At 52.8% G+C, this 258,839-nt stretch overlaps 4 protein-coding genes and 1 long non-coding RNA gene across 17 annotated transcripts; 3 read left to right on the top strand and 2 right to left on the bottom strand.

Annotated features, from left to right (window-relative positions):
* Positions 1 to 6,775: 6,775 nt before the first annotated feature.
* On the bottom strand, positions 6,776 to 27,317 carry PLIN3 (perilipin 3). 8 transcript variants are annotated; one of them, XM_024994675.2, is made up of 9 exons: positions 27,252 to 27,316; positions 24,842 to 24,956; positions 24,046 to 24,127; positions 19,214 to 19,412; positions 18,972 to 19,054; positions 17,532 to 17,829; positions 12,757 to 12,956; positions 11,346 to 11,471; positions 6,776 to 7,598 (listed from the first exon to the last, which is right to left on the bottom strand). In XM_024994675.2, exons 3-9 carry the CDS (start codon positions 24,109 to 24,111, stop codon positions 7,254 to 7,256), a joined length of 1,317 nt encoding a protein of 438 aa, XP_024850443.1. In that variant the 5' UTR covers positions 24,112 to 24,127; positions 24,842 to 24,956; positions 27,252 to 27,316; the 3' UTR covers positions 6,776 to 7,253. The 8 variants fall into 8 exon arrangements, 6 of the variants coding, with proteins under 6 accessions (XP_024850443.1, NP_001070514.1, XP_015327561.1 ...); XR_003035405.2 differs by lacking the exon at positions 24,842 to 24,956 and adding an exon at positions 7,695 to 8,585 and having other exon boundaries at positions 7,510 to 7,595; XR_009495115.1 differs by lacking the exon at positions 24,842 to 24,956 and adding an exon at positions 7,695 to 8,585 and having other exon boundaries at positions 7,514 to 7,598.
* A 17,000-nt stretch (positions 27,318 to 44,317) lies between these two features.
* ARRDC5 (arrestin domain containing 5) lies at positions 44,318 to 62,369 on the bottom strand. Of its 2 annotated transcripts, XM_024994629.2 has the most exons (4): positions 62,285 to 62,369; positions 57,375 to 57,849; positions 55,581 to 55,789; positions 44,318 to 44,896 (listed from the first exon to the last, which is right to left on the bottom strand). In XM_024994629.2, exons 2-4 carry the CDS (start codon positions 57,700 to 57,702, stop codon positions 44,360 to 44,362), a joined length of 1,074 nt encoding a protein of 357 aa, XP_024850397.1. In that variant the 5' UTR covers positions 57,703 to 57,849; positions 62,285 to 62,369; the 3' UTR covers positions 44,318 to 44,359.
* LOC132345713 (uncharacterized) lies at positions 57,882 to 58,533 on the top strand. The gene is made up of 2 exons (XR_009495199.1): positions 57,882 to 57,970; positions 58,291 to 58,533. It is a non-coding gene; the product is annotated as an uncharacterized lncRNA (long non-coding RNA).
* Positions 60,883 to 94,806, top strand: UHRF1 (ubiquitin like with PHD and ring finger domains 1). Of its 4 annotated transcripts, none has more exons than XM_010806982.3 (17): positions 60,883 to 61,086; positions 62,394 to 62,560; positions 71,199 to 71,471; positions 71,762 to 71,916; positions 74,769 to 74,984; positions 81,056 to 81,156; positions 81,374 to 81,560; positions 82,141 to 82,264; positions 82,357 to 82,464; positions 82,736 to 82,840; positions 83,655 to 83,761; positions 85,362 to 85,524; positions 85,614 to 85,751; positions 88,511 to 88,649; positions 88,737 to 88,882; positions 90,642 to 90,740; positions 93,245 to 94,806. In XM_010806982.3, exons 2-17 carry the CDS (start codon positions 62,408 to 62,410, stop codon positions 93,389 to 93,391), a joined length of 2,361 nt encoding a protein of 786 aa, XP_010805284.2. In that variant the 5' UTR covers positions 60,883 to 61,086; positions 62,394 to 62,407; the 3' UTR covers positions 93,392 to 94,806.
* A 7,322-nt stretch (positions 94,807 to 102,128) lies between these two features.
* Positions 102,129 to 223,212, top strand: KDM4B (lysine demethylase 4B). Of its 2 annotated transcripts, XM_059888652.1 has the most exons (23): positions 102,129 to 102,247; positions 142,729 to 142,894; positions 146,076 to 146,251; positions 147,039 to 147,153; positions 150,925 to 151,118; positions 170,309 to 170,358; positions 174,093 to 174,196; positions 178,438 to 178,575; positions 196,494 to 196,690; positions 202,855 to 202,956; positions 203,319 to 203,518; positions 209,305 to 209,732; positions 210,006 to 210,126; positions 210,686 to 210,864; positions 212,927 to 213,149; positions 214,681 to 214,757; positions 215,023 to 215,078; positions 215,260 to 215,368; positions 218,963 to 219,148; positions 219,226 to 219,390; positions 219,665 to 219,784; positions 220,250 to 220,342; positions 221,327 to 223,212. In XM_059888652.1, the coding sequence occupies exons 2-23, from the start codon at positions 142,754 to 142,756 to the stop codon at positions 221,501 to 221,503; spliced, it is 3,351 nt and encodes a 1,116-aa protein (XP_059744635.1). In that variant the 5' UTR covers positions 102,129 to 102,247; positions 142,729 to 142,753; the 3' UTR covers positions 221,504 to 223,212. The 2 variants fall into 2 exon arrangements, with proteins under 2 accessions (XP_059744635.1, XP_059744636.1); XM_059888653.1 differs by lacking the exon at positions 202,855 to 202,956.
* Positions 223,213 to 258,839: the final 35,627 nt, after the last annotated feature.

Below are 258,839 nucleotides of genomic sequence, written 5' to 3'. Positions count from 1 at the left end.
ATATGAAAATGTCTGTGGTTTTCTACTTGAGACAAAGCCACAAGAACTTCATCCATAATTGAGGAAATGATAAATATCAGTTAGAGTCAGTGAGAATAAAGATATGAGGGTTTCCCCCTAATTGGTACATTGGACACCCTGAATTTTATCATTAGATCTCCCAAGCAGTGCAAGGATTCCAGGCCAAAGTTCACTGAAAGGTTTTTGGGAGAGAGATGAAATGTAAATTATGTAGATGCTAAGTCCTACTCTGTCGGCCTGCCCCGCCTCCCCCCACCCACCACGATGCCTCACTTATTCCTAGTCTCCTGAGAGGGAGAAATTTTATTGAACCCATATTGTGTGCTAGGCATGCCTAGGCTCTGGGGACACCTTGGGGTCGGGGTGGGGGAAGAAGTGGTCCATGCCCTTGGGGCCTCCAGAGCTGCACAGGGAGAAGGCATCCAACCGATCTTCCCACACCTCTCCCCACACCCGCACACCCACTTTTTGAAGCACCCATAACATGGCTGTTCCCACACCAAACACATCTTGGGGGTCATCTGATCCATATCTTAAAACAACCGTTCCTGGTAGGTTTATTGTTGTTCAGTCATTCAGTCGTCTTCAGCTCACTTTGGTCTGGCTTTGCTGTTTATCCAAACTGGCCAGAAGTCAGCAAAGGTTTTCCTGTGAAGGACTAGAGAGTAAAATACTGTCCGTCTTACGGACCATAGTGTCTTTATTACAACTACCTGATGCTGCCATTCCTTGTAACCCCAAAGCAGTCACAGGTGATACGTCAATACATGAGTGTGGCTGTGTGTCAATAAAACTTTATTTACAACTTTATTTAAACCAGGCAGTGGGATGGACAGTGATAGTAGTTTGCTGACCCTGGACATCGATGGTGTCAATATTTAGCTTTATTCTGGGTGACTATGGGCTTCCCAGGTGGAGCTAGTTGAAAGAACCCACCTACCAAAGTAGGAGAGGCAGGAGACTTGGATTCCCTTCCTGGGTTGGAAAGATCCCCTGGAGTAGGAAATGACAACCCACTCTGATATTCTTGCCTGGAGAATCCACTGGACAGAGGAGCCTGGCAGGTTATGGTCCATAGGGTTGCAAAGAGTCAGACACGACTGAAGCAACTTAGCATAAGTTGGTAACTGTCTCCAGTGTTTTTCTAAGCCAGTATATGTAACCCAGACTTTTTTATTTTGACCAAACCATGCAGCTTGGGGAAACCTAGCTCCCTGACCAGGGGTCAAAACCATTCCCCTTCCAGTAGAAGCACAGAGACCTAACCACTGGACCACAAGGGAAGTCCCCAAACTCTGTTCTTTTAAAGTGTGTTGTGGTCTCATTAAGCATTGCTATATCACAGTTTGTCGAGTCCTCTGTCATTGTTCAGGGGCTTCCCAGGTGGCTCAGTGGTAAAGATTCTGCCTGCCAATGCAGGAAATGCGGGTTTCATCCTTGGGTAGGGAAGTTCCCTGGAGAAGGAAATGGCAACCCAGTATCTAGCCCAGTATCCTTGCCTGGAGAATCTTATGGACAGAGGAGCCTGGGGGGCTCCAGTCCATGGAGCCACAAAGAATCAGACATGACTGAGCACAGCAGCTGTTATTGGACAAGCTGGTTGCTGCCAATGTTCCCCCCCAAACAGGCATGGACGCCTTATACGTTAGTGGCTATGAACACAGAGCAGGGGACGGGGAGGGGGAGTCTGAGTGAGTGCTGGGTTCAAATCCTTATTCTGATACTTACCAGCTATGAGATGGGGCCACGGGCGAGTCCTCTAAGCCATGCCTCAGTTTCCTTCCCTTGTAACATAGCCACGGTAACAGCACCTGCTTCATGGGATTGATGAAAGGATCAGGTGATGGGGCTTCCCTGAGGGTCCAGTGGTTCCATGCTTCCACCACAAGGGGGCACAGGTTTGACCTCTGGTCAGGGCCAAAAGAGTTGAGCCATTTCAAATCCTAAAAGATGATGCTGTGAAAGTGCTGCACTCAATATGCCAGCAAATTTGGAAAACTCAGTAGTGGCCACAGGACTGGAAAAGGTCAGTTTTCATTCCAATCCCAAAGAAAGGCAATGCCAAAGAATGCTCAAACTACCGCACAATTGCACTCATCTCACACGCTAGTAAAGTAATGCTCAAAATTCTCCAATGCTTCAACAATACCGTGAAATTCCAGATGTTCAAGCTGGTTTTAGAAAAGGCAGAGGAACTAGGGATCAAATTGCCAACATCCGCTTGATCATGGAAAAAGCAGGAGAGTTCCAGAAAAACATCTATTTCTGCTTTATTGACTATGCCAAAGCCTTTGACTGTGTGGATCACAATCAACTGTGGAAAATTCTGGAAGAGATGGGAATACCAGACCACCTGACCTGCCTCTTGAGAAATCTGTATGCAGGTCAGGAAGCAACAGTTAGAACTGGACATGGAACAACAGACTGGTTCCAAATTGGGAAAGGAGTACGTCAAGGCTGTATATTGTCACCCTGCTTATTTAACTTATATGCAGAGTACATCATGAGAAATGCTGGGCTGGAGGAAGCACAAGCTGGAATCAAGATTGCCGGGAGAAGTATCAGTAACCTCAGATATGCAGATGACACCACCCTTATAGCAGAAAGTGAAGAACTAAAGAGCCTCTTGATGAAAGTGAAAGAGGAGAGTGAAAAAGTTGGCTTAAAGCTCAACATTCAGAAAACAAAGATCATGGCATCCGGTCCCATCACTTCATGGCAAATAGATGGGGAAACAGTGGAAACAGTGGCTGACTTTATTTTGGGGGGCTCCAAAATCACTGCAGATGGTGACTGCAGCCATGAAATTAAAAGACACTTGCCCCTTGGAAGAAAAGCTATGACCAACCTAGACGGCATATTAAAAAGCAGAGACATTGCTTTGCCAAGAAAGGTCTGTCTAGTCAAGGCTATGGTTTTTCCAGTGGTCATGCATGGATGTGAGAGTTGGACTATAAAGAAAGCTGAGCGCCAAAGAACTGATGCTTTTGAACTGTGGTGTTGGAGAAGACTCTTCAGAGTCCCTTGGACTGCAAGGAGATCCAACCAGTCAATCCTAAAGGAAATTAACCCTGAATATTCATTGGAGGGACAGATGCTGAAGCTGAAACTCCAATACTTTGGCCACCTGATGTGGAGAGCTGACTCATTTGAAAAGACTCTGATGCTGGGAAAGATTGAAGGCTGGAGGAGAAGGGGACGACAGAGGATGAGATGTTTGGATGGCATCACCGACTCAAAGGACATGAGTCTGGGTAAACTCCGGGAGTTGGTGATGGACAGGGAAGCCTGGCAGTGCTGCAGTCCATGGGGTCGCAAAGAGTCAGACACAACTGAGTGACTGAACTGAACTGGGGCCAAAAAAAAAAAAAAAAGACTAGGTGACTTCGTTGAAAGGGTTTCTAAGAGTTTTTAGGGTAGCTACAAAGAACAGGAACTTCTGGACCTTTTCAGACATGGAGAAGAAACACTCTCACTCTTACTAAACACTGCCAGAGATTTTTTTTGTCCGAAAGAGTATCCCTGTTTGCACTCCCCCCGGAAGTGAACAGAAGGGCTTACTTCCCACATCTCTACCACCATGCTACTTTCTCTTTCTTAATTTGTATTGACGTGTTATTCACAAGCATAAAGCTTAAAGGGACAGCTCAGTGGGTTTGGGGGCATGTACACACTCTTTCTGACCCAGAGATCAAATCTGGGTCTTCTACACTTGCAGCCAGATTCTTTACCGTCTGAGCCACCAGGGAAGCCCTTCATATTTCACACACTCCCTCTAACCAACTTCCTTACCGAGATATATTAGAGGTGATTGCAACCGCTACAAGTCTCCGAGGGTCCCTTCTGTGTCCCTACCCACAGGACAACTGCCCGCCTGGTTTCTCTCATCATAGCTTTAGTTTTGGTTTTGAAACTTCATCAAAAGGGAATCAGAGTGTGAGTGTGTTTGCATCTTCCTTCTTTCCCTCAGCACCATGCCTGTGAGTTTCAACCACGTCCTTGAATATCAGTAATTCATCCTTGTTCCCATCTTTAAGTACTGGGAGAAACAGTTAAGTCTAAGCAGTAAGATGGAACAGGAAGAAGGCCAGTATGGTGGTCTCAAGCAGTTTGGCAAGCTATTTCTGTAAAGGGTTAGATAGTAAGTCTTTTCAGCTTTGCAGGATTCAGGAGGTCTCCATTGTGTAATTTTGCTTTAAAAATGTACAGATTCTTAGCTTGTGAGTCATGCCAAAAGTCAAATTCTTTGGATAGTATTGGCCCTTGGGCTGGTTTGCAGACTTTTACTCTAAATCATTTTACCACACTGCCTGACACACAGCAAGTATTCATTTCTGAGTCGACAGGCAAATTTTCCATGGCATCTATAATTCTGAATATATTTTTATGTGTTCCTTTTCTTACTACTACCCCAAAATATTTAATCTTTTTTTATTTTTGAAAAATAATTGACATACAATAGAGCATTAAACTTAGGCGTACAACATAACCGTTTGATGTATGTATATATTGGGCTTCCCTGGTGGCTCAGATGGTAGAGAATCTGCCTGCAATGCCAGAGACCCAGGTTTGATCCCTGGGTTGGGAAGATCCCCTGGAGAAGAAAATGGCAACCCACTCCAGTATTCTTGCCTGGAGAATTCCATGGACAGAGGAGCCTGGTGGTCTACAGGTCACGGGGTCACAAAAAGTTGGACACGACTGAGTGGCTACCACACACAATATATTAACAATATATCCGTGAAAGGACCACGATATGTCTAGGTAACATCTATCACCTCACATAGTTAGACATTTTTCTTTTCTTATGATGAGAACTTTAAGACCTACTCTCACCAACTTTCAAATACACAATGCAGTATTGTTTTATTAATGTAACTTTATTTTTGGCTGCACTGGGTCTCCTTTGCTGCTCAGGCTTTTCTCTATTTGTGCTGAGCAGGGGCTACCCTGTAGTTGCAGCACGTGGACTTCTCATTGCAGTGGCTTCTCTTGTTGCAGAGCATGGGCTCTAGGGTGTCTGGGCTTCAGTAGGTGCAATTCGAGGGCTCCAGAGCTCAGGCTCAGTAGTTGTGGCATGTGGACTTAGTTGCTCCTCGGCACGTGGGATCTTCCTGGATCAGGGATCAAACCCATGTCTCCTGCGTTGGCAGGCAGATTCTTTACCACTGAGTCACCAGGGGAGCCCCTGATGTGAATCATTTTTAAGTCTTTATTGAATTTGTTACAACATTGCTTCTGTTTTATGTTTTGGTGTTTTTTTGGCCACAAGGCATGTGGGATCTTAGCTCCTCAACCAGGGATCGAACCTGCACCTCCTGCATTGCAAGATGAAGATCTTTAACATGGACCACTAGGGAGGTCCTGACCTTAGGATCTTTAAGTACACCACTCCACAGAATCTTTGCACAGAACTGCACTGAGCTGGTTATCAATGAAACCGAGGGCTAGAGAGGCAAAAGACCCCACCCAGGGTCACACAGCAGGGACCTAGGAGCTGGCCAGTGGACCCACGTCCTATCACCAAGCTGGAGTCCAGCATGGCCAGGCCAGCACAGGACGCCGAGCCCTTGAGAGCATGTCGTAAGTAGAATGAGCACAGTCTCGCCTTCACCAACATGGTTGACAGTAGGCGGACCCTTCCCCACTGTGTGCTCCATCTATAAAGCTCAATACCAAGGGCTTCCCTGGCAGTCCAGTAGTCAAGATTTCACACTCCCAATGCAGGGTGCCTGAGTTCGACCCCCGGCAGGGGAACTAAGACCCCACATGCCACATGGCACAACCTAAAAAAATAATTTAAATGAAATAAAATACAGCACAAGACCAAAAAGGTTTGTACATGAAGTGTACGGAATGGCCCTGGGCCAAAGTGGGTGGAGAATTTGGTTGCTGTGTTTTCTCTGTAAGCAAATATTAGCACAGCAATGGGAACACGGCCAGTCCCAGAAATGGATAGAAATTTTGGAAACCCCAAACTGGCAACCTTGAATTCCTCAAAGCCAGGACAAGTTCCCTGAGTCTACTGTAATAAATGGCCACAAACACAGCGGCTGGAAACCGCACACGTTATCATCTGACAGTTCTAGAGGTCAGAAATCTGGAGTCTTTTATATATATATAATTTATATGTATATGTGTGTGTGTGTGTGTGTGTGTGTGTTAGTTGCTCAGTTGTGTCTGACTCTTTACGACCCCAGGGACTGTAGTCTGCCAGGCTCCTCTGTCCATGAGATTCTTCAGGCAAGAACACTGGAGAGGGTTGCCGTTCCATTCTCCAGGGGATCTTCCAGACCTAGGGATCAAACCTGTGTCCCCTGCATTGGCAGGTGGATTCTTTACCACCTGACCCACCAGGGAAGCCTGATAATAACGGTATCATTCTCTAAAAACATACTGATACGTCTCCAGTCGATAATGTTCAGGTGAAAAAAGACATATTAATATGTCTGGTAACTAATGTGTTAATTGAATCCCATTTGTAAAGTCTCCTTTGCCATGTGAGAAATCAGGTCATCAGCATCTTTCGGGGGTCACAAAGTTCCCCGACACGCCTGGGAAGGCCCAGTACAGGAAAAGCGGTGGGCTTCTCCCTTCCTCTGGCTGCCTGGGACGTAACAACCGGGGCAAGACTCTGGCAGGTGAGTGGGGGGAAGATGAAAGACCCCCACAGCCCAAGAAGGCCATACAGAGACTCCAGAGTTGTTCAGCTGCTGAAAAATAAAAAAACCACACACACACATATACACATATATATGAGGCCTGGACTTTGCAGGTAAAATTTATTAAGGCAACACTGAAGCCTCCCGCACCCAGGGCTCGCTGGGCAGGCCTGAGCCCCCTCCTGCTCCAGACTGAGTGTCAGCTGCCCTGGCCCCACCTCACCCACAAGAGGCTCACCTCCCAGAGGTCCAAGTCCACTAGCTTCAGGCTGATACCCAGGGGCCTCAATGTAGAAAAAGGGTGTGGGATGTAAGAACTATATTCCTGGTTTTTAAGGAAGAAAAAAAATTTGGAACCCTCTAGAAAAAAAAATTTTTTTTCCCTAGAACTCTTGTCCTAATGACGGATGTGATGCTCAGGACATGCTTCCTCCAAGCATGGAGAGGATGAGGGACAGGTCAGATTTGAGAACCTCAGCTTCCTGAGGTGCGTTCCCAGTAAGGGGTCCCCTGTCACTTGCCAGCCCCTCGGAGAAGGCCAGAGCCCTCTGAGCCCTCCTCCAGCCTCTCCTATTTCTTCTTTTCTGGGGCTTTCTCGACGATTCCGGGGGCGAAGGGGCCCACCAGCCACATGATGGGTGTGTTCTGGGCCACATACTCCACCAAGTGGTCCAGGGCCTCTCGGGCCCTGGCCACCTGCTCGCGGCTCCGTGTCAGGACGCTGCTGGAGAGATCCTGGAAGGAGTGGATGCCAGAGAAGGTGGCTTGGAGGTCCTCTACCTGCTGGCGAGCCTGTAGCGCCTGGTCCTTGATGTGGGCAGGCAGACCCTGGAGGCCGGAGCCCAGCGAGGCACAGGTGGTCTGGAGCTGCTGGGTGATGTCACGGAACATGGCGAGTGTCTGAGACTCGACCTGCTGAGAAGGGGCGGGTAGGGGCATGACATCACCCTTTGCTTTGGGGGTAATAGGACTCAAGGGGCTTCCCAGGTGGCTCAGCGGTAAGGATTCCACCTGTCAATGCAGGAGATGTGGGTTCGATCCCTGGTTCGGGAAGATCCCCTGGAGAAGGAAATGGCAACCCACTGCAGTATTCTTGCCTGAGAAAATCCCATGGACAGAGGAGCCTGGAAGGCTAGAGTCCACAGGGTGACAAAGGGTGACAAAGAGTCAGACATGACTTTTGACACGACTGAACCACAACAACAGGCCCCAAAGACCAGGAAAGAGGAAATGGGGGTATTCCACCCGCCTTGGGGAAAGCCTTTCCCCAGGGCATGGAGGCTCAGAATACCAGTGCTTCGAGTTTCAAACCGTGCCAGGTAATTGCCAGTCAAATTGAAAAACAGGCACAGAGATATTTTCAAAGAAGATACGCAGAACAATAAGCACATGAGAAGATGTTCAACCTCATCAGACATCAGGGAAGTGTGGCTCAAACCCACGATGAGATGATTTGGGTAAAAGACAGACATGGGGGCTTCCCTGGTGGTCCAGTGGTTAAGAATCTGCCTGCTAAAGCAGGGGACACAGGTTCGATCCCTGGTCTGGGAAGGTTCCCACGTGCCTCGGGGCAACCAAGCCCGTGCACCCCGGAGCCTGTGCTCTGCAACAAAAGAAGCCACCTCAGAAAGAGCCCTGTGCACCAAGAGAAAGAATAGCTCCCACTTGCTGCAACTAGGGAAAGTCTGTGCAACAACAAACACCCAGCACAGCCAAAAGACAAAAAAAAAAACTGTTTAAAAAAAAGACATATATGGGACTTCCCTGGTGGTCCAGTGGTTAAGGCTCTATGCTCCCAATGCATGGGGTCCCTGTTCCATTCCTGGTCAGGGAACTAGATCCTGAATGTTGCAACTCAAGGTCCTGAGTGCCACAACAAAGGCCTGGAACAGCCAAATAAATCTGAAAAAAAAAAAAAGATCGAACAGGCACTGGTGAGGATGGGAAGAAATTGGAACCCTCATATACTGGAGCGCAGCAGTCACTCTGGGAGACGTTCTGACAGTTCCTCAAAATGGTAAGCTGTAAGCCTAAGTGCGCACTTGACTCAGCAATTCCACCCCCTAGACTTCCGCCCGAGAGAAAAGAAAACGCATGTCTGTGCCAAGACTGGTACACAAATGCTCAAAGGGGTGTTATTCACAGCCGCCGAAAGCGGAAACAACCCAAATGCCCATCTGCTGGCAAACGGGGACACAAAATGTGGTTCATTCGCACGCCGCCACGTTCTTGCGCCATATGAAGGGGTGCAGCCCTGACACTTGCTGCCACGTGGATGGACCTTGAAGCCAGACACAGATGGCCACATGGTGTATGATTCTATTGATAAGAAACATCCATAGGGACAAAGTACATTTGCAGTTTCCAGGGCATGGAGGAAGATAGAAATGGGCTGTTATGATACTAGGGAGACAGTCTCCTCTTGGGGTGATGGGAATGCTCTGAATCATTAACACAGGTGATAGTCACACAACCCATGAATATACTAAAAACCAATAAATTGTACACTTTAAATGGGTCAGTTGTACAGTATGCGAATTATATCTCAAAACTTCTTTAATTCTGGTCTCACCGTACAGTATGTGGGATCTTAGTTCCCTGAACCAGGGATTGAACCGAGGCCACAGCAGTGAAAGTCCTGAGTCCTTAACACACTGGACCACCAGGGAATTCCCTCAAAACTCTTTTAAAGTACAAGATACTGAATTTTACACCTCAATAAATTCGTTTTTAAAAAAGTGTTTTTTTTTTTTTTTTTTAAATGAGAAGGTCTGGAAGAACTTTTGAGGCCGAAGCTGTAAGCAGTGGGGGAGACCATGGTTGAGATAAGAGTCCTCGAAAATTCCTGAGTCTGGGGAGGAAATCAAAGCAGGTAGGGACCCTAGACTGTCCTGAGCCTGGTCAGCTGAGGACTCTGGCTTTGAACCTGGCCAGGAGGTGCTGCCAGGATCAATATCTATTTTCTCTTCAGCAGTTGGGGGGTTGGGGAAGATGGTTTTAAGTGGTTAGGGTCTGAATGCGCAACAGTTTTACAGAGATACTCACAATATCTTTAGAAATATCATTTTTTAAACACTGCGTGCCTTATGTGTCAATGTGTGTGTGTGTGTGTAAAGTAACTCTTATACCAGGAAACTCATGCTTTTAAGTGAAAAATTCAGTGATTTTTTTTTTTTTATAGTACATTCACCAGGTAGTGCAACCAGCCCTTCTATCTAATTTCAGAACATTCCATCAGCCCAAAAGAAACTCCAAAAAAAAAGGGGGGGATTCCTTAGCGGTCCAATGGTTAGGACTCTGAGCTGTCACTGCCAGGGGCACAGGTTTGATCCCTGGTCAGGGAACTAAGATCTCATAAGCCTCCTGGCTTAACCAAAAAATAAAAAAATAAAAACACAGAAAGAAAAAGAAACTCCATCCCTACTTACCCCTCTCCCAGCTCCCAACAACCACTCATCCACTCTCTGTGTCAAAAGATCGGCCTGTGCTGGACGTTTCCCATCAATGAAGCCCCACCCTGTGTGTCCTTCTGTGTCTGCATCTCTCAGCATCGTGTTCTCAGGGTGCGCCCACATGGTAGTGAGTGTCAGGCTCCCCTCCTTTCGCAGCCAAGTGATGCTCCCGTGTGTGGAAGGACCACATGTTGTGATGCGTCACCTGCTGGTGGACATCTGGGTTGTTCCCCTTTGTGAATGTTGTGACTCAAACACTGCTATAAACACGTATGTGCATTTCACCTCAATGACCCTGCAGATGGTCCCGCACCCCATTCACAGATGGGGAAATTGAGGCCCAGCGAGGTTAGGCTGAGAACCTACAGTGCTAGGATATCAAAAGAGTCCCTAACACAGAGAGGCTATGGTTCAGAATGAGGCACGAGGATTGTTTAAGGCAGCAACTCAGTGAAAGCATGGATGAGTGACACCTGCTGCTGCTGCTGAGTCGCTTCAGTCGTGTCCGACTCTGTGCGACCCCATAGACAGCAGCCCACCAGGCTCCCCCGTCCCTGGGATTCTCCAGGCAAGAACACTGGAGTGGGGTGCCATCGCCTTCTCCGTGAGTGACAGCACAGGTGGCAAAGTCAGGGCTCATTCAAGAGACCAGCGCTTGCCATAGACTGGAGGGGCCAGAGCGTGTTAGTGAGGAGCTGTCGTGAGGAGCCTGGCGGGTAAATATGAAGGATGTCATGGGACCCTGGGATGGGGGAGAGGAGTCAGTCACTCGGTCGTGTCTGACTCTGTGACCCTATGGACTGTAGTCGGCCAAGCGCCTCTGTTCATGGGATTTTCCAGGCAAAAATACTGGAGTGGATTGCCATTTCCTCTTCCTGGGGATCTTCCCGACCCAGGGATTGAACCGGCGTCTCCTGCACCTCCTGCATTGGCAGGTAGATTCTTTTATCACTGAGTCACCTGGGAAGCCTGAGGAGTCAGGACTCAAGAAAATGGAGCATGGCTTAGAATTCAGCAGGTAGAGACCCATCCCAATCAAGTGCCCTGTGGTTCAGAAGCAATATGCGCACCCAAGAGTAGAAATCCGGGCAGGCATCCTGGAGGAGTTGTCATCAGGTCCTGAAGGCAGTTAATGGGAAGAGAGGCTGGGGAAAGCGTGTGGAGAGGCGAGCCAGGGCCCCAAGCACCCAGTGCCACCCCCGGTGGGTACCTCTGGCTTGGCCGCGTTCTCCTCCGGGCCCTGCAGCCGCTTCTGGTTCCAGCCAAGCCACATCTGGTGTAGTTTCTCCTGACCCTCCACCAGCTTCTGATCGACGCCCTGCTTGATGGTTTCCATCTGGGGCAGAGGGAGATAGATGGTGGCTGCCTCAGGGCTTGAATGAAGCTGGCAGAGCCCCTGGGGGTCCACAGGAATGCTGGAAGAGGCAAGAATCCACAGGGAACCCAGGGGGTTGGAGCCCTGAACCCTAGGACCTTAGGCTATGACTTCATTTGAAGACAGGTCTTCAAAGAAGTGATTAAGCTAAAATGAGATCATTAGGGTGGACCTAAAAGATGCTTGCTCCTTGGAAGAAAGGCTATGACAAATCTAAACAGCATATTAAAAAGCAGAGACATCTCTTTGCCAACAAAGGTCTATATAGTCAAAGCTATGGTTTTTCCAGTAGTCATGTATAGATGTGAGAGTTGGACCATAAAAAAGGCTGAGTGCTGAAGAACTGATGCCTTCGAAATGTGTTGCAGAAGACTCTTGAGAGTCCCTTGGGCTGCAAGGAGATCAAACCAGTCAATCTTAAACAAAATCAACCCTGAATATTCATTGGAAGGACTGATGCTGATGCTGAAGCTCCAATACTTTGGCCACCTGATTGAAGAGCCGACTCAATGGAAAAGACCTCGACGCTGGGAAAGGTTGAGGTCACAGAACATGAGATGGTTGCATAGCATCATCGACTCAATGGACATGAATCTGAGCAAACACTGGGAGATAGTGAAGGACAGGGAAGCCTGGTGTGCTAGAGTCCATGGGGTTACAAAGAGTCGGACATGACTTAGCAACTGAACGACGACAACGTTTTTGTATGACTGGTGTCCTTAAATGAAAAGGGGCTGTCAGGTGGACTTCCCTGGTGGCGCAGTGATTAAGACTCTGAGGCTCCACTGCGGCGCGCACAGGTTCAATTGCTGGTCGGGGAGGGAACTAAGCTTCTGCATGACGCACAGCGTGGCCAAAAAGAAAATAAACGAATGAAATGTTTTTAAAAGGGGGATGTTAGGACACAGACCCATGGTGGGATGACCAGGTGAGGACACAGGGAGAAGACAGCATCCACACGCCAAGGAGCGAGGCCTCAGAAAGAACCAACCCTGCTGACATCTGGATCTTGAACTCTCAGCCCCTAGAACTGTGAGGCAATGAATGTGTGTTGTTTAAGCTGCCCAGTTTGGGGTACTTGTTACAGCAGCCCCAGCAAACTCAACCAGGACTGCAACCTCATGAGCCGGCCCAAGCAGATATGCAGAATGGGGAGGAATAAACCAGCAGGCTTGGGGCGGGCTCACTGGTGCATATGCTGCTTGCCACTGCCCTCGTCACCGAACCGTCTCACCATGGACCTCACCAGGATAAGCGTCTGTGACAGCTGGTGCAGGGCCTCCTGTGCCCTCTGCCTGGTGTTCTGCAGTTTGCCCAGAGAGTGTTCGTAGGCCCGCTGGCGCAGCCTCTCCGACAGGGAGCCCAGACGCACGAAGTAGCTCTGCTCCTGGCGCTGCTGGGCCACCGAGGCGATGTCGAAGCCCTCAAGGGATGTGGCGAGGCGGGCTGCGGTGGGGAGGCAGGAGAAGCGTGGTGAAGGCAGAGTTTATGCCCCGGTCTGCAAGTGTAAAAGGATCTCCCTGCCTTGGCTTTTACCTCATCTGTGAAATGGGTAGGATGGGGGCCAAATATCCTGGGATTAAGAGGCCTTAGACTAATGTGAGGGTCTGAAAACTACGACCCTTGGACTGTATCTGTCCTGCCTCCAGTTTTATATGATCCAACCCGTGAATACAATTGTTCATGTTCGTTATACGCTGTCTACAGCAGCTTTCAAACTATAGTGGCAGAGTATGTGGCCTCTTAGCCTGCAGAGATTAAAATATTGTCTGGGAATTCCTGGTTGGTCCAGTGGCTAAGACTCTGCGCCCAGTGCAGGGGGCCTGGATTCGATCCCTGGTCAGGGAACTAGATCCAACACGTTGCAACCAAGAGTTTGCATGCCTCAACTAAAGATCTCGTGTGCTGCAACTAAGACCCCGTACAACCAAATAAATATTTTAAAAAATACGTTCATTATCTGATCCTTTACAAAAAGAGTTGGCCAATGCTGCCTGTACAGGTCCTAGCATATATTAATAGTGGTCAATCTTTTACAAGGTTCTAGGCACTCTGCATGCTTTCTGTTTTGTCTTTTTTTTTCTGGCCATGCTGTGTGGCATTCGGGAATCTTAGTTCCCCGACCAGGAATCAAACCCGTGCCCCCTACACTGGGAGCCCGGATTATTAACTACTGGACCACTAGGCAAATTCCTCACATGTATTCTTATTAAATCTTAACAGTTCTAAAAAAAAAAATCTTAACACTTCTAATAGGGAAGCGCCGTCATCCCATTTTTACAGGTGGGGAAACTGGGGCTCAGAGAGATTAATTGACTTGCCGAAGGTCACACAGCTGGGGCTCCACAAGTCAAGATCTGACGCCAGGCCCCATGTTCTTAACCACGATACTTGACTCTCCATGAGAAGTCTGAGCCACAAGAGAACCATCTTCACAGCAGTTAAGGAAAAGTTAGGACTGTCTAGTCCAGAAAATACTCGTAAAGTTACAAGGTAACAGGAATGGAAATCCATCTGTCTTGATAGTTTGATCCTATCTTATTCTGCTCCCTGTAGACTTTAATATAGTAGCTCTTAAAGTTTGAGTTTTGTAAGTAACCTTATCTGGATTTGAAATGCCCTATAGCAGGGTCTGCAAATACAGCCCCTGGGCTGAATGCCACCTACTTTCGTCAACAAAATTTTTTTGACATGTAGTCATACCCCTTCATTTACCTACTGACTACACTTCTGTGCTACAATGGCAGAGTTGCATAGTTGGAACAGAGGGTGTATGGCCCAAAAAAGCCCAAATTATTTACCACCTGGCCTGTCAAGAAAATGTGGTCCCCTGAAAAAAAGTTATACTTAAAAAAAAAAAAGGAACCCCCCTGGTGGTCCAGTGGTCCAGACTCCAAGCTCCCAATGCAGGGAGCCCAGGTTCAATCCCTGGTCAGGGAACTGGATCCCACATACCACAACCGAGAGTTCACCCGCTGCAACTAAAGATCCTGCCTGCCACAACAAAAACTGAAGGTGTGTTCTGCATTCTGCAACTAAGACCCAGAGCAGCCGAATAAAATAAATAAATCATTTTTTAAAAAGTAAATAAAAGTAAAAACTAAATGAGAAAGACAACAAGGACCTACTCTATAGCAAAGGGAACTATACTCAATATCCTGTAATATATTCTTTTCCTCTAATGGAAAAGAATCTAAAAAAGAATATATTCATATACGTATGTAAAATGGAATTACTTTGCTGTATACTTGAAACTACCACAACATTGTAAATCAACTATATTCCAATAAAATTTTTTAAACTTCCCAAAAAAGGATTATACAATGTATAAAACAAATGACTGAACAAAAGTACTAAACACCCGGGACATTTAAAAGCAACAAAAGCAAAAGTCAGCCTCTTGGGAAAAACAAACCTGCCCCATTCTCCTGACCAAAGGCAAGTCTGTAAAGGCCAAATCCAAACCAACAACATTCTGAACCCAGGCTACTGGTCACAGCTTCTCCATGGCCCTCTGGGAACCCTGCAGCTCTGCCCTCGGAAGTGAAAGCAGCTTCGTTATTTAGGCCAAGGCTGTCTGACAACTGACTCATTGGAAAAGACCAATGAGAAATGACTCATTGGAAAAGACCTGATGTGGGGAAAGATTGAGGGCAGGCGAAGGGGACAACAGAGGATGAGATGGTTGGATAGTATCACCAACTTGATGGACATGAGTTTGAGCAAGCTCTAGGAGTTGGCGACAGACAGGGAAGCCTGGTGTGCTGCAGGCCACGGGGTCACAGAGGGTCAGACACGACTGAGCAACTGAACTGAACTGTCTGGTAGAGTCCAGGCATGTGGGAGCAAGCCGGCAGGGCCCCTGGAGGGGGCAGGTGGCCTTGGCAAAGGGGAGACCCAGGAGATGGGGGAGCAGGGCTGTTCTGGCAGAAGCCCATGAGTAGCGTCCCAGCTATAACATGGCACCTTAACTCACAGACCCCCCAGCACCTGAAGCCCCTCTCGGCACAATGATTTCATCCTTAGTTGCTGTTGTTTATTCACGAAGTCGTGTCCGACTCCTTGTGATCCCCTGGACTGTAGCCTGCCAGGTTCCTTTGTCCATGGGATTCCCCAGGCCAGATTAGTGGAGCTGGTTGCTGTTCCTTCCTCCAAGGGATCTTCCCCACCCACGGATCCAACCCACGTCTCCTGCATTGGTAGGCGAACTCTTTACCACTGAGCCACCAGGGAAGCTGTTCATCCTTAGCAGATGGACACAAAAGAAAGAAAATCAAAGCTGGTCAGATAGATCTGTTCTCTGAAGTGGCTCCCAGGCCTGGCTCACAACCTGCCTCCCTGCAAACTCTGCATCTTCCCCTGCCTTCTGCTGACCAAGACTCACAGCTGCATCTTACTCTGTCTGAGCACTAGGAGGGGCCAGCAGGCACTGCGCTTGGTGTGCAAGATGGACGACATCAGCCGGATCCCTTCCTTCAAGAGATGCAGGGTAAAGTTTTGAAAACTCAAAGGCCAAGTGACATGAGACCCTCAACCCAGGAGCTGCAGGGCCTGAGATCATTGGCCCTGCTCCCCCTGGATGGAGCGTGGTGTCTGGGTACACGTGGCCCTCGGGGACCCTTGTTGCCATGGGCACTAGTGTGTGCAATACTGGTACGGCTGGAAGTTCCCATCACGGTGTACAAAGGATGGCTGTGCCTTGAACGCAGGGCCAAGGCCAACTCCACGAGCCATAGGTATATGAAACCACGAGTAGGACTGGCCGCTTCGTCTCACCTCTTTCACCCCGGGTTTATTCCTGCCACCATCTGGTCCAGCCCCATCACAGCTCACCTAGACCAGCAGGGTCACCTGAACCTGTCTCCTTCGCTTCCCACCCCCGGTGTCTTTCCCACAGTAGCCACCAGAGGGCGTCTGTGAACACTGAGTCAGGCCCCGCCCCCTCTGCTCACAGTCTTCCAGGGTTCCCATTTCCCTAGGGGTAAAAGACCAAGTCCTCCCATGGCTCACAAGGCCCTTCACAATCTGCTCCGGTACCCTTGCTGCCCTTCCCTCTTCCCTCTCTCTCCCAGGCTCACTCTGCTCCAGCCACACATTCCACCTCCCTGCTCCTCCCACACACATCAGGCACCATGCTGTCCCCTGGTCTCTCTGCTCAGACATCAGCACAGCTTCATATACCTCAAGGCAAGGTCACCTCCTCAGAAACATCTCCTTTAATCTAATTGCTATACCCTTAAGGTTCCATGAGGGCAGAACTTTGTTCACTGACATATCCCTAGAACCTGGAAGCAGGTTTGGCATATAACCGGTGCTCATGGTTTGAACAGATAGATGCCTGGGTATGGGTGGAATGATAGAGAAGAGTTTCAGTGATTTTATTCGGGGACTTGAGCACCTGCTGGGCACCAGACAGGGGACACAGCTTCTGCTTTGTGGAATTGATGACTAGAGAAAAATTAGAGCCAAGAAGGGGGAGGTTTCAGGACACAATATGAACAAGGAATGGTGTGATTTTAGAGGTCTTATGAGGGGTGCGGGGGCTGTGTGGCATGTGAGCACAAAGCTGGAGGTGGAAGGGAACGAGCCATCTAGATGTCATGTAAGGGTTCCTGGTAGAAGAAAAGGCCAGTGCAAAGGCCCCGGTGTGGGAACATGGTCAAGGATGGGCAAGGAGGCCAGTGAGCCTGGAGCAGAATGAATGAGGGCAGGTGGGTAAGTACAAGGGAGCTTCCAGGAGGATTGAGGCTGTTACCCACAGGGAGATGGGAGCCCTGGAGGGCTGCGGGGAGAGGAGGGGCCTGACTTGAGTGCTCACAGGCGCCCTCTGGAGGCTGCTTCAGGGAGGACAGATACCATGCACCAGGGCAGAGGAACCAAGCTGACTGAGGTGGGCTAAGACAGATGGGGAGAAGCGGCAGGGACCAGATGACAGCCTGTGAGGGACAGACTCCAGGTGGCTGGGAGGGACCCATATCAGATGGTCTGGGGAGGGGCCCCAGAGTCAAGGCCTGCACTCACCGAGCTCAGCGTCCGTCATGGGCAGGTGGTTGTCCACCCACTCCTCCGACTTGCCCAGCACTGTGTCCACCCCGCTCAGCACCATCTGGCCGACACGGGAGCCCACAACTGAGTGGACACCGCTGGTCACCATGGACTTGGTCAAGTCTACGCCGCTCTGCACAGCACCCCGGGTGACGTCCACTGCCTCGGTGACTCGGGAGGCCACAGTGTCCTTGGCACTGGACACTGTGCTGGACACAGCCTGTCGGGCCCCTGACACCTTGGACGACACAAGCTCCTTGGTGTCTGCCAGGACCTACAAGAAGGACCAGCGTCAGCATCTCTATCCTCCCTTTGTACCTGGGTGCCCCGACCCCTGTGCCCCAGCCTCTACAAGGGGTGGGCTGAAGGGAGGAGCTCCAGCTCCCGGGTGACCCTGAAGGGTGAGAGCAGTTAAGATCACATGCTCTGGGGCTGGATGGCCCAGTTAGAGTCCTTGGCTTGATATATCCTAGCTGTGTATCCTCAGGCAAATCACTCGACCTCTCTGGGCCTCCACTTCTTCCCATGGTGTTATGGGCTAAAGGGTACTGAAGCCCCCAGGACTTCAAAATGTGACCGTATTTAGTGATGAGAACTTTAAGGTAGTAATTAAGGTAAAATGAGGCCATTATAGTGGATCCTAATCTAGTCTGTCTACATGCCTTGGGGCCAGAAAACCAAATCATAAAATAGAAGCAATACTAACAAATTCAATAAAAACTTTAAAGATGGTCCACATCAAAAAATCCAAAGAAAGTAGATTAAATAAAAATAACATTTTAAATAATTAAAATTAGTAACTGAGTTCCTCAGTCATACTGGCCACCTTCTAAGGGCCCAACACCCACATATGGTTGTTGGTTTCCACACTGGATGGTGCCGAGAAAGAACATGTGCCGAGAAAGTTCAGAGACCGGGCAGCCTGGTCCAGAGAAGGAACGGCACGTGCAAAGGTCCTGAGGAGCTCTGAGATGGGTGTGTTCACTGTCTCTGCTTTCCCCTGCCTCCCCAAGATGAAAGTTCCACGAAGGCAAGGGCTCTGTATCCATCACCCTGTCCCGTACATGTGGGCACTAATGTGACTGAACTGGAGGACGGAGGCCAGCACGGACAAAATGGAGCAACTGAGGTGGGCGTAGAGGGTCGGGAGGCGGTGGAGTCAGATCAGGTGGGACCACCAGAAACACTCTGGCTTTTTCTCTAGGCAAGGTGGAAGACCCTAGGGGGCTTTGGGCATATCTGGCTGGTGTTCAGAATGTTCCTCCAGCTGCTCAATGGAGAGAGGGTGGGAGAATAAATGCGGTCACATTTGTCTGCTATGGGTTAAGCTGAGACCACAGACCCCATACCCAGCTAGGCCCCCAGTCTTAGTGGAGCATCCTCCCCACCCCACCCCTCATGGAGGGGGTTAGTCACCTTCTCCGGCGGCTGCTGCAGGATGGGCAGATTCTCCTCCAGTTTGTCCAGCCCCCTGTGGGCGTATTCACTGGCCGAGGTGACTGTGGGGGTGGGCGTGGGGTGGGGGCAATAGACAGCTGATGGTTACTGCGCACGTACATCCCTCAGGGGCTCTGGGAGGGTCCACAGACACCACCCCGCCTCCCCCACCCGGAAATAGGCCAGAGTGGACGGTCCATGGGCTCCCATGCTTCACTCACGCTGGGGTTCCAGCTTAGACAGGATGGGCTGGGCCCCACTGACCGCAGCAGCCGTGAGGGTCTTCACCCCCTTCTCGGCCGCGTCGCAGACAGTCTTGACGTGGGGGTAGCTCTCCTTGGTGGACGTGTAGGCGGCGGTCACCATGTTGCAGGTGGAGCTGATGAGGGGCATGCCGGCCACGCGGTCCACCACACTGGGCTGTGGGCAGGGAGGCTCAGGCCGGGGACGTGGCTTGCCTCCCCTCCCTCTGCACTCACTCGGTTGCACAAGCCAGGCACTCCCTGGTTCCGCCAGGCGCTTCCTCTATCTTGGCCCGGCACCCCACTTGTCTGAACATGACCTTGACACCCATGGTGTGCCAGGCAGTGACGAGACATGAGAATCCACTGTCCTGGAGCTCAGGTCTAAAACTGATGTCAGTGAACTATGCCCCCCGTCCCACCCCCAGGGCCAGCCCACTACTTGCTTTTCCTTTTGCCTTTTTTTTTCCTAACAGCATTATTGAAATCTGGTTCATACGTCATAGAATTTCACCATTTTGAAATGCACGATTCAGAGGGTTTTAGTGCATTTGTTCACAAGGCTGTGTAACTCTCACTGTCTTAATTTCAGAACGTATTGATCGCTCTCAAAAGAAACTTGTTGTCATTGACTGTCACACCCTTGCCTACCAGCCCCTGGGAACCATGAATCCACTTTCTGTCTCTGTGGACTGCTGCCTGTTCAGGACACCTCACAAAAAAATGGAATCACACGTGGCCTTTTGTGTCTGGCCTCTTACACTCAGTGTCATTGTCAAAGTTCCTCCATGTAGTAGCATGTGCTGGTGCTTCACTCCTTTTTTTAAAAATTGTGGTCAAATACACATAAAACTTACCATTTAAATAATTACGTGCACAGCTCAGTGGCATTAAGTACACGTACATTGTTGTGCAACCGTTGCCAGCATCTGTCTCCAGATTCTCAGCTTCTTAAACTGAAACTCTGTTCCCTTTAAACACTGACTCCCCTCTCTTAGCCCCTGGCCCCACCACCTACGTGTCTCTATGGATTTGACTCCTCTAAGGAGCTCTTGTGAGTGGGATCAGACAGTATCTGTCCTTCTGTGCCTGGTTTCCCTCACTGAACATACTTTCAAGTTTCGTCCACACTGCACTGCATGTCAGTGCCTCATTGTTTCATGGTATGATATTCCATGCTACCTGGTTTTTGTAAATAAAGTTTTATTGGCACATGGCTATTCCCATTCATTTACGTATTGAACGTAGCCATTCTTAACCTACAAGAGCAGAACTGAGTAGTCAGACAGGCCTTGTGAGCCTCAGTTTCCTGACCCATAAAATGAGAAGTCATTTCTGTCCTAAAGGAGTTGCAAAGGTGACCCGTGAGAAGACGCATACAGAAGACTTAAGTCTCATAGGTTCTACCTGTAGAATCTGTGCAATCGCCAGTCCCAGGATTGGGAGTACTATTCCAATTTTACAGACAGGTAAACTGAGGCAAGAAGAAGCTAAGTAAGTCATCCGAGGTCCCAAAATTAGCCAATGGGAAAGCTGGACCTTGGACTCAGGCAGTCCTCCTTCAGCGTTTGCCCAGGAGGTCTCCTCAGAAGTTAATCACAAAGTTACCACAAAATCCAGCAATGCTGCTCCTATGATTCTAGAGACAGGAAAACACATGTCCACATAAGACTTGTACATGAATGTTCTCACCAGCACTATTCACAATGGCCAAGAAATGGAAAAAATCCAAATGTCTGTGAATTCGTGAATGGATACAGAAAATGTGGTAGAAAGCATGTTTTTAAAAATTCATAGCCTCCAAGGACTTCCCTGGTGGCTCAGTGGTAAAGAATTCACCTGCCAATGCAAGAGGTACAGGTTCCATCCCTGGGCCGGGAAGATCCCACATGCCACGGAGCAACCAAGCCTGTGCGCCACAACTGTATCGCCTGTGCTCGAGCCCGGGACCCAAAACTATCGAGCCCTGCGTCCTAAAGCCCGTGCTCCACAAGAGAAGCCACCACGATGAGAAGCCCCCACACTGCAATGAACTGTAGGCCCCGCTCGCCACAGCTAGAGAAAAGCCCCCCCACACACACAGCCTTCGAAGGGCTAACAGGCACAAAAGACTCTCCATATCACAAGTCGTTAGGAAAATTCAAGTCAAAACTACAATGAGATACCACCTCACACCCCACACTCACTGTGATGGCTACTATCAAGTGAACAGATATTAATAAGTGATGGTAGGAATGTGGAGAAATTGAAGCCCTTGTGTGCTATTAGCGGGAAAGAAAAATGATGCCGCCCCTACGGACAACATTATGGTGATCCTTAAGTAACTAAAAATGGAATTGCCATATGACCCAGCGGTTCCACTTCTGGGTATATAGACGAAAGCACTGAAAACAGAATCTCAAAGAGACATCTGTATACCCATGGTCAAAGAAGCTTTATTCACAACAGCTAAAACGTGGAAGCAAGCTGAGTGTCCTGTGCTCCGTGCACACAGTGGGATAGGATTCGGCCTTAAAAGGAAATTCTGATACAACACGGGTGAACCTTGAGGACATTATATTTGGTGAAATAAGCGAGACACGGAAGGACAAATACTATACGGTTCCACTTATGTGGTACCTAACGTAGAAGATTCTACTTCTTTTTTGGCTGTGCCTTGTGGCATCTCAACTCCGTGACCAGGGATCCAATCCTCACCCTCTACAGTGGAAGCACAAAGTCCTGAGACCACCAGGGAAGTCCCAGAAGGTTCTACTTTTATAAACATGATTCTACTTATTTTACTTCTACAAGATGTCCACTTGGTAAATCCATCGGCAGGAAGCAGGTTAGTGGTTGTCAGGGGCTGGGGGAGAGGGGAATGGGCCTGACTATTAGTGGGTGTGGGGTTTCGATTTGGGGTGAGGAAAGAGTTCTGGAATAAGACAGTGATGATGGTTGTACACTGTGAATGTACTTAATGACACTGACCTGCACACTTCAAAACAGGTAAAATAGTATATTTTTATGTTATGTGTATTTTACCGTAATTTTTAAAAAGGAATGAGAAAATTAATAAGGACCTACTATATAGCACAGAGAATTCTACTCAATATTCTGTAATCACCTATGAAAACAGACTCTAAAAAACAGTAGATATACATATAACTGACTCACCTTGCTGTATAGCAGAAATGAACATTGTATTAATAAATTATATTATTAATTGTATTAATAAATAAAAGTCAACTGATGCTGTTGTTTAGTCCTTAAGTCATGTCTGATTCTTTTGTGATCCCATGGACTGTAGCCCATCAGGCTCCTCTGTCTATAGGATTCTCCAGGCAAGAATACTGGAGTGGGTTGTCATTTCCTTCTCCAGGGGATCTTCCCAACCTAGGGATCGAACCCTCGTCTCTTGCATCCTGCATTGGCAGGAGGGTTCTTTACACAGAGCCACCAGGGAAGTCAGAATACTCCAATAAAAATTCATTTTTAAAAAAGTAAGGGGACAGAGCACCAACAGATGCTATCCGTACAACAGAGAGGGACCTCAAGCAGATAACGCTCAGTAAGAGAAGCGAGATACAAAAGGATATTGTAGCGTGCGTCTCCATTTATATGAAATGTCCAAAACAGGCAAATCAGTAGAGACAGAACCTAGATAAGGGGTTCCCAGGAAAGAGAAATGAGGAGTGACTGCTGGTGGGTACAGGGTCTCTTCTGGGGGGAGATGAAAAATGTCCAGTGTGGTGGTGACGGCTGCATATGGGTAGTTTACTAAAAATCATTGAGTAGTACTCTTCATAAGGCTAAACTTTTAAAAAATGCTTCATCATCTTTTTTTTTTTGGCCTTGTTATGTGGCATGTGAGATCTTGGTTCCCCCACCAGGGATTGAACCTATGCCCCCTGCAGTGGGCATGCAGAGTCTTAACCACTGGACTGCCAGGGAAGTCCTCATAAGGATGAATTTTATGGTATGTGTGCGCATGTGTTAGTCACTTAGTCGTGTCAGAATCTTTGAGACCCCACAGACTGTAGCCCATCAGGCTCCTCTTTCCATGGAATTCTCCAGGCAAGAACACTGGAGTGGGCTGCCATTTCCTTCTCCAATTACGGTATGTGAATGATACCTCTACCCTGGTGGCTAAGATGGTAAAGCGTCTGCCTACAATGCAGGAGACCTGGGTTCAATCCCTGGGTCGGGAAGATCTCCTGGAGAAGGAAACGGCACCCCACTCCAGTATTCTTGCCTGGAAAACCCCAAGGACGGAGGAGCCTGACCGGGCTACAGTCCATGGGGTCGCCAAGAGTCGGACACGACTGAGCGACTTCACTTTCACTTTCTATTTTTAAAAAATTGTTTATTAAAAGGGACTTTGGGGAACTCCCTGGCAGTTCAGTGGTTAGGACGCCTAGCGTTCACTGCTGAGGGCTCGGGTTCGATCCCCGGTTGGGGAACTAAGATCCTACGAGTCCTGGCATGGTCAAAAAAAAAAAAATGTAGCAAGGGGAATTTTATTTAAACTGGGAAGCAGAAGTGGAATTAGAAACTGACTTTCTTAGAAGGAGGACTCTAAGAGAACCTGCAGAGACAGGAAAGATCTGCCTGGGGGAGCCAGGCAGTTCAAACAGAGCTGCACCCCTGTTCTCCCAAGAGCCCTGGGATCCCCCAGTTCTCCCACCTTCGCCTGTTAATGGGGAACCTGCTAGGGTCTAGAACTCGACCCACTTGGAAGGGTGTCTCTGGATCCCCCTGTGCTGCGAGCAGCCTCCTGCCAAGGCTCGCGTGTGGGAAGGCTCCTCCCACAGATCCCAGGCCTTCCTCACCTGCTGTACCGGTTCCTCTGCCGTCACCTGGGTGCTGGCAGTGGCTTCAGTCTCGTCAGCAGACATTTCTCAGAAGCACGCACTGTGAGCAGAAGGACTAGTCAGGGTACAGCCGGCTCCTCGCTTCCCTCCATGGGCAAGTCCGAGTTCACACCTGCCCTCAGGGCTCCCCCACCCCCACCATTTCCTAGAACTCTGCCTCTAGATCAATTACATGCACTTGTGAGCCTGTTCAAAATGGTGCTGATTCATCAGGTCAGAAGTCTGCATTTCCAACAAGCTCCCAGCTGCTGCTCAAGCAGCTGGTCTTGGGGCCACAGCTTAAAGGGCGAGGTCTGCGCACAGCCCTCCAAGGGCTCACCTGTATCAGCTGTTTAGTCACTCAGTTGTGTCTGACTCTTTGTGACCCTGTGGACTGTTGCCCACCAGGCTCCTCTGTCCGTGGGATTTCCCAGGCAAGAATACTGGAGTGGGTTGCCATTTCCTTCTCCAGGGGTCTTCCCCACCCAGGGATCAAACCTCTAGCGCTGGCATATGGATTCTTTACTGCTGAGTCACCTGGGAAGCCCCACCTCTATCAATATTATGGTGCAAAACCCCTGGAGTTGTAAGTTGTCAGTTACTACTGGGTTTCAAGACACCTTCCCTTTGACCCAGAAACCTCACTGCGGGGACAGTCCCATACTGGTACTGCCACGTGGACAGAGACGTGTGTACCTGTGTTGCTAAAAAGAAGGGCAATAAAGATAGATAACAATGGTAGCCCAGGGCAGTGGCTGAAGACTGTAAAACTTACACATAATTGACACAGCCCACGTCTGGGAAGATGCCGTGGAAAAGGGAATGGCTACCCTCTCTAGTATTCTTGCCTGGAGAATCCATGGACAGAGGAGCCTGGCGGGCTACAGTCCCTGGGGTCGCAAAAGAGTCAGACACTACTGAGCAACTAACACAAGATATTGTTAAGAGACCAAAGGTGTGAGTGGGGCTAAAGTATTTGCTTATAAATCTTTAAAGAGACACAGGAAGAAAGATCGTGTAGCTGGGGCAAGCCTCTGACTTGTGAGCCAAGTAGATAATATTATCTGTTCAAAAAAAAATTAACGTTAAAAGAAAAAAGCTAGAAAGAACATGCCTGGCCCCAGTGCATGTCCCTCATGTCAGTCTCAGGGACGTGGGGAAATCAAGAGAGGTTCCCTGGGTGAATCTAATGCACACATTTGCAGGCAAGACAGCAGCAGCCACAGGTGCTCCACTTTCCTGGCCAGGTGGAAAACCTAGAGCCTTGTCAGATTACATTTCAGGAGTCCCAGCCCCACCTATGCTGGGCAAGTGGGCAAGGAGCTGATAACCTCGTAACCGATAACCTCATAACCTGATAACCTCAGTCCTCTTATCTGTAAAATGGGGCTAAACCTTCCTTAAGGCTGGTTCCCCACGTGCTTTTTTTTTTTTTTTTTTGGTCATACCACACTGCATGTTCCCTGACCAGGGATCAAACCTGTGACCCCCCCTGCAGTGGAAACTCAGAATCTTAACCACTGGACTGCCAAAGAAGTCTCCCCACAATGAATGACCCCCAAGGTCATTCTAGAAGCCTCTGGTGAACCCCTGACCTCGAGTCTGAGCATTTTCTTCCAGACATTGTGTTTGCCATTCCCTAAGTGGAACCCAGGCTTCCCAGAATCTGGGAAGTGGTAAAGACCCTGCCTGCCAAGGCAGGAGACATAAGAGAGGAGGGTTCGAACCCTGGTTTGGGAAGATCCCCTGGAGGAGGAAATGGCAACCCACTTCAGTACTCCTGCCTGGAGAATCCCATGGACAGAGGAGCCGGGCGGGCTACAGTCCATGGGGGTCACGAAGAGCTGTACGTGACTGAAGTGACTTAGCGTGCACATGCAGACACACGAATGGAACCCAGCAAACCAATGTTTTGAGAGCACCAGTTCTGGTTGTCCAAACTGGGTTCTAATCCCGGCTCTACAACTTGCTAGCTGTGGGAGCTTAGGAAGGCAACACCCCTTCTTGGAGCCTCATTTCCCACATCTATGAAATGGGGGTAACCATTCCTAGCACAGAGTCCCTGCGGATTGGAGGAGAGACTGCACGTGCTCACTCAGCTTGGGACCTGGCACGTAGCAGGCGCTCAGTAAACGGATCCATTTCACACCACTCTGTCTGCCACACAGAAACTGGTGAAACCAGCCAGGATTGAGCTTCTGCTTGGTACAAAGGTCCCCCACCCGGGAAGTGGGGCGAGGAGGCGCATCCAGCCCTGGTGATCATCATCTGACTCCTGTTCTTCCCCTCCCCTTCCCCTGAGCCTGAGTTCACCTGGACAGCACACAGGTCCTCCTTCCCATCCGTTTTGTCCATCCAGTCCCTCTGGAACTGGTTTAACCAAGAACGGCCATTGCAGATATCACACTCCCCTCCCCCATAAGAGTCCTTGGGGGTCAGCAACCTGCCTGCAGCGGGCCTCAGCTGTGAGAGCAAGAACTGGCTGAGACTGGAGTCACGCAGCCGTCCAACTGCAAGCAGGATATGCTCAGATCCAACTTCCAGAGTTCTCCAGAGAAGGAACCCAAGCCTCGGCTCCGGTTTTACAAACGTCCCAAGGACTCAGATAAGGGGTAGGCCTTCCCACCGCCACTTTGTGCAATCCACTGGCCACACCCACCCAGGAAAAGGAGGCGGGATTGGCCCCAGACCCTCCCAGGGTCAGCTGGGGTGCCAGAAGGAGAGCAAGGGAGGGGCCAAGTCCCCAGGCGCCAAAACCATTTGGAGAGGAAGGGGCTTTGCTAGGCAGAGGGACTGCTCCCCTGGTGGGGGTTGGGGGGGAATTTCTACGCGGAATGGGCTGCGGCTTGTCTCCAAAGTGCGTCAGCAATGCAGGAGGATGTGGTTTGGGACGGGGGACTTAGCCCCCCGCCCCATGCTGCCACTTCTAGGGTGTTCTTTCGTGCGCCTCCCCCCCGCCAAAGTCCTAGATATTGAGAGAACAAAGTCTGAAAGTCTAAGCCTGTTCCAGAAGTTGAATTTTTCTGGGGAGGGAAGAGTGCTCAGCCCAGGCTGTAGACCCCCTCCCCAGGCCGCGGAGACGAGCAGAGTCCCCAGGAAGGCCCTCCCTGTCCCTACCTCCCTTAGGGCACCCCAGGACTCAGCGGACCCCACCCCCACCTCAGTCGGGGCCCCTCGCCTCTCACCGCGATCAGCGGGACGTCAGGGGCGCAGCTGCCACTACTTCAAAGCCAGCTCCAAAACCGTCCTGGGCCGGACCAAGACCAGCGTTTATACTTCGGGGCGGGCGCCCGGGAGTGACGGGTCGGAGGACCAATCTGGTTGGGGGCCGCCTGCCGCCAGGCCACGCCCCTCGCCCGGCTTGGGACGTTGGAGCCATAAGTGAAGTCCAGGAAAGGGCGCCCTCCCTACTGTGCAGCCAGTTGGCGACACCCGTACTACCCCAGAGCCAGCCCGGGAGAGCCCCCTCCCCGTCTGGGACCCTGGGAACTCGGCGATGGGAGATGATCCTAGGGTCCCCTGTCCTTACCCAATCGAGGCTGTGAGAACTGAGAGATCATTGCGTGAGGCCTCCTTTCGTCAGGCGCCACCACTCCATCCCGACCTCCGAACGAGGGTGATGGAGCCGGCCCCATCTAGCATTATGAGCAACTTGCCCTGACCTGTATCGTGCCACTCAATCCTCACAACACTGTGTGCCCATCTATCACCTCATCTTACAGCTGAGTACGAAGATCATGGCATCCGGTCCCATGACTTCATGGGAAATATATGGGGAAACAGTGGAAACAGTGTCAGACTTTATTTTTGGGGGCTCCAAAATCACTGCAGATGGTGACTGCAGCCATGAAATTAAAAGGCGCTTACTCCTTGGAAGAAAAGTTATGACCAACCTAGATAGCATATTAAAAAGCAGAGACATTACTTTGCCAACAAAGGTCCGTCTAGTCAAGGCTATGGTTTTTCCAGTGGTCATGTATGGATGTGAGAGTTGGACTGTGAAGAAAGCTGAGCGCCGAAGAATTGATGCTTTTCAACTGTAGTGTTGGAGAAGACTCTTGAGAGTCCCTTGGACTGCAAGGAGATCCAACCAGTCCATTCTGAAGGAGATCAGCCCCGGGATTTCTTTGGAAGGAATGATGCTAAAGCTGAAACTCCAGTACTTTGGCCACCTCATGCGAAGAGTTGACTCATTGGAAAAGACCCTGATGCTGGGAGGGATTGGGGGCAGGAGGAGAAGGGGATGACAGAGGACGAGATGGCTGGATGGCATCACTGACTCGATGGACGTGAGTCTGAGTGAACTCCGGGAGTTGGTGATGGACAGGGAGGCCTGGCGTGCTGCGATTCATGGGGTCGCAAAGAGTTGGATACGACTGAGCGACTGAATTGAACTGAACTGAACTGAAGCCGAGGCCCAGAAAGCAGGAACCAGGGACAGTGCAGGCGCCAACCCTCTCTGATTCCTGGATCAACTCCCTCCTGAAGGTGTACCATTTGGATTCCCCCACCCTACCACCAGTCCCCCAAATCCTTTATTTTCTTTGCCTATAAACCAAGGTCTCAAACTCAGATGGCCCCAGGGACCAGGCAGAAGGTAAGTGCTTCTGCTTAAAAAAAAAAAGTGACAGCATGCCTTTTCTCCAGGGAGCAGAATTTTAACCCCGAGGGAGACACTCTAAGGTATTCACAGATCCATGGGGATTCCAGACTTAGATAAAGTGTCCTTCCTCTTAAAAAATTTGACCAAATGAAAATCAATGGAGCTGTGTGATAGAGTTTTCAGAGATTTGGGGAATGTTCTAGAACTCTGTGCCACCAACACCAGGTGGCTGTTGCACACCAAGAAACTGAACATACATGTTGAAGTAACTACAAGCAACTTGTCAGATTTCTGAGTCTGAATCCCCAGGATGATTAAATCAGGTATATAAAATTATCAAAGAAAAAAAATTTCATATTTGTGTCATGCTTTCCCCCCCATCCATTCATTTTCCTACTCATTCATTCGACAGTTCTTACTGAGCTGCTGTGCTGGGCATGGGGAGCCCGAGAGCAAAAGGCAGCTCCCAGCCTTGTGATGTTCACCACCCGGTGGGGAATGGGCCATAAACAAGATAAGTGAGTGCGATGCACAATGGCTCAGGTGGTGGTAAATGCTACTAAGAAAAGCAAAGGACTGGGATTGAGAATGTGGGGGTTGCACTTTTTAATAAGGTAGACAGGGGTGGCCTTTTAGAGTGCCATTTGAGTACAGAAAGGACGGAGGAGAGGAGGGAGCCACAGAGAAATCTGGGGAGATCTCTGATGATAGAAACAGCCCATTGACCACGCCTAGTCAATTGGTGGTTGTTGTTCAGTTAGTCATGTCCGAATCTTTGCCACCCCATGGACTGCAGCACACCAAGCTTCCCTGTCCTTCACTATCTCCCAGAGTTGGCTCAAACTCGTGTCCATTGAGTCAGTGATGCCATCCAACAATCTCATCCTCTGTGGCCCCCTCCTCCTCTTGCCTTCAATCTTTCCCAGAGTCAGGATCTTTTCCAATGAGCCAGCTCTTCGCATCAGGTGGCCGAAATATTGGAGTTTCAGCTTCAGCATCAGTCCTTCCAATGAGTACTTGGGGTTGATTTCTTTTAGGATTAACTGGTTTGATCTTCTTACCGTCCAGTGGACTCTCAAGAGTCTTCTCCAGTACCACAGTTCGAAAACATCAATTCTTCAGCGCTCAGCCAGCCTTCTTTACGGTCCAACTCTGACATCTGTAGTGAATACTGGAAAAACCATAGCTTTGACTAGACGGACCTTTGAATTGGAGATGCAGTTAAAACCTGATGGAGGGACTTCCCTGGTAGTCCAGTGGCTACAACTTTGTGCTCCCAAAGCAGGGGGCCTGGGTTTGATCCCTGGTCAGCGAACTAGATCCTACATGCCACAACTAAGACCCAGCACAGCCAAATAAGTTAATTAAATATTTTTAAAAATGATTTGACTGAGGCAAAATGAGGAGAGGGAGAGAGCTAGAGGAGAATGGGTCTGGAATGGGCAGAGCTCAGAGACGTGACGTGATTTGTCCAAGGTCACACAGCTGGGAAGTCACCAGGAGATATGTGTGACTGATAGCCTTTAGCTATCAGTGGCCTTCAGTGCTGGGATGTGGCCAAAATACCTCTGGTCAAGGGGATGTAACTCAATTCTGATTTGGAAAATAAGGTCTCGATGATTTTGTCCCACATCTTCAACCCTGGCATGGGGATCGTCTCCACCTCCAGTCTCTTGTGAGCACAGCCAAGAGGGCACGCTGGGTGGGGGAGGGGAAGGAAAGGTGGCCGCACCATGGGCTCTTAGCACCACTGCCTCTTCCTCCTGGAAGCCTTCCTGCCTGCCTCCCCAGGCTCGTCCAGGCTAAGGTTACCACATAAAACACAGAATGGCCAATTAAATTTGAATTTCAGGTCAACAAAAATATACCTTTTGGGGGTTTAAGTGTATTCTGTGAAGTACTGGATCTATTTATACTAAAAAATTATTCAGTGTTGGTCTAAAATTCAAATCGAGCAGGGCATCCTATTTATTTTATTGTTTGACTGAACCTGACAACCCAGACCCAAACTCATGTCCATTTCTCTGCTCCAGCCTTGTGGTCCTGAAAACTCTGTCACTTCCCAGCCTTGGGTGGGGGGGCTCCCTTGAGGACAGCACCTGTTCCCAGGAGCCCTAGGGTGGCAGGTAAGAAATTGCTGCTGTTTTCTGAGCGATTTTGTTACATTATTCAGCGGCCTGATTTTGACTGTTCCCATTTTCTGGATGAGGAAACTGAAGATTCGAGAGGTGTTGTAATCAGCCCTGGGACACACAGCCACAAATGGATGGCTGCTGGGTTTGTATCTAAGGTCTTTGTTTCTGAGATCACTGCCTGCTTCCTCCTCCTTCTCTTTCTCCTTCTCCTCCTCTCAATTCCTTTCCAGTGGAAGGGTTTTGAAAACTCCCAGGACTTTTCCACTGAACAGGGAAAGGCAGGCCAGAATCATGCCACAAGGTGGCGCTGCTGCTCCCAGATTGGGACCGCGGTCAGTCTGCCATCTGACCCTTTCTCCAGCCATCCATTTATCAAGCATCTCCTATGATGCACCAGGCAGGTCAGATCTGATTGTGAGGACCCAGCAACTCACTGGATAGTCAATAGTTCAACAAACAATTATTAAGTGCTTGCTGTGTGCCAGGACTGCCAGGCAGCCGTGGGGACCCAGTCTCGATCTCTGTCTTCATGGCACTTATTAGTCGAGTGGGGAGACCCACATGGGGCCAGCAGGGCCCCCATTTAGACCTTGACAGGCCTGAGACCCTTGTTCTGTATCAGATGCCTCCCTTCAGGAAAAATGATCTCTTACAATTGCATTGGTATTATTTTATTCATTTTTTCTTTTGATTTTAAGAGAAATTAAAATGAAACCATTCTGTGGGTCCCTGAAAGTGCTGTGGGCCCTGGGTCTCCTGTGTCTGATGGATGACAAGTTGCCCCTGGTGACCAGGTGGATGAAATAGAGTTGGTCAGGGCTGTGATAGGGGTGCATGGGGATGGTGGGGTCCAGAGAAGCCACTGGACTTAGATGTGGGGAGTGGTCCTGGAAGCCTTCTAGGAGGAGGTGATATCTAATCTGAGGCCTGAGAGATGGAACAGGGGTCAGGCAGGTGAAGGTACTAGAGAGCTGTTCCAGGCAGAGAGAACAGAGAGGGTGAAGGTGCAGAGTGAAGCTAGAGGGTAGACCATGGCCATGGGCTGGGGAGTGTCAGGGAGGGGAGACGGAGCTAGACAGGTCAGCAACAAGGGCCAAGCTGGCAGAATCCTGAGGGCACTGGGGAGCCACAGAAGTTTCTGGAGCAGGGGCAGCAGGGGCATGCTGGAGCATTTGAAGGATTTCTTAGGTCATCCTGTGGATAGAGGAAACCTGGAAGAGGAAAATGAGCCCATCTGCTTCAGGTAAGTCTTGAAAGGTGGAAGAGGGGGCACAGGAGGATATTCCAGAAACAGTGATGATTATTCATTCCAGACGTATTTATTAAGTGCCTCTTGTGTACCCTCCTCAGGATACAGCTGTGAGCCAGATGGACCCTCCTTGCCCTCATGGAGCTGACAGCCTAAAGGGGGAGACAGAGCCCACACAACTCTCAACACTTAGTGTATTAGAACGTGGTAGGAGGTACAGAGAAAAATATAGCAGAAAAAGGAGATGGGAAATAAGGTAGACCTGGGAAGCGTTACCATGGAGGTGACAGTTGAGCTGAGACCTGGAGGAAGGCAGGCTTTTGGAGGAACTATGTGGCTTTCAGGAGGATGTGTGCTCCAGCTGGTAGTAACAGGTGTGCAAAGGCCCTGGCACAGGACTGTGTCTGGTGTGTTGGAGGAGCAGCGAGGAAGCCTCCATGACTGGAGCATAGTGAGCAACGGGGAGAGACGGAGGAGGAGAGGGCAGGGAGGGGATGGGCAGGTCATGCAGGACCTTGTGAAGCAGAGGGGAGGGCTTGGGCTTTTGCTCTAAAGAAGGTGGGAGCCATGGAAGGCTGTGGGCAGAGGAGGGATGGGACCTGACTCAGGTTGGGGCGATGGGCCCTACCTGGGGGCCTGAGAGAACAGGAGGCTTTGGGGAAACCACGGCTCCTTTGAGGAGAGAGGGACTGGGAGTTGGTAGTAGGGGTTGGTTGGAGCCCTGCTGGGGAAGGGGCTTCCTGTGTGGAGCAGAGGTTTGGGGCCTTAATTGTGGGAATAGTGGGTGCAACTTTGGATTCAGAGCAGAGGAGGGGCCCTGTTCAAATCTCTGGGGACACAAGGGTGGAAGCTTCGAGATTCAGGGAAGGGCAAATGGATATCTGAGGGGCAGGCAGGAACTCAAGGGCCTGTCTGTTGGGGGTGGTGGGAAGTTGGGAGAGACACTTCTGGAGGGTGACAGGCAAGGTTTGGAAAGTAAGGTGGACATGGACGTGTGGCTGGGAATCCAGCGGTGGGGCATACAGCGGGGTGACCCTGAGGCTGGGACCGGTAGTGGAGAAAGTCTGGGGGGACACTGGTAAGCAGTTTTGCCTGTCCTAGAACTCCTGGCCTATCATAGCATATAAACATCTAGGACCCCTGGTTAAATGTGAATTTCAGGTTACACAGTTAATATTTCTTTAGCATAAATATGTCCCAAGGATTGCAAGGGACACACCTACGCTGAGAAATAACTCATTTACCTGCGGGACCTGTACTTTTTTCTGGTAACCCTACCCGAGCCAGTACAGACCTGCCCACCTTGTCTCCCCCACCCATGGCCAGTGGGTGGACAGCCTGATCGACTGTGGTCTGATGGCGGAAGGCAAGGTTTTGTCTCCATGGTCTGCTCACTGCGGGAAGCTGGGGGTCTTTTAACATGCAGGCCCTGGCCTGTCCCCGCCCCCCCCCCGCCCCGGTGGCGCCAGCTGCCCGCTGCCCCCTGCGAGGCTTGGGGGAGGGGAGATGTTTCCTGGGCCAGCCCCTCCCAGGCCAGCGCAGGGTGGGAGGGGGGGTCCACACTGGGCACCCCCCAGGCCCAGAATGCAGGGCCAGGGGTCTGGGCAGCAGGAGGACCTCTACGGGGCCTTTGTCCCCTCCAACCTGGTGGCCCATCCAGCTCCGAGCCGGACATCGGAGGCCCCCTGGCCTTTCTATGAAGTTCTGCAGCTCAGACTTCCTTGTCAGAAAGTACCGGAAGGACAGAGGCCTAGGGGCTGCTAACCAGGAACCAGATCCCTCGGGGCTGCAGCCACCTGCCCCCTACCGCCCCCACACTGAGTGGCCTTGTGTGGGGTGGCCAGGCCTGGAGGCTCTGGCCCGGCCCTGCGAGCGCCAGCTGCCAGGATGTGCCAGTCACGTTGGCGGCGAGAGAACGGGCAGTCCTTGGCTCTCTCGGCTGCCCCTTTGTTCCCGGTGGAGGTGGGGTGCTGTTGTCCTGGCAACCAGCCCCTTCCCCCTCAAACGGTCCCTTGAGGTGAAGATTGGAGGCACCTTGGGTCTGGGGGTCTGGCCAGAGAGGGTCCCTTGTCACCCAGGGTGGCAGAGAAGTCCCCTCCCCCCAGCCAGTCCTGCTTGCTCGGAGCTCTGTGTCCGGACCTTGGGGGAGGCCAGGTCACCCCCTTGGGATTGGAATGCCGGAGGTGGCAGCAGAGAGGGGGGTGGGGGGGACATTTCCAGCGAGACAGGCGCTGTGCTGGCAGCTGCTGGCCACCCCCCACCCCTGCGCCGCCTGTCATATGTCCCCTAAGTTGAAGGCTGCAGCTGGTGCGGGTGGCTTCGGTTCCGGGGGGGATGTTATTTTGGGGATGGGGGCAAAGGAGCATGATAGGTGCCCCCACCCGGGGCAGGAAGTGAGGCGGCCCCAGCTGCTTCTCCGGTTGGCACACCTGGCCCAGTAGGCCCTGGCGGCCACCGCACAGGAAGTGTTCCCAACGCCCGCCTGTGTGGTCCCCTGAATCTGAGGCCTGGTGGGGAGGTGGCCGGGAGGGAGGGTGCAGCCCACCCCCCACCCCAGGTGTGGGCCACAATTTTCCAGAAGACCCTCAGCTGGGGTCACAATGGTGGCGCCACTGCCACCGGAGTGAGCGCCTACTCAGGCTGATACTGTCTATAGATGTTAATCCCGAGACATCTGGAGGGAGAGGTGGTGGATGAATCTGAGTTCTATAGATGGGGAAACTGAGGCTCAGAAATGGAAGCAACTCTGGCGAGGTCACACAGCATAGGAACCACAGAGCTAGGAATCTCAGTAGCTTTTAGGATTTTTTTGGCCACATCGCATGGCTTGCAGGCTCTGCTCCCTGACCAGGGAATGAACCCCAGCCATGGCAGGGAAAGTTCAGAATGTTAACCACTAGGCAACCAGGCGACTCCCTAATCTTCATTTTAAAGATGAAACTGAAGCCCAGAGACCCTGTATTTTGGACTCCTGGGCTCCAGGTACCCATTTCTCTTGGCTGGTTCCTTAGCATCCTTTCAAGCTTTGCAGTAAGAGAAGCTCAAGTCCAGAGAGGAGATTAAAGTGGAGGCTCAAGCCCGCAGCCCAGTGCAGGCCCCCTTGCTCATTTTCACAAAGAAAGCCTGCAATGGCTGTGTGGACTCAGACTCTCCAGGGTCTCTGTTCCAGCTCAGCCCCTCATTGATGCCCAGGGACCCTGGCTGGGAATGTCAGCTGCCTCAGCTCTGTGCCTCTGTGAACCAGGTCCTTAACCTTCAGCTGAAACAGTAATAATAACTGCCGAGGGCAGCATGCAGAGGGGTTAGGGCATCTAATCTTGGCTACAAGCACTTGGGCAAATCACTGCTCCTCTCTGATCCTCAGTTGTCTCAACTGTAAAATGGGTTGAGGATTGTGATCCCTAACTCACAGATGATGGAGAGGATTAAATGAGGTAACAGGGAACTTAGCAGGGTGCCTGGGACACGGGAAGCACCATAGAAGGGTTGAGTACTTTTTACAAATTTTAAACTGTGGTAAAATATACATAACATAAAATTCACCATTTAAACCATGTTAAAGGGCACAGCTAAGTGGCATTAAGTATTCACACTGTTGTGCAGCCACCCCCACCATCCGTCTCCAGAATTTTCTCACTTTCCCAAACTGAAACTCTGTGCCCATGAAACCCTGACTCCCCATCCCCCAGCCTCTGACTTCCATCATCCTACTTTCTGTTCCATAGTTCTGACTGCTCTAGGGACCTCCTGTGAGTGGAATCAGACAGTGTTTGTCCATCTGTGTCTGGCTTATTTCGCTGAGCGTGATATTCTCAAGGATTATCCTTTTTGTAGCAGGTGTCAAAATCTCCTTCCTTTTTAAAGCTGAATTATATTCCCATATCTGGAGAAGGCAATGGCACCCCACTCCAGTACTCTTGCCTGGGAAATCCCATGGATGGAGGAGCCTGGTAGGCTGCAGTCCATGGGGTCGCAAAGAGTAGGACACGACTGAGCGACCTCACTTTCACTTTTCACTTTCATGCATTGGAGAAGGAAATGGCAACCCACTCCAGTGTTCTTGCCTGGAGAATCCCAGGGACGGCAGAGCCTGGTGGGCTGGTGTCTATGGGGTCGCACAGAGTCGGACACGACTGAAGCGACTTAGCAGCAGCAGCAGCAGCAGCATATTCCCATATAGATGGCCCACATTTGTGTGTTTATTCATCCTTTGATGGACACTTGGGTTGCTGAACCAGGATAGTGATAAGGGAAAGGGTAATTATCTAGACGGGTTTTTGAAAGTGGATTCAACAGAATTTGCCAAGGAATTGACTGGGAAATGTGATTTTTTAAAACTATGTCCACACATTTTGGACATTGCTTTAAAAAGGTGAAACCTGGGACTCCCCTGGTGGTCCAGTGGTTAGGACCCATTTCCACTGCAGGGCACATGTGTTTGATCCCTGGTGGGAGAACAAAGATCCTGCATGCCATGTAGAGTGGCCAAAATAAAAAATAGAAAGAATAATAATGCATCAATTTTTAAAAAAGCTAAAATAAAAGATGGAGTTTAATTCTCTTCCCTATGACTATGGGCTGAATTTAGTGACTTATTTCTAACAAAATATGGCAGAACTGATTGTGTCTGATACTTACAAGGCTTCTGAAACCAGATCATAGAAGGCACCGTAGCCTTCCCCATCACCACTCTTGCCACTTGCTGCAGGGGAAGCCAGGTGCCATGTTGTGAGGAGGCCCAAGAAGCCCACTTAGCAAGGAACTGACGCCTCCCACCAATAGTCATGGGACCAGTCATAGCCCCAGCTGAGCCTATAATCACAACTGCATTTTGCTTTGTCTGTTTGTTTTGTCCACCCGGCATGCTTGATCTTAATTCCCCCACCATGGATCAAACCTGTGCCCCTTGCAGTGGAAGTGCAATCATAACCACTGAACCACTAGAGAAGTCCACAACTGCATTTTGAAAAGCTGTCTCTCTGACTGCTGTGTGGCGAATGGACTGTAGAGGGCAGGCGTGAGAGCAGGGCCCCCTGGGAAGTGGCTACTGCATCAGTCCAGGCAACCAAGTGTGGATGGAGATGGAAAGAATTAGATGGACGGATTTAATAGTTATTCAAGAAGTAAGACAAACAGGACTTGGGGGAAGAAAATGTTAGTGATGACCCTAAGGGGGGCTCTTCACTAAAATGGAAAGCTGAGGGAGGAGTAAGTGGAGGTGGGGATGGGGGAGGATGACATGGTGAGTTTAGTTGCGGCCACACTGAGTCCCTGTTCCCAAAATGTTCAAGGGTCTCCCTTAATGTATGTACTTGTATAATAAGAATAGATTGTATGGATGTGAGAGTTGGACCATAAAGAAGGCTGAGTGCTGAAGAATTGATGCTTTTTAACTGTGATGTTGGGGCAGACTCTTGAGAGTCCCTTGGACTGCAAGGAGATCAAACCAGTGAATCCTAAAGTCAACCCTGAATATTCACTGGAAGGACTGATACTGAAGCTCCGATACTTTGGCCACTTTATGCAAAGAGCCGACTCATTAGAAAAGACCTTGATGTTGGGACAGATTGAAGGCAGGAGAAGAAAGGGACGACAGAGGATGAGATGGTTGGATGGCATCACTGACTCAATGGACATCAGTTTGAGCAAGCTCCAGGAGATGGTGAAGGACATGGAAGCCTGGCAGTGCTGCAGTCCATGGGGTTGCAAAGAGTTAGACATGACTGAACCAAGACAACAAAAAAAAGGCTCTTTATTGGGGGTGATTCAGCCTACCCAGGGACATTTGACAATGTTTGGGGAAATTTCTGTTGTCACAACTGTGGTGGGAGGGGTGCACAGGGACAGGGGAGTGGGGTACTCCTAGCATCTAGTGGGTAAAAGCTGGAGATGCTGCTTAGCATCCTACAATTCACAGGACTATCGCCTATAAAAAGATTTCATTTCATTTCAGTTCAGTTCAAAGAGTCATGTCTGACTTTTTGCAACCCCATGAACCGCAGCACGCCAGACATCCCTGTCCATCACCAGCTCCTGGAGTTTACCCAAACTCATGTCCATCGAGTCGGTGATGCCATCCAACCATCTCATCCTCTGCTGTCCCCTTCTCCTCCCGCCTTCAATCTTTTCCAGCATCAGGGTCTTTTCCAATGAGTCAGCTCTTCGCATCAGGTGGCCAAAGTACTGGAGTTTCAGCTTCAACATTAGTCCTTCCAATGAACACCCAGGACTGATCTCCTTTAAAGATTTATCTGACCCCAAATTTCAATGGTACCGAATTGGAGAAATTCTTGTGTAAACAAATGGCCAGAATAAGAAAATCCCAACTTCAGCGGAGGTCGGTTATTCAGTAAAGTTTTATTTCTTTTTTTTTTAAGTTTTATTTTTTGAATATGCAGCAGTCAAGTACGGATCAAGTTCCCTGAGCAGCTCTCTTCCAAATAGCTATCCCCAAACAACTAGCAAAAGATGAAAGCCTGAACAAGCCACAGGTAGGAAGTTTTTAAAAAATCAGGATAAAAGAGACTTAAGCCACCTCCTTTTATACCCTATTGGCCAGATCAGTCACATGGTCATGCCTAAGTGCAAGGGATGCTGGGAAATGTAGTCCAGCCATGTGCCTAAGCGGAGGAAGGAAACAGATGGAAAAGGAGCCAGTTTGTGCCACAGTATTATTATTGTCCTCATTATTTCTGTTATTATTCAGACCTAGCAGCTTCCTGCGGAGAAGGCGATGGCACCCCATTCCAGTACTCTTGCTTGGAAAATCCCATGGATGGAGGAGCCTGGTGGGCTGCAGTCCGTGGGGTCGCGAAGAGTCCGACACGACTGAGCGACTTCACTTTCATGCACTGGAGAAGGAAATGGCAACCCACTCCAGTGTTCTTGCCTGGAGAATCCCAGGGATGGGGAGCCTGGTGGGCTGCCGTCTATGGGGTCGCACAGAGTCGGACACGACTGAAGCGACTTAGCAGCAGCAGCAGCAGCAGCTTCCTGAATGTATTGCTACTCTTGCATTCCTTTTCAACTCTAGTCTATCCACAGGGTCAGTGGAGTGATTTTTCAAATCTCCTCTCTCAAATCCTGGCTCTCTAGCCCCCTCTAAAGAAAAGCACTCCAATCAATTCTGCCTCAGCCAGAGGATCAAGTCAAATGCCCTCAGCCTAGTGTTCCAAAGTACAAAATACTGACCAAGCAGTAGGATATGGATGCCTGCAGAAATGAACCCTAAAGGTCATCTATGTGTCAGGACCTGGTAGAGGAAAGTTGAGAGGCATTGGAAGGCTTCCTGGAAGAGGAGAAATGGATGCTATGACTTTGAAGAAAGCAGAAGCCCCAAATCCAAAATCCAAGAAGCTGGAGGAGGATGAGATGGGTGTGCAGTCAGGAAGTCAAGAGGAGAGGATATATGAGTAAAGAGGAAATGGTCAGCTACAAGAAATGCTGGTGAGAGATTAGAGAGATATCCAGGGTGAGGGAGTGAAATAGGAAAAGTCCCTCTTTGCTACAGTTCAGGTAGCAAATACAGGAGTCTTTTAAAGTAAATTTTACTTATTTATTTTTGGTTGCATTGGGTCTTCATTGCTGTGCACAGGCTTTCTCTAGTTGGGGCAAGAGGAGGCTACTCTCTAGTTGACATTCGCTGGCTCCTCATTGTGGTGGCTTCTCCTGTTGCAGAGCACAGGCTCTAGAGCGCAGGCTCAGAAGTTCCGGCTCATGGGTTTGGTTGCCCCAAGACACGTAGAATTCCTCCCAGACCAGGGATCGAACCCATGTTCCCTACATTGGCAGGTGGATTCTCAACCACTGGACCACCAGGGAAATCCTATAGGAGTCTTCAGGATTAGAAAAATTGCCATTTTGCAACCACGAGTGTAGTAACTGATTCAAGCTGGGAGCATCCCCGGATATAAAAAACATTGGGTGAAAACTTATAAGAGGTAAGGATTATAATCTAGGATTATCTTTCACATAGAATGCTTGTCAGTTACGAAGGTAAAACGGCACCTTTCATGAGTATCACCAGAAGGAAGTGATCAAGGTTCATATCATCACCCATAAGGGATGATAGATCAACATTACATGCTGCTCGATACCTTCTCTGCAATCTCACTGCTCAAAATGCACAACCTGAATAGTTCTTTTTTGCTGTTGCTATTGCTTTGGCTGTGATGGGTCTTAGTTGCAGCACACAGGATCTTCGTTGCAGAGTACAGGATATTTATCATGGCATGAGGGCTCTTAGTTGACCCATGTGGGATCTAGTTCCCTGACCAGGGATCAAACCTGAACCCCCTGTGTTGAAAGCACAGAGTTTTAGCCACTGGACCACCAAGGAAGTCGCAGAATTTTTCATAGTAGCCCAAAGATGGAAACAAATGCCCACCAGTGGATGAATGGAGGAAAAAAAAAGTGAAATACATGGGCGATGGAATATTTTTCAGCCTTTTTTAAAAAGAGGGCGATGGGGATGAAAGGAATGGGGAATTGATGGTTAATGGGGACAGACAGAGTTTTAGTTTGGGAAGGTGGCAAAGCTCTGGATGGTGGGGATGGTTCTGCAATAACATGAGTGTGCTTAGTGCCACTGAACTGTACATGTGAAAATGATGAGGGGACTTCCCTGGTGGTCCAGCAGCTAAAACTCCATGCTCCCAATTAAGGGGCCCAGGTTCCATACCTGGTCTGGGAACTAGATCCCACATGCCACAACTAAGAGCTCGAATACTGCAACTGAAGATCCCTCATGCCACAGTGAAGACTCGGCACAACCAAATAAATAAATACATTTTTAAAAAAAAGTAAAATAAAAATGGTGAAGATTGGTAAAACTACAGGATGAAATGCAAAGTCTAGTGACCCAGCACCATGATGCTACAATTTACTGCAAAACAATCTGGGAAAGAGGAAACGAGCAAATATGGCCCAAATCAACACCTAGAGGCTGGAGGTGCATGATTTGTTGTATCATTCTTCCAAGCCTTTTCCATAGGAATTGGAGCTTCTCCAAGTAAAAAGCCTAAGTCCGTAGAAGGAGGACCAGGAAGTGAGGTGGCCATTAGTCCAGTGACTTGGAGGTCACTGAGACCTGATTGGTGACCTATTGGAGTTGGAGAAGACCATGGAAGGGAAATAAATCCTAAAACTCATAACTGACATCCAGCCAGCACTTGCTGTGTTCTAGAAGTTCTCCTAAAGGAGCGCATGTACTGGTCCTTTTAATCTTCTCAAAACTCTAGGGGTGAACACTATTTTTCCTCCCATTTTACAGATGGGGAAACTGAGGCTGAGAGAAGTCCCTTGTCCCAAATAGAATGAAGTAAGCATAGTGTGGGCTTCCCAGTTGGCACTAGTGGTAAGTAACCTGACTGCCAGTGCAAGAGACATGAGATATGGATTCGATCCTTGGGTTGGGAAGATCCCCTGGAGCAGGGAATGGCAACCGACTCCAATATTCTTGCCTGGAGAATCCACGTGGACAGCGGAGACTGGTGGGCTACAGTCCATGGGGTTGCAAAAAATTGGACCCAACTGAAGTGACTTAGCACACAGACATGCAAGGATAATACAGTGAGATGGGAAAGAATCTGAGCCCCTGTCCCCCAATTCACTGGCACCTTCCTCCAGTCTGATGAAACCCCAGCTGTGAAGGGCACTCACCAGCTATCTTATGATCCATCTCTGGCATTCTTAAAACGCTTTGTCCCACCATCCAGAATGAGTGGAGTCCCGAAGACTGTTATTATATATTAACAACCACTTGTTATATATTTAACTACCACTTGGGGATTGGCACAGTGCAGGGGGCCCTGAGGAGGACTCTGCTGTGGTACCCCCACCTTAATTTCCCCCACACATGGGATGAAGCTGGGCAAAGGCCTTTGCAGTGGTCAGGACCAGACGGAGGAAGAGACTGCAATGGGGAAACCCAGTGGAGGGCAAGAGGCATGACTGGAAGGCTTCCTAGAGGAAGCATTGGCTCTGCAGCTTTGAAGAACACAGTCTTTCTGGACCTAGTTCTGGGGACGTGGGGATGGCCCAGACCTGGCCTTCAGAGCCTCAAGGATGCTCAGGTCAGGGCCAAGGACACGAAGGCAAGCAAGATCATCCCACTCATCCCTAAAATAAGCCTTTTTGAATTTGGGGGAAACCAGCAGCTGGAGGACGCCACCCCAGACTTGGATCCCTTTATCCAATGCAAAGGGTAGATCACATACCCAAATCAGCAGGGTAGATCAGTAGATCACATCCCCATCCTGACCCAGCAGTGACCCCCCTCCAGGGAGCCAGGACTGCCACTCAGGCTCTTTTGGAGACTGCTTATGAAGTGCCTCAAGGGACTTCCCTAGTAGTCCAGTGGCTAAGACCATGCTCCCAATGCAGGGCTTCCGGGTTCAGTCCCTAGTCTAGGAACTAGATCCTACACGCTGTAAATTAAGAGTTCACATGCTGCAACTGGGACCTGGAGCAGCCAAACAAGTAAATTTTTTTTTTAAGTATATGAAAGTGAGAGCTCTCTCCCATGAAAAAAATTTGCAAAGACAAAATCAGAAAAGAACGAAATCTGTGCATTCTATCTGCACTGCCGCTCCTCAAAAGAGTTAGATCTAAAACAGCATCTCCGAATGAGTTGCCGCAGGCCAGCCATTCAAGTGTCTAAGCCTCCTGTCTGCTGACCGAGGGCCTGCGGCAAGGGTGGGGCAGATGTGGGTATTTCCTAGCCTGTGGGCACTCCGAGAGAAATGTTTCAGAGTCCTTAGCCCAGAAGAAGCAGTCTGGCCCATTCCTTCATTCCTGACTGCGCGGGACATGGCCTGTGCTTTGGGGACCTGACAGAGCAGTGCTTGTGCTCAGTCACTAAGTCATCTCCGACTCTAGCGAGCCCATGGACTGCAGCCCGGCAGGCTCCTCTGTCCACGGGATTTCCCAGGCAAGAATACTGGAGTGAGTGACCATTTCCTCCTCCAAGGGGCTCTCCCTGACCCAGGGATCGAACCTGACTCTTAGGTCTCTGGAGGGTTCTTTACCACTAGCGCCATCAGACGTTTAAAGATTTTCATGGCCTGATTTGTGTGCGGTGTCTTTTAGTTGCTTGGGGAGTCCCATCCCAGATGAAATTCAGGATGCTCAGTTAAACTGGCATATCAGATACACGACGAGTGATTCACGAATGATTTTTAAAAAGCATCAGGAGACCCCAAATATGGTGGGGAATATACTTATGCTAAAACAATTATTCTTCTGAAATTCAAGTTTAATTAACCCAGATGTCCTGGATTTTTATTCTCAGGAAGAACAGAGTGAGGGACCAGGTTAGGAGTCGCGAGACCCAGGTGCAGGTGGCCCAGGCGAAGGGCGGGAGCCAGGTGGAGGCAGAGGGGAGAGAAATAGGGGGTCCCGGGGGCAGGTTGGAGAAGTGCCTCTGTGGTTTGGTGATGGATGTGATGTGGGTGGATGAACCTAGAAGACTTGGGCTTTTACCCTGAGTGATGTGGGGGAGCCCCAGGGGAGCAGCTTCGAGGAGAGGAGGGATGTGACATGGGTAAGAGGCTCACAGACCCAACCTGTGGACTCAGCAACCATCTGTCCCCAGGCATGGCCCCAGCCTGGGTCTCTATCCCGAGGCACTGCTGACGTTTGGAGCCGGGTCATTCGCTATGGGCCTCCGTGGTGGCTCAGATGGTAAAGAATCTGCCTGCAAACCTGGGGAGACCCAGGTTTGATCCCTGGGTTGGGAAGATCCTCTGGAGAAGGGAAAGGCAATCCACTCCAGTATTCTTACCTGGAAGATTCCATGGGCAGAGAGCCTGGCGGGCTACAGTTCATGGGATTGCAAAGAGTTGGACACGACTGAGCGACTACACACATCCTCTATGGGGGGCTGTCCTGGGCACTGTGGAGCAGCATCCCTGGCCCCCACCCAATGGATGCCAGGAGCACACGCTGCTCCTTCCAGTCGGGACAACCAATACAACCAGACTTTGCCAATATCCTCTGGAGGGCAGGGTCACTCCCACTAGGGGATCCCTCATCTAGGTAGTGTAAGAGTAAGCAAGGAGATGGGCCTGGGGTGCTAACCGGGGCAAATCCTGGAAGGTTCTGTCAGGCTGGAAGGCTTTGGCCTCTCCTGTCATTTACAGATCTTTCTTGGGATGGGAGAAGTGGATGCCTGCACGGCTGGAGCTTGGTGAGGTTTGGGTCACATGCTGCCCACAAGCAGACTCATCCAAAGGCCATTTGTGCGAGGTGAAGGAAAGATCTACCTTAGAGTCTGATAAAACTTTTAATATTTAGACGTTTGGGCATTTAATTCTGTTGATCTGGGCTCACGGGTAACGGTGCCCTGGTCCGGCAGCCTGCAGCAGTCTGGTTTGAGTCCACGGGGTTGCTGGTGATAATGATGGGCACCTTGGCCTTGACGCTGGTCAGGGTCCAGGGCAGGTGGACGGTGCTGACCAGCTCGTACTGGGTGTTCATGATCTCACTGTCCTGTGAGCCACTACCGCTCACGGACAGCACGGGCGGGAGGTGGAAAGTGCTGACAATCTTGGTGGTGTTGAAGGCCGTGATGTGGGTGTTGGCCTCCTGCCTGAGCAGCTCACTGCTATCCACCCTGGAGCGGCGCTCCGCATTGGGCGTGAAGCCCTCGTAGTGCACGTGGGCATACAGGGCGAAGATGACCGTCTTAATGCACTTGCTGGTCTGGTTGTTGATTTCAGTGGTGAAAATGACCCTCTCCCCCGGCGTGAAGGTATTCTTTTCCATCTGGATCTGCAGGCAGATGGTGCCCTGGCTGCAGCAGTTGTAAGACACCTTCTTCTCAGCCTCCACGAACAGAGGGTTCTAGAAGTGGGAGTGGGGAGGGACAACTGTGAGGAATTGAGGCCACAAGGTCTGTTTGCTCACTTAACAATCCACCTGGTCTTGAGTCTTTGGGACTCTCCAAAGCCCTTTGAACCCTCCTACACTGATGGTGGAAATGTTAACTGGTGCAGCCACTATGGGAAAACAGGATGGAGGTTCCTTAGAAAACTAAAAATAGAATATGAACTAGCAATCCCACTCCTGGGACTATAGCCAGACAAAACTCTAATTCAGAAAGATACATGTGCCTCTACGTTCATAGCAACAATGTTTACAATAGCCAAGACATGGAAACAACCTAAATGTCCATGGATCGATGAATGGACAAAGAAGATGTGGAACATACACACAGTGGAATATTACTCAGCCGCAAAAAAGGATGAAATAAAGGCCATTTGCAGCGACAAGTACGCAATTAGAGATTACCATACTGAGCAAAGCAAGTCAGAAAGAGGAAGACAAATACCAAGTGATGTCACTTATATGTGGAGTCTAAAATACAGCACAAAAAAAAAAAGAAAAAAAATACAGCACAAGTGAGCCTATCTACAAAGCAGAAAGAGACTCATAGACTGTGGCTGCCAAGCGGGAGGGGGAGGAGTGGATTGGGAGTTTGAGGTTGGTAGATACAAGCTATTAAATTTAGAGTAGATAAACAACAAGGTCCTAATGTATAGAACGGACAATATATTCAATATCCTGTGATAAACCATAATGGAAAAGAATATTTAAAGAAAGAATGTATGTATGTGTATGGACTTCCCTGGTGGCTCAGTGATAAAGAATTCCCCTGCCGATGGAGGAGATAGGGTTTTGATCCCTGGGTCAGGAAGGTCCCCTGGAGAAGGAAATGTCAACCCACTCCAGTATCGTTGCCAGGGAAACAGTCCATGGGGTAGCAAAGAGATGGACACGACTTAATGACTAACCAACAACAGTATGTTTGTATAACTGAGTCACTTTGCTGTACAGCGGAAATTGGCACACAGTTGTAAATCAACTACACTATACTTCAATTTAGAAACATAAACAATCAAAGCCCTTTTCCATTCTGAGTGACAATGTCCTTGTCTGTAACATAAACCTAAGAAATTCATAAGACCTTGGTTTTATCTCTACATCCATAACTCACTTGCTGTGTGACGTTGAACCAGTGCCTTGACTTCTCTGAACCCTAGTTTTCTGGAAGACAGGGAATGTCTTATAGTCAATAGCCCAAGACCTAGGGCTTACTCAAGTAGTTCAGACTTAAGGAAAAAATATTATGGGCTCTGTATCATGAAAACTGTAGAACTGAAATTATGTAACATGTTTAAATAAAAACTTCAAAATGCTGTCTGTATCAACTGGTTAGCTGCTGGATTGCAAATAAATTCATATATACATTATATTTAATGTGTGGCTTGAGTAACATTTTACTCTTTTTTAGGGCTTCCCTGGTGGCTCAGATGGTAAAGAATCCACCTACAAGAGACCCAGGTTCAATACTTGGGTTGGGAAGATCCCATGGAGGAGGAAACGGCAACTCACTCCAGTACTCTTGCCTGGAGAATTCTATGGACAGAGGAGCCTGGTGGGCTACAGTTCATGGGGTAGAAAAGAGTGGAACATGACTGAGCAGATGAACACTTTGGGTAACACTTTACTTTTTATGAGTGGATACTACTTAAAAAGATTTGAGGGAATTCCCTGGCAGTCCAATGGCTAGGACTCAGGACTTTTACTGCCAGGGCCCAGGTTCCATCCCTGGTCAGGGAACTAAGATCTTGCAAGCCTTGCAGTGTAACAAAAATTTTTTTTAATTAAAAATAAGTAAAATTAAAAAGATCTGATGCGATGTGGGGTGTGCTTACAATGAGTTACTCTCCAGTTTTGCTGGCTTCCCGTGTCTTCTTCTAGACGAAATCGATACTTTTACAAATATGTGTGTATGCATGTGTGTTTGTGTGTCTGTGTGGCATTTGTTATTCTCATGCAGATGTTTGCATTGTTTAGAAATACATTTATTTGTGGTTGAATTATACAGTAGTGTTTTACATATTTGAATGCTTTGTATAAATTAATCCTCGTATGTTTTCCAGCAACTTGCCTTCCTAGCCTAACATTCTGTGTTTTGAAAGGCATTCATGTTGGCGGCTGTCATTCTGATTCATTCATTTTCACAACGGCAACGAAGTGTGTTGCAAAATAGCTTATTCACCCATCCCCCCTCCACGATGGACATTTATATTGTTGTTATGTCTTTGATATCATAAAAGAGCTAGAAGGAGCATGGTGAAGACACTTCTTGGGCTTACATACCAGAAAGAGTTGCTCTGTGCTGTGCTTAGCTGCTCACTCGTGTTCGACTCTTGGCAACCCCTTGGACTGCAGCCTGGAAGGCTCCTCTGTCCATGGGATTCTCCAGGCAGGAATACTGGAGTGGGTCGCCATGCCCTCCTCAAGGGGATCTTCCAAAACCAGGGATCGAACTCAGATCTTCCACATTGCAGGTGGATTCTTTACCGTCTGAGCCACCAGGGAAGCCCAAGAATACTTGAGAAGGTAGCCTATCCCTTCTCCAGGGAATCTCCCTGACCCAGGAGTTGAGATGAGATACAGATGGCCAATAGGCACAGGAAAAAATGCTCAATGCTGCTGATCATCAGAAATGCAAATCACAGTCCCAGTCAGATAGCACTTCACACCCGTCAGAATGGCCACCATCAAAAAGTCTACAAATAGCAGACATTGATGGGGATGTGGAGAAAAGGAGCCCTCGTACATTGTTGGTGGGAATGTAAATTGGTGCAGCCACTATAGAGAACAGTATGGAGGTTCCTCAAAAAACTAACAACAGAGCTACCAGATGATCCAGTCACTCCACTCCTGGGTATATATCCAGAGAAAACAAAAACTCCCCTGGTGGTGCAATGGTTGAGATTCTATGCTTTCACTGCAGGGGATGCGACTTCGATCCCTGGCCAGGGAACTAGGGTATCACACAGCGCATGGTGCAGCTGAAAAAAATGTTGATTGGACCCTCTGAACTGATTTTTTGGTTATTTCTAGTCTAATTATGCTATGCTATCGTTTTGTTTTATATAAAACAAAAATGTTGTAAGCCATCAAATTAATTTTTTTCTGCTACATTCTATCCTGTTTTACTTATTTAATACTATTATTTTCCGTCCTACACATTGATTTTATAAAAACAAAGTTTGTTGCAACTCAGCAAATTTTATATTTTCCTACCTCTTCTATTCTGTTCTTTAATTTAAAAAATAAATGGCAGCCCAACAAATGGATTTTTTCTGACATTTTCTATTCTACTTATTTTATTCTCTGTATTGTTTTCTTTTTAAATATTTTTTTAATTAGAGGACAACTGCTTTACAATATTGTGATGGTTTTTGCCATACATCAACATGAATCGGCATTAGCTGTACATATGTCCCCCTTCTCTTGAACTCTGGTCCCACCTCCTTCCCCCTCTCACCCCTCTGGGTTGTCACAGAGCCCTGGCTTTGGGTTCCCTGCCTCATACATTAAACCTCACAACGGCTATTTTCCATATGGTAATGTATTTTGGAAGAGGGTGTTTGCTATGACCAGTGCGTTCTCTTGGCAAAATCTATTAGCCTTTGCCCTGCGCAAGAGTCAGACACGACTGAGTGGCTGAACTGAACTGAACTGAATGTATTTTGTGAGTTGCAAACGTTGTTAATATAAAATAGGAAAATAGTATCCTTTAGTACTGTTTTCAGAAAACAACATTTGCAACCTACAAAGTTGATATTTTTAAAAAAACATTTTTTTATTTTGGGCTTGCCTGCTCTTTCATTTTGTAGAAATATGCCTTGCAACTTGCTAAATGGATTTCATACCCCACTAAAGGATCATGACCGAAGGACCGTGTTCTAGATCCAATACCCTTTGTCTCAGAGACCTTAGGCTGACCCCTGACCCCTTCAGCCTCACCTCCTGCCCTCTGCCTCTGGCCCCTGCCTATCTTCAGACTTCCCATGCTTTTGCTCCTCTTGGAAGGCTAATTGCAGGCCATTTCATTCTAAGCTCCTCTAGTCTTATTCGAAAATTCGTTGCATGCGTTAGGACCCTACAGGTGTGAAAGGACTGGCTGCCCTAACTCAAGACTAAGCCAGCAGTTCTGTCCTGGTCCTGAAGGAGGTGCCAAGAGACATCAGTGGTGGCCAAGGGGAGATTCCCATGCCAGGCCAAGTGGGGTGGCCCAAGAGCCCAGAATTCCAAGAATGTTAGGTTACTAACTCAACATTGATCTTCCGTACCTGGCAGTTTTTCCCGATCTCCCTCTTTCTTTGGCATATGTGAAACTTTGGGAGGATTCTTTCATTCAAGCAGTATGATTTTATCAACTTGGTGCCAAGTTCAAGGAAAACCCACAGCAGTGAAGACCAGTCCAGTCCCTACTCTGATTGGAAAGATGGATATAAACATGGTACACTTTTTTTTTTAATGGTACATTTTTTAAGTTCTTTTTTTTTTAATGTGGACCATTTTTAGAGGTTTATTGAATTTGTTACAGTATCTCTTCTGTTTTATGTTTTTTTTTTTTTTTTCCTGGCTGCAAGACATGTGGGATCTTAGCTTCCCGACCAGGGATCGAACCTGCACCCCCTGCTTTGGAAGGCGAAGTCTCAACCGCCAGACCGCCAGGGAAGTCCTTTAATGGTAGGTTTCTGATTAAGATAAGTTATGAGGCTATGGCAAGGGGCTAAGGTAAAGGGAGACTCCCTCAGACTTGGTTAGGAGAGAGATGTCTTGGGGATAAGTGCTGTACTCAACGGGACTGCTTGTTGCAAGACAATGGGTCATGTCTTTCAAAATTCTAAAGGTACACAGGGTGTAGAAAAATCGAAACCCTTGTACATGGCTGGTGGGAATGTAAAATGAAGCGGCCACTGTGGAAAAGAGTCTGATTGCTCCTCAGAAGGTAAGATGTAGAATTACCATCTGCCCCAGCAATTCCACTCCTAGATGGCTACCTGAGAGAAATGAAAATACATCCACGTAAACACGTGGACACCTATGTTAGCAGCAGCATGGTCCCTAATAGCCAAGACATGGAAACAACCCGATGTCCATCAAGTGATGAAGAGATATATAAAAGGTGGTGCATCCATGCCACAGAAAGACGATTCACCCTTAAAAAGGAAGAAAGCACTGACACACACACTACAATGTGGATGAACTTTTAAAAAGAAATTAAAAAAAAATTTTTTTTTCAGCTGCACCCCATGGCAGTTGGGACTTTAGTTCCCTGACCAGGGATTTAACCCATACCCCCTGCATTGGAAGGTAGAATCGTAACCACTGGACCCCCAGGGAAGTCCCTGGATGAACCTTGAAAACACTATGTTCAAATAAGCCAGATACAAAAAGGCCACATAGTGTCTGATTCCATTTATTAAAACAGGAAGTGTCCAGAACAGACAAATCCCCGGAGACAGAGAGTGAATGTAGTGGTGGCTGAGGGAGGGGAAAGGGAGGTTTGAGGGGAACAGGTAAGGGATGCAAGACTTCTTTGGTTGGTGTTCAGTCCCTCAGTCGTGTCTGACTTTTTGCAACGCCATAGACTGCTGCACACCAGGCTTCCCTGTCCTTCACTATCTTCCAGATCTTGCTCAAACCCATGTCCACTGAGTCGGTGATGCCATCCAACCATCTCAGCCTCTATCGACCCTTTCTCCTCCTGCCTTCAATCTTTCCCAGCATCAGGGTCTTTTCCAAAGAATCAGCTCTTCGCATCAGGTGGCCCAAGTATTGGAGCTTCAGCTTCAACATCAGTCCTTCCAATGAATATTCAGGGTTGGTTTCCTTTAGGATTGACTGGTTTGATCTCCTTGCTGTCCAAGAGACTCTCGAGTCTTCTGCAGCACCACAGTTTGGAAGCATCAGTTCTTCAGCGCTCAGCCTTCTTTTTATGGTGGGGGAGGGGAGGCATTAAAGTGTTCTAACACGGACAGTGGTGATGGCTGTACAATTCTGTGAATGCATGAAAAGCCATGGATTTGGACACTTCAAAGGTAAGAATAATAAGGTATGTGAATTGTATCTCAATCAAGATGTTAAAAAAAAGTGGAAGAAAAATTTTGCTTCCCTCCCCCCCCCCGACCCCCGCCGCCTCCCCTCCCAGGAGGCAGCCAGCAGCGGTCTGTTGCCAGTTTCTCTGGTCTCTGGAAAGAGACAGTTTGTTACACCTGCAAGGAAGTTCTGTGCATTTCTTATTTTTACCACCAACGGTGCAGGTTAGACACGCTGTTCTGAACTTTGCTTTCTGTGTCCAGCCCAGTAAGGAGGAGGTGCTGATACCGAGAGCTGCCTCATTCTTTTGTCTCTGGCTGTGTCTTGCTCTCTCTCTCTCTTTGCTCTATCTATAGAGTTGACCTTTGACAGTGAACTGTTACTTTAATTCCCTTTGCAACAAACATTTAAGTGGTTACCAGTTGCTGGCCTCCCAGGCAATGCATGGAAAGGTCTATCACACAAATGAAATGACAGTGGTAGGAGAATTTTCTAGAAGGGAAATGAAATGGCTGGGGCAAAGTGCGTGTTCCTTTTTCGTTTGGATAGATATGGCTAAATTGCCTTCTGTGGGGGTTGTGGCAGTCCGTCCGGCCATCATCGAAGCAGGTGACTGAAGATGTAGTTTCCGAGAAGGATCTAAAGGAGGAAGGGGAGGGGTTGGAAGGTCCTATCGCAGGGTTTGGGGCAGCGGGCACACAACATGCAAAGGACCTGGGGCAGGAAGGTGTTGGAGGAACAGCGAGGAGGCCCGCGTGGCTGGAGCAGAGTGAGAAGGGGAGAGAGGGAGGACGGGGAGGGCCGGGAGAGGACGGGGCAGGTCGTGCAGGGCCTTGTGAGCCAGGGGGAGGTCATGGGCTCTTACTCCGAGGGAGGTGGGAGCCCTGGAAGACAGAGGAGGGTCATCACCTGGTTCCTTTCAGCTGGTCTGAGAAGGACAGACTGTGGGGGTCAGGTCTCTGCCCCTGCTTGGACCAGAGTAGTAGTAGCCTCTGCCCTGGTCCACCAGCTCCTGCCCTCACCCTGCCCTCTCCAATCCGATTAAAACAGTAAGAAATGCAAAAAAAAGCAAAATGGCTGTCTGGGGAGGCCTTACATATAGCTGTGAAAAGAAGAGAAGCAAAAAGCAAAGGAGAAAAGGAATGAAATAAGCATCTGAATGCGGAGTTCCAAAGAATAGCAAGAAGAGATAAGAAAGCCTTCCTCAGCGATCAGTGCAAAGAAATAGAGGAAAACGACAGAATGGGAAAGACTAGAGATCTCTTCAAGAAAATTAGAGACACCAAAGGAACATCTCATGCAAAGATGGGCTCGATAAAGCACAGAAATGGTATGGACCTAACAGAGGGAGAAGATATTAAGAAGAGGTGGCAAGAATACACAGAAGAACTGTACAAAAAAGATCTTCATGACCAAGATAATCACGATGGTGTGATCACTCACCTAGAGCCAGACATCCTGGAATGTGAAGTCAAGTGGGCCTTAGAAAGCATCACTATGAACAAAGCTAGTGGAGGTGATGGAATTCCAGTTGAGCTATTCCAAATCCTGAAAGATGATGCTGTGAAAGTGCTGCACTCAATATGCCAGCAAATTTGGAAAACTCAGCAGTGGCACAGGACTGGAAAAGGTCAGTTTCCATTCCAATCCCAAAGAAAGGCAATGCCAAAGAATGCTCAAACTACCACACAATTGCACTCATCTCACACGCTAGTAAAGTAATGCTCAAAATTCTCAAGCCAGTCTTCAGCAATATGTGAACTGCGAACTTACAGATGTTCAAGCTGGTTTTAGAAAAGGCAGAGGAACCAGAGATCAAATTGCCAACATCAGGTGGATCATCGAAAAAGCAAGAGAGTTCCAGAAAAACATCTATTTCTGCTTTATTGACTATGCCAAAGCCTTTGACTGTGTGGATCACAATCAACTGTGGAAAATTCTGGAAGAGATGGGAATACCAGACCACCTGACCTGCCTCTTGAGAAACCTATATGCAGGTCAGGAAGCAACAGTTAGAACTGGACATGGAACAACAGACTGATTCCAAATAGGGAAAGGAGTACGTCAAGGCTGTATATTGTCACCCTGCTTATTTAACTTATATGCAGAGTATGTCATGAGAAATGCTGGGCTGGAAGAAGCACAAGCTGTAATCAAGATTGCTGGAAGAAATATCAATAACCTCAGATATGCAGATGACACCACTCTTATGGCAGAAAGTGAAGAGGAACTAAAAAGCCTCTCAATGAAAGTGAAAGAGGAGAGTGAAAAAGTTGGCTTAAAGCTCAACATTCAGAAAACGAAGATCATGGCATCCGGTCCCATCACTTCATGGCAAATAGATAGGGAAACAGTGTCAGACTTTATTTTTGTGGGCTCCAAAATCACTGTAAATGGTGATTGCAGCCATGAAATTAAAAGATGCTTACTCCTTGGAAGGAAAGTTATGACCAACCTAGATAGCATATTAAAAAGCAGAGACATTACTTTGCCAACGAAGGTGCATCATAGTCAAGGCTATGATTTTTCCTGTGGTCATGTATGGATGTGAGAGTTGGACTGTGAAGAAGGCTGAGCGCCGAAGAATTGATGGTTTTGAACTGTGGTGTTGGAGAAGACTCTTGAGAGTCCCTTGGACTGCAAGGAGATCCAACCAGTCCATTCTGAAGGAGATCAGCCCTGGGATTTCTTTGGAAGGAATGATGCTAAAGCTGAAACTCCAGTACTTTGGCCACCTCATGCGAAGAGTTGACTCATTGGAAAAGACCCTGATGCTGGGAGGGATTGGGGGCAGGAGGAGAAGGGGACGACAGAGGATGAGATGGCTGGATGGCATCACTGACTTGATGGACATGAGTTTGAGTGAACTCCGGGAGTTGGTGATGGACAGGGAGGCCTGGCATGCTGCAATTCATGGGGTCGCAAAGAGTCGGACACGACTGAGTGACTGAACTGAACTGAGTAGTTGAAAAAACACAATATTTTCATAGTCTCAAAATGTATCTGCAATAACTCCCTTTGTTGCTGTAGTAGCGATTTGGGCTCTTCCCATGCACCAGGAGTCCTCTATGTGTACTCATCGTGCTGGGTGCTTCATGACCCTCACGATCAAGGAAAGTGTTGTTTTCATTATACCCATCATACAGATCAGGATAATCGAGGTTCTAGGAGGTGCTGTTAATTGCCCAAGGGCATTTGCTAATGAAGCATCCAGCAGCAGAGACCTCAATCCAGGTCTGGCCCCACACCAGCATTTTGCTCCAATTTCTCTTTTGTGCACCCTGCACTCTAGATTAGCTCTCAAGGGAGGGCCAGAGTCTGGTCAAGGTCACCCAGAAAGCAGGTGGCCAAACTGGCCTTGCGCTCAGATCTGCTCACCTCTGATCCACCCCTCTAAGCATCTACCTGCCCTGGAATCCTCCTCCTCTGAGGTTGGCCAGAGTAGAGATGATTGCCTACTACACAGGTAAGACTACACCTGGGACTTCTCTGGTGGGCCAGTGGTTAAGACTCTGTGCTTCCAATGCAGGGGGCTGGGGTTCAATCCCTGGTTGGGGAACTAAGATCCCACCAAGATACCTCAAGTTCAGAAAAAAACAAAACATAAAACAGAAACAGTATTATAACAAATTCAATAAAGAATTTTTAAATGGTCTACATAAAAAAAAAAAATCTTAAAAATAAAAGGACCGATGGGGCATAAATATTTTGAGGCTTCCCTGGACACCAGTGCCGAGCACCATTCCAGGCCCTGAAGCTGCAGGAAGTTCACTGGCTGCTCCTCCTGAGACCTAGGGGACAGGCACCCTCTCTGTGTCCAAGTGACAGATGAGGAAATAGCACAGAGAGGCCACATCACTTGCAGAGGGTTACACAGCAGGTAGGTGGGGACACTGGGATTTTAACTTAGACCTTGAGAGCTAAAATGCCGGCACTCTCAGCCATCATGCTCTGATGACAAAGGAGCCCCCAGGGAGGTGAAGTGACTTTGGCCAACGGAACTCCACCCTCCTTCACTTCCGCCTCTGCACCTGGCCTCTGGAAGCCATACAGAAAACTCCTCGGCTCAGGTGACCGACACTACCAGACCCTTCCTTCCCTGGTTGGAGGGCACCCCTTGCTGTGTTCCTTGGTGGGGAGAGGGTACCATATCCATTATCCGTTCCCAGAGAGTCACTGAGCACCTGGGACAGTCAGTCAGGGGGTCAGAGCGGGGCATCTGCTCACTCTTGACCTACCTACCCTGGGGTCAAGGACATTCAGGGGCCAGGTCGTTCTCTGTGAGGGGCACTGGGGTGTTGAGCAGCTTCCCTGGCCCCCACCCCCTTGATGGCACTCATCCCCCTCCCCAGTTGCAATAACCACACATGTCATCAGACATCATTGCTCAGTGTCCCCTGCAGCAACAGAATCACCTCGGTTGAGAGCCACTGGCTTAGTCCTGCCCTGGTTTCTGATTCCCCTTTCTGCAAAACTCCTGAGCTGGAGGAATGGGCAACACCTTCCCTTCTTTTTCCGGGTTGGGGCCTTCCCTATCTCCTGGCTGCTCCTGCCCCATCCCCTACCTCTGGGGAACTTTGAGGCCAAGCCCTACCCCTGCTCCCCCTTGCTCCCCTCTTACCTGCAATGATTTTTCTGAGTGGAAAATCGAGGAAGTGCCTTGAACCATCAAGTATATTTTCTTCTTGGCTAGAATGTGCTCCCGACCCATGCAGGAGGCCTGCACGAAGTAAAAGATGTTGCCGATTTTGCTGGTGAAGGTGGAAGGGAGCCTGGGAGGTAAGTTGAAATGGAAATCAAAGGTGTGGCTGCCTGCACTTAACCAATTATCTGAAAGCAAAACACACCAATGCCATCAGAAGGTTCTAGAATCTCCCCCCCACCCTTCTCTTTATTGTTTTGGCAGTTAGCTTTTTCTGGATCTGGCCTCTCTGTCCCTGAGCTAGCTCTTGAGTTTTAGGGATCGAAAAAGCCAAGGCTCATAAATATTAGACCTCAGTTGGGCTGGAGATGGAAGCTCTGGGTGAGTGGTGGTCACCCCAAACTACCCACTGGGACTTGCTCACCACTGCTCTGGGCCTGGGAAACTGGAGGTCTGGCCTGCAGGTTCAATCACACATTTATTCAACAAACACATCTTGGGGCCCGAGGCAGGCAAATGTCCCTGCCCTGGCAGAGGCTGGCCTTCACTGCACAGCATACAGCAGATTGACTGAGTGATGATGGTGGACCAGGGAGGGACTCATACCGCCCTCTCATCTCTGTGACCTCCCTGGTTTATTTTTTCTTACATTTCCCCCAAACCCTCTTATGAGGGTGTCTTCCCAGTCTGACGGCAACCCCAGGGATGCCAGGGACCTTTTCTGTTTTCTTTGCTGCTGCATCCCTGGTACCTGGCATGGTTGTTGTGCACAGTAGGTGCTTAATACATGTTTGTTTGTGGAGTAAATGAATTGAGGCTGATGCTCCTGAGGGGAAACGATGCTTCCCTTGGAAATGGAGAAGGGTGTTACCCGATGCTATGGGGGTTGAGGAGCTGAAGAACTGTTTTGGTTGAAAGAACTAACAGCTATTCAGCACTTACTATATAACCCCTGCTATTCTGAGCCTGAGACATGCCATTAAATCATCAAGTCCTCAACACAATCTCAGGAGGCAGGACTTCTTTCTGTTCCCGTTTTCCAGGTGGGTTAACTGAGACAGAGAGAGGCAGCCTGATTGTTGAGTATTAAGGTCCAGCGGTATCTGGATGGGTTTCCCTGGTGGCTCAGATGGTAAAGAATCTGCCTGTAATGCGGGAGACCTGGTTTCGATCCCTGGGTCAGGAAGTCCCTGGAGAAGGGAATGGCTACCCACTCCAGTATTCTTGCCTTGGAAATCCCATGGACAGAGGAGCCTAGTGGGCTAAAGTCCATGGGATCACAAAGAGTTGGACAAGACTGAGCAACTAATGCACAAACAATATCTGGGTATCTGCAAGTCAGGTACCCCTTCCATCACTAGATCTGAGCTCCATAGTCTTTTGGTGACCTTCCCCAGCTACCCTATCTAAATTTTTTTTTTAAATCTGAAATGAAACTTTGTTCAACCAAGCATTTGCCAAGCGTTCTGATTGACCGTGGACTACCCAGAAACACTCATTTTGGAAAGGACCTATAGTTCCCTGGCAGCCCAGGCTCCCTGAAGTCTGTCCAGACTTTAGATCTGAATCTGGCAGAGCTGGGGGCTCATCAGTGCTTCCCTCGAGGATCTCTCCTAATCCTCTCCCTCCTTTCTCTTTTCCTGTGATCACAGGAGCCGGGCCTCTGCCCATTTCTCATATCCCTGGGGGTTTGTTGATTGACTGACAGATGTGTTTATCTTCCAGACCCTTGTTCCTATTCTGGCTAACGTTGGCAGTCATACCAGTCCTTACCCTCCACTGGGAATGTCTTTGTCTTGTGCACATAGTCAGCCTTGTTGTTGCAAATAACTTCTCGGCTATAATCGCGGGACGCCCCAGTTTCTTCATTCCACTCCACGTAACCTCTTCCCACGAGCTCCACCTTCACGATGGGGTCCACCAGGGTGCTGTTCAGAGTTAGGACCACCTGTCCTTCGATGATGCAGCCGGCCAGGTAGACTGCATCCTTGGGCAGCACTAATTCGATCGACTTCACCACAGACATGGGGGGTTGGGGTGACGGAGAAACATCCTTTCCCCTCCCCCATGTCACAGAGATCCTCGGCCGCAGTGAGGTCATCTGTCTGTGACATCAGCCAGCCAGGGTTCCGGGAAGGGGTTCCTAGTGGCCAGGATTGGTGGGGGCAAAGTTGTTGGGGGTGGGTGGCAGTTTGGGAATCCCAAATGCCTCACTGGCTGATGAAATGGTAGCTTGACCTCTTTTTTTCTAGGAAATAACAAACAAACAAGAAAACCACAAGATAGCAATATTCCTGGCAGACAGGGAGCACCTGTCATCTTGCCAGATGTCTGGGGCCTGGGTGGGAAGAATTCTCCCAGGCTCTCTGGTGAGACATGCATCATAAGCTTCATTTACAGGTGGAGAGGGGATGAGCCCAGGGGTATCTTCTGCCCCATCGGATGGCCCCCAGATGTGGCTTGTGCACCCTCCTCAGGGTTCACACATGGATGCTGGGTCCTATGAAGATAATCATTTTCACTTTTTTTTTTTGGCTACACTGTGCAGCTTGTGGGATCTTAGTTCCCTGGCCAGGGATTGAACCTGTGAGCTCAGCAGTGACAGTGTGGAGTCTTAACCACTGGACTGCCAGGAAAGTCCCAATCATTTTCTCTTTAATAGCTCTCTATTTCTATTAATGTGTATTAGAAGGAAGATGATAGCGACAGCTAGGACATGGGATTTGCTGTGTCTTGGAGATGCTCAGAACGCTGTGGGCTCCACGTGATCATGGATACCATCACAAAGCACCATCTCCCCGCACAACTGATGGCTGTCTTTCCTCCTGCTTCTCCACTGCACAAGAAGTCCCTATAGGGTGGGACTTGGTTTGCTGGACCCAGGGCCTGGTGCAGACAAGGGAGGGCAATTAAAGTCTGTTCAATGACTTAATGATTGTCAAGTGCATATCAATTTGTAAAAGGGAAACTGAAGCCATTTGCACCCGCATGGTGCCTGATCTGCACGTGGACCTGTGTCTAAGTAGGAGGGACAGCAAAATAGAAGAAGCTTTAGGAAGTGTCTGTTCTCCAGGCTCTGGCAGGCCTCATGACTATGTCATATCTTGCTGTATTTGATGTGATGTCTTTTGCAGACATCAACATTTTGCTTTTCCAACTGGTTGGTAAGCTTCTTTTAAAGATGCTTGGCATAGTTTCTTGTTCATGGTTGTTAATTAACCCAAGCAACCCCTCTGACTTTCTTGAAATGAGTAGAGAGATTGGGTGGGGCCCCTCATCACCACTGCTCAAGGTCTTTTCTGCAGGGAAAACCAGACACCTCTTTCTGTGTTGCTTAACTTCAGATATCCAAGGAGGCTGGACTGTGTGCCCTGCACCAAATGTACACAAGAAATATAGGGTCTATTTCTTTTTCAGCCATGCTGAATTTTGACAACAGCAGGCACAAAGAGAGGCTATGCTCTTGCCAGGAATGGGCTGGGTTCTGTCAGAGATGTTGTCAGTATGGAAGACCTCATATGCCACACAAGGTTGGGGAGGCCTGGCTACCTGCTCACGTCTGCAACATGGTTGCCACATAGCTGAAGGCTTAGTTCCGATAAACGCGATCAGTTATGTTGGTGAAGTCCTGAAGGTGAGGGAAAATTAATAGGAGCATCTCGACTTTGTGATTGGAGTGTATTCCTATGGCTGCTGTAACAAATGTCCACAAATTCCATGCTTTCAAACAAGACAACTGAGTTCTCTTACAGTTCTGGAGGTCCGAAGCGTGAAATGGAGCTAAAGTCAAGGCATTGGCAGGATTACGTTCTAGAATTCTAGGAAAGAATTTGTCCCTTGTCGTTTCCAGTTTCTAGAGGTTTCCCATATCCTTCGCCTTTTGCTTTCATCATTCCATCCTCTATTTCCATTCTCACTTCTCTGACTTGATCCTCTCGCCACTCTTTTTCATTTACTAGGACCCTAGGACACTAGGCCAGCCCAAATAATCTGGGATAATCTCCCCATCTGACAATCTTTAGTTTAATCCCATCTGCCAAGTCCCTTTTGCCATGGAAGGTATGATATTCACAGACCCCAGGGATTAAGATGTGGACGTCTTTGGGGGCCATTCATCTGTCTACCGCTGGGACAAATAAAAGCAGAAACACCAGAGCCAAGATAGAAGGAACTCTATGTGTGGCCAGAGAAACCTTGTGAAGACACACATTGGAGCTCATCTGTTTCCAGCTCACAGCCCTCCCACTCTATCCACCGCTCTCCAGAGAAAGACCAAAGTCCTCCTGGTGGCCTGTGAGGTCTTACATGACACCCCTGTGACCTCATCCGCCCTCCCTTTCACTGCATTTGCCCGGCTCTCTGTCCATCTCTAAGCCTTTTCCGGCCTCTGCATTTGCTCTTTCCGCCTCGATCCCTCTGTCCTCGGTTTCTCATCTCAGATCTCAGCTCAAATGTCATCTGCCCAGAGAGGCCCACCTCTCCACCTCAACCAGAGTGCCTCCTCTCCCCGCCCTCCCACATGGCTGCTGGTCACTCTCCAGTTCTTGTCCTGTCTTCATGGCACGTGTGGTATCTGAAATGATTTGCTTTATTGATTCATTTCTTGCTGGTCTCCCCAGATAAGAATTTAACCTCTCGGAGACCACCAACAGGGTGGGCCTTGCCCACTTTTGGGCCCCCAGCTCTGAACACCCTGTTCAGGCATTTTGTAGGTGCCCAGAATGGGTCACTGTGTGCCCGCCAGGACTGGTCAGAGCAGAGCAGGCAGGGCGGAGGGGGGAGGGCAGCCCTGCCCGCCTGGACAGCCAGGAGAAGGCGGGAAAACGAGGCGGGAAAAACCAGCAAACAAGCCCTGCGGGTGGGTAGGGTGGGGAGCGCTGGAGGGCCCTGGCGCAAGGAAACCGAGCTGGGGCGATCAGGCCTGTCATCGGGGTGCAGGTCTCCTGGGGGGATACCCCCAAATTCTCCTGCATAATTTAGACACCGATTCCGGTCTTCCTGTCCAACTGGTCAGTGAATGCCTGGTAAGAGGGGCTGAAGGAACAGACTTAGGAGGTCAGGGGTGTCTACCCTGGGGGTGATCCTTAGGTCTCATGGAGAGCACCCATGATGAGGGGGCCCAGGTCCCGCCACCGGCCCCGTTGCACGCTGGGCGAGCCCAGCAGAGCGCGCAGGGCTGGGCGGGGCCGTGGCCCGCTGGGCAGAGGTGGGGGGGTGGACAGAGGCGGGGGCGCCCCCCACCCCCTTTCTCGCTTCCCGCCACTGAGGCGGCCAATCACCAGGCAGGCGCCCGCCCCCGGCGCGGCCTCCTGTGGCCCCGCAACTCCCAAACGCCAAGTTTTCGCGGGAAAAAAATCAGAGCAGCTGGCAGCGCAGCGGGCAGTGGTGGCCGTCCGGGCGCTCGGGATCGCACGCACGTCTGCGCAGGGTCCTGGCCACACACGCCGCTCCTCTGCCATCCTCAGAAGGGCCAGCGCGCAAGCAGGCGAGTGGATCGTGAGCGGTCAGGCCGTTTGGGGTGCCAGCCCGGGCCAGGGCGCGGACGGGGGGAGGCGGGCCGGACTCGGCGCACCGGGCGCCTTGACTTTGCAAAACTTTCCGGGACGCTCTGCCAGCACGGGAGTACATTTCCCCCGCGCCAGGGCTACCCTACACGCGGTCTCCGGCTTTGCCCCCCACCCTGCCGGCCCTTAGAAGTCGCCCCGGAAGCCCAGGCTGTGGCAGGGGCTAGCGGAACATCCCAGGCGCCCCGCGGGGGTCGCGCCGGCTCGGTGGGGGAGGGCCCGGTGAGCCGCGGGGGAGCATGTCAGGCTCCGCGCCTGCGCGCGGGGCGCCCCGCGATTCAATTGTCGCGCCCGAGCCCGATTTCGCGCGCCCTTAGTTCCCCGGGCGCATCTGGGCCAATGAGGAGCGAGCGGGGCGGGGCGGCCGACCGTGGTGGAGCCAATCAGTGAGGCGGCTCAAGTGAAGGGGGCGGGACCTGGCGCGCGGGCCCTTTGGCCGTCCCGGCGGTGGGGGTGGGCGTGGGCTCGCTGGCGTGGCCCGCGCGGGCGAGCGAGAGAACAAGAGGGGCTACGGGGCCGTGCGTCTGGGTCCGGGAAACGCAGGCTGGAGCTCCGGGCGGCCGTGGGGCAGAAGTGAGTAGCGCTGCCCACGCAGGGGTGGCCGGGACGGGGCGGCCGGTTGCCATGGCCACAGCAGGGACCGCCGCGTCGCGCAAGCGCGCGCGCGCGGGGGTGGGGTGCGGTGGGGGTCCGCGGGCACCCGGAGTCCCGAGCTCCCGGGTCTCGAGTGGGTTCCTTCCCCTTCGGTCCTACTTAGTTGAGTTCCCTGGGACTTCGTAAGTTCCAACCCGAGCGGGACTTTTGGGTCTCCCTCTCGCGTCAGTGTTCATCCAGGGAATGAATGAATGAATGAATGAATGAACGAACAAACTCGGCCCGTTTGACTGTGTGCCCCTTTTCCTCTGAATCCTGGTGTTTTTTTTTCCCTCCTGTGAAAGGCAGGGTTCGTTGACTGAGTAGCCCAAGGTGCCTTTTACTCTCCCCTAATTTCCCGTCCCTCCTCAATCCTCCACCAGTGCAACTCATTAATGCATTATCTCTTAATTCAGGGCCTGGGGCCTGGGCCAGCTGTGGCACGCTATAGGGAATAAGGGGCTGGGAGGGCATTCCAAGAGTTACCTGGTGTCCACAGTCTGGACAATAGCAAGGATGACCCGAATATGGCATGGCCATGGTGGTGGTATTGACGGCAGAACTGACCAGGGGTCTCGCTCCCTTATCCTCGCAGCACCAGCAGGCACCATGTGGATCCAGGTTCGCACCATGGATGGGAAGGTAGCCCACACCGTGGACTCCTTGTCCAGGCTGACCAAGGTGGAGGAGCTGAGAAAGAAGATCCAGGAGCTATTCCACGTGGAGCCAGGCCTGCAGAGGCTTTTCTACCGGGGCAAGCAGGTAAACTCGCTCTGCAGGCTGCCCGCCTGCCTGCCCACCACCTTTGTTCTTGCCTCATCCAGGCAGGGCACACACACTCTTCCCCCCCCACCCCGCCCCCCGCCCCCACCTCGTCCGGTCTGCTTCTCCACAGAAACCTCCAGTGCCTGAGCGAGGAACAAAGGCTCGACTCCTAGACTGACACTCCAGGCGGGCAGCCGGGCACTCGAATCTGTTTCGTTTGGAGGTCTTTTAAATTCCCAGCCCTCCCCTTTGTGGACGCTCCCCTCAAAATAATTTAGAAAAAAGAGGTTGGAGGTGGCCGTTGGAGGGCTGATGAATTTCAAGGAAGAGCCTGGAATCAATACTCAGACACCGGAAAGGAAGAGACCGGATTTTTCTTTGAAACACACACCAAAGGTCTATGGTCAGTCAGCACCTTACTATTTTCCGACCCCCATGGGGTTTTCTAGAAATTGGGATCAGCTTATTCAGAGTCAGAGACGGTGCTTGTTAATCAGGAATTTCCGCCACTCCTGGGCCTCCTCTCTGGCGGAGGCGGTGGGGCTGCCCCTGAACGGGGTTTGTGCTTTGCGTGGGCTCAGCTGGCCCTGTTTCCTTTCTTCGAGATTCCCCACCACAGCTCCCGTAGCCCTTGAAAATGCCCCCCACCCCTTGGCTTTATCAGCTGCCCACTTTGGAGACGCTTTCTCCAGTGACACCCCTGGGAGTTTTCATTCTTGTTGGTGTCTTCAGAGGGGACGGTAGGCCAGGCTGTATTCAGGTGTCGCTGAGTGGGAGAAGATGGTCCCACGGAAAGTGTCCTTCCTGTCTGCTGGGGCCACCCTGGAAGGCGAGTGGCCTGTAGGGACCTCGGCGACCTCGGTATAGAGACTACCCAGGATTAAAAGTGTTCCTTTGGGCTCTGACTTTGTTGTTGTCAGGTCTTAAACTGGGTGCTGCCGCCATCTGCTGTCTAAATTGAAAAATAGATGCTGTCCGCCTGGCCAGGAGTTTTTTTTTTTTTTTTTTTTTTAGGGGTTGGGAGGATCCTGCCTGCCTCCTGGAAATGAGACCTGATGATTAATTTCTTGGGCTCAAGGCGCCCTCTGAGACCTCTCGCCTCCTTCCTGTGGGAGATATGAGGACTTGAATGTCTTAACAATCTGAGTTAACGCGCCCCGCCTGGGAAAGGGAAGCTGGGGAACTCACTCACTGTGGTCACGTGCGCTGTGCGGCTGGAGAAAAGGCAGGGCTGGGAGTGGCGCTCCCCTGGGATGCAGTCTGGGGAGCGGAGCCTCTTTCCTGCCTCCTCCAACAGAGGCTCATTTTTGGGGACGTCCATACTGATTTCAGTTTGCCCCCCAGTCTTTGTGTTCAGCAAAGGTCCTTCTGCTGAATTTCTGAAGACATCCCATGGGCACAGGCTATACAGTTCGTGGCATCATGCAAAGGCAGATTGGATCGAATCCTTATATTCAAGGCAGTGACTATTTCTGAATGCCTGCTGTGAGCTTGGGCGCCATGCACTTTAATTTTTACATTCAAAAACATGCAGAGAAGTCGAAAGAGCCATGAACGCCTGAACACCTACCCGTGGCTTTTGTCACCGACATCACACAGCTGTCTCTGCCTCTGTCCGTCCACCAGCCCATCTTATTTTGGGAGATGCATTGCAGAGAAAGTTCCAGTTCACGTCACCAGTAGACCCTCCAGCTGGCCAGTCCTTAACTAGAGTACAGTGTGTGTTTGTAGCTCCTGTTTCTTCTGAGGACATTTGCATACAGTGAGAAACACATCCCAAGCAGATGGTTTGGCCTGTTGAGAAATGCGTACATTGGTGTAACCAAACCCCTCTCTTCCTGCATGGGCAAACATGGCAGCTGATCCATACCAAAGTCTTGGCATTGCCTGTGTGAGTTGTAAAGCCTGATGATAAGCAGTGTGCCTTTAATCCTTAGGTTTGTTTGTCTGTCTGTCTTCTCACAGTGCAGGTTCTGAAGATCTCAGAGGGTTCCTTGTTCCTGAGTAACCTCCTGTAACCGCTGTTCATCCCCTTCCCCACGCTCAACTGGGCCAATGCGTAGTCAGTTCTGTCTTCCGGGTGAGGAAGCCAGGCCTCAGCGTGATGCAATTTCCCCAAGGTTGCGCGACCAGGAAGTGGCCCGGCCTCAGGGAGGTGTGGACAGTGCCAGGCGAGTGGGGCACCAAGGCACCTTGAAGCAAGTCAGGTCTGCAAACAGACCAGGCTAATCACTGTAGGAGGCCGTGCAGCCTCCAGCGGGTGTGAGAGAGCTGTTGTTTTTATAGAACGTTCTAGAGAGTGTTCGAGAGTCCTTCCCTCCCCCCCCCTTTTTTAAAGAAACAGGGCATCGCATGCAGTCCCAGGTCTGCGGTACGGTCACTCGAGCCAATAAAGCAGAACCAAGCAGAGTCTGTCTTCAGGATATGGGAGGGTCCCGTGGCGAGCTAGCTTAGGCTGAATAGCTTGGCGGTTATGTCGTTTGATTGGCGGAAATGCAGGGAGCTGGATGGGGGAAGGGACCCCGGGCGGCTGGCCCAGCCTGGGCAAGGGTGAGAGGCGTCTGGTGCTTCTTTCTTTGTCTTTTTTTTTGGCTGCCCAGAAAAATCACAATAGCTGTCATTGGTGGTGCTGGTAACGGTGCTCAGGCGCAATGCTTGGGCCTAATCGTCGCAAGTGCCCGCCAGTTTTTCTGGCCAGGGACAGTCTGTGCTTTGCAGTCAGATGGGGCTAATTGTGGGCCCACCACGTGTACTTGGTGGGATTCAGTGAGGTCACCGTTGTGCGGTGGGGGCTGAGCTTCCCTCCTGGTTCACATAAAGGGGCGATAAATCATTTAGTGCAGGGCCTCCCCTTTGGCACTGCACGTCAGGGCCTGATCGTTCTCCGTGGGGGGTTCATCCCCCAGCAGTATGGGGCGTGGAGCAGCATCTCGGTCCCGCTCACTTGATGCCAGGAGCACCCGCTTCCCCGCCCCAGTCATAAGGTCCATAGGGTCCCCAGACATTGCCAAGTGCCCCCTGGAGGCAAAGTTGCTCCCAGCTGAGAAGAGAACAAATTATTTAGTCGGTGATTTACTATAGGAGGGCTGTCCGAAGGATCAGGTGAAATGGCATCCTGGGAGTGGCCTTCCGAGGGTCACTCATGTCGCAGCGCCCCACCAGATGGCCTTGCCCTGCTGGGCCTTCTTTGAAGGTCTGCCCCTTTTCCCAAAGGACAGAGTCATGCTGTAAATTGGACAGCCCCTTGCTGAGATCTGTCCTTCTGGCTGCAGGAGGGAGGCTCCCTTCCTTCCTTCTCCCCCAAACACCCTCCCTGCAGCTGGAGACACGCCCTTAAGGTCGGGGGTTAGCAAACTCTGTTAAGGACCCAGTGGAAACCGTTTGTGGCTGGGCGGTCTGTCCACTCACGTCTGCCATTGAAAGCCAGGAATAGATCCAGAGCCCAAAGGCATGGGCATGTCCTGATTTGAGGCCTGGTAGAACTTTATTTACCAAACAGTTAGTGGGAACTCTCCTGCTGGCCGAGGTGTGGCAGTTACATGCAGGCTTCCTCCCGGGGTGGCAGATCCGGGTTGTACTGTGGGACGTCCTGGACCGAGTACCCAGGGCGCGGTGGGTGTTGCAGGTGTCCCTCCAGGGCATGGGTGTCGCACTGTTTGGACTCAGCACCGCTTCCACCCCTCAAAGCGAAGGAGGACCCCAGAGAGCACTGTGGACGTGCATCACGTCTATCATTTTTTGTCCTGTTAGAACTCGGAAGTGGAGAAAAATTTGTTGTTCAGTTGCTCAGACATGTCCAACTTTGCGACCCCATGAAGCAAGAGAAAACACAGATGTTTCTTTAGGCATTGGAATGGTGGCGTCAGCCCACACCACACAGGCTCCATGCCCCTGCAAGGTCATGGGTCTGGCCAGTGACATCACAGTGTCATGACAGGGTAGGTAGCCTGGGCTTCACAGACCCCCGAAATGGAAATGCCACTCCAGGGCATGACCTGGGCTGTGGCTGGGGTGGTGGGGTCATAGGGCAGAGTTCACTTGTCAGGACTGATTGGTGGACAGGCTGGGTCATGCCTGTACACCCACTTCTCCACCCAGAGCGGGAAGCATGTCCCTCTGCCATGGCCTGAATCATACCTTTTCTTCCTTCTCCCATCTCTGTCCATCTGTCTGTCTGGCCTGAACCCCACATTGCTGGGGAGGCCTGGAGTCTTAGACAAGACTGTGGGGGCTGGGAGGGACTACAGCCGCAGGAAGGGTCTTTAAGAGGCTCCTGGCCTCTTCCTGCCGGAGGTCCCTCTTGACCAGAGGTTCACACGCCCTGGTCTGGTTTATGACCTCTCCACCTCTCCCTAATCTAGGAGAACCACCCCTTGCCAGACCCAGGGTCATTTATTTCCTGTGCTCTGAGCAGTACTCACACCTCAAAAGTGTCCCCCCAGTGCCCCAGGGGGACAGAAAGTGGGCGGCTCTGAATCTAGGCTTCTAGGAGGAAGCTCCGTTGTCAGATGGTCTCTGTGTTTATTTCATTTACTGCCATGTGCATGCCCAGAATTCCCCAAGTCCAGGAAGCTTCTGGTTTAAAAGAGGGATGTGATCTAAACGCCGCCGGCAGCTTGGCCTTTACACCTGAATGTGCCCCAAACCACGTGTTTTGTGTTTTACTAGGGGCAGTTTAAATCCCTGGTGGCTCAGTGGTAAAGAACCCGCCTACAATGCAGGAGACCTGGGTTTGATCCCTGGGTCAGGAAGATCCCCTGGAGAAGGAAATAGCAACCCATTCCACTGTTCTTGCCTCGGAAATCCCATGGACAGAGGAGCCTGATGGGCTGCAGTCCATGGGGTTGCACACAGTTGGACACAACTGAGCGACTACACTACCACCCCAGGCAGCTTAAGGGATTTCACCTGCAATTCTGGTTGTACAGGATTCTAACTGCATGTTTAATTTTTAACATGAGAATCTGCAACCTCAGATCCAGCTTGCCATTCAGTTTGAATAGCTTTCAGTTTTTGAATTTTCTAAAAAATTATTTTATTCCAGTATAGTTGATTTTCAGTGTTGTTACAGCGTTGTGTTGAAATGTCAGTCATTCAGTCCTGTCCAGCTCTTTGCGACCCCACGAACTGCAGCCCACCGGACTCCTCTGTCCATGGAATTTTTCCAGGAAAAAATAATTGGAGTGGGTGGCCATTTCCCTCAGGGGATTTTCCTAACCCAGGGATTAAACCTGAGTCTCCTGCATTGCAGGCAGAGTCTTTACCATCTGAGCCACCAGGGATTTAAACTGCATGTGTTAATTTCGCCTTTTTTTTTTTTTCCACTTGTTGCAGAGTGGCATATGGGATCTTAGTTCCCCCACCAGGAACTGAACCCATGCTCTCTGTGTTGGAAGCTTGGCGTCTTAACCACAGGACAGGCAGGGAAGTCCCTTGTATGGCTTTTATCAATGCTGTTAGCCTCAGTTGGAGTTTTAGGATCTTAGAAGAAACCCCGGGCTTGGTGTGTCCATGTCCTCACTGGGTCCAGCCCCCCTCCCTGCTGTGTGCAACTTGAGGCTAGCAGGGTCGGGGAGGGGGGCATCCGACACACGCCCTTTCGTCATAGTAAGTGGTTGTGCAAGCTCCTTCCTGCCCACCGCGGGGCCCGTCTGGAACCTTCCAGAAGTGGTCCTCCGAAGCCGTCAGACCAGTCTGCATTCCATCCTGGAGGTGGAGCCCCGGGCTAGCGTGGCCCAGCGTGCGGCCTCCTCAGTGCCCAGCCCTCCTGATTGCACCTTTGCCTGCTGCACTCTTGCACCAGGCGGGGCGTGTGTGTGTGTGTGTCTGCGTCTGTGTGTGTGGGCCCCTCCTGTCCATCTAGCTTCCTGACCCATCACAGATGGCCCTATCAATATTCCTCCTGCCGCCTTTAGCTACAGCCCTCAGCCAGGTCCTGATCTTCCCTTCTACCTCCTTGTCCTGTGTACCCCCAGCTGCTTTTCTGCTCCCACCCCCAGCTCTGCCACCCTGGCTCCTGCTGGGCCTCCATCCTGGCGCTCCTGGTAAAACAGAAGTCCTACCACATGCCCCCTACTGGCCCCGAGTCTCCACTGCCTCTCCCCCGTCCTGGTGCTTCGGTTTATTAGTTCTCATCCTCTGAAACCACCCTTGCCTCCCCTGACGTGTGTGGGAAACGCCTCTTCTCTCCTGCATTTAGCTGTCATGCACAGCTGTGTCCTGTGTCTTTGTAGGAATGAGCTGCTGCTTGGCTGCCCTGAGCATGGTAAGCACCAGGCTACCTGTCTCTAGCTCAGTGGTTCTCCCTGGGGGCTGTTTGGCCCTGTTGGGGCTCTGGGCAGTGTCTGGAGACATCAGTTGTCACAACTGGGGGGTTCCTGACATCAAGCTGGGGCAGCAGGGATTTTGCTCCACCTCCCCACAAAGAGAGATCAGGGTCAGGGTGCTTACTGTCCGCAGTGCTGAGGGGTGTCTGCCTAACTGTGCAGGTGCTGGGCACCAGGTGCCTGCCTCTTGTCATCATCCTTTTTAATGACATTTTAATGACGTTCTGCTGGTTTCCTTGTCATAATGGTGCTGGGGACACTTATTTCTCCACCATTTTCTTTTTTAAACTGATAAACTTTAGTTTTTAGAGCAGTTTTAGGTTCACAGATTTAAGAGGAAGGTACAGAAATTTCTCATATACCCTGTGCCCCCACCCCCCCACCTGTCTCCTGCCTGATAGTGCATTTGGTATAACTGAGAAACCTATGTTGACTTTCTCATTTTGGCCTTGCCATGTGGCTTGGGGACCTTAGTTCACTGACCAGGAATTGAACCTGTGCCCCCTGCAGTGAAAACGCAGAGTCTTAACCACTGGACTGCCAGGGACGTCCCTTCTCTCCTTTTTAGGGATGAGTAACATCCCAGCATGAGGATGACCTCAGTGTGGTGTTGGTCTGTCCGTCAGTCTGTGGACCCTGGGCTGTGACAACGCGTGTGTGTCCCCTCTCCCTGCTGTCGCCCCGTGTAGGAGGGCTGGCGCTGTCTTACTCTCTGATCTCCTGTGGCAGCCAGGCAGGGCAAGGCACATCAGAGGCTCTTGCTGGGCTTTGGGTGAGCAGGCAGCATGGGCCTGGCTGTGCAGGGTGGGCTTCAGGGGGCCCCTGGTGGCCTCTGCAGCAAGTGTGTTCACTTGTGCCTTTCTGGGGGAGAGGGGTTCTCAGCCATTCTGTTCTCAGGTTTGTGATGAATAAGGATTAACAACCACTACCTGGAACGTGCCCTCCTCATGACCCCCGGTGCAGTTTGCATATTAATGGCAATCGGCCCTTTGAACCAGCAGCTTCCAGTTAAAAATTGGGAAGGAGGGAAAGTTGACTTTTGCGTGTTCTTCCTTTTCTTTCTTTCTTTTTTTTTTTAAATTTATTTGTTTTGGCTGTGCTGAGTCTTCATTGCTGCAAGGCCTTTTCTCTAGTTGGGGTGAGCGGGAGCTACTCTCTAGATGCGGTGTTCTGGCTTCTCATTGCTGTGGCTTCTCCAGGAGCAGGGCTCTAGGAACGAGGGCTCAGTACTTGTGGCGCACGGGCTTAGTTGCTCTGAGGCACATGGGATCTTCCCAGACCAGGGACTGAACCCTGCGTTGGCAGGTGGATTCTTTACCACTGAGCCACCAGGGAGGTCCTATCCTTCCTTTCTTGAAGGCACTGCTTCTGAACCAGGGGACACTGAGTGATGTTGGAGGCCCTCCGTGGTTGTCACAACTGGGGTGCTCCCAGCGTCCAGAGGGTGGGGGGCAGGGCTGCTGCTCCTGTGGTGTCCATGAGAGCCCCCTGCCCACCCCCCCAACCCCAGAGCCATCAGAGATCAGCAGAGTCTGCCTCAGGGTGTTCTGGATCCCGAGGGCTGAGGGTCTTTTTTGGGTGTTGGTGGGGTGCCCTGGGGCAGTTGCTCATGGAAAGGTAACGCCCAGCAAAAAGACTTCTGTGCCCTAGGGACGTGCTCCGAAGCCAAACCCCTTCACGTACCTGGTGAGTCAGCAGGTGCTCTATGGATCATAGAGCCCTGCTGGCTCCTAGCCTCCCCATCAGTGAGTGCCTAGTGTGGGTGGAAATAACAGAAAGGTGTTCTCTCTGGGGGCCGTCCCGGGCATTCCCAGCGCTCACCGTCTTGTCAAGACAACCAGAAATGTCCCTACAGCATTGTCCCGGGGGCAGGTCACTCTCCCTGAGAGCCAGGGGAACAGCATCGCCTCAGGGGCAGGTCACTCTCCCTGAGAGCCAGGGGAACAGCATCGCCTCAGGGGCAGGTCACTCTCCCTGAGAGCCAGGGGTACAGCATCGCCTCAGGGGCAGGTCACTCTCCCTGAGAGCCAGGGGTACAGGCAGTGCTTGTTTATTGCAGCAAAAGTTCCAAAGTACATAAAGTACTAAAACCTCCCCCGACACCTGATGTGTGGCCGTGGCTCAGCGCGGTTAGGCCACATGCTCCCGGGGATGCCCCCCGTGTGGCAGCGGGCGTCCTCATTGGAGAGGGCTTCGGGTGACCTTGTCCCCAGGAGCTGGCAGGCCTCCGCCAGGGCGGGTGTGGTCCATCACCCCCCCACCCCCCAGTGAGCTCCCTCGCCTGGTGACCTTGGCCTGCGTCCCTGCAGATGGAGGACGGCCACACGCTGTTTGACTACGACGTCCGCCTGAACGACACCATCCAGCTCCTGGTCCGGCAGAGCCTTGTGCTGCCCGTCCCTGTTCCCAGCAGCAGCGGTGGCAGCAAGGAGAGGGACTCTGAGCTCTCGGACACAGACTCTGGCTGCGGCCTGGCCCAGAGCGAGTCGGACAAGTCCTCCAACAGCGGCGAGGCTGCCAACGAGCCAGAAGGGAAGGCAGATGAGGACGAGTGTGATGAGACAGAGCTGGGCCTCTACAAGGTGGGGCTCATGCATCGCTGTCCCCACGCAGCCCCCGATCCCCGTGGCTGGACAGCCCCCTGTCCCCCCCTGTCCTGCCCTATGTCCTCACAGTCCGTTGGTGGAAACATCAATGCTCAGGGGTTCCTTCTCCGCCCCTAAAGCAGAACCCTGTAACTGGACCTGTGGGTGTCTTCCCTGTGGTCCTCGCAGGGGCCGTCTTAAGTTCTGATCCGCTGCCCCCCTCCCCTTAAGACCATGACCCTTCTCAGATTTCCCCGGGGCCGAATGAGAGCTTCCTTCCCCGGCAGGTCGGCGAGTACGTGGACGCGAGGGACACGAATATGGGCGCGTGGTTCGAGGCCAAGGTCATCAGGGTGACAAGGAAGGCTCCGGCTCATGACCAGCCCAGCAGCTCCAGCTCAAAGCCAGAGGACGACATCATCTATCACGTGACATACGATGAGTGAGTGTTCTCGGGGTGGGCCTGGGACAGCAGCAGCTCCGAGGACCTGGTGTTTGGACTTGCTTGGGTGGTGATGTCCCCTCCCTCCGTTGTAGGAATTCAGAGTGTTTATGGAGCACTTAGCCTGTGGCAAGCCCTGTGATGGGCCCGGGGAGTTCCCGTCTGTGAACACAGAGGGGCTCTGAGTTGGCTTGGCGGCCATAACCACGTGCTGCAGGCTGGGCGACTTCAGCATTAGGCCTGTATCTTCTCACGGTCCTGGAGGCTGTGTGCTGGCAGGGTCAGCTCCTGGTGAGGGCTCTCCTGGCTTAGACACAGCCATCTTCTCACTGCATCCTCACGTGGTCTTTCCTTTGGGTCTGGGGGGAGAGAGCGAGCTCTGGTGTCTTTTCTAATAAGGACACCAGTCCTATTAGATTAGAGCCCTGTCCTTATGAGCTCATTTAACTCTGATTACAGCCTGGGCTTCCCTGGTGGCTCAGATGGTAAAGAATCTGCCTGCAATGCAGAGACCTGGGTTTGATCCCTGGGTTGGGAAGATCCCCTGGAGAAGGGAATGGCAACCCACTCTGGTATTCTTGCCTGGAGAATCCTGTGGACAGAGGAGCCTGGCGGGCTACAGTCCATGGGGGTCACAAAGAATTGGACACAACTTAGTGACTAAACAATAACAACCTCTAAGGGCCCTGTCTGCAGATACGGTCACAGTGGATGTTAGGGCTTCAGAATGTGTATGTGGGGGATGCAGTTCATAACAGGGCAAGCCTCCCTGCCTATAGGGAGCTCATGTTCTATGAGGGTGCTAGGGCTTCATCTGTTTCCCTGCAGAGTCTCTTACTGCCCACACCAGTTTCTGGCACACTCTAAGCTTAGCTCTAAAAATTACTGGAGTAATGGGAGGAGCGAAAGGCAGTAGGTGCCAGATTCCCATCCTCTTGGTCAGGGTTCACAAGCTTCTACCCTCAGGCCAGACCTGGCCCACATCCTGTTTTTGACGATAAAGCTTTATTGAAACACACCAGTACCCATTGTTTACATCTTATCTGTGACTGCTCTTGCGATAATAGCTGAGTTGAGTGTTCACAGCAGACACCTTGCAGCTCACAAAGCTGTAAGTATTGACTATCTGGTCTTTGGCAACCCTTGCTGTGCGTGCTAAGTTGCTTCAGTCATGTCCAGCCCTTTGCAACCCTATGGACTTCAGCTCTCCAGGCTCCTCTGTCCATGGGATTTCCCCAGACAAAAGTACTAGAGTGGGTTGCCATTTCCTTCTCCAGGGGATTTTCTCCGCCCAGGGGTCAAACCCATGTCTCTTGCATTGGCAGGCAGGTTCCTTACCACTAGCACCACTTGGACAACCCTTGTTCTTGGTGCTTTATTAGCAAAAATAATGAACACCAGGCTAACCACCTCATCACAGTAGAGTTGGGATTGTCCCCACTCTAGGCTGAAGCTAAACTTTGTTACTAATAGGATATGCTTTTTTTTTAAAAATTTAATTTATTTTAAAATAGCTTTTACTAGAGTAGAGTTGCTTTACAATGTTAGGTTTTCAAAAAATTTTTTACTTGTGTATCTTTTGTTAATTTTTATTGATGTTTGGTTGCTTTACAATGTTGTATTACTTAGAATATGCTACCTTTAGCCAATTGTCTTAGGCCTTTTTTGAGGTCACTTGGAATTCCTGTATATCCAGAATAATGACTTCCTGTCTTTTTTTAATATAGTGTCTATCCCTTTACAAAAGTCACCATCAACACACATGTATGGAAAAAAGTTCCCCCCCAACTCATTTCTTTCTGTCTTAGTTTCCTATGGCTGCTCTACAAAGTATTGGTGCTGTTGCTGGAATAGTTTATCCTCTCATGGTCCCGGAGGCCATAAGTCCAAACCAAGATGTTGACAAGGCTGAGACCCTCCTGGAACCTGGAGGGGAGAATCCTTTGTGCCTCTTCCAGCGGGACTGGCTGTCCTGGCTCGCGGCTGCGTCCCCGCTCCTGCCTCTGCCTCCTCTTCCTGCCTTGCTCTCCTCTGTCTGACTCTTCATCAGTCACTAGGTTTAGGACCATTCTTCTCTATCAGGACCTGATCTTAACTTCTCCTGTCTGCAGCAATCCTATTTCCAGATTGAGCAGTGTCCCTAAATGAGCAGGGTGCGTGGCATGCTAAGCCACTTCAATCATGTCCGACTCTCTACGACCCCATGGACTGCAGCCCACCAGGCTCCTCTGTCCATGGGATTCTCCAGGCAAGAATACTGGAGTGGGTTGCCAGTTCCTTCTCCAGGGGATCTTCCTGACCCAGGGACTAAACCCTCATCTCTTACGTCTCCTGCTTTGGCAGGCGGGGGTCTTTACTGCTAGTGTCACCACCTTGGAAGCCCCTATTTCCAGATTAGGTGCCAATAAGCACCGCTTGTCAGGGTGCCAGGGGTTAGGATCCCAACGTAGCTTTTTTAGAGCCAGGGTCCTCAACCCCCTGGCTCTAATGCCTGATGAGCTGAGGTGGAGCTGCTTTAATAAGAGGAGAAATAAAGTGCACAGTAAATGTAACGCACTCGAATTATCCTCAAACCATCCGCGCCTTCCCGGTCCGTGAAAAAACTGTCTTCCAGGAAACCAGTCCCTGGTGCTGCAAAGGCTGGGGGCCGCTGTGACACACTGGGACGTGTCACTGTGCCTGGGTGTTACTAACACCAACAGATGAGCTCTTGGGGAGGGGCCTTTCTGGACTGCTGTGACGAGCGTAACTCAAACCCGCACACCAGGCGGCCCTCTCCGCCTGGCTCCTCTCTCCTGATGGAGTGAGGCCTGCTGGCGCCTGAGGTCTGAGTGCAGGGCTCTCCCCTCCAGCTACCCAGAGAACGGAGTGGTCCAGATGACCTCACAGAACGTCCGGGCTCGAGCCCGACACACCATCAAGTGGGAGGACCTGCAGGTGGGCCAGGTGGTCATGGTCAACTACAACCCAGACCTCCCCAAGGACCGCGGTTTCTGGTACGACGCCGAGATCCTGAGGAAACGCGAGACCAGGACAGCGCGGGAGCTGCATGCCAACGTCAGGATCGGGTGAGTCTGCCCGGCCTCCGCCTTCTCCCCGGGCCCTCTACGCCCCACCTGCGGAACTGTCTCTGGGGCCCTGGCGGAGATTTCAAGCTTCCTTGTTCTCGTGTGCTTGTTGTTTTGAATTTGGCAAACAGGTGAAAAAACGTGGCCAAGTCCGGAAAGTACTGAAGGCCACACTTAATATTCTCCTTTCTCCTGTTCCCTGGTTACCCGGTTCTCCTGTCTGGAGACATGGCTGGTCCCAGCACCTTCTGGGGCCACGTGTGTGTGCACAGACAGTCAAGAACATAGCCAGAAGCACACACTCCTATACGGGGTACTCTTCACATCAGGGGTCAACAGGCTGTTGGCCACAGGCCAGAGCTGGCCCCCAGCTATGACAAGCAAATAAAGTTTTATTGGCACCGAACCACGCCCATCTGTTCACTGCTTCACTGTGGCTGCTCTATGTTAGGAGGGCGCCCAGAAGAGAGCTGGGTGGCTGCCCACAAAGCTGAAAATATTTACTGCCAGGCCCTTTACAGAACATATTTGCTGAACCCTGTCTACCAGGCTTTTCTGTGTGTGTGTAGAAAGCTTAACATCTTTACCATTTTAATATGTCTTTCTTTTTAAAAAAAAAAATATGTTGACTTATTTGGCCTCACTGGGTCTCTGTTGCTGCGTGTGGGCCTTCTCTGGTTGCGGCGAGTGGTGGGGGGTGGGGGGCGTGGTGTTGCGTGGGCTTCTCGTTGCAGTGGCCTCTCTTGCTGCGGAGCACAGGCTCTAGAGTGTGCGCGCTCCCAGGAGTTGTGGCGCACAGACTTAGCTGTCCCGTAGCATGTGGGATCTGTCCCGACCAGGGATCAAACCCACATCCCCTACATTGACAGGTGGATTCTTAACCACTGGACCACCAGGGAAGTACTTAGCACCTTAACCATTTAAAAGTGCACAGCTCAGTGGCATTAAGCATATTCATATTGTTGGAACAACCATCCCCACCCCCACCAACATCCATCTCCAGAACTTTCTCATCTTCCCAAACTGAAACCCTATCTCCTTGAAACACTGAACTCCCCAGCCCCTCCCCTACCACTGGCCCCCACCACCTACTTTCAGTATCTGTGAATCTGACTCCTAGGGACCTCGCGTAAGTGGAATCATACACTATGTGTCTTTCTGTGTCTGGCTTTTTTCGCAAGGTCCATACATGTTGCATGATGAACCTTTTTCGGTGGCTGAATAATACTCCACTGTATATGTTGTATACAAGACATGAGTATCTGGGCAAGTGTCTTGAGCACAGGCACAGCGAGTGCAGAGGCCCTGGGGCAGGACCGTTCTTGGTGTCTTTCTGGCCCCTTGAGGAGGCCAGCAGGCTAGAGGGGAGAGAGGGAGGAGGAATCGTTCAGGATATGGCTGGGAGGGGTGCAGAGCTGCTGTGTATTCTGTGTTGCTGGCAGCTCCTGGAGCCTGAGAGCATGGAGTAAGTGTTAAGTGTCAGTCGTTCAGTTGTGTCCGACTCTGTGACCCCATGGACCATAAGCCGCCAGGCTCTTCTGTCCATGAAATTCTGCAGGCAGAAATAGTGGAGTGGCTTGCCATTCCCTTGTCCAGGGGATCTTTCCAACCCAGCAATCGAACCCAGGTCTCCTTCGTTGCAGGCGAACTCTTTACTATTTGAGCCACCACAGAAGAGCGTAGATGCCACCTGTAATAGAATCATCGCTCAGGCAGCCGAGCTGGGAATTGACTGCAGGGGGCAGCGTGGCGGCAGGGAGACCAGGGAGGAGGCTGCTGGGGGCAAGGTCCAGGACCAGCCCTGGCGCACTGATGTGATTGTTAAAAAAAAAAATAACCTGCTTTTTGTTTCCTTGCTTAGAATGTTGTTTTCTTGTTTTCTGTTTCTTTGACTTCTGCTCTCATCTAAAAAAAAAAGTATATAGTTAGTTATGGCTGAGATAGGTGACATATTAGTTCCCTGACCAGGGATTGAACCTCTGCCCCCTGCAGTGGAAGCCTGAAGTCTCAACCCCTCCCAGGGAATTCCCTTTGTCATCTTTATCATTTTCTCCTTTTTCTGAGTTGATTTTGCTCTTCTTTTTCCAGTCTTTTTGAGGTAGCCACTTAGATTATTGTAAGTCTAGTGTAAGCATTTTAGTGCTGCGAATTTCCCTCTCAGTGCTGCCTTGCCTGCTTTCCACATATTTTGCTATGTTGTTTTTCTTTTTATTCAGTTACCTCTGTTTTTACAATTTCCTTTGACACTTCCTCTTTGGCTCCTGGCTTATTGAGAAATATGGAGTTTAACTCTCAAGTGTTTAGAGACTTTTTTGCATTGTCTTTCTCTTGTTGATTTCCAGTTTGACTTTGTTATGGTCAAGGAACATACACTGTATGATTCTAGTCCTTGTCAAGGTTTGTTTTATGGTTCAGAGTCGGGTCTGTCTTGGTGAATATTGCACAGTTATTTAAAAAAAAAAAGTATACTCTGTTGTTGGGGCAGATGTTCTGTTTATATCGGTTAGACTGTGTCGGCTGATTGTGTTGCTCACATCTTCTGATTCCTGCTGATGTTCAGTCTAGTACGTCTGTCATGTGCTGAGGGCGCTGTCCCGGTGTTCACCTGTAACTGGATTTGTCTGTTTCTCCTGTCAGCTTCAGAATCATGAGGATCTGGTGTTTGATGTGGACATACTCATATGTGTTATGTCTTTCTGTTCCTTATGTAATGTCTCTCTTTGTCTCCAGTAATTTCCTTTGCTCTGAAGTCTGCTTTATCTGAGATATGTGTATGTGAATTGACACACTTTAAAAAAAAAAGTAAATGAGTTCCCTGGGGGTCCAGTGGTTAAGACTCTTGTTTCTACTGCAGGGGGCCTGGGTTTGATCCCTGGTTAGGGAACCAAGATCCTACAAACCACACAGAATGGCCATAAGTGAATGAATGAATATGCGTGGTGTATCTCTACCACTATGGTTGAATTTGGAGTTTCTCATAAACAGTATATAGTTGGGTCATTTTTTTTTTTTTAATCCACTTCATCAAGGCTGCATTTTCCTTGGCATGTGTTATGTTTTCTGGCCATTATTTAAATATTTTTTTGTCTGCAACACACAGCATGTGGGATCTTAGTTCCCCAACTAGGGACTGAACTCATGCCCCCTGGAGTGGAAGTCTGGACTCATAACCACTGCACCCCCAGGAAAGTCCACCACTTGGCATACATTATTGAACCTTGAACAACTAGGGGGTTAGAGGTACCAACCTCTGTGCATTTGAGAATCCAAGCATAACTTACAGTCCATCCTCCCATTTCTGTGGTTCCATCGTATTTGTGGTTCCTCATCTGAGGAGTCAACCAGCTGGGGATTGTATGGTACTGTTGCATTTACTATTGGAAAAAATCCACCAATAACCGGATTCATGAAGTTCAAATTCATGTTGGCCAAGGATCAGCAGTGTCTTGCCCATTGCACATTTAAGGTGATGATTGGTGTGTTAGGGCTTGTGTGCCGCTCCCTTGTGTCGGACTCCGTGGACTGTAGTCCCCCAGGCTCCTCTGTCCATGGGCTTTCCTAGGCAAGAACACTGCAGTGGGTTGCCATTTCTTTCTCCAGGGCATCTTCCCCACCCAGGGATCTCAGTGTGTCCTGCACTGCAGGCGGATTCTTTACCACTGAGTCATCGGGGCTTGAGCCTGCCATTTTGTTACTTGTTTTCTGTTTGTTTCCCCGTTTTCTTTTTCCTGTGTCTCTTATTCTGTCCTTCCTATGGGTCATATAAGCATCTTTTAGGATTCTGTCTTGATTTATTGAAGGTCTTTTGGAATGTATTGCTTTGCATAGTTTTCTTAGTCGTTTCTCTGGATTCTGTCATATACGCCTGTGACATACCAGTATCTCTTGTACCACTTTGAGGGAAGTGTGGCGATCTTTCGTGCATTTACATTCCTTTACACTCACTGTCTTGAGTGTCAGACGGTGTCTTGGTTTCTGTCATCATGTATGACTTGGACAGTGCATAAGGAACATAATCTACTGTACATACCCATGTTTCTGCCCTTTCTGTTGTCTGTCTTCCTTTTTCCTCCCAGATGCCTTCCATTGTAATTTTCTATCTACTTGAACTTTCCTCCATTATTCTATAAAGGAGTATCAGCTAGCAACATTCTTTTAATTTTCCTTCATCTGAGAATGTACCCACCCGGTTAGATTGAAGTAATTTCCAAGCATTGAATCATTGTGTCTGTTAATACTTTTGAGTATATTTCTTTAAAATGACTCTTTTACAGAAACAGTTTTAATGCTATTATTACAACAGAAAACTTAATTTCTTAACATCTCTCCAGTCATTGTTCTGTTTGCCAGTTGGCTCACATTTAGAAAAAAATAATTTGTCTGTTTAAGCTCTAAGTAATGCCCACAGATTTCAGTTAAGTTGGTAGATCTGTTTCTTTTAAAAATATTTGTATTTACTTATTTCGTTGGCTGTGCCAGGCCACAGCTGTGGCACGTGAGCTCTTAGTTGCAGCACACGGGACCTTTAGTTGTGGCGTGTGGCATCTAGTTCCCTACCCGGCGATGGAGTCTTAGCCACTGGACCACCAGGGAAATCCGCAGTAGATCTTTCAGTCTGTTATCTTAGGGTTCCTGCTCTTTTGTTTTTCCCCTCCTTTTCCTTGTTTGTTGGGGAGGCTGGGTTGTTTGTCACATAAAATCTGCACAGTCTGGATTCCCCACCAGCATCCTCCTGGTGTCATTTCCTCCGTTCCTCTGTCCCCGAGTTCCCCGTGAACTGGTGGGTAGATCTGGACATGTGCCATCTAGTCTTGCAGTCATGAGTCACATGCTGCCAAGCGCTTGGAATGTGCCCAGGACACACTGAGATATGCTGTGAGTATAAAATATACCCTGGATTTCAAAAACTTAGTGCTGAAAAAGAGTGTAAACTAGCGATTGTTAATCATTCCTTAACATTCATTGCACGTTGAAATGGTATTTTGTATACATGGGGTTACATTTGTTGTTCATTTGCTAAGTCATGTCTGCCACTGCAGCATACCAGGCTCCTCTGTCCTTTGCTATCTCCTGGCGTTTGCTCAAACTCATGTCCATTGAGTCAGTGATGCTATCTAACCATCTCATCTTCTGCCCTCTTCTCCTTTTGCCTTTAGTCTTTCACAGCATCAGAGTCTTTCCCATTGAGTAGGGTCTTTGCATCAGGTGTTCAAAGTATTGGCACTTCAGCTTCAGCATCAGTCCTTCCAATGAATATTCAGGGTTGATTTCCTTTAGGATTGATTGGTTTGATCTCCTTGCAGTTCAAGGGACTCTCAAGAGTCTTCTCCAGCACAGTTCAAAAGCATCAGTTCTTCAGTGCTCAGCCTTCTTTGTGGTCCATCTCTCACATTTGTACATGACTACTGGAAAAACCATCGCTTTGACTAGATGGACCTCTGTCGGCAAAGTGATGTCTCTGCTTTTAAATACGATGTCTTGCTTTGTCATAGCTTTCCTTCCAAGGAGCACATTCAAACTGATGCCATCTACTTTTTACTATTTAAATGTGGTTCTCGGAAAGTGTGAAATTATACGCAACTCACGTTTGCTTTCCCTGGAAGGTTGTCGACGTAGTGGTGGGGTGATCTGATGGAAGCAGTCAGATGGTCTGATGGAAGCAGTGAGATGATCCCTGGGGTTGTTTTAACCTAGAGGAGTTTTTGTAATTTTTAAAAAATTTTCATATTTTGATCAGAACTTCTTCATAGTTTTTGCCTATTGAGCCTTGTTTAGTGGGCCTTGCCTCTTAGTGGGCCTCACCTGCCAAAGGTTAAAAATTATTCTCGAAAATGCATCACATACTGAAACTCTGGCTTATTTGTTTTCACCTCGTTCCTGATGTGGTAGGACTTGAATTTTCGAGGGTAGTAGCTAGGCGAGTTCATAGGGCCCCACGAAAACCTCTTCTACGATATAATTAGAATCAGAGCTGTTCATGGGCTCTGAGAACATGTCCAAGTGGCCGGGTCTTTTGGGGTCATCGGTGAGACTGGCCCGCTGGTCATCCTAACAGGCCTGTTCTCTTGTAGGGGTGATTCTCTCAATGACTGTCGGATTGTCTTCGTGGATGAAGTTTTCAAGATCGAGCGTCCGGGCGAGGGGAACCCCATGGTGGAAAACCCGATGAGAAGTGAGTTCTGATCCAGCCCCTCTGTGCTGGGTTGAGGGTTGGTGCAGGGGTGGGGGTCATGCCTGAGCTGACACCCCACCCCATCCCACCTCCAGGGAAGAGCAGGCCCTCCTGCAAACACTGTAAAGCCCCTCCGTGCTGTGTGTGTGGTGGGGTGTAGGGTGGGAGGGTGGGGCGCTGCCAGAGCTGATCCCATCCCCCGCTTCCCGGGGTGCAGGGAAGAGCGGGCCCTCCTGCAAGCACTGTAAGGACGATGAGCGGAAGCTGTGCCGCATGTGCGCCTGCCACGTGTGCGGGGGCAAGCAGGACCCTGACAAGCAGCTGATGTGCGACGAGTGCGACATGGCCTTCCACATCTACTGCCTGCGCCCACCGCTCAGCAGCGTGCCCCCTGAGGAGGAGTGGTGAGTGCCCCCGGGTGGCCGAGGCGATGGAGATGTGGGGTCCTTCCCATGTGGCCCGGCCCTGGCTCACTGTGGGGAGGGAGGCACTGTGGGCCAGAGGCGGGAGCGGGCGTCTGAGGCCTGGAGTGGGAGAGTTGTGATGCGCAGCTCTGGTGTGAGAGCCTGGGAGTGCTAACAGAGATGGCTGTTGTTTGCCCCGCCCCTGCCCTCCTGGTGGAGACAGGGAACTGAGTCCTTGGCAGTGAGTAGGTGCCGTTGAACCGCCCTTCATGTTGGCTGCATGGGGGCTGGTCTTGGCTTCACCGTGGGGGGCGCTGCTGTTCCCAGTGGGAGGGGTCAGTGTCTGCTGCCCACCAAGGGGGCCACTCGCCCCATATGGCCACCAAGCTCTTCCCATGTGGCCACTGAGCTCTTCCGATGTGGCCCATGGGACCAAGGGAATGGATTTCTTATGTTGAGTTCGTGAATTTAAGTTGAAGCCGTTCCCCGCCTCCCCACTTCTGTGCAGTCTTGGCTATGCAGGAAGGTAGGGGGCTGGGCATGCGGCCTTGGGCAGGGGGTGACATCCCTATGGTCACAGGTACTGCCCTGACTGCCGGATCGACTCCAGTGAGGTGGTGCAGGCGGGTGAGAAGCTGAAGGAGAGTAAGAAGAAGGCGAAGATGGCGTCGGCCACATCGTCCTCGCAGCGGGACTGGGGCAAGGTGAGGGGGCCCTGGGCTCCTGGAGGGCCCTGCTGCCCTCCGCCCTCCTGTGGCCACTCACGCTGCTCTCCCCTCTGTTTCGCAATGGACAGGGCATGGCGTGCGTGGGCCGCACCAAGGAGTGCACCATTGTGCCGTCCAATCACTTTGGCCCCATCCCGGGCATTCCTGTGGGCACCATGTGGAGGTTCCGAGTCCAGGTATGTGCGGATGTCAGGGTCTGTGGCTCAGCCAGTGGGCGCTGGCCTTCCAGCAGCCCCTCTGCCAGGGAGGCTAGGCTGGGATTCACACCAGGTCCTTCCCTGGTGTGGCTTGGACTCTGGCCTTCAGGGGCTGAGGGTTCTTTTAACAGGACTGATGCGTTTGGATAGAAGGGTCAGACTGTGGCTCTGAAGGCGGGAGTGAGGGCATTTGAGCTTATCTGTAGTGTCTGGTCCATGGGGTGCCACTTACCTCTCGGTGGGTTCACAGGTCAGCGAGTCGGGGGTCCATCGACCTCACGTGGCGGGTATCCATGGCCGGAGCAATCACGGGGCCTACTCCTTGGTCCTGGCTGGAGGGTATGAGGACGATGTGGTGAGTGTGGGGAGCTGGTTTCATTTGTGTGTAACTATGGCAAATACACGTTAACAGAAAACTTAACCATCGTAACTGTTTTTAAGTGCACCACTCAGTGGCATTAAGCATAATGACGCTGTCATGCGACTATCACTACCATCCATCCACAGACACTTTCCATCTTTTGAAACTAAGACTCTGTCTCCACTAAACACTCGAGTCCCCATCCCCTCCCCCAGCTTCAGACCTCTACCATCTGCTTTCTTTGTCTGTGGATCTGCCATGTAAGTAGAATCATATATTTATCCTTCTGTGTCTGGCTTATCTCCCTGAGCATCTTGTCCTTACGAGTTCATCCGCACTGTAACAGGTATCAGTATTTCCTTCCTTTTTTTAAGACTGGGTAATATTCTGATGTGTGGCTGGACCACGTTTTGTTTATCCAGTCGCTCGTCCGTGGATGCCTGGGATGTCTCCACATTCTAGCCTCTATGAATAATGCTGCTATGAACCTGGGTCTGCACAGATCTCTTCATGTCCCTGTTTTCAGTTCTTTTGGGTATAAACTCAGAAATGGGATTGCTAGCCTTTGGTGATTCTGTTTTTAATTTGTGAGGAACATCCATACCGTTTTCCATAGCGGCCATGCCAGTTTCCATCCTTACCAGCCACACACAGGGTTTTCAGTCTCTCCACGTCCTCACCAGCTCTTGGTGTTATCTGTTTCTTTGGTCGCTGGTTCTGACGTCATGAGGATGCCTGGCTTCGTTTTGAGGGTGTCTCTCCTTTCCCATGCATGCAGGATTTAGCCTGCCCTCTGTGTCGTTTTCAGGACCATGGGAACTCGTTCACGTACACAGGTAGTGGCGGACGAGACCTTTCCGGAAACAAGCGGACTGCGGAACAGTCTTGTGATCAGAAACTCACCAACACCAACAGGTTTGTGGAGCAGAGTGTTACTGTTTCTCAAGCGCACGTCTGCCTTGTCCTCGGCTGGCTATACAGGGGAGGGGCTGTGTTCTGTTTTGGAGGCATTCATGCAGGAAGTTAGATCCCCATTAAGAGTGTGGTGGTGGGATCTTCCTATCAGTCTGGTGTTAAGACACTGCCCTCCCACTGCAGTGCACTCGAGTTTCATCCCTGGTCGGGGAACTAAGATCCCACATGCCACATATCATGGCCAGAAACCAATGTGGTGGTACATAGGGTCCATCTCTTCCCTGCTCTGTCTACTTGTCAGTCAGTCAGTCACAGTGAAGCAAACTTTGCCACAGAAGGCCAGATAATAGACATATTTGGCTCTGCATGCTGCACAGTCTCTGTGGCAGCCACTTAACTCTGCTCTTATAGCACATAAGCAGCCACAGAGCCCACGGAAGAGGGTATGCATGGCTCTGTTCCAATAAAAGTTTATTTGCAACACCAATAGGTGGGCAGGAGTTTCCTGAGCCCTGATTACAGGATGGGATAAAGCATAAACATAGAGCACAAAGGAAAAGATAGAGATCTGATGACCTTTAAATATTATAAACACACAAAAGCCATAAGTGTGCAGAAAAGGCAGGTGAGGGTTGTGGCAGAAAAGCAGGAGAGGGTTGTGCGATTGAGCCTAGAAGACTCAGGAGGTATCCACATCCTCAGACAATTGGGTAAGAGTAAACCCATCAAAAGGGGAAAAGTCTGCCATAAACAGGATACCTGATGGTTATGCATTTCTATATAAAGAGCTGTTGCAAATCAATAAGAAAAACTAGCAGAATAAAGCAAAGGATATGCAAATCATTCCACAATGTAATGAGATCCCCAGTGACCATGAAAATTGATTCATCTTTAGTGAGCAAAGAAATACACGTTGAAGCAATGATGAGTTCCTATTTATTTATCCTGTAAAGCTGCCCAGATTCTCCAGTGTTGAGAAAGGCCAACGCATAGGCTAGCAACGCAAATGTTAGTAGAAATTTGTTAGTAGAAATGTTAGTAGAAATTTGTTAGTAGAAATCTAAATTGATACTTCTTGCTTTCCAGAAAACTCTTTGCCTAAATATCTTTTTTTAAGAAAGGAGGGCAGCTGAGCTGACCTCTCACCCCCCTGCTCCCAGGCCTCTGTGCCCTCCATTGGGACATACCTGTTGGCCTGGCCCACATTTGTGGTTTTTTTTTTTTTTTTTCCAGTTTGGCTGTGCTGGGTCTTCAGTTGTGGCATGGGAAATGTGTGTTTTATTGTCTGTTTGTTTTTAATTTGAGGCATGTGAACTGTTAGTTACGGCATGTGGGATCTAGTTCCCTGAATAGTTCAGTGAGAGTTCGGAGTCCTAACCACTGTACCACCAAGAAAGTCCCTCAGTTTCCCTTTCCTTACAAGGTCATTGGATTCAGGGCCTACCCTAGTCCCTTCTGACCTCTGCCAAACTTGACTCCATCCACAAGCACCCTCTTTCAAAAGAAGATTACGCATTCATGTGACTGGGGGCTTGGGACGTGATCAGCCCCCTCTCTCAGGGGGACACTGTCCAGAGCACGGGCCCGCCTTGCTCCGCAGGGCTCTGGCTCTCAACTGCTTTGCCCCCATCAACGACCTCAAAGGGGCCGAGGCCAAGGACTGGCGGTCGGGGAAGCCAGTCCGCGTGGTGCGGAACGTCAAGGGCCGCAAGCACAGCAAGTATGCGCCCATCGAGGGCAACCGGTACGACGGCATCTATAAGGTGAGCGGGGCCCCTGTGGCTGCACCTGCCTGTCCCCCCCTCCCATGCTAGCATGATCTCCTCTGACCCCCGCTCCACTCCCTCCATAGGTTGTCAGGTACTGGCCCGAGAAGGGCAAGTCCGGCTTCCTGGTGTGGCGCTTCCTCCTACGTCGAGATGACGTGGAGCCGGGACCCTGGACCAAGGAGGGCAAGGACCGGATCAAGAAGCTGGGGCTGACCATGCAGGTGCGTCCAGGCCAGCACTCGCGGCCAGACCAGAGCCAGCCGGGGGCCTGGGCAGGGAGCATCTGGCCAGCAGGGCCACGCTCTCCAGGGTTTCTCTCATCCTGAATGATTTCCATGTTGTGAACAGGTGCTATCTCCCTGGCTCTCCCCTCCTTGTCCTTCAACCAGAGGATGTTGAGGGGGTGGTGGCTCAGGTGTGCGTGCGGTTTTGCCTTTTTTTTTTAATAATGTTCTTAACGATTTATTTATTTATTATCTTTTGCCTGTGCTGGGTCTTCGTTGCTGCACTCAGGCTTTCTCTAGTCGCAGCAAGTGGGGGCTACTCTTCTCTCTGATGCCTGGGCTTCTCACTGCAGTGGCTTCTCTTGTTGCGGAGCATGGGCTTTAGGGCGTGCGGACTTCAGTAGTTGCTGCTCCCAGAGTCTAGAGCACAGGCTCAATAGCTGTCGTGCATGGACTGTTGCTCTGCAGCACATGGGATCTTCCTGGACCAGGGATTAAACTAGTGTCCCCTGTGCTGGCACCTGGATCCTTAACCACTGGACCAGCAGGGAAGCCCCAAGGCTTTGCTTTTGCGGTTAGAACTGAGAGCTGGGCTTCCTTATTGGTGCTGTGTTAGAGGCGCTTATCCGAAATCAGTCTGGAGTCTGATCTCTTCCCTTGGCCAGTCCCCTATCCCCTCTCTTCTCCTCTCCTCTTCCATCTCTCTCTCTCTCTCTCTTTATTTTTTTGACTGCACCATGTGGCATGTGGGATCACCCTGCAGTGGAAGCAGAGTCCTAACCACCGGACCGCCAGGGAAGTCCCCATCTCTCTTCTTCCTCTCTGTCACCCCTTCCTAACCCCAAACCAACACAATTGGTCTAAATATATTAATATTAATAGGGAGTGCATGTGTGCCAAGTCACTGTAGTCGTGCCCGACTCTGCGACCCCATGGACTGTGGCCCCCGAGGCTCCTCTGTCCATGGGATTCTCCAGGCAAGAATACTGGAGTGCGTTGCCATGCCCTCCTCCAGGGGATCTTCCAACCCAGAGTCGAACCCAGGTCTCTTATGTCTCCTGTGTTGGCAGGCGGGTTCTTAACCACCAGCACCACCTGGGAAGCCCTAATAGATGGAGAGAAGTCTAAATGTAAAGATAAGGTGGATTGCTCCCCTGGACCAATTGCTCACCTCTATGGCTGCAGAATCTTCCTTTCCCAAGAGTTTACCCAGCGCCTGGGGAACACTGCCTTTTTGCACTATAATTACGGTGTTTTCTGTTGCTCACGGTGAGCGGCTTTACAGCTGATATGTCGTGGTGGGGCTATTTCAGGAATCTTAATTGCTGTTGAGAGTCTGATAGCGCCTGCCCCCTGGGGGAGCCACAGAGAGTTGTCTTTTGAAGCAGTGTTTATACCACAGGGAATTCAGAAGCTGAGAAACTGAGGAGGCAGACAGCCAAGGGTCAGGAACTGTTTAGTGGGAGGAAGATTTTTATTTAGGACTTAAAGTCTTCACTATACATTCACGTTGTTGGAAAAGCTTGAGGGTTTGTTGATGGAATATTGGAGAATTGGTCGTGATTGTAGGTGCCTTGCTGTTGCTAAGTCGCTTCAGTCGTGTCCGACTCTGTGCGACCCCATAGACGGCAGCCCACTAGGCTCCCCCGTCCCTGGGATTCTCCAGGCAAGAACACTGGAGTGGGTTGCCATTTCCTTCTCCAATGCATGACAGTGAAAAGTGAAAGTGAAGTTGCTCAGTCGTGTCCGACTCCTAGCGACCCCATGGACTGCAGCCTACCAGGCTCCTCCATCCATGGGATTTTTCCAGGCAAGAGTACTGGAGTGGGGTGCCATTGCCTTCTCCCATAGGTGTCTTAGAGATGGGGTTTCTAGGGGCTTCCCTGGCGATCCAGAGGTTATGACTCTGAGCTTCCACTGCAAGGGGTGTGGGTTCAATCCTTGGTCAGGGAATGTAGATCCCGCATGCCTCTCAGGCCAAACTGAAACAAAAAAGAAGTGGGGTTCTAATAAAGCCTTCTGGGGCTTGGAGGAACGCAAGACCCATCAGAATAGGGTCCTGGAGCTAAGGCCTGGGGCTGGTGGTTAGTAAATGAGATCATCTTGGGGGACAGCCATGCCCATCATCCCCACGGGGGTTGGGCTGGCTCTTGGCAGCATAGAGCCTGAAATTCTTACTGCCTGGCTGGAAAAAGTTTGCCTACTGCTTCTGTTAGAAATGGAAAACTGTTAAGACCGTCTTGCGGGGAGTTCCCTGGCAGTCCAGTGGTTAACATTCCGAGCTCTCACTGCCGAGGGCCCTAGTTTAATCCCTGGTCTGGGAACTAAGATCCCACAAGCCTCGGGGTATGTGGCAAAATAAATAAATTAATAAAGGCTATCTTGGGAATTCCCCAGCAATTCAGTTGTTAGGACTCAGGGCTTTCGCTGCTGAGGCCTTGGGTTCAGTCCGTGGTTGGGAAACTTAAGATCCCCCATGCTGTGTGGGATCACAGCCTAAACAACAGCAGCAGCAACACAAGACTGTCTCTTTTGCTGCCTCCAATGTGCGGGATCTCACTCTGCCCCCTCCCCCGCCACCCCCACCCCGAGGCGCAGGCTGTGTGTGTGTGTGTTTGCCGCCGTGAGTCTCTGTGCTCAGTCACTGCTCCAGAGTCGGGTCATGGAAACCTCTGGGTTGAGGCTGAGTGAGCACGGAGTCTGTCTCTGGGTCCGAACCGGGTAGGGGTGACCGGCCTGTCTTCTCCCACTTGCAGTATCCCGAGGGCTACCTGGAGGCCCTGGCCAGAAAGGAGAAGGAGAACAGCAAGCAGGCAGCCCTGGACAAGGAGGAGGAGGATGGGGAGGAGGGCTTCACATCCCCCAGGAAGGGCAAGCGGAAGAGCAAGTCGGCCGGTGGGTGTCTCTGCGGCCACCCTCGCACCCAGGGGCGGGGGCACCCCTCCACTCTCCATCCTCAACCCGCCCCCCGCTCTGCTCCAGGAGGTGATGGGTCCTCGCGAGGGACGCCCAAGAAGACCAAGGTGGAGCCCTACAGCCTCACCACTCAGCAGAGCAGCCTTATCAAGGAGGACAAGAGCAACATGAAGCTGTGGACCGAGATCCTGAAGTCGCTTAAGGACGGGCCGGTGAGCTCTCCCGCCTGGCCGGGGCCTCTCCTCTTCACTGTCATAAGATGGAGGTGACGTGAAATTGGCCATCTTCACTCTTGAAACTGCGCAGCTCAGTGGCATTGAGCACATTCACATTGGGGTGTAACTGTTGCCACCATCATCTCCAGAACTTTCTCATCTCCCTAAAGCGAAACTGTCCCTGTGAAACGCTGACTCCCCATCCTCTCCCCCAGCCCCTGGCCCCACCATCTACTTCTTGTCTGTGCATCTGACTCCTCCAGGGACCTCCTGTGATTGGGATCGGACAATGTGTGTCCTTCTGGGTCTGGCTTCTCTCTCTGAGCATCACGTTCTCAAGGTCCATCCATGTGGAACCTCCTTCCTTTCTAAGGCTGAGTAACATTCCACCACATGAATGGAATTTGCTTCCCCGTTGTCTCTCATTGGACACTTAGGGTGCTTCCGGCTTTGGCTGCTGTGAACATGGGTGGGCAGGTGACTCTTGGACCCTGCCTTCAGCTCTGTTGGGTATAAACCTAGAAGTGGGATTGCTGGATCCTAGGGTCGTTCTGTTTTCACATTTCCCAGAAACCGCCAAACCAGGACTATTTTTTTCTTTTTTGGTCCTCCTGCCTTAGTGGGTAGAGTGACATTGATGGGTCACTGCAGGCAGGTATCTTGGCCTTGGCGTCCCCTGTCCTTGCCTGGTGGGGACCACTTCTCCTTGGCTCATGGTCAGGATCAAACCCAAACCCTCCTGAGCCCTGGGCCAGCTGCCTGTTACTGCTGACATCCTCTGCTTCTGGTCTCTTCCTCCCTGTCATCCTGTCTCACAGCCTTCTCTCTCATGGGTTTCTCTGCCCAGAGTACCTTCCCCCACAGCCTTCCTGGCTCAGCCTCTCTCCTGTGTGAAATCACTGTGGCTGCCCTAACAAATGAGCCTTTAGGGGTAAAACCCAGGCCTGGGCAAGTCTGGTCCCTCTGGAGGCTCCTGGGGAGTTTTGACTCCTGACTCTTCCAGCTTCTAGAGGCGCTGCATCCCTGGTTCACGGCCCCTCCCTCCATCCTCAAGCCAGCAGCTCAGCATCTCCTGTCTCTCTGCCTCTGACCCTCCCCTTTGTTCTTATAAGGACCCTGTGATGACACTGGGCCTCCTGGGAATCCGGGGTCATCCCCATCTCAGGGGCCTTAACTTAATCCCTCTTGCCAAGTCCCCTCTGCTGTGTGTGGTGGGTGACAGGTCCTCAGGTCCCAGGATTCAGACGTGAGGTCTCAGGAGGCCTGAGGCTCAGTCCTTCAGGTTTCTCTGTTGGCAGGCCAGCTTCTCCGTGGAGGGCTCTTGGTGCCCCCGCTCTGTCCTTCCGGGGCAGCCCCTCCTTGCTCCCTGCTGTTTCTGTCTTCACCACCTTCCCCCCTGGGCCCCAGGCTCCAAGAAAGCAGGTGTTTCTCCATTTTGGCCCCTGCTGGACCTGGGTGCCTGGGCGGCGGGCAGGTGGCGCTGTGTGTCGCAGGACTGGGCTCTGCACCGAGACAGGCGCTGCCGGAGTGTGGTCTTGGCCTTGAGCCTACATGCGCTCTGCCCGGCTCCAGGCCCCCGTCTTCTGGTCCTCAGACAGGGTCACAACGACTCCTGTCCTCCTAGGGCAGGGGCAGGAAGATGAGATTCAGGACCCCAGGGCGAGGGCTGAGCAGGGCATCTGGAGACCTGTCGTGCTCCCTCATTCTGGGGAAGCGAGCCTTTGCCGGACTCACACACCTGCTCTCCCGCTTTCAGAAATTTCTGAGCAAAGTGGAGGAGACGTTCCAGTGCATTTGCTGCCAGGAGCTGGTGTTCCGCCCGATCACGACCGTGTGCCAGCACAACGTGTGCAAGGTGAGGGGCGGCCTCGGGGGCCGGTGGGAGGCCCCGAAGGGCGCTCTGACCCCTGCCGGCACCCTGGGGTTGCTGGCTTCACTCGGACCGCCTGCCCCTTGCCCTTCCGGCGCCTCAGGGTGTTTCCCGGGCTGCCTGGGTTACAGTTGCTCTCCCCTCCCCCACCAGCCTTCATCACAGGTGCCCATTGCCCTGCCACCACCCTGCGCCTCCAGCCACGCTGGCCCTCTGCTGGGCCCTCAGCAGGCCGGTGCGTGCCTACCTTCGTGGGGGTCACACACAGGTCTTCTCCAGCATCTTCCCGTCTCGGGGTCCAGGGTGGGAGAGGATGGGCTGCTGTCCTGCTCCTGCCATCTGGTCACACTAAATGATTTAAGTGGGCCTCAGGCAGGGCTAGAGAGGCGTGAGGCACTTATCACCTAGAGGAGCCAGGAGGAAGGCGTCCTGGAGGATGAGGTGGCACTAACCTGCCCCCTGAGAGGGGCCTCGGGGCAGCATCCCGGCACTTGGGAGTAGCTAGGGCCTGTCCCCACAATGAGGGCTGGTGAGTGGGGCTGGAGCCTCCAGCCAGCAGTCAGTTCTAGGAGGGAAGCGGTCTCCAGTCTGAAGCTTTTGAAAGAGAGGTTGGGAGAGGCAGAGATGGGTCCTGGACCAGGGTCTCTCCCCGCTTTGGGGCTGGATCGTTCTCTATCGTGGGGGTGTCCTGGGACCTGAGCAGCATCCCTGGCCCCACCTACTTGGTTCCAGGAGTCCCTGGAGTTGGGAAGCACTGGGATGCATGCATGGCATCTTTGCCACGCCTTCTGGCCAGAGTCAGTCTGTAGGAATTTACAGGCAGGCAGCTCAGAAGGGACTGTCCCTGCCACCTGCTCACTCTAGGTCGCCGAGCTGCGTCCAGGGCATTGGGTCAGTTGTCAGACCAGGGGAGGGACCCTGAGAACGTGGAGCACTCGGGCAGTGCTCACATCCCATGTGGCCTGATGGAGGCTGGGAAAGATACCCCCCGGTGCCCCAGGCCACGTGGGGCCCAAGTTCAGAGGCGTGGCGGAGTGGCATAGAGAGCACATCTTTGGGATCAGCTGCCTGGGTTTGACCTCCAACTCTCTCCTTTCTGGCTGTGGGACTTTAAAAGGCCCCATAACCAGATCTTTCCCATCTACTCAAAGTGAAACCCTGTCCCCGTTAAACACTGACTCCCAGCCCCTGACCCCACCCTCTACTGATACTTACTGTCTCTGTGGATCTGACTCCTCCAAGGAACTCCTGTGAGTGGCATCAGGCAGTGTGTGTCCTGGGTCTGGCTCCTCTGCCGAAGCATCAGGTTCAGGGCTTACGCGTGTTGTCCCGTGGGTGAGAATCTCCTTCCATGTGAAGGCTGGGTCACACTGCAGCATGCAGATGGACCACGTTGTGTTGATCCATCATCTGTGAGTGAGCTCTAGGTGTTTCCACCTCTTGGCCACTGTGAAGCTCGAAGCGGTCCAGCACCTGATTTTGAACCTGAATCAGTGCATTGAGCACAAAGTACTATCTCTTGGTCTTCGATCAGCTATAGACTTTATACTGGAAAAGAATGCAGGGATTTTTAAATATAGGAAGCAAAAGCCACTGCCCTCCTCCAGCGGCAGCAGGTTTTCACCTGCTTGGCATTGCCCCTCACCCAGCTGCCTTGTGCCATCCTTCAGGTGTGCATACCTGTGCAGGTGTCTGTGCCCCTGTGGGCATCATCTCTGGCCTGTTCCTCTCATGGGAAGGTCAGCTCTCCAGGGCCTCCCAGGCTTGCAGCTCAGTCTCCACCTGACTCTTCCTCCACACACTGCCTCCTGCATTGTTTGGTTGACAGCTGGGTTCGAACCCAGAAGTCTGGCTCAGAATCCAAACTCCATCCTTCCCCCCGTTTCCTCCTGTCTTCTCACTGACACGTCTTTATTGAGCCTGTGCTCTGTGCTGTGTCCTGTGCTTGGTGTGGGGAACATCAGGGAGATACAACCCCCAATCGTGGGGAGCGTCTGCTCTGTTAACACACGCACATCAGTCCATCAGACAGTTCCAGAAGGAGGAAAGTGCTGTTTTGAAAGCAGACAGGGTGTGGGGAGGCAGGACCATCCTGATGTTCCAGGGCACCTTGGGGAAGGGTCCTCTGTGCAGGGGACTCCAGCACCAGTGACAAGAGAGCCAGGGTAGATCCGTCAGGTGGTGTGACCTCCAGGTGCAGGAGCCTGGCAGCTAGGATGACCTGGGAGTCTCTTTTTTTTTTTTGGCCACACTGATTGATCAGCTTGTAGGATCTTCGCTCCCTGACCAGAGATCGAATGTGGGCCCTTGGCAGTGAGAGCTCAGAGTCCTGACCACTGGACCGCTGGGAAGTTCCGACCTTGGTGTCTTTGATGAGCCTGGGGCAGCCGGGCTGGTCATGGGCTGCCAGGGGCCTCTGGGTGCCTGGTGGTGCTCCAGGGGACCATGGGTAGCCAGGATCACCTCTCACCCGCCCCATTCTCCCACAGGACTGCCTGGACAGGTCCTTCAAGGCCCAGGTGTTCAGCTGCCCGGCCTGTCGCTATGACCTGGGCCGGAGCTACGCCATGACCGTGAACCAGCCACTGCAGGCCGTCCTCAGCCAGCTCTTCCCCGGCTATGGCAGCGGGCGGTGATCTTCAAGCACTTCTCGCCGAGTATTTTAAAAAAAGAAAAAAAACAAACGTTATCAGAGGGGTCCGTGGCCCCCATTTCGTTTTTAGTGGGCTTAACTTAAACATGTAGTTTTTTCCTCCACTCCCTAAAACTGCCTCGTCTTCCCGTTTTTTTGTTTTTTTTTTTTATCTATGAATTTTTTCAGGAATTTGTATTATGGCTCAAAGGAAGGAACAAAGTTGGACTTCTCAGTGTTTTTATTTTGGTTTTAAACAAAAAGCCTGCAATTTTATGAGCAAAAAAAAAAAAAAAAACAAAAAAAACCCAAAACAAAGTTTTTCAAAAAATGGTTTTTCTTCTGAGGATGGGATTAGAAACGAGTTGGTGTGAAGGCTGCTCGAGTTCCCAGAGTTGAGTTCTCAGCCATCCCCGCCACCGACTCGCAAGAAGGCACCGGGCTGCCTAGAACAATCTTTTCAAGGTTGGTGGGTCGGGCCCCCAGAGGTGAAGTTCCATCGCCTAAGACCCAGCGAGGCTGTGGTCCTGGGTGTCAGCACACCCAGGTGTTGGCCCCGCATCACCAGCAGGAAACTGTTCCAAGGAGAAGCAGAGAAGTCCCACTGGGGCCAGTTGAAATCCTCACCTCCAAGCCATCCCCCACCGGGCTGCCTCCGCGTCCCCACCGCACACAGAGGCCATGGGCCACCGGAGCAGAAACCTGGGGCCACACCGAAGCTACCTCCACCGGACCCTCCCCTCCGTGGGGGCCGACGCTCGGCCCAGCGCCGTCCCAACCTGATGCCACGGAAGCCACGCCCGGGGCCACGTTCAAGTGCCTTTGGTCCCTCCTTCCTTTTCAACCTGGGGCTCTTTCTCAGCACTGAATTGACACTGCCAACCGGATTCTGAAACTGGGGTCCTCCAGTGCCTCCCTGGGGACCCCAGGTGAGCAAGTGGGGACGATCAGGGTTTTGTGGATCTTCGAAATTGAATTTTCAACTCACCAATTGGGAATTACAAGAGGGAAACCTTTTAAAATGAATAAACACCTTTTCCAAATGAAATTATTATTTTTTTTGTAGTTACTGTATATGTACCAAGGAAGCTAATAACTTTAGGGTTTGGTTGTGTTTTTTTTTTTTTTTTTTGTCGGGGGAGTTTTGTATTTGGGGAATGATTCGTTAATGTTTCTAACTTTACCAAAGTTTGCAGCTTATACCTCAACAGAACAGGGATATTTTTAAGTCACATAACTGCAGACAAACTGGAGCAATACTGTTTTAAAAGTTTCTCTTTTTTTTCTTCATTATTAGGTGGTTTAATGTATTAGGAATAAACACCGAAATCCTGTGTAGGCTTTTTTTGTTTTTTTACAAAGTTCAATATTCTCTGTCCAGGTTTTAGATTCTCAGAATAAATGTCTTTTACAGATGCATTTGATGGTGTCTTTTGTCTGCAAATTGTCTGCAAGTAGCCTACTAGGCACTTCTGTAACTTGTAACATGTTTTCTCTATCCAAAAAAACCCAGGATGCTAGACAAGTAGCATCATTTCCACTTTGCAGGTGTGAAAACAGGCCCAGAAGATCCAAATGATGGGCAGTGGTCCAGAGGGGCCAAGCTGGGCCTTCCAGCTTGGAACCAGAGGTCATTTAGTGTCACTAAGGGGGATGGCACTGTCCCCATTTACACTTGAAGAAACAGAGGCTGTCATAGGACCCTCACGAGGAAGGAGACTGGCCCTGCCTTAAGTGGGTGTCAGCAGCCTGGACCATCAGCTAGGGAACTGCTTTACCCTGGGGGGCCCTCTGCAGGCTTGGGGGGATGGGTGCACGTAGGGTGTGGAGACAGATGACCTGAAATGCCGTTTCCAGTGGAGTCCAGAGTCCAAGGATGAGGCACATTTTGCAGGTTTTCTCCTGTTTTTGGCTGTGCCTTCATGGCTTGGCTTGCAGGATCTTAGTTCCCCCACCAGGGATTGAATCCATGCCCCCTGCAATAGAAGGACGGAATCTTAACCACTGGACCAGGGAATTCCCCAACCATGAGGCAAGTTTAAGAGTTCCAGGGAAGTTAACAGTGGTGAGTTCTGCAGATGCCAACCTACCACTGATACCTTGTCCTGATGGCTCTGTAATGCCGTGGGTGGATGTAAAAAATAATAAAGCTCTGCCTCTTCAGGACCTTCAAGTGTGTCCTTGAAAACATCATGCTAAGTCAAAGTAGTGCTAGTGGTGGTCAGCAATGTCCAACTCTTTGTGACCCCATGGACTATAATCCCCCAGGCTCTTCTGTCCACGAACTTCTCCAGGCAGGAATACTGAAATCAGTTGCCATGTCCTTCTCCAGGGGATCTAGTTAAAAAAGATCACATATTTTCTCAGTCATAGGAAATGCTAAACACAGGGATCTATAGAGACAGAAGGCAGCTTCGTGTAGTGATGACAGGATGTGGTGAGGGATGGAGGAGGTGGGGAGCTAAAGGGTGCAGGGTTCTTTTGCAGGTGATAAAAATGTCCTAAATTTGGTGATGATTGCAATACCTGTGAATGCATTAGAATCCTTTGAATTGTGCGGTATGTGAGTTATATCTCAAGTCAAAGTGTGAACATGAAATAAAAATAAGAGGCCCTCCTATGAGGAGCCAAGAAATAATGTCCCCACGTGGGCTTATGTGTCTGCAGGGGGGCCACACATGGGAACAGGACACACCGAGGTATGTTGTCAAGATTGTAGAATATTTTTTGTTTCTCAAAAGTTAAGAAAGCTGTCATTGTTAGAAGTGAGCAAACCCCATGGACTTCCCTGGTCAACCAGTGGCTAAGACTTCGTGCTTCCAGTGCAAGGGAGCTAGATCCCATGTGCTACAACTAAGACCCAATGTAGCCAAATAAATATTTTAAAAAAGCCTAAAAAATGAACAAACCCCAGGAAAGTGTATATGAACTGCTATGCAGAAAATAATTCCAATATTATGTGTATTGGGTTCCTGGTTGACTTTTGGTAGTTTTAATTTTATAGCAGTTTTATTGAGATATATTGCCCATGCCATAACATCCACTTAAAGTATACAGTGGGTTTTAATATATTTGCACAGTTGTGTAATCATCTCTACCTAGTTCCAGAATTTCATTTCCCCTCAAAGATACCCAGTCCCTATTAGCAGTCATTTCCCACCCCTCCCCCAGCCCCTGGCAACCATCAACCCACTTTCTGTCTGCCAATTTGCCTGTTGTTGATATTTCATGTAATTAAATTCATAAGACAGTTTTTTGTGTCTGGCATCTCACAGCATCGTGTTCTCAAGGCCCATCCACACTGTAACAAGTGTCAGGGCTTCATTCTTCATGGCTGAGTAATACTCCAGTTTGAGGTTGGACCACCTTTTAAAATTTATGTGGTTGCTTTTTTCTTTTTTTAATGTAAATCTTCCCTTTTCTCCCTCCACTCCATGCTATAAAATTAATAACCCTTGAAAAAGGCTGAGCACCAAAGAATTGATGCCTTTGAGCTGTGGTGTTGGAGAAGACTCTTGAGAGTCCCTTGGAGTGCAGGGAGATCAAACCAGTCAGTCCTAAAGGAAGTCAACCCCGATTTTAATAATAATTGGAAGGAATATTAGTTGGAAGGACTGATGTTGAAGCTGAAGCTCCAATACTTGGGCCATCTGGTGTGAAGAGCTGACTCATTGGAAAAGACCCTGATGCTGGGAAAGATTGAAGGCGGGAGGAGAAGGGGCCGATGGAGGATGAGATGGCTGTATGGCATCACTGATTCAATGGACATGAGTTTGAACAAACTCCCGGAGATGGTGAAGGACATGGAAACCTGTTGTGCTGCAGTCCATGGAGTCAGAAAGAGTCAGACATGACTAAGTGACTGAACAACAATAATCCTTTAGAACATTTGTAAATTGAAGATGAAGAAAAAGCCAAAGTATATGATCCTGACCCCAGAGGGTTAATATTTTTAGACTTCATTTGTACATGTGTGTTGGCATGGCAACATTCAACCTCGGAACACCTGAGGCATAGACAGGTTAAGTGACTTACCCGAAGACATGGCAAAGCCAGGGTACATACTTGTTTATAGATGTTTCTCTATGTTTTATATACAAATTTAAAGAGTAACATTAGGACAGTAGTGTATGTACTTTCTTGTGCCTGTTGATGGGGTAGCCACTTTATCCAGCATCTAAACAACCACATGAGCCGTGTGTGGTCTGGTGTTTGCAGTATTGGCATCAGTTCAGTTCAGTTCAGTCGCTCAGTCGTGTCCAACTCTTTGCAACCCCATGAATCGCAGCACGCCAGGCCTCCCTGTCCATCAGCAACTCCTGGAGTTCACTCAAACTCATGTCCATTGAGTCAGTGATGCCATCCAGCCATCTCATCCTCTGTCATCCCCTTCTCCTCCTGCCCCCAATCCCTCCTAGCATCAGGGTCTTTTCCAATGAGTCAATTCAATCGCTCCGTCATGTCTGACTCTTTTCGACCCCATGAATCACAGCATGCCAGGCCTCCCTGTCCATCAACAACTCCCGGAGTTAACCCAAACTCATGTGCGTCGAGTTGGTGATGCCATCCAGCCATCTCATCCTCTATTGTTCCCTTCTCCTCCTGCCCCCAATCCCTCCCAGCATCAGGGTCTTTTCCAACGAGTCAACTCTTGGCATGAGGTGGCCAAAGTATTGGAGTTTCAGCTTCAACATCAGTCCTTCCAATGAACACCCACGACTGATCTTCAGAATGGACTGGTTGGATCTCCTTGCAGTCCAAGGGACTCTCAAGAGTCTTCTCCAACACCACAGTTCAAAAGCATCAATTCTTCGGCACTCAGCTTTCTTCACAGTCTAACTCTCACATCCATACACGACCACTGGAAAAACCATAGCCTTGACTAGATGGACCTTTGTTGGCAAAATAATATCTCTGCTTTTGAATATGCTATCTAGGTTGGTCATAACTTTCCTTCCAAGGAGTAAGTGCCTTTTAATTTCATGGCTGAAATCACCATCTACAGTGATTTTCGAGCCCCCAAAAATAAAGTCTGACACTGTTTCCCCATCTATTTCCCATGAAGTGATGGGACCAGATGCCATGATCTTAATTTTCTGACTGTTGAGCCTTAAGCCAAATTTTCAGTCTCCTCTTTCACTTTCATCAAGAGGCTTTTTAGTTCCTCTTCACTTTCTGCCATAAGAGTGGTGTCATCTGCATATCTGAGGTTATTGATATTTCTCCCGGCAATCTTGATTCCAGCTTGTGCTTATTCCAGCCCAGCGTTTCTCATGATGTACTTTGCATATAAGTTAAATAAGCAGGGTGACAATATACAGCCTTGTTGCTGCTACTGCTACTGCTGCTAAGTCGCTTCAGTCGTGTCCAACTCTGTACGACCCCATAGAAGGCAGCCCACCAGGCTCCCTTGTCCCTGGGATTCTCCAGGCAAGAACACTGGAGTGGGTTGCCATTTCCTTCTCCAATGCAAGAAAGTGAAAAGTGAAAGTGAAGTCACTCAGTCGTGTCCGACTCTTAGCGACCCCATGGACTGCAGCCTACCAGGCTCCTCTGTCCATGGGATTTTCCAGGCAAGAGTACTGGAGTGGGGTGCCATTGCCTTCTCCCCACATACAGGTCAGTGCATAGCAAATCAGCACAAGTTACATACAGCCTTGACGTACTCCTTTTCCTATTTGGAACCAGTCTGTTGTTCCATGTCCAGTTCTAACTGTTGCTTCCTGACCTGCATATAGGTTTCTCAAGAGGCAGGTCAGGTGGTCTGGTATTCCCATCTCTTTTAGAATTTTCCACAGTTGATTGTGATCCACACAGTCAAAGGCTTTGGCATAGTCAATAAAGCAGAAATAGATGTTTTTCTGGAACTCTCTTGCTTTTTCATGATCCAGTGGATGTTGGCAATTTGATCTCTGTTTCCTCTGCCTTTTCTAAAACCAGCTTGAACATCTGGAAGTTCACAGTTCACGTATTGCTGAAGCCTGGCTTGGAGAATTTTGAGCATTACTTTACTAGCATGTGAGATGAGTGCAATTGTGTGGTAGTTTGAGCATTCTTTGGCATTGCCTTTCTTTGGAATTGGAATGAAAACACCTTTTCTAGTCCTGTGGCCACTGCTGAGTTTTCCAAATTTGCTTGCATATTGAGTGCAGCACTTTCACAGCATCATCTTTCAGGATTTGAAATAGCTCCACTGGAATTCCATCACCTCCACTAGCTTTGTTCATGGTGATGCTTTCTAAGGCCCACTTGACTTCACATTCCAGGATGTCTTACTTAGTCATAAAAAAGAACCAAATCATGCTATTTGCAACAACATGGATGGACATAGAGATTCTCATACTAAGTAAGCCAGACAAAGACAAACAACATGATATCACTTTCATGTGAAATCTAAAATATGATACAAACAAAGTTATTTACAAAACAGAAATAGACTCAGATTTAGAAAACAAACTTATGGTTACCAAAGGGGAAAGATGGTGGAGGAAGGGATAAATATATATAAAAACTGAATCCCTTTGCTGTACATCAGAAACTAATACTGTATTATAAGTCAACTACACTAGAATTGTTTTAAAAAAAAAAAGGAACTTGAGAAAAAATTTAACTCCTCCTAAGCAAAATTGGAAAGCTGACAACCTATTTAGGTACTCTGATTTTAAAAAAACTAAGTAGAAAAAAAAAAACCAAAACACTTCAGGTGGGAGGGGGAGAATCCCTTTAGGATTGCATTTTTTGAGGCCCTATTAAGGCTACCAGGTTATATTTCTGTCTTTCCCACGGGTTAGGGAGTTCCTTGGGAGCAGTTACTGTTTCCTGTTTTTTAAGTTAAATTTTAACTGCACAAGGGAATATCTGAATATAGCCCCCACGAGGCCACAAAACACCCTAGAGCAGATTAACCTCCTCACCAGCTACCCTTTTTAAACCAACCTGAATCCCTCCTCTCCCGAAGATTTACTTTTCTCAGTTTGGGGATGGCCTTGTTCTGTGTGGGGCTACAGGCAGGTGGCCTTTAGAAACCACACAGCCATGAGTTGCCCTGCATTCCTTTCCATAAGGTATTGGGTTCTGCACCATCCTGCAGCTGTCCACACGGGTGTAGGGGGGGTCATTCCTTGAGTGTACTTGTAAATCTACCCCTTTTTAATGGCTACATAGTTAAAAATATTCCAAAGTTAGTTATTTATCTAATCTACAGGTGGATGTTTAGAGCACAACACTGGAAACACATGAGTACAGAACTGCAGCTGCTGCTGCTGCTAAGTCGCTTCAGTCGTGTTCGACTCTGTGCGACCCCATAGATGGCAGCCCACCAGGCTCCCCCGTCCCTGGGATTCTCCAGCCAAGAACACTGGAGTGGGCTGCCATTTCCTTCTCCAGTGCATGAAAGTGAAAAGTGAAGTGAAGTCACTCAGTCGTGTCCTACTCTTAGCGACCCCATGGACTGCAGCCCACCAGGCTCCTCTGTCTATGGGATTTTCCAGGCAAGAGTACTGGAGTGGGGTGCCATTGCCTTCTCCACCTAACTGCAGCAGTATCCTTGAACTAGGCAAGCTCCAAACTCCGCAGCCTTTTCAGAGTCCAGGACCTCCAGAAATAGACCGTAGGTGCCCTAGCCACGTTATTAGGAAACGTCCAGTTGTCCGATTGATACTCTGCCAGATGAAAAGGGGCGTGGCCAGCTACTGCCTGGCATGCAATTAATAACCGTCATGATGATGATCGTACAAACCTTAATTACATGCTCACTTTGCCAAGTCACATCATCAACCGATTTACCTGCCTCCTCTCACCTGACTTAAACTTTCCAGGAGAGGGGCACACGGTGAGGGATTCTATCGCTCTTGTATCTATTTCACAGGGGAAACGAGGCCCAACGACGTTACTTCGCTGGGGGCCGACCATCGTGAGGCTTGTGGGCCCAGCTGAGCTTTGAACTTAAGTCAGGACGCACCAAACTCCTCGCCTCTCTTACGTTTTAGGGATCTCGCAGAAGGTCACCTAGCTTTATCCGAAAGCCTTTGCAAAGTTTTGTAGATTGTGACAGAAATGAACTTGGAATTTTTGGGTGGTGGGGGAGAAAGGAGAAATGGAGGCAGAGGCTCTTGCTGTTTGAGTTTTACTTCTCCAGTTCTCAGTGCAAGTTATCTTTGCTACCTCCTGACTGTGCGAATTGGAAAACGTTGAGCCCAGTTTCCGGCTCTGGGTCTCGAACCCCTTCTCCGAAGCCTTCAGGCGCGGTGCTGATGCTGTGCTGAGTCTCACGTACTCAGCTGCAGCCAGATAACCGGGGCGGGATTCGGGCCGTGATTGGCACCCGCTCCTGCCAGTCCGCGCCTGGGGCTGATCCCGTAAGCCAATATTTTCTTGCCCCCTTGCGGTCGTTGGGCGGTCCCCGAGGCGCCCTTGTCAATCCGAGGCCTAGAGCCGTCGGGTTGGTCGCAGCCTCTTAGCTGGCGTGCGCAGCCTGCAATGAGAACCGAGCCGGTCACCGGGCACGTGGGTAGGCGCCGGCGTGTCCCCAGCGGCCGGCCAATGGCGAGGCGAGGCCGGTGGCTGCGCCCGCCCAATCGAGGCGCGCGGGGGGCGGGCCGTGAAGTGTTGATGGGCCCGGTGGAGGGGAGGGGCGGAGCTGTCAGCGACAGCCAATAGGCGCGCGGGCGTGGGCTCGGGGGCCAATGGTAGCCGGGGCGGAGCTGGCGCGCGGCCTTATAAGCCCCGCCCGGGGCGCTCGCGGAGGGCTCGGCCGCCAGCGACCGAGCGGGGCCCGGCCCGAGTGGGGCCTGGGGGTGCGACGCCGAGGGCGGGGGAGCGCGCGCCGCTGCTCCGGACCGGGCCGCGCGCGCCGCCTCAGGTGAGCCCGCGGGGAGGCGGCCGCCGCGTCCGAGCGCGGGCCCCGCCGCCACTGCCGCCCCCGCGCCGCGCCCGGGGCTGCGGGCGGGCGGGCGGGCGGGCGCCCGGGACTCGAGGCCCAGGCCTCGGGCGCGGCCTGCTCGGGCCGCGGCCGCTGCGCTTTGTCCGGGCCCGCGAGGCGGTTGGGGGCGTTAACCGCCTGGCCCTGGGCGCCCGCCCGGCTTCGGGCGGGGGCGGTGCGGCTGGACAATGGCGGGGCCAGGGGCGGGAGGCGGGGGCGCCCTCCCCGGGTCGGAGGCGTGCGGGGGCTGGGCCGGGGCGTCCCTGCCGGCCCCGCACAAAAGATGACAGCGTGGGTGGCCCGGCCCCGCTGGCCCTGCTTGGCGGGGCCCTCCTCTTCCATTATTCACAAGAATCCTAATAATTAAAAAAAATAATAATAAAGAGACAGAGATCCCAGGCCCTGGGATCAACCCGCCTGCATTTCCGGCCCTTTGGGAATCGGCGGGGTAAACGGGGCGCTTCCCAGTGGTGTCCCCCGAAATGTCCATCATTGCATCTCACCATACTGCCCGAGTCAATCCGCGGTGCCATCGCGGCTTCCAAACTCGCACCCCATTTCCCTGAGCCTCCCCTAAAATAAGCATGCAGTCTGGATTTCTCGTTTAAAAAAATGTATCCACTTGCTATGCACAGAACAGTTTCCAGACGCGTTCCCCCAGGGCCTACCCATCTCTGCCCGGTCGCCATCTCAAAGCCCCCCTTCTCTGTAGAGGTAAATCCTGAAGTCGCTCCCACGGGGACCCCCTTGGCTGCCCTTTGCAGCCGCTTGGGAGCTGGGGGACGGATTCCTGCCCAAAGGGACCTGCCCCAGATCTTCCAGGGCCTGGGTCTCCACCCAGTGGGCGCGATGACACCAGGCAGAATGGTGTGCAGGTCCACGGGGGCCAAGGTGGAAGGTCTACCAAGGATTTTTTTTCCCCCGGGGGCGGGGGAGACGTGGACTGCTCCCTGGCGTGTCCCATCTGTTTGGTCCTGGAGGATCTCTTGTTTTAATAATTCAGGTGCACCTGGGAACTGTTTCCCCAGTTATGAAACTAGTGAGAAGGTTCTGTTAAGTGGAGCCGAACGATCCTGTAAATACCTAGTGTGTGTCCTTTTCCATGTGTTTCTGTCCGCGGCATCGATTCAGAAGCTCCTTCGGGTCCCACTGGGTGCCAGCACTGTCTTAGAGTCGGAGGTTACTCTCCCCAGCCCTCCGCAGCCATTTCTGAAAATGTCCCCAGGCTGGAGGAAAGCCCTAAGAGGGGCTCATTACAAGAGTCCTCTGGGCTTTGCTCGCTGCCTTGCAAGAGCTGATGGCTCCCCTAATTCTGAAATAATAGCTTCCTTATGAGGCATCGGGAGGGTTTGTCAACTCCTGGGTCAGCCTTTCCTCGCCACCTTTGCAGAAGCAGCGGGCAGCCTCTTTTCCTCCCGCAGTTTGCTCTTTGGAACCCCGAAAGGATGGAGTGTAAGAATCTGGAGTCAACTTGCGATGATCTGAGGGGAGGGGTTCTGAAACTCGCCGGCCCTCTTTCCGTGTTTCTGATTGGACGCTTGGCAAACGTTGGCGCTCCTCTCTGGTGCAGTGGGCACCTCCACGGTCAGACTGCCCCGCCCCGGGGGGAGGTCACTGAGGGGAGGTCACTCCGAGGGGAGCGGAGGTGCAGTTAGAGAAATGCTCCCAGGTTTTGCAGCGATTCAAGCAGATACTGTGTCACGCGCTGCGTGTGCGTGTGTGCATGTGTGTGCACGTGTGTGTGCGAGCGAGTGTGCGTGTAGCTACTGAGATGATAGGTATACAGGTCTTACTAACAATTGGTTTTCTCACCTTTTCTAATTCTTGCCTCTCTGGGGAGTGGGCTGCTAAGGAGGTGTTAAGAGCTTAAAGGTACGGGCTAATCGGTCATTCCGGACCCCGCCCTCCCTTTGTTGTACTTTTCTGTCTCCTGGCGAGACTAGTCCCTAGTCCCTCTGGGGTGATGTTGGGGGCCCTCCATGCCCCTCTCTTCCAGGCTGGCCTCTCTGCTGTACTTGACCTCGAATTTCCCCACCTCCTATGCATTTTTTTGCCCCTGCCCTCCTGTGCCCCGCCTCTTCCTGGCCCATCAGAACCTCAGCTCCAGGGAACCCATCTGTTCCTTGGTTCCATCTGACACTCACCTGGCCTGGGCACGTTGTGTTTTGAGCTCTGGGGCAGGTTGCTTGGGTCCCTAACTTCAGGGGGTGCTGGGTCTGGCGGGTGAATATACTGAGGTGTGGGCATGCTGCCCACCACCGCCCCCCCCCCCCCCCAGCCGGCTCAGGGAGTGGGCATGACGGGCTGAGAGGGGTGAGGGCTAAAATATGGTCGAACGACCATTTCTGGGTGACTCTTCTGGGGATCTGGAAGTGTGTGTGGGGTGGCAGGTTCAGAGTTGTGAGACCTTGCACAGGTCACTTGCTCAAGAGTAAAGCTGAGGGGGTGGTCACCCAACCTTCCCAAACCTCCTGGTCAGGGCTGGTGGGTGGGGTGGACAACAAACTGTGGGCAGACTGCAGGGCTGTGAGGCCCCACACCCTTGCATCTCCCCGCCAGGGGCTCCTGGCTGTGCTCCAGAGACCTGCTCCCAGGCTCAGCGGGGCCTTAGCACCAGAGCTCTGACCCAGCAGAGGGCTTGACCCTGGATTCCCTTCTGACTGTGTTCTCTTTGGTGTTTCTGGATTCCTGCCCTGATCTCCATTGCCCAGAGTCTAAAAGAACTGGGTTCAGCGCCCTTCTCTGGGGCAGGTCCCTTCATGACTCTGGGCCTGGCTTTCCTTATCTGTAAAATGGGTATAATAAGAGCCCATACCAGGGATCAAAGGGGATAAGAGTCAGGGAAGGGCTTCACAGGCACCAGGGTGCTCTGTGCTCTGAATCCAGCGCTGGTTTCTTACTGCCCTTACATCCCTCCCTGACCTGCCCTGCCCACGTTCAGGGCTGGGTTCTCTTGTGGGAGAGGTGCTGTCCTGGACACTGGGGTATTGAGCAGCATCCCTGGCCCCCATCCTGGTGATACCAGGAGTACTCCCTCCCAGTTGTGACAACCACAGATGTCCCCAGACGTGGGCCAGTGCCCTCTAGGGGGCACAGTTGCCCCCCCAAGCGATCCCCTCTCACTTAATCTTTAACCTCACAACAGCTTGATATATATAAAATATTTTACCTTGACCCTGATCAACCTCAAGTTCTGAGTCCCTTTGTTTCTTCCAAAAAGAAAGACGCTTCCAAAAGGGAGGCGCTCCTATTTGCAAAGTGTGTCCAGCCCACACTCTGCCACCTCGCCCCCTGGAGGAGAGGAGCTCACCTGCAGATGCACCCAGCAGGGGGCTGGCCAGGTGTGAAGTGGGGATCTCCTGACCCCCACACGGCCCCTACCCAGGCTTCCACCCACTCATGGGATCTGGAAGTGTGTAGGAGGCGGCAGGTTTAGAGCTGCGTGACCCCTACCTGTCTGTTGGCTTTGGCCGTTTTCTTCAGGTCGGCTCTGAGGTGAGTCACTGCTGTCATCTCTCTTCCTGAGGGTGGTGCCCACGGTTCCGGGACTGTTACTGTGCCAGCTGCAGGTGCTTTCTGCACAATTCACTGGACTACCAAACTTACTCACAAAGCTCTGTGCCGCCTCAAGGCCCGAGGGAATCCGGGAATCGACCGTGTGGTTGGAGGGATTGGTTTTGAGTTTATTCCGGGCTTTGATGTGTTCAGGAAGTGTCTCGTGGGCTGGACAAGGCGTCCCAACTAGTCTGTCAATTCCTACTCCGGCTCCCTTGAAGGGCTTTTAGAAACTTGAAAAACCATCTTTCTTTGCTCAGGACCCTCCAAGGGCTTCTTGTTGTCCTAGGAAAAAGTTGCAGACCCTCTGAGGGGCGCTCCACTTCCCACCCAGCCCCCATGCCTGCTCCTTTCAGTTGAAACCACCTTAACTCCCTTCTCTTACTGCCTCAGGGCCTTTACACTTGCTGTTCCCTCTGCCAGGATGCTGTTCCCTCAGGTCTCTACCCAGCTGGCTCCTGGTCATTCAGGACTCAGAGAGGCCATCCCTGACCCTGCTGCCCAAGTTCACCCTTTTGTCTACCTTTCTCTCCGTGCTGCCTTTCCTTCTTTGTATTCAGCACTACCAGAGATGCACATCAGTCTGTTTACATATTTATTGTCTGTCTCATCCAGTAGGGCCTACGGTTTTCCTGTAAAGGGTTAGAGAGTAATGATTTTCAGCCTTGCAGGTGGGACAGTCTCCATTCTGACCACTCCTGTCTGCCCTTATAATACAAAGTACAGAAGCCAGTGATTGCGGCTTTGTTCCAATAAAACTTTATTTGTGGTCATGGAAATGTGAATTTCACATACATTTCACATATGATGAACTATCTTTCTTCTGTTGATCCTGCCACCCACCCAACCATTAAAAGCCATTAAAACCATTTGGGGCTTGTACAGAAACAGGAGGTGGGCTGGGTTTGACCTGTGGGCCATAGGTTGGGCACGCCTACAGTAGGATGCGAGGTCCCCACTGTGGGGACGACATCTGTCTTGGTTGCCGTGTGTACCCCCAGCATCTTGGACAGTTCCTACCCACAGTGGGTGTTCAGTAAGCATTCATTTGTTGGATGAATAAATTTCCATCTTTCCTACAACAAAGTATAGTTGTACTCTATATGTTAAAAATGGGTCTTGGGTTGTTTTGAGGAAATTTAAAGAGCAGGGAATATAAGAAAATGTTCTGGCCCCATCCACCAAAATGATCTCAAAATTGAGAAGTGTAGATGTAGGGACTTCCCTGGTGGTCCAGTGGTTAGGGCTCGGAGCTTCCACTGCAGGGGGTGCAGTTATGATCCCTGGTCAGGGAACTAAGATCCCGCATGCTGCAAGCCACAACCAAAAAAAAAAAAACAAAAACAAAAAAACACAAAACTGGATGTAAACAAAGGCAAACATTAATATTTCATGGTTGGCCTTGCCGACCTCTCCAGAGTGTCCCCTTTCTTTTGCAGCCCCACAGCAGAAGATTGGGAAGGAGTGTACTCGGCCTAAGCTGTCGGTTTAAAAGAAAGATGTTCTTTTCCCAATCATTTTGTTTTGTAAACATCAGACCCACCCTCCTCTGGCCTTCCTGGATGGCTCAGTGGTAAAGAATCTGACTGCAGTGCAGGAGATGCAGGAGATGTGGCTTTGATCCCTGGGTTGGGAAAATCCCCTGGAGGAGATCATGGCAACCCACTCCAGTATTTTTGCCTGGAGAATCCCAGGGACAGAGGAGCCTGCTGGGCTACAGTCCACAAGGTTGTAAAGAGTCAGACACAACTGAAGCGACTTAGCACACACATGTGACCCACCCTCTTTACCAACATCATGCCCCTTCAGAAAGGACAGTGTGGTCCTAGGCTGCAGCCACCCAGCTGCCTGCCTGCCTGGGGACGCTTGTGGGTGTGAGAATTGAGCTTTGTGGGGTGAGTAGACGAGGGATGGCTGTGGAGAAGAATTGAATCGGTTGAGTGCCCGTGGCTTTGCTCCCCCTCCACGACTTTTGGGAGTGGAGGCAGGCTGACGAGTGATTTCCAAGCCGGGCAGATCATTAGCGGCTTAGATCTGGGTCTGTCCCAGGAGTGTTCTGACTTGTCAAGGAAGCATACCGTTAATTTACGGTCATGGCTTCTCCAGCTGATTGAAATAAACAACCTGGAGAGTGTTGCTCAGAACTTCTTGGCTTCCCAAAGTTGCTTTTTTAATTTTTTTGCTGGTCTATGTCTTTCTATGCCCCTCCGCCATCTCCCTCTTCCTTCTTACTTCCCACCTCTCTCTTCTTTTCCTGTGGCTCCCGTGGCCCCAAGGGCTTTGATGAAAAGTTTGCCTTGCTGTCTTTGCCTCGAGGGCGGCCCGTGGTTCTCGCAGTGGTCAAGCAAGATCCCTCTGGGCCTTGTGTGTGTTTGTTTAGTGGACAAAGAGTAAGAATCAGAAAGCAAGGCTCTGAGGGTTGCTGCACCCTTAATGGGTCTCTCTTGTAGCACGGAGCCAGAGGTAATGTGTTTGGCCCCAGCTGCCAGCACTATTGATTGGTGCTCCAGGTCTCAGACAAGCCTGGAGGGCAATCTGTGAAGAGGAGATCTGGGGGTAGGCAGGCAGGGTTTGCCCCCAGACCCACTTCCTTTCTGTGTTTGCCATTGGGCCCAAGCGAGGGCTGCTCCTGGGCAGGTAGGTGTGGAAGTGGGCCCACTTTCATGGTTTCGTGGCTGCTGGCCCTGGTCTCAGGGGAGAGAACATTGAGAGAAGTGATTTGCAGAGGATGAGCTGGCAGGGGACCTGGAATGGTGCTTTGTGCAGAAGGAAAGCAGGGATCCGGGGGGCCTCCTTTGAGCAGGAGCCAGGCCGAAGCAGCCAGTGGGCTCTTGAGTGGGCTGGAGAGGGGCTGCATGCGCAGCCAGAGCTCAGGACCCCTGGCCTGTCTGGGCAACCTGTCTGGTGAGGCAGCAGCCTAGGAGCTGCCCCCAGGGTGTCTGGAAGACCCTGGCTGGGCAGCTGGACTGCGACCTGCTCCTAGCATCTTCAGACCTCTGCTCTTCACCCATCTGTCCCTTACAACCCCCTCCAGCAGAAAAGTCGGCCTCTGCCAGCCGGCTCCCTACCCTGCATGGATCTGATTATCTCGGTCACGAGTCAGGAGAGAGCCTTGCTGGTCTCCAGCTTGCGTGTGAGCAAAGACCCTGGAGCTGAAACTCCTGATTCCCTGCTCTGCTCCAGCTCCTTCCCCAAAGAAGAGGAGGGAGCAGTAAGGAAAGCGAGCTCTGACACCCTCCTGGGAAGGAAGGTCACCCTCCTGGGAAGGAAGGACATCCTCCTGGGAAGGAAGGCGTCTGGTCTCTTGGCCTCCTGGCTGCTTCACTGGTGGCCTGAGCCCAAGCTGAGCTGGAGACCAAGGGGCAGCATCGTTCTGGAGAAACGGGCTCCTCTGCACGTCTAGACCCCCAGACCAGGCCCCCTGGAAGGAAGGGCAGTCAGAAGGCTGGTGGACAAGCTTTGGGGGGGCAGGTGCAGGCAGGTCTAGGCTGACCGGGGTGGGGAGCGGGGCCCTAGTGGCCTCTACAAATATCCAGCCATGCTGTTCTTCAGCCTTGAGGTGAAGACACAAAATCGGACCCCGCAGCAGCCCTTTCACGTGGTCTCAGCCTGGTGGTCGGCAGCTTAGTTTCTGGATCTGACAGACCTGACTTTACAGCAGACCCGCAGCCATCGGGTGTGCGCTGAGCCTGGGTCCATCCACATATTTGCTGTCACCCAGCCGGAGGTCCAGCCCGCGTGCTCATGGCCAGGTGAACTGCATCTCTCTCCTGCCCATGGGGGTCAGGGCCTGCAGTGGGAGCCTGGAGCCAGGCTCTTGGCAGCATCGGGGACAGCAGGGACTGGGGATGCAGAGTGGCTGAGACAGACACAAACGGAGCACAGGGCCGGGGTGGCATATGCTGCTAGGGTGGTGGCCAGCGGGCGGCAGAAGAGTTGCCACCTGGGCTGAGCCTTGTTGTTATGGGCGAAGTGGCTCCAGGCAGAGGACTTGGAGCGGGCACTTGGGGCTCTGCCCGGGAGACCTGCTGGAGGAGACCAGGGAAGAAGGGAGCCCTCCAGCCCCTTAGGCGTCTCTGGGGACTCCCCGTGCCAGGCTCCAAGGGTTAGGGGAGGGGGCAGCAGCTCTGCCCTCAGGGAGCATAGAGTCTATAGTCAGTGAAGCCAGACCAGAGTTGTTTGAGTCATGTGGGGCCACAGAGGGAGCCACGGACGGCTGCCTGGTGACTGGCTCCGGTGTACTGACCAGACCTCGAGTTTTCTAGGACAGCCACTCTGCAAATGCGCCTGCCCTGCCTTTTTAAAAATATGTTTTTAATTGTGATATTCATCCATGAAATTCATCCTTTTAAAGGGGACAATTCAGTGGTTTTTAGAACATTTACAGAATTGTAAACGGTCACCTTTATCCAATTCCAGAACATTTTCCTCACCTGAAAAGAAAATCCCACACTTGTTAGATAGTCACTCCCCATGTTCCTCTCCTCCTTGGCAACCAGGAACCCACTCTCTGTGTCTGTGGATCGGCCTGCTCTGCACATTTCCTGTCAGTGGACTCACACCCTGTGTGTCCTTCTGTGTCTGCTTCTCTCTCTGAGCATCATGTTCTCAGAATCTGTTAACGTGGGAGCAAGTCTCAGGGCTTCTGTCCTCTCTCTGGCACGGTGATGCTCCCATGTGTGGGTGGACATGTTGCGTGTTCACTACCTGGTGTGGGGAGCTGGTAGTTTCTACTTTTTCCTGCCCCTTCTTCTCTGAACCATCTCAGAGTTCCAGAATTTCAGGGCTGGGCATTCAGAATGCTCATCCAGTGCTGTGCCCTCCCACCCCCCTGACCCCCCGTACGATCCTTTTCAGTATTCTGTGCCCCGCTCCCCGCCCTACATCTCGTGCCTGTATGGCCAGTGGGTTTGCACACAAGCTGCTTCCTGGGCCACTTCCCTTTCCTGGTCTGCTCGCCCTGGCCATGAAGGGTTTGTGGGTTGGGTCTTAGAAGGCAGTCCCCTGGGTTGTAAATATCCCCACCGCCCCCACAGAGCCCCGTGAAGTCCACTAGCCTCCGAGCAGAGTCCTGCCCAGGCTCCCTTGCCTCCAGGGAAAGCGCTGTCACCATGCTGGGCGATTCGGAAATGCAGCTGGCCTCTCCAGGGACCGCAAGGGGCCGGACGGGGTGTGGTTTCATAGCCTCACACAGTGCAGCCAGCCAGCTAGCGTCAGTCCTCCCAGCGGTCACAGGGATGTGACATGCGTATGAGACACTTGCTGTCCCCCCCAGCCCCCAGCAGAGGATATCGGAGACCTGGGGGGTCCTGAGTGCCAGGGAGCTAGCTGCCCGTGGCACCGGGAGGACCCCGTGGGAGACACGCATGGATGCTGACGGAATGTCACTGGGGGGAACAGCAGACTGTACGGTGCCCCCTGCCAGGCACCGAAACAGGCTTGAACGTGAGAACTGAAACTACAGAACCCTCGGAAGAGGAACAGGTGAAAGTGTAAACAGTGGCTTTTCTGAGGCATCGCTGCCCAGTAAATATGCAGAGCGAGCCCCGTGTGTCCTTTAAAGTTTTCTCGAAGGTGAAAGGAAGCAGGAGAAATTAATTTGAATATATTTTATTGAACCTAATATACCCCAGTGGAGAAGGCAATGGCACCCCACTCCAGTACTCTTACCTGGAAAATCCCATGGACGGAGGAGCCTGGTAGGCTGCAGTCCATGGAGTCGCTAAGAGTCAGACACGACTGAGCGACTTCACTTTCACTTTTCTCTTTTCATGCACTGGAGAAGGAAATGGCAACCCACTCCAGTATTCTTGCCTGGAGAATCCCAGGGATGACGGGGCCTGGTGGGCTGCCGTCTATGGGGTCGCACAGAGTCGGACACGACTGAAGCGACTTAGCATAGCATAGCATAGTATACCCCAGAATGTTACCATTCCAACGTGTGATCATTATAAAAATTGTTAACGAGCTGTTTTCCTCTCCTTTTCTTGTGGTGCTGTCTTCAACATCCTGTGTACATTTCACATCTCGCGTTGGCCCTGGGCGAGCTGAGCGCTGGGGTGGTGGGGATGCTATATATGGGGGTGCCCATCCCCCACCCCATTCCCACCTGCCTTCTCAGTCCATCAGAAGTTCTGGATCTGTTAGCTTCTAGCTGGGGAGACCAGAGAGACCCAGGAGAAAGCAGCAAGGGGTGAGCGCAGCAGCTTGGCCCCTAGGATGTCGGCTGGAGGGCCAGTCCCCATGGGCGGGGTGGCCTGGCCTGGGCCTTGATCCTTCCCATGGACCCTTGTACGCAGCCTCTCCTCTTTAACCTTGTCCCGCCCAGGTCAGAGCGCAAGGCACTGCATGTGTGGCATGGGTGCTGGCTCTCCTGGGGGCTTTCAACTTGGGGCTCAGGGTGGTTCTGTGAAGAGAACTGTAGGGACTTGGGGTGCTGCTTTGGCCGTGGGAAAGCTGAGACCTGTGTACAAGCAGAGTTCGGCAGTCACATCCCAGAGCTCCAGGCAATCTTAAGTGGCCTGAGGTCTCAAGGTAGGATGGCCACTGGGATCGGCCTCTGGAGGCTGGTACCTGCGTGCCCGGCTTGCCTGGGCTTGGATCCCACTTCTGCTGGGTGTGTGCCCTTATCGCTGAAGTGGGGGTGACAGTGGAGAGCTCTGCTTGAAGGGTGGATGAGATTTAACTGACTTAATCCATGGAAATCCTTCAGTGAAGTAGTTCCCGCCCCGGGGGCAGTCCTGCCCCCAGAGGACACTGGGTGATGTCTGGGAACATCTGGGCTTGTCACGACTAGTAGGGGCTTCTGGCATCAAGCGGGTGAAGGCCAGGAAGACTGCTCAGCACCCCCTGGGGCCCAGGGCGACCCCCACGGATAGTGACCGGCCCTGATGCCACTGTCTCTCCAGCCCAGGGAGAGCCTTCAGAGATGACCGTGGCAATTTTCCTCTGGGCCTCTGCCTTTCCCTGACTGTGACTCAAGGCGTTGCAAGAGGAGTTTCTAAAATCACTTTCCATCCTGGAATAGCTGTGTTTTCACACTGCTGTTCTGTATTCATGCAGGGAAGAAAGTTCAGGAACAACGGAGATTACTCAAAGGCACCTTGAAAATAAGTTGGTTTCTTCTCTTCCTGGAGCTTCTTTATGTTAAAGGGGTGGGTGAGAGGGTTTGGCTGGCGTGTTCTGGACCGGGAAGCTAGGGTGGTGGTCCTTGGGGCGGCTGGACTGGAGGCAGCCAGTCCAGAGCTCAGAGCCCCTTGGCCTGTCCTGCATGCCTCATCCAGGGTCCTCATCTGGTGACTTGGGGTTTGCTGTGGGCCACCTGGCTGAGGATGGGGTTTCTGGGTGAGTTGTGTCCCCCTGGGCAGGACGGTGGAGTTTGCAGATGGGCTCCGGGTGAGGAGGACTGGGTTAGGCGTCCTTGGTGTGGCCGCCGAGATGGGGACTTGGAGCTGTTGCTTCGGGTTCCAGCACCTGCTCCTGAGGCCTCAGGTTTCCCCGTGTTGGTTAGGATAGTCTTTAGCCAAGAGAAGGCCTGAGAACTTTGGACTGACCAAGCCAGAGTGACTCTTTTTCTAATAAGCCTGCAAGAGAGATAGTCATTGTAAAAATAATTATCTTCCCCATGTAGGCATCAGCAGTTACAGTGAGGCAAAACCAAGTCAGTGAAGGCTGCCTTTGGTCCCTGCTGAGTCCCTGATGTGCGTCCAGGGGGTGGTGTGGCATCGAGGGTCTCTATGTGCTGCCGGGATCCAGTGGTTGTCTTGGGGGGGTGACAGGACATTCTTGTGACCCCGAGAGGCTCAGGCAGTGGTTGGGGAGGCAGGGACCCCCGTGGGGGACCTGTGATGTCGCCCTGGGACTAACAGGCAGGGGTCTTGTCACACAGGCTGGGGTCCTGACCCCACTGTGCTCCGGATCAGTCAAGGGGCAGGGAGTGGGCGTTGCTGAGTGATGGGCCTGCCCCCAACTCGCCACACAGGGGAGAGAGCCTGAACCCACGCTCCCCTTCTGCCTGTAGTGCTGGCTGAGAATGTCCCCCAGACCCGTGGTTTCGTCTGAGCCTCACTGGGCTCCCGTGAACTTGGATCGGGGCCATGGAGATGGGCCTGAGTGGAGAGAGTGGCCCAAGAGTGGCCCTCTCTGGAACCTACCAGAACTCTAGTCTGTCTGCCCCTGTAGATCTGCATCCAAGGTTTCTCCCTGGGCACAGCCCCACAGCCCCACAGCCCTCCCCTGGGATAAAGAGCCCTTGCTAGTGTCGCCTAAATGCTGCTGTGGTGCCCTGGGGTGCTCACCCCTTTGTGGCTCTCAGATGAGCTCGGCAGTAGTGGGGGCAGTGATGGCCCGAGTGATGGGACTTGGTAAATAGTCTTCCCTGGAAAGTGGGGCTCTGCTGGGGTCCCGTAGCGCCCCTGTGTACAGAGACCCCTAGCTGTCCAGGCTCTCAGGAGGGCCAGGGGACTTTGGGAGGGGGACCAGCTTCTGCAGGGGTCTCTTGGGCCTTATCCCTAGGCAGTGCTTGGTTTGGAGTCTAGAGCCCTAGCTCAGAAAGTGACCTGAGCTCCTGCCACCAACTTGGGGTCCCGGTGTCCTCACATGCCCTCCTTGTTAGCTGATAGCGAGCTGTAAATGGGGTGTGTGCATTAGTGAGTGCTGGTTTTCACCCCTGGTTGCAGCTTCACCTCCTGGGGTCTGTGGTGGAGGAGACAGCAGGTGCCAACAGCCTGTCAGCTGTCAGCTGGCCGGCTCTGCATCAGTCCTGCAGGCCAGGAGCCCAGGAGCCGGCAGGGGGCAGTGGCCCTGTGTGTGATGGGGACCAGGGAGAGGTCTGATCACTAAAGCTGTGGGTGGTGCTTCCTTCATGGTGCACAGGGAAGGCCCCTCCCAGGTAACACTGGGTAGAGATTGAATGACTTGAAGGGGCAGGAAGCTCCTCATTGACGCACAAAACTTGTGCAGAGGTCCTGAGGTGGAAGTGCCGGGGAGGTTGCTGTGGGTGGGAGTGAGTGAGTGCGTGTGGGGTGTCACGCTCTGCTCCCCTGGGAGGTCGAGCTGTGGTCTGCGTGCCTGGCTCAGGGGCAGCGCTGGCTCCTGGGCCGCATTCGCTCGTCCTGTTGGTTGAGTCAGCCGCTGTCCCTTTGTTGTTCTCCCTTTTAAATCTTCTCATCTGGGGAGAATTGAGACCTTGCTGTTGAGCAGATCATTTCCACCTGGAAGCAGGGATTTTGAAACGGAGAAACCTTTGCAGAACCTGGGGCACTTCCTCCCACCGTCTCAAATGCTGTTTTTAACACTGTCGTTCTTCCCAGCAGTGCTTCATGGCGGTCCCGTGTCTCATTATGATCTGTGTTGTGAAAATACTCTGGTAGGTGTTTTGGGGAAGACATCAGATGAGATGGCAGCAGTCCTGATGGTGGGACATCTCTGAAGGAGATTCGTGAATCCGAATGAGGAAGGGGTCAACATTGTTATGGTTCCCTTTGTTTTATTTTTTACGACTTTTTATTACTAGGAATTTGAAAACACAGAAAGGTGCACAGAATCAGATAACCCGAGTACTCATCACCCAACCCCAGACCATCAACCTGCGTGGCAATCTGCCCTCCTATCCATGATGGATTATCCCCTGTATTTTTTTTTTTAACTTTTTAAATTTATTTAGACTGGGCCATGCAGGTTGTGGGATCTTAGTTCCCCGACTAGGGATGGAAACCATGTCCCCTGCAGTGGAAGCTCAGAATCCTAACCACTGGACCACTAGGGGAGTCCCCAGACATTTTGTTTTTAAAAAATTATGGGGACTTCCCTGGCAGTCCAGTGGTTAAAACTTTGCCTTCTAATGCAGGAGGTGTGGGTTCAATCCGTGGTTGGGGAGCTAAGATCGCATGTGTCTCCTGACCAAAAAACCAAACCATAAACAGAAGCAATATTGTAACAAATTCAATAAAGACTTTAAAAAGGGTCTGCATCAAAAAAGAAAAAAAATCGTTGTAGACTTCCAAGATCTTGCAAAACATAGAACAGGGTGGGTCTCATGTACTTTTCCCCTGGTGGTGACATTTTGCATGACCAGAATCCACTGTCCAAACCCGGGAACTGGCACCAGTACAGAACACTACAGACCTGACTCAGATTCCACTCGCTTTAGCTTGAACTCATTTTTGTGTGTTTCTGTGTGATACCACCACCCGAGCAGATTTGTGTAACCATCATCACAATCAAAATACAGAGCTGTCAAAAAAAAAAAAAAAAAGCTACAGACCTGTCTTACCAACACAGACCAGCTCCCTCTTGCTCCTTCCTTAAAGCATCTCCCCCCCAGTTCCCACCCTCAGCCCTCAGCAACCACGGGTCTGTTCTGCACGTCTATAACCTCATCATTGTGAGAGATTTAGGGAATGGTAGGTAACCTTTTGGGATTGGTTTTTTTCACATAAGATCCATCTGAGTTGTTTTGTGTATCCACATTCCATTCCTTTTTTATTGTTCAGTAGCACTCTAATTTGGAGAAGGCACTGGCGACCCACTCTAGTACTCTTGCCTGGAAAATCCCATGGATGGAGGAGCCTGGTGGGCTGCAGTCCATGGAGTCGCTAAGAGTCAGACACGACTGAGCAACTTCACTTTCACTTTTCACTTTCTTGCATTGGAGAAGGAAATGGCAACCCACTCCAGTGTTCTTGCCTGGAGAATCCAGGGACGGGGGAGCCTGGTGGGCTGCCGTCTATGGGGTTGCACAGAGTTGGATACGACTGACGTGACTTAGCAGTTAGCAGTAGCACTCTAATTATCGAGTATTGTTATTTTAAAAATATTTATTGTTTGTTTACTTGGCTGTGTTGGGTCTTAGCTGCCCTGGTCAGGCAATTGCTTCATTGCCCCACCAGGGATCAAATCCACTTCTGCTGCATTGGAAGGTGGATCTTTAACCACTGGACTGCCTGGGAAGCCCCTCCAGTATTATTTTGCCATCTTTTTTACTTCTGTAAGGTAGGTGGTCGTAGTGACGTCCTGTCTGACATTCCTGATCTTAGCAGTTTGAGTCTTCTCTCCTCTTTCTACCTAAACGTTTGTCAGTTTTGTTGATCTTTTCAAAGAACCAATTTTCGGTTTAGTTCATTTTCTCAGTTTTCTATTTCTGTTTTGTTAATTTCTGCTCTGATCTTTGTTATTTCCTTCCTTCTGCTTGCTTGAGGTACCGTTTGCTCTTCTCTTTCCAATGCCTTAAGGCAGAAGTTTAGATTATTGATTTGAGAGCTTTCGTCTTTGCTTCAAATAGACAGCTATAAATTTCCCTCCCAGTTCTGCTTTTAGCTGCGCTGTATAAGTTCTGGTTTGCTGTGTCCTTGTTTTCATTCACCTCCAAGTATTTTTAAAAAAATATTTATGTATTTGGGTTGCGTCGGGTCTTAGTTGCAGCATGCAGGAGCTACGTTGTGTCACGTGGGATCTCCCGTTGCAGCGCACGCACGGACTCTCTAGTTGTGGTGCAGGCTCCATTGTATGTAGGCTCAGTCATTGCTCCAGGGCAAGCTGCCCATAGAAGCTGACTGGTCTGCGGTCCTGATTCTGCCTTGGGATCCCACATCTGGGTCAGTGTGCCACACCCACGTGGAGCTGGGTCTTGGGGCTTAAGGAGAGCCCGGTGCAAGGAGTCCCAGGTCAGCCTCGAGATAAATTTGTGGCAGGCCAGCGAGCTGGTGGGGCTCTGACTTGGTTGTTCACTGTGGCTCTTTCTGTGAGAGTCCAGGTGGGCAGCTTGGCGGGTGGCGGCCAGGAAGGCTCTGGGCAGAGAACCAGGGGCAGATAGAGTGGGCGCCTCTGGTCACTGACATCATGGGCGGCCACGAAGTTTTGGATACATTCAGTTAAAGCTTCATAATAGCATCAGAGTTTTGATCAGAATGTTGGGGAGCTCTCATGCTTCTTTTTTTTTTCTTCTGGCTTGGTGTTTTTAAAATTTAATTTTTATTTATTAAAAAAAATATTTATTTAAATGAGTCTTAGATGCCCCCTCGGGATCCTTGTTGCAGTGCTCCAGCTCCTGGCTGTGTTGTGTAGGCTCTGTTGTCGAATCTCATAGGTTTAGTTGCCCAGCTGCACGTGGCATCTTAGTTCTGTGACCAGGGATCAAACCCATGTCCTCTGCACTGCAAAGTAGATTCTTAACCATTGGATCATCAGGGAAGTCCCTTGGTATTTTGTTTAATTGCAGATTATTAAGTATTATTTACATCCACACAATCCACCCTTTTAAAGTGTACAGCTCAGTGATTATTAGTATATATAATGTGTTGTATTATATATACATATATATATTTGCATATACATACAGGGATGTGTGACAGTCACCACCCTCGAATTCTAAAACGTTTTCATCACTCCAGAAGGAAACTCTGTACCTGTTAAACAGTCCCTCTCCATTCCCCGCTCTTCCTTGGCAAGCACGAACCCACTCTATATCTCCGTGGATCGGCCTCTTCTGGACGTTTCCCACCCGTGTCATCACAGAGCCCCCCACAGATCTACCTGTCTGTGGGCTTGCCTGTGTGGGTGCTCTATATAGAGAGAATCCCACGCTGTGCGGCCTTTGGTGTCTGGCTTCTCTCTCTCAAGCCTCATGTTCTCAGACACTCTGTGTAGCTGTGAGTGTCAGTGCTTCTCTGCTTTCCTGGCTGCGTAACGTTCCACTGTACAAACAGACCACATTTTGCTTATCTGCTCACGCATTGATGAACATCTGGGCTGTTTCCACTTCATTTGGCTATTGTGAATAATGCCTGTGACGTATCGTACATTCATGTGCAAGTTTTTGTGTGGACACAGGTTTGATTTCTCTCGGGTAGACACCTAGGAGTGGAATTGCCAGGTCAGATGGAAACTGTGTTTGAGGCTTTAAGAAACTGCCAAATTGTCTTCTTAAGCAGCTGCACGCCAGTCCAGTCCTACCAGTCATAGATGAGGGTTCTAGTGTGGTTTGGTGTTTAGAATCTGAATTAGGTTGGGGACCATGATCATTTTGGTGACGGTTTATTCCCAGATACCCTGCTTCTTTATCCTGAGGTCAGCTCCTGTCCACCCAGATGGACCAGCCAGGGAGCTGCTGGAGGGATGGGACCGTGGGTCCCAGGTACAGCCCTCCAGGCGGCTCTGAATTGTCTTTGTTTTTTTAGAAGCGACACATAAGTGTTGTCAGTAGAGACAGAAGCCTGTGTGAATTACATGTTTCCCCAGGTCCTCCCCCCCAGAGAGACCCGTTCTTGGTGTCGACTGTCTGGCCATCACTCTGTGTCCGGTAGATGTCTTTCTAGTTCATCAACTCCACGTTCCTGCGTTTTGTGTGAGTGGGTATGATTTTCTTACTGCTTCTTCTCTTTTGTTTTTTTTTATAATTTTTTTTTGGTTGCATCTCGAGGTATGTGTGATCTTAGCTCCCCAACCAGGGATTGAGCCTGCGCCGCCTGCACGGGAAGCGCAGAGTCTTAGCCACTGGACCACCAGGGAAGTCCCACTGCTTCTCTTAACTTGCACTGAAATTATTTCTGTTTTTTCTCTCTAACACTCTAGTGAACACCTTGGCTGCTGTCTCCTTGAGGTAGACTTCCATGAGCGTTGTTGCTCAGGCTCCTTTTCTGTTTTGAACAGTGTTTCTCTGTTGTCCCCAGAAAGCTGGTCCGCATGGACACTTCTGCAACAGCTGGGGGCTCTCATCATCCTGGTGACAGCCCCAGCTTTTGCAGCCCCAGCTTTTGTCCCTCCTGACAAATTGACAGATTAGAATCTGTCACTTCCTAGTCAAGCTGTTTTAGAGTTGTCAGTTCATAGCCATCCCCCACGTATTAAATTGGGGTATTTGTTTTTTGACTGGTAACAGGATGTTCAGCCTCAGCCTGTGGATATGTCTAAGCCGGACCCTTCTGTGGGGCTGCCCTGGGCCTGGGGGTCTGAGTAGCGCCCCGACCCCCACCTCCGCCACACCAGGGGCCTCTTCCCATCCCCCGCTGTGACAGCCACAGACGTCTCCGGATGCCACCAGTGTCCCCTGGGGGACAGTCGCCTCTGGCTGAGAACCAGTGTTCTCTGACAACCCTTTCTATATTAGGGCTGTTAGTGTCTCTTGTGTTATACACTTTTTGTCAGTTTCTCATTTCTTGTCCAACTTTATTTTTGATGTGTTGTTACATAGAATATTTTAAAGTTTATTGCCAAATTTGTCCTTTCCTTTAAAGCGCCTGGTCTTGTGACCAGCCCAGAGAGGTCCTCCATTCCTTAAGATTACCACAACATTGGTCCACTTTTTTTCTCCTCCATTTTTCCAGTTTTAGAAGGATCCAGTCTGGAGGCACCAGGTGGGGCCTGAGCTGCCTATTTTTCCATGTGGCTCCTGGCTGGGCTGGTCTGTGCAGGCTGGTGAGGCTCCCTGTTGGGGCTGGGATCTCGAGCTGGCTCCCCTGGTGCTGGCTGTGTGATGCCAGCTGCCCCGTGCCTCAGCTTGCTCATCTGTGAAGTGGGCAGTGACATCAGTACCTGCTTCGGAGGATCTTGGGGGCTGCTTGGATGTGCCCGGTGCTTAGAGCTGGCCTGCACCTGGTGACCCGGGTCTCCATCTTTGGCCTTTTCATCTGTCCTGGTCATCCCTGACCCTCACACCAGCTCCGAGGGAAGCCCCAGGCAAACTCTAGAAGGACAGCGATGTTCAGGAGGTCAGGGAGCCCATCCAGGGTCCCTGCCCGGGGCCGTGGATGATGGGCAGGGGCCTCTCTGGGCACGGAACGTGTGTACATGTTCATCCTCTGGCCTCACCCCGCGCCTACACAGATGCCCACAAGATTAGAGGCACATTTGCAGAGAAATAGGAAGATGATTCTCTTAATGATTACTGTTTTAAGTGGTTAGTCATGGAGCGTCTAAGACCTACACACACAAATAGAGAATGGGCTGGTGTTTTGAGCGTCTGCCAGGTGTGGCCTTCTGGCCAGGCAGGCTTGCTAGGGCACCCCCTCCCAGGGTGCTGGCATCCACCCCTCTCTCTGTGTGGCGCCTGTCCCTTGCCCGGGCTCTGGGCCAGGGGGACAGGTGGCCTGCACCCAGGCTGCCTCTGTGACCCCCCGAGCCCAGTGAAGATGTAGGTGGGCCGGTAGGCCGTGTTCTTGTCCACGACGTTCCGAAAGCAGGTGCTGGCAGCCTCCGGGGCTCGCTGGCCTTTCGCCCACGTGCTTCCTTGTATTTTTATCTTTCCAAGCCAAGTGCTTTCTTTCTCTCTCTCTTTCTTTTTCTTGAATAAAATTATTTGGGGATGTGATTTCAGTTTTCCAGAAAAGTCACAAGAATGGCACAAAGAATTCCCAGACGCCTTTCACCCTGTTCTCTAGTTCTCTACGAGTTTGCCTTTTAATTTGTTGGCTATTATTCCTTTTTTTTTTTTTGGTCTCTCTCTCTGCACATTTTTTCCTGAACTGTTCCAGATACATGCCTCTTTACCTCCAAACATTTCATTGTTGATCTCTTCTGAACAAGGGATGCTCTTAATCACATTATCAAAATCAGAAAGTGAATTCCCAGAGGAGAGTCCAGGTTCACTCACTGCATTTCATCCATCACGTTGCTTTCGTTTCTGTTCATCTGGGTCAGTTTCCAAGTCTGCCCTTTAAGCTCATGGCTTGGGCGTTGGGAGGGTTCAGGCCTGTTGTCCTGTGGGGCGGTGCTCGGTGTGGGTGTGTCTGGCGGTTCCCACACATCTGTCAGGACTTCCTGGAAGTGGTATGGAGCCCCTGGTGTCTGGAGCCCGCTTCCGTTGACGTCAGCCTGGCCCACTAGGGTAAGGGTGTGTCTGCCAGATTTCCCCACCCTGAAGTCACAATTTTATCATTTATAATTCATAAGTTTCTTGTGGCAGATCCTTGGGGACCGTGTAAACACTCTGTTGTTCCCCAAACAATCACTGTTTGTTTGGGTAGCCATCATTGATTCTTTTTTTTAAAGTTGATTAATTAATTGGGCTGCACTGGGTCTTAGTTGGTCTTAGTTGTGGTATGTGGGATCAGGTTCCCTGACGGGGGATCGAAACTGAGCCCCCTGCATTGGGAGTGCGGAGTCTTAGCCACTGGACCACCAGGGAAGTTGCAGTTGTAGTTGATTCTTGAAAAGCAGGGGGTCGTCTCATTTCACCACTTCTTTCCGCACTTGTTCGTCGGCTTTCTCCCGGGAATAGCAGGTGTCTCTTATCCGCACTTGTTCGTTGGTGTCAGCGAGGCCGCGTGCATCCTCACCTGACTCTGGGGTGTAACCCGTGGCTGTGCTTGGTTTTGGTTACTCCAGTGGTCCCAGATCCACCCGGGGTCTCATCACCTTGTGGCTCCTGTGTCCTTCTGGCAGGTGCCCAGAGCCTCTGGGCACGTCCTTGCCTGCTTTGGGGCCTCAGCTCTGGGCTTGGCTTCTCCAGGGAGCCCTGGTTCTTCTGGTGGGTGGTGCGTTTAGAAACCAAGACCTGGGTGTTTAGAGTGCTCACTGCCAAAGGGGTGTCTCTGCTTCTGGGCCCTCTCGTCTGGGAAATACACGTGTAAATAAATATACACGTGCATAGTGTATCTGTGTATGTATATCACACAGACGCCACATCCATTTCTGCTTCGGCACACACACTAGTGCCCCTGAACTCACGTCGACACCTGCAGTTCCAGCCGTCCGTGCGGACTGTGTGCCAACCTCCCCTTTCCTGTTCTGTAACCCCTGGCTCTGTCGCTGAGAACCCTGCATCACCCACAGTAAAAGAAGCCTCTGGAATAAGTCAGTATTTGTTTTATCTTGATCTCAAAGGCATGTAGCTCCAAAGCCACACTTAAAAGCCACATGGGCTGGTTATTCCTTTTCCTCATCCTTGTGGTTGAGTTGTTTACTTGAAATTCGGTTTGGTTTGCTTCTGTTTGTATTTCATTGTAGGATTCCTGTCCATCCCAGTTCTTGTTGATTTCATTCATTCTCTCTTTCACTCAATATGTGGGACATAGCATGGTTCAAGGTCAGAACTGTGCAGAAAGGTGTCTGGCGAGATGTCAGTCCCCTCCTCCCTCCTCAGGAACCATCTCATTAGCTTATGTCTTAGAAGAGCAGACATTTTTTTTTGGCTGTGCAGCATGGCTTAAGGGATCTTAGGTTTCTGACCAGGGATTGAACCCACTCCCTCAGCAGTGGAAGCCCAGAGTCCTAACCATTGGACCTCCAGGGAAGTCCCATGTATATTTTCTCATTCATGAAAAGTGCCACAGTGGGTTTCCTGGGTCAGAAGATCAGCTCAGGTGTTAGCATCCGCCAGGGTCCCTCCCAGGAGGGCTGATGCGTTTGTTCCTCCGGCAGCACCGAGAGGGGCTGGGCCCTCAGCCTTACCAGCAGGGGGCTCTGTTCTCTTTAGAACAGACCTGCTGTCCTGAGCCGTCAGTACCAGGGTCTCTGTGTAGTTTCAATTGGAATTTCCAAAAATGAGGAGTGAGGTTGAGCATCACCTAATATGTGAAAAGCCAGTTTGATATCTTTTCTGTGAATAGTCTGTTGATGCTTTTCACCCACTTTTCAGCTGGATTTGTGCCCTTTCCCCGCTAATTTTGTAAACTTAGTAATAATATGTCTTAGGGAGCCCTTTGTAGCATGTATTACAAATATGTAATCTCAGTTTCCTGGGTGCATTTTGACTTCTTAATGGTGGTTTAATTTTTTTTTTTGAGATAGTCAAAGTTACGAGTCTTTTGTTTTTTCTTGTGGCTGCACTGAGCAGCATGTGGGGTCTTAGGCCCCCAGCCAGGGATCGAACTCGCGCCCCCTGCATTGGAAGTGCAGGCTTAACCATTGCACTGCCAGGGAGGCGCCTGAATCTTTCCTTCTGCTGCCTCTGGGTTTTGAGCTGCCGTTGGAAAGCCTTTTCCTCCGTGTTCCCTGTCAGTGCTTGTGTGGGTCCTCATTCCTCGGGAGTTCCTTGTGGACCTGACTTGACCTTCCTCCCAGTGGTGGACCCCCGTCCCAGCCCCACTGTTTAAATTCCATCCTTCCCCAGTGCTTTGAGAAGCCACCCTGCCTCCCCCGCCGCCTGACCTGTGACCTCCACCCCCAGTCCCCGGAGGGGGTCACCCTCTAGAAAGCTGTGTGCACGCACCCCCCTTTGCGGCATGCAGCACGCATACTGTGCGCCCCTCAGGACTTGGTGGGTTGCTTCCCTGTGTTTCGGGCCCATGAAATCCGGGCCTGGTGTTCGCTCAGAAGTCTGTTTCTTAACACCCCAGTCACCAGGCCCTTGTGCTCCCAGCCCTGCAGGGGCCGGTCCTGCAGAGGAGCCAGGGTGGACAGGGAGGCCGTGTGTCCAGGTCATAAAGGCCTGAGGGCAGCCTGCTGGAAGGGGGTGGGGGGATTTTTTTCAAAAAAGAGATGCTGCCAGACTGCCCTTGGGAGAGGTCCTGGGGGCCTGTCGTCGGATCTTCCTTCCTGGTCCTGCTGAGGCTCCTAGGTGACATGGCCCAGGACAGCTGCCGTTTACAAGGGTGTACCTTGCGCCAGGGTTCTCGGATGCGCCTGTCTATGGTCAACACCACGAGCAGGCCGTGGTGCCCCACTTGAGAGGTGAGGAATCTGAAGCACAGGGATTAGGAACTTGCTCCCAGTCATGTGATGGGTTGGGACCAGGCCTCTGGGGATCTGTGCTGGTCTCCAGAGCCCCGCTGTGGTCTCTATAGAGAGTAGAGAAGGATGTACCGTGGGAAGTGTGATTGTGAAACTGTGTGTGAAGCTCTGCCACCCAGGAGTGGGCTCCAGAGGCCGCCTCTGGGGTATAGCTTCTTTTTGTCCTTGGCTCCATTGCTGCAGCATTTAGCATCTTCTCAGGTCCTTGTTGGATGCTTGTAGATCTCCTTCCAGGAAGTGTCCATTTAAGTCCTTTCAGATCGGATCAGATCAGTTGCTCAGTCGTGTCTGACTCTTTGCAACCCCATGAATCACAGCATGCCAGGCCTCCCTATCCATCACCAACTCCCGGAGTTCACTGAGACTCAAGTCCATCGAGTCAGTGATGCCATCCAGCCATCTCATCCTCTGTCATCCCCTTCTCCTCCTGCCCCCCAATCCCTCCCAGCATCAGGGTCTTTTCCAATGAGTCAACTCTTCACATGAGGTGGCCAAAGTACTGGAGTTTCAGCTTTAGCATCATTCCTTCCAAAGAAATCCCAGGGCTGATCTCCTTCAGAATGGACTGATTGGATCTCCTTGCAGTCCAAGGGACTCTCAAGAGTCTTCTCCAACACCACAGTTCAAAAGCATCAATTCTTCGGCGCTCAGCCTTCTTCACAGTCCAACTCTCACATCCATACATGACCACAGGAAAAACCATAGCCTTGACTAGACGGACCTTTGTTGGCAAAGTAATGTCTCTGCTTTTGAATATGCTATCTAGGTTGGTCATAACTTTCCTTCCAAGGAGTAAGCGTCTTTTAATCTCATGGCTGCAGTCACCATCTGTAGTGATTTTGGAGCACAGAACAATAAAGTCTGACACTGTTTCCACTGTTTCCCCATCTATTTCCCATGAAGTGATGGAACCGGATGCCATGATCTTCATTTTCTGAATGTTGAGCTTTAAGCCAACTTTTTCACTCTCCACTTTCACTTTCATCAAGAGCCTTTTGAGTTCCTCTTCACTTTCTGCCATAAGGGTGGTGTCATCTGCATATCTGAGGTTATTGATATTTCTTCCGGAAATCTTGATTCCAGCTTGTGTTTCTTCCAGTCCAGCATCCCTTAGCCACTTGTGAATCAGAATTTGTCTTTGTTGTTGAACTGTAAGAGTGCTTTATATATTCTGGATGCAAGTTCCTTTTGAGATCTGAGGTTTGCAGATCCCTTCGCCTCTCCTGTGGGTGGTCTTCACCTTCTTGATTACGTCCTTTGAAGCACTGAGTCAGTTTGTTAATTTTTCTCTAGTCACTTGTGCTTTTGCTGTTATATCTAGACACCATTGTCTCATCCCAGGTCACAAAGGTTAATTCCTGTGTTTTCTTCTCAGAGTTTTCACTAACATTTAAACCCGTGAGTTAATTTTGAGTTAGTTTCTGTCTGTGGTGTGAGGTAGGGGTCCAGCTTCATTCTTTGGCACGTGGACATCCAGTCTTCCCAGCACCATCGTGGAGAAGACTGCTCTTCACCCCTTGGCCACTCTTGTCAACCTCATTGAAAACCAGCTAACTGGACGTGTTTATTTTTGGACCGTCCACTCTTGTCCACTGAGTTCTGGGTGCATCCTGAGGCCGGGACCACGTTGTCTTAATCACTGTGCCTTTGTCACCCTGGGTTATTTTATTTTATCATTAATTCATTTGGCTGCCCAGGGTCTTAGTTGCGGCAGGCGGGATCTTTGATCTGTGTTGTGGCACGTAGGATCTTTAGTTGCAACATGTGGAATCCAGTTCCCTGACCAGGGATTGAACCCCAGCCCCTTGCTTTGAGAATGTGGAGTCTTAGCTCAATGGACCACCAGGGAAGTCCCCCAAACTATTTTATATCTAGTCTCAGGGTGGACGTTAAAGAGAAACAATACAGTTCTTATGCCTCCAGGTGATGAGATGAGAGCCTCCCTAGTGGGGATCCAGACAATCCCTGGGACCCACCTCCTCTCTGAGCCATCACCACTTCCGCAGGGGCATTTTGTTGTCCATAAGGACACAGAGGATCTGGTGAGATGTCTGTACACGAGAGTCTCTTTTCCCAGGACATGAAGGCTGATGAAAACACTAGCTTTTCAGGTCTGTCAAACAGGAAGCACTGGGAACTCATGTTCAGCAGGTTGGGTCTTTAATCGGCCCTGAAACTGGACTGCAGGCTGCTGTCAGCTGGCTTCTGCTTTTCTTAGAGGTTTGGATCTTTTGACATCCAGGCTCTCCTCTTCCAACTAAGTCCTGCTGTGCAGTGAGCTTCAGAGGAAGGAGATAGAGGTGGTTGTGTTTCTAAAGTTTTTTTGTGGGTGTGCTTTTGATACTTTATTTTGAAATAATTTGAGAGGCATTGAAATGTTACAAAGACAGTAAAGAGTTCCTGTGTCCCTGTGTTCCTTTCAGCCACCCTCCCCGGATGTTAACATCTGACATAACTGCAGAAGGATGACCGGAAGAAGTGATAATAATAACTTCAGATTTGATTAGGATCCCAGTGCTTGACCCTCTCAGCCCCATTTCTGCTCAGGACCCCAGCCGGGACCGCACAGTGAAGGTGTCAGCCTCCTCAGACTCCTCAGAGCCAAGGCTGTTTCTCAGTCTGCTTGTTTGTCATGACCTTGACACTTGGGTTTTGTAGCATCCTTCACCTTGGCTTGGTTTCTCACGGTTACACAAAAGTTGTGCGTTTGTTGGAGGCTGCCCTGGGGTGATGTGCTGATTGTCTCCTTGCCTGTGGGGTCAGCCTTCACCCCTCGGATAAGGTGGCCCTGGCCAGGATTCTCTGATGCCAAGTTTCAGGGTTTCCCGCTGGGACCTCCAGACAGCGCACCTGTTTCTTATCAAATATTTGCATGTCGATTTCAGTGTCCACCGTGGATTTTCCTGGCAGCAGTGGTCACTGTGTGGACCTCACGGTGCATTGCATTTATGTTGCCTGCATTCCTTCCGCATTTATGAACTAGAACACTTTTTTTTTCCCTTTGATATTTATTGACTTGGCTGTGCCAGGTCTTAGTTGCAGCCCTTGAGATTTTCGGTCGTCCTTGTGGCATGCAGGATCTTTAGTTGCGGCGTGTGGGATCTAGTTCACTGACCAGGGAGCACACCCAGCCCACCTGCATTGGGAGCCTGGAGGCTTGGCCACTGGACCACCAGGGAAATTCCTGTGAACTAGAATTCTTCTGTAGAAGACAGCTGTCCCTCCTTCCCCTTTGCATTGCATTTTGAATTTCATACCTAAGGATGGGCATGTGTTTATAGTATCCTGTGGGTTACAGTCCAGGATGCTAGCTGTTCATCCTGTCCTCACTTTTATCGTTGGGGGCCCCATCTTTTAGGAGTGTTTGCACCCTCCCTGTCCCCACAAGGGGCTCCAGCTCACCTTGTATTTTCCCTGCCCCCGCCCTGCACTTGACTGTTTCTTCAGGGAGCCCTGGTTCCTGCTGTAGGGGAGGGTGTTTAAAAGCTGACATCTAGGGGCTGGTATGTTCAGTGCTATAGGTGGCATGGCCTCCCGGGCCCTTGGGTCCACACAGCCTGGAACTGTGAGTGTGAATCCCTGCACAGGGGACGACTGTACTTATTTCTGTATCTTTCTGTGTATGTTTTTCAAAAGCCCTTGAGTTCATGCTGCTTTGATGATGGAGGCTCTGGGTGGTCTCCTTGCCCCTTGATGGGCACACAGAGCCCCTGCAGGCCAGGCTGAGTGACAGGAAGCTCCAGACCCCTTTTGAGAGCTTCTTAGGGCTCATGGCCGAGGGCAGACCAGGCCAAATTGGGCCCTGAGCCCTCCCGGGTCAGGTAACACACAGGCGTATGCTTCCTGCCTTTCTGGGCAACAGACGCTGATCAGTTCGTCGTCTCTCAGGCCCTGGGCCCAGCTCCAGGGTCATGTGGGTTGTGTGGGTGGCTCCACCTGAGGGCCAGCCCTGGGTGCCCAGAGCTGGTATAGGACCAGGGGCCCAGGTATCCCTGTGGGGTCTCCAGAGATGCCAGCAGTCGGTGGCAGTTCCGGTGCCCCAGCATGTAGGAACAGATGGCTCGTCCCTTGTTCTGCCGCTTCTTCCCCGCCCCACCTGCCTGCCCAGTGCGGAGGGCGGAGGAGGAGGTGAAGGAGGAGCCATCAGCATCTGGGGCTTTGGCAGGTGCCTCCAACAGCGACATCATCTGATCGCCGCATGACGCTTTTTAAAGGAGAAATGGTCAGACCGTGCCTCTTGGAGGTGGTGTCGTCTGAGGCCTGGGGTCGCCGCCTAACCTGTCACCTTGCTGCCTACCCTGCCTACTGGACACCCCCGTCTACGTGGAGTTCTGTCTTCAGCACAGGCTTTCCGGCCCTGCCAGCTTGTACAGCGGGAGACACCAGGCCTTTCTGTTCTGTTTTCCTTAAAAAAAATTACTTAGACTTTAATTTTTAAACAGTTATAGATTTATAGAGAAAATTGAGGCTGGTAGGGCGAGTTCCCTATACCCTTGACCCCGACACCCAGTCTCCAGTTTCTCTGTATTACATGATGAGTGCGTTTGTTGCAATCCATGAACCTTATGGAGACTTTCTTTTTTTTTTTTTACTTTACAATATTGTATTGGTTTTGCCATACATCAACATGAATCCACCACGGGTGTACACGTGTTCCCCATCCTGAGCCCCCCTCCCACCTCCCTCCCTGTACCATCCCTCTGGGTCATCCCAGTGCAGCAGCCCCAAGCATCCTGTATCCTGCATCGAACCTGGATGGGTGATTCGTTTCTTATATGATATTATGCATGTTTCAACGCCATTCTCCCAAATCATCCCACCCTCTCCCTCTCCCACAGAGTCCAAAAGACTGTTCTATACATCTGTGTCTCTTTTGCTGTCTTGCATACAAGGTTATCGTTACCATCTTTCTAAATTCCATATATATGCGTTAGTATACTGTATTGGTGTTTTTCTTCTGGCTTCACTCTATATAATAGGCTCCAGTTTCATCTACCTCATTAGAACTGATTCAAATGTATTCTTTTTAATGGCTGAGTAATACTCCATTGTGTATATGTACCACAGCTTTCTTATCCATTCGTCTGCTGATGGACATCTAGGTTGCTTCCATGTCCTGGCTATTATAAACAGTGCTGCGATGAACACTGGGGTACACCTGTCTCTTTCAGTTCTGGTTTCCTTGGTGTGTATGCCCAGCAGTGGGATTGCTGGGTCATAAGGCAGTTCTATTTCCAGTTTTTTAAGGAATCTCCACACTGTTCTCCATAGTGGCTGTACTAGTTTGCATTCCCACCAACAGTATAAGAGGGTTCTCTTTTCTCCACACCCTCTCCAGCATTTATTGCTTATAGACTTTTGGATCGCAGCCATTCTGACTGGTGTGAAATGCTACCTCATTGTGGTTTTGATTTGCATTTCTCTGATAATGAGTGACGTTGAGTATCTTTTCATGTGTTTGTTAGCCATCTGTATGTCGTCTTTGGAGAAATGTCTATTTAGTTCTTTGGCCCATTTTTTGATTGGGTCATTTATTTTTCTGGAATTGAGCTGCAGGAGTTGCTTGTATATTTTTGAGATTAGTTGTTTGTCAGTTGCTTCATTTGCTATTATTTTCTCCCATTCTGAAGGCTGTCTTTTCACCTTGCTTATAGTTTCCTTTGTTGTGCATAAACTTTTGATTTTAATTAGGTCCCATTTGTTTATTTTTGCTTTTATTTCCAATATTCTGGGAGGTGGGTCATAGAGGATCCTGCTGTGATTTATGTCGGAGAGTGTTTTGCCTATGTTCTCCTCTAGGAGTTTTATAGTTTCTGGTCTTACATTTAGATCTTTAATCCATTTTGAGTTTACTTTTGTGTATGGTGTTAGAAAGTGTTGTAGTTTCATTCTTTTACAAGTGGTTGACCAGTTTTCCCAGCACCGTTTGTTAAAGAGATTGTCTTTTCTCCATTGTATATTCTTGCCTCCTTTGTCAAAGATAAGGTGTCCATATGTGCGTGGATTTATCTCTGGGCATTCTATTTTGTTCCATTGATCTATATTTCTGTCTTTGTGCCAGTACCATACTGTCTTGATGACTGTGGCTTTGTAGTAGAGCCTGAAGTCAGGCAGGTTGATTCCTCCAGTTCCATTCTTCTTTCTCAAGATCGCTTTGGCTATTCGAGGTTTTTTGTATTTCCGTACAAATTGTGAAATTATTTGTTCTAGCTCTGTGAAAAATACCTTTGGTAGCTTGATAGGATTGCACTGAATCTATAAATTGCTTTGGGTAGTATACTCATTTTCACTATATTGATTCTTCCAATCCATGAACACAGTATATTTCTCCATCTATTAGTGTCCTCTTTGATTTCTTTCACCAGTGTTTTATAGTTTTCTATATATATATCTTTAGTTTCTTTAGGTAGATATATTCCTAAGTATTTTATTCTTTTCATTGCAATGGTGAATGGAATTGTTTCCTTAATTTCTCCTTCTATTTTCTCATTATTAGTGTATAGGAATGCAAGGGATTTCTGTGTGTTGATTTTATATCCTGCAACTTTACTATTTTCATTGATTAGCTCTAGTAATTTTCTGGTGGAGTCTTTAGGGTTTTCTATGTAGAGGATCATGTCATTTGCAAACAGTGAAGAGTTTTACTTCTTCTTTTCCAATTTGGATTCCTTTTATTTCTTTTTCTGCTCTGATTGCTGTGGCCAAAACTTCCAAAACTATGTTGAATAGTAGTGGTGAAAGTGGGCACCCTTGTCTTGTTCCTGACTTTAGGGGAAATGCTTTCAATTTTTCACCATTGAGGATAATGTTTGCTGTGGGTTTGTCATATATAGCTCTTATTATGTTGAGGTATGTTCCTTCTATTCCTGCTTTCTGGGGAATTTTTATCATAAATGGGTGTTGAATTTTGTCAAAGGCTTTCTCTGCATCTATTGATATAATCATATGGCTTTTATTTTTCAATTTGTTAATGTGGTGTATTGCATTGATTGATTAGTGGATATTAAAGAATCGTTGCATCCCTGGGATAAAGCCCACTTGGTCATGGTGTATGATCTTTTTAATGTGTTGTTGGATTCTGATTGCTAGAATTTTGTTAAGGATTTTTGCATCTGTGTTCATCAGTGATATTGGCCTGTAGTTTTCTTTTTTTGTGGCATCTTTGTCAGGTTTTGGTATTAGGGTGATGGTGGCCTCATAGAATGAGTTTGGAAGTTTACCTTCCTCTGCAGTTTTCTGGAAGAGTTTGAGTAGGATAGGTGTTAGCTCTTCTGTAAATTTTTGGTAGAATTCAGTGTGAAGCTGTCTGGACCTGGGCTTTTGTTTGCTGGAAGATTTCTGATTACAGTTTCAATTTCCGTGCTTGTGATGGGTGTGTTAAGATTTTCTATTTCTTCCTGGTTCAGTTTTGGAAAGTTGTACTTTTTTAAGAATTTGTCCATTTCTTCCACGTTGTCCATTTTATTGGCATGTAATTGCTGATAGTAGTCTCTTATGATCCTTTGTATTTCTGTGTTGTCTGTTGTGATCTCTCCATTTTCATTTCTAATTTTATTGATTTGATTTTTCTCCCTTTGTTTCTTGATGAGTCTGGCTAATGGTTTGTCAATTTTATTTATCCTTTCAAAGAACCAGCTTTTGGCTTTGTTGATTTTTGCTATGGTCTCTTTTGTTTCTTTTGCATTTATTTCTGTCCTGATTTTTAAGATTTCTTTCCTTCTACTAACCCTGGGGTTCTTCATTTCTTCCTTTTCTAGTTGCTTTAGTGTAGAGTTAGGTTATTTATTTGACTTTTTTCTTGTTTCTTGAGGTATGCCTGTATTATGGAGACTTTCTTGTTGACTAGGGCCCTGCTTCATCCAGCTTGCCTCGTGTCTCCCTGGTGTCCTCTTCTGTCCCAGGACCCTGATCAGGAAGGACCCCTGTGATGTTGAGACATCCCATCTCCTCAGGCTTCTCTGGGCTCTGGTAGTCCTCAGACTTTCCTTGTTGTTGATGCCCTGGACAGCTTTGAGGAGGACTAGGGTCAGAGATTTTGTTTAACTTTCCTCCTTGGGAGTTTGGTGTTTTTCTCATGGAGACACTGGGGCGCTGGGTGTGGGGAGAGGACACATGCGTGAGGCCGTTTCATCTTGGGATGCCTGCCACCAGCATGACTCTTCCCTGCTGGTGTTGACCTGGGTCCCCGGGCTGAGGTCATGCCTGTCAGGTGTCTCCACTGTAGAGTCATGCCACCCCCTTCCCATGCTGTCCCCTTTGGAAGGAGGTCACTGTGCCCAGCCGACACTTAAGCCCCCTCTGATCCCTTAGTCCTGGCTCCCCTTTGCCAGGTTGGCTGTGGCCGGGAAGGAGTCCAAGCCCCTGGTGGTGATAGGCTGGCCACGGTGTCCTCAGCCCTTATGGGAGCAAGAGAGGTGGGTGAGCCTAGCCCTGCATGGACAGAGGTCCGGGTGGACAGAGGCCTTGCCTTGCCTGTGGCCTGAGAACTGAGCTTTGACCTCAGCCTCGGAGCTTCCAGCCTCTCTCCTGGGGTCAATGCTGTCATCCCCCAGAGCATGAGGGCAGGAGGCGCCATGGTCTCGGTGACCTTGCAGCCATGGGCAGCAATAGACTGGGGTCTGTCCAGCCGAGGACCACAGGCTCAGGCGGTCTCTGCCTAACCGCCAACGCGCTGCCGGGTCGTCATCATCCTCCAGGGAGAGAGTGTGCCAAGAGGCAGTGACAAGTGACCGGGGAGACACGTGGTCCATTAGACATGCATGAAGGGGGCGTACCTGTGGGCACTGGGAATGAAAGGGCCCCCTCCTCCTTCGTCAGGGGGATGCGTATGGAAGCCTCCGGCTCAGTTTCTCTTTGCTGCTGTAACAAACGACCACAGATACAGTGGCTTAACACAATGTGGTCTGTCATCTCACTTCCCTGGAGGCCAGAAGTCTGACCCGGGTCTCACTGGGTTGGGACCAAGGCCTAGGCAGGGCTGTGTTTGTCATGGAGGCCCCAGGGGTGAATCTGTTTCTCTCCATTTCCAGCTTCTAGAGGCGCCGCATCCTTGGCTGGTGGGCCCTTGTCTTCAGAGCGCATCGCTGTGACCTCTGCTGACTCTGACCCTCTCACCTCCCTCTCCGAAGGACCTTTGGGTGACACTGGGCCCCCTGATAATCCAGGAGCATCTGCCATGTCAAGATGCTTAATCCTGCCTCGGGTCTGTCGCCACCGAAGAGAGCGTAGTCACAGCTCCCGGGGACCAGGATGGGAATGTGCCGGGGGCCATTGTTCTGCCAGGCACAGCCGCATGGGGGCGGGGAGGGGGATGCCAGAGTAATCAAATCCCCAGACACCAGCTCTTGTTGCTGGCGGGGCAGGTGGCAGCCATGCAAGTGGGAGAGGCCAGGGAGCCCTTGGGATCTCACGTTGCCATGGGCGGCTTAGCAGGTTCAGAGGATGTGGCAAGCACCCGAGGCTGGTAATTCCACAGCTTGGTGTGGCCTTTCAGCCCTGGAGGTGGGACCTGTTAGAAGGCAGTTAAATCAGGACTTCCTTGGTAGGCCAGTGGTTAAGACTCCACACTTCCAGTGCAGGGGGCACAGGTTCAAAGCCTGGTTGAGGGAACTAAGATTCTACATGTCATGTGGCTCAGCCAAAAAAAAAAAATGTACAGAAGACCATGAAATCAATTTAGTGGGTTGTACCCAAAAATTTTAGTAACCTAATTAAAATAAGAAAACATCAATAGGCATTGTCTATTGAAATGGTGTTTGTGGGACTCATGCTATTTAAAGCTACCACTGAGTTGGGGGAAGTACGGGGGACCTAGTTCCATGTAGCCAGGACCCCAGGGCCCTAGGACCTAGCTGCCCAGCCCAGAAGGTCAGCCCCCAGTGACCAGTCCAGCCTTGGGCAACATGTGCGACGGCACTGGCAGGAAGGATCTGGCAGACCCCAAGCCCAGGTGTCTGGAAAGCGGGGGTGGGGAGGCCAGACTGTTGGGGCCCTGGCGCCACACCCCATGTTTGGAGTCTTGTCCTGTGTCCATTCAGCAAGTGTCCCTGAGCCCGGCTGTGAGTGCTGTGGTTGGGACTCTGCTCTGCGAGGGTCTCAGCTGCACAATGGCTGCTCCTGGGGGTATAGATGGCAGTCACCATGTGGCAGTTCGCATCCGACTGTCCTCCTCCAGGGGCACCTTCCCTGCCTGCGGGGTTCCCGAGGAGGCAGGACTTCGTGTACATCTCCCAGGAGTGCCTGTACCCTAAGGCTTCCAGAAGCTTCTTGGGTCTGATGCGATTGTTCATGGAGGCCCTCACTTCCTCAGCTGATATTTAGGAGCTGAATGTAGACTGGGCCGTTTTTGGGAGGCTTTGGGGGAAAGGTGCTCGTGGTTGTGGATTTTCATGTCCCTGGAAATGTCTGAACAGAGGCAGGCGTGCCTGGGCTACATGCAGCTGCGAGGTGCATAATTTGGAGTTGAGATATAGCAGCCATCAGTTTTGTTCACCGTGCTTTTATTCTGTGCGTTTTAGAAACCATCGCCATTGCTGAAACCCAGCAGAAACCCTAAGAGAAGCCACTTACTGGCCTGTTGGTCTCTGCGGCCTCGCTCCCCACGACCGACAAGGAACCGTGAAGTAAGTGGTGTGTGGTTCCGTCCCCAGGGCTGCTGGTGGAGAAGGCGGCCCTGTTTGGTTCTGAGTTCTTGGGTGTCCAGGGACCTGATGCCCCAAGAGGAGCCCGGAGCCCTCAGGGTGGTTCTGCTGGGTGGGTCTGTTCTCCTATGGGCTCCATGTCTGCACGTTGGCCCCTCACTTCTAGAAGCCCTGAGAAGCCTCGTGCGTTTCAGGGGACACCACCAGGCTTGCTCAGGACGAGCAGCTCTGTCTATGTCGTGTCCCTGGGCGGGATGCCATATCTGGCTTCACTGAGGGGCATATTCACCTCACCGCAGTCATGGGGAGGGGAGGGTCTCTAAAAATGAAGAATTATTTTTTGAATGCTTTGAAAAGAATCCTGAAGCCCAGCTGCTTCTGAGTTTCAGCTCCAGGGTTTCCACCTTCTCCTGGACTTTTCTAATTAACCAGGGACAGAGGGTTCACAGAGGGTGGCCTCTGAAGGTGGCCTGAGGGGATCACTGGTGACAGGAGAGGGTGTAGCCTGAGTGTCTCGTGGTCAGCACCCACGGGTTGGGGAGGATTCAGGGTGGGACGAGCGGCCCCATGCTCCAAGCCACGGTGAAGAAGGCTCGTGTTCACTGTTTACCTGATCCGGAGGCTCCTACCAAGGCCTTGTGGCTGATGAGGGCCCAGCATGGACTAGAGCGTGGTCTTGTGTGTTCTACCATGATTTAGGAACCCAGGAGTTGGGCTGTGGAGCTCAGGTTCCCCTCTCCCTAGGGTGGCGTGCAGGTTTTGCTCCTTAAAGGGTAGCTGTCAGGCCTCTGAGTCCAGGGTGTGGCCTGAGGACCCCTTGGCCCACCATCTGTTCTTGTAAATAAAGTTTTATTGGTGCATAGCTGCAACTGTTCATTGATGTCTCCCTTCTCACAGTGGTGGGATTGAGTGGTGCCCAAGGGGCTCTGTGGGCAGCCTCATGATGGGCACATCCTCTTGAGAGGGTCGTGACAAGGAGAGCTTTTTTTTCAAAGTTCAAACAGATACTGAAGATCAGCAGCAGAAGGTGGTCTTAGCCCAAGTTTTTCAGTGGAGAAATGAGCTAAATGTTTCTTGTTTGCGCTTGTCGTTTTGAGCAAAGGCCCCGACCCTAGGGTACACATGACTGTTGATTCGCCTGCCGCCTGCAGCTTGGGGGGAGGTACTTAAGTGGAAAGACTGGGTGTCGAACCAGGACACCCTTATCGCCTGAGTTGCCTGAGGTTGTGACCACGACCACGCCATTCATGGGGCTTATTGAGATTTCTTATTGAGGGCCAGTGCTGCTGGCCCTGCAGCATCTTCTGAGTGTGTGGGCCTGATCCTGGCTGATCCCAGGTGGTACATGCTTGCTCTGGGATCAGCCAAGTGGCTCTGGGAATGTGGAGGATGGGCCGAGCCTGGGGATAGAGCTCCAGGGCAGGACCTCTGCCGTGGTGTCACACAGCCCCGCTTACAGTTCACACCTCCTGAGTCCTCCGCACAGCTCAGCCGAGTGGCAGGGGGACTGATGAGGTGACAGCCTTGTACCCAGCCTGCGCTGGCACCAACGTGAAGATGCAGGCCAAGGTCACCTGGGCGGGGACGAGCAGCTGGAAGCAGCTCCCAAGGCTTTCTGGGGCCACAGGCTGTGCTCGTGAGTCAGCTCTGCGGCCAGAGAGAGACTCCAGGCTCTGTGCCTGGGGTGCTGTCTGTGTCTGCGTGGTGGGAGGACGGAAGGGGTTGGGAGGGCAGCATTGCAGACCACTGGGTATTGCTTGGTCCTCTTCCTGGTTTTCTGGAAACTTCTGTCTGAGTGGGCAGAGGTGTTTGTCCTTCCAGGCCGCCCCTCACAGCTGCAGTCCTAGGTGGCAGGGGCGTGGTGACTGTTACTTATTTCTTTCTGTGATGGATTTTTTTTAATACTCTTTTTTAAAAATTTATTTTTGGCCCTGCTGGGTCTTGGTTGCTGAGCACATGGTTTTCTCTAGTTGCGGCGAGTCGGGGTACTCTTTGATGCAGAGTGTGGGCTTCACGTTGCAGAGCACAGTGTGGGCGCGTGGACTTCAGTAGTGTGTCTCATGGGGCTTAGTTGTCCAGAGGCATGAGGAATCTTCCGGGACCAGGGATCCAACCCATGTTGCCCGCATCACGGGGCAGATTCTTAACCACTGACCTACCAGGGAAGCCCTATGTGCTAGATTTTTCTCATGGTGTTTGAGGGAGATGGAATAGTGCCCCCCGAGATGCTCAGGCCCTGATCATGGGACCTGTGAAGATGTTCCCTGACATAGCGAGAGGGTCTCAGCGGCTGGGACGATGTTACAGATCAGGAGATGGGTGCTCAGCCTGGCTTATCTGAGCTGTCTGACATCATCACAGGAGTCCTTCTAAGAAGGAGATGGGTTCAGAGAAGGAGACCTGGTGATGGAGGCAGAGGTCAGAGAAAAGAGTCTGAGAGACGGGAAAAAGAGTCTGAGAGACGGGAGATGCTGCACTGCTGGCTGTGAGGATGGAGGGAGGGGCCCGAGCCATGCAGGTGGTGCCTCTAGCAGCTGGGAAAGTCAGGAGCCCCCAGAAGGCACACAGCTCACGAGAGATCCGCACAGGACTCCTGGCCCTCACAACTCGGAGGGCAGTTTGCGCCGTTGGAGCCCTAGGTTTGTGGAGCTTGTTTGGTAGCTGGCAGGAATGTGCACAGAGCTGTGGGCCCTGTGTGTTTCAGTCTTGGCGTCGTTCAGATAAGCGTCAGGATGGACCCCCCCTGGCGCTCGGGCCCCACCCCCACCCTGCGCCCACACAAGCCCCGTCAGGCTGTGCCCTCCCACCTTCCTGCCTCTGCGCTCTGCTCGCCTTGTCTATCTCACCCCTGGAGTAGGTTCAGTCCAGTTTCGTGGGGCGGACTCAGGTTGAGGCCGTGTCCTCGCATCCTCTGAGGGGCCCCTGGCGCCTGTGCTCCCCCGTCTTAGTGCTGCTGCTCCTGCTGCATGGAGGCGGCACCCTGAGCCCCCGATCCAGCTGCACATGCCAGGGGCAAAGGTTTCTCTGATTTGGGCTGGGGATGTAGAAGGGCAGCAGGTACTGGACCCGAGTGCCCCCTGGACTTCAGGCTCTGTGTGATCAGGGAGCACGCCTGGTGTGCAGGGAACCCAGGTGGTAGACAGTGCTCCATGCAGAGAAGGATGAAGTAGGGAACTGTATGCAGGTTTGAGGGACATGTGACAGAGTGCCAGGCCCACGTGGTAGGCTGGAGAGGGGGTCGGGACGGGGCTGGGAGTGTCACGCTCTGCCTCCGTGGTGCGTTTCGTCTTGACTCTTGTTGGAGGGGCAGCCGTTCCTCCTGGGCCCAAGCCTGCTCAGGAGCCCCTGGTTGTCGTCCCCTGTTGGGAACTGGGCTTTGGTGGCAGGAGCTGAGCCGAGATGGGGGCAGGCCCAGGGCTGGCCAGGAGTCCCAGGGAGGCTGGGGCTTTACCTGGCAGCAGGTGGAGCAGGTAGAGGGAGGGGCCGGGGGAGAAATCTGGGGGAGAGTCACCTCTGGGGTGGGGGCATATTGTACTCAGAGAGCCCTGGAATCCTTTTCAAAGACGGTGCACTCCTCAAGGTTTAGCTGTGTTGTGAGGTTACGTTTTCTCCAGAGAACATACCTTCCCACACACTGAGTACTGTATTCTTGTCAAACCCCAGAGTTGCAGGTTCCCAAGGTTCAGTTCCTGGACAACATCTGCCATTAGCCTCAGAAACCCTTAGTCCAGGGCCCACTGGGTGAGAAAGATGAGACTGTCTCCTGGGGAGGCGGCGTCCCTGCCAGTCATCTCTTGTCTGAATCCTGGGTCTCAGATGGACAGATTGTGCCTGGCTGTAGGAGGCCCACCCCTTGGGGTGTTTCTTACCCACCCTCTCCTGCCCGGGCTCCTGGGGGTGCCTACCCCAGGCAAGGGTCCAGATCCAAAGAGCCTTCTGCTCCTGGGAGGGGCGGGAAAGAGCCTTACCTGGTCACCGCGGTGTAGCACAAGTGGGGTGGCAACCTTCATGGGGGGCAGCCAGAGTGCCCCCACGGCCCAGCCCACGAGTCCCCAAGTTTGAAGGCCACTGGGGGAGGTACCAGCGCAGGAGGGCCCCTCTGGGCTAGACTCACTGGGACCTAGAGAGCGGGGGATCACCTGTCAACCTGACTCAGTGCCCCCTCTTGTCAGATGTGTCTTGGTGAGGAGGAGCTGCCCAGGACGGCCGGGAAATGCCCGTCCCGTGTGGTCCTGCTCCTCCGTCCCAGGCGGTGGGGTGCAGGGGGCCTGGGGGGCCTCAGGAAGGCTAAGTCATGTAGGGCCTCCCGAACACATGACTTTAAAAAGAGATAATCACTTCATTGAGAGGTGATTCACAGAGCAGTTTATCCATTTAGCTTGTGTAAAACTCCCCGGCTGTGGCCTGTATGGATGCTCTGCCCGTAGCCTCAGGATGAGGAGTGGGGAGAGAGGGGCACAGTCTTTCCTGCTAGGGACTTTGAGAGCTGGGGTGGGAGTGGGCGGGGGACCCACCAAGTGTCTCTGGAGTTGACACCTCCTGTAGACACCTCCTCCATGGCCGACCCAGGGGATGTCCTCCGTCTTTCATGAGGTGAGGGGCTCAGGTTTGGGGGAGCCCTCCTGTGGGCTGAAGAGATGAGGGCTCTAGTCGCCCATCCTGCCAGGCTCCAGAGGTTTTATTTAACTTTGCAAGTGCAGAACTTTCTTCTTTTCTTCTCCTCCACGCCAACCTCTGTTTCTTTTTTGGTGGGAGTAGCAGCTTTATTCGGTGAAGGCAATGGCACCCCACTCCAGTACTCTTGCCTGGAAAATCCCATGGACGGAGGAGCCTGGTGGGCTGCAGTCCATGGGGTCGCTAAGAGTCAGACACGACTGAGTGACTTCACTTTCACTTTTCACTTGCATGCACTGGAGAAGGAAATGGCAACCCACTCCAGTGTTCTTGCCTGGAGAATCCCAGGGACAGGGGAGCCTGGCGGGCTGCTGTCTATGGGGTCGCACAGAGTCGGACACGACTGAAGCGACTTAGCAGCAGCAGCAGCAGCAGCAGCAGCTTTACTGAGATTGACTCCACCCGTCAGCCAGTTCCTCCATTTAAAACACATAATTCTGACGTGTGTGTTCAGAGTCCTGCAGCCATCGCCACAGTTGACGAACATTTCCATCGCTCCCTAAAGAAACCCGACCTTAGCCTCCGGGGTCCTTCTGGGTCTGCTCCATCCCGCTGTGGCAAGTGTCAGGGCTTCCTTTCCTTCCGTGGCCGAGCGACACTCCCGATGTGCCACTGAGTGGAGGGGCTTGGTTTGCGTACCTTCATTTGCTGATGGGCACTCGAGGTGCTTCCACCTTTTGGCTGCTGTGAATCGTGCTGCTGTGGACATCTGTGTATAGGTTTTTGTGTGGACAGATGTTTCTCTTGGGTGTATACTTAGTAGTGGGATTGCTGACTTGTGTGGTCAGTGCCACATTCAACTTTTGGGGGAACTGCCGGGCTGTTTTCCCCAGCGGCGGCGCCAGCTGGGAGTCAGGGTTCCTGTTTCTCTGCCTCCTCGCCTGCGCTTGTCATTATCTGCTTTTTCGCTCTGGCTGTTGTGGGCAAGGTGTATCTCACTGTGGTTTCCATTTGCTTTTCCCTGGTGGCTGACCGCCTCGAGCATCTTTTCATGCACTTATTGGCCATCTGTGTCTCTTTGGGAAAATGTCTGTTCGAGTCCTTTGCCCACTGTTTAATTGTGCTGTTTGTCTGTTCATGACTGAGTTGTTAGAGCCCCACTTGTCTTGGCACGGCATGGTCTGGTCAAGAGTGTGTCCATCTTTCTGGACTGTTCTGTGAGTTCCCTCATGGGGGTCCTCGGTCCCCCTGTGTTCCCAGGAGGTTGGCCCAGGGCTGGATTTCAGTCGGATTCCTTGTGTTATTTTTTTAAGTATGCACGTGTTTGATTTTCATTTGCTCTTCTTCAAAGAAACGTGCCAGGGGTTATGGAGTTTTGGGATTATAAACCGTTTAAATTTTATTTTTCATATTTACTTACTGAGAGCTTCGTTGCAAAGGGCATGAATAAGAGGAAAAACCTCACACCCGCCTCCCTTCTGAGCTGAACCTGCACGGCGGTGGCGGGTAGAGAAGCCCGGGCTCTTGCTGGGTGCAGCTGTAGGAAGCTCCACCTGCTCGCATCCCTGCCCCTCAATGGGAAAGTGGAGGGCGCTCGGGTGGGCAGGACCCTGGGGCCACCCCACTCTGCGCAGGACAGGCTGGTCTTGGGGGGAGACAGGTGTCCTGCTTGGGCTCATCTCCCACCAACAATGTGGGGTGGGGGTGGGGGGCAGTCCCTGAGGAAGGGTGGGCTCCCCGCTTGGTGATGCAGTGGTGACCCTGCGTGTGCCAGGACCCCCAGAGTCTGTACCAGTCCTGCCAGCCGTGAGTGTGACCTTCACAGCAGGGCCTTGCCTGCCGCCCCCGCCCCTGCCCCGTGTGCCCAAGTGTGGCGTGGGGTGGCCCAGGGCAGGGCCTGGTTCCAAGGAGCTGACGGGCTGAGCGGCTGTTCCTGGGCTTGTGCTGCCCTCTAGTGCCCACTGTGGGGAGTGTATTTGGAGAGCTGGTGGCTGTGACTTGGTGAATGGACACCGCCCCCCACTTCCCAGACAGGCAGGAGTCCTGCCCTTCTCACTGCCCCCCGCCCCCGCTCACTTTGTGGGGTTGTGGACTTGGTGAGTTTTCCTCCGAGTTATGGGTGTGCATGCACTGGGGTTCCGACCTTGTCCACATCCTGGAGCGAGTCTGGTTTTCTCTTGTTTGGAGAATTTAATCTGCCAACAGGGACCCTTCCCCATTGTGTCTCCCTGACTAGGATGGTCCACAGCCTCCCTGCTGGTCCCTGTGACTCTCAAAACAGGAGGGGCCTCTCTAGCCTGCAGCCTCGTCACCTGGAAGAGGTCCCCCCCTCCTCTGACTCTCCCCCTCTGTGCCATGTGGTCCAGGCTCGGCTGTAGCCCGGGGTGATGGAGCTCTGCTCTCCTGGTTTTGGGTCCTGCCTTGTGCAGCCCGTGGGTCACTCACGTGGGTCGCTGGGGCCTGGGTTCACTGACAGCAGCCGGTCCAGTGCTGGAGGGGCCCAGGCGCTGCTCGCCTGCCTGCCTACCTGCCCGTGGGGGCCCTGCCCGAGGAGGGCTTCCCTGTTCAGGAAACACACACACACACATGACCTTCCTCCCTTTTCCAGTCTGCCCCATGCCGCTGCCCCTGGAGTCCAGCTCCACGATCAATGTCAGTGAATCTGGACGTGACCCTGATATGAAAAGATTTTTCTTTCCAAGGCCTCTCGTTTGAAATGGGGGCTCAGGCCTTTAGCATTGCAGGGGCTCTTAGGACGAGGCCAGCTCTGTCTGTAACTAATTGAAGTCATTTGGTCTTTTGTGCTGGAGATGAAGCAGCCCTGGCTCCCCTGGGCCCCATTCAGCTGCACAGCCTCTGTCCTTGGGTGGGGTGCTTTGGGCCCTCGGGGTGGGGGCAGGGGGCCGGGTGGTGGTGGTGGTGCTGACCTCCTCTGTCTCCTCACAGGTGTGGCCATCCCTCCACCGCAGCCATGGGGTCTGAGGACCATGGGGCCCAGAACCCAAGCTGTAAGATCATGACGTTCCGCCCAACCATGGAGGAATTCAAGGACTTCAACAAATATGTGGCCTACATCGAGTCCCAGGGGGCCCACCGGGCGGGCCTGGCCAAGGTGAGTGACCCCCGGCCCTGTAGCCACTTTCCGTGGCTGCTGCCCTGTACCCCCCCAGGACTTGGGGCCCATGAGGCACCCATTAATCCGCTCCTTGAGCCCCTTATTTATTAAGGACACCTGTACGTTCTTTCCCCAAGCCCAGCACTGTTTTGGGCACCGGGATCCCCGAGGGCATGGACGCAGGGTGGGACTCAGCGCATTGTGATGGGACGGGCAGCCACCTCACCTCCCTGGGGCTTCGCGGAGTTGATGCTGAAGAGGGCTGACTTTCTGCCTTCATATTCCTCCTTAGATGCGTTTTTTGGGAGACTGTCATGTACGTGGGCAGGTTCAAACATTGTGATGGGGTCCAGGGAGAGCGAGTGGCCCCCTGACCCCAGCCCGCCCGCCTGGAGCAACAGGGCACCAGTTCCTCCATCTCTTCCCATGCCTTTCCCACACGGATGTGAGCATGCGCGCATGCCATAGATGGCTGCCCTCACCCTTCTGTGCAGGGGACAGGTCTCGGAGAGCCCCTTCGTGTGTGTGTGAGCCTGTGTATACCTGTGTATACATGGTTCTGCCCAGCACGTAATCTGGGAGATTAATCTGGGAGCCTGTTTGGGGTTCTTTGAGTTGCTTCCCATATGCCTGTCATTGCGTCTCACACTCAGTCCTCTGTTAGTGATGTTGGGGGTCGCCCAGCCTTTTCTGCAAAGGCCAGATAGGAAATATTTTCAGATTCTTGGGCCGGACTGTCTGTCACCACCTCTCAGCTCCGCAGCTGTGGTTGATTCGCATCCCCACAGGCCTGGCTGTGTGCCCGTAAAACCTGATGTATAGACATCAAAGTGAAGGTTTCATAGAATTTTCACCCGTTTTGAAATAAGTCTTCTTTGTCATTTTCCCTTAACCATTTAAAAATGAAAAAAAAGAACACGGCGTCAGCTTGTGGCTGGACAGAAGCAGGTGGTGGGTGGTCCTGGGCCGCAGGCCCTGGGGTCTGTCCCCCAGGCGGGGTCTGCCGTGAGGGGCAGGTGCGCTGGCCCCCCCCATCCTCCGGTGGCTTTGGTGGCCGTGTCATACCCATGCTTTTCGTCTCAGCTGCATGGAGAGCGAGAGGAGCGCCGTGGGCCTGTGGGGCCTCCTCCCCCTGATCTCTCTTCCTTGCACACCCCCCTCCCCCGCAACCCCTTTGCACAGACTCAGCAGAACATTCTCATCAAGGGCCCTGGCTCTGGTAGCCCCTGCCTGGTTCTTGTAGGTTCAGAGCCTCTATTTGGGGCTGAGAGATTGGCTGGTGGCAGTTGTCGGGCCCCTTTCCCCAGGTGCCCTGTGTGTCTGGGGTGGAGGGGGACGCCTGAGGCCTGGGGCCTCCCTTTATCTGGCATGTCTTCTGTCCCTGACCTCGTTCCGCGTCTGCTGGGATGCGGCGCCAGTTCTGTTTTTGGATCCCAGTCGTGCTTTCTGCCAGGAATCTTGTTAGCATCATGGAATGTTCTGCCGGCAGCACCTGGCGCTCCCCCCAGCCTCTCCTCTCTGTCCTCTGCTGTCACCTCCGGCTCCCACTTCTGGGTGTTTCCAGTATTTTCTTGTCGTGGGGCCATTCGGGGTGCAGCCTTGTGTGCTGGGACCGAGTATCCGCACAGACCTCGCCAGCCTATATCCTCTGGGCTCTGCATCTCTGGTCTAAGCTCTTTGAGCCGCTGGACCCACTTTTTGCCAGCTTACTTGAATCGATGGGAAACCACTCAGCCTGGATATTTTTGTGCGTCAGATGTTTTCAGGCACATTTTCTCTCTGCCCTTTGTTTGAAGGTTCCTTTCCACTCGTCTCAAGTGGTGTTTTCTGCACTGTGTTTGCTATGGGCGGGCAGGCCTCTCTGGAAGGGCATGGTAGGGGCAGGCGTGGCCACTGGGAGAACTACTGCCCCACTGTCACTGAGAGACGCTGTGAGGACAGTCATGCCGACGCAGATGCTTGCACACGTACCCGCCCTGCCCCCACCTTCAGGGACAGTGCTGGCGCCTCTGCAGGGACAGACGGGTCCAGGGAGGCGCCCCGCCACATCCTTCTTCTCAACACCCGCCCCCCCCATACTGCGTATCACTTCTTCCCCACGCAGCCCTCAGCCCTGCCAGCCTCCTTGGAGAAGGGGCCAGGTGTCTTGCTGGCCTGAGCGAGCTCTGCAGACGCCAGGTCCCCTCCACTCTAGTCCCCCCGGCCGTGACTGCCCTTCTGGGGTCGGGGTGTGTGTGTGGTGTTGGGGTTTCCTTTACCATCAAAGCTACGTTTGATGACCACCCCCCACCCCCCAACACCAGCAAAAGCTCTGCCGGGCTCAGGGCAGCTGGGTGGGGGTGGGGTGAGCACTCATTGTGAGTGGGGGGCTGGAGCTCCGGGGGGTGGGGGACTCTGGGTATGTGTGGGACTTTCGGGGTGACCAGCCACATTCCTCAGCTGTTCCTGTGCTCTGGGCCACTGCCCAGCTGGGGTCCTTTCCTCAGGCTGCTGGGGAAGGGCCGAGGGGGAAGGAGTCAGGAGGGGGCGTGGCCTGGGGTCCCAGGGCCGGGGTTAAGGGTGGTTGGGTCCTCGGTGCATCCCTGCCCGGCTCCTCTGAGCACCAGGCCTGCCACCTTCAGGCCGGCTTGGGTTCCGCTGGGTCCCAGGAGCAGAGGCTGGCCCCTGCCCTGCGTTTCACAGGGTCCCCTCCACGTGCACCCCAGCTGCCCACCGTTCCCGGCTTGGCCCATTTGTCCTGTGTCCCTGTTCCCTGGGCTGCATGATCTCTTCCCAGGAGGCGTCCCTGAAGTGGGGCTCCTGGAATGGGTGTGCACTGCAGCATCCGCATCTCTGCTCTGGGGCCTCATCCACGCGGAGTCCTGAGCTGGGCACGCGGTGGTCAGAGGGTATGATAGTGGAGCCCCTGGGTGCAGCGAGTGCATGCTGTGCCAGGCAGCACCCACAGCCCACCCTGCCCACGGCTGCTCACTCTGTGATCACACAGATCCTAGGCAGCTGCGCACAGTCCCCCCACCGCCCAAGCTGGTGATGCCCAGGTTGGCCTGGCCCTGGGGCTCCCAGGAGCTCGGTGATGTGGAGGGGGGGTGCCCAGTGCCTTGGTCTCTCTCCATCTGGCACCTGGTCCCGAGCGGCTGAGCCCAGGGAGGGGCCGCTGACCACTCTCCTGGTCTTACAGATCATTCCCCCAAAGGAGTGGAAGCCACGGCAGACGTACGACGACATCGATGACGTGGTCATCCCAGCGCCCATCCAGCAGGTGGTGACGGGCCAGTCGGGCCTCTTCACACAGTACAACATCCAGAAGAAGGCCATGACGGTCGGCGAGTACCGGCGCCTGGCCAACAGCGAGAAGTATGCGGGCTGGGGCAGACGCAGTGTCCACAGAGCCTGCCTGTGTGCCCTGGGTGGGCCTTAGCACCCAAGGCTCTCAGCCCCCAGGTTCTTGGGGGGCGAAATCCAGACCCTCACCTGACCCAGGGCCACGCATGCATGCTGTGTTGCCCTCAACACTGACTGCAGAAGGCCAGCCTTTCAGGGCCCGCCATGTCCCCTGGCCCTGGAGTGCCTTCTTGCCCCTCCTGGGATGTCTCAGCTCTGCGGCACTTCCTCAGAGGGAGGCTCCCCGGCAGGGTCTCTCCGAGCTGGTTCAGCAGGGCCCACATGGGCACACACTCCAGGAGCTCGTGGGCATTCTCCCTTTCTGTGGAGCTCCCAGCCTCCCTGGCTTGCTGAAACCATTGGTGCATTGCTGGCAGTGTGTTTGCTTCTTTGCTTTCAAACAAGCGTCCTGTGAGGCAGGCATCGTCTGCCCCCACCCCATGGTGCCTGGCCTGTCACTGGTACCGTCTGTATCTTTAAGGGGTAGGCAGATAAGAACTGTCAGAGACCAGGTCCCTCCTCCAGCTCCCATGCCCCTGGCCTGTGGTCTGATGGGGGAGTCCTGGGCCCCGAGAGCTGGTGAGACGGGGCCACTGGACACTGTTCCAGGCTGGACTGCCCGCCCAACCACCCACCTCCCCCAACGGTCGTCATACCGCGTCCTTGTGCTCTGGGGCTGTGCCCGCAGCAGGGTGGCCTGAGCTCCTCCCCTGGTCCGCCCAGCAGGCGCCCTGAGCCCCCACACCTGGTCTGTCCCCAGGTACTGCACGCCCCGGCACCAGGACTTCGATGACCTGGAGCGCAAGTACTGGAAGAACCTGACGTTCGTGTCACCCATCTATGGGGCCGACATCAGCGGCTCCTTGTACGATGACGTAAGTCCCGAGGCCACCGGGCATCTGGGTGGACTGTGAGGGCGAAGGGGCGAGTGGGCTCCCCCCAGAGGGTCAGGGCAGGGATGATGCAGGACGCTCCTCTGGGCTTCTGTTGGGGCGCTACTTACAGGTGGGGGCTGAGCTCAGGACCAGAGGGGGCGGCTGGAGGTCTGTAGACTCTTTCCTGCCAAGTCAGAGTGCAGCCTTGCCCGGACGCCATGCTCGGCCGCGGACCTCAGCCTGACCACAGGCAGTTTTAAAAAGACAGCGGCCGGCATTCCATCCCGTGTCCCCGTTGCTGTTCAGTCTCTCAGTTGTGTCTAACTCTGGCAACCCAGCAGCCTGCAGCCTGCCAGGGCTCCCAGTCTTGACCTTCTCCCAGGGCCTCTGTCAGTTCTCATTTGAGTGCTTTTCTGCTTGAGTTTCTATCACCGCATCTTCTTCGAGACCTGGGAGCTGAGTTCCCAGCCAGCCGAGCTGCCCCTCGCTGCGTCCCATCCTGTCCCTGTGCTGCCTTCCAGCCTGTGCTTCCCGAGGCCTGTCCAAGGGGTGAGACCAGACCGCTCGACCGCTCCCCTGACTGAGGCTTGATGCCAAGGCCTCGGGCAGGGCTGGTGGCCAGCAGAGTGGGACCATGTTTTGGGGGGATGGTTTGTAAATATTTGTGGGACCTCGAATATTAGGGGAGATGGTTTATAAACATTGATGGGACCTCGGATAACCCTGGGATGGACCTAATGGGGTTCATTTCAGGGCTCCGAAGCCTGACTGGCTTCTAGGTGTTCTGCAGTGGTAGGATCCAGGCCTCTCCACTCCCCCTCTGCCCCCTGCGTGCCCCACACTCTGTCGCTCTGAAGGTTGTCTGCTGAGAACACACTACTCAGCCCTGCTCCCCCGAGGGCGGCTGTGGGCGCCACCTGGTCTCGGGCTGGGAGGTAAGGGTGGGAATAAAGCCCCTCCTGAGAGAAGGGTCAGGACCCTCCGGGCGCTCAGGGGAGGAGCCTGTTAGAACCAGCGGCTTGTGTTTCCCAAGAAGCATGGGAAACATGTGACCTTGCTCGGTCCCGAGCTGAGTCGCTGCTGGTGTTTCAGCTTCACAGAGCCCGTCTGACCTGCGGCGGCTTTCCCGTCTTCTGCTAGCGGGTTTGCCTTGTGGTGCAGGGCGCCAAGGGCATTAGTTTGTTGCCTGGGAGGTGCGGGTCTGACTTCAGGTGAGCTCACCCACGTCCCCTAGGACCCAGGGAGACACCCTCATCCTGGGTCCAGTACCGAGTTTGCCCCCCACCCCTGCTTCCTCCTTCCTGGACCTTGGTTTCCCCATCAGTAAAGTGGGGCACAGCGAGTGCAGGGAGCCCTTCATTGGGGGTACCCCAGACCCTGAGCTCGTCCTCTTGGCCTTGACCCCAGAACCAGATGAGCCATAGGCCCAGCCCTCCTCTGGACGAGCACGCAGCCCCTGGGAACAGGGCAGTGCCTACTTGGGGGACACGGTCACAGATGCCCTGTCGCATGTGCTGCTGCCCAGGCCCATGACTGCCCCCGTGCCACATCCCTGCCCCCCTGCATATCCCTGCCCTGTGGGCCTCCCGTGCACCTTGCCCCATCTCCTGGCCGCACCTCTAAACACCGGGATCTGTCACCTTGTCGATGTCGAGTTTTGCAGTTACACCAGTGTGTTTTTGTACCACCAGCCAGCTCGCCCTTGGGCCAGTGTAGACGTTCCAGTGTCAGATTGATGAGGGGCTAGTGGGGCCGTGTACCTTGCACTTCCTGGGGCTCCTTGGGGTCCATTCACTGCTCCCCCTGCTTCTCTGCTTACCTCAAGGACCTCCAGACCCAGGGAGAGTGGCTTCACCTCCAGGCCCCCATTTCCCACATCAGGCCGCTGAGGCCCTGAACTGCCCTCCCTAGAGGCCAGAATCAGGGCTGGGCTCCCCCACCTCTCTCTGGTTTCATCGTGTTCACGCCTCCTCCTGGGAGCAGCTCTGGCAGAGCACCGCGGTGGGCGTCCCCAGGGCCGCATCTGGTCTCTAAACACAAAGAGGGCGATTTCCCCGGGCAGGACGGAGCCTCTGTTCTGTAACTAGCACCCTTTCCCTTCGGATGCTTAGTCCTTACAGGAGCTTCCCCAGCTCTGAGTGGGGACGTCGCGGCTCCACGGCCAGGAACCTTGCTGTGTCCCACTCCGTGTCCAGTCCCAAGCTGGTGTTAAAATCCAGCTGGCTGGCTGGCGGCCCCAGCTGCCTGTGCTCTGCGCCTCCAGCCGGCTGCCGTCCTGGCTTGGCCATGGTGTGGGCCTCCGTGTAGGGTGGGGGTGGTCAGTGTTCGCCTCCCTGCCCCGCCCAACAGCCCGGCCCCAGCTGGCCGCTCTGCTGCTCAGTTTATGGATCGTGACTTCTTGGAGGGGAATGTGACCCCAGCAGCCTGATGGGGCAGAAGAACGGAAGATCATGTGCTTGAGTACAGGGTGGGTGTGGAGTTGTGCGCCTGTTGGTCAAATGACCTGTCATTTTCCACATAGAGTTGAAAAGTTAGTGCCAGTTGGGTTGCTTTGTTTATTTGTTGAGTATTTGAGTCATTTTTTTAAACATTATTAAGATATAATTCACATACCATACAAACCACCCGTTTAAAACATGTTTGATACTGTTTAGTTGTTCAGTTGTGTCCGACTCTTTGTAACCCCATGGACTGTATAGGCTGCCAGGCTCCTCTGTCCATGGGATTTTCTAGGCAAGAATACTGGAGTGGGTTGCTCTTTTCTTCTCCAGGGGATCTTCCTGACCCAGGGATCAAACCTGCATCTCATGCATTGGCAGGCAGATTCTTTGCCACTGAGCCACCTGGAAAGCCCTATTTAAAGTGTATAATTCAGTGTTTTTTGTAGTCACGTTGTGGATGTGTAGGCCCGATGGCAGGGTGAATGCATAGTGCTTTGGGGAGGTGCCCCCTAACCTCAGGCAGCTTCTACTGGAAGTGACCCCGGGCTTCTCATGCTTATGGTGGGGGTCTGATCCTGGCCCTCCCCTGCATCCTGGGCTCCAGCCACAGCTCACCTTGTAGAGACCTACCACCAGCCCTGTGAAGTCAGGGCCTGGAATGTGGATGCGGCGTGAGGCAGGGTTGGATCTGGGGTGTGAAGGAACACCTCTGTGTGCTCAGCATCTCCCCGAGACTTCCCCAGGGACTGAGAGTCAATGGAAGCGTGTTTGACAAGTTCTCATGACAAGACAGGGCTTGTTTGCTTGTGGCATTAGGAATAGATGAGCCTGGTTGGCGGGGATCCTCCCGCGTTTGCCTGGCTCTGAGCACCATCCCGCCTCCGCGGTGGGAAGGTGCAGGAAGGCCTGTCTGGCTCATGACTGTGAGGTCCCGTTAGATGTGTCCTTTCTCCCTCTGTGTCAGTGAGCTCAAGGCATGTGAATTATTCCTCACTGGCCATGGCCTCTGCAGCGTGGCCTTCACTGCCCACGATTCCCACACAACCACGCACAGCTCAGTGCAGGACTGGGGGTAGCTGCGTCTGACCATCTGGCCCAGGGCGGGGGCTGTGCGCAGCCCAGGGTGGGTTTTGGACACCAGCCTGGGTGAGGCTGTGAGGTGCGTGGGTGTGGGGCGGTTGCTGCCTCTCGGTCCCTGTGCGGGGGTCATGCTGCTGTGGGGGGCTCAGAGGGGATGAGGTAGGTGTGTCACTGATGGCGTCTGGGGGCGAGGTCAGGGGAGCTGGGTACCCAGGGTGGCCAGCGGGCTGACCGTGTGCTCGCCCTGCAGGACGTGGCCCAGTGGAACATCGGGAACCTGCGGACCATCCTGGACATGGTGGAGCGTGAGTGCGGCACCATCATCGAGGGCGTTAACACCCCCTACCTGTACTTCGGCATGTGGAAGACCACCTTCGCCTGGCACACGGAGGACATGGACCTGTACAGCATCAACTACCTGCACTTCGGGGAGCCCAAGTCCTGGTGAGAGCAGGCAGGGAGACGCGAGGGGCTCCCCAGGTTGGGGGGATATGGCTGCCGTGCTGGGTAGGGCTCTGCCAGCCCAGCCCCCACTAGACGAGGCCACGCAAGCCCCCCGGAAACAAGCTTCAGATCCGCAGAGCTTGTGGTTTCACCCGGAGAGCCTCACACTGAACGTGCCCGTGGCCAGGCTTCCGATAGTGCCTTGTGGGGTAGTGTGGGGCTGTTGTCTTGGGGCTCGTGGGACCGCGGTTTCAGCCTCCCTGTACCTCCTTCTTGACCTCCAGGTTGGAGTGGGGTTAGTATTGCCCCTCCTGATTTCTGAGGGGTGGGATCCACTTTCTGTTTGCAGTGTGGGGGCGGGCACGCAGACCCCTGAAAGGCACTCTGTGAGTGCCGGGCCCCACAGGCTGGGCCGGATGTCCAGCGCAGTGGTCTGGTAGCTCTGAGCTGAGTGCTCCCCTGACGGCTTCTGCTGGTAGGATGGCGAGCGGCTGTCAGTGCTCCCTGCATCTCCAGCAGAGACTCCTGAGCTGGGGCCGCTGTATCTCTCTGCCTCTCCCCAGCTGTTCGGAGGTTGGTTCTGTTGTCACAGTAGTTGTTGCAGCTCAGAAGGGGACAGGAGCTGGGGAGCAGAGGGAGACACTCAGGAGCTCAGCTGGAGAGCTGTGCTCGCTTTTGTTTGGGGGGCAGCAGAGACCCAGGTGGGCCCTGGCCCAGGTGCCCTGCCTTATCCCAGCAGAGAGCTGAGCCCTGGGAGGAAGGTTACCCTCCACCCCCAAGTCATGGGGACATCCTGGGCCGTTTGCTGAGGGGTGGGGAACAGGCCCTCTGGGCAGAGGGCCCAGAAGCCAGGCCCCCCTGTTGGCCGCTGGCTTGCGACCACCTCTCCTTGCCTCTGCCATGGACAGGGCGAAGCCCCCGTGCCCCTCCCAGTCTGGCCATGGTTCCCGCTTAGTCGGGCAGGGGAAGCTGGGACGTGTGGTTTCCCAGGGCTGCTGTGACAAAGGATTACAGGTCTGGTGGCTTTACTTCCCCGCACATTCGTTCTCTGAGAGTCCTGGAGCCAGGAGGCTGACCTGGACCTCATGGGGCTTAAGCCAGGCGTGGGCAGGGCTGGTCCCTCTGGGGGCTCCAGGGAGCAGCAGCTCCTGCCTTTTCCAGCTTCTAGAGGCACCACAGCCCTGGCTTACAGCCCCTCCCTGGATCCTCACAGCCAGCAGCTCAGCATCTCCCGTCTCTCTGCCTCTGACCCTCCCCTCCCTCTTACAAGGACCCTGTGATGACACTGGGCCTAGGAATGCAGGATGGTCCCCATCTCAGGGGCCTCTACTTAACACCTCCTGCAGAGTCCTGTCTGCCGTGAGAGGTAACACGTCGTCAGATCGCAGGGCTGGGCCATGGCCGTCTTTGGGGCTGTTTTTCTGTTGGCCGCGGGCTCTCGGTTCTGGCAGCTGTGCAGCATCGTGGGTTGCTGGGCTTTTGTTACCATCCACAGGCTTCCTGTCTTCAACTTGTGTCTCTTCTTGTGTGCCTCTCTCTGGCTTCCCATGAGCCCATGATGATCGAAACCTCCAGGCACTGGGGGTATTCGTCTTTGAGAGAGATTTGGAGAGAAATTGGTGGGGTTGGTGATGGTGGCCTGAGTCTCGCGCCCGTGGTGTGGTCCTCTGCATGGAGCAGAGGGGCTTCCTGTCTGGATGCTGCCCAGAGCTGCCCCCAAGGCTCCCCGACAGCACAGCTCCCTGCGCAGCAGCACTGGGCTGGGACTGCCTGGTGGGAGGGCCCTTGTTCTGCCAGGCCCACGTTTGGGGGTTCTGGCGCCATTTCCTACAGGCATTGTGCTCCCCATGGGCCTGGTGGGCACAGTGCGGACAGATACCCAGGCTGGGGCTGCATGTGTGCATGTGAGTGTGTATCTGTGTATATGTGAATACATTTGTATGTGAGTATTTGTGTGGGTATTTGTGTTTGTGTGTATACAAACGAGTGTGTTAGTGTATATGAGTATATGTATGTGAGTGTGAACGTATACACATGGGTGTGTGTATATGAGTGTATGTGTGTATATGCTTGTCAGGTATCTATATACCTAGTGTAAGCGTGTGTGAGTGTGTGTGTATCAGGTACCTGTGTATGTGTGTGTATTGTGTGTGTATATTGTGTGTGTGCTGCTGGGCCCAGCTCCCTGGCCTGGTTGGTGGAGGGAAGAGCAGCCACCAGGGTCTCTTGAGTGGCTGTGTCCAGTCCTTTTAATTAAATGAAATTAAAAGACACTTGCTCCTTGGAAGAAAAGTTATGACCAACCTAGACAGCTTATTAAAAAGCAGAGACATTATTTTGCCAGCAAAGGTCCATCTAGTCAAGGCTATGGTTTTTCCAGTAGTCATGTATGGATGTGAGAGTTGGACTGTGAAGAAAGCGAGTGCCGAAGAATTGATGCTTTTGAACTGTGGTGTTGGAGAAGACTCTTGAGAGTCCCTTGGACTGCAAGGAGATCCAACCAGTCCATTCTGAAGATCAGTCCTGAATATTCATTGAAAGGACTGATGCTGAAGCTGAAGCTCCAATACTTTGGCCACCTAATGCAAAGAAATGACTCATTGGAAAAGACCCTGATTCTGGGAAGGATTGAAGGCAGGAGGAGAAGGGGACGACAGAGGATGAGATGGTTGGATGGCATCACTGACTGAATGGACATGAGTTTAAGATGTTGGACATGAATCTGGGAGTTGGCGATGGACAGGGAGGCCTGGCGTGCTGCAGTCCATGTGGTCGCAAAGAGTCAGACACGACTGAGTGACTGAACTGAACTGAACTGTCCAGTCCTGCCCTGACTCTGCTCCCCAATGACCACTAGATGGCGCTCTCAACCTTCCCTCCTGGCCATGGCTCCAGGCGCAGTGGTGGAAATCTCCCACGTTGTTTTTCTAGACTCCTTGCCTGGTAGGGGCAGCAATCTGTCGCCCCCACGGCCCCTTGGGAACAATGGCAGGGGGAGAGTCTGCCTCCTGGCAGTGGGACCGCTCAGCTCTGCTCAGCCTGGGTTTGGTTGGGGTCTCTCACCAGAGGGGTCCTAAGGGGAGAAAACCCATCTTTTCCTTATAAAAAAGAAAAGAAAGATTAAAAAGCAAGCCACCGCTGCTAGGTCCTGGCGTGTGCTCGGAATGGGAGCTGGAGCTTTCAGGCGCAGGGTGACCCCTGGAGACTGGGGCCCTGGTGTGTTCTCTGGGACATGCGGCTGGGGAAGAGCAGGGAGGGACCCCGCAATAGGAGTGAGCAGGTACACTGGGGTCCAGGGTGGTTGGAAAGCAGTGGGACTGGATTCGAGGGAGGTCCCTGAGAGAGTGGACGCTGGGGACATGAGGGCCAGCAGCCCTGGGTGACGGGCAGGGTGGTGTCTGGCTCTGCACACTCCCTGGCCCCCAGGACGGCCCCCAGCACCTTGACCCCTGTGCTGCACCCCTGGTTTGCTTGGGGTGGCCCCTGCTGTCCCTGCCGCCACCTGCCCCCTCCAGCCTGATTCCTGAGTGCTAAGAAGCAGCCAGAGGGGTGTGCTGAACACAGCTCTGGTTCCCTGAAGGAAGAACATTCTGGAAGGGACCTGAATCTTGGCTTCTGGTTCAGAGGGGGTGGGAGTGCACATGGGGTCCCTCACGCTGCCAGTGTGGCCAGTTCAGCTGGACAGGGTGGGGACCCCAGATGCTGGCATGGCAGCCCATGCTCCTCCTTCAGTGATCACGTGCAGGCCGTGTGTGATGCAGGTGTCAGTCTTTCCCCGCTAGGCCTTCGGTCCCCGATGCGTCCCCATCCCCAGCAGCCTTGCATGGGAGGGGGAGGGCTCTGATTACCAGGAGAGCTGGGAGCACCACGGGCATGGAGGTTCATGGCGTGTGGAGGCCACACTCCCTCCTGGGCCAACACAGACATCACCCTGGGGGCAGGGTGGCAGGGGCTGCCGAGGTGTCCTCTTGTCCCTGGGCTGGGGATTCAGGAGCCACCCAGGATCCTGGGAGGGCGGTGCCCTGCTCCCGACCCTTCCCCTGGGCCCTGAGTGTTCCCCAGTGGATCGCACGCCCACATCTGTCTCCCTGATCACACCACTGCTCTTGTGACTACAGGAGCTTAATTGCAACTATTTCAGTGTTACGGTGGCAGCACTCTCTTATAAGTGTTGACTTACTCAGGTTGCATGTCTTCCTGAGCCTTTCTGAGCCTGTTGTTACTTTGGCAGTGTGACTTGAGTGTCAGCGTGATGCAAACAGCCTGGTGTCGATAAAGTCGTGGAATTTACTCTGCGAGGCCGGCACTGTGCTGCACTCAGGCAGCGAGGCTAAGAATACCTGCAGATCTGAGGCTCCAGATCCCTTTAGAGACAGGATTTAAAATAGACCTGGCCTTCCCGCAGCCTGGACGTCGGGCAGTGAGGCCAGGAGGTCGTGGGTGGCGGGAGGTGGGCGTTGCAGTTCTGTGTGATTCGGGGACCCATCCTGTTTGGCTGGGCCTGGGTGCAGGTGGTGCTGGGTCAGCGTCCCAGGGTCCACGCATCTGCCTGGGCTCCCTGGGCAGCACGCCGCCAGAAACCATAGATGAGTGTGTGACACACCTGCCTATGCTTGCTGCCTGGACATAGGGCTGTATATCCACACGTAGGGGTGGGGAGACCGGGCGGGACCAACTGTGTTCCCTGTGGGGATTGTCCTGGCCATGACTTCGGACTCTGCGGTTGGTTTTCCCCGGCTTCCCCAGCTGCTTGTGTTTGCTGGGGAATCAGGCTCACCCAAGTCAGGGCACGGAGGAGAGGCTCTCATGTTGTGCTCAGTCCTGGGGTGTGACGGGCAGATTGCCGCAGGCAGTTGGTGGAAGGGGGTGCGGGGGGGAGAGCCTGGGTGTGGAGAGCCTGGCCTTCTCCCTGACCTTTAAGGAGCCTGAGCGCTGCTCTAGGTGTGGTGAGAATTTCTCCTTTTGACTCCTTGGCACCTGCAGTTTTTCTTTGGCATCTTTGCTCAGGGGAGTTCTGTAGGAGAGGGATCAGGCAGGCTTTCTTTTGCTGCTGGGAAATGTAATGCCAAGCAGGCAATCGGCTGAGTCTGCACTTGATACTCTGGAGGTGTGTGTGTGTGTGTGAGAGTGTGCATGTGTGCGCATGTGTGGGCATGAGTGTGCTTGTGTGCGCACAGGCACATTTGAAGGTGTGTTCCCTGCCTTGGGGCCCAGGGAGGAGGCCAACTAGTGTTCCCTGCCCTCTGGCTGCAGCTTGGGGAAAAGGCTGTAAGTTGGGCTCAAGTCTGTTGCTATTTGGGGGCGGGGGCTGCTGGGCTGCTCCCCTCCCCTCTGATGGGCGCCCTGCTGGCCCCTGGGGACCCCCCTGCAGGCCCAGCCCAGGCAGCAGCGGTCCAGTGCCCAGCTGCGCCTCCTGTCCCAGGGGACCAGCTCCTCCGCCCCGCTCCCCCACCCATCCCCTGCCTCCCTCCCTGGCCACAGGCTGCAGGCTCCCACTCCGCCTGCAGGTGGCGCTGCTAGACCACAGTGCCGGCCCCCTGTGAGGGCCTTGGCTTTGTTATCCCGGGTGGCAGAACTGGGAGTTCTGATGCTGGATGGAGCCAAGCAAAGAGACCCCAAGCGGACCCCTAAAGGCGCAGGATGCTGGCACAGGGCTGGGAGAAGCGTTTTAACAGGAGCCCAGGAGGGCTGAGCCCCTGGGGCTTATGGGAAGCACAACTGTTACCCCCCTTCACTCCGGGACCTCTCCTCCTCCCCGCATAAAGCCCTGGGCCCCTTCTTGTCCGGACCACACTGTCTTCCCTGATGCCACCAACCCCGCCTTTCTGCTTGTCAGGATTGTGTCAGAACTCTAGAACCAAGAGCTGGCCTTGGCATTCGAAAATTAACTCCTGAAGTTGGAGAGACCTTCCAGTCTCAAACCAGGGCATTGAGTATCATCAGGCTGCGAGGGTAGGGTGGCATCACTACTTATGCTGGAGGGTGAGACAGCACGCAGCTTCAGAGGGTTTTGTGTGGCGTGGCTCGGCATGGTTTGAACCACAGATCAGCCCAGTTATCGGACTGCTTCTTGCCAGCCTCGCTCGCACTGACCCTGTGGAAGCCTGGTGCTGCCCCTGCAGAGCTGGACAGCTGTGTCAGTTGACAACCCATGCCGCGGGCGCCTCGGGGTGGATTGGGCACCCAGGGGATCCCAGGGCACCCCAGGGGGCCTGTGCCTGCCCACCGCCGGCTTGGCAGTGGGATCCAGTCCGGAGGCTGCTTCCTGGAGTCTCACAGTTCTGGGGGGACAGGCACAGTTGGTGTTTGTTCAGGGGATGCAGAGTGGTTTTCACATCACGCTAGGCAGAGTTAGGTCAGCCTTCTGCGGAGGAAAATCTCACCATATGCTCTACTCCGGAGCCAGTGAGGCTGAGGGGGGTGATCCGCTGAGGTTCCCGATGATCTGATGCCTCGTGGTGAGCCTGGGCAGCCAGGCGGCACTCCGGCCCAATTGGCTTCTTGGTGAGCAGGGGTGGGAGGGCTCGTGAGGCAGGGTGCCCTGCACAGGTGGTTCACGATCCACTGAGAGACTTCCTTGTTCTTTGCGTGTTTGCCACAAGCTTGTCTGTTTACCCACTGTCTTGGTGGCATACTCCCTCCCTCTCTCTTTTTAAAAGAGTTTGTTTTTTAGAACTGTTTTAGATTTGCAGAAAAACTGAGAAGCTAGCACAGAGTCCTGTGCACCCACCACCCAGCTCCTTCTTAGTTTACACGAGGCTGGAACATTTGTTGCAGTTAATGAACCTTATGGAGATATTCTTGTTGACTGGAGTCCTGCTTCATCCAGCTTGCCTCGTGTCTCCCTGGTGTCCTCTTCTGTCCCAGGACCCCCGTGACATTCAGATGTTCTGTCTCCTCAGGACCCTCTGGGCTGTGATAGTCCTCAGACTTTCCTTGCTCTTTTTTATTTTTTAGAAATTTATTTTATTGAAGTATGCACAGCAAAGGGATTTAGTTATATATTTATATTTATATATATATGTACACACACACCCACGCTTTCCATGTTCTTTTCCATTGTGGTTTACCGTAAGGTATTGAGTATATTTCCGTGTGCTCTACAGTGGAGCCTTGTTGTCTGTCCATCCTATACATAATACTTTGCATCTGCTCATCCCAAACCCCCACTCTACCCTTCTCCCCTTGGCAACCGTAAGTCTGTTCTCTGTCTGGGAGTCTGTTTATTTTTCATAGATAATTTCATTTGTGTCATATTTTAGATTCTATTTAAGTGCTATCATACGGTATTTGTCCTTCTGTTTGATTTGCTTCATGTAGTACGATCCTCTGTAGGTCCATCCATGTTACCGCAAATGGCACTATTTCATTCTTTTTACTGGCTGAGTAATATCCCGTTGTATATATAAACCACATCTTCTTTATCCATTCATCTGTGGATGGACAGTTAGGTGGTTTCCGTGTCCTAGCTATTGTATATAGTGCTGCAGTGAACACTGGGGTGCGTGGATCATTTCGAATTATAGTTTTCTTTGGGTATATGCCCAGGAGTGGGGTTGCTGGGTCATGTGGTAACTCATTTGTGCTTTTTTGGGGGGAACCCTTATGCTGTTCTTCACAGTGGCTGCACCAGCTTACCTTCCCACCAACAGTGGGGAAGGATTCCCAGGCTTTCCTTGTTGTTGATGCCCTTATGATTTTGAGGAGGACTGGGGTCAGAGATTTTATAGAACTTCCCTCCGTGGGGGTTTGTCTGGTGTTTCTCTCACCGTGGCACTGGGGCGCTGGATGTGGGGGGAGGACACAGGTGAGGGGCCGTCTCATCCATCATCTTGGGGTGCCTGTCGTCAGCATGACTCTTCCCTGCTGGTGTTGACCTGGGTCCCCCGGCTGAGGTCATGCTGGTCAGGTGTCTCCATTGTAGAGTCATGCCACCCCCTTCCCATACTGTCTCCCTTTGGAATATTCTTTTTTTTTTCTTCAATACCTCAAATTTCAGAAAAGAAAAGAGAATAGTGAACAGAACAGCCTAGTGCCCGATACCCAGATTGGACAGCTGTGGCCGATCGGGCGTCTTTCATCTCTGTCTTCCTCCCCGTTCCCTCCTGCTGGGCGGTCTCCATTCCCTGCTGCTCCATAGCTGATCCCGCAGATGGACATCTCACGGTGCCCAGGAGCGGGCCTGCTGGGGCCTCAGTTCAGGGCCTGAGGCAGAGTCGAGTGGTGGCGGGCCAGGCCCCTGCCTGGGGCTCTGGAGAAGGTCCACTTGGCACTGGGGGTCCTCTCACGCTTGGACCCTCTGGCTTAGGGTGGGCCCAGTGCCTATCCAGGGCTCACCTGATTAGGTCAGGCCCACCAGGGTCACCTCCCTATTTGAGGCTCTGCTGATCTGGGGCCTCAGTTGTAACAGCCAAGCCCCCTCTAGCGGCACTGAGAAGGGTGTTGGAATGACCGAGTGCAGGGGCCTCGAGAACGGTGCCTGTCATGGTGCGTTCCCTTCTTGGTGGACGTTTTTATCATGAGACGTAACACAGAACAGAAAATCACATGAAATGTACTTGTCCAAGGAAAGATGATTGCACGCAGTTTATCAGATGGCTGCCCCGTCCACCTCTGTGTGAGCCCCCGGGAAGGACAGTGTTGGAAAATGAACTCCCTCATTCCCTGTCCCGGGCCCCCTTCCTTTGTGGCCCCATCCCCACCCGTAGAACTGAGATCATCCTCTCGATTCTGGTGGTCTTGTCACTGCTTCTCTGGGCTGTTTTCCACGTGTGCTGAGTCCCTGGGGGATACGGCTGCATGCCGGCTGGGTTTGAAACCCCAAATCACGGACTGATTGGTCTTCTGCGTCTCTGCTCTGCGTCTGTGAGGGTGTGTCCTGCCACGTGTGGTGACACCATCCATCTTCACCGGCTGCAGCATTTTCTGTCGTGTGGCTGCGCCTCCATCTGCGTGTCTGTCCCCTTGTGGGTGGACATTCGGGATGTTTCCAGTTTGGGGCCTGGCCACACTTCGTGCTACCTTTTACCTGCTGCTCGTGAAGAAGTCAGTCACTGTACGTGACGACATGACACGACAAGAAATAGCTACAGCAGTAGCCGCGTTGTCTTGCCCGCAGCTCCTTCACAGACAGGACTGGATTGGTGAGACCGTGGCTGGGGAGTGGTGGGGCTGGGGCCGGGCCCAGGCTGTGGGGTGAGCCCACATTCCTAACCACTGCTCCGCCCTGCCCCTTGAAGCATCATCCTGCAAACCAGGCAGGTGCTCCCATGGGGACAGCGTGTGTCCCAGTTGGCAGAGGTGGCTCAAACTCCGAGGTGTGGGAGAGAGTGGATCCTTTTCTTATAGTCCCCCAGACATCTCTGAATCAGGCCTGCTGAGCTGAAATCAAAGCCTGCGGATCCTTGTGAGAAATGGGGGAGCTACAGGGCTCTGGGACCCAGGCCAGCAGAGGCTCTGCCGCCTTAAACACGTGGCTCCTGAGGTCACCCTGGGCAGACATTCCTATGGGGCAGAGGGAGGCGTGTTCCTGAACTGTGATGGGTGGGCCGAGGGAGTCAGTACCTGGCTTCTGCCCACGTCTCCTTGGCCAATGCTGGGTCATGGGGCTATACCTTCCGGCACTGGAGCCTGGGAGCCATGGTCTGACCATGTGTTGGGATCGCAGGGAGGGAAAAGGGCAGGTGAGCCATAGCTTTGCTGCCTGTGGATGCTGGACAAAGGCGGTTTTGAGGTTATAGAGGAGCTGGGTCAGCTCAGGCCCTGACAAGGTGCTCACTCTGGGCCGAGCATGAACCACACCAGGGCAGATGCCATCTGTCAGGGCAGGAGCTTGTGTGTGTAGCCCCGCTGTCCCCCATGCCCACCCCTGAAGGGGCATAGGGGGCCAGGCAGGAGGCAGGTAGCAGCTGGGACCACTGAGATGGATGGAGGCAGGAAGGCTGCTGGGCTGAGGCTTGTGGGAGGAGAGGCCGCTGGGAAGCCCATGGAAGGGCCCTGATGGAGGGCGGGCAGGCAGACCAGGAGCAGGGAGATGGGAGGGCCCTGAGTAGGGAGTTACCCCACGGTTCCAGGAAGAGCCCTCTGGCCAGGGGGACGCTAGCTGTGGAAGGGAGGGATGCGAGCCTGGGCGTGGGGGTTGGTCTGGCAGGTCAGGGTAGCCCTTGCTGCCTGGGCAGGCCGGCCTGCCTCTGTGGGCACAGCCATCTCCTGTCTGTCTGTCACTCATGGCCACAGGCGTGGCTGGCCTGTCGCACAGCCCGCTGGCTTGGTCTGGCAGAAGCAGATGGTCCTTCATTTTGGAGTCTTTTTGTTCAGAGTGGGCGCTTTGGGGTTGGAATGGCCAAGGCTGTGCTGGCTCAGGCTGCTTGAGTGATCTCTGCGCTTTTGCTTTTAGGGTAGCAGGGGCCAATCCCGCCTGCCCAGGGCGGGGCACCAGGCTAGTCGCCCTAAGAAGCCATTGGTTCTAGAGAAGAGTCGTCGCTGGGCATCTGTCCATCCTGAGATGCCCCCACCAGTAGTGTTTGGATTAGGGGTTGATTCAAACCCAGGAGTCGCTCACCCTCCCACCCATCCTGTAGATCTGGCTCTGTGTGCTGGGTCTCGTTTCCATGGCAAACTTCTCTGCTGTTGGCCGCTTTCAGCTCCCCGGAAGGGAGATCCCTGCGAATCTGAGCTGAGGGCGTCTGCGTTAGCTTTGCTTCAGAACCTGGCTGAGGACGAGTTTCCCCTCACGTGGGCACAGCAGCAGGAGATGGAAGCCGGGCTGCGCGACCGGCAGGCTCACGTGGCTGGCGCGAGACGAGCTGAAGGTGCTCTCTCTGCGGCTCCTCTCTGTGTGCTCTACCCACCCTAACTCTCCCAAAGCACCAGGGTCCCCACACATGAATAGGCCCGGAGCCGCTCTGCTTTAAGGCCGCCCTGGCTCTCGCAGCCCGAGGACAGACCTGGACCCCTGGGCACCCTCTCCAGCTCCCCCAGCTCCCCGCACACCCTGGCCTGGCCTGTGATGTCCAAGTCCTGCCCTGCGGATGCTCCTGCGCTCTGTGGACCTCCCTCTGTTCTTTCCTGTTCACACCTTCCTGGGTTTTCTGCAGAAATAAATCGAGGGAGGGGTGTCTCCCACTGGAGTGGAAGCCATGGGCCCCGGCACGCTGGGAGGCTGCCTCCTGGTTTTATGATCAGCAGTTGAGGCCAGTTCGAAGGGGAGATGGTGATGGCTTTTCCGGTGGCATCGGGTGCTCACTGGCACTGCGTCCCCACGCACTGAAACCCCCATCACTGGCAGCATGAGGCCCTCTCCCCACTCTGACCTGAGGCTGTACTGATCGGCTCGCCTTTAAAACCTCACCTGAGAAGGGCCCCCACAGCTTCAAAAGCAAAGTCGAAACCCAGCTCACATGTGACTCGGCATTTTTTGGTCCTGTTGTATAACAAAAATAATTCAAGGACCTGAAATAGACCGGGGCTGGAGATCAGATGCCTCCAATTCAGTGTTTAGTTGCCTTTAACACTTGCCTTGTAAAGCCTGCTCCTTAATAAAAGTGGTGACCGGCTCTTGTGAACCGGGCCCTGGGGCTGGGGGTCATTGAGGTGCTGAGCCACCCCCAGGTTCCCTGGCCCCTCACAGGGCGAGTGTGCAGGCCAGGGCACTGTCCACCTGCGCCCTGAGAGGCCTAGGCGGCCCGCCTGCAGAGCGTCTCCCCTGGCTGGCATCCCCACCTGAGACTCCCCATTTTCTCTGAGCAGATGCTCCCAGGACTCTGTTTATCTCGTGCCCGTCTCAATAAAAATGTCAGTATTTGAAATCACTGACACTGCTGGTGTGAGATACCAAATTCCATCGTCTATTGTCCCGTAAAACGATCCATTAAAGATAAAACCGCCCGCAGCTCAATAAGGTTCTATCCTGGGGACAATCCTCCTAGGTCCTTGGCTGATCCTATCTCCCCAGCAAGTGTCTGTATCTGTCACATAAAGGGCCCCGGTTCCAGGACAGATGAGGGGGGTGGCCTCCTCCTGCAGGCTGCACCTCGGAGCCCGAGATGGGAGCTCCTGATAGAATCAGGGCTGCCATCCTTTCCTTTCGCTGTCAGGCAGTTTCAGTCACTCTCAGGGAGCCGTGCTGCCCGGCCTAACGACTCTGCACAGTGGTGCTCCAGTAGGGGAGGAGGGGGTGCCCCCCAAGGGACCCCTCCCCACCCTGCCCCCCGCCCTCCCCACCCGGGCTAGAGCCTGACCTGGAGGCGTACTTCCCTTGCTCTCCTGAGTGTTTAGAAAGGGCTCAGTCCCCCGCTCCCCATGCCAGCAGGAGCTCTCCCCACCTGCCCAGGCAGATGGGTTGGTGACAACTCTTCTGCCCGCCCCTCCCAGGAAGGCAGGGGACCCCGGGCATCTCGGTAGTCCCAGGGCTGTCTGTCTGCCCAGCCTTCGGACCTACTCCCTCATGTTTGAAGGGCGAGCGAGCCTGTCGGCTTTTTCTAACATCTTTCATTTCTCCTGCTTGGTGCCCGTTTGTCCCCCTTTAACCCTGCTGTCAGTGTGACTGCTAGTAATGCGTCTTTCACGTTTGAACCATCATGATGAGGCCGCCCCGCTCGTACCTGACAGACTAGCCTGGCTTGTGTGCATTCTGGAGTCACTGTTGTGATCACATCCAGTATTACCTCCTTTACTGAAGGACAAGGTTAGGGGCATGGAGGCGTTTTGTGGTATAGGCTCACCTTGTTTTATTGTGCTTCGTAGATGCTTCGATTTTTTTACACATTAAAGGTTTGTGGCAACCGTGTGTTGTCCAGTGATGGTTAGCACTTTAAGAGAGCATTTTAAAATTAAGGTATGTGCAGTATTTGTTTTAGATATAATGTTGTTATTGCACACTTAATAGACTGCGGTAAGGGTACAGTTTAAATGTACCTTTTCTTACGCACTGGGAAGCCAAAACCTCACGTGGCTCACTTTATCGCAGTGGCCTGGAACTAAGCCCGCCAGATCTCTGAGCTCTGCCTGTGCGCGTGTTGCCCTGGCCTGCTCCGGGCGGGGACACCGTGCGGCTCGTTGCCGGCCTCGCTGAAAGCTTGCCAGTCTCCTGCACCAGACTGGGGATTCTGTGAGGGGCTGGGACCTGCCCAGGTTTCTGTTTGCCCTCGTTTGTGGTCAAGAATTCCTGCCTCTGGACCCCAGACAAGGGAGAGGGTTTACCTTAGTGGTTTTTATAGTCTTCTGGGAAAGTACAGACGAAGCCTGGCTATGTACTGATTAAAAAAAAAAAAAATTCTGCACCCTCACTTAACTGTTTAGTTCTTTTTAAAAAATGTTTTATTTAATTAAAAAAATTTTTTTTCTTTACTTTTTGGCTGTGCTGGGTCTTCTTACTGCAAGGAGGCTTTCTCTAGTTGCGGCGGGCAGGGGCTACTCTTCATTGTGGTCCACAGGCTTCTCACTGCAGCAGCTTCTCTTGTTGTGGAGCACAGACTCTAGGGCGCTCAGGCTCAGTAGTGTGGCTTCAGGGCTTAGCTGCTCCATGCCACATGGGGTCTTCCCAGAGCAGGGATCGAACCTGTGTCCCCTGCATTAACAGGTGGGTTCTTCACCACTGACACCAGGGAAGTCCCTGGACTATTCAGTTCTTAATTTCCCAGCTTGTTCTCTTAGTTTCCCCAGGTAGAAGGTTATATTACTTTATGTGAGAAGTTTGTCTCATCCCTGTTGACCATTATTCCCCTTATATCTTTTTGCTGGCTTCTCACCTGGCCAGCGTCTTCATTGCAGTACCGTGGACCGCTTTGCCCCGACTTTCTGGGGTGCCTCTCCTGCCTCACCCCAGTGAAGTGTGACCATGGGAAGGTCTCTTCTTGTTCTAGATAGCTAAGAATTTTTTGTACTGGATGGTTTGGAGTTTTATATAAATGAAAGTCATCTGAAGTGCAGGGATGGGTCGGTAGAGCAAGTCTCTGTGGCTCATCTCCGTGGGGCTCGTCTCTGTGATAATCACATTCGGGGTAACTGTTTCTCTGGCCATTTGGCTCTGCACTGCAGAGGAGTGGAGCGTGGCTGCTCTGGCCGGGCTCATCTCTAACCAGCGTGGAGATGGTGCCTGGGGAGCGGGAGTGTGAGGGGAAGTCTGCTCTGTGACCAGGTTCTTCTGCTTGGCCCACCCAGACCACGGGGCAGTGAGCTGAGACTGTCCAACTGACGTGTGGCTGGAGAGGGCACGGGCCACGATGGGCTTTGTGCTTGAGGGTCACAGTAAACAGCTCTTCTGTCTGGCCAGTGCATGGGGCTCTGGGGCCACTGGCGTTGGGAGCTGCCGGGGTTTCCCAGGGCCCATGCGGGCAGCTTGCTCGTGCCTCGAGCAAGCGTGGTCTCGGCACTTCCCTGGACTCTGCCTTCTTGTTTCTGTTCCCATAATTACAGCCTGTTAGACGGTGAGGGGCCTGTCTGCCCCGGCCTTGTGCAGACACTGTGAAATTAACTTCCTCGCCCTCCGACTTGCGTCGGGCTGAACTGACATTTCCAAAGGGCTCCTGGCTGGACCCCTGCTCTTGGCTCACGTTCCTCGGTAGAGAGGAAGGGGGAAGCTGAGCCTCATGCTGGGGGGAGCTGTCAGGCCAGTGATGGAAGAAATCCCGAGCGCAGTTGTCACCAGCGAAGTCACACGCATCTCCGGGAACAGATACTGTCTGTGTCACAGTGCTTCCACCCTGGCTCCAAGCAGGATGGTCCTGTAGGCCCGGGCAGAGGCCGGGGGCCTTGGGAATGGGCAACAGGGTGTGAGAGGCAGGCCCCCTCAAGACTCGTTACCCTGGCAGCTGGCAGGAGCATGTGGGAATTACCTTGTTACCATGGCAACACGCCCTGCTCATAGGGAACTCGATCCTCTCTGCCGGGCCCTGCAGTCCAGGGTGGGCGGCCAGCTGAGCCAGTGGGCCCTGTGGGGGTACACTGTCTCCCCCTGGAGGGGGTGTTTCTTGTCCTGGGAATTTGTCCCAGGACTTCAGGTTTTCCTGCTGGTCTGAGAGGCAGTACCCACCTGGAATTGTCTGTCCATGGCCCGGACGAGGAGGGACCGAGGCCAGCCCCCTACTTGCCTCGTCTTCTGAGGTCTCATGTGGCCGTCCCAGGGCAGTGGCACACGACTCCCTGGACCTTCGGGGGTCAGCTAGACACACAGGCGCTGTGGTGCACACCTGCCAGGGTAGCTGTCCCTCCAGGGAGGTGGTCCCAGTGCCCACTCCCGGGCCAGAGGGCACCAGGTGCTGGGAGTCCACACCCAGAGAAGCCCGGGTACCCTTGAGGCCCGAAGCCACTTGTTCCATCGGCAAAGTGATGGTCCCCGAGCAGGTCCCTACTCTCCACGACAGCCCGTGTTCCTCTTCCTGACACACTCATTTAATTTTTAACTCACAAGGCATTTGCTTATTTATTTTCATTGTTCTTGATAATAATTCTAAGCCATTAGAGGGGAAAATTATATTCAAAAATGCTGTTTCACACTTTATTTGTTTGATGATTTAGAGCGATAGAAAATAGCACATTTGCTGGCTTTTATAGTCTGATAATTATTCACATCCATCAAGCCATTCCAGGGGAATAAACAAAACACCAAGAAAATGACACTATTAATAGCATCCTCTGCTGCGGACGGGAAGAGTCTCCAGGCCCGCTGTCTCGGCAGGGAATGCGGGCAGCCCATCCCCGGCCCGAGGTGAGAGCTGCCCGCAGAGCGCATTTCCTTTCAATTGCCCTGTGTTCCTGGGCTCAAGAGCCGCCCTCCTGCTGGACTGAGGCCTCCATCCACCAGCACCCAGAAGCCCCAGCTTCCTTACTGGACTCTGGCTTGGTTTCAGCAGGGCCCGTGGGATGCCCACCTCTGTCGTCCAGTCTCAGTGTGTCCCTGGCCCCTGGTAAGCATGTCCAACCCCCACACCAATGTCAGGATGTGGGTCTCGGACATGATTGCTGGCAGCCATGGCCCCAGGCCTCCCTCTCACCCTATGCCAGGTGTGCGGTTCTGCACTGTCTTTTTGGGGGTGGCTGTGACTCGGGGCAAGGGGTGTGTATCCACTCCTCCAGGCCTCAGTTGTAAAAGAAGAACCTGGAGGAGAGGCTGGCAGATGCCCACCTTGTGGTGCAGCCTGCCTGTCTCTCCCCAGACCAGGGGGCCGCTTCCTTCTGGATTATGACATCCGGGCCATGATCACCATTGTTCCCAGAAACATCTGTCCTCATCAGCCGGTCACTTGAACAGTGAAACTGCTGGACAGGGCTTGTCTCTTCACTGTCACGTGGCTCTGCACACATCTTGTGTCCCCGCCTGGGAGCCAGCTCCAGAGAGACCTGGCTTGGTCTTTCCCATCACCTGCATGGCTGTATAGCAGATCGAAAAACATTTTATTGTCTCACTGAAGCCCTTGATACTTACAGACGACTGCCTTTTTGAAAAAGGCATCTGGCAAACAATGCCTGAATTCATCTCTCTCGGCCTCCTCAGCGATTCCACAACATTAAACCCAGAGTTATGGAGCCTGTCCGGTCTTGCTGCAGCCTCGCGGGGTCCCATGCCTGTGGTTGCCAGGGCCACCAAGCCAAGAGCACCGGATTTTCCACAACTTTCTGGTTGAGTGTTGGCCAGAGTACTTTGTGTTAAGAACTGTCACCACCAGAGAGAAAGGGTGGAGGAAGAGGGGTGCATAGGAAGGGCTGGGAAAACACGTGGGGAGGTCCAGAGGGACCTGCCTGGCCGGCCTCAGGACTGAGGCTCCCTGTGCTGTGGGTGGAGTAACCAGTGTGACCCCCTCCGCGGGTGGCCTGTCCCTCTGCAGCTTCCCCCACGGAGCTCCCCTATTTCCGACTCTGTCCCCCAAACCCCCGGTCTGTTTTCCCTCCCAGTGGTCCCCAGATTCTGGGAGTGGTGCTGCCCGATCCTGTCCGGCCTGTCCAGGCTCTTCTGCTGTGACTGGGCCGTCTGGGACTAGACCGTACCCCCGGGAGGAGCAAGGGGCTATTGGACCAGGGAGATGGCTGTAGGGCAGCAAGACATGCAGAAAACTAGCCTTGCTGGAGAGAGCGCCCATGCTGGCAGAGAGCAGGATGGGGGAACGAGGGGGGACTGGGGGTGGGCTGGGCAGGGCTGCCTGCCAGCTGGGAGACCTCACACCAGCCCAGTCGTGAGGCGGATGTGGTCCCGGCAGACAGTTTGTCCATCGAAATAGGCAAGCATCCTTTGCCACCCAAGTGACCAGGGCTGCCGTCCAGAGAGCAGCTGCCTGGGATCACAGGCGGGCAGAGCAGATTGATTTTGGCCTTGATGTTTGACCTTGTGTTGGGGACAGAGTTCCTGGGGAGCAGGACAGACTGCCCCCATATTGGTGACCAATAAAGCTAACTCTGTTTTATGGCCCTGGAACCTGCTGTCTAATAGCCAGACAGATGCTTGCCACCTTGAGGGTGAGTAAGCAGCCTGGCTCAACCCAAGGAGCCCCTCCTCTGCCTTCTTACTTTATTTTTCTCCTCCCAGACCCGAGCCCGACCCAGTGGTGTGATGCTGGGTGGGGCTGTGATGATATAACATAACCCGGGCCCTGGCTGGAGACCCCATGAGGTTCTGCCATGAAAGCCCCTTGGTTTGGGGACTTTTCTCCAGTGGTGAATGTCTGCTCTGCGAGGGAGGCCAGTCCTGTGGCCCACTCACCTGGGCCTCCATTGCACTGGCCTTGCTTGGGGGCCCCAGAGGGGAGGGCTGTGGCTGGGTGGGGCGCGGTGAGTACCTACAATGCCACAGCCAGTAGAATTCGGGGAGCCTTCACAGCTGCACCGATGAAGCCTCAAACACCCTCCCTGCCTCCTTTGTATGGATGGTCCACGCTCAGTGCTTATGTAGTCAGGATTAGCACTCTGCCCTCCCCTGAAGATGGAGGTTTTCATCCTGCAGAGTCCTTGGAGGCAGGAGAGGGTAGCTCTGGGGCCCCTCAGCACCCCGAGGGGGTTGCCCAGTGGTTGCTGCGTGGCAGGCGCCACATGCTCTTGGCTGTCAGAGTCCAGACGTTCCCCGAGGCTGCTGGCTTCCGTCCATGAGTCACTTCTTCTCTCTCCAGGGGCTGCCCTTCTGAACACTCGGCCCGCGTCCTGCAGTCTGTACTTTCTGATAACAGAGGAGCCACGTGCCAACATATTCAACTTTTAACATCCACCAGATTCAATTAATCTTATCTTTACAACTCCCAATTACAGGCGGTAATTAAGTGAAAGCAGCATTGTAGACCCACGATATTGCATTAATCATCACAGCCTTGGAGCCGTAAATTAGTTCCTTCCCGGCCCTGGGCATCTTCCCAGAAGGGATGGAATGTTTCATTCTGCTGTTTGTGGGGGGTGACATTAATCCCACCAAGGTGCCTTGGATTGGGATTAACTTTGATCATCTTTATGTAAGCGATAAAAGGCCGTTTAAAAAAAGAGTCACCTCCTCTTTGTCCAGATAATGGGAAATTCTCTGACGATAGCAGAATTAAAGGTGCCATGGCCACCGCCTCCAGGGCCCCGAGCATGCTTGGAAATTAATTGTTTTTATCCTGTTGGATAAACGAGGCAGCACAGCGTTCACCTATCTCCTCCCCTCGCCCCGTGTTATTTTATCAAAAGCAGTGATAAACCTCTCCATTGGGGTGGGTTCAGCTGGCTGCCATGTCTGGGCGGTCTTCAGTGTTTCCTGTGGTTCCCCCAGTTGGCTTCCTGCTCCGGGGGTGGGGGTGGGGCGGGGGGATGCACCCTCATAGGGTCTTGTTCTAGAGTTCCAGGTGTTGCTGGGCTTATTCAGGAGCACAGTCCCCCTCCCCCTCTGCACTGCGGCCTTGGGCAGGTCACTCTCTGTGGGGGTGGGGCATGGAGCAGTATCCCTGCCCCCACCCCCTTGCTGCCAGGACCGCGCCCCCCACCCCCACCCCGAGTGGTGACAACTGGAAATGTCTCAGACATGGCCTGGTGTCCCCTGGGGGAAGGATCGCTGGCTTGAGAGCCACTGTCTGGAGTTTCTCCCAACAGGTCTGGAGGCAGATGGTCTGGTGACTGTAGTCGGACCCTTTACCACCCTCCCTCCTCTGGACAAAGGACACACCCCACATTTGTTTGAAAATGGAGGTATCCACCTGGCCACACGCTCTCAACTCTGACGTGCCTGCCTTCTCTCGTAGGTATGCCATTCCCCCGGAGCACGGCAAGCGCCTGGAGCGGCTGGCCATCGGTAGGTGCCCGGGGCCTCTGGGGCTGGGTGGGCGGCGGGCTGGCAGCCCCACCCTCTCCGGCTTCCCGCTGTTGTCTGGGTGTCGGTGTCCCGCGCCGCGTCCACTTCCTTCCCTCTGGGTCAGGCCGTGGTCCCCTCCGTGGGTCTGTCACTTGACGCATGCTGCACGAGTGTCGGCACTTCACACTCTCATTTTCCAGACTCTGGGCATGGGGTTTCGGATGTGACCCCAGGCTTTGCAGGCTGGAGGCAGCCAGTGTTCTCGCCGCCCACCCCCCAGCTCCTGGGGCTCCATCCCAGCCTCCTTTGTCTTTGTGGGGCCTTTGCTCAGTCTTGAGCATGAGAAGGCCAGTTCGGAGGTCCTCACAGTGCTGCACGGCCGAGTGGGGGCCGTGGGGCTGTCTGCTGTCCACGTAGGATTGGATCACCCAGGCTTCCTCAGCAACATCCCGCTATCTGCATTGAGGCCCTAGCTGGGGCCTCTTGGGCTGACCGGATTTATCAGAGAGGGTCCTGGGCTGTGTCTGGACAGGGGGCCACGGACCACTTGGGTATAGGAAGGCCCTCAGGGCATGGAGTCCTTCGAGACAAGCAGACACCCTGGCTGGGAGCCCCTGAGGCCTCTGTGTGCCCCAACGGAGGGCCAGGCCATGGCCCTGAGTCACTCTCATCATGGCCCTGCCCTGTCCCCACGGAGGCTCTTGTGTCATGAGGGTGGATGGCTGTCAGTGCTGGACAGACAGTAACAACGACTGGCCCAGCCATCAGCCCTTGCTTCACAGCCAAGAGCGGCCCCTCCAGCACAGGTTGTATCCAGGTGGGGGTGAGGGTCTGCCTCTCAGACAGCGCCGGGCCTCTGGCCACCCTGACCTCTGTGGCAGCAGCAGGCAGCTGGTACCCTCAGGCCGTGGAACCTTCCAAAGCCATGGCGTGGTGTTGGCGAGGCTCCCTGATGGCCCGCCACCGGCCTCCGTGCCATTCCCACTCTGGGGAGCATGTTTCTCCTGGTGGAAACTCCAGGACAGGCAGTCCTGGCAAAAGCCAATTGCACTTACTTCCTAAGATCTAAAGGGAAAGCCAAATTAGATTTTTTCCCCATTATCTGACTTTTTAAAATGCCAATTAAAAATGTCTTTTCCTGTTGTATTAGCTTCTGGTTGATGTAACATTACCACAAACTCCCAGGGGGCACTAGTGGTAAAGAACCCGCCTGCCAGTGCAGGACACGTAAGAGACCCGGGTCCCATCCGGGTGGGAAAGGGAGGATCCCCTGGAGAAGAAATGGCAGCCCACTCCAGTATTCTTGCCTGGAGAATCCCATGGTCAGAGGAGCCTGGCGGGCTGCAGCTCTTGGTGTCACAAAGAGCCGGACACAACTTAGCACGCACGCATCACAAACTCAGTGACTTAAAACAACACAGATCCTCTCAATTTTGCTGTGAACCTTAAACTACACTTTAAAAAAAAGTCCTAATTAAACCCACACAGATCTTTGTTCTCACACAAATCTTGTTTGTGGAGGTCAGACGTCTACACCGAGCCTCTTGGGGCTGAGGTCCAGGCATCAGCAGGCTGCCTCATTCCTGAGGCCCCCTTGGTGGGGTGGGGTGGGGTGGGGCAGAACCCAATTCCAGCCTCTCTGACTTCTGCAGGCGCCCCGTCCTGGACTAGGGGCCGTGCCGCTCTCATCCTGTCTCCCTGGTCCATGGCTTCCGCTGCTATGGTCCGGCCTCCCTTAACCCCTTCTTAGAAGGACCTTCAGGATGCCACAGCCCCCCCAGCCAGGGGTCCAGGCCCATCTTACCTCAGGGGCCTGCACTTGATCCCATCTTCAGAGCCCTTTTCTCCAAGGAGGGGACCTTACACGGGCTGCAGGGATTGGGGCGTGGACGTCTTGGGGGAGCCACAGTTCAGCTCCCCACCTGCAGAGCCAGGAGCATCAGCGCAGGTGCTCTCTCTCTGGGGACCCTGGGCCTTGTCTTCAGCATCTCTGCTCTTGCTGTTCGGTGGGGGGGCCAAGGGTGTTTGCAGCTAGCCACGTCCGGCTGTTCTCCCTGAATGTGCCTTCTCTACTAGAAGAGTGTGGGGTGATCTGAGCTCCAACTAGAGAAGCTGGAGGCAGCCGGAACTGCTGCCGCGGCCTTTCTGACACCCGGACCTGTGTGCTGGCTCACTGCCTGGGCATCTGTGGAGGGCTTGGTTTGGTGGCCGGGGCTGGGAGAGGATGGGTGGGTGGGCAAGCAGGAAGGCGGCCCTTGTGAAGTCAGGCCGCACCTGGAATTCAAGGACAGGGCCGACAGCTCCGGAGGAGGGGTGGGGGACCTCATGGTTCCTCTAGAGTCCCTCGCTTGGCTTCTCTCCCCTCCTCAGAGGAAGGACGGAGGAGACTCCAGGGCTGGTGACTCACTGCCCTCCTGGGCGTCCCTTCCAAACTTTTTTGGGGCGTGCCTCCCGGGCAGCTTTGTTGAGATGGGTGGAAGGGGGTTGCAATTAATATGGAAAATGAATAGCTGCGCTCTGAATGGGCTCGCTGGGAGGGTTGTGCAGCCCACGGGGAGAGCGTTAATGTGTTGGCGCATTATTGGTGCTAATCACTTAAAATGTGCGCCTTTATTAGAGCTTTAATGAGAGCCACTTAAACTGTGCATTAAAAAGAGGAACTGCAGAGAGGGCGGCGGGCCGGGCGGCAGGCAGCCGTAACTCTAATGGAAATGCTTTTAGTGCAGAGCAGAGTGTGGGATTCGGTCATCCTGGCTCTTTCCAGAACCTCCACACTGGGTCCTTGCCGTCAGGAGCCTCCTCCAGCCTCGGCATGTGGGTGGGGCCATGTGTGCACACAGACACATGCACACAAGCACGTGCACACGTGCCCATCGAGGATGTGTGCTGGCTGGTCTCACTGGAAGGGCCCCGGGGCCACCCGGGCCTGGGGGTCAGCCCTCATGCTGCTGCCATGGGGACGTGTCCCATACCTCGAGGAGCCATGTGGCCCTCCTGTGCCCACTCTGTGCGGTTTGGGGTGAGAAGCTCAGCCACCGTGGGCAGAACCTAAGGTTGGCTTTTCCTTAACCATGAGACTGGCTTGTTAGTGACTTGAGTTTCAGCCAACATGTGATGTGGGAACAGCGCTGAGCTATGCTGGTGAAGCCTGGTGTCTGGGTCTAGGTGTCTGGGCCTCTCGTGGACTCATGGATCATCTTTTAAATTAGCTGCATGGCGTGCACTGGGGCAGAAAGCAGAGGGGCTGTGAGCACAGATAGAGGCGCAGGCCTGGGTCGCCCACTCTGCCCCCATGCCTGTGGGTCTGGGCCACAGGTGGGTGGGTCATGGGACCACGTGGGTAGAGAGCCCTTGCCCACTCAGGCAGCCCCCCTCTTTGTTGTGGACTTGGTCAGTGAGTGGGGGGGTCTCACACTCATTCCTCACCGCACAACTCATCAGGCTCTAGAGAGCAGCTCCGCTGTCCTGTCTCTCGGTTGCTCTCTCACATGGCTGAGTGACCGTGTGGAGGCCCCAGTGGGTTGGTTTTGCCTGAGGGGAGCTCGGAGTGGGGGGCAGTCTGTGGGCAGCCGTATCCCAACCGCACACCTTGTCTGTAGTCATGAATGTGGTGCCGTGCGTGGGTACACTCCACCTGGCGGGCCCCTGTGTGTTTCGTTCCTGCGGGGCCACAGGAGGACAGGGCTGCCTGGCCACCCCGCCCTGTCCGGCTGACACTGTCTCGTCTGCTCCAGGCTTCTTCCCCGGAAGCTCCCAGGGCTGCGATGCCTTCCTTCGGCACAAGATGACTCTCATCTCGCCCATTATCCTCAAGAAGTATGGGATCCCGTTCAGCCGGGTATGTAGGGGTGGGTATGTAGTCTGCTGGTGGTCAGGCTTCTGGGCCCGGGCCCTGCTGACCATGAGTGCCCCAGGAAACTGGTGTCTTCACACTGGAGAAGGTTCTAGAAGGGCTGCAGGCTGGGGTCGGGCCACACTGCTGGGCCATCAGCTCCTCCACAGTGGCGGTGAGGGTGGAGGTGGGTATCAGGAGGGGCTTCCCTCAGTCCCTCCCAAGCCAGACCTGAATATCTGTTGGTCCTAGGGTCAGACTGGGGAGTGGATGGCGGGGGCAGCTCCTGACGACCCTGCAGGAACTGCTGAGGAGCTGGGCCCTGCTTTGTGGGAGCCCCCTGCCCACCCCTCCCATGCCCAGGGCAGACGGCCTCACTCCAGAGGGAGTGAGTACCTGTTTAGAAATGAAGCGTCTGACTCGCCCGCAGCATGAAAGCTGCGATCTCATGCAGTTTCCTGTAAGGTGTCCACGTGGGGGTGTGAGGGGTGAGGCTGCACTGGGGGCGAAGTTGGCAGGGACTCCACCACCTGGGGGAGTGGGTGGGCAACAGGGACTGAGCTCTGGGGCTGGGCGCCTCTGTCCTGGGAGTGGGCCCAGCCGCTGTCACTCCTGGCCAGTCCCTCCCCACAGACAGGCTTCCTGGTTACAAGGGTCCAGGCGAGTGGCCCATGCCTGGAACTTTCTGGAAGGCATGTGGGCCATGGCCCCGAGGGCAGAGGCAGCCCAGCTCCTGCAGGTCTCCCCAGAGGGTGATCTATCAGGCTCAGAGCGAGCTCTGCGAGCAGACTTCATGCCTGCCTCTGGCCCCGGGTGTCAGCAAGTCGAAAACTGGTTCTGATGTTTCAGGCACGCAGCCACAGCATCACCACGCAGATGGGGGTGTGGCCTTCCTGCCAGGGCCACCCCCATCACTCATGCTCTTCAGGTAGCAGCTGTCCCTGTTCTTCTCTCAGTCCCCTCTGTCTTCTGGTTGGAATGTTGTTTGTTACCAGGAACCTTGCAGACAGATCACAGCATTGCTCACAGGACTGAGAGGTCCTTGTTTCCCATCGCTTTGTCAGGAACATCCTCCATATCCTGCCTCCTGGAGAGGGATGCTGGTCGTGGGAGTCAGCTGGTGGGTGCTGTCCATCCTCCCAGGTCGGTGCCAGTGTGGTCCTGCAGCTCATTTGTGAAATATCTAAGCAAGACCCACAGGCAGTGGCCTCCTGCTGGTGACCCTGCTGGTGACCCAGGAGAGGCAGGGCTCAGCGGCCATACCGGCTCCCACAGAGGGCAGGACAGAGCTTCACCCGAGGCTGTGGGACCCAGGCCCTTGTCTGGCAGCAGAGAGCCCTCCATGGGCTGCAGGCCTGGGGACCAGGCTCCAGGCCCCGCAGAGTCAGGGATGGATGGACGCCTCTCTCAGGGCTCCACGTGTAGCCCCTCATCTGAATTCCTGGTAAAAGAGTCACTCCACACTCCAGTTATAAATCTTCGTAATGGTATTTACTTCTGGAAGAAAAAGCAGATCAATAGCGGAGCTTTTTAATAATTAAAAGTGTGTGTTTCTGTGATCTGCCACGGACTTCCTCATTCATTCTTCGAGAGCTCGAGGGGCAGCCGAGCTCCGGGCTTCCTCTGTGACTGGCGTGCGGGGCCCGAGCTCCCTCCTCTCCCGACTGCTCCGCCTCAAGGCCGATCCATCATCCCCAATGCCTTCTAATTTATTGTCGGGCTAACGTTGATGGCGGTGACATGGAGGACAGCCTCCGTGGGCCCGAGGTGGAGCCACCGAGATGTAGATTTTCTGACGGGAACATAATCTTCTTGTCATTCCAAATGAGCACACCTTCCCTTCTGGGCCTTGATTTATGGGAGGGGTTGGGTGGGGGGCTCCAGCTTGGTTACAGGGACCCCACTGCCCCGCCGAGGCTTGAGCAGACCAGCCTTGCTCAGAGGCATCGGAGGAAGAGTGAGACAGCACTCTATAGGATCAGCTCGAGTAGGATGAGAAAATCAGTAACTGGGTTTAACGGGCCATCCCCAAACCCGAGTTTATTTACCGTCTCATGAGCTCCTGAGTCCTGCGACTGAAGCCGACCCAGGGGGCCCTGCCTGAGGACCGAGGATGCTGGCCACTGATCCTGGGGACGTTGCCCATCCCCACCTCCCCCCTCTCCTACCGTTGCTTCATCCCTGCACACAGCTGTCACTTGGACTGGAATTTAAAAATATAACTTAATCCACAGTGACTTCCCTTGATTGGTGCAATTCATTATTTGAAAAGAAAAATATCAGCGTGTTCTTAAGGACTGGCTTTCCTCCAGGCTACATCAGTTTTGATTGATTTTTGACTCTGTGCTTGGTTTCTGGACGTCTCACCCCCCACCACCTCCCACCGCTCCCCTTCCCCTGCCGAGGTTTGACTCCTCGTCAGTTCCTTAGATAAATCCAGCGATTTCTACTCATCTCTCTGGGGTTATTAGCAGGGCGCAGAACCACAGTCAGTGACAAAGCAGTGAATGGCCTCCAAGTGGGGCAGGAGAATTAAACAGACACACTTGGCAAAAGGAGGCACACGCCTGCAACAGCAGGTCCAGACACACCAGGACCAGATGTGGTGGGTGGCACCTGCCAACCTGGGGGCAGGGCTGGAGCCTTGAACCCCCCACCTGGGCCACAAAGACCCCTGACACTGCCGAGGGCACAGGGGGATCTCGCCGTCACTGCCACATTGGTGCAAGATGGGCAGCTGTCATGGAAAGCCGCCGGGCAGTTTCCTGGGGCCCCCGGTTCCCCCTCCGTGTCTGTTTGCTCTGGAGAAACACCAGCACCATTTGGAGAAGTGGTTCCACTGGCCCCGCCGCTCTGCTCGCTGCAATCCCGACCAGGGAACAGCTGCAGGCCTGTCAGCAGGAGGCCAGATGAGCAAGTAGGACATGTCCTCGTGACAGGAGGCCCTGTAGGAACAAAAAGGAGACAGCGGAGTGCCCACTGGGACGGATAAACCCTGAGGATGTGCCAAGCAGAAGAGGCCAGACCCAGAGTACACATGGTGTGGTCAGTGTCTGTGAAACCCTAGAGAGACCTGGAGGATGGGATGGGGCGGCGTTTGGGGCCACAGTCCCTGGAACTCCAGTCAAGCTGATCTGTGCTCCCAGCTCAATCCAGGAAATGATGGCCCTCCCGACTCCAGAGGTCACTCCTGCACACGCCTCTGTTCCAACAGCCCTACCTTGCGTCGCAGGACACCACGAGCGGGCGTGCTGGCTACTGTTACTTCTCATCCCTTTCACAACAGTCTGCTGTTGGGACAACTGCTGATGGCTGCGGGCGGTCAGTGGGGAGGGCCCTGGGGAGGAGGCTGCAGCCCCCACCTCCTCCTCGAAGTCTCAGGGCGGCAGTACTGGACGCCTTTGTGTGGTGTCATCATCCCCCATCCCTCATGCCCAGCTCCTGGGTTTGGCGTCTTTGATGCAGAGGCCGGACCAGAGTCTGGCTGTCCAGACCATTTTGAATATGCCTAGAGACATCAGCTCCTCCTGTGGGGATCTGACCTTGACACGTGTCCTCCCAGCCCACCGATACGTCACTTCAGCTGCTCTATCCTCACTTGGAAGGACCCATGTCTTAGAATCTAGTGGATAGGCTCCCTGCTCACAGTGGTGGGGTGACTCAGGCCAGAATCTGGGGCCGTTTCATGGGTGGGCCTACTTCCTCGCACGAGGACTGGATGCTGTGCTGCAGGCTTACACGTGTCCTGAGCTCCCAGGGCTCTGAGCTTCCCCAGAGCTGACCGGCCCAACTTGCCAGTCCTGTTGCCGTGTGGGAACATCTCACAGTGGACAGGAGGTGTGATAACCACCTGCCTCCAAAGCAGAAGCCGCCCCCCATCCCAAACAGAAAGCACCTAGAATCCTAGCGCTGCAACTCACCTGTCTGAGAGTCCAGACTGTCCCCTTGGGCCCGGTGGGGCCTCTGAGCGGTGGGGCTGGTAGCAGCCACCCCAGCCGCTCGCCTCACCTGCTCTACCAGCTCCATGAGAACCAGGCTGCAGCCTGTAGAACCTTGGCCTTTCACCTGGCCAACTCCGTTGGCTCCTGAAGTCAGGTCCCCACGTCTGGTGGGACGTCCTGGAGCCCACATCCCCCTGCTGGGCCCCTCAGTGGCTCCTGGTGGCTTTGCTGCCAGCCTGTGATGCCCCGTGTCGGGCGTTTCTTCTGGCCGGGCCTCATCCCTCACCTGTCGCCCTTCCTCCCCAGATCACACAGGAGGCGGGGGAGTTCATGATCACGTTCCCCTACGGCTACCATGCTGGCTTCAACCATGGATTCAACTGCGCCGAGTCCACCAACTTTGCCACACTGCGGTGGATCGATTACGGCAAGGTGGCCACCCAGGTGAGTGCACGCTGGCCCCTGACCTGCTCCCCCAGCCCAGGGCCTAGATGACAGTCACTTATATTCAGGCTGGGGCTCAGGCTCTCCATCAGGGTCTGTTTCTGGATCCTCAGCAAACGTGTCCTCAGCTCATTCCTCACTTGGAGGGAAGAGGGCATGGGCAGGTCAGGTGGTGTGCAGCAGCCGGGGCCTGGCCAGGCCTGGCTCAGGGCTCCCTCTGTCCTGGCAGGCCCAGGTACGCCCCCACCATCTGGGGGCCAGGGAAAGTTTGTTCCGTGTTAGTTGACTCTTGAGGGGCCTCTTGGTCAGGTGCAGGGTTTGCTCCAGCCCCAGAGCCTATCTTTACCAGTCTGCAGTGTGTGTGTGTGCGCGCACGTATGTGTGAGTGCACATGCAAGAGAGAGCAGAGCCCTGGCAGGGCAGGCCCTGTGCTCGAGCCCAAGGGCTTCCTGCTGCCTCGTCGTCCTCAGTGGTCACTCAGAGCCCAGGAGCCTCATTTGTTTTCCGCAGTACTTTGCCGACCTGCCCCCAGAGTGATGATAATCAGCCTGCAGACCTGACGCTTGACCCGAGTGCTTGTTCTCAGCTTCTTTTTCCCCCCACATGCACCCATCTGTGGTTCTGATGGGCAGCTCAGTGGGGCTCGGGGCCCCACAGTGGCATGTCCAGGGAGCAGCTGGATAGTGGGCAGGTCCCTGGGAAGGGGAGGCCGCTAGGAGGGCTGTTGGGTATGCAGCAGGCCCAGCCCTTCCTTGGCAGCTGGGACCAGTGACCTTCCTCCCAGGACTGGCACCACGACCACCCTGAGGAAGCCAGTGAGCTCTACCCATCCGGCTGGGCTCTGGCTGAGCAGCCCCGGCTCTCAGGCTTCAGCTGCTTTAACCTTTTCTCTCCAGCATAGAAAGGGGCCCAGCTGTGCACACGTCTCACTCTGGCGCTGAGCGCAAGGAGCAGGAGAGGCCCCTCCTGCATGGGCCTATTCAGTGAAATGGGGGTGCCTCCTACTTGCCTCCTCAGCAGAGCCCTGGGGGTCTTCCATGGAATCACTCAGCTGTTCAGAGTCAGGGCCTAGGGTTAGGGAGCATGGTGGGTTTCTCCCAGACATGGAAGTGGGGGTGGTGTGGACCAGGAGAACCCCGAGTCCAGATCGTGGTTTGGTCAGCCCACCCCTGACCCCAGATCTTTGCAGAAGAGGGTCTAGGCTGTGACTGTTGGGCATCATGGCCTGGAGATATGGCCCAATGGGGAGGGAAGTTGGCATCCAGGTGCAGCATGTGGCAAAGAGCAGGAAGGCCCAGACTGAGGGTTCTCAGGGTGTTCACAGACTGGAGCTTGGGAGTAGACAGGGTTAAATGAGATCCATTCTGAAAGGGAACATGTGTTTCATTTCATGTTTGAATGGGGTGAAAGATTGTATGTGCTTAGTCACTCAGTAGTGCCCAGCTCTGCAACCCCATGCACTATAGCCTTCCAGGCTCCTGTGTCCATGGGATTCTCCGGTCAAGCAATCTGGAGTGGGTGGCCATTTTCTCCTCCAGGGGATCTTCCCAACCCAGGGTCAAACCTGCGTCTCCTGTGTCTCCTGCATTGCAGGTGGATTCTTTACCCACTGAGCTATTGGGGAAGAGGGTGAAAGACTAAGAAAATTAAGCTCTGGGGGTGGCCTTGTGGCACATCTCTGCTACACAGCGCGGTCTAGACGGGTTGGCGGTCTAGATGGGTTGGCTCATCTCTGTTTTTCTAATGATCTCTCTCTCTCTAACTTTGCTGTGTCAGTGCAGTTGAGAAAGGAAACAGGCTTTGCAGCCAGGAAGACTGGAGAGGCGCCCCAGGATGTGAAGCATTGGGCTTTTAGACTTAATTCAGAAAATCGTGGTGAGAGTGTCTTTGGCAGAGAGTCCAACTTGGCTAAAAGAGGAGAAATGGGGACGTCAGGATTGTCCGCTTAGATCCAGAGGAATAATTACACCTCCCGGGGCGTGTTCGCATTGTCGCCGAGCATTCCACGTGTGCAGGGCCGCCTGGCCGCAGCGGGCACTGGATTGAGTTGTCAGCCTAGCGGGGGCTTGTCCTGGAGGCACTGTTGGAGCCAACCCTGCTGCGGAGCCAGTGGGGACCGCCTGGATATTAAAAGCAATTTTGGGTTCAGCCATGTGTTCACAAACAAGTGACATCTGGGAGGTACAGCCTGAGATGGGGCTCCACGCTTACACTGCCGGGCGGCGTAGCGTGAAATTACTGAACCAGTGTGGTGCTCTGAGCCGGCCCAGGGTTCCAGGGGCCTGGCAGCTGGGGTAGGGCCCCTGCAGGAGTGGCCACTAGTCCTGGGGTGCCCATCCGTGGCCACCTGATGTCAGCTCCTGGGCTGTTCGGTGGTGACCCTCCGAGCTCCACTGCCCTGTAACTAGTCCAGGCTGGAGAGGCTGCCTGGGCGCTTGGCCTCGCAGATGACAAGCTGAGGTATCAGGGGCAAAGGACTGTTCAGATTCCGTGGTGCTAGGGCTATGGATTTAAGGGAGGGGGTGGGTGGGGTAGAGGGGCAGCCAGAGCCCCCTTCCCACTGAGCTGGGGCCTCTCCCTGCAGCCTGAGTGCCTGCCCCCCTAATCTGTGTCCCCTTCTAGCACATTCCTCAGACACAGCCCAGGGGGAGAACGTCCCCTTCCCAGGTTCTAGAGACCTCTTTACTTGCTGGTTCATTAGCTTCTCAGGCTCCCACTGAACCCCCCACTCCCCTCATCGACCCATTTCTGTCATTTTCTCTGTTGACACATGAAATGCTAAATGCCCGGGCTCGCCAGCCTGTGTGAACTTCAGGTGTGCCTGTTCTTTCTTCCAGATCAGCGTCAGCAAACGGGGCCCACAGACAAAACCTGGCTGGTTGACTGTTTTTGGTACTGTCTGCAAACAGAGCTATGCTTAGATGTCTTTGTTCTTCTTGCCATGTCACGTGGCATGCGGGATCTTAGTTTCCCAAACCAGGGATTGAACCTGCGCCCCCTGCAGTGGAAGCTCAGAGTCTCAACCATTGAACCTCCAGGGGAGTGCTGAGTGTTAGGTTTTTAAAGAGGTGGGGGAAAAGAAAATCGAAAGAAGTTATATGTGACACATGCAACTGGATGAAACTCACATTTCACATTGATAAAGTTTTTTAAATTAATTTATGTATTTGGCTGTGCTAGGTCTTAGTTGCAGGATGTTTCCCTGATTAGGGATTGAACCCAGGCCTCCTGCCTTGGGAGCTCGGAGTCTCAACCACTGGACCATCAGGGAAGTCCCGATAATAGAGTTTTATTGGCACAGGTACACCCGCTCATTGGCATGCTGTGCAGGGGCTGCTTGCATTCGTGTGTGGAGCTGAGTAGTCCTAACAGGACCATCTCACCTGCAAAGTGGAAAATATTTGCTGTTGGCTCTTGTCGGGAGTTTGCAGTCCCTGGTCTAAAGAATCAATTTTGTGGACACCCTGGCTCCAGGCAGTCAAGGCTGAAGGGTCCCCCTCACTCTTTCCTCCACAGCCCCCAGGGTCTGTGGCATCAGAGGGGCTGTTCCCTCCAACACGTTGGCCCCCAGCTGCTGCCTCATTGATTTTAACCAAGGAAAATTTATACCCATGACTGGGGGACTGGGTGGACTATGGAATATTATGCGGCCACAAAATTAGGTTCACTGTTTACTGACATGGAAAAATGCGCACGGCATTTTGGGTGGAGAAACTAGGTTTTGGATCATGAATATGTAATCCCATCATCCCATCATGTGTGTGTGTTGGGGCGAGGAAACTTACCAAATGTTGATCAATGTTAGCTCCATGGGGTAGAATTTGAGGACTCAGCAGGGCCTGGTATCAGAGCCAGCAGCGGCCAGTCCTGCCTCAGGTCACGTGCTGCTGCTTTGGTCTTGAGCTATCCCTTTCCCTTGACCTCCTCCCCAAGCTCTGCAACCCCGCTCCTGCAGCTCCGTCTCTCTCTCCAGCTTTCCTGATGGATCTTGCCTGCATCAAGCTCTGATTCTGGGCCTCATGACCGGGCCTGGCTGCCCCCTTCAGGCAGGTGTCCAGGGCTTGCCTGGGGCTGCAGGGGCCACCTCCACAGGCCTGTGCTCCGTTTCCAAGAACAGAATTCCCCAGGCAGGCGTTGTAGTGGGATTACCAACCGGGAAGATGAGAGGGCTGCTCCGTCTTCACTGCAGAAAATGAAGTGTGCACACATCAGCCTTTTAGGTCTGAGCTCAAATTAGTCCTACAAGGCTGCACGCCACATTGGATTAGCTGCGCGGTCTCGTTGTTCCCGCGGTGGGTGGCACTGGGTGAAGCCTGACAAGGGCCTCCTGCCTCCACCGAGGGCGCCCCACAAGGCGCAGGAGTTGACTTCGGATTAAACAGAGCAAGAGAGATTTAGAACCCAGCTTGAACACTGGGAGCCCCACACGCTTAGCTGGTTTTCCGCCCATTGTCTGGGCCGCCGCCTGGCAGCGCTCAGCCTCCAGGCAAGTCTGCTCCCCAGCAAGATGTCTGCTGAGAGTGGAGGGTGGGAAGACCTGGCCCCCACATCCCCCCACTTCTGGATCTGGGTTGGGGGGCCTCCCCTAAAAGCCCCCACCTGGGCTACCTCGAACTTCACTGCTGTGAAATGTGAACCAAATTGTCCCCATTGTTCCAAGGATGCCTGACTTCTGTTTGGTGACACTGCGCCTGCTCTGGGTGATTAACCCAGAGCCCCTCCCCACAAGGGGAGGAGACAGAATAGGGGGAGGTGGGGGCGGGCAGAGGAGGGCCTAGGACAGAGCCACGTCTGTCCCACCCAGACGGACAGATGCTTCTCTGGCCCACCCACATCCGAGGTGCTGGCCTGGGCACCACTGCGCCTCCCTGGCTCCCTGATTTTTGGAGTTGTGGTGGCCAGTGCTCAGGGTTTGCGGTCAATTGCCATATAAAATATGCTTCCCTCCTCCTGAGCCTCCCCCAGGCTTCCTGTCACTCTGTCCCTGCAGCAGCTTGAAGCCCGTCCCCCGCCATATCCTGCCCTGGGAACTCAGGAGGCACACAGCAGTGTGGGGAGGAATGGAGCGGAGAGCACGGCCCCGCTCTACCTCCCTGCCCACTGTGGCTTTAACGCTGACCATCTAGAACAGGTGCGACCTGATGTGGAAGGAGGGGTCTCAGGCAGGGTCTCCCTGCGTTACTGTGACCTTGGGTGGGGGGTGGCGGGGAGCTCCCTCCTCCCCCCAATCGTGACCTGATGTCCCCTGGGCAGGGGTGAGAGCCTGGTCTGGAGAGAGGGTCGGGGGCAGTTGTCTTGCCATCTTTTCCATTGTCACCACCCCACCCCCACAGACCACTTGGACACTTTTGTCTCTGCCCATCGTGAGGTTCTGACTCCGTGGGTACACCCCATGTCTTTTCAGAGGGAAGCCTTTCTGCCCCTGAGAAGGAGTCTTCTCCCCTGGGGACTGTGTGCCCCCATGAGGACACTCCCAAGGATGGGTCTGGGGAGCAGCCTTGGAGGCAGAGAGAGACACCCCCACCAGCTCATATGCAGGCAGGACTTCTACCAGCCCGGGGTTCAGAGCCCACCTGTCACCCCTGCCCCACTCTCTGCTACTGTGTCTGGGGGGCTGGTGGGGGACATACATGCCCCAAGGCCCTCCGAGACAGCTTTGCAGCTGAGAAGCCTTCTGTTTGTCTTCTGGGGAAGTCCTTGCAAAGAATCACAAACGCATTGTAGCTGCAGCCCCTCCCCCAGGGAGCATGCCAGTCTGTTGCGTCCCCTCTGCTCCCCTGGCTTGTGTTCATTCTGGGGGCCCCCGCCTTAAGCCCAGAGCCCCCCTCCCCCACTCCTGTCTGCAGCCCCCCACCTCCCGCCCAGCCGCCTGGGGTTGTCGCCTGGGTTACAGGCAGCTGTGTTCAGGCTCCCCACTCAGAGGGTGGCCCTAGAGACACACACTGAGTGCTCTTGGGCTGGCCTCTCTGGAGGCTGCCCGCTCCTCACGGTGCCACTTCAGCCGCTGTTCCCCTGGTGGGTTGCCAGCGCTGAGTGGTCCCCACCAGCAAGCACATGACCACATGGCTCTGGCCCGGGTGCTGGCCGCTGCAGACTTGCTCACCCCACTGGGCCTGCTGCCCCTTGTCCTCATGGTTTGGCTGCGTTTTCCCATGAGAACTGGGAGCTTGTGATTCAGATCCACGGACAAGAGTTTCTGCCCCTCAGCACTGTGAATTGCAGGACTGCACCATCTGTGGGCCGTCCCTCCCCTGTCCCCACCCACTCAGTGCCAGGAACCCCTCAGTGTGACAACCACAGGCATCCCAGATATCACCCAGTGTCCGTCCCCTAGGGCGATTGGATCCCCCGTGTGACAGCCATGGGCCAGCGGGGCTCCTCAGGGGGGCATCTTTGCCCTGCCGAGGTATCTACCCCGTATTGCCCAGAGATGCTGCTGGAGGGTCTGCTGTGGGAGAAGTGGCCGCATCTGGCCCAGGGAAAGCGTAGAGGCCTTTCTTAGGTCAGGCTGTGGTCTGGGTCAGGGGACTTCATGGGCACACCAGCACCCGGACCTTTCTACTGTCCTGCTGTGGACAGAATTTGGTTCTTGGCCATGATCAACACTGCGACTTGGGTTGGCGAGGTTTCTACAGAGGGTAGGTGGGCTGGCTCCCCTTGGAACCTGGAGAACAGAGGGAGAGAAGTCCACCGGGTGTCCTCCTCACCAGAGGGGCTGTGGGTGAAGGGCTGCGGTAATGGAAGAGCTGAGGGGCTAGTGGGGTCCTCAGCCGGAACACCACTGGGAAGCATGGCCCAGAGCGCCTGGTTTATCAGCATCTGGGTAGAGAGGGAGGAAGGAAAGCGATGACAAACCTGGACAGCATATTAAAAAGCAGAGACATTGCTTTGCCCACAAAGGTACGTCTAGTCAAAGCTGTGGTTTTTCCAGTAGTCGTGTATAGATGTGAGAATTGGACCATAGTAAAAAATGAGCACCAAAGAACTGATGCTTTTGAACTGTGGTGCTGGAGAAGGCTCTAGAGTGTCCCTTGGACTGCAAGATCAAACCAGTCCATCCTAAAGGAAATCAGTCTTGAATATTCATTGGAAGGACTGATGTTGAAGCTGAAGCTCCAATGCTTTGGCTTTGGCCACCTGATATGAAGAGCTAACTCACTAGAAAAGATCCTGATGCTGGCAAAGACTGAAGGCAGGAGAAGGAAATGACAGAGGATGAGATGGTTGTATGGCATCACTGACTCCACGGACATGAGTTTGAGCAACCTCTGGGAGTTGGTGATGGACAGGGAAGCCTGGTGTGCTGCAGTCCATGGGGTTGCCAAGAGTTGGACCCGACTGAGTGACTGAACTGAACTGAGAAGGGGAGAGGGGTGGGGACCCTCACAGGAGGACCAGCTGCCAGGCTGCAGCCACAGTGCTACACGGATGAGGCTTTTCTGTGTGGAGGAGGAAAGAGAGTGACTTTGTGGAGGGGGTAGCATCCTGGGGGGGGGCGGTCAAAGGTTTGACCTATGACCTTGCCCAGCCCCCAGGAAGCAGCCTCCCCAGCAGGAGCCCTGCACCTAATGGTTTTGTTTATGAAGCGCTTCCGAGGGCTTCCAGTGGATTTCCTAATGAACTGGTTTGTTATCCCATCTCCTGCTGCAGCGTGTGGGTGATTACATCTGAAACAGGGGGCCAGGCTTCGAGCTGGCCTGGCAGATGCCAGCTCCTCAGCGGGGGATCTTCCGCGTCCCTGCGTGTTTAACGCTTTGTGGGCTGACGTGCCCCCTGCCCCCACCCTGGGATTGTTCCCTCGGAAGCATGTGTGTTGCTCCCCTGTCTGCATCTGCTCAGCAGCAGTCACCCTGCAAATCCTGGGAGACAGGAAAAAGCTGCACAGAGAGGGACACGGATGGGGGACAGGACGCGTGGGATGCTCAGACTCCGGGAGACCACAACAGGCACGATGTGGGGGACAGGCAGCATCAGCCAGCAGGGGCTTCTGGAGGAGGGAATGTTCAAGACCCTGGCCCTGTCACATCTGCATCTCAGACTTCTGGCCTCCAGGGCTGGGCAGGGACAACATCCTGTGGCTTTCAGGCCCTCTCCCCTGTTGATGGCACTCTGTGACATGAATACACCAGAGTCTTGAACGCTTCCATCCACCAGAGGAGCAGGGATGTGACCCAAGTCCTCTGAGGATGCTGCCAGCCCTGCCCAGACTGGAGCAGGGCTTCTCCAACAAGGGGTGGAGGGCCGGTCACCCCCAGCAGAGATGCTGCAGGGTGTGTGCATTCCTAGGGATCAGGTGCCAGTGGGCCCCCAGTTGCCTAGTTCCTGGCCCCTGGTGGGGGGGGCAGGTGCCCCACAGGAGCTTCTTGTAGGGAGTACAGTGACTCTTCATAGAGTGCCCCCGGGGTCCTTCCCACCCGCTTCCTACAGCACAGAGGGGTCTTACCCTCAGTGGGAGAGCTCTGGCTTCCTGCCCCTGCTACAGCCCCAGACCCCATCCTCTGCCTCCACGAGTTGGGGCATTTGTGTACCTGGAGTCGGGGGTGACTGTGAGTATTAGTGGCTGCCCAGGTCCTTCTCCCTTGGAGATGCCTTCTGCAGCTCAGAGGCTGAGGGAACCCTGAACTGAGGGCAGACACCCCAAGGTCGGGAGGGCCGTAGGGATGTGAGGGGGGGTTTCTATCAGAATAGGAGCTTTGAATACTGTGGACTTAACACGTGGAGTAAAGAAAGTAGAACGGAAAGGAAAAAGCAGGTCACATCCGTCAGGAGACAAGGAGATGGTTGCCGTTAGCAAAGAGTCTGCCAAGTGAGGGAAGTTAATAGTCACCGTGGCCAGGGCTGTGTTAACTCAGTGCCTGTGGGTTCTGAACCACGTGGCAGGAAACTGGAGATGGCCTGATGCCCACGTGCGGATGGGCCGTCCATCCAGGCACCGAAACACTGCACCCCGAGAGGATTGAGGGGCTGGTCGCGTGTTCCATTCTAGGGGGAGGCACGTGGGAACGGTGGTGGGCGGGTCTTCTCTGGGAGGACAGGATGCCTCTGGCTTGTGTGGGGATGCAGGGGATATGCCTGGAAGGAGGAAGTGGGAACTTTGGGGTTGGGGATGGAGTGGGGTCGGGGAGCGGAGCAGGGCTGAGTGTCTGCTGCCCTCTGTTCCTCAGACTCTGTACCCTGTGAGGGGCTGGCTGTTCCCCCAGTGCGTCCTGAGCTGCATCTCTGTGCAGCTCTGGGCTCTCCGTGTGGGGGCAGGGCCGGGGAGGGGCGCATTGGTGAACACCTGCCAGGAGACGGGAGCCCTCAGTCTCCTCTGGTGAGGATCCACCTGAATCCTGGGCCCCTGCATTCTTTAGATCTCAGGCCTCAGGGCCCAAATGGTTTGGTCCAATGCGTGGCTTCACGGTTGGTTTTTGTGTGTTTGTTCCCCAGAGGCCCCCAGCTTGAGATGAATACAGAGCCCCTGGCAGTGCCTTCAGGGGGTCTTGTCTGAAGTCCTGACCAGGGAGACCCACAGACCGGGGGGCCTCAGTGTCACCAGGAACAGGCTGGGGTCAGGGAGTGTCTCACGTGAGGGCGGGGTCAGCGGAAACCCCTCTCCTGGCTGTGGGGCTTGACATGAGGGCAGAGTTTCCTTTTGTGCTGAGGTGTTAAATGAAGGTCTGGCTTTCAGTAGGTTTTTCATTTGATCTTTCATTACACTTTCCCAAAGCACGTCGTTTTATATGATTTCAGTTTTGCTGGGGATTATTACAGTTTGTAAAGCGTAATTCCTTAGGCATTGAGAATGCAGTAGCAGGCTGGGGAACCAGACAGAGAGCAGCCAAGATGCCTTTCACGGTACAGATGAATGGGAGGAAGGGGGCCTGGAGGGGAGAGGTCCAGGGGAGAGGTCCAGGGGAGAGGTCCTGGAGGGGAGAGGTTCTTTTAGGATCAGGATGCCCCAGTACTGGGAGCTTTGCTTAGTGATCCCATTTCCAACCCTGACGGCATGAGCCCGAGGAGAGGATCTGCAGCCTCGTGCCGTCACGGTTGGAAATGAGATCACTAAGCAAAGCTCCCAGTACTGGGGCATCCTGACCCTAAAACAAGATCCTTGTCTCCAAGGCAAGCCAGTGCCACCCTCCCAAGGAAGGTGCAGGCCGCATATCTGAGCTTGTGGGATGTTGCTTTCTGATGCCTTCTTTACATTTAGCAAAACGCCTGCTGAGGGGACCCCGGATTCAGTGGGACCCACTCCAGCACTGTCAGTGGCTGGGCATGTCTTGGGAAGCCCTGGGGAAGAGTAGGATGCCAGGGTGCTGGAAGGAACCCACACTCCCTTTCTCTGTGGACACCCTGCTCTGACCTTACACTGGAAGTAGGCATCCTCCGGGGACTTCGGAGAAAGGAGCAGAGCAGAAATGTTTTGAGACTTTCTGCCTCTGAAAATAGAGAACAAACAAAAAGGGCAGAAAAACAGCACAGTGGAAAGGCTGACCCTGGGGTCTGAGGCACTTTCCCAGGAGTTGCTGCTGAGGACAGGGCTGATGGTTTGGCTGGGTGTGGAGTCTCTGTGGGCGATGGTTTCCTCCAGAACTTGGAGGTCTGACTCACGCGTGGTTTTTGTTCTCTACCGTGGCAGAAAGCCAGCTGCTCTTCCAGTCCCCCATCCTGGGTGGGTGGCAGGTGTTTCTCCATTCTAGAAACTTCTTGAATCCTCTTTGTGTTCTGAAGTTTCTTTATTACGTCCTTTTGGTACACCATGCAGCCCTAGGCACACGTCTTAAGAATCCCTTAGCTGTGGTTTCAGGAGAGCAGGAAATGGCTCTTTTAGACCCCAACCATCTGGCCATGGTACTGGCCTCCTCCTGCCCGGCAGCCATGGGTGTGGGATGGCTCGAGGGAGAGCTTCATGGGCTTGGAAGGGACAGCAGTTGGAGTTGGACCTTGTCAAGGATCAAGGCCAGAGATGATTAAGGGTGGACGGAGGAATGGAATGGGGGCCCCCGCTCCCCTCTCTCCACTGAGGCCTGGCTTTACTTGGGCCCTGCAGCTCAGGACGAAGAGCTTCCTTCCCCAGAGGAACCGGGAGTCCCCAGGAGGCACCACTGCTCCATGCCCTCCATGTGGGGCACCCCTCCTTCTCTGCCTGGATAGCTCATGCCAAGCGCTGCTGGACCCCAGGGGCCATCCTCTCTAATCCACACAACAATTCTCATTTCTGTTTTTTCAAGCTATGGAGAGAAAAAAAAAGTCTATTTGTGCTGCTTGGCTTCCTGCTCTGATCACCAGAGGCAGACCTCTGCTCTGCCCGTTTGCTCATTGTCCTCAAACTCGGCTGTAGGCCCTGCGGGACCCAGGCACTCATGTCACTGCTCTGATGCGGCAGTCTTCTGACGTGGGTGACAACCCCCCTGCCCCAGCTGGGCACTTGGAGCAGGCCCAGGGCCCCTGAACTCCACGGTTGTAACTCTCACCATTTGTCATTTGGAAGTGACAGGCGTGTGTCTTGTTGAGCCTCTGGCAGGTGCTGTCAAGACTCGGCCTTCTGTACAAGGCTGTGATGGGGTCAAGCTGTGGGGTAGGGGGTTCACGTAGGTGGGTGCTTCCATGGCAGGAGGCGCCCTGTGGGGGCACCCTGTGTGGGGAACAGCCCAGGCCCCAGTGGCTAGGGTGCTGCTCTGTGTGGAAACCCTGATGCCCCTGAATCCTCCCTGCCCACTTCCTTCCCAGCCCCTCTGTCCCCTCCCCTCCCCCATTCACCCCCTTCTCTTTCTGAATCCCTTCCTTCTGCAGAACTGAAGCAGGCTGGCCACATGTACACTGGGGTCCTTGGGGACCCTGGCGAGTCCCTGGGGCTCAGTAACTGGGGGGAGGGGGAGGAGGCAGAAGGAGCCCCCCTACCCCCCGCCAGGGCCTTGAAAAGGCAGAGAGTGCCCAGAACTGGAGGGGCTGGACTGGAAGAGCGCACAGCGGGCTCCTGGTCCTCCAGCCAAGGGGGTAGCTCAGCTGGACCTCGGGGGGTGTGGCCCGTCTTGGCCCTGAGTTCCTGCCCCCCTCCGCAGGTATTTAAGGAAGTTTCTCCCCATCTCCCTGGAAGTGCTGCAGGGCCAGGCCTGTCGCTGGGCTGCGGGGCACAGCCATTTAGCCTGAGTAGTAAGGAGGGCATGACGGTTCCAATGTGGGAGCTGAAAGTGGGAAACCATTTTGCTCTGGGACTTTATGGCTTCAATTGCCAAATCTAAGATCAGAGCCTGTCTTTTTAAACATCCAAACCTCAGGAAGCTGAAGCGTTGGAATGTGCTTGTCAGACTGTTCTGAAGCTCCAGGAAGGTTCCTGTCTGTCCTGCTCTGAGGTGAGAGGGAGCCAAGCCTGGACCCGAGGCCTCGTCCTAGATGCTTCTCTGAGGCGTGACTAGAACGTGACTGCTGGTGGGTGCAGCGTGTTAGGGTGGATTCAGTAAGAAAAGGGACCCACCTGCACACCCACCAGCATGAGAAAGAGAATAAAACTCACCCCCAAGAGTGGCCCTTTTGTGTCTTCTGCCAGAGGCCCTGGCGAGGTGACTGAGGGACTGACCCCTTCATTCTTTAGGTGTCATTCAGGGGCCTTGATTCCTGTGTTCCTCCACTTGTGAGCATTGGCGTTGTTAAGTCAGAAAACCTCGGGCTGGCCTGGCAGAATGTGTGAGATCTGTGGCTTGAGGTTAGGAGCTAGCACCTTTGTAAGAAGCAGACTTGGTGCCCGCAGACTACATGGGGCTGGTCCCTTTGTCCAGCCTCCTGGTCCCCTTTGAGGTGGGGTCCAGGCCCAGCTAGGGGGTGTGCGCCATTGGCCCAGGCCCACCAAGGTCCTAATGAGCTCTAGGGGTACGGGTGTGTTCTCCCAAGAGCAGCTGGCTTGGGTTGCTGGTATGAAGGCAGGTGCAGCCTGAAAGAGGTGATTCCAGGGCTGGGCCTCCACCTGCCAGGTTCTAGGTGCTTCCTAGCACCTGTGAGCACCAGATCCTGGCAGCAGGTGGTGGGGAGTGTGCAGCTCACTCTCCTCAGTGAACACCGGGCCCATAGTAGGTTTCCACATAGACACCTGTCTTTCGTCAGCTCAGGCTGTTGGATCGCAGTACTGATAACTGGGCAGCTGAACTGCAGATATTTATCCTTCACATTTCCTGAGGCTGGGAGCCTGAGACCAGGGTGCCACTGGGGTTGGCTTCCTGGTAGGGACTCCAGTCCTGGTACGTGGACTGCCAGCTTCCTGCTGTGTCCTCACCCTGGGGGTGGCAGGGGCCGGAGTCCTGTTTGTCTAGCCTGTTCTTCTTATAAGGACACTGGTTCTAATAGAGTTAGGGCCCCAGCCTCTTGACCTCATTTAACCTTCTTCACCTCCTAATTCCTTCTCTGTATGTACAGACACATTGAGGGGGTCAAGGCTTCAGGATACCTTATAAAAGGGATTCTGTGACTTAAATCAAGGTTTTTCAAACTTTCTGTAAAGGATAAGATAGTGAATATTTGTGGATTTAGGGGCCTTCCAGTCTCTGTGTGACTGCTTGGCTCTGTGGTATCAGCATTAATGTGACTGTAGCCGGGGCCATGTGCCAATAAAACTTTATTTACAAAAAACATGTGGCAGGCCAGATTCCATTATCTGCCTGGCTCTCAACCAACTTAAATGATGTACCTGCTCAATAAAGAGATTTGGAAAGAAAAAAAGCCACAAAATCATTTAATCCCCATTCTCCCATCAAAAGAACTGTGGTTGGGGGTTGACAAATGCCCTTGGCTTTCTCTGAAGGTTTTTGGTTGTAACTAGGACTGTACTGTAATTGTGATTGTGCATGCTGTATTCTTATGACAGCAGACCCCTCCTGAGACCATTTCTGTAGTTGAACTAGTCACCAGCCCCCGCAGGGCTGTCTGCCGGCTCCACACCTGTCTAGTCGGTCCACGGGTTTAGAGTGGTGTGGTTAGAGTTGTCCCGAGGTGTGTGCACGTGGTGTGTGTGCACACACAGTGTGTTTCTGTGATGCCTCGGACAGTCTTTGGATTTCACACCTTTGGGTGTGGACCTTGGGAGGGGAGGCCTCCTTTCCGGCCGGTCAGAGCTGCGCCCTCACCCTCGCTGTTGCCAGCCTTCCGCTCTGCAGGTCGCCGCTGTCTGCTGCCAGGGCAGGTGGGGGGTCATCCTGTCCCTCCTCCTCTGGTGGGGGGAGTGGGGGCGGAGGCCTCGTGTCTCCTCTCCGCTGTCACTTTAAACAGCTCTGTTCCTTCTGCGTCCCGCTGGTTAATTAACTTGGCCAGTCAAGGGCTCTCTGCGCTGCGCTTTTGTGGGGCTGTCGGACCCCCTTGATGAGAGGCTACGTCTGAGCCTGTTTTGTTCTGAGTGTTGGGGCACTGCCTCCCTCTACTTGCAACATGGGGAGAGGCCACAGTTCCGGGCTTAGAATTTTGGGGTGGGGCCCAGTCAATGGGGGCCCAGAGCCCCCTGTGGACAGGCCCACCCTGGAGGCGGGCAGGGACCCACAGCCAATGCAGCGTGTCTCGCGTCCTGGCCATGGGACCCAGGCCCCGTGCAGCGTGTGTCCACCCCAGTTCCTGCCTCTCCCTCTGCTCCTGCTGTCTGTGGATGGCCCCTGCCCCAAGTGCTGCCCAGTGCAGGATGCTCCAAAACGGGAGCCCCGCCCTGCAGCTCTGGTGGCCAAGTCTTTAAGGTACAGAGGCCCCTGGGGCACGCTCAGGCTACAGGGGGCCAGCAGTCCTTCTCCCCTTCCAGCCTGTCTCTCCATCAGAACTAATAGCTGGCAGGCACCCGGGGAGAATGCTCTCCGGCTGGTCCCAGCTGACAGGGCTGCTGAGCACAGGCACTGGAGGGACAGCAGAAGACGCAGTCAGTTTTAGTGGCTCTGGCAGGGCCTCAGGATTGGCTGGGAGCCAGATGGGCTGCCCTGAGGGTCATGGCCCGAGCCCTCTTTCCAGGCTAGCCCTGCAGCTCACGGCCCCATCCTTATTCACAGGCCCAAATGAAACAGCGCTGTGGGCAGTTCCACTGTGCAGGGGTCATAAATCAGGAGACGGCAACGGTGGGGGCTGTGGGGGTGAGGGGGTGCTCTGGTGTGCTCAGCCCTGCGAGTTCTTTTCACTGGTCTTAGCAGATTCCTCTGCCAAACTGTGAGCTGAAACAAGGCGATGGGTCTATGGTGTCTGCAACCCTGGGCTCAGCTGCTCTGCCCATGGAGGTGACTGTTGCCCTGTCCTAAACCGGAGGTGTCCCTTCTGTCCCCCAGGACCTGTGGGGCCTTGCCCCCGTCCCTCCCACTGCTTCCTCCCCAGTGCCCATGCTCCTCGCACCTCCATGCCCACCAGCGACCAGCCCCGCCCGGCCCCACCAAGGACCTCATGGAGACATGAGGGCTGCTGCTCCCAGCGCTGACCCTGGCTGGGCTATAGGCCATGGTGACATGCCCCAGGCCCGCTCCATCCCCTCCAGGGTGCACAGGGGTGCTTTTATTAATCACTTAAGGAAAAGCGATTGCATGGCCACTCGATACAAATCCCTCAAGCTGCTGTTGGTGGCCACGCCGGCCAGGCCGCAGCCGGCCAGGATCCCGGAACCCGGGCACCATCTGGACCCCTGCCACTCCGCAGCCAGATTGTACTGCCAGCCTCTCTCTCTTGTACAATTTTTCATTAAATGAATTGAGTTTGCTGGAAATCGCTGGGTCGTAAGTATTCCCTCCCACTTGATGGTGGTTGGCTTATTGCTGTCCCCACGCTGAGCTCCCAGATCTGGCCTGGGAGCGGGCAGGGTTGGGGAATAGAGGCTGCAAAAAATGCCGCGTTTGCCCCCCACCTCCCTGCCCAGCATCCTCAGACTTCCGGGTTGTAAATATCTCACAGTTTCTGAGCCAGCTGAGGGAGGTTGGGAAGGACTTGTCAGGGTAGGTACATAATTGCTGCATTCAATTAAGTCTTTTCCTTCTGCTCCCTTCATTTCCATTGAGAAAGTGGCGGTGACGGAGGTGGTTGTACATGGAGACGGTTGTACACGAGGCAAGACGCACATTTAACATGGAAATGCATTCATAACATCCTTTGAAATTGTACGGGGTGAAAAAATAAGTGCATATTCAATTATAAATGCGTTCATACGTATGCGCATCCATACACACGCTTGGATTTACCTGCGGGGGCGTGTGCACACACACTCAACCTGGGAAATAAAAATCCTGCGACATTTCTAAACTGTGGTTTTGGGAATAAGCATCTCCTATGCCTGTTTCTCTGACAGGCGGGCATTGGAGCAGAGCTGCAGAGGCAGCAGTGCAGGTGTCCCCAGGGGCAGCTGCCCTGCGGCCTCCTGTTGCGGCCTCCTCCTGCGCCCTCCTCTTGGGACAGGTGTGGCCCCCTAAGAAGGCGAGGACCATGCCCCTTCAGAGGAAGGCGAGCACAGCCCCCCAGGTCAAGCCCACCCCGAGGAAGTGCCTCTCCCTGAAGCTGGCCTTTCCTCTCCAGCAGTGGTTCCCAACCTTTTTGGCACCGGGGACCAGTTTCGTGGAAGATGAAATTTTTCCACAGACCTGAGAATGGGGGATGGTTTCTGTTTTGCCTCCTGGTCACCTCCTGCTGGGCAGCCCGGTTAATAACAAGCTGTGGACCAGTATTGGGCTGGGGATCCCCGCCCTGGAGTCTACATCTGGAGCCGGCAAACCATGGCCTGTGCCACATCCAGCCCTCTGCCTTTTTTGGCAATAGTTTTACTGGCACTCGCCTACCCCCACGCGTTTATAAGTTGGTCTTGCTGCTTCCCAAGTGACGACAGAGCTGAGAGGTTGTCGCAGAGCTCAGTAACCCATGGAGCTGGAAGCTTCCAGTCTTTGGTCCTTCCCACTCTCTGTGGGCAGGTCACCAGCCCTGCCCTAAACAGTGGTCCCCTCTGTCCCTCCTGCTATCTCGCCCATGGCCTTGGCCCACAGGTAAGCGGGAGGCCAGGGCTGCCTGGCTTCCTTCTCTTGACTGAAGTCTTGCTGTCCTGAGCCCAGCTTCTGCAGTCCTTGCCGGGCTTCTCCAGCCCCCAGCTCCCTGGGACGACCACGGTGGCTCCTGCTTGGGTCCTGGTTCCTGGGCGCTTCTGACAGTGCGATACAAGGGAGAGGCTCCAAGAACACATGGTGTGTGTTTGTTGGGGTGTTGAGAGTCTACACAGCAGAGGAGGGGGCGGAAGGACCCCATCTCAGCCCATCCTCCTCAGGCTTGTTTGCCCCTCGCTTACCGTGCCCGGGCACAAGGGGCTCCCCTGGCCAGGCTGGCATTGCGGCAAGCTCTGCCTGCCTGGGGTCCAGTGCCAAGCCTCCCAGACTCTCAGCCTCCTCCCCTGAAGCCGGCGGTGGGGACTCTGGGCTGTGTGAGCACCTTCTGCACATCACCTTCACTTCTTTGTCTGCCCCATGGAGATGGACAGCTTTCCCCTCTTCCTAACCTTTGTAATCACCGCTGTTATAAAACATTGCACGGGCATTTTACCTGGTCAGGGGCGCGTGCGTCTGACTGGGGGGAGGTTTTGGTTTGAAGTGACTTCAGGCGGCCGAAGCTCAAACCACCTGGCTTCTGGGCTCCTGAGTGGGTCTAAGCACCGCAGTGGACTGTGTGCAGATGGGGTGTGACTCCGGGGGGTGGGCCAGGGGCGCCCAGTGGGGATGCAGCAGCGTCCCCTCCCCCCCTCACCGGATGAGAAGATGCCCTTTCCTGTCTCGTGAGAGAGCTTGGGAGGACAGGGTGGGCCCGGCGCGCGTCGGGTGATGTGGGCTCGCGGCTCGGATAGGGTGGGCCCGGCGCACGTCGGGTGGTGTGGGCTCGCGGCTCGGACAGGGTGGGCTCGGCGTGCCGCGGGTGGGGTGGGGTTGCGGCTCGTGGGCTCAGCTGTCTCTCCTGCCCCCACGCAGTGCACGTGCCGGAAGGACATGGTCAAGATCTCCATGGACGTCTTCGTGCGCATCCTGCAGCCGGAACGCTACGAGCTGTGGAAGCAGGGCAAAGACCTGACGGTGCTGGACCACACACGGCCCACGGCCCTGAGCAGCCCCGAGCTGAGTACCTGGAGCGCCTCCCGGGCCTCGCTCAAGGCTAAGCTCCTGCGCAGGTGAGCTGCCCGCCGCTGCGGCCGCTGCTCCTCCAGGCCGGCAATCCCCCATTCTCCCTCTTCTCATCTCTCCTCCCCCTCCACCGCCCACCGCTTCCCTCCTCCACCATTTCTCCTGCTTCGGAAGCAAAGTGTATTCTCAGGCTGACTTCTTCCTCCAGCTCTTAGGGCATCGCCGCCCGCGCTGTCTATGTTGTCGGGGTCTCGGGTTCCCTCTCACTCCTTGTCTGCCTTCTCAGGGCCCCACACAGTGTCTGTCTCAGGCTTTTGGGTCACTGTCCTGGGTGTGAGAGCCTCATTTCTGCATTGGGGCTGCAGGACCCTTCTTGACTCTTGAGCAGGGACAGGAGCTGTGGGGCCTGAGGTCTCCCCCCCACCCAGATGGGAGCCTCACTCCTGCCCAGCATGTCTGTGGCTGCTTGTTCTGGTGCCTCGGGTAATGTGTTCTTGCATCCTGGTTGCGGACAGTGGTTATGGGGGTTCTGGGGGTGGTCACACAGACCTGTCGCCTGGATGCTCTCCGCCTCCCATTCCACCTCAGAGGCCTCCTCCAAGCCTTCCTTCATCCAGTATGTGTGTTCCTGCCCAGCTCCTGCCTAGTGTCAGGTGGGGAAGGAGAGGGCACAGTGGCCACCCCCTCCTGGCATCTGTGCTTGGCATCTGGCCGGGGGGTTGTGGGTGGCAGGGCAAAACAGCATCGTGCAGCCTCGGAATTGTCCATCTCCATTGTGTTCTTTCTCTGGGAATATCGCGGCTCTCGGGGCCTGAGCTGCCCATGGACAGAGTTGAAACAGATTGCTTTTTGGTGCCCAAGGAACGGTCAGCGGGTCCTCACCGAGCTTGGGGCATGGCTAGCAGTTCGGGCAGCCCAGAGCATCACATGTGTCTCTGTCTGGGCTTTGAGGCCCAGCGGGCTCTCCTGTGACCTCTCAGCTCCATGGAGGTCACCCTGGGTTGTAGACGGTCTGTTAACAGTGAGCGTGGTGTGTCTCAATACAACTTTATGTATGGACACTGGAGTGGGAATTTCATACCATTGCCACATGCCACAGAATGTTATTATCCTTTAACTTGAACCACTGAAAAACATGAACACCATTCCCAGTTTACGGGCGACACCAAAACAGACAGTGAGCAGATCGGGCCTCCGCGAGGCTTCTGTCTGTGGCCCTCGGTCACTGCTGGCAGATCTTGTCCCCACTGGCCTCGGATGGTGCCTCTCCAGAGCCTGGTTCCTGAGGGGTGGGGGGGCTCGGCCACTTCATTCCTTGGGCAGTGCCTCCCTGGCGGCGCCCCACACTCTGCCGACACTGGGAGAAACAGTCCTGGCTGAGTGGTCACACCGCCCAGCGTCTTCTCCCCCTGGGGCTGGTCTCCTTCCTGTATGCTGTCACCGCCTCTCTGAGAATGCTGCCTCCGCCTGCGTTCCCCGCTGCTCCTGACAGCCCGAGGGAGGGAGGCGCTCTGCTGATCGCTTCTGCTGTTTCTCTCTTTGATTTCCTGCTCTCCTGTGTGTTCCTCCCCGAGAGCATGCCTCAGGGTGGCTCCTTCTCTCTTCCAAGAGCGAGAAGTGAGCCTGCTGACTGTCCAGCTGCCGGCTCCCAACCTGATCCAGCGTTGCAGGATGGTTGGCTGGTGGTGGCTCAGGCTAACTGGTCAGTGGAGCGACTCAGGGCTTCATTCCAGGGAGAAAAGTGATGAGGGGCTGTGAGAGGAGCCTGCCCAGAGGACGAGGACAAGGCCTCGGGCCAGACCATTCTGGAACCTTCTGTGTACAGAGGAGGAACCCCGCGGCCTCGCTACCCCACCCCCGCCAATGTGTCCCACAGCACAGGGCTCCTTCCCACCTTCTCTCTCGGTGTGCCAGCCTGGGACTGAATGACCAATTAGATCGTGTTCCCAAGGATACATTTAGTATGTAAGATAAGGCCCAGTCCCCCACTTGTCGGGGGGCATTCTGTGAAGAGGCTGACAGATGAAGGGCTCAGGTGTGGAGCCCCAAGCCCCAGCTGGGTGCTGAGGCCCCCCGCTAGCAGCAGAGGCCCTTGTGAGCTTCCCTTCTGGCCGTGTGGCCGCCCTGCCCTCACCCAGCTGTGCCTGGCCTCCAGGGCCACCGGCTTCCTGAGCCTCCCTTGTTGGAGAGATGGTTGCTGGGGGCGGGGGGCACCACCAGAATATCCTTGTCTCGGGCCAGATTGGGGGGAACAGAACAGACTGGGGGAGAGAGACGACAGGAGAGATCAGAAGAGAGCCTCTCCTTCACTCGGGCTGTCAGGAGTAGCGGGGAACGCTGAGACAACGTTCTCAGATTGGGATAAACCTGGGTCTATCCCTAGACCAGGGTCTCCCTCCAGGCCTGCTAACATCCTCTGAGAGGACCATCCAGGCTCTGGCGGGGGTGGAGCAGCATCCTTGGCTCCACCCACTCGATGCCAGGAGCACCCCCCGAAGTGTGACAACCACACACGCCCCCATTGGGGTGGGCTCCTCACCTGCCCCCCACGTCCCTGTGTACCCTCACCACTTCCTCTGGGTCACTGCAGTGGCTCCTCGGTCCTGGCTCAGACAGCTCATCAAGCCGCCCCCACCCCCCGAGGGCCCAGCCTTCCTGCCCCCTCTCCCAGTACCACACCCCAAATGTCACTGCAGGGCAGAGTCTGGTATTGGCCCCTTTGGGAGAAAACCACGCTCTCTGTGGATTTACTTCTAATCCCTAAATCTTGTCTAGTGAGCTGACCCCACCCTGTGACAAACAGGACCCATGACCTGTGACCTTGTCCTTGCTGGTGCTCTGCCCAGCTGGTGTCTTGGCCTCATTCCCCCGCCCCGACTCCTGCCTGAGCAGCCCTTCTCCATATGTAGACAGTCTTTTCCTCTCGGCTCCTGATTATTTCCAACGAGCGCTGCGTCACCCACATGTTGCCACAGGTGTGTGTTCCGCCTGCCCCTCATGTGCACCCTGCACAGAGCATCTGAGTAGCCAGGCTCAGTTGAGGGGGATGTGCTCTTCTCTGAGTACATGGTCCTCGTCCCTCCCCAGCCTCTGCTGCTGCCTCTGGTGGGACCTCCAGCTACCTCCATAGGAGGCAAGAGCCCGCCAGCCTCATTTATCCAGCCCTGCAGCTCCCACCCACCTCCTCTCTACCTACCATCTCCCTCACCATGGAAATGAGGAGTTAGAGAGGACATCCCTGTCCCCTCTGCTGCCCCCAGACCCTTGAGGGGCTGGCCTGGTCTCCCCTCCTCCCTGCACCTGATGCCCTGGCCAGACTGGACACCATTGCACCTCCAGCTTGCTCCCACTGGCCACCCTGACCCTGCCGTGCTCCTGAGCCCTCCCCCCACCATCACCTCCTGGCCTCTCAGAAGCCCATGACCATGGGCTGCCCCCTAAACCTCTGAGGAAACTCAGTGCAAAAGGGTCTCAGACAAAAAGCAGGACCTCACAGAAGAGGCTGACAGTGAGCAGAAGAAAACTTACTTCTTCTCTGAGAAAGTGGGTGGCTTGACATTTATGGAAGAACCTGCTGTGTAAAAAAAAAGACTTTTAGAAGAGGTGGCACTTGGGCATTTAAGAGAGAAAAGAGATATAAGAGGTGGATTGGGAGACACTTCACAACATGGGTTAAACAGAAGACACCCAAGCCTCTGGAACAAATAAACAGGTCAACAGAAAGAACACGGGGCCCAAACGGAATCGAACTTGGCGATTGTGATGCTGCAAGCTACTAGACGAAGGACAAGGGCCTCAAAGGTCAGGAGAGCAGTCATTTCAGGTCCATTGCCTGGACCATCCTGCCCAGAAGCATGGACCCGGCCAAATTACCAACCACGTGTGGAAAGGGAGCAAGTCCCAGGTTTCCCCTCCTACCTGAGACAGCTGCTGGAGGATGTGCTGCAGCTAAACAAGGGCATCAACTGCGAGAGACACGCGATTGAGGAAACTGGATCCAATCCAGGAGAGTCCAAGGCAGCCGCAGATAAGGGGGTGGCCCCGGATTGTCATTTAGAAGCAAATGACCCCTGCCCAGGAGGCCGCACCGAGAACTGGGAGATAGCTAAGAACACTAAGCATCAGGGATAGGAGACCAGTTACTGACTCCGGACGAGAAAGCAAAGAATGCAGCGCAAGCAGATCAGTTGTTCATGGACGAACTATGTTTATGGGATCAGACAGACATACTATGGAGGTGGCCCCAGGGGTCCTGTTGCAGCCAGACAGTGATCAGGGTGTGTGAGGTGACGTACCTCCTCCAGCTGTCAGAAAGTTAGCCCCAGATCCTCCCAGTGTTGTTCCCAGCTTCTGTTCTCACGAAACAGATTCTTGTTTGCATGCAGCGTTCGCTTTGCTGTCCTCTTTGCCGGAGGGCACGGCCCTTTGCCTCCAGCTCTGTGCCTGGTTTCACTTACCATGGGGAGTCCAGGCCCAGGAGCTGCTGTGGGGTTGGTGCTGGGGACAGAGCTCTGAGCCCAGTGGTGTGTTTTCTGATTTTATATATTTATATATTTGTGGCTGTGCTGGGTCTTCATTGCTACTCAGGCTTTCTCTAGTTATGACAATCAGGGGCTACTCTCCAGTTGCGATACGTGGGCTTCTCATTGTGGTTGCTTCTCTTGTGGAGCACGGGCTTTAGGGCACATGGGCTTCAGTGGTTGGGGCACACAGGCTTAGTTGCCCCGCGGCTTGTGAGATCTCCCTGGATCAGGGATTGAACCTGTGTCTCTTGCATTGGCAGGCGAATTCTTTACCGCTGAGCCACTGGGGAAGCCCCTCAGTAATGAGTTGGGGGCTGAGGAGAGTCTGGGCTCTCTAGGGACCCTGAAAGTGGGCAGGGCAGGGTCAGAAGTGGCCTCTGGGGCTGGTTCGAGGTCGGGGGAGGAGACGTGCTGCAGGACACAGAGGCCAGGTGAGTTGGCAGGAGGAGGACACCCTTCTGGGTGTGGTGGCCAGTGTAGGGGTTCACTTGGGCACCCGGCCCTGTGGCATCCCCAGATCCTGAGAGAAGCCTTCAGGTGACTACGGGTGAAAAGCCCGCAGCTTCCTGCCTGTCTCTGAGTCAGGGCTTCACCCAGTGTGGAGAGTGTCCCCTGGTGGGCCTGAGTCTCTTGGGCTCCCTCCCACCCTGCCCTGCTTGCCTGTCCTCCCGCACCCCTCCCCATCACCGTGCACCCCTGCACGCCATGCTGTGTGTGATGCCATGCTCTGCCCATGACGCACCCTCCCTGGAATGCTCCCCACTCCCACCTGTGGTCATCGGGGTGGTCCATGCTGCCAACATCAAGTAGGGCATGTCGCACACTGGGCCATGCCTGGGCTCAGGGCATAGAGCAGCTGCCAGCCAGGGGTAGGGGCCTGCGGGTCAGGTAGCCAGAAGCAAAGGACCAGCAGTGGTCAGTGGTTAGCATCAGGGGACAGTTAGAAGTAGGCATTCCGGGAGCCAGTGTCAAGGGCTAGGGCCACCACAGACGCCTCAGGAGGAGGTGGGGTCCTGGCATCTGGAGCCCTTGGGGCCCTGCCCACCCCGCCCACCCAGCCCCAGTCAGATGGTTCCTCAGTGAGCGCTTGGTCCTTGTTAGTACGTAGACTCTCCTGGAAGGTCTTGGTGTCTGAGCCTGCCAGGGCACCTGCAGCGTCACCTCCCGGGCTGGAAGGCCTAGCCTGCAGCCTGGGCTGGTCTACTGTTCCTGCCTCAGGCAGCGCCTCTCCCCACCCCACCTCTGCCCCAACTCCTGGGCCAGTCACACACCTCCCGTGGTCTCTAAGCTGCTCTGTCCCCTCCCTGGAAGGCTCTGGGAACTGGCAGGGACATCCCCCTAGCCCTGAGCCTGGCAGAGGTGCCCTGGCCACTAACCTGCAGCCTGCCCCCCCCTTATCGCTTTCCCTTCTTTTTAACCCTGGTTTTCACTAAGAAGCTGCAGCTCAGTCTTATCTGGGATGCTCACTTGGGGCCCGAGGACTTTCCTCAGTCCCTGGAGGCAGGGGCAGGGGTTGGGGGCCGGGTGCAGCTTAGACGAAGGGTCGCGGGGTCACTGCAGGCTCTGGGCGCAGAGCTCCTGCGGGTGGAGAAAATGCAGGGAAAGCCCGGGCGGGGCCAGGCCCTGCAGTGAGCCATCTGGGGTTAACACGAGCCCTAGAGAAAAACCCCCTGACGTTTACATTCTAGACAAATTAGTCTGAAGGAAAACAGACACTGGAAAAAGACTGAGGAGGAGAGAAAACCCAGTCTAGAGAGGAAGAAAGAGCAGACCAGGAGGCCGGGGCTCTCGTAAGTGCACCGTTTGTCCGTCACGCAGGCATTTTCCACCAGCCGCTATTTCCACCCGGGTTCACACTCCTGTCTCCCCCGTGCCCTCCATACAGAGGCTCTTAGAGCCATCCATACCTGCATCCCATCGCCAGCTGCCATCGCACCCGCTTGATACTGCCCACCCTCGCCATCATCCTCCCCTCCCCCAGGCCTCTCTCCCTCCACCGCCCCTGCCCCCAGGAGCCAACCCCACCCAGGGGCCTGCTTCCCCCGCCCTCCTGGGGGGCGCTTGTCTGGGGTCTCTCTCTGGGCAGAGCGCACAGCCCAGGGCTTCTCCCTTGCATCATTTCACCTCCCCTCTGATGCGTCTCCCTCTTCAGGTCACACCGGAAACGGAGCCAGCCCAAGAAGCCCAAGCCCGACGACCCCAGGTCTCCTGGAGAGGGGGCAGCCGGGGTAGCCCTCCTGGAGGAGGCAGGAGGCAGCACGAAAGAGGAGGCAGCACCGGAGGCTGACCCAGAGGAGGAGGAGGAGGAAGCCCAGCTGCTGCCACAGGGCCGGGAGGCCGAGGGCTCAGAAGGTCAGTCCGGCTTGGCTGCCTGTGCTGGCCGGGCCAGAGGGCCCACGCTTTAACACTCCAGTTTGTGTGCCTCATGGGCAGGAATGGTGCTTTCTAAAAATGCACATTCTTGGAGGTGGGGGCGCTCCAGAAAGTCCCTCCCCTCCCAGAAACTGAAGAGAGGCTGTCCTAGCCCGTCTGGCTGCTGGGACAGCGTCCACAGGCCAGCAGCTCAGAGTCATAGGCTTTACTCGCTGGTGCTGGAGGCTGGAGCTCAGGGTGCTGGTGTGGCCCCGTTCTGGGGAGGGCCTGCCTCCTGGTGTGCACGTGACCCTCTGTCGCTAAGGTCACTGATGCTTCGCCAGGGTCCCACCCTCATGACTCAGTCACCTCCCAGCCCCGTGACGCTGAGGCATAGAGTTCAGCGTGAACTTGGGGAGACAGGTTGAGTCCGTAACAGGTGCTGTCTGGTCAGTCAGGGAAGAGGACAGCCTGCTGTTGGCTGGACATGCCTGTGGTGGGGCTGCCCGCCTCCCTGCTGGTGTTGGACGGAAAAGTGTATTTGGGCGCCATGGTAGGGTGTCTCAGAACTGTGCCCTTTACACGCCCGGGGGCTGTTAGCCACAGAGTGTTGCTCCTTGAGTGTGTGAACATCCACCACATCCACATTTTATGTGCCGCTTTTCTTTTCCACAGCTGGCTTCGTTTTCCTCATTTTCAGATTCAGCTGCTCACATGTTTGCATGTAGCAGCTGCCCCCCAGGTGTGAAGGAAGGGCTGGGTGAGGCTAGGGGCTGGTGGCAGATTTCCAGGCAGCCCTGCCTCAGGCTCCCATCACAGGCTGTAGGTTGCTGGAGGATTCCACTCAGGCTCTCCGGCTTGTCCTCAGGACTGTGTCTTGTTGCTTATGAGTCCAGAATGGTCTCTGCCCAGATTGGGGTCAGGCTCTCCTCGGGGTTCTGAGGCTGGTGTCACAGATGATATGGTGTTCGAGGTGACTGTCCATGAGGCTCTGTGTGTGGCAGGCGTGAACCCCGGATGTTTCCACCAGCTGGAAGGGGGCGTGTCCCTGCGAGGGGCCTCCTGAGTTGGAGACAGGGGAGATCAGAAAGTTTCCTGGGAAATCATACACTGGTGCATGTCCCCAGATAGCCTGGCGTGCTGCTCACCCGGTGGGCATCATGAAACAGCCCAACTCCACCCAGGAGAGTCTGGACAGCCTGGGGAGGCAGGCAGCCCAGGAGGAGGGAAGCACATGTTGGCACCATCTGGGCGCAGGCGAGATCACCCCATAGAAATAGACCCAGAGCAGCATCACACTTGTTTACAGAACACGTGGTTTTCACAAAGATCCCACTTGTGATAAAAGCAACCAGAGAGTGATGCAGCCTGGAGCAAATCTCCCCAGAAATAAGACCTTATGGGGAAAACCAGAGATGTTTTTGAAAGACAAGGAGGAACCAAACACAAATGGGGCTGTGTGTGTTAGGAGGACGCCTGGTGGTAAAGGTGGATCCCCAGCTCAAGGATCAAGGATGTTGATTTCACTGCAACCAGAGGGATGGAGGCCCAAGGAAAAGTCAGGAGAGGTCAGGGCTGCAAGACCGGAGGCAGGAGCTGTCCCAGGCTGCAGTGAAGACCACCACTCCTCCCCAGGGCCACCGATCTTCACACTCAGCCTCGTATGTAATACTTGCACCCATATCCCAGTTACTTAAAGTTCTGAAAACAGGCCAGGCAGACACTGGATGTTTAAGGAGCATCCGAGTCTGCTCAGCCGCCCTGATCCAGGCCCCGAGTCGGCTTCAGGAACCACGCCGCAGTGTCTCCTGTCTAGAGGCAGAAGTCCAAGGTCAGGGTGGCTATGGGGCTGCTCCTGCTGAGGACATGGGGGAGGGTCTGTTCTGCCCTCGCTCCTTGGCTGGTAGACAGCCAACTTCACACTCACACAGCGAGCCCGTCTCTGTCTTGCCCGTTCACAAGGACACTGGTCATGCTGGCAGAGGGCCCACCCCGATGATGACCTCATCTTAGTAACTCATCCCATCGGCTGTTAAGGGACACCCCCCCGCCCCAATCACCACCTGCTGGACGCAGTCCCTTGCAGCAACACTGCCCCAGCCTCGGGATCCCGAGAGCTGGCCTCACGCCCATGCTCAGCAAGGCCTCTTCGGTGGTGAGACTCCGGTTCCTCTCTGGTTTTCCCTGTTCTAAGCAGATTGCCACCTAAACAGTGGGGGATGTGGTGGGTGGGCTCTGTGTCCTTTTGAGAGTGAAACGTGCTGCAGAGAGGACCGTGCAGGATGCGTGCCCGCCTCCATGGCTTCTGTGCTCCCTCTGTTCTACTTCTAGGGCCCCAGCCCAGAACCCCAGGGCTTCTCCAAAGGGCTGCAGGGCCTACGTTCTTTGGTGAGCTCCGTGTTTTGTGGCTATGGACCCAAGAAGAGTGGGGACGTTCCCAGGGAGGCGACCCTGCTCCCCAACTCGTCACCCTGTCCCTGTTCCAACCCAGAGCCTGTTCCCCAAACAGAAGGAGCTGGAGTTTGGGGGCATCTTCTGCAACGGGCCCCTTGAGAGAGGAAGGGGTCCCTTCAGGGTGTGGCAGGAGGCTCCCACAGCCAGGAACCGCACTCTGGTCAGCGGCTGTCGCTTGAGCCCTTGGTGGAAGATCGCTCTGAACGCGTCAGATAAATAAGTGCTTGCAGCTGGGGGTGTCAGCAAACATGTCCAGGAATGAGTGGAAGACTTTAAAGTGGTTTCTAGATTTGCTTTCGTGCCAGCTTAATGTCTCTCAAAGCTATGAGTGTAACGACCGCCTTGGGCATGAAGATAGTCTTTGTTCTGTTTGCGTCAGGACAGCATGTGCCACTCACACCCAGGAGGCTGCCTGACAGAGGAGGCAGGGGGTGGGCAGGATGGAGGAGCCTGGACACCACAGGGCAAGAGGAGCCAGGCTGGCTGATGTGTAGCTGGGCCTGGGGACGGGGGCTGCTTCCCCTCCCGGCTGCCCCGGGCCCCCACCCTGCTCCATCAGCTTCCCCTGCCCCCAGCCTGGGCCCTGGGCCAAGCCCTGAACAGAAGGCAGAAAGGCAGCCTGTGTCCACCTGGCCTGCCGGGGGTCTCCCTCCTCTTGCCTGGCTGTCTGGCCAGTTCTGGCCAGGCATGGCTGCTGTCCCTTCTCGCAGGTCTGGAGCTGGGGGTGGCAGGAGCTGCACTGGGACTCCAGGAGGCCTGGTCCCAGAGCTCGTAGTCCTGCCTGTCCCCCACAGTGCTGTCCTTTCTCCCAGGCAGAATCCTGCCCGAGGGCAGGGGAGGGGCCGTGCAGCCATCCTGGGTCACTTCCCTTCCCCCACGCCTCTGCCGGCAGAGGGATCCCTGCCATTCTGCTCCCACAACACCCGGGGGCATGAGAGAGACTGTGTGCTGGAGTCACCATCCCAGCTCTGTCAGGCAGGCCAGCTGAGGGGCTTTCCACACGCGGCTCCCCTTGGGCTGCGGTGGTCCCCATGGCGTAAGGACGGAGCCCTCCCCACTGCAGTGTCCCTCTTGGCCTTAGGTTGTCCCCTCACAGGGTCCTCTGGGTGAGCCCCCTCCTCAGACTAACATCCGTGTGCCTGCGCTGTCTGAGAGACGGAGGGGACAGTGGTTTCCTCAGAAAACAAAGCCATTCACCCGACAGCCTGTGCTGCATGTCTGGGCAGCCCCAGGGCCATTTCTGTAAGTCAGAAGATCTCAGCCGTGGGCGCCTCCTGGGGCCGGCCGCTGTCACCAAGCTCTGTGAGTAGTGCTCCCCCCGTCTCACCCTCCCCGTCTCCGGGGACAGGGGGCTGACCTTCCGTTGCCAGGACCTTCCAAGTCCAGCATCTGTCAGGGAGGAGCAGGTTGTCTGCCCTTTCCTCAGCCAGATCACGATTTCTGGGATGCTGGTGGTTGGGGTCCCTCTGGGTAGGCGAAGGCATGAGGGATCCTGCTGCTGTCCTTGCCCTTGGAAGGTTCAGGGCCAGAGGGCGTGGGGACTGGCGAGCACTCCCTCCTCTGAGCATCTCTTGAAAAGCCTGGCTGCTTGCCCAGGACCTGCAGGCTGGCCCGCCATCACTGCGGGGCTGTGGTGAGCAGTGGACAGAGGGGCCATCATCACTGCAGGCCAGGCTGGCTCTGAGCTCACCCGGTGGGGGCCACTGGTGGGAGTTGGCTCCCTCCCAGCACTCAAGCCAGGGGTCTGCCTGGAGGAAGGGAGAGAGGATGCTTGTTTGACCCCTTCCCGGGTCGGGATAGTCAAGGACTAAACGATGGCCTTGCCCTCAGGAACATCGTCCCCCTTGTGCCATTGTGTTTGGCTGAGGGACGTGGGTAACATTTGGACAGGTTTTTATAGCACGAGGTAACGTGGATGCAGGGTGGCCGACCAGACCCTGTCACACACCCCGTTGTCACGGGTTTAGCAGGAAGAAGGACCAGCGCTTCCCCTCGAGCAGTCCTTACTTTCCCAGCCTGGTTTGCGGGGACCCAGATGGTGACACGTCAGCACTGACAGCTCACGGGTACCAGCAGCAGGATGACCAACTTGTCTTCTGGGCATCAACCACTGTCACACATGTGATGTCGCGAGAATGGGGACGCAGGCCAGGCAGGGAGGGCCTGAACTCGGTGCCCATTCTCCAGGTGGGCAGGCGGGGCCCAGGGGCTGTGCTGGGCTGCTGGTCCTCGTGGGCAGGGGTCCCTGAGGCTGTGCAGGCCTTGTGGAGACCCCCACCTGCACATGTCCCCAGTGACTGTGTGATGATATGACCACGGACTTGGTGCCTGGAAGCAACTCTTTTTGTCTGACGTTCCTAAGGGTCAGGAGTCCCACACAGATCCCACTGAGCTGAGATCCGGGCGTGGGCAGGGCTAGTCCCTCCGGAGGCTCCAGGGAACACCGGCTTCTGCCTTTTCCAGCTTCTAGAGACACCGCCTCCCTGGCTCACAGCCTCTCGCCACCCTCACAGCCAGCAGCCCAGCATTTCCTTGAGCCCAGAGGGATCCTCTGCTTTTGAGGACCCCTGTTAGCAGTGGGGTCCACCTCGGGATCCTTGGCTCATCCTGTCTGTAGAGTCCCCGCTGCCAGTGTCTGGCTCCACGTCCTCAGGTCCTAGGGCTACGGCGTGGGCGGCCTTGGGGGCCGTGACTCCTCCGGCTACACCACTCAGTTCCGTTTATTTCAGGAGCTGCATGCCCACTGTGGCCCTGAGTTAAAATGCTGCTGAAGACACTGCCCACCTCCCTCCCCACTCTATCACCTCTCAGGAAGCCCTCCCAGTGCTGGCCCCCAGGGGCCAAAGGGTGTTCCGGGCCCTGAGGACACTTCTGTCCCCCACACATGGAACCACTTATTGTTTAAGGTTTTGCTTTTAAAAAATTCTACAAGCTGTGTGTGTTAGCCATAGAAAGAGGGAAAACCCAGATATACGAAAAGAAAACGTATCCTGCTTCTGCCCCCTCCCCTTTGGAAGGACCTTTAGAGTGGGTCTCTCCCCAGCTACTTGCCGACAGCTCGACTTGGTGCCCCATGCGAGGACACCCTCGGTGCTCTTCCAGAAGGTTCCCTGGGCCCGGGGCAGAACCCCACGGCCAGGGTGCCGCTGCTTCCGGCTATGCTGCCTGGCAGGGGACCTGGTTGCAGGTGGGACTGCCCAAAGCCCAGGTTCCTTGGGCAGGGTTGGGGAGGGTGGCCTGTCTTGGGCAAGGGGGCTGGAAGGGGGCTCCTGGCCACTGACCCCTGGAGTGCCCCGGTCCCTGCCTCTGACTCGTCTCTCCTCTCCCTGCAGAGGACGGGAGGGGCAAGCTGCGGCTGGCCAAGGCCAAGAGTGACCGGAAGAAGAAGAGCTACGGCTCCCTGCACCCCCACCACCCGCTGCTGCCACCGCCCCCGTCCTCCCAGTTCACCGAGGAGGCGCCCTTGCTGGACATCCCGGGACCCGCCCCCGGCCTTGAGGCTGCTGAGGAGAGCCCCCTGCCACCACCCCTCAATGTGGTGCCCCCCAAGGCCCCCGGCGAGGAGCCAGAGGCAAAGCCACGCCCTGTCATCCCCATGCTATACGTGGTACCTCGGCCCGGCCCTACCGGCAACAAGGGCCGCGTGTCCTGCCAGCAGGCCTCAGAGCACTTTGCCCAGAAAGGCCCCACCTGGAAGGAGCAGGCCACCCCCATGGAGCTGACGGGGCCCGAGGAGGAGAGTGGAGCTAGTGAGGGGCAGGTAAAGGGGCAGTGGGTACTGGCCGGGGGGTCCCCCACCCGTGTGCTGACCATGGTCTCGCTTGTCCCAAATGGGCCCTGTGGCTCCCATCCCGGAGGCCAGTGACACAGATGTGGTTGAGCAACCACCACGGATCTGGACTGCACTTTCCTGGGGTCTCCTGCCCCCGACCGGGGACTCTGGGGTCCTTTGGAACCGGGCTGTGGCCCCGGTGAGCAGTCCCTGCTTCTGGCCCCAGAGCTGCCCCCTCAGAGGCCTCCTGTGCTGTTTTAGAATCCGTCCACCTTTTCCAAGTTGAAAATGGAGATCAAGAAGAGCCGGCGCCACCCTCTGGGCAGACCGCCCACCCGGTCCCCGCTGTCCGTGGTCAAGCAGGAGGCCTCGAGTGACGAGGGTGAGTGAGTGAGGGGGTCCCTGGCTCTGCTGGGTCCCTGCCCCGCCTTCCTCTGCCGCCCGCCCATCCAGCCTGCTCACTCCCACCCCAGCGCCCCTGCGCAGCATCAGACCCTCTCCTCAAATGCCTCAGGGCTGAAGTGTCCCCTGCCTATTCTACAGCTCCCAAGCCCCATAAATGAGCACCTTGCTTTGGGCGGATCTCTGGGGACCACCAATACAGACCAGGTTGGATGGCGCCCCAGTGTCCTCAGGGAACTCAGGAATAGGCCGTGGGGGCTTGGGGACAGCCGGCCGGGAACCACGGCCAGCAGAGGCCCGCCCAGTGACAGATGGCAGGTTGGGCGGGATGGATGTCTGTTGTGGCCTCCATCTTACAGGACGTGGGGGTGACGGTGTCCCCACCCAACTTCCAGGGGTCTCTGCCCCCCTGCCATGGCCTGACCACCCTGTGTCCTGTCCCCAGACAGGATCGGTCCTGAGACGGGGACCCATCCCCGAGCACACTGGGAGGTGGGGTCCTCAGTGCTGACGCCCCTCCCCACTCCCCTTTACTCCAGAATCCTTCCCTTTCTCCGGGGACGAGGACGTGGGTGACCCTGAGGCCTTGAGGTCATTGATGTCCCTGCAGTGGAAGAACAAAGCATCCAACTTCCAGGCCGAGAGGAAGTTCAACGTGGCAGCTGCCCTGACAGAGCCCTACTGCGCCATCTGCACTCTTTTCTACCCGTACAGCCAGGTGAGCTGGCACTGTGGGACCCCAGGTCCACACCAAGCCAGGCGTGTCTGCCTGCTCCTGTGGGCACTCCGCCGGAAGCCAGCCCTTGCACCCTGAAGAGAGGGTGTCGGGGACTAAGAACCCATTGCTTTTGGGGCCACAGTGGGCTCAGGGGAGAGCCTGGCTGGCGGGGCATGAAGCTAAGGCCCCAGTGAGGGCTACAGGGAGAGAGCCTGGGGTCTGAGTTTCACTGGAAGGTAACTTACTCGTAGGTATCACAGAGGATACAAGTGCAGGAAGCGCTGTTGTCTGAGACGCCCTCAGTCTGACCCCGGGGCCCAGGAGCGGGGCCAGGGAAGGGCCTGCATGGTGAGCAGGAGTCTGGAAGCCCAACCAGCATGGGGCTGGTGACAGTGGGCTGGAGCCAGGCAAAGACTCCCCATGTGGCCTGGCCCACACACAGCCCCCACTCTGTCCTGAGTTCCCAAGTCATGAACCTGGCCTCTCCCCATGTTCTGCCCTGAGCCGTCCGCGGCCAGGTTTCCTTCTTCACCTGTTTCTGGCCCTGGCCCTGACCGCTGCCTGCCTCCTGCCCTTCCTGTTAGCGTCTCATCACAACCACGCACGGCCTGGATGGAAACGCCCAGTCCTCAGCCTCTCCACGTGCCCCACAGCCATTCTGTCCTGTGACATCTGCTGCCACCCCCTCATAGTATGCCCTGTGCTGTCCCCCAGCATCTCTCATGTACTCACCCAGCTCCCTGCCTGGCCAGGTGGATTTCTGTACATTCTTTGGTTCCATCGCACTTGCCACCTCTTCCAGGAAGCCTTCCTGGATCTGCTGTCCCTGGCTGACTCAGGCCCACCTCTGCTTTTGCTCCTGCCCTCTGTTTATCAGTCCTGGAGAACAGAATCAGATCTCACTTGCTTTGTGATCCCTAGCTCCTAGCTTAGTGCCAGATGTTTTCCATGCATTAGCTGGGCTGACCGAGGTCTGTGCACCATGCTGGGGTGGCATGCCTGTCTCCAGAGCCCTGCTGCTCTGAGTGGCCGGGACCTGCCATCCCTAAGCGATTCAACAGCTGGTAGTGGAAACAAGTAGGATGTACCATCCGGACATCTGCGCCAGGCGTGCTGCTGGCATCAGCGCTGGGAATGTCTGCTTCAGAGGCGCAACTCCTTCATTCCAGTGGCTAGGTGAAGCATCATGACTGAACTTAATCATGCCCATGGTGCTGGTGGGCCTCCACGGCTACAGCCCTCAGCGTCAAGGCCAGGCTCTGCCCGTCCTGCTTCATGGAAAGAGCTGTGCCTGTTTGGAAACTAGCCAGTCCCCTCATCCAAGGTGGACCCCCCCATACACGCATATACAGTATGTCAGACCAGTGGTCCTGGTGACCGCTTTCCTTCTGCTCAAGCTAGGCAGCGTCCTCCCCTCACTCTGGGGGTACCAAGGAGGCTCATCTGGGAGCCCCGCCATCCTGTGACAGGCCCAGTGTTGCTGGATTTTTCATCACAGACTCTTCATCTGATTGGATCTGGGGGGCTTGGGGGACTGGGGTACAGCTGTCATGGCATGCAAGTCGTAAGTGTAGATACACAGGTAACATGGCATCAGGTGATGGTCAGGACCACAAGGCCAACAGTGGGCAAAGGCTTGGGGGCTGCTGGTCACATGAGCGCGAGATGAGCACCCCAGGCAGTGGGAACTGCATGTGCAAAGGCCCTGGGGCAGGACCCAGCCTGGCATTTGGGGTGTTGGGGAGGGACAGCAAGGAGGCCCCTGTGGCTGGAGCAGAGCGAGCCCAAGGCAGTGGGGGCAAACTGGTCAAGGACTGTGGGGTGGCGTCTGTGCTGGGTCTGGATGTAACTCTTAAGTCGGAGAGCTTGCGGGTGGGTGGGACACGATCTGACTGTCTAGAGGAGGATCTCTCAGGGGGCTTCTGAAGCAGGGCTGGGGTCTGGGAGGGTGTCAGGGAGAACTTGTGGTGGGGCAGCCACAGGTGTCCCAGTAGGGTGAGCTGGGGCTGGAGGTCCCGCCTGCCTAGGCTGGGCTCTCTGCTGAAGGCATCCATTCCTGCAGTCCCTGCAGACTGAGAAGGAGGCTCCCCAGGCTGCCCTCGGGGAGGGCTCCTCGGCCATCCCACCTTCCAGAAGTGGCCAGAAGACGCGGCCGCTGATCCCTGAGATGTGTTTCACGGCCAGCGGGGAGAACACGGAGCCGCTCCCCGCCAACTCCTACATCGGCGACGACGGGACCAGCCCGCTGATCGCCTGCGCCAAGTGCTGCCTGCAGGTCCATGCCAGTGAGTGCTGGGCCAACACCTGGGGGGCTGCAGATGGGCAGAGTGTCTGCAGGGCAGGGCTGCCCCTCCCTCTGGCTGCTGCTTCCGGCATATAGCAGGACCTGGTGTCATGGCATTGGGGTCTCCATCCTTGGGGGGCAGACGTCCTGCTGCCCCCCAGTCAAGGTAGGCCTGCCTGACACTTCCTTCTGGAAGGTTCCGCTGTGGCCTGCCCTCCCCTCCCAGGGCCTGGGGGGGGGGCAGCAGATCGGGTCCCCATCAGGGTCTGTGACGCTTTTAAATGCCATGCCTTGGGGCTGAGGCTGGAATTGATGGTAAAGCTGAGATTCTGCAGAGGTCCAGGAGTCTGATTTATCTCTGCTGTCGGTGATCCCCCCCACCACCACCTCTCCCCCAAATCCTGAAAGCCCAACCTACCAGGGATAGGAAGATGGATGTCTGTTCCCTTCTTGGGTGGAAGAGGGTGGCGAACATCAGATTGTGGTCCAGGATGGGGAGAAAGCTTCCTGGAGATCCTTAATTTCGGTGTGGCCTGTGGAGGAAGCTGGCCATACATCTCTGTCTGGCGCCTGCCCCTGCCAAGGCCTGCCCGGAGCTGGCTTTGTCTCCTGGCTGGGGTCTGGCTCTGAGACACGCTCCCTGGGTGTTGGGGGAGAGCGGATGGCAGCAGTGGAGCCCACAACCCTGTTTCCCTCGAGGGGCCCCGCCCAGCTACATCAGTGGAGAGAAGGCTTAGGAGTCAGAAGGCTCAGGACAGGCATCTCCTTTGGGACCCATCCCTGGGCAGAGGGGGAGCCCGCACTTCCTCCAGGAGCCGGGACCACACCCTGGGGTCCAACCTCGGCTGAGGGCCCAGAGGACAGAGCGGGGGCCTCTCAGGGGTACCTTGCTGGCCCTCAGGGCCTCGGTGAGGACACAGAGCCCCCTTCCTGCTGTCCTGCTCTCTCCTGGAGTTTCCTTTGGGACCCCCTGGTACTGCTTGATGGCCCTCTCAGACTTCAGAGCCCGTTTGGTGGGCAACAAGCCCCAGCTGCTTGAGGGTCCCTGCAGTATTGCTGGGTGGCAGCGCCGATGAGGCAGGGCCCTGGGGCATGGCCCTCCACCCCTCCTGCATTCCCCCTCCCCATCTGTGAACCCAGCCACATCCCACAGCCAACTCCCTGGGTAATTCCAGAGCCTCTCACTGTGCTTTCAGAATCAATGGTTCTGAACTGTCCAAGGCCCACTTTTCATCTTATGCAACGTCTGGGTCCCCTTGCTGCGCTCTCAGCTCCTCCCAGACTGGGGTAGGGGGCGAAGGCCAGGCTGAGCCTCCAGACCTGGAGGAGCTCTGGCGGCAGAGGGTGGGGGGAAGCCTGCTGTTCTTCCCCATCCCTTTCCAGACTCTCGGGCTCTGTGTGCAGTGGTCCGGATTGAGGCCGAGCAGGTGGTGAGCGCAGTTCCTGCATCCGGAACCCCCTGCCCTCCCCCCACCGGCCTTTGATAGCCTGCCCACAGCCATGGTGACAGACGCGTTTGCCCTGTCTTGTAGGTTGCTACGGCATCCGCCCGGAGCTGGTCAACGAGGGCTGGACGTGTTCCCGGTGCACGGCCCACGCCTGGACTGCGGTAACTCGCCCCTGCAGCTGGGGTGGTGCTCTGAAAGCCGGCGCGGCCCGTGGGGGAGCCGGGCCTGGGCCCCGGGCTCGCCCGATCCCGCGGGGAGACCTTGGGCTGGCTGCCTCACCTCCTTGGGTCTCGGGTGGAGCCCATCGCTTCGGTGGCCGCTAGTGTGAAATGTAAGGACCGCTGGCGGGGGCCGGAGCAGATTCCGGAGCAGCAGGCGGGCGGTCCCGCCCTGCACACCCCTCAACGAGTTGTCTGGTCCCTGCAGGAGTGCTGCCTGTGCAACCTCCGGGGAGGCGCCCTGCAGATGACGACCGACCGGAGGTGGGTGGAAGGGCCCCTTCTAGGGGACGGGGGTACCTGAGGGGCGACTCGGAGCAGGGGCAGGACCAGCAGGAGCAGATGAGGTCCTGTCGGCTTGGCAGACCCATGCCCACAGCTTTGAGATGACCCTAGAGGGGACAAGGCGCGCCTGTGACCCCGGCCCCTTCCGCTCCTCCCCCAGGTGGGTCCACGTGATCTGCGCCATCGCCGTGCCGGAAGTGCGGTTCCTGAACGTGATGGAGCGTCACCCCGTGGACATTAGCGGCATTCCTGAGCAGCGGTGGAAGCTGGTAGGGGCCCTTGAGTGCTGCCCCGGGGGTGACGGGTAGCTGCCTCGGAGCCTGGAGGTGGTTTCACTATGGCCAGCAAGTTACTCTTTGAGTAGGTAGGGGGTGGCTCTCTGTGGCTCCATTTCCTGGTTTTTACACAGAAAATCCACCGGCGCTCTGCCCAGTTCTTTCTTGTTTAACTTGGAATTGGTGGCCAAATAGAATTTTAAGAACATAATAGCCAAGAAGATCTTCATCAGACCTAACTGAAAACTCACACATGATAAATAGCAGCTGCCAGTTTCCCCTCCCTCAGCCCCGGAAACCGCCTGTCCTCTCTGCTTCTGTAAGTTTGTTTTCACTCCCTCCTGGATGTGGAGATTTGCAGCAGGTGACTCGCTTATTTCACCTAGCATAATGTCCTCAGCGTGCATCTGTGTTGCTGCAGATGGCAGGATTCCCTTCTTTTTCATGGCCGAGTAGCATTCCATTGTGTTTCTACACTGCATCATCTTCGTTTTCTCTCCGCGGACGCTTAGGTTGTTGCCAGGTCGTGCCTGTTGTAACTGGTGCTGCCGTGAACATGGGGGTACAGATATCTTTTCAAGATAGTGATTTTCTTTCCTTCAGCAAAAGACCCATGAGTGGAATTGCCAGAGCATGTGGTAGTTCTGTTTTTAACTTTTTGAGGAACCACCATACTGTGTTCCGTAGCAGCTCCACCAGTGTGGGTTCTGACCAACAGTGTGTGAGGGTTCCCTTTTTTCTCTGTCCTCGCCAATACTTGCTATCTCCTGTCTTCTTGATGGTGGCTGTTCTAACGGTGGTTTTGATTTGTACTTCCCAGATAATTACTGATGTTGACATCTGCTTACATACCTGTTGGCCATCCATATGTTTTCTTAGAGAAATGTCTAGGCAAGTCCTTTGCCCATTTTTAAACTGGGCTTTTTTGCCTTTTTTGCTCCTCAGCTGTGGGAGCAGTGTCTCTGGCTCCTCTAAGGAGCACAGCCATCCTTGGGCAGGAGTGGTCTTGCAAGTTTCACTCTTCCGGCTCTTTCTGATAATGTCTCCCCACCCTCCCCCGATCTGGGGGAGCCTTCAGGGCAGTGGGCCGTAGTCAGTAAGCAAACACTGGCTTTCATTCTCAGCTCTGCTACCAGCCAGCTGTGTGACTCCAGACAGATTCTTTGACCTCTCTGTGTTCAGTCTTCTTCTCCATAAAATGGGGCTGCTAACAATCCCCTGTATGGGGAGCATGAGCTGGGCCACAGCGGAAAGTGCTGATCATGCCGTCTGAGCACCAGCTCCTGCTCCCAGGTCATCACCACCTATGAGTCTGCAGGGTGGCCTTGTGGGGGACATGTGGGGAGTGGGATGTGTCTTACGGGCCCCAGGAGATGGGTCATTGGCCCGGGGTACGGACAGCCTCCTGGCTGTTCTTCTTGCCTGGTTTACTTCCCAGCTGCCTGGGACAGGGCCTGGGTACAGAGGCTCTTCCAGGCCTCCAGCAGGCAAGAGGCAGAAAAACAAGGCTGCAATTGGGGAGCCTGGTGAGGAGGCCCAAGTGAAGGCTCAGAGGCACCACCCTGGAGCCCCTAGGTGTGGGGCCTCCAGGCAGGGCAGAGTGGGTGGCTGGTGGGAGCCATGTGGGAGGGGAAGGGGCCTGGTCAGTTAACGTGGAGCTCAGGCCAGTGCCAGCCCCGCCTGGTCAGGATGGGTATTAGGAAGAGACCGCAGCGGCAGTGATTCCTCCAGGAACACAGGCGGCAGAGACCTCATTATTCAGGTGGAGTGATGGCGCGGTGTGCAGCGCCGGATAGATCCTGCCTCCCAGACGCTTTATGGATCATCTGACATTTCCAGCTTGCAGCCTCTTCATTACCGGCACTTGTAACGATGAATTAAAAATCCTTTTACACGAGGCTCGCTTGTACTGCCTAATGGAGCCTCACAAGGAAGCTGGCAGTTAACTCCTGCTTGCCCAGCCGCCCGCCTGCCTTCCCGGGGCCACATGCTAGCCACAGGCTTGGGGACGGTCATACCTGGTTATCTGCCCATCCTTCTGTCCCCAGGATTCTCTGGGCGCTGGTCCTGGTGAGTGGTGGCTACCCCAGCCAGCTGGTAGCCTGAGCCTGCTGCTCACCCCCTCACCAGCCCGGATCAGCTTAGGGGGCAGTAGACGTGAGGCTGTCAGGGCAGGTGCTCAAACCAGCTCTGCCCTTCTCCTCAGCTCTGCCTTGCGGTGTCACATCTTGATGGGAGGGAAAGTGGATGTGTTTGACAAGATTGGCAGGAATGCAAGGGGCGGCGGGGAATGGCTTTAGGGGGAAAGGCCTGAGACATAAGACTGTGCCTTGCGGCCTCCATGGCTGATGGCACAGCAGCTGTGGCCCTCAGCCTTCTCCCACGGTCCCTCCTGTACCATCGCCTGACCCCCCATCTCCTGCCCCCACCTCACAGCCTCCAATGAGGGAGATCCGGACACAGGACTCACCCTTAAGGCAGCCTGAGTTCATCGCCTGGCAGATGGCCCCATGGGGGCCTGGCCTGCTTTCCTCATGCTGTGGAAACTCAGAGCAACGAGCTGCCCCCTCTGACCACACTGTCAGGTCTCTCCCGGGCCTTGGCTGTGGGGTTTCTGCCTTCTGGTGCGGAGCCCAGTTCTCAAGGGCCATGTCATGTGTCTCCCTCCCCCCACACAGGCCAGCGGGAGAATCAGGGATCGACAGTTTAATAATGAGATCTCATTGCCATCGATCGGCACGGGGCTGCACTCCTGCAGCGCCCTTGCTATGGGGCTTCTCTGGCTTTTGAACGTGGTTTACGGAGCGATAAAGGCCGGCTTATTAAATGCCCAGAGTCATCGGCAGGTGGCTGTTGAGTGGCGGCAGGGTGTGGGCACGGGCACAGTGTCGATGGCTTGGGAGCTGACGCCCAGCAGGGCAGGTCGCCCAGGCGGGTGTTCCCACATTGTGGCCCCCCTGCCCCTCCTTATGAAGGGCTACACTGCAGCATCTTTCATTCAAAATTAAGATAAAATCTCCTATTATGTTTTTTTTTTTTTTAATCCCCATTTCAGTGGCTTTAACTACATTCACAGATTTAGGTAACCATCATCTCTAGCTAGTTCCAGAACATTCCATCACTGCAGAAAGAACACCACCCCCTTCAATTGGGTGACTGCCAACCCCACCCCCAGCCCCTGAAACCCCTAAGCCCGCCGCCTGTCTCTGTGCATCGACCTATCCTGGACGTTTCCCATCAGTGGAATCACACCGTCTTTCTGTGTCTGCTTCTCTCACTGAGTGTGCTGTTTTCAGGGTCCCTCTACATGGTAGCAAGGTGCCTGTTCAGGCAGCTGTGTGGAGGGGCTGGTGGAAAAGAGGTCTAGAGGTGCTCCTGGGGACCAGCTGCAGGCTGGGTTGGTGGGCCTGGGGTGGTCAAGACTCTCCCAGGATGACCCCTCCATGGGGCCAGGCCCCTGCACTCCACCTTCAGGTTTCAGAGTCACTCCCAGGAGACAGACCTAGGGGCCCAGTAGGGCAGGGGCTCCCAGCGCCAGGGGGCAGAAGTGCCAGCCGGAGCCCTGTTCCCACTGCCGTGTCCCCACAGAAATGTGTGTACTGCCGGAAACGGATGAAGAAAGTGTCGGGCGCCTGCATCCAGTGTTCCTGCGAGCACTGCTCCACCTCCTTCCACGTGACCTGTGCCCACGCCGCCGGCGTCCTCATGGAGCCGGACGACTGGCCCTACGTCGTCTCCATCACCTGTTTCAAGCACAAGTCGGGGGGCCACAGCGTGAGTGCCCGTCTGCCCCACAGTCTGTTCCCCGGCCCCGCTGTCCTGCTGTGTTCTGACATCCCCTCCACCTGCAGGTCCAGGTTATGAGGGCCGTGTCCTTGGGCCAGGTGGTCATCACCAAGAACCGCAACGGGCTTTACTACCGGTGCCGCGTCATCGGCACCACCACGCAGACCTTCTACGAAGTGAACTTTGATGACGGATCCTACAGCGACAACCTGTATCCAGAGAGCATCACTGTGAGCGGCAAGGGGTGGGGCAGGCACTGCCCTTAGGACGCTGGGAGGGTTCCTCACGCTGCTGGAGAGCTCTGCCTGCAGGAGGGTGGGCCACAGGGCAGGGTGGCAGCAGACCCCAGGCACCCGCCCATAGCTCACCCTGACAGTTTAAGCTGAGAGCACTGCCTTCCTCTGGCTGGGATGTTTCTACCGAATGGGGCCTTTCTTAGCCCAGGCCAGTGTGGTGGCCGAGGCCAAGGGCGCCCCTCACCCCATCCCATCCTTCCCTCCACAGAGTAGAGACTGTGCCCGGTTGGGCCCACCACCCGAGGGCGAGTTCGTGGAGCTCCGGTGGACTGACGGCAACCTCTACAGGGCCAAATTCATTTCCTCTGTGACCAGTCACATCTACCAGGTGAGGGGGTCCTGTTTGCCAGGTATGGTGGGGCCTGGGGTGGGGCCCTCAGCAGGGTCCTTTGGGGACTGTGGAGCTATCCTCTGAGGTCAGTGCAGGCGGGAAGGTCTTCTAACTGTCCCATATTTTCCCCTTTGGAGATGTCTTCTCGATTGTGTGTGTGTGTGGTAGAACATACTTAACGAAATTTACCGCTTTCACCATTTTTTAAAGGTACAATTCAGTGCCCCTGATTTTTTAAAAAAATCAAGTTGATTGTGAGTTTTTTCTCATGATCGTGTAAGAAAAGTTATTGACGTGTGAAATCTTAGAAGAAAAATCACCCCCTATCCCAGTGACAAAGACAATGATGGATGACCCTGTGCTGTTTTCCCAGCGGTCGCCCTGCAAGCCGACCGTGAGTGGGTGGGCGCGGGGATGCAAGCTGGGCACGGGGATGCAAGCTGAACTGCATCCCCTTGGCAGGTGGAGTTCGAGGATGGGTCCCAGCTGACAGTGAAACGTGGTGACATCTTCACCCTGGATGAGGAGCTCCCCAAGAGGGTCCGGTCCCGGCTGGTAAGTGGCCAGGAGTTGGGGCGGGGGTGGAGGCACAGCTGCCTTGGGGAGCGACCCATCCAGGCGGCCTTGGAGTCCCGCCTTGGCCTTTGCTGGTTTTGAGGCAGGAGGGGCAGTGGGAGAGTTGGCCTGGCCAGTAAGGAGGAGACAGCAGCACCTAAGCATGGATCGCAGCTGCACGTTGGCGATGCAAAAGGGAATGAGAGAAGCTGGTCTTTTCTCACGACTTTTCGCCATCTTCTTTCTTTTGGATTTAACCCAGAGGCAAACTTTTGAGGATCAGGGGCTGTGGCTGTGGGTGGGAGAGCCGAGTCAGAGCTGGTGGGGGTCTCAGATGCGAGGTTCCCTGGGGGACAGACAGGAGCTGCCAGGCAGACCAACGGCCTGTGTGCAACCCAGCCTTGCCTCCCATGTTCTGTGGACGGCAGGGCTTCCACCCTGCTAGGGGGCCAGTGGCTGGGAGGCTAGGCCCCTCCTCTGCCTGCGGGGGGCGGGGGTCACTCACAGAACAGCGTGGGGGTTCAGGCAGAGGCGGGAGGGGCTGTCCCCAGCAGCCGAGGGCCAGTGGCCTCCAGCAGGGCAGGCATTTGTTCCAGCCAGGCCCCCAAGCACAGCCTGTATTTCAATTCATTCTGGCTGCTATACCACATTGGACAACTTAAACAATCTCATAGGATTCTGGAAGCTGAAAGTCCAAGATCAAGGCACCAGCAAGTTCAGGGTCTGGTGAGGGCAGACCCTGGTTTGTGGATAGCTGCCTTCTGTGTCCTCACGTAGTGGAGAGAGAGAGGGCGCTCTCAGGGGTCCCTTTATAAGGGAACTGATCCTGTTCTCGAGGGCCACTCTCTCATGACCTCTTCACCCCTGACCCCATCGTGCTGTGCTGGGGCGGGGCTTCAGCATAGGACTGGACCTTGGGGGACACAGATCTCCGCCCACAGTGCCCTTTCCGCACTAACCCCCACGCCATCTGCTCCCCTGTAGTCGGTCAGCACAGGGGCCCCACAGGAGAGCGTCTTCTCTGGAGAGGAGGTGAAGGCCGCCAAGCGCCCTCGGGTGGGCACCCCTCGCGCCGCAGAGGACTCAGGGCGGAACCCGGACTACCCGGCCTTCATGGAGAGCCTGCTGCAGGCGCAGTGCTGGCCCGGAGCCCCCTACTAGGACCGCCGGTCGCCCGTGAGCCCTCGGCCCAGCAAGGCAGGCGCGGCGGGCCCTGGCGTTTGCTTGCTGTGAATCCCTGTCCTCGCCTCCCAGCCCGAGAGGCTACCTCGGCGACAGGAGCGAGCAGGACGCCGTACGCGCCCCCGGACTCAGGGAGCAGGGCCACGCGGGCTCTGGGGGGCTGGCGGGGGTGCGCGCACCACCCCCTTGACCCAGATTCGTAAACCACGTAAGCTCTTCTTCTCGTAAAAGGTGCTACTGCATTGCCTGCCTCCTGAGCAGCCGTGGAGATTGTGACTTCTGTACATACATCACCTTTGTGAGGTTCTTTCTATAAATACCTATTGTTTAAAAAAAAAATGCAAGAAAAAAAAAGGAAAGAAAAGGAAAAATCACACCCCAAAGTTGTTTTCTAGATTTGTGGCTTTAAAAACAAAACGAAATGAAACAAAACGTCCTTTTTTTCTCAGAACCCGGTGAGCTGCCCAAGATAAAAGCAGCTCAGCTTTTTGTTTGTCATGTTTTCTGGTCTCGCTCGCTGTGAGCGATGGGGATGCTCTGTAGCAGCGGTGAGGCCTGGGGGCACTGGGAGGCGAGGGCAGGACGCCTGGGCACCCTGAAGGCGGTGCCAGGTCACTCACTCTCTCCCAGTCATGAGATCGAGAAGGTCTGGGCAGCGGGCACCACGTGGCCAGCACCCAGCGGGAGGCTAGCAGTTCCTCTGGTGGCCCTCCCCCTTCTCTGCGTGGCCTTTTGCAAAATAAACGCGCTCTCTTCTGGTGGCTCCATCTTCTGCTTCTTCCCCTGGGAAGAACCATCTCCCAGCTGAGGCCGCGGGTGGGCGGCCCTCAGGGGTCTGGCTGCGGCTCACACATATGCAGAGGGTCTTCCCCAACCCGAGGGCCTGGTACATCCTGTACGATCTCTGTGACGCGTGGATTTGTGTGTCTGGGAGAGAGAGCTCTCGAGAGGGAATCACGGCTTTCAGCTTGGAGGAAATCTGCCCCGGAAGGCTTATGGGCTGAATTTCCAGGCAGAAAAACATGTTGGTCATTCCAGGCTAGGGGAAGAATGGTGCCCCCACCACGTCTCAGCCACCCCGTGGTCCCTGCAGAGGGGGTGAAAGCGTCATTTGCTTGTATAAAGATTTTTTAAGTTTAAAAAAGAGGTTCTAACAGTTGCCAGGCCAGAGAGAACCAAGTAAGGAAAGTGGAGAGAAGCTCCCTTGGTGGGGGGAAGGGCAGGTGCCCTAGAGGGGCGGGCGGGGCGGCGGGAGGTGCCGGGGAGTCAGCGGAATGTGGGGGTTCCCTCTGCATGCAGCAGGCCCCTGCCCCGGGGCGCTGTCCCTGTGTTCATATGTAGTTTGAAAATGCTATTTATATTGTAAAGAGAATAAAAAGAAGCAGGCAGACGCCCCTGTGGCTCCGGGTCGGGCAGGTGGGCCACCCCTGTGGCCAGTCCCTCTGGGTTCCACCCCATCCATGGTGGGTTCCTGGACCACTTGTGCAGACAGGCAGTGGCGCAGCAAAGGGGGAGCGTGCTTTCCCCATGAAGGTATATCTGTGTCTATGTGTGAAAGCAAGAAACAAAAACCCCCACCCACCCTGATTTTTTTTCCACCTGAGATTAAGGATGCGCTGTATTTTTGCCTAATTCCCCTGCCTCTAGGTTCATAATGAATTAAAGGCTCGTGAGCACTGCGAATTACAGCTCCAGGTGGTTGCAGCGTCTTCTTTTGTCTTCTTTTCTGAGTGGGTGCCCGGGAGCCGGGCAGCGGTCTCCAGGCTGGGGTGGGCTCTGGGTGCCCCCTCCAGGAGGGAACAGGCATGGTTCTTCCCCAAAGGGTGGCACATGGCCCCACAGCCCCTGCTTTCTGCCTCCAGGATGGAGAAAATTTCCTTACAGAGCTAGACATCAGAAGCTTGTGTCCACACAGACGTCTGGCCCCCGAGGCTTTTGAGTCTCCCTGGGGCAAGGCCCTCTCCCCGCTGCCCTCCCAGCCCCTGCCCAGTTCTTGTGACACCTGAGCCAGGGATCGTATTTTGTGGTGGGCAGCCATTGGGCATATGTGAGACGGCAGGGTCCACGTGGGGTGAGGCTGTCCCCCCCAATATTCATGAATGTGTTACTCATTCGGCCAGTACCAGGATACAGCAGTAGGTGGGACAGCAGTGGGAGAGATAGACGGTATATAAAACGGGATGTCAGTTGTGATGTAAACAGTAGGAGGTCCTGAGGGAGATGAGAGGGTGAGGCATGGGGACATCTTGGGGCACAGTCAGTGCAAAGGCTCTGGGGCAGCACCGTGCCTGGATTTCGTCTCCTGTACAGCTTGTGGGATCTTAGTTCCCCAACCAGGGATCAAACCCGTGACCCCTGGCAGTGGAAGCACCAAGTCTTAACCACTGGACCACCAGGGAAGTACCCATGCCTGGTGTTTTGGAGGAGCAGCTGAGTGGGACCATGTGACTACAGCAGAGCAAGGGGGAGAAGGGAGGGGGAGAGAGGGAGGAGACGAAGGCAGGGAGGCGATGGGACAGGTCACGCAGGGCACTGTGGGCTGCAGGAAGACTGGGGCCTTTACCCCAGGGAAGTGGGAGCCTGAGAGGGTTGTGGGCAGAGGAGAAGCGGGGCCTGACTCCGCCTCTGCTCACTGGTGCCCTCTGACCCCTGAGAGGAGGACAGACCATGGGGTGAGGTGGGACCCTGGGGACCAGGGCAGAATGGAAACACGGAGCATCTCGAAAGATGGCTTTTGAGGTGAGCTGGCCTATCACGGCTGGACATGGGGCCGACGGCTGAGAGAAGGCATTTAGGAGACATCAGCAGATGGGCCTGAGGGCCATGGACAGGGCGCCCCTCAGGGCCTCAGTTTTTCTTCTGCAGAATGGGCATCCTTAAGGGTGCTGTGTCCTGAGCAAATTTCCTCCAATGATGTATCCACCCAGCCACTGCCACCCTCAGCCTGCTTCTCCGACCCCTTTGCAGAGATGCTACCTCTGGCACCCGCAACAAAGCCCCCAGGACTCAGTTTCCCCATCTGCTACAGGGGACTCTGCAACACTGACCAGGTGAGTCAGCGTCCTCTGACCCTCCCCGGGGCCTGGCGGATGTCCGTCCTCAGTGGTGAGGAGGGGGCCACAGACAGCAGCAGCGTGAATGGCTGACCCAGGTGGTCTCAGCACGGTTGCAGATGGATCTCTGTTCTCCATGCTCTCCGAAACATCATAAAATGGGGAGGTAATTTGGGACAGGCCATCGTGGACTGAGGCCAGGGCCAAGATACCAGGCTGACTCCACGACTGAGCAGCTGCATGGAACCTACAGCATCTGTGGCATCCAGGCACTGGGCCCAACACTGGAGTCTGAGAGATAAATTTATCAGGTGCAAATATCAACTGCCCTGTGCCAGGACCTGGGAGGTGGCTGAGGAAGAGGGGGGCAAGGTCACTGCTTCTCTGGAGTTTATAGAGTTCAGGAAAGCAGGCAAGTGATGAAAGCATAAGGCATCATAAATACAACTTTGACATGTGCCCTGAAATTGCAGAGATGGAAGGTAAGCCATGGTCACAGAGACCTGTCAGGATCCTAAATAGGTGATATTTAGATCTGACCCCTCAACGGAGATCAGTCAGGTTCAGGCGAGGGATGTGGTACATGGTATGGAATACCCCAGCCTCTTCGGTCAAGATCCCTGCAACCTACAGCCCTCAAGTCAAATCCGGCTCTCCTACAAATAAAGTTTTGTTGGCACATAGGCACACCCATTCATTGAGTACCATCTATGGCGGACTTTGCTCTACAAGGGAGGGCTGAGCGGTAGCAGCAGAGACCGCCTGGTGCCCCAAGAGCTAGACATACACTATCTGGCCCTTTACAGAAAAAGTTGTGCTCATTTTAGACATAGAGCAAGTGAGAAATGGCAGCCTCTATACACTTGATCTGTGCCTGTGACAGAATCATTTTTCCGTGGGGCATCCCTCAATGCCCAGACCCACCTTACCTCCCAGAGGCCCCTGATTAGGCTCACTGTCTATAGCATCCACCCCAGACCACCCCTGCAAAGAGCTTGGTGGAAAGAGGACTTTGGCTTGGGCCCCTCCATCCATTTGTCGTTCATCCACTGGGGGCTCCGCCCAACACATCTGGAGCATCCCTGCTCATCCTGCTGATTGCTGAAGGGAAGCCCAAACACGCCCCCTGTCCAGCCCATTGGGCTGCCCCACCTCCCCAAGTTGCCCCCTTTGGCCAGTGCAGAGAGTGACAGTGGGTCTGGGCCTCTGTGGTCCACTAGTCCTGGCTCTAAGCCCCACTGTCATGATTCACAGCTTTTGTGAAAGTGAAAGTCGTGCCCAACTCTGCAGCCCCATGGACTATACAGTCCATGGAATTCTCCAGGCTGGAATACTGGAGTGGGTAGCCATTCCCTTCTCCAGGGGATCTTCCCAACCCAGGGATTGAACCCAGGTCTCCTGCATTGCAGGCAGATTCTTTACCAGCTGAGCTACCAGGGAAGCCCAAGAATACTAGAGTGGGTAGTCTCTCTCTTCTCCAGCAGATCTTCCTGACCCAGGAATCGAACCAGAGTCTCCTGCATTGCAGGCAGATTCTTTACCAGCTGAGCTACCAGGGAAGCCACAGCTTTTATGCTGGTGCTTAAATCTTGGTGTGCCTGCTCCTCCCTCTCCCCAGCACCAACTGTCCCGCCTCCTCGACTGGCCACCCATCCAGGCTGCCCCGCTCCACACCCCAGAGAGACAGCTCAGGGACATAGAACCACAGTCCCAAGATCACCACAGGGAGAAATATTCCCCAAGACAGACCCTAAAAGGCCCAGAGGCCAGGCTCAGAGAGCCCTGCAGCTCTCAGCCGGGCTGGGGGACCATTGCCAGGGAGTGTTATTTATGGATTAGATTTCCAGAGCACTTTTGCTCCCTTAATGGAGAAAATAAGAATTACTTGCTGCCATAGGCGGCGCAAGGGGTGACACCCGGCAGCCGGCAGAGGCGAGGCAAGGAGGGATGAGTGTCTGGGTGCCTGGCGTCTCTCTGGTGTAGCATCCATCCTGCTGGGCGACGGACAGATGGCTCTTTTCCCAGCAGCTTCCTGGGGGAGGGGGCAGGGGTCCTTCCAGGACAGGCCAGCCTCCCTCCCTGCTCTTCCAGGTGACCTCCACTGGCCCCAGGACACTTACTGCTCTGTTGACCCCATATTAGCTTCAAATCACCATTAACCAGTGGCTTAGAACACCAGACATTCATTCCTCGCCTATCCTGGAGGCCAGAAGCTTGAGACCCAGGTGTCACAAGGCTGTACTCTCTCCAGGGGAGAATGCTTCCTGTCTCTTCCAGCTTCTGGTGGCCCCAGGTGTCGCTCCACCCTCTGCCTCTGTCTTCACACACCATCTGTGTGACTGTGTCTTTCCTCTGTCTCCAGTGCCCCTCAGCCTCTCTCTGGTACAGGGACACCAGTGACTGGATTTAGGGCCACCTGGATCATCCAGGACCTGCTTGTCATCCCAAAATCCTTGACTTAGTCACAGCTGCAGAGACACTTTTCCCAAATAGGGTCACAGTCACAAGTTAGGGGAAGTAGGGCATGATCGTGTTTTGGGGGGAGCCCCCAGGCAAGCCACTCCAGGTTCCTCCCCTCACTGCAGCCCCAGTGACCCCCTACATGATTGTGAACCCCATGAGCATAAAGACACAGTCTTTGCCCTATCGGCAACCCCCACGCTCAGCCTAGAGCCTGACAGGCCGATGGGTCTTAAAGAGCTTAAGGACGTTGGTGACCTACAACGGCTGGTGGGATGGGGTATAAAATAATTAGGGGAGAGGGGGAACACAGTAGCTGGAGTAAAGAGGGGATGACCCACTCTGAGTATACTTTCTGAAATAGCTCTGACTCTTAACAGTCTTTATTTCACATGCCCCAAACAATAACTAGTTAAAATCATCCAGAATGTGGTGGGAACCCCAAAATGGAAAACAGTAACGCATGAACCCAACTGAGCTGTAAATGAAAAGGAGGGAGAGAGAAAGGAGCTGATCGAAGTAACTTTTGAGATGGTATCTTGAGTGGCTACTGTTAGGCTAGAAACAAAAATACCTATACACCAATTCTGTTCTCCAGTAGAAACCCTGGTTTTCCCAAGTAGGCCGAGCTGTAGCTCCCTTATAGTGAAAGTCGCTCAGTTGTATCTGACTCTGCAATCCCATGGACTATACAGTCCATGGAACTTTCCAGGCCAGAATATGGGAGTGGGTAGCTATTCCCTCCTCCAGGGGATCTTCCCAACCCAAAGATCAAACCCAGGTCTCCCACATTGCAGGTGGGTTCTTTACCAGCCGAGCCACCAGGGAAGCCCAAGAATACTGGAGTGGGCAGCCTATCCCTTCTCAGCCTTTCTTTCCAACCCAGGAATCGAACGAGGGTCTCCTGCATTGCAGGCGATTCTTTACCAGCTGAGCTACCAGGGAAGACCTATGTGAATCCTGGAGCTGGACAAATAAGTCAATAAATTGTAGACTATGAGAGCTGTGTTCCTCTCAGTCAGAGAAAGAAATTATAGATAAGTCAAGAAGGCAGGAAGGTAGAACAAACCATGTGCTGGGCTGGAACCAGAAGTCCCAGTATTAATTCATGGTCCTCGATACATGGAGAAAGATTAGATAGATAGATATAGTAACAGTACAGGTAGAAGTGGAAGTAAATATAGACGTCTGTATGCATGGGTAGCCTGATTCTCTTGCAGCAATGAGCATCCCTGGCACCTGCAATTTGGTTTCTAAGTACCATTCTCCAATAAAAGGAGCAAGAACTTCTTGGAGAAATCATTAACTTTATGCTGCATGGAGCAGGGGAAACACAAGGTAAATCTGGAGCATCTTGTGTTGCCAGAAAGTAAGGAGATATATGTGTGTGTGAATATATATTTGTATATACAAACAGAGCCCAAACCAAAGCCACTCCCAAGAACCAACGCTAGAGGAATTTGAATAATAAAAGTGATAGTATTAGGTTATAATGTAATAGAGTGAAATATCCAAACTGCTATAAATAATTGACTTGATACATAAATGGACCGAGGGAGAAGGGATTCATCTTCCTTACAGATGAATCCTGATTCATTAATGTAGGGGTGAAAGTTTGCATTCGAACTGTCTACGTTCAGTCACTCTGAATGTGAACTCTGGCAGGGGGCCACTGCTTCTGGTTCCATTTCAGGAGCTTAGGGTACACAGGGGAAGAAAACAGGCCAAAAAAACCAAAACATTTCTGTCCATGGTAGCTCACAGTCTCTCAGGGGAGGCAGACAGGATGAATAACCGAACTATGGAACAGATTAGAAGGCTGTAGATACTACCTGGAAAAAAAGGGAGGAGAGATGAGGGCAGAGAGTTGATACTGTTTCATTATATAGGATGTTCAGAGTCTCATCGAGAAGGTGCCCTTTGAGCAAAGACCTGAAGGAAGTTAGGGAACAAATCAGGTGTACACTTAGAAAAGAGCTCCTGATGGCCCCTTGTGTCTGAAGCAGAGTGAGCAAGGAGGAGAGAGAGTGGAAGGGAGGGCAGGGAGGGGATGGGGCAGATCCTGTAGGACCTTGTGGGCCAGGGGGAGGACTTGGGCTTTTACCCCGAGTAGGTGGGAGCCTGGAGGGCTGTGGGCAGAGAAGGACCGGGGCCTGACTCACGTGTTCACAGGCATACCCTGATGGTTGTGGTGGGGAGGACAGACAGTATGTGACCTGGACAGGAGCCTGGAACCCCAGTGAAGGCAGCCGAGCTTGTCCAGATGGGTGATGTTGGGGCTGGACCAGGTGGAATCAGTGACCATTCTCTGGGTTGAGCAGTGTAGAGGTCCCTGCAGACCCTGAAAGGGGACAGTTAGAGCAGGGGCATGAATGCCGGGTTAGAGAAGCGTCCACATTTTTACAAAGAATTGCCCTGTTCTCTGGTAAAAAGTAATATTCCTTAGTACAGATAGACTGTAATTTGTTTAATCAATTTATGGACCTGGAGGTTATTTCCAGTTTTTCCCAGCTATGAACCATGTTGCACCAGGGCAGTTTTCCTTGTACTCATGTGTGCATGTTCCTCTAGAATAAATTCCTAAGAATGGGGGTGGGGTGGGGAGGATTGCTGGGTGGAAGCTTCTGTCATTTTACTTGTAATTCCTGCAGCCAGGTGACCCCCAAACTCCTTGTGCGCCCTGAGGTGTGATGGGAGAGGTTGCCTCTTCCCCAGAACTTCTAGGGTAAATGCTCCCACCTAACCTGTGATCCCCACCTACTGGATTAGTGAAAAGCTACAACTGATCATGACCTCAACATTTATTTCTCTTATAAAGAGTCAGGTTGAGCATTCTTTCCGATGATTAAAAGCTTTTTGTCAGGACAGTCTTGAAACAAAGTGTTTAAAATTCCCCTAGGACCATTTCCTGCCAGCAATAGGGCTGATTTGATGTTTCCTGTTTCGCCATGCTGTATCCGTCCAGTTCCAGGTCGCTGGCAGAGCTGTGGATCGGTGCCACACCTAGGCTTGTGTGTGTGCATACTGAGTCACTTCAGTCGTGTCTGACTCTTTGCAACCTATGACTGTAGTCCGTCAGGCTCCTCTGTCCATGGGATTCTCCAGGCAAGAATACTGAAGCGGCTTGCCATTTCCTCCTCCAGGGCATCTTTCAGACCCAGGAATCTAACCTAGTGGTGGGCAGGTTCTTCTGGGAAGCCCCGCACCTAGGCTTACCCTTCTCTTATTTGATTCTGTGAAATTAGAAACAGCAAGCTCATAAATAACTGTAGAGCAAGTGGCTGGCGGCAGGACATTAGCTCAAACTAGGACTGGGAAAACGCAGGCATCTCTCGCCAAAAACCCCTGACCATCACTGTGGGCTGGAAAACTGGTCCTTGCCACTTGGGGAAGGACCACACATTCCACACCCCAACTCTGATTGTGTTAATGCTGCAAAGAATCCCACATTTGTGTCTGCTGAAGCATTTGGATATAGTTTTAAAATATACCCCCATGATGAATCATCCATCTTGTTCTCCAGCAGGAAAAGAATCATCACTGAAGGCTCAGACCTCTGGTAATGGAGCCATATGTGCAAAAGCTCCATGTTCTTAAGAAACCCCAATTTGTCCTCAGAGTTAGGAATTCTGGAGAAGTTTTTTATTTCCCCATGAAAGGGACAGTCAAGGCTGGTGCTGTTTTTTCCCCATTCCTCTTATCTCTTCCTGACATATAGGATGTGGACATGATGGCCGGAGCCATGGCAGCCATTTTACTATCACAAGAGAGAAGCTGAGATCTCTTTTACATCATTCATTCATTTATTGGGTAGGTAGTTTTTGCTTATTTCCAGGATGTAAATACTCTTACCATGGCTGATTTCAAACCATCAGCATGATGTCACTAAATGCAGAATTGGAAAAAGAAGCACAGTAGCCCACCATTATATAATGTTTCCATCAAACAAATATTAATACAATAAATATTGTAAAATACCTCAAGAGTATAGATAATAGAAAAATATTAGTAAACATAAGTAGCAAGTGATAAGTTTTGAATATTTATTGCTTTGGTTTTAATATAATTTCATTGGAAATTTATATAATTTTATTTTTCTTAATGGCTGTGTTTAACAACCAGTTCACAACAATAACTGCATGATTTTGCTCAGGTTTGGGAGTGGGATAAAAACATTTGGTAGAAGCCAGTGTATTTTGTTTGAAAAGTATATCCTCACGTTCTGTGATTTTTTTTTGCAGCTCAGATTGCTGGGGGCCCCACGTCATCTTTCAAAAGTATTTCTTAATCATTAGCTTCCCAGGAACAGGGCTCAAGTGACCACAGAGCTGATAAATACCAATCGATCGCTGTACTTTCCATTCACACTCCTTCCAGTGGTCGTGAGAATTCCTCACGCTCACAACTTGACTAGTCCCGGAACACACAGATTCTTTGTTTCCTATTTGGGCTGATCTGTAGCTCCCACTCATGCTTCCAGCATATTTCTAGGTATTTACCTTGTATTAGCATGGCTTTTACACTTTAATGAATCACTTCCAAGCCACTGATCCAATTTTTATAAAACTTTCTGTGAAAGTATAGCACACAAACAGAAAAGTATATTTCCCCCATAAAATGAGGATTGTATGGTTGTGCCTGTTTGAACTGCATTTCTCAATTAGCCTTACACTGTGGACATTTTCATATCATTAAATATACTCGGTCTACATTTTAACACCCATCTAAGATTTTTTGACTGAACTGTAATTTACAGTCCATAAATATATCTTGAGTCATGCGGTTGTAAGTTTGGCAAACGCATCCTCATGAAAAACCACCAAGCAAAACGTGATATGGAGCATCTCCTTCCCTCCACAGTATTTCTTCGTCTCCCTCCTAACTCCAAACCATTATTCTGTTTTCCATTCCTTAGATTAATGTAAACTGTTCTAGAACTTTCTGCAGATGAATCCTGAGGAATGTACCATCTGTATTTGGGTTCCTTCCCTCAGCACGATGCACTCGAGACTCACCCTTCTTGGGTGTTGCAGCACAGAGTCCCTTTTCCACAGCTGTAGAGTGCTCCATGGCGTGGCTGGACCACAGTTTGTGGCTCCCCAGTAAATGGACATTTGTGATTGCAGGTGAAACCAGGTGAATTCATTCGTGCCCTCAGCCACTTGTGGGTATTTCATGAGGCTTTCAATCTCAGCTTTTCACTGCTTCTTCCTGAATCTTCTCCAGTTGGGGTTTCCAGCATGGAGCTCTTCCAACGAAGTTTGCAATGATTCGCTTATATCTGATTCTAGAGTGAATGAGGGACAATGCACAGGTGGGTCAGGGCTGTCATGGCCACCAGGTTGAGTGATGGACGAGTGGGAGGTGGCCTCAGGGAGGAGCTTGGCCTTTGTTCACTTTGCTCGGAGAGAACTGGGGTCTCTGGGAGGATTCTGAGTGGGGAATCGGCCCAGAGCAGGAGTCAGGAGACCCTGTGAATCCCCTGAAAGGGGCACAAGGAGAGAACTGCTGCTGCTGCTGCTAAGTCGCTTCAGTTGTGTCCGACTCTGTGTGACTCCATAGACGGCAGCCCACCAGGCTCCCCCATCCCTGGGATTCTCCAGGCAAGAACACTGGAGTGGGTTACCATTTCCTTCTCCAATGCAAGAAAGTGAAAGGTGAAAGTGAAGTCACTCAGTCATGTCTGACTCTTCACGACCCCATGGACTGCAGCCTACCAGGCTCCTCCGTCCATGGGATTTTCCAGGCAAGAGTACTGGAGTGGGGTGCCATCGCCTTCTCCGCAAGGAGAGAACTAGGTGGAGCCAATGGACCAGCCCTGTATCCCCTGGAGAAGGGCTGAGCACAGCCCTCGAACCCCTGCCTCTGCTGGATTCAATGCATTGACACCAGGGCCATGGCCATCTGATCACAGAATCTGTTCAGAACAGCTGCCTGGTGACAAGTATAATAAAGTGTATTAATGAGGCCATTATTACTCCCTAATTAAAAGCTAATAAGGAAGAGTTAATTGCCTTTAAAAGATGAAGCAAGACCAGGCTGGGATTTATCTCTGTTTGCTTTTGCTTGCCTGGATAGGCTGATATTTGGAAACTAATTAATTGAATCAAATCTTACAGAAAACTAATAATCTCCTCATGCCATTTGGGCTGTTGAATTTAAAGGTGTTTGCTGCATGCCTGGGTGTTTCCATTGTAAGATCCTGGGTCCTCTGTTCCTTGCAAAGGGCGTGGTTGGCGAGGTGACGGGGCTGGAGGGAGCAGGTGGTGGTTGGGGAGTCATTTGCCCTCTTAATTCTGGTTCCCGCTTTGCTGCCCAGGGCCAAATCTGGTCCACAGTCAAATCTCAGATCTACTTCCATGAGGTGCATGCTCAGTTGCTTCAGCTGTGTCTGACTCTTTGCGACCCTTTGGACTGTAGCCCACCAGGCTCCTCAGTCCATGGGATTCTCCAGGCAAGAATTCTGGAGTGGGCTGCCATTTTCCTCCTGCAGGGGATCTTCCTGTCCCAGGGACTGAACCCAAGTTCAATCCTGCATTGCAGGGGGATTCTTTACCCCCTGAACCACGGGGGAAGCCCATATCCATAATAATAATTGTTATTGTTACCTTTTTCTTTTGAAATAGCTGAAGACACAAGAAGTTTTACCAAAAAATAATACAGAGAAGTCCCCCATCCCCTTCACCCAAGCTCCCCTTTAATCCTATTTTACACAGTCATTCTACCTTATCCAAACCAAATTGGCATCATACAGTTAACTCAGGTACAAGCCTTACTCTGATTTCACTGTCTTCCTTTTAGAGTTTATGTGGGGATATGTCACATATCAGCAAGTTCAGCCATTTAAATTGTACAGTTCAGTGGCTTTTACTGTATTTTCAAGGTTGTGCAACTGTTGCTCTAATTCCAGAACATTCTCATCACCCCAGAAAGAAACGTCATCCCCCCCCAAAAAAGAAACCCTATCCCCATGAGCAGTCACTGCCACCCCCTCCCCAGCCCCTGACAACCAGGAGTCTGTGTCTGTGGGTCGGCCTGCTCTGCACGTTCCCGTCAGTGGAATCACACCCTGAGTGTCCTCTGTGTCTGCTTCTCTCACTGAGCACCGTGTCCACATGGTAGTGAGTGTCAGGGCTTCTCTCCTTTTTCTGGACAAGTTTGTGAGTGGATGTATGTTTTCAATTCTCTTGGTCTGTATTCATTTTTTTAAAAATTTTATTTATTTTTTATTTTCGGTTGTGCTGGGTCTTTGTTGTTGTACAGGCTTTTCTCTAGCTGCAGTGAACTGGGGCTACTCTCTAGTTGAGGTGCACAGGCTTCTCATTGCGGTGGCTTCTCCTATTGATGAACAGGGGCTCTGCGGTGCTCTGGCTTCAGTAATTGTGGCTCCCGGGCTCTAGAGTACAGGCTCAGTAGCTGTGGTGCACGGGCTCGGTTGCTCTGCAGCACGTGGAATATTCCCGGATCAGGGATTGAACCTGTGTCTCCTGCATTGGCAGGCGGATTCTATACCACTGAGCCACCAGGGAAGCTCTGTATTCATTTTTTCTTAAATTTTTTTTGGCCACACCACACGGCATGTGGGACCTTCGTTCCCCAGCCAGGGATCAAACCCTTGCCACCTGCATTGAAAGCCCAGAGTCTTAACCACTGGACCACCAGGGAAGTCCTGTATTCATTTTTAATGTAGGTGGTTTTTTTTTTCAATATTGACTGATTGATTTGGCTGTGTTGGGTCGGGTCTTGCGACACTTGGGCTCTCTAGTTGGGCATGTGGGCTTAGTTGCTCCACGGCATGTGGGATCTTCCCAAACAAGGGATTGAACCAGTGTCTCCTGCATTCCAAGGCCAGTTCTTAACCACTGGACCACCAGGGAAGTCCTGTGGGTTTGTTTGTTTTAATTGCACACATCAGATGCAAATCTGCCACTGAAAACTAGAAATAAAGCTTAATCTTTCTCCACCTCCTTCCTCTTTGCTCAGCCCCGACCCCTCCTCTCTGGAGTAAGACCCCACTGCATCTGGGGACACCTCCAGCATACCATTCTCTGTGTGTTGACATATGTCCACGTGTCTCCAGGGAGGTACATTCACTATCTAGCGACTATTTTCACAAAGATGAAATCTCAACTCTAATGAAGTTTGGCTGTGTTCCTTGTTTGTTTTTCTAGAAAATCCGCATGGAATTACCTGCATTTATTTTTCCCTTTTGCTCTTACAAATCAAGTTAGAACTTAACTACAAAATGATGTTCCAACCTTAAGAGTACAGCTTGACAGTTTTGCATAGAGAGAGACATGCTACCCAAAAAAGTAGAATGCATGCAGAGGCGCTCAGTCGTGTCCAACTCTTTGTGACCCCATGGACTGTAGCCCTCCAGGCTCCTCTGTCCATGGGATTCTCCAGGCAAGAATACTGGAGTGGGTTGCCATTTCCTTCTCCAGGGGATCTTCCCCACCCAGGGATCAAACCCACATCTCCTGCATTGACAGGCGGGTTCTTTATGAGCTGAGCCACTGGGGGAGCCCTAAAAATAGAATGGGGGTTAGCAAACCCTGACCCACAGGCCAGGTCCGACCCCCTGCCTATTTTTGTATGGTTTATGGGTTAAGACTGTTTTTATATTTTTAAGTGAATTTTTAAAAGCCAAGAGTACTAACTTCCCTGGTGGTCCAGTGGTTAAGGCTTCAGCTTCCAATGCTTGGGGTATGAGTTCAGTCTGTGGTCAGGGATCTCACATTCTTTGCGACCAAAACATAAAAAACAGAAGCGATATTGCAACAAATTCAATAAAAACTTGAGAATTGGTCCATATTAAAAAAAAATCTTTAAAAACCAAAAGAAGACTAATATCTCACCACACATAACAATTGTATAAAATTCCCATTTCTGTACCATGAATAAAGTTTTATTGGGACACAGCCATGCCCATTCATTTGCATATTGCCTGTGGCTGCCTTAGACATTTCTGAGAAGTTGTCCCTCTGGTGCGTCAAGCCTCATGTATTTATTTTCTGGCTTTTTACAAAAAAAAAAAATGTTTGCTGACCCCTGCCCTATAAATGCCTGATGGGCAGGCCTCCTTCATGCTCTGAGCTCAGAAAGGTCAAGAGCTGAGCCCAGGATCACACAGCTAATGTTCTCTTCATTGGCTCACGTTTGATAATAGGCAACAGATATGTATCCGTGTCCCCCTGTGTCCTTCCTGTGCTGGTTGGAACTGGAGCCCCAGATGGGGGCAGATTGAGCTAGGACCAGACATCTGTAGTCCTTTGGGGTCAGAGCTTGGGGAGGCCAGAGCAGGCTGGAGTGGGGACCCCAGAGGGCTGCTTGGGGAGTCGCTGATGGAGCCAGGCTTTGGAGGACAGGAGTTCTTTGGGGAGAAGGGAGGAAAGATAAGAGACCCCACCATGTCAGGTGGGGTGAGGCGATCAGAGCTTGAAGCAACCAGAGATGCAAGTGTATCTCAAACCCCTTGTCGAGAGGACTCACCACAACCAAGAGCGACAGAGATCCATCTAAATCACAAAGCTGGCAGTGCCCCTCCATCACTCCGTAATCTTCCATGGCTCCCCATTGCTCCCAGGATAAAGTCCGAACTATCATGACTGTGGCTTTCGAGGGCCTTCGGCGTCTGGTCCCTCCTGACCTTCCCACTACCCCTGCCCTGGCTCTGTTTTCAGTGTTTCCATTTAAAATCATCATTGACAGATAAGGACTTACTGTTGACATTCTGTTCTTTGTTTTCCAGTTCTTTAAAAAAATTAAAAAAAAAAAATCTTCTGGCCATGATGCGTGGTATGTGGGATTTTAGTTCCTAATATCTGATTGAACCCATGCTCCCTGCCTTGACATGTGGATTCTCATCCCCCAGATCCCCAGGGAAGCCCTCTAACTCTTTATTTAGGTCTCACTTTGATCCCTGCTGCCTTTTTGTGTGTTTTGATGCCTTGGTATGAATGTGCTTTGATTTCTGTATCTGGGTCTTTTGCATTCTTACTACAGGTTTTTTCCCTTTTCATTACTACAAGGCTTACATAAAACATCTTCAAATTGTAGCACCTGTTTTTAAACTGCTAATAACTGAAACTGGATAGCATTCCTAAGTTACACTTTTACTTCTCCTCTCATTCACCTTTCAAGTTACAGCTTAAATATTTTTATATTGTGTATCCAATAACAGATTATTATAGTTGTGATATTTTTCACTACCTTTGCTTTTTAACTTTTAAATTCGATTGGTATGTGAATTACACACAGCTTTACTGTATCACAGACTCTCTGACCATATATTAACCATTCCCAGTGAGTCTCATGCTACCTTCTTATGTTTTAATAATGTTAACTAGAGTCCTTTTGCTGCCATTAAAGAACTCCTTGTAACATTTCTTGTAAGGCAGGTGGCCTGGTAATAACTCCCTCAGCTGTTGTGCATTTGGGGCAGTCTGTCTCTCCATTTCTGAAAGACAGCTTTGCCAGATACAGAATTCTTGGTTGACAATTTCTTTTTCTTCCAGTATTTTGAATCTATCATCCTATTCTCTCCTGACTTGAAAACGTTTTGTTGAAATATCCACTTATAGTGTTATAGGGTTCCTTTTTAAGTATGTGCGGGGGCTACTGGCTTTGTTCTGCAGACCATCAACTCCTCCTGCCAGACCCTGGCCTCCAGCCTCGCTGAGCCACACAGTCCCACAGCTGTTACCACTCAGGTTTTCTGATCCACTGGGCCCCAGAGCTCCTCTCGAAAGTGGGTGGGACTGTGAATTAGCCTCCCAGCTTGAGCAGGAGAGGGCCAGACTCGGTTCCAGGGCCCCAGCAGGGCTCCTCTTTTTGAGGGCCTCCTTCAGGCAGATCTGCACCCCTCCGAGTTCCCTGGTCATATTGTTGGTATCCTGGCTCTGCAGATGAGTAAAGCTGCTGGCTGAGATGACAATTCCTAGGACGCTGAAGGTAGGAACTCAGTCTGCCAGGATCCCAGGGCTGGTTATTGCAAGGGCCTCTCCACTCTGCCATCTTGGTCCTATTCCTAGTGGTCAAGCTCCTGAGATCTTCCTGCACTTCCCATAGGCTGAGACCAAAGTGGGGGTTCCCAGGAATGGACCCACAACCCTGGGGAATCTAAATGTCTACCTGGGCTCTCTCTCCCCACTGGGGGAACCAGAGGTTCGGAGGGCGCCACCTCGGTGAGGGGCCATGTGGTCAGTACGTCACCCCTCCCATGCGGCCTGTCTTGGTCTTCGTGGCACAAGGGAGGCTTGGCCTTAAGCGCACGTTCTAGGATGTTCTCTGCGCTGCCTTGTCCATAAATAATTTTTTGTTGTTGTTCCTGTGACGGTGGAGTGAAGTTAGGAGTGAGATGTGGTTACCCATCTGGTTGGCAACACCTCCCTGCGCCTCTGCTTTTATACTCCAGGCAAGACTCGCAGGCCCCAGACTCACCTCCTCTGGACCTTTGAACTTGCTGTTCCCTCTGCCTGGGATGCTGAGCCTCTCTCTTTGTCATGGCAGTCCAAGCGTGGGTTGGAAAAGAAATTTCCAGGCACAGAGCATTTCAGAAGGGAGAGAGTTTATTAAAAGCAAGGAGTAGAAATAATGAAGGCACTGCCAGTGCGGTGGGTCCGGGACAGCTGACACTTTCTGTGGGTTAATAGCCAATTTTTTATAGCCTCAAGACAGAAACTTCCTGCTGGAAGGGTGGCATTAGGTAATGGGTTAGGGCACTAGAGGGTGAGTAGCCAGTTGGGCGTTTTTGCCTAATTTGGGGTCAGGAAGCCTGCTGGTGATGATCAGGGGCTTTGGGCAACGGTCACAGAGGGGCTCAGTCAATTCTGGAGATGACCTTGTCTCTGACTTCTGTGGCTCCAAGGGCTTCACTTCTGTGGCTTTGGGGCAGGACTCCACAGTCTTTACCTATCTCCTCTCTCCTATTTATCCTTTGACTCTCAGTTGGAGGTCACCTCCTCCGGGAAGCCCTCCCTGCCCCCATGATTTTGCCGGATTGTGTGTACCTTTCTCTCTGTGAGCCCTGGTTGCCAGGGACAGCTGTGTTCACTGCTTAGATCTCAATCTGTGGGTATGTTGATGGACTATGTCGGGGTAGAATGAAATCCTTAGAGGAAGATGAACCTGCAGCCCAGGATGGAAGCCAGAAAAGGCTTGGCAGGACAGGAGAACAGCTACCAGGTGGAAGGACCAGCCTGAGCAAAGGCCTGGAGGTAGGACTTGCCAGAATGGACTTTGCAGGGAGTTGTCCCCACCCCCGCCCCCCATGCATCTAGGCCCAGAGCAGCACTGCCATCATACTACGCACACATGCCTCATGGTCGCTTGCTGTCGCCCGGAGCGCGGTAAAAAACAATCAGCAGGTGATATAGATCGTGCTTCTGCTCACCCTGTGGTTGGTAATGCTGATTGCTCCCGTACAGCTTCGGCCAGGGTCATGGGCGATGGCAGGTGTGCTGTCCTTGGTCACTCAGTCGTGTCTGACTCTTTGTGACCCCAAGGACTGTAGCCTGTCAGTCTCCTCTGTCCCTGGGGATTCTCCAGGCTGGAACACTGGAGTGGGTCACCATGTCCTCCTCCAGGGGATCTTCCCAACCCAGGGATCAACCCAGGTCTCCCACATTGCCGGTAGATTCTTTACCGTCTGAGCCACCAGGGAAGCCTAAGAATACTGGAGTGGGTAGCCTATCCCTTCTTCAGGGGATCTTCCCAACCCAGGAATCAAACTGGGGTCTCCTGCATTGCAGGTGGATTCTTTACCAGCTGAACCACAAGGGAAGCTTAAAACATATCTAGAAATGCTCATTTGGAGAAAGATGTTTTTATACAGTTTGGGGGCAAATGAAGCCATCCAACAGAACTGTGCCATAAACACCACCAACAGGTGCAGATTTCCACGCTAGCATCCTTCCGAAGTCCACAGCTTCCACTCCCCTCTGTCTGGTCCAGGACGCCAGCCACACTCTGTGCTACATGATCACTGCTGGGTACATCTTCTGTTCGCTGTTACTATGAGGGAGGGAGGCCTGGATTTGTCTGCAGCCCATCCCAGAATGGGGGACTGGGGTCATGGGCACCGAGTCTGGCTGCACGGTGTACCCCACAAAGCGGGGGTGCAGGCCCTGCCCTGATGGAGCACAAGCTGGATGGCCTGCTGGCAGTTAAGCATGGAGAAGATCGTGGGCATGTTCACATACACGTTCATGGTGCCCTTGGGCAAGCAACAATTGATCTGCGACCTGGTTGGGGGTGCCCAGGCCTCCAAGTTGGTGCTAGAGCTTGGGTGCTAAATATCTCAGACTCTTGTGCACCCCGCTTTTGGGCAGGTGGTATAGTACCTTCTGTAGAAGTCCCAGAGCTAGCTCACTCTTTCTGCTGGGGTTTCCCAGGGAGTCATGTGATTTCAGCTTGCCTCTTTGCTGCTGGGAAGATTGGTCATTTATAAGACCACAGACCTCAGTCCATTCTTTTTTTTTTTAACTTTTTATTCTGTGGGCTTTCTCTAGTGGTCCAGTGGTTGAGAATCTGTGCTTCCCCCGCACGGGCCACAGGTTCCATCTCTGATCGGGGAAGTAAGATTACATATGCCTCACAATAAGTGCAGCCAAAACAGACAAAAAACTGTAAAAAAAAAAAAAAAAAAGGAAAAAAGAAAAACCCAGCTTTTTATTTTGGAATGATTTATAGATCTATAGAAAATTGCCAAGATAGCACAGAGAGAATATATGTGTATGAGTGTATGTATCTTACATGTGAAAGTGAAGTGTTAGTCATTCAGTCGTCTCCGAATATATGTGACCCCATGGACGGTAGTCCATCAGGCTCTTCTGTCCGTGGAATTCTCCATAAGAATACTGGAATGGGTTGCCATTTCCTTCTCCAGGGGATCTTCCCGACCCAGGGATTGAACCCAAGTCTCCCACATTGCAGGCAGACACTTTACCAGCTGAGCCACCAGGGAAGCCTGTATCTTACATAACCCACTTCAATAACCCACCATTAGTATAATATCCAAAGCAGGAAACTAACATGGATACACTGTATCTCATTCTATGCAATTGTATCATACAGGTGTGTTGACTCTTGTAACCACCATCTTGATGCATATCTGTTCCATCACCCCCACAAAGATCTCTCCTGCGTCTCTGTATGTTGTAGAAAGGAAATGGTACAGTACAGCCGTGCTTTGAGATGGCTTTTTTCTTTTGAAGGAATGCCCTTGAGATTCACCTAATGGTTAAGTGCTGGGTGGTCTGTTCCTTTTCGTGACTGAGTGGTATTCCCTGGTGTGGATGGGCCCTGGTGTACTCATCACAGGACATCAAGGTTGTTTCCAGGTTTTTGTCTATTACAAATAAAGCAGCGACAAACACTCATGTCCAGGTTTTTGCAACAACATAAGTTTTCATTTCTCTGGGATACATGCCCAGGAGTACAATTGCTGAATCTTATGGTAAGTGTTTAGTGTTTTAAGAAACTGCCAAGCTGTGTCCCAGGGGGACTGTACCATTTCACATTCTCACCAGCAGAGCGTGTGATCCAGTTTCTCCATACTCAGAGCAGCTCTGATCTCCATTCAGGCTTGTCCTGAAAACCCCACATCCCAAGTTTTATTTTTAGGGGAGGAGAGTTTCCTGGGCCCCGGGGACAGCCCTTGGAAGTGGGGGGTGTGGGTTGTAAGCTTGTGATTCTATTTCAGGGAGAATTCTGCCATAGACTAAATGTTTGTGTGTCTCCAAGAATCCCAATTTTAAAGCTCTAATACTCAGAGTGATGGTGTTTGGAGATGGAGCCTTTTGGAAGTAATTGGGTTTGGTATAGGTTATGAGGGTGGCACCTTGTGATGGGATTAGCGCCTTTATAAGGGGTTCCCAAGTGATGCTAGTGGTAAAGAACCCACCTGCCAATGCAGGAGGTGTAAGAGATGAGGGTTCAATCCCTGGGTTGGGAAGAAGGAAATGGCAACCCACTCCAGTATTCTTGCCTGAAGAATCCCATGGACAGGTGGCAGGCTACAGTCCATAGGGTCGCACAGCTGCTGCCGCTGCTGCTAAGTCGAGTCAGTCGTGTCTGACTCTGTGTGACCCCATAGACGGCAGCCCACCAGGCTCCCCTGTCCCTGGGATTCTCCAGGCAAGAACACTGGAGTGGGTTGCCATTTCCTTCTCCAATACATGAAAGTGAAAAGTGAAAGTGAAGTCGCTCAGTCGTGTCTGACTCTTAATGACCCCATGGACTGCAGCCTACCAGGCTCCTCTGTCCATGGGATTTTCCAGGCAAGAGTACTGGAGTGGGTTACCAGTGCCTTCTCCAAGGGTTGTGCAGAGTCAGACACAATTGAAGTGACTTAGCATGCATGCGTGCAAAGGGATGAAGGGACCAGACACTGTCTCTCTCTCTCTCCGGGCCATATGAGGACACAGCAAGAAAGCAACCATCTGCAAGCCAGGGAGAGGGCTCTTGCTAGAACCCAACCATGCTGGCACCCTGATCTCGGACTTCCAGCCTCCCAAAGTGTAAGGAATACATTCTTGTTGTTTAAGCCACCCAGTCGATGGTATTTTGTTATGGCAGCTCAAGCCGACTAGGACAAGTTGGAAAGCTCCCAGCCCTTGGAGCTCTGGGGCTTCCTAAGCTTATAGGATCCAAGATGCTACCAACTGTCAGACAGAACACCCACACAAGGCAGATGCCAGACTTTGAAGCATAGAGTCAGAGGCATTCACTGAGGACTTTATCTGTAAAAGCAAAATATGCAATTGGTTTTGTTCTGTGGTCCATAGAATTTAGTCTTGCCACTATATGCGGATCCTCAAATAAAAAAAGAAACCATCAGGTGTTGGGGACAATTTGGGCATACTTTTTCTTCCAACAAATTGCACCCTGGAATGACACACACCTCTCTATGCCTCTTAGATTTTATCGTGCAAATAATCATGGGGGCTTTATGCACGGGCACCCCTCCCCCCTGAGGTTCCTTGACTTTTGCCAAGCGCCTTAACCCACTGACCCTTAACCCATTGCTAATCAGCTCCGGGAGTTGGTGGTGGACAGGGAGGCCTTGCATGCTGCGATTCATGGGGTCGCAAAGAGTCAGACACGACTGAGTGACTGAACTGAACTGACCTGAATCAGCTCTGTCTTTTTTGCTTTTTAACCTTTTTTAAAAAAACAGGAAGTTACAAAAATAGTACATAGAGTCCTAAGTACGCTTCCCCCAGTGCTGACGTTTTTGGCCGCTTGGTGTGCAGGGTCTTTGTTCCCCAACCAGGGATGGAACCCCTGTCCCCCCCCCGCACTGGAAGTGTGGACTCTTAACCACTGGACCTCCAGGGAAGTCCCCAGTGCTGACATTTTCTTTATGACTATAGGGCAGTATCAAAGCCAAGAAATCGACGTTGGGCTCGTACTGTTAATTAGAGGACAGTATTCAGATGGCATTATTTTTTAACCTGCATGTGTGTGTGTATTTGTTTCTATGTAGGTTTGTTCCTTGGATAGATGTGTGTGTCCACCAGCACTCTCAGGATCCAGGACTTCACTCCTCCACCTTCATAAAGCAGTTCTCTCATGCTATTTGTCTTTTGTTTGATTTTATTGAAGTATAGTTGATTTACAATGTTGCGTTAATTTCTGCTGTACAGCAAAATGACTCCCTTATACATATATATACACTCTTTTTCATATTTTTTTCCATTATGGTTTACCCCAGGATATTGAATGTAGTTCTCTGTGCTACACGGTAGAACCTTGTTGTATATCCGTTCTGTGTACAGTTGTTCACATCTGCCAACTCCAACCTCCTGCTCTATCCCTCCCCCTCCCTCTTGGCAACCTCACATCTAATTCTCTGTGTCTGTGAGTTAGTTTCTCTTTCATAGATAAGTTCGTTTGTGCCATATTTTAGATTCCATATAAAAGTGATATCATATCATATTTGTCTTTCTCTTTCTGACTGACTTATTATGACAGTCTTTGGGTTCATCCATGTTGCAGCAAAAGGCGTCATTTCCTTCTTGTTTATGTGAGTAGTATTCCATGATATATTTGCTCCCCGTCTTCTCTATCCATTCATCAGTCGATGGACACAGGTTGTTTCCATGTCTTGGCTGCTGTGAATAGTGTTGCTATGAACTTAGGGGTGCATGAATCTTTTCAAATTATAATTTTGTCTGGGTACATGTCCAGGAGTGGGGTCACTGGATCAGACTCTCATGCTATTTCTTAATCTTAACCCCTGCCCCAGGAAACCACTGATCCATTCTCCATCTCCTTAGTCTTGTCATTCTGAGAATGTTGTACAGGTGAAATCAGATAGCACACAACCTTCTGAAATCTACTGTCTTAATTCTGCATGGCTGCCCCTGAGGTCTGTGCAGGTTGCTATGTGGATCAATCAGTTTTTCCTTTTTGTGACTGAGTAATATTCCAGGTACTGGTTGGCTAACATTTGTTCAGCCCACTCATTCACTGAAGGACGTTTGGTCTCCAGTATTTTGCTCTTATGAATGGAGCTGTTATGAATATTTGTGTACACTTTTTTGCATGAACATATGTTTTCATTTCTCTGGGATAAACGCCCAGGAATGCCTTCATTGAGTTCTATGGCAGTTACATGTTTGGTCTTTAAAGAAACTGCCAATCTGTGATCCACAGTGACTCTACCATTTTTTCTCTCCTCTGGCAACATGCGAGAGATCCAGGTTTTTGCACAGCCTCTCCAACATCTGGTATCTTCACCATTTTTTGTTTTTAGCTCTTCCTATAGGTATGATAGTATCTCATTGTGGTTTTACTTTGCGTTTCCCTAATGGCTAGTGATGCCAAACATCTTTTCATGTGTTTTTTTTTTTTTTGGTATCAGATTATTCTCTTTTTCAAAAAAAAAAAAAAAAATGAGGCTTTCCACACAGCAAAGAGTACATATCTTCAGGGTATATCTTAATGAATTTTTACAATAGTGTAGAGTATTGTAACTGCCACCCAGATCAAGATAAAAATCATGGCCAGAACAGATCATAGAAGGTTCCTCCACGTTCCCTCTCTCAGCTATTTCTCCCTCCTGGCAGCATCCAGTGATCTGATCTGGGTGACAGTGGTATGCAAAATAAAGCCCCCCAAAGATACCTACATCCTAGTCCCCAAATCTGTAAGAATGTTAGGTTACATGGCAAAGGGTTACCTGAAGTTTGCAGGTGAAATGAAGTTGGCTAGTCAGCCGACTTTAAAATAGAGATGCTCATGGATTTACAGGTCAGCTCAAGGTAATCAAGGTTCTGAAGAGTAGAAAAGAAAGAGGAGGAGAGAGAAGATTTTTTAAAGGTTAGTTTTTATAAAGATTTATTTATATTTTCTGGCTGTGGCAGATCTTCGTCGCTGGGAATGGGCTCTCTCTAGTTGCAGTATGCAGCTTTCTCTTTGAAGTGTCTTTTCTTGTTGCAGAACATGAGCTCTAGCGGGTGGGCTCAGTAGTTGCAGCACATGGGCTTTGTTGCTTTGAAACATGTGGGATCTTCCCAGACCAGGGATCAAACCCATATCCCCTGCATTGGCAGGCAGATTCGTAACCATTGAACCACCAAGGAAGTCTTATATATTGGTTCTTGTATGAACATATGTTTTCCTTTCTCTTGGGTAGATACCTAGGGTTAGCATGTATGTGTCCTAACTAAGCAAATCAACTTTGTAAATATCCACTGAGCCATTTTCCAAAGTGGTTTTACCACATCTTGCATCCCCACCAGTGATGTCTGAGTATTTCAACTGCCCCATTAACCTCACCAGTGCTTGACATTGTCAGGCTTTTAAAATTTTAGGCACTCCAGAGCCACAGTGTCCAACGCAGTAGCTGTTACCCACATGTGATTGTTTATTTGATTACCTTGTTTTTGTTTTTTTTTGGCATGTGGGATCTCAGATCTCTGACCAGGGATTGAACCTGTGCCCCTTGCAACAGAAGCACAGTGTTAATAATCACTGATCTGCCAGAATGCCAAAATCCCTGTTTATTTACTTTTAATTAAAATATGGTTGAGTTACAAGATTATATTGGTTTCAGGTATCCAACATAGTAATTTTATATCTTCATAGAGTATATTCCGTTGTTGTTCAGTTGCTAAGTCATGTCTAAATTCTTTGCCATCTCACAGATGGCAGCACGCCAGGCTCCTCTGTCCTACACCAACTCCCAGAGTTTGCTCAAATTCATGTCCACTGGATCAGTGATGCTATTTAAATGTCATCGTCTGCCGCCCCTTTTTCCTTTTGCCTTCGGTCTTTCCCAGCATCAGGGTCTTTTCCAGTGAGTTGTCTCTGCCTCAGGTGGCCAATGTGTTGGAGCTTCAACATCAGTCCTTCCAATGAATATTCAGGGTTGATTTCCTTTAGGATTGACTGGTTTGATCTCCTTGCAGTACAAAGGACTCTTAAGAGTCTTCTCCGGCACCAAAATTCGAAAGCATCGATTTTTCGGTGCTCAGCCTTCTTTATTGTCCAACTCTCACATCTGAACGTGACTACTGGAAAAACCATAGCTTTGAGTATATGGACCTTTGTCAGCCAAGTGATTCCATGCAAAGTTTTTATTAAACTACTGACTTTATTTTCTGTGCTCACGTGACTATTTAAATTCAAATTAATTTAAATGAAACAAAATGGAAAATCCAGCTCTTTGTTTATGCTGGTCACCTTTCATGTGTTCAGTAGCCACATGTAGCTAGAAGCTACTGTATTGAACAGGACAGATAGAGACCATTTCCATCACCATAGAAACCTCTAATAAATACTGCTTTTTCTAGTGAGTATGCGGAGGTATCTCATTGGCTTTAATTTGTTTTAATTGAAGTATAGTTGATTGACAGTGCTGTTAGTTTCTGGTGTAGAACAAAATGATTCAGTTATATATATTATATATATTTACTCTTTCAGTATGTATATATTCAGAATATATACATATATTTTACCATATATATATATCTCTTCCATTATAAGTTATTACAGGATTTTTAATATAGTTCCTTGTTCTACACAGTAAGTCCTTGTTGCTGATCTATTTTATATACAATAGTGTGTGTCTGTTAATCCCAAACTTCTAATTTATCTCTTCATGCACCCCTTTCCCCTTTGTTAAACAGAAGTTTTCCGTGTCTGTGAGTCTATTCCTGTTTTGTAAATGTTTGTTTCATTCTTTTGGATTCCGCATATATGTGCTATCATATATTTGTCTTTCTCTGACTTAGTATAAAAATCTCTATGTCCATCCATGTTGCTGCAAATGACATTATTTTATTCTGTATTATGGCTAATGTTCCACTGTATGTATATACCACATATTCTTAATGCATTCCTCTGTTGATAAACATTTAGGCTATTTCTGTATCTTGGCTATTATAAATAGTGCTGCTGTGAACATTGGGGTACGTGTATCTTTTCAAATTCGTTTTTACTTTCTCAGAATATATGCCCAGGCGTGGGCCTGCTGGGTCACAAGGTAAATCAGAGTTTAGTTTATTAAGGAACCTCCATAAGGTTTTCTGCAGCGGCTGTAACAGTTTACATTCTCACCAAAAGCATTGATGGTAAATCCCCACACCCTCTCCAGCATTTGTTTGTAGACTTCTTGATGATGGACGTTCTGACTTGCGTGAGGCAGTACATCATTATAGTTTTGATTTGCATTTCTCTAATGATTAGTGATGTTGAGCACCTTTTTATGTGCCTGTTGGCCATCTGGATGTCATCTTCAGAGAAATGTCTATTTAGGTTCATTTTTCAGTTGGTTTTTCTTTTTTTATATTGAGCTGTATGAACTGTTGTGTGTTTTGGAAATTAAACCCTTGTCGGCTGCATCGTTTGCCAATGTTTTTTTTTTCCATTCTGAGGGTTGTCTTTTCCTTTTGTTTATATAGCTTTAATTTTTATTTCTCAGTATTGTTTTGTAAACCCCTCTTTTTTGTTAAGCATCTGGTGTTGTTTTTAAATTTTGTTTGTTTGTGCTGGGTCTTAGTTGTGCCATGTGAACTCTTAGTTGTAGCATGTAGGACCTAGTTCCCCTAGCAGGAATTAAACCCTGGACCCCTTCATTACAGCATGGAGTTTCAGCCACTGGACTGCCAAGGAAGTCCCCTCCAGTGCTGGATTCCAAAACCCTGGATGACAGCCTTTTCCATAGGAGGGACCAGAGTCGGTGACTCTCCATTAGCCTGCTGTGCTTGGCTGCAGTGTAGGGGGAAGGGGACAAATTCATGGGCATGCCCCCACTTTCCTTTGGACCATAATCAGGACCCCCATCTCTCTTTTGCCCCCATATCTAGTCTCTCACCACATCCTTCATCCCGTTACTCTTCCTCTCCATCCCCACCCGTCCCTGGGAACTGCCCCCCACTTCCTGCTTCAAGTTTCTACCTCCTCCCATATTTCCTCCATGCAAAAGCCAGCATGATCTTTTCAAAACATAAATCTGATCATGTTTGTCCATTGCTAGAATGTCAGCTTCAGGAGGGTGATGATCTTCCTTTGATTTGCTCACTACTGGATGTCAAGTCCCTGGTATACAGTAGGTGCTCCATAAATGCTTGTTTAATGAAGGAATGACTTAGGACCATTACAACAGAGATCATGGGTGGGTGGCCACCCAATAGCCATCCTTATTCCCATCTTCTTTGGTCACAGCATCTTGGTATTATTTAGGGCACCAAAGCATCAACTAAAAACATCAGTCTCCTTTACAGCCAGATGTACTTTTGTGACAACATTCTAGCTGGTGAGATCCCAGCAGAAGTTTGCTTGGGATTTCTAGGGAGGCTCCTTTAAAAGAAGATGATTTAGATGGAAACTACATCATTTTATCCTCCTCCCCTTTTCTCCTTCCTGCTGTTTGGAATGTAAGACTGATGGCTGGACTTTGGCAGCCACTTTGGATCCTGAGTTGACTCTGAGAAGAGTAGAGAGAGGAGAAAGAGGAAGCCTGGGATGCTGAGGACCATGGATGTGCCAACCAGCCCAGAATTACTCACCTGCAGACATCATCTTTATCTTGTTTGAGCCATTATTAGTCCAGTATTTACTAATACTTAGTTTGGGTTCCCTAGAAGGAGACCCTGAAATAGGGTTTTGGGAGCAAGTAGTTTATGTGGGAGATGATGCCAGGAAGCCCTGGGTGGGGGTGGAGAAATTAGATGGGAAGGAATGGAGTTAATACAGAATGCATGCCCAAGTTATGTGACAGCTATGGATAACTGGGGCTCAGTCCACTGGGACCCTTGCTGACAGTCCAGAGCACAACCTTAGTTGTCCTACCTGAAGGATGAGGGAGCTGGGGAATTGATCTCCCAAATTCTGCTATCCTTGTGAGTGAGGGGTGAGTGAGAGGCAAGCTTCAGGTTGGGCCCTCTTGTTGTTTAGTCCCTAAGTCTTGTCTGACTCTTTGAGACTCCATGGACTGTAACCCGTCAAGCTCCTCTGTCCATGGGATTTCCCAGGCAAGAATATTGGAGTGAGTTGCAATTTCCTTCTCCAGGGGATCTTCCCAACCCAGGGGTTGAACCTGCATTGGCAGGTGGGTTCTTTACCACTGGGCCACCAGGGAAGCCCCAGGCTCACCCTGCACGGAGGAAAATCCCACAGCAGAGTCAGGGTTTTGCATTCAGGAGCCTTTGGTGTGTTGAGATGAGCACAAGGGCATGGGAATTTTCCAGGGGCCCCCATTTCCCTTTTTTTAAAAAATATGTATTTATGTATTTTTGGCTACACTGGATCTTCATTACTGTACGCAGGCCTTATCTAGTTGTGGGGAGCCTGGGCTCCTCACTAGTTGTGGTACTTAGTTTTCTTACTGCAGCGGCTTCTCTTGTTGTGGAGCACAGGCTCAGTATTTACGGCGTATGGGCTCAGATGCTCTGAGGCATGTAGAATCTTCCTGGACCAGTGGTCGAACTGCTGTCCCCTGCATTGGCAGGCAGATTCTTAACCACTGGACCACCAGGGAAGTCTTCCCCCATTCTTCTTAGGACAGACTCCTCAGTATGAGTTGCAAGGTCCAGCCTCCCTTGCCTTCACCTCTTGAATCTCGTTCCACCTTATACTCTCAAAGGCACCCCAAACTCCTCAAAGGCACCAAGCCCCTTGCACCTCCTTGCAGGCCTTTCCCCAGGCTGTTCTCTGGAGCATCCTTCACCCCTCCCTTCTCCTGGCCAACGCCTATTCATCATTTACACCTTTAACACCGTCTCCTCCAGGAAGCCTTCCCTGATGCCCCCATCCAATTCAAGCCCCTAGTTCCAGCTTCCCACACCTTCCTGTGTGCTCACCTTTGGAGAAATTCTCATGGCCATATTTAGACAATTGTTTGTACACAATTTAGGGTTTGTCTCATCTGCCTGCTCCCCCAAAGGTGCCCCCCATATCTGGGGCATCCATCCTGGGGCCTGGTATGCAGCAGATGCTCAATCTGTAGGGGAATTCATGAGGGCAGACCTTCCCCTGCCAGGAGACTGAAGCGTGGCTCGGATCACAGAGCAGAGCCCACTGGCATCTTTGCTGCTGCTTCCATGGTCCCCCTGGGGACCCCCCTGGCCCTTTATTCCAGAACTCCTGTAATTGAAAGCAAATGTTCCCTCCAGAAGTTTACCCTATCTGTGTTCATCTTCTGCACGGGCTAATTTTATTAAAGTTCCCCAAAGAGGGAATTGTAAATTCATTAGCACGCATCTTGGACCAGACCCTCCTCTATGCCGGGTAAAAAAAAAGATTAGAAGTCAGCTGGGCCCGATGATAATGAAACAGAAGATGCTCCAACATAATTCTTAATTAAACGGTAATGAGATAAGGAGTTGTCGCCGTCTTGTGGGCCTGGCCTGAGTCGCCCGTGTTCTCACTGTAACTCTGTGATTTACGATTTTCCTCCCTCAAAGATGTAATTAGTTTTTGCTTCCCACTTAAAAAATCCTAAACATTATTTAGATTATTAAAAAAAAAAAACCACTGGCTGCCATTGGGGGTTGTTTTTATCCTGGTGCAGTAGTAGTGTCAATTTAGAAAAAAATAAATGCAGGAGGGTGAAGGAGGAGGGTGCGAGATGAGAAACTGTAGCAGAAGAGCAGGAGACTGTGTCCAGTTCTCTCCTGGGCCAGCCTGCTGGACTAGGACTGATGGTGCTGCCCCCAGAGATGGCCTTTCATTTCTGGGGTCATTTAGGACTACTCCCATCTCTCTCAGGGGCTTCCATGGTGGCTCAGTGGTAAAGAACCCACCTGCCAATGCAGGAGAGGCAGGTTCAATCCCTGGGTCGGGAAGATCCCCTGGAGAAGGAAATGGCAACCCACTCCAGTATTCTTGTCTGGAAAATCCTATGGACAGAGGAGCCTGGTGGGCTACAGTCCATGGGGTCACCAAGAGTTTGACATAACTGAGCACGCACGCACGTCTCCCTCAGAGCCTCTTGCAGCCCCACATGCGGGAATATTTGGGGTTCACTTGGCCTCTGTCTCCTTGTCACTGAGCCCTGGGGTCAGGATGGACTTGTATCTCGCAGAGTTGTTTGGTGGCGAGTGGTAGAAACCACTTCTGCTGTCTTGGAGGAGTTGGGTCTGAGCAGTGGGATACCAAAGGGGATTCACAGAATGGAGACAGGAGGGCAGTCAGGTTTGCCCCATGGCCTCATGCTAACTCCCTCCCCTCCTGCCACCATTTCAAAGCCCCAGGAGAGGGTGGCCTGGCCTCAAACCAGGACGGCCTCTCACACACCTTCGCGTGGGGTCATGGGAGGACTAGGTCCTCCATCGAAGGAGGACATCATGACACCCCAAAACTACGTGCAATGAGAGCCTCCCTGAAACAGAAGCCAGGTGCAATTAAACATGACTGCTCAGGTCCCCAGTGATGACTCTGCTGCGGGACTTCCCACAGCCCATTTGAAAACAGTGTTGTGGCAAGGCGGGTGTGTGTGTGCAATCCCCAGTCAGCACATCTGTTCCTTAGAAGTGGGCTCATGGCCACGATGACAGGTGAAATCAAAACCACTAACAGTTTTTTAAAATTTACTTATTTTTGGCTGTGCTGGGTCTTTGTTGCTGTGCAGGGGCTTTCTCTAGTTCTGCAAGTGTTGGCTACTCTCGAGAGCTTGGGCTTTGCATTGCGGGGGCTTCTCTTGTTGTGGCTCCTGGGCTCTGGGGTCCGTGAGCTTCAGTAGTTGTGGCACACGGGCTCAGCATGTGGAATCTTCTCAGACCAGGGATGGAACCCGAGTCCCCTGCATTAGCAGGTGGATTCTTATCCACAGGACCACCAGGGACATCCTGTTACGACTTTTCTTACTTGATTGTTTTTGCTTTGTTTCTGCACCCCCCTCACTTCCCTAATTAATGAGACCAGAGCTTTCTCTACAAACAAAAAGCAGGGGAGGATGGACCTAGGGTCTGTTATAAAGACTGAAGTAAGCTGGAAAGAGAAAAATACCATGTATTAATGCATATGACTGGAATCTAGAAAAATGGTATAGATCTTATTTGCAAAGCAGAGAGACACAGATGTAGAGATCAAACATATGGACACCAAGGGTGAATGCGGGGGATGTGTAATGAGTTGGGAGATTGGGCTTGAGACATAAACAGTACTGATACTACATATAAAATAGATAACTAATGAGAACCTACTGTATAGCTCAGGGAACTCCACTCAATGCTCTGTGGTGGCCTAACTGGGAAGGAAATCCCCTAAAGAAGGGCTATATGTGTACATACAGCTGGTTCACTTTGCGGTACAGCAGAAACTAACACAAAGCTACTACACTCCAAGAAAAATTAATCTACAAAGAAAAAGAGGACACGGGGGCTTTTGTACTCAGGAGGGCCCTGCAGAGTCCTGCTCAATTTCACCCAAAACCCAGTAGACTGGCTTTTCTGCGTGTGGGTGAGCAGACCCAAAGTCATTTTGGTGACAGTTCATTTACCTATTTAAAGTGTACTTATTGTCCTTCAGTCACTAAGTTGTGTCCGATTCTTTGCAACCCCATGGACTACAGCATGCCAGGCTCCCTGTCCTCCACTATGTCCCAGAGTTTGCTCAAATTCATGCCCATTGAGTCAGTGATGCCATCCAACCATTTCATCCTCCATTGTCCCCTTCTCCTGCCTCCAGTCTTCCCAGCATCAGGGTCTTTCCCAGTGATTTGGCCCTTTGCATCAGGTGCCCAAAGTATTGAAGCTTCAACCTCAGCGTCAGTCCTTCCAATGAATATTCAGAGTTGATTTTGTTTAGGATTGACTGGTTTGATCTCCTTGCTGTCCATAGGGACTCTCCAGAATCTTCTCCAACACCACAATTTGAAAGCAATTCTTTGGCACTCAGCCTTCTTTATGGTCCAACTCTCACATCCGTACATGACTACTGGAAAAACCATAGCTTTGACTAGACGGACCTTTGTTGGTGAAGTGATATCTCTGCTTTTTAATACACAGTCTAGGTTTATGAACTCATACTTCATGTGCAACTATAAGGTGCCAGGCCTCTGCTGGGTGCTGGGGACCCTGCAGTGACCAAGAGAGACAAGATCCCGCCCGTTAGAGACCTCACAGTCTAGTGAGGGGAGACCAATGTTCAATGCATACCCCACACTGAAATAGGAAATCACAACTGTGGTCACCTCCAGGAAGAAGCAGGGGGCTAGGAGGATGCTTGAAGGGGGATGGACCTGGTCTGGGGGATCTGTGAAGACTTCTGGAAGAAGTTTGAGCTGGGAGCTGAAGGATGCAGGGGAGATACGGGTGGGGGAGGGATCAGGGCAGAGAAAAGTGTGCCAGGCAGAGGGAACAGCCTGGGCAAAGGCACTGAGGTGGGACAGGTAGAGGGGCTGGAGGTATGCTGAGTATGAGGAGTTTGCCTCAGAAGGCCCTGCAGGCAAAAAAAATTTTTTAATTATTGTTTTGGCCACACTGCATAACATGTAGGATCTTAGTTCCCTGACCAGGGATCAAATCCTCACCCCTTTCTTTGGAAGCTCAGCATCTTAACCGCTGGACCACCAGCAAAGTCCTTCTTTTCCTTTTCTTCTTGTTTTAGTTTTATCGAAATATAGTTGGTGTACAGTGTTGTGTTAATTTCTGCTGTACAGCAAAATGACTCAGTTAGACACATGCAGATTCTTTTCCATATTCTTTCCCATTATAGTTTATCACAGGACATGGAATATAGTTCCCTGTGCTATACAGTAGGACCTTTGTGTTTATCCATCCTATATATAATAGCTTGCGTCTGCTAATCCCAAACTCCCAGTCCTTCCCTCCACCACCCCCTTGCATCCTTGGCAACCACGTCTGTTCTCTATGCGTCTGTTTCTGTTTCATAGGAAAGTTCATTTGGGTCATACTTTAGATTTCACATGTAAGTGATATCATATGGTACGTCTTTTTTAGGTTTTTAAATTGAGTTAATTACAAAACCTAAAACTCGCTACTTTTAAGTGTACAATTCAGTGGTTTTTGGTATAGTCAGAGTTGTGCAGCAATCACTAGTCTAATTTCAGAGCATTCTCATCTCCCTGAAAAGAAACCCTGTCCCCATTCCCCCTCCCCAGCCCCAAGCGACCTCTCCTCCACTGTCTGTGGCTCTGGACTTTACTGTTCTGGACACTTCCGGTTGATGGAATCACACCCTGTGTGTCTGGCTTCTCTCACTGAGCATCATGTTTTCAAGGTTCATCTACGTTGTAGCGAGTGTCTGTGCCTCTCCTTTTTGTAGCTGAATAAAGTTACATTGTATGCATGCTAAGTCGCTTCAGTCATGTCCGACTCTTGGCTACCCTATGGACTGAAGCCCACCAGGCTCCTCTGTCCATGGGATTCTTCAGGCAAGAATACTGGCGTGGGTTGCTGTAAGCTCCTCCAGGGGATCTCTATGGTTATCCTCATTTTATCTGTTTGGCATTGATGGACATTGGGTTATTTCCACCCTTTGGCTATTGTGAATCATGCTGCTATACACATTTCCATACAAGTTTTTGTGCAAACATACATTTTCTGTTCTCCTGTGTAGATACATAGGCATGAAATTGTTGGATTCTATGATAATTCTATGTTTAACTTTTGGAGGAACTTCTAAACTCTCTTCCTAAGTGGCCACACCTTTTAAATATCCCACCAGTAGTGTTTGAAGTTTCCAGTTTCTCCCCATCCTTGTCAGTGCTTGTTATTGTATTTATTTTTTAGATTAGTCATTCTAATGTAGGCAGTGTGGGGTCAACTCACTATGGTTTTTGTTGTTCAATCACTGTTGTGTCCAACTCTTTGCAACCCCATGGACTGCAGCATGCCAGGCTTCCCTGTCCTTCACTATCTCCTGAAGTTTGCCCAAACTCATGTCCATTGAGTTGGTGATGCCATCCAAAATCATCTCACCTTCTGTCACCCTTCTCCTGTCTTCAGTCTTTCCCAGCATCAGGGTCTTTCCCAATGAGTCAGCTCTTCACATCAGGTGGCCAGTGTATTGGAGCTTCAGCTTCAGCATTGGCCTTTCCAATGGATGTTCAGCGTTGATTTCCCTTAGGATTGACTGGTTTGATCTCAAGAAGACTCACAAGAGTCTTCTCCAGCACCACAGTTCCAAAGCATCAGTTCTTCGGTGCCCAGCCTTCTTTGTAGTCCACCTCTCACATCTGTGCCTGACTACTAGAAAAACCATTGCTTTTCTCATGAGTTATAAGCTGGAGGGACACTGGTGATAGGAAGTTACTGCAGAGAGAGAGTCAGATCTAGTTAATGAAGCCAGTGGGATTTAAGGGACTTCCCTGGTGGTCCAGTGGCTAAGACTCCGAGCTCCCAACACAGGGGGGCTGGGTTTGATCCCTGGTCAGGGAACTAGAACGCCGCATGTTGCAAATAAGGATTCTAGTGCTGCAGCTAAAGATCCCACATGCCACAATTAGATAAATAGATAAGTAAGTGAATGAATGAATACATAAAGCCAGCGAGATTCTGGAAAAGGATGAAACTTACAACTGCCCCCAGCTCCCTGGTGCTTTCCTGCCGAGTGCCCATTGTGAGGGTGAGAGGGAGGGGGCTAAGCCAACCAAGTCCTCCCAGGGCCGGGAACCATCAGCAGGGCCCCGAGACAGCAAGGTTCACTATTCAGGAGGCTCATTCAGCTGGAGCCCCTTTCTAAAAGGGTCAGAGAGGGAGGAGGCCAGGCTGGGGCTCACAAACAAAGCTCGGAGCGGGAGCAGCCTAAGTCCCTCCTTTGTAGGGTCCAGCTCTGCTCTCGGTTTGGGGGCCTAAGGGGGTGGGGAGGCACCCTCGCCTGAAGCCCTTGGGCTATGGACGCCCATTGTTTGCCCTGATTGAAATGCAAAGAGAAAATTAGAATTCACCAGCTTCTTCGCCCTTCTTTCTTCTGGATTTTAATGAATTCGGCAGTTATGGGCAGAGCAGGTGAAGAAAATGGGCTTTTGCGATGTTTTTTCAAAAGAACGATTTTCTCTGTTGCCAGGCTGGTCCTCGCGTTCAGGTTCACTTGGCACAGTGTTCTCCCAAAGTTGAGGGGTCTGGGCAGCTCTTTCGATCCACTGACTCACTCCTCCTTCTGATTCACAAGCCATGCTTAAAGAATCACCTGTTTATGAGACAGACCATCAGGAAAATAAATACATGGGAGGGCACATTGGTGAAAGGCATGGCCGGTCACGTGCTGTTATACACAATATGCAAAGAATGTTTAAAATTCAACAGTAAGGTCACTTCAGACTCAGTGGTGACAGGCTGAAAGCTTCTCCTCAAAGTTGAGGAACAAGACAAGGGTGCCCACTCTCGCCATCTCTGTTCAACGTGATCCTGGAAGTCCTAGCCAGAGCAGTCAGGCAAGAAAAAGAAATAAAAGGCTTCTAAATTGGAGAGGAAGAAGTAGAATTATCTGTTGCAGAGAACATGGTCATATATATAGAAAATTCCAAAGATTCTACCCAAAACTGTTAGAACTAGTTTATAAGTGAACTCAGTACACTTGCAGGATCCAGAATCAATACACAGAAATCACTTTGGCTTCTGTACACCAGCAATGAACTGTTTTTAAAAATTAAGAGAACATCCCATCTACATGATCATCAAAAAGAATAAAATACTGAGGAATAAGTTGAACCAAGGAGGTGAAAGATCTGTGCACTGAAGACTAAACCACTGATGAAAAAAACTGAAGAAGACACAAAGTTAATATTGTTAAAATGTCCACCAACAACCTCTCTGGTCGTCCAGTGGCTCATACTCTGAGGTCCCAAAACAAGGGGGCCCGGGTTTGATCCCTGGTCAGAGAACTAGAACTCAAATGTCACAACTAGGAGTTTGCATGCTGCAACAAAGTTTGAAGATCTTGCATGCTGCCAACTAAGACCTAGTACAGCCAAATAAATAAATAAAAATTATATATATAAAAAAAAAACATGGAGACAGAAACCAGACCCCAAGAAGAACGTGCTGCATGATTTCATTTCTATGAATCTCAAAATACAGGCAAGACTAATTTATGGTGATATAAATCAGAACAGCCATTCTCCCTGGGGTGTGAGCATTGCCTCGGAGAGGTTACGAGGGAGCTTTCTTGGGGCTGGTGCCATACTGGTTGAGCTGCTGCAGCAGAAAGCCAGAGGCTGGGTGGCTTATAAACAACAGACATTTATTCCTTAAAGTTCTAGAGTTTGGAAGTCTAAGATCAAGGCACTTACTAATATACCAGGCACTTGATATCCAGCAGTGATCAAATCAGAGCAAGATCCTTACCCCTCCTGAAACTGACATTCCAGAGAAATATGAACAGGTTTTTTAATTAATTAATTTAATTATTATTTGTTTTTGGCTGTGCTGAGTCTTCACTGCTGTGCTGGCTTTTTTCTAGTTGCAGTGAGTGGGGGCTCCTCTCTGACTGTGGTGTGTGGATTTCTCACTGCAGTGGCTTATCGTTGTGGAGACGGGTTCTAGGTGTGTGGGCTCAGTAGCTGAGGCTCTAGAGTGCAGGCTCAGTAGTTGTGGTACACGGGTTTAGATGCTCCACAGGCATGTAGGATCTTCTCAGACCAGTGATCAAACCCATATCTCCTGCATTGGCAGGTGGATTCTTTACCACTGAGCCACCTAGAAAGAAATATGATCAGTGCGTAAAAGATCATTCCGTTTTTGGCATGTAGAAAATATGGGAGGAGGTGGAGGCCGGGTGCAGGAATCAGAGCAGTTCCCAGGGAGGAGTGGAGATGAAGAATCATGGCATGAAGGACGTGGTGAGGGACTAGATATGGGGGTGACAAGAGAGGTGGGATTCCATGGTCATGGCCCAGAGAAAAGACTAGAAGTCCAAGATCAAGGCATTGACCGAACAGGCGTCTGGTGAGAACTTACTTTCTGATTCATAGAAGGCCATCCTCTCACTGTGTCCTCACATGGGGGAAGGGGTGAGGAGCTCTCCGGGGGCTCCTTTATAAGGGCACTGATCCCATTCATGAGGGCTCCACCCTCATGACCCAAGATCCTCCCAAAGGCTCCACCTCCACGTAGCACCACACTGGGGTAGAGCTTAACATAAAAAGGGGATGACGCATATAGACAGCAAGCCAGAAACATTCTATTATCTTGATCTGGGTGGGTAGGTAGATGTAAAAAAAATCATCCATCTCTACATTTCATATTTGGACTCTGATGACATGTAAATTAAACCTCAGTTTTTTAAAAAGGTAGGAGAGGGCCTTCCCTGGTGGTCCAGTGGTTAAGAATCTGCCTTCCCAGAGCTTCCCTGGTGGCTCAGTGCTAAAGAATCTGCCTGCCAATGCA

The sequence above is a fragment of the Bos taurus genome, chromosome 7 (genome assembly GCF_002263795.3).
Source record: "Bos taurus isolate L1 Dominette 01449 registration number 42190680 breed Hereford chromosome 7, ARS-UCD2.0, whole genome shotgun sequence".
Lineage (NCBI taxonomy): Eukaryota > Metazoa > Chordata > Mammalia > Artiodactyla > Bovidae > Bos > Bos taurus.
Note: the sequence above shows the minus strand (reverse complement) of the source record. Positions and strands in the feature narration are given on the sequence as shown.

What these genes read in the sequence shown, in the direction of transcription:
- PLIN3 (NM_001077046.1), bottom strand. Translation starts at nt 24,111, where the DNA reads ATGTCTGCTGACGAGACTGAAGCCACTGCCAGCACCCAGGTGACGGCA. An exon ending in GTCTAAGCTGGAACCCCAGC is followed by an intron (nt 19,055 to 19,213) that starts GTGAGTGAAGCA and finishes CCACCCCCACAG; the next exon opens with TCACCTCGGCCAGTGAATAC. An exon ending in TGCAGCAGCCGCCGGAGAAG is followed by an intron (nt 17,830 to 18,971) that starts GTGACTAACCCC and finishes TCCTTCTTGTAG; the next exon opens with GTCCTGGCAGACACCAAGGA.
- ARRDC5 (XM_024994629.2), bottom strand. Translation starts at nt 57,702, where the DNA reads ATGACCTCACTGCGGCCGAGGATCTCTGTGACATGGGGGAGGGGAAAG. An exon ending in AAAGACATTCCCAGTGGAGG is followed by an intron (nt 55,790 to 57,374) that starts GTAAGGACTGGT and finishes TTTTGCTTTCAG; the next exon opens with ATAATTGGTTAAGTGCAGGC. An exon ending in ACTCAGAAAAATCATTGCAG is followed by an intron (nt 44,897 to 55,580) that starts GTAAGAGGGGAG and finishes TCCCACTTCTAG; the next exon opens with AACCCTCTGTTCGTGGAGGC.
- UHRF1 (XM_059888230.1), top strand. Translation starts at nt 62,315, where the DNA reads ATGACCCGAATATGGCATGGCCATGGTGGTGGTATTGACGGCAGAACT. An exon ending in CGCAGCGGGACTGGGGCAAG is followed by an intron (nt 82,265 to 82,356) that starts GTGAGGGGGCCC and finishes CGCAATGGACAG; the next exon opens with GGCATGGCGTGCGTGGGCCG. An exon ending in AGCTGGGGCTGACCATGCAG is followed by an intron (nt 85,752 to 88,510) that starts GTGCGTCCAGGC and finishes TCCCACTTGCAG; the next exon opens with TATCCCGAGGGCTACCTGGA.
- KDM4B (XM_059888652.1), top strand. Translation starts at nt 142,754, where the DNA reads ATGGGGTCTGAGGACCATGGGGCCCAGAACCCAAGCTGTAAGATCATG. An exon ending in CCTGGAGCGGCTGGCCATCG is followed by an intron (nt 170,359 to 174,092) that starts GTAGGTGCCCGG and finishes CGTCTGCTCCAG; the next exon opens with GCTTCTTCCCCGGAAGCTCC. An exon ending in CTGCCTGCAGGTCCATGCCA is followed by an intron (nt 213,150 to 214,680) that starts GTGAGTGCTGGG and finishes CCTGTCTTGTAG; the next exon opens with GTTGCTACGGCATCCGCCCG.